The following is a 260442-nucleotide window of genomic DNA, read 5'->3' as shown; positions in this document are numbered from 1 at the left end:
TCTTACCTTGCCTGGCCAGCTCAGCTGCCTCAGAGTGGGGAATACTGGTCACATCCGTCCCATTAACGGCCTGTAGATAGTCTCCGACGATCAGGCCGGCCTCCTCCGCTGCCCCGTCTTAAACAACAACAAGCAAAGGGCTGGTTCACTCATTGTTATCCCATAATCATGGTTTAGTTGTAACACAGAAACACTGTTTGTTTTGTGAGAAACATTTTTCCTATTTAGCTACAATTGGGGGGGGGGGTTACACTTTACATGTCAGTGTCCTGTTACAATGCAATTACTGATAATTACTGTAATAAGCAATGTCATAATTTTATGGAACAGCATGCAACTATACAGTGTGGCTAGGGTTTTGGGTTACAGTAAGGAGTAGGTGACAAAGTAGGTTCCACACTGGGGTAAGATTGGGACTCTATGATGTAACAGGTTGTTACATTGCTTATTACATGTGTAAGTACACTGTAGCAAGGACACTAAGATGTATTGTGTGACCGAATGTGGATATTGCTATTGATATCTGAAATGGTTGCACCTCTGGACCTCTAGATCAAACCAGACCCAGATGGTTCTAGACAGCAAGATGTAATCTATACTGTCAGTTTCACAAAACAAATCATCATTACCGCAAGCTAAAATCACTGACAAATGAACTTACTTGTGTCCACTTCAGTGACCACAATGGGTTTGGAAAACTGGATTCGAAAGCCCCATGGATACTCTCCGCTTCCCTTACTGATCTTCACAGTCCTCTCACGAACTGAAAAAGAGAACATTATGTCAGTAACAGTGGATATGAAGCTCTTTGCAGAAGCATCAGATGTACAGTGAAAGCTATTGTAATTGATACAACTTGTTATTTCTTGTTGAATATATAACAACAGTTGTACGAAAGTTATTAAAATGGAATAAGTCTTATTCAATTTGTTATTTTCTGGACCGATTTAATGATAGTTAAATAATTGTTATACTGATTAAGAGAAAGCAGTCAAATATAAACATTGCAAACAAACAAAAAGATGACGGAACTTGAGATGAATTACTAAAGCAGCAGTCGAAGGGCTATAGTGATCACACTGGAAAATCTAAGTCAGATGGGCCTACTCCAAAATAACAGACACACTAATGAAAGCTTCCTTGACTTAACATCTGGCTTAATCATTAATTCATTATATTCCCCTGCAAAAAAGTCCTATTGACATTATAAACTTGCAGAAAACATCATCTTACTTGAGACGGGCCGAGGTCTGGGATTTATAGTAGAACTAGGGCCTGAAGGGTCATCATCTCCACGGTAGGTCCAGGCAATGTAGTGAAACGTCGCTGTGTAGAAACCTCTCTCCTCAATGTCTCGGATCATGTCAATGGAGTGTGTGTCTTCAGATACTATATCAAAGGAAATCATTCAGCAAGTCAATAAATAATATACAACCATTTATATAACCCTTTATATATGAAGAATTTGCGAACAAAACACATTAGCTTGAGTAACGATTGTACAGGATACTTCCTTTCTCATAATGAACAGAGAGTGATTTATTTTTATATGTTGAAGTTCAGATCAGCATTTTAAATGTATCATTGGTTGGACAGTTACGCTTGCTACAGGTAAGGTCCTAACATGGTCTGGTAATAAGAGGTAACATAGCCAATATGTTTATCATTCCTAGTACCCCTTGGTATAATTACATTATTAATCTAGAATTAGAAAAGGAAAAACGTTGGAGGTTCAGGTTACGTAATAAGAGAGAACAGTAGGTTTTTAAACAGTAGATATGAAACTCTATGCAAAAGCATCAGGTGTACAGTGAATGCTATTGTGATTGATACAGTGTGACATCAATGTGGATGTACCTGAATCCTCTGTGATTTCACTAGTCATGGAGCCGCTCCACTGCCTGCTCTCCTTGAAGAGCTTCCTCCTATTGGCCCAGTGGTCAGAGCCGCTGCTGTCAGAGTCTTTATGGATCGGGGGTTTCCGATGCGACTTTGGCTCCAAAGAGGCTTCAGGATATATCATTCAATTAATAACATGTGGTGCTGAACAAGCTAACAAAAACGTACAGTGTGACGTGCTTACCTTTAGCAAGATTGTGTTTTTCAGTTTTGCAGACCTGAATTCTCCATTCCTCTGTTTCTGGATCCATCTTTGAATCTTGTGTGGTGTTTACAGAAGATTCTGTATCCTTATTGTCTACTCGCTGGCAGTCTGAACAAGGTTCTATTGTTTCATCGATATAGTGTGATGGAGCAGGCCTAGCGAACAGGGATATTCTTAAATTTGGCCGAACTTTACTGAGGTCAGCGGACTCTGATACAGGTGGAACTACTGTTTCTTTGGGAGTTAGGTCTAGGTTGTCCTTCGCCTGTGTTTCAGATAGTGGATTGATATGCAGGGTTCCTTTGTCACATTCAACTGTAACGGTCGAGGCAGAGTCAGGCTGCTCAGACACGGCCCCGTCCTGGGTCGCTTGCTTTCGCTTGACTCTGCTCCTTGAGTCTATGTTTCGGACACAATGGCGTGGACCCTCTTCCCGTGTGCTAACGGACGTACAGGGAGACGGGGGGATCACCTGTATGATCAGAGATGTTAGAGGGTGTTTACCAGCAACGGGTCCTGCACTGGGACACCCTAGTTGACGCATCTCTTCCTCCAGACCACTCTCTGCCGCACCACTCAGTTCCACTGATTCTCCAGGATCTCTTTCTGTTAGAGCTCTTGAATCGGGAGGACGCTCCACGCCCCCATGGGTCTGACTGGGTTCATTCGCTGGTTGCTGACTTTCAACGTTCCCAAAGGCCACCTTAGATGTTGTCTCCAACGTTTCAGTGTCAAATTGTTTGACATGGTATTGCCCGTCCTTCTGGTACTTTGCACAACCTTCATATATAGAATTTTGTCGTACATCTGTTCCAAAGAGAGAGAACCCTCCATCTCCCTGACAAAACGTAGCCAGTTTTTCAGCTTGAAGTGTGAATGATTGCATCGTTAAAGAGGAGATCTTCCCAGAGGAAAAGAATTCCCTAAAAGGTAGAAGGTCCTCTTGCATCGTACACAACGAATCCAACGTCCCCGGATAGGTCTGCCGTCGCTCTCGTTTCACTGGACAGGTTCTGTGTTGAAAGGTTGCTACGCTGTTGTTTCGGAAGCAGGCGTTCTGATCATGTTTGTTCACGAAATCCATGGTAAAGCTTGACCTGCTTATCGATAAGGAAGGTCTCATAAACGACGGTTCAAAGTTGTCCGTTTCTGAGAACTGATCAAAAAAGTTTGACACCATGTGAGGGTCTTCCGCTTCATCCAGGTATTCCAGGCCACCAGATAGTTGGTCATACATTTCCATTTCTTCTGTGCTGTTGAAATGACTTGGCTGTTTACAAGAAGAACCATCCATATCAATATTAAAAGCAGCCATGTCTTCTGTCAGCTCCTCTAGGGAGTTACCTTGGATCATGTCCGAAAACTCATTCGTTGGGACTATATCCCTGGAATGGTCACTACTCAAGTCTGTGTGATGTGACATGGTTGTCCCTTGATGGGAGAAATACGAGGTGGGAAGTGGGCTTGGAGACGGGCTTGCTAATGCAATGTTGGAGTTACAATAGGAATTCTTGCAACAGGTGTGATTTTCACATCTAGCTGGAATAACAAATGCTGCCTCTTTCTGAGTAAAAACATTGCCAAAGCTGAAGTTGTAATTGATGTTGTTTTGTTTTGTATTTTGACTGTCTCCACCAATGTTGTGATTCTCTATGCTTGAGCCGATGCAATTGAATTTAATGACGTTGGTTATTGCAAACGTTGAACATTGTGCGGCTTCAAAGACTGGCTCTTGTGTTTGCTGAAATATTATTTTGGGGGATGAGTCTTTGAGGTTATCAATAGCCACAGATGTTACAATCCTCAGCCTGTGCTCTTCTGGTGTTCTGATCTGTTTCCCAAGGTTTTCACAGAAGTGATGATCTAGTTTGATTCTCTTCTCAGTGCTTGGAATGCCAGCCTGTTTCTCCTCTTCACCTGATACTGACAAAACATTGACCTGAGAAAGGTTTGCCCCTGATATATTGAAGTTGTCCTTATCCTTTTTAAGGACACAGTTTCTCTTGGTGCTCTCTGCAAAACAAAAATAAAAACATTGAGTTAAATAAGTATTTATATCAAACACTCTTTGAGAAGTGTATGTTTTTCAAACAACCATCACCTGTGGGCACGTATAACAGAGAAGGTGATCGAACATTTGGGCAGACAGCTTCAAGCAATGCAGTAATTGAACTTGAACAACCTCTCTACTCGATTAACCTGCATGTCGCACTCAAGGGTCACCCCACAAAGCTGCTCACGTTTGCTGCTGCTTGAGCTCTTCCGCCTGCTGCTTCGCCTCCTTCCTCGTCTGCTCATTCTATTCTTCTGCGCAGCAAGGACTCCCTCTGCTGTAGCACCCTGTGAAACAAAGGTTGTTCGTTTTGACAGTCGTCTGCCATTGTTCGTCCATCGTTTGTACAAAAGAATTGGTTTACAGTGGGTCTATTGAAATTTGAAGGTTGGAAAAATATATATAATAGAGGTGGGGGAATAAGTTTTATTTTTTAGATTTCACATTCAATTTTAAACTACTTAAAATGCCTTTATGAACAGGGAACAAGCAAGTGTTGATATGCATGTATTTTTATTTAATGTTTTCTTTTCTTATTGTCATTCATTTAATTTTGATTCTTTGAATATAGATGACGTATGCCTTTCTGAATAGGTCTGTTTGGATTCGGATATTGTCCATGTGATCGTGATTGTCCTTGGTGCCAGAAAATACATGTCTGCAGCTTTCTGTAAAGTTATGTGAACCCTTTTGCCATTTTGAATCATAACAATCATCTAACTAAAAAAAGAATCACATGGTTCAACCTGCTTATCTATGAAAACAATTTTGGTAGGTTTACCCCTTATCCATCGTCAATGTATTGTCTCGTCTGGATTTGGCAGTATTATCGCTAATGATATTGGTATTTATTCTACCTATTATTTGAATAATGTATATTTTAACCAAAGATGTTAAGCCACACGTTTTGGGCAGCTTATGTCCAAAGAATTCCTCACCATGATAACTGTTACATTAGATGTAAGTATATATAAGTGTTGTAATATCTGTTTAAATGTAGGCATACCCACATATAGATCCTTGTCACCTATTATTATCATAGTAAAGTGTGTTCACAGTCAATTATTGAATCAGGGAGTTCATGCTTTAATGTCCTGACCTTTCTATAGAAATGTCAATTAACGCACCAAATGAATGCAGGAAATAAGAAGAATGAGCTCACCTTGTAAGCATCAACTGTTAAAATTCCAACAGAAAGTGTCGGTAGACATCATCAACAGAGGCTGCCTCTTCCCTAGACCACATTGTCACTGGCCAGGTCGGCTCCACGTCTTATCGATTCTATTTTCAACTCAAAGCAGCTTATTGCATCTAATCTAATCTCATGAACCACTGGTGATGTCTAAAGATATCTTGCTCAACTCACTCTCGCCATTCACATATATACGCAGAATGATATAAATGCTGGGTTAGTACGTACATATATGACGACATCAAAAAGGGTCTTAATGGTGAGCTTTATATAATTTAACTTGACACACCTTGGAGAGTCACATGTAGCCAGATTAAGGACAGGGTCATTCACTGATTCAGCAAAGCTTTATTCTGTGGAGAGTCTGGAGTCTCAGTATAAACAAATGGCAGACCATCAGAGAAAGCCTGTGTCACACAATGTATTATATAATAAAGCTAGCATCTCACAGTCAAACCGTGATGCACACTTGGTATTCAAACATGTTTTTTCCTGCAAGCAGACAGTTTCAATGAAGTTCATGAAATGATTCAGTAAACATTTGGCCTTTGTTAGAACAACCTTGCTTCTCTGTTTCACAGAATTTCCTGACTGGAGACATTATTCGGTTCCTTATGTTTTGAACCCCACCTGATTTCCTCCAGCATGTGGCACCAATGAGTGCTTTCTCCACGTCTATCGTTCAACTGTGATACGTCACCAATGTTGGCAGGCTTTTTATTAAGGGGTCCATATGCCTCAAATACACAATTCTCAAAATCTGCTTGCTCGATAAATGTTTTATACACAGAAAATGAGAACACAATATGAGAACAAAATAAATTGGTTGAATGTGCAACAGAAACAGCAATGCATTTTAAATGTCTGAAAAAATACATATCCATAAAACTGTAATAAAAATATTTGTGCCTGCTTTTTTGTGGCGTTCTGTATTTTATGGACAGGACAATTGATAGAAAACGATATAAAATGACGTCACCACCTAATCTGTGTTATTACCAGGTGTAGGCTTGTATCTACACACACACCCGGTCAGCACACTGGCAGGGCGAGCCTCACTTCCATATAAACAATTACAATAATACAAATACAATGGACCCCTTCACAAAAATAGACTATAGATAGTCTATTTTTGACCAGTTATAGTTTAAACGTCAAGAGCTCACTCAGCAGTGTCGATCGATGTTCAACAACCCTAATTCGTGTGAACTGCACAAGAAAACCGGTTTAAATAGGTGGCGATGTATAGGCCTATGACTCGTCAGGTGTGACCCCATGAGTTCACATCCCTGATACTGCATGTCAACGCAAGACTTGGTTGAAAGGGGAGTGTTTAGGCTTTGTGGGTGTTATTGTGTAAGAACCAGCTCGACACGGTCGTGATCTGCAAACGAAACAAAGGATGATAAATTTGAATAGAGCAATGCTTTAGATCCAATTGAATTCCTGGGAATAACCAAAAATTCCTACTGATCTATTTTATGGTCCATCTGGTTTGATGTTAGAAAATGGGCGTGTCCGCAAGGATGGAAATACATTTTATTAGCCACCCAATCTCGCCGTTGATATAATTTTGACTATGATTTGGATTTACACAGTAAACTCCATTATGGCCCTTGTTCGTGGACTGATTGTCAGATCAAATATTTGTCCTTGAGTTTTAATTATAGCCTTCATGTTCTCCACTAACTGGTGCGCAACGTCTCCTGATTGAGCCTGGATACACGGCTGGTCTCAGATCCATTCTTCTGACACTCTGCGGTAGTAAGAAACCGCTTTAACGGATCACAATGTGACACATTCTCCCCAAGCTACTCCGACAAACTATAAAACGTGTGAGCGTCGTATCCTGTGGTGACAGGTCTACTTGGTTCACCAAGGGGTGGATATGTCCGTCAGGTCTGTCAGCTTGGCTTCACACTGTGGATTACAAGCATGAGCGTAACGGTTGGCAATGGACTAATGTTGCAGCGAAAAGGGGAGATAAAACGTATGCTTGACCATAGGAACTGGCAGCCGTTTCGACTCGTCAGAGGAGCTAAGCCTTTGGCGCTAATGCTGGGGGGAGGAGGCTGTCGTAGTGCGTTGCCAGCATAAGGGACAGCCTGCCCACTAGCGGTCACATTAGTGCCAACACTCATCAGCCCCAACACCCCTATCCCTGTCACCGCCCCTGTGGGACACACTATGCAAATTCTTTGCAAAAAAGAAGTATGCCACCATCTCCTTACATGGCTGTTGTTTTTGTGCTGGAGGTGTTGTGTCTTTATATAAACGACAACTTGAATTACATCACTCGTTAGGTTGTGGAGCAAGACTTCCTCTATGACACGGTGGGTCACATGGTCCTTCTCACACTGGTTGTTGTGACTGTGAGTGAGTGAGTGTCTTGTCTGCATGATAGGAAGCATTGTGGACCCAGCTAAATGCATCAGTGCTTGCTGATGCAGTTCTGCAAAACCATGCAGAAATGAACAAGCGCGTCCTGTCTGCATGGTGCCGTCAGCATCCAGCCAGAATCCAACCCCAAATGACCCATCAAGCTCGCCTGCCATGTGGCTTTTCCCATTTCCTATAGCAATGCCAAAAGCAGTTTTAGTGCAAGCCATCATCATTTAAAATAACAAAGTGTCATGAAATGCATAAATACAGGCATCGTGATTCAAATATGATTAGCCTACTTTGTAAATTGGACAGATGACTTACATATTTGGCAAAAAGGAATTACTGCAGAGGGTTGGCAGAGCATGCAAAGTGCTCAGATTTGAATCCACATGTCCTCTCTGGGGAGTTCATGCCATCCACAGCTTTTGGTGGGGGGGGGGGGGGGGGGGGGGGGGTTCAGTGAGGCAGAAACCCACTTGGCGTTGGCGTATGCAGCTGTATTGCAGGCAGAACTCCGGGCTATGTCAATGCTAGCAGATCTGCTCTTTTGTTGGCTTCATTTCGTAAAGTGGTGAGAGCACATTAAGATACAGGGCTTTGTGAGTGTTTTTTCAGATGCAAAGCAAAATTTTACCCAGAATGAGCCATAATGATGCTATGCGCATCGTGTGGACCTCTACAGCACCAGAGACAGAAGAGGATGTTCGCTGGTGTATTTAAGCAAAAGTTACATACCCTGCCTTATTTTGATGTTTACACCACTATTCCTTCCAATCAAAATTTACATTTTAAGTAAAAATATACAATTATAATAACATATAAAAATAATAATATTGGCCTATTTAAAAAAAAATGGACGGTACAAATTTGAGTTCAGCGGTTTGTTTTTTATCACTCGTTTGCACCACACCAAGTTGAAGTAATAGATTATCCTGGTTTAGGGATTGGATTCTGCCATGACAAATATTAAGACTTCACGCTGTGAATTCGTTTTATTTCCCGTGGCTTTTAATTTGAAAAGAGTGAACGAGAGGGGATTTATTTCCCCTAGCTTCACGCAGGATAGCTGAAAACGCGCAACTCTACATTAACTGTTTAGTTGTCCGTAAGATTAGATCCAAGCGTTTCGGTACACGGAAGATACGATGACAGTGTACTTATTCAGCTATTGCCTACTGGAAGAAGGAGATAGGTTAGCAGTGGGCTAATTGCAGCCTTGACAAAGCTAGGGTAAGTAGATCTTAAGGATTCATCCCCTCCCCAATTACCTTTATTGAAATTTTTTTTTAACCTTGATTTAAAAAGTATACATATATCAGTAGGTAAACCATGTACCCAGCCTTGTATTTGGACCTAGTCTTTCATGGGACATGCGAATAATGCACCAATGAAAGATTCTCATCATCAGTGCGTTGTGTAAACAGACCAGCCCACTATGAGCTTATAGTGGGAGTTGCGTCTTAAGTGGCACGTATGCACCACTTGGACTGGAGTGTTTTTCCCGATTACGATTAAATGCCTGAGATCCTTAATACACTTCTGGTACACAACACGACTTGATTCGGACCCTAACCCATCTCCCCGTATTTGGGGATTACACATTTTTTAAGGATCACATTGTTTAATTGTAAAGAAAAGAGAGAAAAAAATAGATGTTGTGTGGGGAAATCTACGCTTTAAGTTACTAGTATTTGGGTCAGGGAAAATATGACAATTAACTAGCCAGTTATGTATTGCGTAATGAATGGGAATTAATAACTGAACTTGAAGATAATACACGCAGATTGATTACTTCCACCCCACGTTATGCTGTCTATTGATGTGAACATTTATCTGGCTGTGTCTGATTGGATATTCTTGGAGTGGCCTCCAAAAACTTTAAAATACTGTTTCTCTCCATTAACTCATTATTTGATGAGTATGATTACGATTATTATTGTTGATATAAGCCTGATGAATTATGTCCCACCTTTTTTTCTGGGGCATTTGAAATGTCCTGGCTCAAGTCATATTAATTATTTTTTTCAGATGAAGAAGGATTGGACATGCCGTTGCCAGGTTATGACCAACATACTTACAACATACCCCTACACAGGTGAGTGTAGATGTCCATTAGAATTTCGAAATTAACTTTAAATGTATATTATCTTTTATTATCAGCATAATGAAGGGTGATTGTAGACCAAGACACAATAACCCATTTATTAAAGCAACATACCCTAATAAAGCTACAAAATACTATCATAGAAATAACATCTCTCCACACTCCAAGATGTAAAATGCTAATTATGTCTCTTCTCTCTGCTTGGAGGAAGCCAGACATTTTGAGGCTTCACCCCAAAACCTCTTGGGAATCATTTCATGTTATGGATCATTTTCTAGGCTTGTCTGGTGAAGCAATCCTGTTGATCAAATTGTCGTCTTGCTTGTGTGTTGTGACCGTTGAAAGACAATTTGGATTACAAGCTGCTGCTGATTTGGGTGCCGAACAATGGGTAGGCTGGCATCTCTGGAATGATGCATTTTCTAGAGAGCCTCTGGTGTGATGGTCAACAAACCAAATGTCCAAATGGACAAAGTCACAAGCTATGGTGTGAGGAACAAATGAGAATTTAATAATAATGTAGTAATCCCTCCTTAACCTGATGTTTGCTTTATTTACAGATATAGCATAATAATAACTTACCATTTACAATATGGAAATTACTTGAGGGGCTACAGGAAATACAGCCATCTGGCATGGCACGAAGGGTAACTCAGCGCTTTCAAAATGAATTTGAGGGTTAAAAGGCAGTGATGCATTTCATAGTTTATTGCAGATCCTTCCTCATTATATGATGGCATTAACTGGCTGGTGACATTAATAGCTTTGAGAGAGACCCATATCAGGTAGCCCTTGGGCCTACTTAGAAGGGAGCGCTTGCATATGACCTTTCTGCAGCAACATGGTCTTGTAACTATGTTGATAAAGACTGGTGAAAGGCTATGGAACATCTGGGGTTAAATGTTGAGGAGCATAGTATGCTATATGCTAACTGACATGCGAGGCGGGACTCCTTGTATGTGCCAACTTGAGAGGTTGTTGTAATGCTGGTGTTGTCCAGCAAGGGTCAGAGATGAGCATGCAGCTGTTGGCCTCAGAAATAGCATTGGAAATATATATAATGTGGCAGTGCACCTGCTTTGTTGATAAGATTGCTAAAGAGTATTGCATGTACAGTCTATTTTGTTTCTCTTAAATCAATGTTCCAAAAAGTAACTGGAGTGGAAACCCAAGTATGTTTAAGTAAATCTTAAACATGTCATTTAATCCAAGACACTGCACCTTTAAGACATTTCTGGGACTTGGTGGGGGGGGGGGGGGGGGGGGGCGCATAGGAAATGCAGTTATACAATACGTGTTTTAATTTTCAATTAAGCTTTTTAGGGGAACATAGGGATTCCATTTATATTTGTTTTATTCCTAGAACTAAATACATTAATAGCAATAGAGCTTTCCGAGTATTAACTTATCACACTAAACACACTAAAGTCTTCAACAGAAGTGCTTTATTTTGCGTATGTAGAGTGGGTTGTGAGTTGAGGACGACCTATATATCCCTTAGTGTCACAGGATTGGCCCCTGCTGTGATATTAGAGCAACCACTGTTCTGTTTTTGTAGGAGATAACGTAATGTAAGCCATGCTTTATCACTGCAGGGTTGGGCTGAGGCACAGTGGCCGTCATTGATTCCATCTTAAAACCTCTGACCCACAGTCAATTTAGGGTCAACTTAATCCCATGGATGGGTCCTGCCTGGATTTATCAAGTGTGTTCTATCAAGTTATTGGGATGTTTGGCTTTGGTAAAAACATGCTTTTGAATGGTGTTGATTCTATGTATAGTTTTACTTTCCAATCCAAAATTGTTCTTCTGCAAATGTAACAAATATTCACTTGCGTCATGGTTACTGTTCATAAAGTTGTGGTTCTTCAAACATTTTATCTTATTTATGATCAGGGAAGGAGAAAAAAGCTTTTAAGGAACTATTACCAGTCATTGTAGTTCAATGTGGAACTGGCGAAGCACTGCTATATAGAGATTATTTGAACTCAAATTAAAACACTGACATGTAAGCTTTCACAGTCATTCCATTTTCAATGCCAGGATGTTGCACCATAACATGTACCATTTAATGTTACTCGGCTTTTGCACTTGTGTAGTTTTAGTGTGTTTGAGTGTATGGCAGGATTAACTTGGACGTCAAGGTTAATAAAAGAAAGGTGTCAATAATGAACAATTACAAAAAATAAAACAGATACATACACAACATATTTTCAGTAATTGAAATGTTATTTTTCTTAATTATTATTTATAAAATACATAAGATAAAAACATAGCTCTTTCTCATGATCGTTTCTCAATGATACATATGAACATCATACATTTATGTAAATGATCAAATGTTTGTTATTTTGCTGTAAACAATCATTAACAATGTTAATAACCAATGAACATAACATAACCAACAGACAAAACCCCTTTTGTTGTTCTAAACATTTTCTCAGAACAGCAAACTTCTGGTGGTCATCGTTGCAGATAAAAGAGGAAGTACAGACAAAATGGATGAAGGAAGTAGCTTAAAATAAGGAAGCCTTAAAACAATCCCCCTTTAAACAATTCCACAGCACTTTATAAACTGCATAACTCGCTATGAGTTGCAGTATTACAGTGTTTTTTCAGAAACTGGAAATGTTTGTCACATTTCAGGAATAAAGATTTTTCAATTCATATTTTCAGTAAAGGCTATTTGTTATGCAACAGAATGCAAAGTGACCTATTCACATCCTGTTCTGGTGGATGACAGTTAAGTGCAACAGTTAAGGACTGAAAGTGCACTACAAAGGAGTACCAGTGTCTGACAAGAAAGAACATAGTAAGTGAAGCAAACATTTTGGATTGTATTTATCTTATCTACGTCTGTTTAGTATACGTTAACTACAGTTCATTTAAAGTGTATGAATAACTGCAAGCAAAATAAGTGAAGTTATTTTAAATGTGGCAGTTATACATTTTATGACATTAATTTAGAATTCATTGTTCTTTAAACCTTTACTTATGAAAGTTTTTCTTACAAGGATTTTGCATTGGCTATTGCTTGGTTTTGGTCATGTTTTTAGTTCTCCAAACATAAAAAACATATTTGTTTTATATCTGCACTCATTCAGATTTAATATTCATTAACTTTTGGCCCAATATGGTTGAAACGTTAAGATATGTTCTTGTTAACTTTAAAAGACGCAAAATAGTACTTGTGTATGGGGTTACATCTTACTCTCTTCTTCAATGGAGCTTACATTACACTTCCTAAAACATGTTTAGTTCTAGATTAACGTTAATGTATCCTCTTAGAAAATACAAAAAATGATGCTTTGAGAAAATAAAATATGTATTTTCACTATTAGTTTCAGTGCTACACAATTATGTTAATTAAATATAGTCCTCAATATAGCCAACTGAAATAACAACCTAAATTCCACAAAAAAACGTTTTAATGAACATTACGTTATTGTATTATCTTATGAATATAGAATGGCGATTTATTAATTTACTGATTTATATGATGATCTAATATAATCTAATATTGTGCAATATGGATTGTGCTTGAATATAGAACACTTATTCAATATGCATTTGAAGTTGCAGTTATTAAGTGTTTAGAAATAGTTTAAGGCAAAGTGTTCCAATGAATGTATATTATACAATTTATACAATATTATACAAGTTATACTCAATTAAGGAATATTATACTAAGTTACACTCAATTAAGGTATCTTATGCTAGGTTACATTCAATTAAGGCATATTATAATAGGATACAAACATATTCTACACACATAAAGTGCTTTTACCTATGTGCAATACATAGTTATTATGAAGTGTCATTTTCATAACAGAAATAATTGTGTCAGTAGCTTCAGTATCAAGAATATATTTTTGTGAAGCGTATATTTTGAGTTGCGGTCTTAGTTAGAGTTGCCAGTTTCTACATTATATTAATAGTTAAATAATTCCATGGCTTTCCTGTTGTGGTAGATGCTGAAATATCATAATCCATGATATTGTTTTGTTTACCATATTTTGTTTCAGAATCCATATCAATAAGGTACAGTGAAAGCAGAGGGAGTAGTATCAGGGCAGACTAGTGAGGGGAAACCGGTAGTTGTTGTCACTACCATTGTTTTGTTGTGTTGCTGATTCATGAAGCAAATGAAAATGTCTATATTAGGTTGTTTTTGTTTTCTTCTCACCTAGTTATAAGAACATGTGACTCATGTTTTAAGACTTGATGTGGTGACCCAGGTGCATTGTTGATGGTTTTGGCTTATGTTACTAAGTGTAAAAGAAATTAAGTCATGGCTCCATGTCGCTATCAACCCTAAACGTTAATCTCTGCTGTGGGATGCACAGGACATTAGGAGTTTATTTTTAACCAAATGATTGAATGATACATTATGAATTACTGTCCCTCAGAAAGAGAAGGGTGCATGTAGATTCAGGATTTGACTGTGTTTTTATCTAACACTGTTTGGCAATTAATAGAGCTGATGCCCCTTTGGCGGGCAATGGAAGCTAATACATATTGATTGTATGTAAATCCAATGAAAATAAATATGAATACTAATGCACCAGAATGTCTCCCTTGCTTGATAAAAATAGCATGTAGAAATTACCAAACAATGGAAGTGTCTTTACACAAAATTAAATGAGGACCAGTGAAGAAACATAAATCATAATTTAATTTTTAATTTTTTTAACTAGTCTTGTCTAAACTGGTCTTCCAATAACTTAAACCTTATGTAAACCTTTGAGCCAACCAAGTATTCCACAATGTCTGGGAGTACGGCTTGTGATGTCCCTTGGCCCGCTGAATCAAATCGCTGGATGTTAACTTGAAATGACATGTCCTATTTTCATTCCACTTGATAGGTCAAAGGCAATTTATCGAGTGGAGTCCATTGAAAACAGCTAAAAGGTACAGTAAGAATTTCAATTGTATCATGTCGATCTTTACAATTGTTTTCGTAAGGGAAAATAGATTTTGGATCCTTATTAAGCTTTATCAGTCTATAGCTTGTCAACATGCTGTTCTGTACATATCTGTACCATTCCCTTCATTGCTCGTTTTCAGGTCGGTCAGATAGATAGCTTCATTAGATGTATCTGTTATTTAGTTAAAAGTGATCTATTATACAAGCCGGTGTGAGTGTGATTAGCCCTAACAAGCTGTTTTGAAAATCAGCCTCTTCTGACATCACAAGTTGTCTTGTCCACCTAGATGTTTGTTAGATAGAAGAGCAACGTTTGCAACAGTCCACCGGGTAGGCTGATAGACTGATCTATCCAGCACACATCTAGGCGGACCCGACCACTTGTGATGTCAGAATAGGCCGATTTTCAAAACGGCTTGTAAAGGCTAATCACACTCACACCCGGTGGTATAATATGTCACCTCTTACGGTTATCAGTCGAACGCTTGTCAACATGCTGTTCTGTAGATATCGGTACCATTCCCTTCGTTGCTCGTTGTCAGGCGGGTCAAATAGATGGCGTCATTAGATGCATCTGTTTATTTAGTTCGACGACATCTTTGTCCAGTCATGGTAGGTTTGTTAAATAGACAGAATCATTCGATGCGTCCGTGACAACATCTTTATCCAATCACGGTACAGGAGGGATTCGGGAACTACGTCCATCGCCAAAATGGCCGACAACGTGAGCTCCCTGCCCTTCTTCTACGGCAACATCACCCGGGAGGAGGCGGAGGACTACCTGCGGCAGGGCGGCATGTCCAACGGCTCCTACCTCCTGAGGCAGAGCCGCAACTACCTGGGGGGCTTCGCGCTCTCCGTGTCCCACATGCACAAGTGCTACCACTACACCATCGAGCAGGAGATGGGCAACACGTACGCCATCATCGGGGGCAAGAGCCACCGGGGCCCTGTGGACGTCATCGACTACCACTCCCAGGAGATGGACGGCCTGGTGTGCCTGCTGAAGAAGCCCTGCAACCGGCCCAAGAACATGCAGCCCAAGGTGGGGCCCTTCGAGGACCTCAAGGAGAAGCTGATCCGCGAGTACATCCGGCAGACCTGGAACCTTTCGGTGGGTCTATCGGCGGAACTTGGCTCCTAACCACTGATACAGGATTTTTTGCTTTTGAGTTTTTTAAGTCATTTGTCCGGCAGTCATGCTTTTCTGTTGATTTGTTATTTGTTTCATAACAATGAAGTTATGTTTGCATCTTTGTTTCACAGGAGACGGAGCTGGAACAAGCCATCATCAGCCAGAGGCCTCAGCTGGAGAAGCTCATCGCCAGCACGGCCCATGAGAAGATGCCCTGGTTCCACGGCAAGATCAACCGGGAAGACTCTGAGCCCCGGCTGCAGAACGGACCCCGCGTCAACGGAAGATTCCTGTAGGTTGTTGGGCAGTCTAGCATCCACCTGCCCTCATTGGTCGACCACGTTGTCACTCAATGTACACGAAGTGTGGTGAATCCCAGTGTTTTAAATAGGCTGTTGGTAGGATTCAGGAGTTGCATAGCAAGGGATCAGTAGATAGTGGAAGAGGGGATGATTTTTTAATTAAACAGAAAATTTCACTCACTTAAAGCTGTAATTTCTCACAAATTACACTAAAATAATCGCTTTTTTTTAATCTTACACTGGCAAAATCTAACACATCCTAACAGCATGAAAGGTTATATAATGCCTCCCTGGGTAACACAATGATAAACATTCAACTACAAATACTACTACTAGCTAAACCTTCCTCCTCTCCTCCTCCCTTAGAAACATTGCCTTTTCACTCAGCCGTGTGTTTTATCAGATGGCGGGAGCATTCTTCACTTTTAGTAAATGAACTGAAGGCTGAGACGTACGTGATTGGTCTCAGACGAGTAGACGCAGGAGTGGGCTGTGGTTTCCGCTGTAACTTCCTGAACTAGCCAGAGGCCTAGCGGGTAGACAGTATATGGTGGGGCGAATGCTGTGTACACATGGGAGAGCAGATATACAGTCCGTATAGGCGCTGTATACTTGTATCTATAGTATATTGAGCATTTTTAGCAACATATTTAATAAAGTATTATATTTATATATATATATTTATGGATGATATGATAATTTATATATTATATTATATATTTGTATATATATATTGCTAAAAATTCAAAATATACTATAGATACATGTATACAGAGCCTATACAGACATATGTATATCTGCTCTCCCATGTGTACCCTCTAGGTGTGTTTAGTGTGTGTGTATAGTGTGTATATACATATGTATATATATATCTCCACTGAGGTCTTTCTCCCTTTCCTTCTGTAGAATCCGTCAGAAGGATGACAATTCGTACGCCTTGTGCCTGTTACATGAAGGACAGGCCATGCACTATCGCATCGCAAGAGACTCCTCTGGCAAACTCTCCATACCAGAAGGCCGGAAATTTGACACACTGTGGCAGGTAGGCATGCAACGTTCAGGGTCTTGCACACACTGCACCAACTCACGCCAACACTCGACCTCCATCGACACCTTGATCCAATCGTGCCAAGATGCACTGTCAGATGTGGAGATACTCTGTCAGATACATAATGGTAAACAACAGTGGGAAAAGCAAAAAATATCCAATGTGGGAAACATTGGATATTTTTTGCTTTTCCCACTGTTGTTTACCATTATGTACTGGAACATGTGCTTCAGCTCTGGTTTTAGGTTTCCACTGTCAACTAAAGCATGCCAATGCCGGATTTAGCCACCTTTGGACGCAATTGGACAGACCTGCAACCAATCATAGCAATAAAACCACATCAGTGTGCCACATCAGCGGCAGCCATCTTGGGTGGTTTATAAAAATGGCTGTCTAGAGTTGATTCCTTCTCTGATTCAATGGTATGAAATTTATGGAATCAATACCAAATGAAACTGACACAAAAATACCTTGTATTTCCATGGTCTTTGACACCCCGTATGAAATAATCTGAACAAAGGAATCAAACACAGATTGGATATGTATATGCTTTTAATGTTAGAATAAGCAATTTGGAGAAACTGGAGAGAATTAGCTAGATTATGATATGATTCAACAGAAAAAGTCCCAAACCCCCTTCAGGTCACCCTCCAAAGCCCCGCCCAAAAACATGATTAGCTCGCTAGCTTAGGCAAAAAGCAATAGCCTTGTTGAAGACTCCATCGATCATAGGGGCAGAAGGAAATGGAAGGGCTTATTACAGGCCTGCAACCGCCAAAATAAATACCCTAAATAAAAAATTTAAAACGAAAAAGTTTCTTATTACCACAGTTTGAACTCTATTCCATTTCCGTTTATTTTTTGGAATCAATTCTCAGAATTGAGGTTGGTTCCCATCCCTTGTTCTTGGCCATAAAATAAAAACAATTTAAATTGAAAGGAAAAACTCCTCCCCTTCTGCAATCAAGTGTGGCTTACCAGTAAATGCTTTAAATATTTAGGTTCCTCTTCAAGTACTTTATGTCGCTTTTGTAACATTTTAAGATTCATCACAAATAGTATTTAAAAAAAAAATTCTAGTCAGCATCAACAAAAAGTTGCTCTGAATGGTCCCCAATGCGTTGGTATCCATTTGACAATTTTTTTTCAAATGGTATTTTACCATTAAACACAAGTCATATTTAGAGGTCTTGTGATTAGAGCCTTAATATCAGAATATGTGTTACAGCAATTAGGCTTTCTATTAATTACTTCCTAATGTTAATTTTTTTTCTTCCAAAGATATGATTATAAAGATATACTATATAGACTAGTACAACAATAAATTGTCTATAATGGTGCTGTAGTGAATGTTTACCAGGCCACAGCTCTAAATTCTTTATTAGGGGTCCGAGCAGTGAAGCTGCTTGGCCCCTATTGTTTCTGTAACGTTTTTTTTCCCCCTCAAATTCTGTAAAAGTCATACTGAAGCCTATACCGTAAGTCGAAAACTCTTGAAATGTTCAGGTATGGTTACCAATAACCCCCAACTACCCACGTCTTATGCACTAAAAATGATTAATTAATTAAGCCTCACAAAAATCATCAAACAGAATTTGTTTTATTTAGTTCCATTTGAGAAAAATTGACCAATAAAGTTGGAGCAGTTAGCCCATTTTTCTTATATGACCATTTTGTTATTGTATAAAAAAACATATGACTCAAAATTCTTTCATCATATTAATCTCTAAAATCAGATGCATCTTTTTCACTCTGGTCTTCTGCTCTAAAAATGTTTACTTTTCCCACAATTTCATAGAAAAGCCAAACGTCCACAGTCTCAAACCATTTTGCCTATATGACCATTTTGTTATTGTATAACTACGGCTATCATTAGGTGGACACCATTAACAGTGCAAATTTTCAGATCTGTACTATTTTAAGAAAGCCCTTAATTCTCTTGTGAAATGTGTGCTTGGAGTTTTCTTGAGGTTGTGCGCTTATCAATTGACATTTTCAAAATGTGAATGAGGGTTGGTGCAGTTCAGGAATGTCAGTGGCTCAACGGGATAATGCTGTGTACTGGTGATCCTTAGGTTGAGAGTTCTAATCATGATTAGAGCATTATGAACAAGCTGAACATAACATTCTGTCATTGCCACTCATTAAAGAAACACAGCACCTGAAATTCAACAGGCAATCAACATTCCGGCTCATTAGTTTCCAAGAATCCGACTGCCAAGACACAGTATGGCATTAAGGGGAACTTCTTCGTTAACCATTTTTCCTTCATAATTAACTCTGTCATACTTATATTACTTCCGTTAGTGTTCTTGACTACAAATGTTTAATTTCCCCAGAATTTCAAATATTTTTAAGGTATATGCTTTGAAGAAAGCCCTTAATTCACTTGAGAAATGTGTGCTTGGAGTTTTCTGGATGTTTTGTGCTTATCAATAGACATTTTGACCATGTGAAAGACGCTGCAGTTCAGGTTTATAAGTGGAACATCTTTCCTTAAATATGACAATTATATGTTATATTTATATGTCTTCCATTAGTGTGTTCTTGACTTTTAATTTTGCTCTGACCCCGTTAATCACCGCTTGCGGTTATATTTATAAATTTTCTTGTTTAAAAGGTCAAATTTAAATGAGACATATTTCAATAATAAAACAATACCAATAGACGATAATGCTCAAGCTTCGACGGTGCATAATGCTCTCACTGATGTGAACTCTGTCCACAGCTGGTGGAGCACTATTCCTACAAACCAGATGGCCTGCTGTGTGTCCTGACCCAGCCCTGTTCACGAGGGGACGGAGACTTTGGTAAATACACATGGGGATATATGTGAAAATATAGATACCCTGAATCAAGAAACACTACAATTTATCTTGGTCGTTTCTGTCTAAGGCACATGGACATTGTAAGTGCTTGGTTCTTGTTTCTATATATATCTTTACTGTCAGCGATATATTTTTGTTTCCCTTTCTTCTGACAAATGTACTGACTGTAAGTCGTACTTATAGATAAAAGCGTCTGCTAAATGCCCTAAATGTAAAGGTAAATGTATAATATATGTATGTATAATGTATATATATTATATATATATCCAGAAATATAATCAATCAAATATCTTAACATTTACAGGTAATATACCACCGTCTCTGCCACAAGATCACCCTGTAAGTAAACACAGCGCAACACAATGTACACAATGGATTATGTGTGTGTTTAAAACCGGGGCAAACTAAGCCATTGCATGAGTAAGAAACGGCCTTCCAAATAAGTGTTGAAAGTGTAAGTAAGAAGCAGAGAGCGTGTTGGGGGGAGAAACACCACACGACTGTCCCCTGAGGGGTGCCAGTGTGTGACATGAGTGTTGTGTGTTATTTCACCAACAGTGGTGGGGGCGGGCAGATAGCCTGACAGGAAGTGGTAGTGGGAGTAGCACCTTCACATCTGGAGCTCCTCTGCATGAAGTTGTAAACAATGAACATTGTCCCCGGCCTTATACTTGAAAAAGTGGGATCTCTTTGGTATCAGGTGTTATCCCTGTCGATTGATCCCAAAATCGACTTGGAGTTAATATCAAGTCAAACCAAGTTCTCAATTAAATGTAAATGTGAAAATATGCATTTAATCATGTAATGAACAAAGCTGCAAAACGCTATGAGGTAGAGGAGGATTTATGGGTGGATTAATGGTCTCAGGAAGATAAAGAAACAATTGGTTTTGTCAACTGCTGAATCAGCGCATACATTTTAGTGACTGTTTGTTGTTCAAAAGATGTACACATTAAAGACTTCTCTTGGTAACCACAACCTGTATAATAACATCCAAAGGTTAGCCTAATCTTCTGTGAACATCTGCTACTCAGGGAGGGGCAACCGGTGGATTTTTCTCCAGACTCAAACATTACTCTGTTCCCATACCTGGGCGGAAAAAGGTGCGTCAACACGACTGTCGTATTACAATTGTGCGCAAACGTCAAAAAAGAAAAAGAGTAACACAAAGTGTTACTCTTTAAACTAATCCCACTTGCAGACTTTCTTGGCTCTTCTTGTATTTATGCTGAATAGACTACTTGTATCAGTAAATACTGTATGAGATGGTCAGGCAGAAGTTGCGGATCACTGTTTAATTGAATAATCTCTCCCATCAGTTTGCTTGAAGTTCATTGTTTTGAATTGATAATGTCACAAAATGTAAAGATTTGAGGAAAAATAGATTCAACGATCTGTTGGCACTTTGTTTGTCTTATATTTGTTTTTCTGTCATTTTGACACTTTATCAATATCTTTGATACGCTGACAGATTTGGGGAGGATCGCGCCACATCACAACAGACAATCTTAATCCTTACGAAGCTAACATACCTCATTATGCATCGAGCAAAGGTAAATAGTGTGCCTCATTCCTTTCTTAAACACTTCAAGTGAAATACTTAAATTCTAGATTTAATAACTAAATTGTTTATATCATAATAATAAAGATAATAATAATAAGAATATAATTATTAATTATATTTTATTAATAATTAATAATTATTATTAATAATTATTATTTTATAGTAATATAATATAATTGAGCTTGGCAGCTAAAGGACCAATCGGCTGCTAACATCCCCCCCCCCCCGTGTGTGTGTGTGTGTGTGGGTCCAGAGGCCATGCCTATGGACACAGAGGTGTACGAGAGCCCCTACGCAGACCCTGATGAGCTGAGGAGCTCGGTGGTGCAGCGGGAACACCTCATCCTGGAGGACGGAGAGCTGGGCTCCGGGAACTTTGGCACCGTCCTGAAGGGCACCTACAAGATGAGGAAGTGTGTAGTCGCATCTCTCTCCTTCTCTCTCACTCACTCGCTCGCTCACTCACTCACTCACTCACTCACTCACTCACTCACTCACTCACTCACCCATTCTCTCTCTGACTCTCTCTCGCTCTCGCTCACTCACTCACACAGATTTATATAGCAATTTTATATTCAAAACACAAATACAATAGTAAACATTATCAAATATCAAATATAAAGACACATTAAAGCATTCAACCTTCTCCTGGCTTCACTAAAGCCTCCGTAACCAATATCATTTGTCAGAATCAATTTGTTGGGCAGATTCCTCCTAAGAGCATTTCACCTGAAAAGTAGGCGTCTACTCACGTCTTTCCTTTTTTCCCCCGGCAAAACCGGCCCAGTCCAAATCTCATAAATCTAAACAGCCCACCGACTATGCTACGCAACGGAGAGATGTCAGGAACATTCCCATTGTACAAGTAAACCTACAACCTGTTAACCTGGGATACAACGCATCATCCCTTCCACCTCCTGACTCCCTTGCTCCACCGCTCCAGGGCCCAGAAGCAGGTCGCGGTAAAGATCCTGAAGAACAGCGACAACGACGGGGCGATGCGTGAGGAGATGCTGCGGGAGGCCAACCTCATGCAGCAGCTTGACAACCCCTACATCGTCCGCATGATCGGCATCTGCGAGTCGGAGAACCTCATGCTGGTCATGGAGCTGGCTGACCTGGGCCCGCTCAACAAGTTCCTCCAGAAGAACAGGCATGTTTTCAATTCAGTTCAATTGTATTAGTACAGCCCTTAATCAACATTAAAGTTTCAAAGGGCTTAACCGGCCAAATAGTTTCCTCCCTTTGTCCCTTTCGTACACTTTTTGAGTTAAATATGGATTTGAATGTGTGTTCGCACCTCATCCTTTTACCATGGTTTAATACCCAGGGCAAGCAGGAGTGAATTGAACTTGAGTGACATATCCACAAACAAAGCCTGGACCTGATATAAGATAAGATGAGATAGATGGTACTTTATTTCTCCTCGAAAGGAAATGTGGGCTTTACAGCAGAAAGTACAGGACGGTAGTAACATTTTAAATATTAGAAATTAAAAACAAAAATTCAACAAAGAAAATACAGAAGATAAGTCCACACGCAATAGTAGTAGAGATGAAGAGTGAGAATAACAAAGGTGGGACTGAATTTGTCCTTTACAGACATTTAAGCGTGAAGAACATCACAGAGCTGGTGCACCAGGTGTCCATGGGCATGAAGTACCTGGAGGAGAACAACTTTGTCCACAGAGATCTGGCAGCCAGGAACGTGCTGCTGGTCACACAGCACTATGCAAAGATCAGTGACTTTGGCTTGTCCAAAGCGCTCACCGAGGAGGAGAATTACTATAAGGTGATTACCCTATTGTTGAAAGATGGTGTTTTTTGGCTTTGGCTTTGGCTCACATACTCAAGCCCGATACAAAGTTCTGCTAATAGTTCTAGTTCTTAACGTGTTAAGGAAGCGGTTGAGTCTTTCCGACCACCAAGTGTACGTTAACCAAAAAACAAAATCGCAAGACAGATTCGCTCCCTTGGAAATAAGTTGAAAATGTAAAACGTTCATTTGAAAAATAAGTTGAATAATAATTTACTGGGATAACTGAAAATATAGATCTTGACTGCAACTGTGTTTGTTTCTATTAAGGGCATTTGCGAAGATCACTGGTGGCTTTTCGTGTGCAATTCTTTTGCAGAATTTTGTGTACCTTATTGTTTTCTGTGTTTCTCCTTCAGTCTAAAGGTCATGGGAAGTGGCCTGTAAAGTGGTATGCACCAGAATGTATGAACTACTTGAAATTTTCTTCAAAAAGTGACGTATGGAGTTTCGGGGTCTTGATGTGGGAGGCCTTTTCATTCGGGCAAAAACCCTACAAGGTAAACACTGGTCTCTATTGAGAATCTAAACTAACTCCCTGATTGGAAGCACTTTAATACAAGTAGTATCGCGGCAACACCAGTGAAAGGTGTGCTGCTGCATTGTGGGAAACTGCTATTAATGGGAATGGGACTAATGGATGTTATGCACAGGGGATGAAAGGGAATGAAGTCATGCAGATGATTGATGGTGGCAGGCGCATGGAGCCTCCGGCCAACTGTCCAGACGAGATGTATGACCTCATGAAAAAGTGCTGGACATTCAAGTAAGAAATCAGATATTTTCTTCATTTCAGGATAACACTGATTGTAATACATTTATTCATATATTGCTTCTCAAAAGCACTTAACATGATGTAAAAGACAAAATACAGGAGTAAACACCAAAGAAAATTTAAATAGATAAATGATTAAATCATTTGAAAGCAATACAAACTGAAGAAGAAAGAGGGGGCAAGAGGTATGACGTTAGTTGTTAAAAGCCAATTAAAAAAAGTGATAGTGAATTTTAGTGATGTTTCGCTGAAACATATTATAAGAAGCGCATAACCGCTATAATTGTTTGCGTAATATGTATGTCGTTTTTTTTCTAAAGGTTTGAGGAAAGGCCTGGATTTACAGTGGTTGAGCCAAGACTAAGAGATTTCTACTATGACATTTCCCAGTGATGGTTTCATATCATCCTCTACTGTAACAAGAATAAAAAAAGGACCATGCATTGTAGAAGAGGAACTGTTAGTAACCCCGTATAAAATAAATTCCAAATGCTCATCTGTATATATGCTCTTACCTTTTATATGTAGTTTTACAGGGAAACCACGTTTGATTGCTTTGTTATGAGTCATTTGAGGCATTCAGATATGCTAATACTATGTTGGAATGCAACACTTTGGATGAACTTCGTATGAAGAAGGCTACATCTATCTTTTTCCCATAGTTGGTACGTTGATATTAAAGCGTGAATCTCAATGTATCAACTATGGGACAAATATATGTAAAGGAGATCTTATTAACTAATGCTTCCTTTCAAACTAACTAAATGTAATAAACATTAAGCATGTGCCTTTTATGTGTGTTTGAAGTTTAGAAAAGGATACAAGCCCACAGGCAAAGAGGGCCATAGGCGTGTGCTTGAAATTGTAATATAAACAGTAATTAGGACGAAAATGTGTATGCTATATATGTATATCTATAGTCAATAAATTATTCTGCCTAAAGGTAGGGTAGGCGATTTGGAGAAGCTGGCCAAAGCAGGATACATTTTGAAAGTATCCAACTGAAAATACCAACCCCTCCCTCAGGTCTCATTTATGCAATATCACACGAGAGGGAGTGCTGTTGTACTGAATATCAGCACGGCTGTGATTTGGTCATAGGTACGAGGCCGCAGCCCGGGGTCAGGCTTATTTCCTTCCCTTCGTCCTCTTCTGATGACCATTAGTAATTTAAATCAAATGTTATTTCTGGAAAAATGTCCATCTTTGCGGTGCAAGTTTGTTGCTACATACGGTTATTATGTATAGTTAATAGTCCCAGTGCTGTTATACTCTATATCAGCACTTAGGATGCCTCTCGTCCAATCTACTTACTTGGTCGGAACTAACTGTTGTATAAACAGTACCCTACAAAAACTAGCTTTAGCAATTGGTCTGCCTAGCCTTGGGCAATTCGCAGGTAGCGATGGCCAGATTTATAACAGCCCTGCCACAGATACAGGATTTTTGTATTTTATTTTGTTACTGCATTTGATTTATTGTGTATTTAATCAAATATGAAAAAAATTCTAAAATAAAATTGCCTACCCCTCCTTTAATGGGTTTTATTTACTCAGCCCTGCGGCTCCGCCCTTTATATTAATGCAGTCATTCAATATTGCTAGACATGAAATATAGGTTTACACTTGAACCCCACGTTTATCCTTAGGCATATGTTTAATATTTACAGCGATGTCTAATCAGATAGGCTATATAAATGTTAATATTCATATATAAACTCTTTAATATCTCCTACCATCGAACTTAGATGTAGCCAATTATGTTACTACTAAACTACTTCCTCGTTTGAATTTTGTTGTTATAACAAACACTTTCCAATTCAGAAATTCCAAATTGCAAGTTCTCCATAACGATGAATCACCCCAATCCCATCACCAGCTCGTTGTAATAACGTGATCACGTTTTGCTGTATCCCTGATCAACACGTTTCAAAGTACCAAGTCGTGTCGCGGGGATCAGAAAGCTTGTACGTGTTGGTGTATAACTCGTGGGGAGGTGGACCATCTTTCTACGTAGCCTGTTATTAAGGGTGTGTCTGCGGGCACACTGTTACGTGACGTACATCTCTGTGCGAGAGACCCATGGTGCCAGCTGAGCTCAACGTAGCACTCTCATGGTCGCCGCCGCCGTACACGGATTAATCTATTAGCTGTTATTGAGGGAAACGCAGCCATGGCAGCGGGCATAAAACAACGCTTCGAGAAATTTCTCAACGAGAAGAATTTAATGACGGATGTTTTGGCCAAGATTGAACAAAGAACCGGAGTCAGCAGAGTCTACATCGCGCTCGGTGAGTGTACCAAAACGATATGAAATGGAAAAAACAAGGGGGAAGAAAGTATAGGCCCACGGCGTGAGGGCGAAAGACATGCTTTGTCACACGGAAGAGACCGATTCCGACAGGAAACGGCAATTGACATGAAGCAATGAACGGTCTTAAAAAAATGACAGATGAGTTATTTATGAAGGTTTACATCGAGGCTGCTTTAAGGCTACGTATATCAGTGGCTCAATGACTTGACGATCTGCCATCATGTGTTCCAGGGATCGTCGCAGTCGTCGGGATTTACTTGGTCATCGGCTACGGAGCCTCGCTCCTGTGCAATCTCATCGGGTTTGCTTATCCAGCCTACATATCGTAAGTATGCTATGTGTTGTTGAATCAAGCAGGCCCAGTTCAGCCCTTCATTTCAACATCTTCTTTCATCACACCGCCCTCAGTTCCCAGGCCACACACGCATGCACACGCACATTGTGCTCTACTGAATGAATGATGCTTAAAAATATATGAACCTCTAATAGCCTCATAGCTGTGTTGATCGGACTTCCTGGTATAAAACAAAGGTATTCCTAACTGCATTTTTTTTATTGCAGTATCTGAACGTTGTCTAAGTTACTGAAAACACGTCCTAAATAAAATGTAATTTGATACAACAGATGTGTAGGCTATACGCCTCGCCTACTAGTGCTGCTGTTATATTAAAGTAGACGGGTCCATCGCTCTGTTCAAGATAACAACTAGGCTACTGTCGAAAGGATACGTTACTAGAAAAGGACCACACCTTATCATTCAGAGGATTTCACAAGTCTACAAAATATAGAAACATGGACATTCATCTAAGTCTCTTCGATGAACTCTTCCTCTTTCGTGACTTCTCTTTAATTTCAGGATCAAGGCCATTGAAAGTGCAACAAAGGAGGATGATACCAAATGGCTGACTTACTGGGTGGTTTATGGAGTCTTCAGTGTGGCCGAGTTCTTTGGTGATATTTTCCTCTCCTGGTTTCCATTCTACTATATGGGAAAGGTAATGGTTGCACTTACAGTTGACTTGACGTTTTTTTTTTGTACTGTGTTACTGTGTAGTTAATTGGAAGGTGCACACACACAGCACTGACACACGTCATCAGCATGTCATTTAGTGTTGAGTTGTCACCGGATTTGAGAGGTGTAGTTGCCCAGGATTCAGACACTGTTGTGAGAGAAGACTGTGCCAAATAGTACCAGTAACCATAACAATTCAAAACAATGATAGCAACCCTTGCACCACTGCCTGTATACAATAACGGGATGCTATCCATTTCTATTTCCCATAATTAAATGGAATAAGAATTTGTATAAATTGTGTCTAAGGTGATTCTCCCCCCCCCTCCCCAGTGTGCGTTCTTGGTTTGGTGCATGGCTCCCACTCCCTCCAATGGATCCGTGCTGATCTACACTCGCATCATCAGGCCCTTCTTCCTGAAGAACGAAATCAGGATTGACGACGCCATGAAGAACATCCAGGACAGGGCGACCGAGGCTGCTGACAAATTTAAGGATGAGGGTAAGCAGCCGATTGGAGCTCTCTGCTTAACTTTCCCATTTAGATCGTCAATGACTTAGCGGTTTATCTTCTTCTGCTTCTCTTTTAAACTCACTTGTCAATGGTATAGGAATATTGTATTGCCTATGGCACATAATTTGGGTTTGGGTTTGAGTTTGATATGGATGTTTCTCCCTGACCAGGATTACGCTAGAACAAGATGAATATAGTTGGGCTATTGATTGAGGTCTACAGAAGGGGGAATTATAAGTAATGAAAAGAGGCAGTCATATTCCCAGTGCATGTGATCTCAGAGGCTGAAACTTGCATTGACTGTCATATCTGTTATCTGTCTCACAGCCAAAAAAGCCACCGCAAACCTCATCTTTGAAGAGAAGAAGGCTTCCTAGAAATGGAGTTCCTATGTCCGCAGTGGAGTTTGAAGAGGTGACTGACTGTGCTACAACAAGATATATGTTGCCTTGGAGTTGTTTAAATTATACTGGAATGTAACTTTGGCCATATTTCATAAAGCACTAATGGTCAAGATATTCAAATATTTAGTAAGGTTTTTAACAAGACAATTGGGTGCGACTCATTTGAAGGCCAAAGAGTAATCTGCTATTGGAACCTGCTTCGTGAATGTCAATAAAAACCTTTCTGACTTAAGCTTCTTTCTATGACTTGCACTTTTTTCCTACCACTATTCTTTGTCCTCTCTTTTTGAATATGTTTGCATTCTTTTTTATTTATCAGATAATGGTATATAAAGGACAAATATAGGCCGTCAACAAAGTATAATGTTTGTATATTGTCTCACACATTTCCAACATAGAGCTTCAAGTTCTGAGAATAGCCTCAGTGAATGGCACCATATGCAATTAGCCCAGTCCATTTGAGCTTTTTGGTTGCAGGGCAGTCTTGCGACGCTTTCTAGAGATCTGCCTCAGTGTGGTTCACTTGTTTATATGCTGTGGTTCTGATACACTCCCACCATTGTCTGGTCGTTATTTTTTTCTGTGTTTTGCATAGTTTGGTTTGAATTTCTTCAGAAATCATAGGGGGTGAGAAATGGCAGTTAAATGTTCCCAGTCCCTCACACACTGGTCTCAATCTCTGATCCAAAGTTTTTATTTTTAAATCTCGTTGTACATCTCATCAAAGGTCCCTCATTACCTCGGCTCGTGCTTGTCCTCAGGTATTCTGTGTGGACCAATAGAAACGTTCCTTTAACCATAGCCCCTGCTGTGTGATGGATGTTGATATCTGACTTAATCTCATTGACTGGTAACTTTAATTAAGCATGACTTTCTGTGTCTCCATGTTTTCTCTCTCTGTGTTTACCATACTAGTATGATATCCTGCTTCTAAACACAGTTGTGCAAAGTAATCCGTGCATGTGCAAATAATCCTGTGTTAATCGGATCAGTTCTTCAGATCAGTTCTGCGTGAACACACTGGCTTTCGCATTTACCGTCTTGACTCTTTGGGGATCAATGGCATGAACGAAATAATCTTTACTGAGGCTCATACACTGGTCGAACTGGTTTATATATTTTAATGTTTAGCCTCTCTCTCTTGCTGCAGTTTCTACGGGGTCATCCCTATGTTCCCCAGGTCTTATGTTCCCCGGGGGCAAAGGGTTAGGGTCAGGTTTAGGGTTAGGGTTAGGGTGAGGGTTAACCCTAAACCTAACCAATCGGAGGAGAGACATTCTAACCGATCAGAGGCGAAAAAGGCGGTACTTGCCCCTACCATCCTACGAAAAAAAGATTTGCTCACAGGGTCCTATGTTCCCCGGTCACATACAAAGCGGGGAACATAGGACCCGGGGAACATAGATACGCTCCCGTTTCTACTAGCTTTCTTTTTGCATATGTGTGCACAATTTCTGGTTAGTGCAGGCGTTTTGCAGTCTTGGCTCCACGACCATCTGCTTTATGAGTTTCTAGTAAACATCTACAACGCTTCACACATGCTAATTCTCTTGGTCCTCGTCTGACAATTGCCTCCTGTGCAGCAGTTGTATCGTAGGCTGGGTTTGTTGAACTAGTCGTGTTATTCCACATGGATTGAAAACGTGCCAAGGGTGGCTCTAGCTCGTGGTATTTCAAAGCAAGTGTAATTGGTCCATGGATCTTGGTAACAAACTGAGCCAAATCTATTTTTTTTTTCTCCAGAAACAATGCAATGTATGACCATTCTTTGTTCATAAATTGCCACTAATATATATGTTGTTACTGATTAATGATGTAGAACCTAGTTATTTACCTCTTTTTTTTTTTTTAAGATTTTCACGTAGATAAATGTCTGTTATGTCACTATCACCGAATGAGGTTACAGAATGGTGATTAAATCTGGCTCACTGATGAAAGCCTTTGAACTTGCAGTTGAAGGGTTACGAACTGGGCATCAGTGACTAACTACACCGTCGGGATCTATGGGGATAAATACCGTTTATCGCCAAAGGGCACAAGCACGAAAATAAAATACAAATAAAAATTTGTTTCAAAGATTTGATCATCGATGAGTAAACCACGTTGGCTATATGTTTTCATGCAAATCATGAGGGCTTATGCAAATGAGAACACTGCTCATAAAATATACCACAAATTGAAGTTCAAGAGGTGTAAAAGCCTGTTTCACATTATTTGGCTGGTTTGTAAGTAAGCTGGCCAACGACAATGGATATACAACAAGCTAGACGCGTCGACCCACGCAGACATTTATTTACCATTTGCATCGAACTCAAATTGCAGAGCATTGTCCTACAGTGAACGGGCTTTTCCTCCTGATCCCAAAGACACCAAACGGGTTTGACATCAAGGAACTATGCAGATGTAATGATATTTGAAACAATGAAAACTCGCTAGTCATATTCTCATGCAAGTATTTAGTGACGTAAGGCCCTAACGCACGCCAGGAATACATTCCCGGTGTTTCACAGTGCCACCATCAGCATGAAGTGGACTGGACTCCGAACAAGATGGCTCCATGCACTCCTGTTACTTGTGCCAAATTTGGATCCTTCCCTCAGCCAACCCCTTTCCCACTTCTCAGCAGTCAGTCTGTCATGCTCCGGTGCCAGTTGGAGACGCTTGCCTGGGTAGACACAATGGTGGAGCCCTACCTGCATGTTGAGTCTCGACTCCTAGGGCATGTATCTACTTTCACCACCCCACGCTTAAACCTCACTAGACCAAGACCATGCCTAAGCATTTATCTCTTGTGTACTTGTATGATAAGATGTAAGAAAAATATACTGACTATGAAAAAATATTGAAAAACTAAGCTGTTGTGTGACCCAAGCCCCAATGGCAGAGCCATGCAAACTGCATGAAGAAAACCTGTTTTGGCCTGCGGTTGATGATCAAATTGTGTACCTTAGTAGCTGGGGGATGGAAAAAATATTAATATACTACGAAACATAACATTTTGTCAAACAAAACGATACAGACAGACTCAAAATTACAAGCGAGTACAGTGTTTGAGTTTAATGGCTTTATAAACAACTATATAAGTGAATTATCTTAAAAATTCATGCATTTTCAGTGTAAATTCATTTGAAATATAGAGCAAATTTATTTACAACAGTGTGAACTGAAACAGCAACTTTACTTAATTTGGCTGTTTACCAGAAATACACTTGGCTGCATAGAAGATTGATGACTACATAGAAAATAAAAAATTGTAAAAGAAAAAAAAAGATTTAGCATGGTCTTCTTCTTAAAAGACAAGTTTCTTCAGACTGATTTAGTAAAAAGTCAGTTCTTTCCATTTTATTGATGTAGACACACAACATAACAAGAACTGGACACTGGTAAATCAAAAGGACTAAAGCTAAAGAACTATACCAATGGAATCATTTCCCATTCCCAGAAAGGTACATTCTGAATATCATTACAGTAACTACAAAAACTCACTGATATACTGACAACAAAGCCTGAGTCGATGGATAAAGGTTGAATTACAATAACAAATCCAAAAGCCTGAGAGGAAAAAGACCATTTGATTCATTATAAACAATAATTTACAAGTGGATTATTCATGGAAGTCACATGATGATCAAAAATTCCGTACTAGTAATTAAATACTTCACGTAAGATAGGAAAATAGAGAACTAAAAATGAATGAAAACTACAGTAAATGAGGTACAGGACAGCTTGAGCCCAAGCAACTTCAGACCAAAAATAATTTTAGTCAACTCCACACATGATCCGTAAATCACTCTGATAAACATAATCATTTACTTTGTATAGTCATTTGTTGTTTGATTAAAATGGAACTTAAAAAAAAAAAAACACGAATGGGGGGGGGGGGGGGTAAAAGAAAAATAACAGTCAAATGCAGAATCCAGTGTCAAGGGCCAGAGAATGTGAGGCAGCACCCAAGGTCATCGCGTCCATTTTCAGGGTAAAAAAAAAAAAAAGAGAAAATGTCCAACTTTATAAAAATAACAAAAAATAATAATAACCTTGGCCGCCTGCTGCAACACCTCCATTACAGCTCAGCTTCGAAGTCTTTTAAATACAAAAATATGCATCTATATCTGCTGCCTTGTCCACTCCCCCGCCCCGCAAGTCTCTGTAATAAAGGTAGCACAGCGTCGAGTGAGTGGAGAGCGCCACGCACGCACACACACGCACGCACGCACGCACGCAAACACACACGCACACGCTCATACACACTGAGCAGACGGACACACACAGTGCTCAGTACGTTGTCTTCCACCGGTCCCATAAGGCATTGGATGGGTTTGTGAGTCAATGGAGGCTACGGCTGCTGCTAGACCAGCCCAGTGTGAGGGGAGCTGTAAACCCGGCGGGTTTAAACCCCCCGGCTGTAAACCCGGGGGGGGTCCGGGGTGGGGATGGAGGGGGGAGCTTCCACTATGTCTTCCGGCTGTTCCACATATGCTCCGGCGTGCTTTTGTGGTCCGAGGAGTACTCGAAGGGCGAGCGGTGGCCCAGCGGCGAGCGAGAGTCATAGGGCGAGCGCTGGTCGCGGGGCGAACGAGGGCCACTGGCCGACGCCCGGTGGTCCGCCTGCCGGTCCGCCTGCCAGTCCGAGTGGTACCGGTACGAGTCCCAGGACGACGACGTCGTCGACTTGTGGTGGTCCGAGCCCTGCCGATGGTCCGAGTGGGGGTGCTCCCGGCTCGAGCGCTGATCCTCTGTCTTCCTGTGCTTAGTGTCGCTGTAGTATCTGTCGGGGGGGGGGGGAGGGGATGTTATGGCTCATGCGTCAGTGTTGGGGACGCTGGAGCAGACGCGACGGTCGAGGCCTACCTGTGTGTTCGGCCTGGGACTCCCCGATCAAACTACCCCACTTTAAAGCCTCAGCAGATGAGCGTAGAATAAAAGGGTGAACCAAGCGTACTTTCAGCTCCACCGTCTCGCGGTAGCAGCCCTCATTTAGTTCAAATTCATTACTTATTAATTTATTCTTCCAGACAAGCCGCCTAAGCATACGGTCTGTATAACTTTAGAATCAAGATACCATTTCTTTGGGAGCTTTTAGTTGCATTATTGTATTCCTATTAGGCTACTGACCGATGAGCACTTCCAAACAATAAAAAAAACAAACCATACCTTTGACAGAACCCATTATGGCGGATGGTTCTGACCCTTTGGCAGCTAACTAAATCCAGGGTTACACATCGCATTCGCGTTCCCTCACCTGTCCTGCCGGTCTCTGTCCCGGTCTCGGTCTCTGTCTCTGTCTCGATCCCGGTCCCGGTCGCGGTCCCGGTCCCGGTCCCGGTCTCGTTCCCGGTCCCGGCTGTCGGGCCGGTAGGGGTCCCGGTCGCGGTGGTCCTTGCCGTTGCTGAAGGAGTAGGGCCTCTTGCGGGACTCCCCGGCGCCGGCGGAGCTCTTGCGGTGGCCGTCGGTGGCGTGGCGCTCCCGGCTGCTGCTGCGCTCGTAGCGGCCGGCGGGCTGATGGCGCTCCGAGCTGTAGCTGTCCCGGCTGCTGTCGTCCTGCTGCCCGCCGTCCTTTAGCCGCTCCACGTCTGCGGAGCGAGGACAGCCGGCCGTTAGCCCAGCGACCCTCGGCATTGGACTGTACCCCTTCTGATCACATGTTTCCCCTCTGCGTTTATGCCTTTAAATGTACCCAGCCTGTGTCCATGTCCGTCCTATACACTTGTTCACTTGGAGACCTCTTAAGAATAACTTGAGTACTCTGAATGGGTTTTTTTTTGCCGCGAAGCTGGCGGATTTCCCCGTCCCTCCAGTAAGAACCACTCGCGTTGATGTCTGCTGCGCCATCAACACCCCTACCCGAGTCCCGTCCCTGGTGCCTCTATGCCGTCTAATCGCATTTACGTGAAAATGAAACGCCCGATATGTGGAGGGTTCGAGAGGGAACAAAGGGTGCGAAATCAAGCCGGTGCATTACCTCATTCAGCGTAAACTCGCGGGGAAATGCCGGTTTCAAATAAGACCGGCATATTTGGGAGTGTAAAAACGTGTGCGGTTCAGTGTGTTGTTTTGAGGAGTTTGATGTAGTAGGAGGAGGGGTAACGATGGAGTACCTGAATGTTTGAAGCCATAGGGGGTGACGCCGCTCGTGTTCTGGTCCGCAGCCTGCCGGGGAACAGGAGAGAGGGATTGTGTGAGAAGGGGGGAACCATTGGCTGACGGGATTTCATTGTTGTGTTGTAGCTTGGGGATAACACTGGCAGGGTATTAGGTTTAAAGAACAATACATCCACTCTGTGTTTTCATACCATGCTATTATACAGCATTAAAATACTTGTGAACTGTTTATTGTCAAAAGGAATATTTTCAATTTGACCTATTGTGTGACCCATTCCACATACCTGGGCATTTTCTTGCCTTTTCTTGATTGCATGTTTGTAAAGTTTATGCAATTTCCTTGCATCAAATTCGGTGAATTTTGAGACAAAAATCCACAAGTTTCTGTTGAAACAAAGACTAGCATTAGTTAACACGTTGTGACAGGTTTGCATGATGCAAACTTGTAGGTCGCATTAGGCTGTACCGGTTTGCAAACATTAACCAAGTGAGGAACACAACATCATCATGCAATTTCTTTCCAGAGTTTCAAAAACTAACAGATTTTATGATCTAGTTGTTCCAAAATGCTAATTATCGTCCTGCTAAGCAACACTCACTGATTCGGCTCCAATTAAAACAGATATTCTTTGTTTAATTTGGTTTTAATTGCCATTTGAGTGTGGCTAGATGGAACCGTTGTCAGTTCTTGTGCTGTTGAAACACTCAATTTGTAACTGTTGCATGACCACTAGATTACATAGTGGTTTAAGAACTTGCATGAGGGAACTTTTAACCGTGTGAAGCCAAAGTTTAAAAAGGTATTGCTATCAGTATCGATATCTATTTATAGATCTAAATCATAAATCGATATCTATCTAATAGATATCTATCTTTATAGGTATCTATATATATATCTCAAAATAGCATTCATTGTTTTTACATACTGACCGATTTTTTTTCGAGGAGTACTCAGCAAAATGAACCATTAATGCGGCGATACACACACAGATACAACATAAACGGTGGCTGTAAACACCAAGCATGAGGCATCGACGTGTCCTTAAAACTACTGGTCCACTCACTTCCGCCACTGTTTGACCAGCTCGGGATTGGAGTACTCCTTGAGACACTCGGTGATGTGGTCTCCGATCTTGATGAGGCACTGCCTGGTGTGTTCCAGCTGCTCCCGCTCTGACAGGCCCTTCTCCGGCCGGTCCAGCTGCTTCAGAGCCGCCTTGACCGGCCGCATCCTCTCCTTACACTGGGGCAGGACGGAAGAGAACCACATCGTATGAAAACGCCTGGGATCCTCCCGACAAGACGTCCCTCCACACCGTTAATGTAGACTCACACACAGTGAGAAGTCACGAACGTGTTCCTGTGACCACGCGGAACGTACCACGCTGAAGGTCTTCTGGTCCAGCTCCTCCGACTCCTCGGAGATGGGCACGGGCTCCCCGCCGGCTGTGATGTGGACCGGCGTGTCCGCCAGCTTCTTGGCCTTTTCTCGTATCTCCATCTTCACGTCGTTCTGCTGGGAGTCAGGGACGGAGCGAAAGGGAACCATCGGTCAAGGAAACCTGCTCGTGCTTTCTACTCTTTAAACGGAACTCATTGTCCAGGATATATATGTCAATAAGGATTTATTATGTAAATAAGGATTTATAATGAAACCATGTGTTTATCCAATACCATATGATCACCAGTTATACAGCAATTGCTGACATGCGCCAATGCAACCAGCGCTGCCGCACAGTGGAGTCAGCTTGCAGCATTGCCCCTCACCTCTAAATACAAATCGCTTTTGAAGGAGCGCTCATCTCACGTGAACTCAACCGTCCACATCCCGCACCACCGCCGTACCTTCTCCAAGTCCTCCTCCTGCTTGCAGACCGCCTCCAGCGGCTTCACCTCCTTCTTCTCCTTTGGCTCCTTTTTCTCCTTGGCGTCTCGGCTCTCCTCCTTCTTCTCCTTCTTGACCTCCTTCCTGACCTCCGGCTCCCCGACCTCCCTGTCCTCCGAGGGGGAGGAGGGGGAGTCGGGCTGGGGCTCCTCCTTCACCGTCACCCGCTCCGTCCGGGCTCTCCTCGGAGGGGGCTTCACTGCTGCTACCTCCTGGAAGGACCGCAACGACGTCAGGGGGAGACGCTCTGGAGCAAACGCCCACTTTACACAGAATTACTACTGGAAAAAGGCCAGTAGGAATGAGTGGATAGGAAGGGTCTTTAATTATATTTATGACACGATTATCTTCCATTGTCGATATTATTTTTAGATGATTGAAAATTGGTCCAGCTCAAGAATAAAATCCCGTGTAACACATGCACTACCCCAACGTACCACAGGTTGGAAAACCCTGCTCTAAAGCCCAAAGCACACAGTCTGAGATGTCTACATATTTGTAGAGCCTATCAAAAAGGAAATGGGATCCTTTTGTTTGAATGGAGGAAAGCTAAAACAGCATGAATAAGCGGGTCTGTATTTGCTGGCTCCCTCTGTATATAACTCAATTCAGGCACAACGACTAAACTAAATTCTAATATTGTTTCACGGCTGTGTTGGTAAAAGATGAGCAAAACTAGATGTGCAAAAATAGAAAAGTATTTCTGAATGCACTAGTATGTGAATTTCCAGCAAAGCTAAATATAACGCCCCTACAATATTAATATTATCATTGCAACTTGGCATTTCAAATGTAGGGAGATAATGCCTGGAGCATATAGTGGCAGTAAATAAAAACTGCATAATATAATAAAAAACTTTTGATTAAAATTATGATCATCACAATCAGGCCAAGTGGCACACTCCTCCCCTCAGATTGTCAGTTAAAGGCCTGTGTGGACCAGTGTTACCGTCTCCTCCTCTGCCTCGTGCTCCGACCGGGCATCCGAAGGGGGGTCTGAAGACGGACTCTTAACCACCTCCGTCACCTTGCTGGCCTTCAGAGCCTTGTTCTTCTTGCTCCTCGGTTTCTTCTTCCTCGAATTGGCCTACACATTAAAAAAAACAAAAAAAAAACAGCAACCAAAGCCATGATTCTCAGACTTCCATCCATGGGGAGTGAACTTCTGCCTCATGGGCTGGCCAGGCTGTGCTTCCAAGTCCTACTCTCCTGGGTTGCAGAGCATGAGTGAACTAGCAGACATTGCTTTTGCAGCACTTTGCATAATTTCTATGAAAAGGTGTTACCAAAAGGTGTTGAAAGAGGCGCAGTGTTCTTCTCCAAATCAAGGGACTTGTGAAGTCCCTTGCGACTTGACATTAAATACCGTTTTTCCCTTTAATTTATACATATATTTAATAGTGTCCCTTGTTATAAAGTAACATACCACAGCAATATCAAAATAAAAATCCCTCTATCATTTTAAAGAGGGCCCCTTCTGGTTCAGCCTCTCTTTGGCACCCTGTCTCTCCCACATACATGCCAATGAATTTGGTTGTATGCAAAACCACCAGACCATTTTACTCAATGAGTTAACCCATAGACTCCTCCACCTGTTCTGCATAGTTCTTCAATTCCCATTTAAATGGTATGGTTTCACTTCCACTTCTTGATATACTTTATGAACGCAACATAAACTGCTTTTCTTAAAAGGCATCTTTATGCAAAGTGAATAAGGGATAGCAGAGCAGCTTTGTTTGCAGGACCTGCCCTCTAGTGTTCGGAGAATGCAGTTCAAATGACAGACAGCATAACCACATTGACTTTATAAAAATTGCCACTTTCAAGTAGCCTTTTATTATTTTGACACCTTGCCAATTCTGGCCTGTGACTGTCGACACAATGCTGATGTTGTGGGGGTATGTGACGTCGTCAGTTAACAGAATTACCCCACCACAACCCAAACAACAGAATCCACACAGATGCACGTCAGGGGACGACGAGTCCAAATAGGTACAAGTCAGCGCTTTTCACTTCCACTCACCGTCCCTGCGTGTCTTTGTGCTTCCTTTTTCGCCAGGTCTTTGCTTAGTAATTTAATGAGGTAGTCTGCTCTTGTTTGCAGCTGTTTGGCCTGGGGTTTCTTGTCAGGGTCGTCTGGAAGAAGCTGTAAGGGATGGAGGAGTTTGGTAAGCATGAGTTACGCGTTGACATCAATCTACCTGCGTGGACATTAAAGAGATAACCGGAAAGTTCATCAGAGAGGCGTCAATAATAACCGGTGCTGAGACACAAATATGCCTTGCAACCTAATTTCCGTCTTCATGAGTTGAAGTCCCGCGAGATTCGGCGAATTTTCAGGGAAGGTGTGGGTAATCAGAGAACAGATGTGAATTCCCTCCGAATGGTCCCATGATTGGCAGTACAAACAAGTAGGCCCACTAGGCAACCTTAGAGGTAGCCTCTTAGGAAGGAGCCTTTTTAAGTAGTAACTAACCTGACATTATTCAAGTATTTTATAAAAAATTGAAATAAAAAGTTTAAATCTCTTTACTTAAGACTTAGACCTCTCAGAAGAAGGGGGTTTGACCAGGTACATCCATCCATGTTTTGGTGTGAATAAATGAACCGTCTGCACAGGGGAACGTGGCCATACCTTATGCGTGAGGTTGAGGTCTGGGTCCATCTTGATCATCTCCCAGCTGCCGTAGCCGTACTCGTAGATTCCTATGAGGAGGCTGGAGTCGTCCTCCTTGCCCCACTCAATGTCAAAGTGTGCGGCCTTCGAATGGCACGGAATCATGTACCTTTAAAACACACGACCACACTTTATATTCAAGAAGCATTTGACAAGATCTGATCCGAATTGAACATTTCAAGAGCATGATTTAACTGGATTAACATTCAACACTCTTTTGAAAGACATTAAAGACGGAGTGGTTGGGGTCAGAGCGAGTGGCGTTAGGACAGATAGAGGAACAAGTGAATGAAAACGTCAAACGGCCTAAGAACATTTTTGGGACTTTTGAGACTGTAGCTGTTGCTTCAGAGTACAACTTTGCACTGCAGCTATCCAACACAACGGGCTTAACGTTGTGATTCTGTGTTGAATTCTGTATGAATTTGAGTCGAGTTGGGTTGTTTTATGCAATGTATCAAGGATGCCAGCACATAAATATCTATACATTATTAAATATAGTTACTTCTTCCTGTCCTCTGGGTCCGACGGAATGGCCTTATGGAGCGGAGCCAGCTCCTCTTCATGCGAAATCACCAGCTTGGCGTTCACCTGCACGCCAGAGATCCTGAACGTTGGTCCTTTTACCTTGCCTCGTCGTCCTCCTGAGTGGAACGACATGGCAGGGGCCTCCTCAATATACAGAACGTTTAAACGGAGGGTCGGTGAGTGTGCGTGTTTAAAAACGAATAGGACGAGGGTTTAACCTACCAGAGTTCTTCTCCTGTTCGCAGGGGTTCTCCCGGAGCGTGCGGACGCAGCCGTTGTGCACGGTCTCCGCCAGACGCTTTAGGTCCTGTTCCGATTTGTCGACGAGCTCCGCGTCGCGAGCGATCGCATCCAACCTGAGGAAAACAAGGGATTATCATCTGCACTTCCGGCGGGGACACACAAAGGCTGAACAGAACAAACAAAATAAACCTCAACTTACCTTTCCAGCGGTCCTCCAAACTTTTTATAGCTCTTGACAAATCTGTAATATATTGAGAAAGATTGAGATTATTCCTAATCTCGAGGGATGGGTGGGTGGAGGGATGGGTTACACATGAACGCTGGCCGGTTGGTTACTGAACGGAGAGCTTACCTTCGGATCTCGGCGTCGCTGAACCCCTTGATGTTTTCTCGTGGAATAGTGCGTGGCCGCCCGCGTTTCTTTGGTTTCTTACGATCGGATGTCGAGTCGCTGTCCGAGCCAGAGTACCTTCGGTTCCTGCTTCTCCGGCTTTCGTTACCATTGAAACTGTTCTGGCAACCCCAAACAACAAACATCTGATCAGAGAAGAACCGTTGCAGCTAGAAAGTGTGGTCAAGGGACACGCAGTGAGATTGCTTTTTCTTTCAATACACAGATTGATCCTAAGATGTTATACAAGTAGTGAATATTGAACACATACATTCAGATCATTAAAAGACTATGATATGCATAATATTAAAGTTGAGCTATTCTTATATGCCAAAAAGATGTGAAGCAGAATTAGCTTGACAGCCACAGACCCTTCAATGTGTAACCCTGTGCCAGAACTATCACCTTAGACACAGCATACTCGATAGTGAAACATTAGTTATTGCACATGGCATTTCGGATTTCCGACATTTAGGAATAAATAGAACCCATTTGTCGCACCGGCTTTACACAATTCCTCATGCGCGGCAGCAGATATATCTCCTCCAGCTCCTTCTGCCGTTCCTCCTCCTCCATCCTCCTCCTCTGCTCCTCTGGGATGATGTCGTCCCAGCTCCTCATGCTGCGCTCAGAGTCCATCTCCTCCTCCTCCATCATAGAGAAGTTAGCCACCTGTCGAATGACACAAGAAAAATCTATTGCTAAACGCCACCAAAAGCTTCAAGTCCTCAAATGACCTGCGATACAATATATCAGATTACGTAGGGCGATCCCCTGGCTCCTCCTAGCAGTATGTCCCTGAGCAAGAAACCTAACCCTGACTGCTTCCAACGAGCTGGCTGTCTTCGTGCGTGGTTGACACTGCTGTCAGTGAGTGACTGTCTGAATGGATGGTTGTCGCTTTGGACCAAAGTGTCTTGCCATGGCTGCCAACCATAGGAAACGAAACAAAATGGCCTGATGTCCAGATTGGCAAAGTGAATCGCTGACCTGTTCATCGCAATGAATAATCACAATCACAACATCGGGGAAGATAATCACAACTCTCCTTTTTGGTCTTATATGTGCAGCCCTGATCAAAACATAAAGAGAGTCACAGGAAAGTGACTCAGAGAACCGCGAAACTCACCTTGAACTGCGAGAGCAGCTCCTCCCCCACGGTGGAGGGGCCGGGGTCGTTGTCCCTGGTCTCGGCCCTTTTCAAGATCTCATCGATGTCCATCTCCTGCAGCGTGAGACATGAGACATGGTTAGTCGATACTGTACCGATACTGTAACAGTAGTATGACGTCATTGCCCTGTTGGGGGTGATGAGGGTGTCGGTGCGCGGGGTTAAATCAATGCCAACCAGAGGATCTTGCTCCTCGCCTTCGGGCTCCTTGAATAGCTCTTCGGCACCGAACTTCAAGATGGCAGACAGCTCCTCCTTGTTGTAAGGAGTAGCACTGCATGCAACAGGAGAAAAGGAATGCATACATAAGTAAATGAACTCCTATGTACCAAACCATGGTAAACCAAGAACATGCCTTGGACTATTCTATTGTCATCACTTTGGATTCTCCAAGTGAAATCAAGCACAACCATGAGGTGAAGGTTTTCATGTTGTGTGATCGTTCTACTCTGCTCCAAACTCAACATCTTATCATGCCGTGCCACAACGGAGGCACCCATCCACAGAGAGGACTTGCCTCCACCACAGGGCTGGCTGATGGGCGATAACCACGAGCCATCGGCAGCACCATACCCGCTACAGACGGGGCGATGCGTTACCTCGAGGGGGCAGCCCCGGTGTGGAGAACCGTCTTCCCCGTGGTGTCCATCCTCTGGATGACCAGATGGTCCAACACCATCTTCTTCTTCGCCCGCTCGATGATCTCCTCCTCCACCGAACTCCTCGTCACCAGGCGGTAGATGTTCACCTAAAGACGTGTAGGATCTTATTAATACACACAGACGGATGGACACACACACACACACAGACAGACAAAGACACACACAGACAGACACAGACAGACACACAGACAGACACACACACAGTTTCAGACCGGCGCCTACCTGTCTCTTCTGCCCGATGCGGTGGGCCCTGGCCTGGGCCTGGAGGTCGTTCTGGGGGTTCCAGTCCGAGTCGAAGATGACCACCGTGTCGGCCGAGGCCAGATTGATGCCCAGGCCCCCGGCCCGGGTCGACAGCAGGAAGCAGAAATCCTGGGAGGGGAGGGGGGGGGAAAAGGTGTTTAGAGCACACGGCAGGAACCTGAACCTTTTGTGTCCCTGCATGCTTTGCGTGTTGACTGACCTCTGACCCCTCGGCGTTGAAATGGTCCAAGGCCTGCTTCCTTATCTCTCCCTTTATGGAGCCGTCTAATCTCTGCAAAGGACAAAAACATACATTTAGAATAAGGATCAGTCTACATACACACACACTCTCTCTCTCTCTCTCTCTCTTAGTCACTCACACCAAAGCACCTGCTTAGAAAAACAAGATCAGCTCCAGCCAAAAAGCACCCCCCCCCCACACACACACACACACCCACCTGGAACAGAAACTGTCGGCTCTTCAGGTACTCGGCCAGGATGTCCAGCATCCGAACCATCTGAGAGAAGATGAGTACGCGGTGGCCGCGCTCCTTGAGACGTACCAGCAACTTGTCCAGCAGAACCAGCTTACCGCTGCTTCTGATCAAGTGCTGCGGGTCAGAAGAGAGAGAAATGCCAGGACGGTTCATCAGCACCACACGGATCAGCAAGCGGAAACAACTTGATAAAATGCGCTGAATTGAGATTGATGTTCAACTCTTGACTCAAGATTATGTTAATTATCGGTATTATCTGTTCTTGTTTTTAGTGGCATACAAAAGCCCTTGTATATTTTCTGTTACACCACACTCATACCTGTAAGGACTCGGCCCGGCTGTAGAACTCATTGTCGTCGGGGGACTTGATAAGGTAGCAGTGGTTACAGCACTTCTTGAGCTCCATGACGATGTTGAGGAATCCTGAGGTGCTGCCCTTCACGCCTTTACTGAGGGCCTTGTAGTTCCTGGTCAGGATCCACCTGATCACACACACACACACACACACACACACACACACACGTCAACATCGGCTCCCATTTCGTTTCACTATGTAAAATACATTCAAGCACCAGTTCATCATAAGGCTATTGATCACATGTTTACATCAACACTGCAAAGAGAAAAGACGAGTGAGCTGCTGTTAGCAAAACCAAATCACCGTTGTCCCCATGTCCTTTAATTAACACATGTTGAATCAAAAATATGAAACCAAATCCAAAACAATGTCCGGAACCTATTTAAAAGGGGTACTGTTAGCCATTGCCATCATAACGCCACACGCTGAGAGGGCCGGTTTAAGCGTCAGCAAGAATCGGGTTGGACGTGTTAAGTGACTTGTTGTACTTGACAACATCAGGGTCGTGTCAAAAGGCCCTTACTTGTAGTACTGCTTCTGGATGGCGCTCATCTCTACCCGGAGGATTTGCTCTACTTTTGCAGGCAGGGATTTCTCCACGTCTTTCTTGACTCTCCGCAGTAGGAAGGGCTCCAGCTCCTTGTGAAGACTGGTGTATCCAGCATCCCGCCCCTTGCCGTGGTCTTCATCGAAGATCTCCCAGGAATGGAACCTGGGTACAGAGGAGGGAACGGTTTCGTTCTGGGCCCTTGACGTGCTCACAAACCATCATCTTAAAAACATGGCTTCCGCTCTGAGACGATGCCCTACTTTTCGGGCATGATGAAGTGCAGCAGGGACCAGAGCTCCTTCAGAGAGTTCTGCAGGGGCGTTCCAGTAATCAGCAGCCTGTGGTTGGATTTGAAGTCCATCATGGTTTTGTAGAGGAGCGAGTCGTCGTTCTTCAGCCGGTGAGCCTCATCCACACCGATGAAGGCCCAGTTCACACAGCCAAGGAAGGACTGGCGGGATGGAAAGTCGGCAATTAGGTTTACCGTCACGTCGCCCTCGTTCATTACGTATCAGCGAGCCGTCTAATGGGTCATTTTTGAGGCAAACCACAGTGTGGAAGTGTATTAAGAATATTTGAACCCACCTTGTCTTTCAGGAGGATCTCATACGTTGTGAGCAGGATGTTGAATTTCAGTCTCTTGTTCTGGGGGTGCATCCACTCATGGGTTCGGATCTATGACCACCAAAACTCTTAATTAGCCTCATTAAATATACTGTTTATCTAAAAATTATAGAGACTTCTTATAAAACTGAATTTTATTAACTTTTATTCAGTTTTATTTACGCCCTCTCTCAATATGGCTGAAAGCCAAAACAAAAAGGTTCAGCCAAAATCCTGTATGGTCATTAATGCAACGACCAAATTTGATACACCCACCCAATGATTAAACGATGTCTGCACTAACATCAATGATCTTGACAAAGATGCACCATAGTGGAAGCGCAGGCATTACGGGTTCTATATTTTGAGGAAAGCAGCTGAATGGCCTGATCTTGATCAATTAATTTTAAGTACGGTAAAAAACCATTGACGTCATGAACTTTGGACATACCATGTTTCTACTGCTGATGTCTCCGAGATAGACCACGACATTCATCATTGGAGCCCAGAGTTGAATTTCCCTTTGCCATGAGACCAACGTGGACAGAGGCACCACGAGTAGGAAGGGCCCGTACAGCTGGTGTTCATGGAACATGTAGCTAAGGAAACTGATGGTCTGGATCGTCTTCCCCAAGCCCATCTCATCAGCGAGGATGCAACTGTTGCCTCTGGAAAGGGTCGGGAAACGGGTGCAGGAATACAAGCGTTAGCGAGGATGTTGGGAGACATCCACCTGTTGCTTTGTACGCTCAGCGCAAAACACACCACGAGCACCTTCTCAATTTGTGTGGCACGATTGCCATCAACATGAGAACCACCATTCTCTTGCATACAAATTTGCACAAAAAGTCCCACACACTCATTTACACCACTTGTTTGGCATTTTATAAAAAAGGTTAATATAAAACAGAATAGGACCTTCTGAAACATCCTTTATTAGTGCTTTCCCCAAATTCTATTGGAGGCAGCACCTAATGATTACATATAGTCGATTGATGTATTCTTTTCTTGATTAATTGATTACTCATTTAGTTTAGTTTATACTTGCTAAACGACAAAAATGATTAATCTATCAGTAAAAAGTTAATTTTACTAAAGGTTTGTCGATCAACTGATTGATTGCCCAACCTTTACATGACAACCTTCAACATGAACTAACCAAATTAGTGTGGCATGAAATCCAGAGTGGTTTTGCAAGGAAACCTGGTCTGATAGGACCACTCATGCAAGTTCTAAAATATCTGTTCTGACCAATCAGTCAGAACGTAAACAGTTCAGTTGAACATAAAGATAAAGCATCATAATTGCCGGAAGAGAAACATACTGATCACTGTGTTCTACTTAAAGTTACGCAACTGAAGTGATATTAAAGGGAAGTAAGGACATGTGTTGATAGAAATTAATGAAATCATCATACTTGCACCACGAGTGGGCCATCCAGTTCAAGCTGTCAAACTGATAGTCTCTGAGCTCCAATCCATCCCCTCCTATATAGGATGGCTGCTTCTTCATAGCGCTAAACCTCGGCCTCTGTTTGAGCACCTGGAAAGAGAACTCTGTTATCCAAAGGCTTTTCTAAACAAGTACAGACAGTTGAGCATAATGGAAATCAGGAATTTCAAATACAATTCTGGAAGATACAGACAATCACCATTGATAAACCACTAGGAAGTGAGGGATTGAGAAGAGCTCTAACCTTGCACTCTCTGAAGGGAATGTTTTTGGAATGGTTTCTTCTCAGGTAGTCGTCTATACACTTCTGAAACTTCCTGCCGATGAGGGCTCCGTCCTCCCAGCTACATTCAGAGTAGGACAGGCCCTGCCACTTGCACAAATAATCTGGATAGCCAGCTGCAGATTTTTGGTTTGAATGCCCTGTTAAAAATGAAGAAAAGGGAATTGAAATGTCAAGGTATACATCATCACCGTAACGGTCATAAATGTGTTCACCGTATGAAACAATGTCCCACCGATAATTCTTTCTACCAGCTGGTACTGAGAGTGAAGATCATCCATGAGTTCCTGCTGACAGTTGAAATACTCCACATCCTCAGGGGAGGCCGCCTTTATCCTGAGCAGAAGGAAATGACAGTACATGAGATACCATGTTCCAATGCATTGCGTATTGAATTTTTTATAATTGAAAAAACACTGCATAAAGAAAATTCAACCAAGCATACAAGTGTAACATTTCTAATATGCAATTGTTATAAAGTTCAACTTGTTATCTACACATTCCCTATAGCCATTAAAGATGCATAAATCATTCCGCAATATTTATATTTTTCTTCTTAATTTCGTTTAAAGCATAGGATAAAAAACAACAAATGTGCCAACATTGCAGTTAGCCACCAGAGAGCAGTGAGGACGTAGACCACCAAAGGTGCAGATGGAAGCATTTACCATCAGCCTCATGTGATCGGAGGGGGGTCAGTGGGACAGTTTATTGTAACACATTTTGTTTGTGCAAAAGTGTAGTTAGGCGAGTGCTGCATGCAGCGCTCAACTATTGTTCTTCTTAAGTTTAATTCTTTTTTCTTATTCTCTACAAACTTTGGGACCTATCTCCTTCCTAATGTTTTCACCTAGAGACTCCATTCCAATTTTAAAATGATCAGATTATTTTAAAATCACGCGCTTCTTTACAGATTTTATAAATATTTTATACTTTTTGTGATATTCTAGTTTTAAAAATACTATTTTTTTTACAATGGAGGTCAATGGGAGGACGGCGGAGCCGTCCGCCCATTCTCTGACACTTAATACTTCAGACTCCGTATCTTGGTCAATATTTTATCGTTAACCTTCGTTCAAAGGTTTAACAAATCAACACACTTGTATCTTCAATAATCTGAAAACAGAATTTCGATACTTTTTTCAAAATCGCAGTTTAAGTTCTAGCAGTTCTGGCAGTGTTGTTAGATTGGGCGATTTTCCCGCCCAATGGAACTACGTTAGGTGGGAGTATTATACTTCTTTCTAAAAACATCAATCAATACAATACCTTTCATAAGGCATATCGTTTGTGCATCTATTACTACTACTGCTACTATTACTACCATCTTTGACAGCATTACATATTAGCTTCCAGCTTTTGTAACAACGAATTTCAGCACTTTGCTTCTTCAGATAATTCAATTCTGCATCAGTTTTCGATTTCAGCTTCCAGGTTTTTTAGCAGTGCACTGCAATACATTAGACCTTTCAGATTCTTCAGTTCAATTCCTTTTACATTTCTGTATTTTTAGCAATGCTTTGCGCTTTTCATTCTGCTGTCACTTTGTTTGTTTCCAACCATTTAATTAATTTTTTTAAATGGCGTGCATGTTTACATTGTTTACTCCATTTAGACTTTCGAACTCTGTTCAAGTCCCTTCACTTGATTTGAGCCATATAATATTTCTTTATGTCTTAATCTATGTGGCTTTATTAGAACATTTTTTCAACCTCACTTTGTACTACAGCACTCACCGCATTTTCTGCAGGAAATGCATTTTCTAGTTGTATTCTTTCCTCTTCTGCCGACTAGGGATGGCGAAAATGTAAAATATACTTGACCGACCACCGAGCCTCATTAACCGGTTGAAACCGGTTAACCGATCAGATTAAAATGTGCTATTTGAAATAACAGCCATTTCCAGGCGCCTGCTAGTAACTCTGCTTATCCCTCTCCCGTTCTGCCTCCGACTCACACACACACACACACACACTCTCCGAGTGAGAGGCACTTGCTCTAACCGCGGCACGACCTGTGTTTGAATTGAAACACGAGGCATGCTTACTGCAAGTTGACCGTGTGTAGAGAGCGGGCTCGAATGCCCACCATGGTCTGAGATGGCGCGGATCTCGTTGAGACCCTGCGCGGGATTCACCAGGGGCCAATCGGAAGAGGGCAGCGTTAGGAGCTCATTTGAAACATTGCCGCGGCTCCAAAGAGACGGCACTTGTTTAGTTTGGAGGAGTCGCAAAAATTGAGTGCGAGGGACAATTTTTTTCACTTCACACAAAAAGATCTTGGATTAAGATGGCTAACTGTAGTCTTATAGCGTTTAGTCTACTGTCCATACTAATTTAGAGATCATATTCTCCGCTGCTCGCATGCGGGAATAATTAAGACTTGGGGAGAATTTAAACAGCGGGCTAGAGACGTGGTGGCCGTCCAACTTCCAATAAGTCCCCTCATCTGATCATCGTTTTGTGTGAATTGAAACCAACACATATTCCACAGTCCACACTGACCCCACTTTTTTTTTTAACCGACAAGATTGATTGGTTAACGTTGATAGGGTCAACCATCTGTCAAACGGTCATCGGTTAACATCCCTACTGCTGACTTTTTGATTTCAAGCCTCGCTCAAACTGCAGTTGTTGTAGACTGAAATATACTAGTTATGAGAGGATGGGGTTGCTGCAGTGGTGTTATTTTCAAAAGTCTTTCACTCTGTTGAAAACTCACGACTGGAATGGGAGTATTTGGGGCACTTTGTCGACTTTGCCCGTGGTATAGGTAGATCAATTTTTATCCATCTCTTTTAATTTTGAGTTTGCTGGTAATCTAACAGCATCTCCTTGCTTCACACTGCTCCTGCCCTGTCTGCCCTGGTGTAGTACTGAAATGGGTACGCCGGTAAGAAACGGAAGTGTTCTAGTAAGGTTACTTGATTTAGCTACATTTCAACGAACCAACCGTGGAATCCTCAGATGGTTGCATGACACTGTCCTCATGACAGCCGTAAATTATTTTATATAATTGGTATCTAAATAAGAAGCATTCCTAGGTAGGCCTTAAGTTAAAGACTGCCTCCCAGAAGAGGATATCCCAGTCCCTCATCTTGACTTCCCATGCTGGCTGTTACTGTAAAGAGTCTTACAGGGAGGCTTCAGCTTCATGATAAAAGTAAAAAAACATCAATTCACTTAGTGGAATGAGTATTATTTCAAAATGAATGCACACAAAAATATGAATCTGTACAAATGCATTCATTGAATCAATATAAGCAATGGAGCACATGCTTCATTACGCACATGCATTTTGTTTAATATTGCATTTCTATAGCATCCGGGAGTCTCTGTACCTCTTGGGAGTTTAAGAACCAGGAGGGTGCATTAACATATGGAAAAACGCTCATATGAAAATAAAGTCCTAATTGAGTTAGGTCCCAATCAGTTTCCAGACTGAGTTGATGCAGACTCAACATCACTAGAGGCAACAGGCATCCCGCTCTGCAACAGGCGCAGCTCTCTACACGAGTCTCTCTCCCTCTCACTATCACTCAATGTAATAAAGCCTGAACATCACGCACAAGTGTATTGACATGTAGGCTACAGAGTGTTGCCTCGCTGTCAGTACCTTTCTGCAGATGGACACATGGTGTTTAATATAATGGACGGCACTGCGATTCCGGCCAAGTTTCAAATTCTGATACGTACACATAAAGCCTAACCTGTTTTGTCTTCCTGTCTTACAGGTCTTATAGTCTATTAAACCATAGCATTTTTCAAACAGAAACTACAGAGCCTTGAACATCATTTGTATGAATAAATAATGTGATTCCTAACAATATTTGTCCCTCCCGCCCCTATAAACAAGGGATTAAGAAGCGCTTTTTTCCATAAGAAAGGAACACCAGCGATTGTCTGACCAATGAGAACTGGACAGCCCTAATGGTTGGACCTCCATTTGACCTAGAATTGATACCATGACATTATCAAATGCCATGCTATTTGCCATCATTCTTCCCGGAATGCCCCTTGAATCATCCTTTAGGCTCATGGCCTGTTTCGGCAAACTCTTATCTAGAGTGTTACTAACACAGTTTAATGTGGCAACCCCCATTTGAAAGCCCTTGCAAGAACTGACATGCCATGCAACGTACGCAGACTGAAAAAATTAAGGGGTGTAAAATGAAAATGACATCATTCACGTTTCAGCTCTATCTAACAATGAAAAGGTTAGTCCAATTTCTGTGTGTTCAGAACTCACCATCTCTTCTTCTCGTGATCCTTTTTCATGAAGTTGTCCAGTTTCTTCATGCCCTTGACGTTCTGCAGCTTCAGGGAGTCCTCGGTCTCCCAGGTGTTGTGGATGTGCGACCAGTTCTTCCACTTCATCAGGTACTGCGTTTCGCCCGCCTCTTTGCTGGGATCAAAGTTGGCATTGGGGTCCCCGTCCGCTTCGATGGCATAAACCGTAGTAGTTCCACCCGTGGCTGTGAAGAAAGAAAGCGGTTTGCAATGGTTTTGCTGATGATTTCATCCACGTGAGGAATTGAACATCACGGCAGTGCTCTTCAAGCCTTCACACAGTAAACACATTGGGTAGACGGGGTTCTTTTCTCACCTCCTTTCCTGCCTATCCGGCTCTCCATCACTCGTTCCAAGGTCTCAAACTCGTCCTCCTCCGGCTGGGGTACGTCCTCTCCCAGCACCTCCACCAGGTCGTCGGAGTCCGTCTTCTGCTCATCGTCCTCCTTGTAGCTGACATTGACCGTGGCCTGCCGCCTGGGGCCGGCCGACATGGCCTTCTTGTAATCGTCGTCGTCGTCTGAAGACGACCCCTTGTGGACTTTCCTCTGGCTGCTGGCTTTCTTTCCATTTCTGGCGTTCAACCTATAAGAAAAAAGAAGAAAGAAAAAGGGACAATGGGTAGGTTATAATATCAACACAACACAGATTGCATTGCATCATTTGAGTGGAATGCAAATCAAAAAGTAACTTGGGTCAGAATAACACCTTCAGCAAGATGAATGTACCAAGAATATCTTACAAGTACAGGAGCTGGGACATTTTTCTGAGACATTCCAACCAGTTGATACCACGTCGAAGTGGACCACTGAATGAAGGAAGAGAGACTGCGCCATAGGCCCCAACTAGCCTAACCTGGCCCGGCCAAACGTTAGCAATTGGTTATGGCAGATCCAGAGTGGCACTGGGCAGATCCAATAGTTTTAAACTTCAACAGACACCCGCCTTCAAGTGAGTTAAAGTTTGTCAATTGAGTAGGTCCAGACTCTCTGTGCAAATGAAATGAAGTACGAGAGTCTGGTAGGACCAGGCTACAACTAGCCGGCCATTAAACCTAAACTTACTTTGCTGGAGGTCGCCTGCTCTTCACTTTGTTACTTGGCTCATAGTCGGATGCTGTTTCCTCACTCTTCTCCCCATCTCCTGATGTATCGGATCCAGATCCGCTACCAGAATTGGACCCAGACCCCGAATCTGAGCCGGAATTGTGTCTTTTCTTGGATCCACTCGAAGAGTCTGAATCACTGCTTGAGGAGTCCTGTTAAAGATAAGCATATTAATAACAAGCCTTGTTTGATGAAGAATGTATGAATTAGGGATGCACCGAACAGGTTTGTTGTGGTTCTGGCAATTGAATTGGGTGATATATTTTTTAGATTTTAACATTTTGCCTCCTGTGATGTTGGCTTAAGCCATTACCAGAGACGCATTAAAACTATGAGGAGGAAGACCCATTGCGTGTTACCCACCACACCCTTATGACAATTCTGCATGTTATAAATTCACCAGCTCTTTATTGATTGTTCTATCAATATATTCAAACTGATCAAAGCATCCACTACCGGCTTATTGCTGGCCGTGCAGTGTGTTACATACAAGTAATGGACGGAGTTACTTGCCTGATCAGATCCACTATTTGAAGAGCTTTGCTGCCGTTGCTGCTGGTGCTGCTGATGAAGCTGCTGTTTCCTGAGCATAGCGGACCTTTGCACTGCCAGGATGCTCGGGTTGGACTTCCAAAACTGTTGCAAAAGAAGTTCAACTGTATCAACATATTGAAACGGTATATTCAAAAATAATAATACAAATAATGATAAGGACGGCATAACACGTCACAATAAAAGTGACTATGTTATCTTTACATTTTATTCCTATGCATGTATGCAACCATAGTGGAATGAGAATAGTGTCCCATCGTTGAGTGTCCATCTTAATGCACTGTTTGACTCTGAAGTTTAGAGAGACTTTGACCTACATCTGCTCCATCAATGTTTGACTTGTTTGGTGCTTCAGTCTTCTCCTTGGATTTTCCCGAGTCAGAATCTGATTGGCTGCCACTGTCTGAGCCACTTCCTGAGTTACTGCTGCCTGAATGGGTACTGCTGCTTGAACTGGAGCTGGAACTGGAACCAGAGCCCGATGCAGAGCCTGATCCACTACCAGATTCATCATCGGAATTACTGTGTGAACAATACAAAAACAATACAATAAAAATAACAAATTATACACATTTTCTTTCAAGGCCGATCATCTACTACAAGTAAGTAAAGAAGGCATGTTTTTCTCATGAAGCAGAACATTTTAACTATTACTTGTATGCCCATGTCTTGATTCCTGTACAATTCCGTCAGCTATGCAAAAGATAAGCAGAATAAATTGGTAAAACCATAATTTTAACATGCTACACTTGTGTTTACCATAATAAGTATAACATCTGAGCTGCATATCTGATTGGTGGGTTAGTGTCCACCTTGGAGCCATAGATTCAATAAACCTATCTAAAGTCTTCCAGAGCTCACAGGTAGAAGTCAAGCTATTTGTATAGTCCAATAGTCAGCATTGCCATAGATCCTACATAGATCATAAGTGCTGTTAGAGAAAGGCTACATGTTATTGCTGTATACAAATGGCATCCAACTAAATTCTTCCAGACTAGTAACTGCTCTACTCCACAGTTGGTTCTTATCAATTTATTAAATATTCAACATTTTCTTCATAGCCAAAGACACATTAAAATACGACCATGACAGCCATAATCTGTATTTGAACCCCTCAGTTTGTTTTCTTCATATGTAGACATACTAACATGCATGAATTCGGGTAGATGTTTAAACTATAGTATAATTGTTTAGCTTTCCATTCTATTTACATTAAGGTGTGCCACAGTGTCTGAATAAAGATCCATCAAATACCCTCTGTAATAGGTGTACGAACGGTATATAACGAACACGAGTCATAATTCTACAAGGCTAAAAAAAAACATGATCAAATTGCAGGTACATCCCCCTAATGAATCACCCATGTGGCAGCAATATAACGGTCCAATTGTACTTTTACAGTTTAGTAAAATGATCTTACCTTGATTCCCCACTGCTGTTGCTTACACTGTCATCTTCACTTCGCCCAGCCATATTTAGGTCTGCAAAATAAGGTTAACACTGTATAAATGATCATAGGATGTCCATACCCAAATCAATAGTAGTTCCGATTGAACTATTTGCCGTAATTTTTGTCAATTCGTTTCTTTGAAACGTTTGTTTTCAGCTAAAAACCTCTGTGCATTCAAGCGAACTTTAGGAAAACAGACAATCCCAGTCAACAATCAAGACCTTTAAAATATCTTAAAACCGTACAATAAAAACCCTTGTCAATTCAGCGTTTAGGTTCAGGCCTCGTTGACGATGTCCTCTACATCGCTGATGGAGACCCATCCATCCAGTCCCGTGTGTACATTCAACTGTACATTGTATAACAAACCCATCGGTTTCCTGGCCGCAAAGGCCTGACGAGGCCTGCACAACTTGAGCGTTTAATCACGCGCTTTCCCAGACAATGCTCTTAAAGCGTTTCGCAGGAAGGTTGTGCAACAATCTTAATAGTGGTTAAACACCGACAAAAGAAGTCTAATCATGTTGAACTTGATGATCGACAGCACGAGTACACATTACAATACTATTTACTTCCTCGACAGCGATACACTTGCTTCAAGTCTAGATTTACAACGGCGGCTAACGTTGTTAAGCTACCTTAGCTAGCATCGGCTAACGACGCGAGCTGGCGGCTATTGGCGGGGCGACTGTAATTTATGAAGGCACAGCCGAGCGCGGTCGTTAGCATACGCTCTGCGACCCACGCATGCTATTCCGCAACTTGGATATGACACAGCCTAACACTTTTCCAGACAGAATATAGTCGGTCCACCACAGCTAAATCACACCACGTCCAGATAGTGTGCGTCTTGCCTGGACTTCCGAGTTTGAAATATTTGTCTATCGCCCGGAAACGCTTAAAAGTGCATAAACATCTGGTGCCGTTCTGTAGCATTTGCTCAAATTGTTATGGGGGACCCGTGTGCAATGTTCACCACATCATATATAACCAGTCTCGATCCATGCCCGCTACTATGAACATCAGTTGTGACAGTCCGTAAGTCAAGCATGGAGCTATGTGCTTATAACGCTGCCAGACCAACTATAGGCGAAAGCGCGGACAGCAGCTAGCGAAAAGTAAAGTAAAGACCCACCACTCGTAATGCGTTAAAAACGACCACACTCCAGACTCGTTAGCATGCATACACAAACATAGTTTTCGCACATTGCCGTGCTGGCTGAGAACGAAACCATGCTACACTTCACGGAGTTAGCCGTACCGATACCAAGCGTTGTTTTCATCAGCTGCTCACTTTTCACAACTGGTTTCCCGATGTTTTTCGCCTTAAATCCTTCACCAAACCCGTACTCGTTTCAACTAGACATAGAGCGATCTCCCGTGGACATTGGAATAATATTCATTTTTTTTTATAACAACACGCTGTCGGGTGCGGGAAGTTACCTGAAACCCCTACAGGCAGCCAGTCTGGATCCTTTGCCCGACTTCAATACCCCCTTTCTTGTTTTCTTTTACTAGCTAGGGATGGCTAAATAGCCTGCTAGCTCCCCGTGAGGGAGAGCAGACCCAAACAATTTCAAAATGTAAATTCTCACGGTGCTTCGGAATTAAGGCCTCCAAGCACACAAAGTACGGTCCTTTGTGGCTTTAACCGGCTGTAAACACAAAAATGGGTTCGTTGACTAACCACGACTGTAAAAATATGACATATTAGTAAATAGTCTTAAGACAACCGGCCTCAGCCATGACGGTGTCGAGTTCATCTCACAAGGTTGCAATTTCGAGTGGAAACCCCGGGTAGTGACGTAACGACGATGCGTTCATAACAAACCAAAAATTGCACCACAAGAATAGTGGATGGATATTGTCATAACTGGTTATTACATACAGTAATAATTGTTTTTAAACATATTACATTTACATTGACATTGCTGATGTAAGCAAGATACATACACACGGAGTATGCATCGGTCTGTTGCCATTTATTTTATGAAAGCGGAACCATGCTTGAATCAACTGCAATCGAAACCAAACAAATTATGGAAATAGCTTTATCTTTGATCATTAAAATAAAATATTTTTCACAAAAGCGAAAATAACAATGTCCTCGAAATCTAGAGGCAAATACAATTGAAAATTATTATTATTTTATAATGACAAAAAATGCATAGCCCAATGTTTATACTAATGCTTTCACTTTAGGCCTACTGATGTAAGGATTCCAGCCGATACCTAAAGGCGTTTGTGTAATTACAACAACTCATTTGACAATTGCATCCACCAAGACAAAGTTCATAATCGGGTTCCTGGTCTTATCCTCTTGGACGAAATGTATAAAGGGCTCTATCTAAAGTGATATGCGAACAACATGAATCAAATGGAGAGGTCTCCAAAACGGCAATGACGTTGAGCGGCTACATATCTCCAGAGTCTGACATGAAATAATATGCAATTTAATTTAATGACAGTAGATGGCAGTACCTAAAACAATTCTTTATTCATAAACCTGCAATGCTTCAGGTCTTTACTCAATTAAAAAAATAAAAACGCTCCCATCCTCAAATCAATCCATTCAGGGAATTCTGGTCCACTTTTGCTTTTCACTTTAGCACAGCAATCTTAGATACTACAAAAGAGCCAAATATTTGAAAAGTTGGTATACATTCAATTTTTTTTATTTTGTTATGGCCCATGCAAGTAATTTAAGATTATTGTAGAATAGTTACACTTTATAAATAAGTAAATTGCTAGGTAAAGTGTTTCTTGATGAGAAAAGAGATTATTTATAGTTACCGTTTTTGTCTTACTACACATATATCGTAGAATTGAAGATACATTCCTTTGACCTTAATAGTGATATTTAATTTATATGAAAGATGCAATGCTAAGCTTACCACAGCTTTATCTGGGGATCACTTAAAAAAATTCAATACAATCAATTATATTCTCAGAGCTATGGTTTTATTGAAACTAAGCTTTCTGTACAATATTTTTATAAATATAAAATGTAGCCCTATTGGTCTAAACCAATCAGGTAGACACTACTGACGATACATCAGTAGTCAGCAATTCCTGAACAAAACAGGCAACACAAATAGACTGTTCATGTATTTAAAGGAGTTGGAACTGGGCTGCAGCCATTCAGACAATACCCGTCGCCTCTATAGTCAAGCTGTTTGTGTAAACTGGTCAGGAGCACTTGCAATGCTGAATAAAAAGCTCTATCTCATCTCAAGTACCCTAAAGGGTGCAACCCTGCCAGTTCCCAGGCGGTCACTACAGGACAGAATCCAGAAACAACCAAACATCTTTGATTTATTGTGGTATAAACAGTCATGTACATAGCATTACACATACATAATTTGCAGTATTTTCTCTCCTCATAGAGTTTTCTTTTTCAAAGTGTTTTTGGTTGCCTTCCGAATACACCTTTGCTTCGCTCTGATTCGAGGCGGCCCAGGGTTAGTTCAAATAGCACAACAAACGATTTTATTTCTATTTCTTTATTTTTATTCTATTGACAAACATCAAATAGGAAGTGTATGGCCTTGCATTGAAGAGTGATTGCATCATATTTGCCAGCACAGAACCCCAGCTGAGTCTGTTTCCTGTATATCATAGCTGGACTAAACGTTTGCTTTACAGCAGACAGCAGAGGGTGCCACACTCTAATCCTGGCTTATGTTAGGGCTGTACATACTAGCCAGGAGTTTAGCAGCTTCATCACTGAGTCAGACATGCTCAGGCTCCAATTTAAGGTTTTTATTATGTGATATAATCCGTTGTAAAAGTGTCTTTGAATACCAGGAAAATTCATAATTTTGATTTAGATACCTTATTATATGTATTATAATCTACAAAGCGTACAATCCAAGTTGCATTCTAGAGGAAAAGTGCTAGATAATCACAAATCCCTGAAATACGTTAGTCAGCAGCAGGTGAGTCTTCAGATGTCTCTTGAAGGTTTAACCAGACTTCGTGAAGTAGGCCTTGAGGCAGTGTCAGGGAGCAGGCCTGCTCATCTCAGCTCCTCAGAGGGTGGGTCGAGGTCCAGGGACCGATGGGAGAGGGGAAGGGGGTCGTTGGGACCAAGAGAAGGCAGACACCTTAAAGGGAGTTCGGTCACTTAATCAATCAACGTTGTGTTCACACCAATGCCACAGGGAGGATGAATAAAGAAACAGCCCTTGACTGGCTGCTAACTCCATTATTATGCTGGAATTCAAATTGTTGCCATTAAAACTTATTTGGATGAAGCATTTGTATATATGGATTTTATAGTGCTAGTAGTAATAATAGTAGCTTACAACACAAAGTAAGCTACTATATACTAAAACCAAAAATCAGAAGAAGCATCTCGTGATGTTTTGGCAGAATGTTTGCATATATTCATATGTAGACACAAGGGTTTACAGGACTAATCATTTGGACATACATTGATATATTTCAATAACAAAAACATGCACACCGTATATAGTATATTGACAGTGAATCCAGTCTATGACTCCTCCCATTTGCTCTCTCTGTCAGTCTCTCTTCCTCCCCCCCTTGCACATGCTCATAAGACCCCTCCTCTCCATTGCCTCTCTGCCATAGGGAGCACACTAGTGCTGCTTCTGCTTTCATCCTTCTCCAAGCCCTAGCCTACCCTCCACACACGACTGCGTCTCAAAATGGTTGCCTGATTAGTGAGCATCCTTTTATTCTATATCTCTCAGTCAGAGAACGAGAAAAGGGGAGACATATGAGTGTCTCTCTATCGCAGCAATCTAGAATTTCTAGATCAAAAAATACCCTACGCTCTTTTTTCTCATTGCCTGCATGTGTTTTGTGTACAGTTGAAGGAAATGCAGGCCTTTAAATGCAAACATCTTCAAATTAAAAGGCAAAAATGACCTAAGCTGGTATTGAAGTAGAAGAAAATTTTCCTATGTCATTCTCAAGAAAAGGACAGAAAGCGTTTTTGAGAAAGGCAGATTGGTCTTTCTCACTACGAGGCATTTGGCAATGGAATTCAGTGCCTCGTCTGTGTTCGATCCTCACAAAGGTAAGGAGATCCAATATTGCTTACATATGAACAAGGGAACATAGCTGGCAGGTACTAGAGAATGTAATGATGCTTGGTTCAGAACGATATAGCTGCCCTCTGTTGCCATGGCAACACTGTGTATGCACCTCTTGTATGGCATGTCTTTTGTTGCCTTGTTTGCTTTTATTTTCCTCCACTGATTTAGTTTAGCAGTGTTAAACAATCTAAAACATACCAAATTTGTGCCGAATAGCAGGGACCTTATGATACCAGAAGGCAAATGTTTAAAGTTAAGCAGGAACTATGAAGATGTAGGTGTGGTAGGAAAGTCATGTCACAGATCTAAGCTGGTCGATAGTGTTTTCATTTTCATTCATTGAAAGAAAATGGTTAACATGTTAGCATTGACTGTGTTAATGCTTCGTTACTCAGAGAAACGTTCAATCACAAATGCTCACAATTAATGAAGGTCAATTATATTTATGTTATTTATTACATTAATTTTCTTATACATTTTTGTAGCTACAAAATGTTGTTTTCAACTCCTATTACTAGTATCCTTTACAAGAGTTAGAATTCAATATGATTTTTACGTAATACAACAAAAATATACTAAGCTGTCTAAGGAATGACCGACTCTATGTGTGATTGTCATTCCCCACCTAGATGCAGTTGAGGAGGTGGATATAAATGTTGTCTTTCAAGCAGCTGCAAATGGGGATGTCAACACGTTAACCACAATCATACGGGAAGATCCGTCTATTTTGGAATGCTGCGATGGTGAAGGTAGGAGTATGATTTTAAGGAACAGGCTTTGACTGTGTTTCAAAGATTATATATGGCTCTAAGGATTGAAATTGTAAATACATGTGGGGTAAAAGAGGTAGGCTACTATGTAGTAGAATCTGAATATAAGTTTAAACTATTCTGTGTATGAGACAGTATACCTTTGTGTAAATTGGTTGAATGTGTCCATCATGTTTTACTCAGTGTTTTTGTTTAGCTCACAGACACAAATTTAGGCAGACCCTAATTTTCAATAATTTTACACCACATTCAAACCAAATATCTTACTGAGGAAGAAAAACCCTGGTGCCTAGTATGTATTCATTCATTCTTGCATTCAAGGGTTTTGTAGAGAGGTGTGTGGTATGAGGTGAGGTGCACAACAGCTGAATATTGTCTTTCACAAATCTGTTGACTCAAGGAACATGCAATGTAAACCAGTCATGACATCGGGTTGGATAACCATACACTCCAGCGATTTTATCTAAAGAGGTAGTTTGTTTAAAAGCGCTTTGTACAAATATAGATGAATATCACATCTAATTGAAATAGCAAGCAAACATTTCTATAGATTCAATGATTATGTACCATAGGTCTCACCTGTAATACACCTGAGAGCAGAATGATCTTCTTACCTTAAATTGAAAACAAGTCTTTTTTAATACAAATCAGTTCCAACAACAGCTTGTTTACTAACTTGAAAACATGAAAAATTCCTCACCAATCCATATGCCCAAATATTTATACTCTTTATATCTGAAACCAGACAAAATGCTGATCTGAAAGTTGCAAATACATATTTTCCTAGCTCTGGAGAATAGCATATATTTAGTTGATTAGCATTTAACAGAAGTTTGAAGTCAATCAGTTTGTGTTATATTTGGAAGAAACTTTAAAAAAGGTTATTGTAATAAGGATGGGTCTTAATATAGAGCCTGGTGGGACACTCCTTTGGCCTGACAAGACCAATTCGCAAATGCGTATAAGTCTGGAACCTCACCGTTCATTTTGGAATTCGGCTAAGGGCTGTTTTGAATGGTTGCAAACGACAAAGCCTCTGGACACAATGGATAGACCTAAAAACATGTGTGACATCGTGTTTTATTTTCCATGTAGAAAAGCCTAAGGACAGGGATCGCAAATTAGCCATGGCTAGACCTTTACATGCAGCATATCTGTTTCATGTTTTTAACCTGTAATAATCTTTTTGACATAAAAAACACATACAAAATAAAAACATGTATCCTCAAAAATGTGTAATTATTCATGGAACCATGTGGACTTTACTTTCTTCAGGATCTACACCCCTTATGCACGCAGTTTCTGGCAGGCAGGTGGACACTGTGAAACTTCTGCTGAAGATGGGAGCTTCCATCAACACTCAGGATGCATGTGGGAGAACATCGCTCTCCCTTGCAACATACCTTGTGAGTGAATCGTCCGTGTCTCATGAATCCCTTTAAATGACATCTGTTAGAGTTCAAATTTATAGGACCCAAATGTAGATGCACGTTTGTTTCATCAGAATAATCACAATTGTGGCCAAATAACGTTTTTCGGTTTATATAGCGTAATCAGCCTTGATATTGACTTGATTATGAGCAATACTATAATATTGTTTTCGATGTTTATATGTATTGTATATGTCTAATATCTTGTTTAGGCCTATATTTCGAAATCCATTTTTTACCTGTTGTGTTCCCTGGAGTAGGCCTACAGTCCAGTCTTTTCCAGGGACAGTATAAGAGGAGGCCACAGTTTCAGTAGTATTTAACTAGAATACAATTTAAAACTAAATGTAATTTAAAAGTCTTGCACAGAAAGTAGTTTTTCAATCTATAAAAAAGTAAACTTGGGTCCTAGGACTGCGTTTCAAAGACCGTAGCCTCCTTAATTGGAGGAAGCTATTATTGACCAACAGACCAACAAAGGCAGGCAGCTACCATAAAACATGCCTTGCTCATCCTAGCGACCACGTTGTGACGTCACCTTCCTGGGTCTGATCCCACCTCCAGCAATTTGCTTGGTCAAACATAGTGAAAGGCACCGTTAACCAGGATTTGACCTCGTCTGCGTCTGATTTGTGAGACTACCAAACTAGTGTTAAACTAATACAAGATAACTCCCTGGCAAGACAGGTAAGATAGGGAAACAGATAACACGAAGTAACAGGAATGTAACTAAACGGAGGGCATGAATACGCATGAGAAGACAATCGACACAAGTCGACACTGATCGAACCATCCGTGATAGTGAGGTAAAATAAAAATGTAGGTACTGAGGACATCTGGTGGTTTAAATGAAGAACTTCACACACAAACCGGGAGTAGGCCTATAACCTTCGACAAGACCTATATCAGAATAAGCACTTAATCTCTATAATTTTGTTTTCTATAATGGATTTTGTTTTGTCATTGTTTTTGTTTGTCTTTCTAAGGGCTGGCTTGAAGGCTGTGTTTGCCTGTTGCGCAACGGAGCCAAGCAGAACATCCCCGACAAGAACGGACGGCTTCCGCTTCATGCAGCCACGGCGGAAAACGATGTCAAGTCAGTCTCACATCAAATTCACATAAACGCTGTCATTGGTGCTGTCATGTAAATTAGCTGATTTTCATATGGTCATTCAAATATCATCAAGGAATGCACACAGAGTTAAAGTTGCTCTAGGCAAGATTGTAAGAGCTATTGAATGTACTTGTTGTTAGAATTGACACAGTCATCTCTAAACCATTAGTAGGTTAAATGCGCTGTGAGAATTTAGCGTTTAAATTGACTGCTATTTACAAGCCAATTCAGATTTTTAGACCACCCTCTGCTAGTCTCTGACCAATCATGCTTGGGGGGGTCATGCCCAAACCAAAAATGTGCCACCCTACTAAATGGAACTGCCACTTCAAGGTAAATAGTATAGTAAACAAACATAACTATCCAAAAATCTTCCCTATATTCACAATTTATTAAAATTCAGATTCAGAGTTTAGTACATTACGTTGCAGTCAACATTTTACACAGTGCTGTTTTTACAATCAGTGTCCTAATCAATATTAAAATGCATAATCGCCATGGCACACTGCATAGCAGTTAGATGACATTCCGATGACAATGCTAAACCACAATGAGCATGAAAGTCACTAAAACCTTTTGTGGCAATACTTAATAAGTTGTTTTAGTGGATCTTCCCCAGGGGGAGTTATTCAGTAGCTGACGTTTTTGTTTAAATTAAATAATAATACTGTTATTTTAATATCATTACTACTCAAATACAGTCCCTGTTGTGCCTTGCAGTGAATTTGAAATTGGGTTTCTGTTGTAGAAATGTGTGTCAGGTTAGTGTGTCCACACACAACTCAAAGTTGTACACTACAAATATGCTTTAGGTATGATTCAAGTGCTATCATTTGAGTGTAATAAGTCAGAATTGGCGCAACCATCTGTCAGCTATTCATGAGTAACGTGTTCCATGAGAACATCTGTTCTGGTTGACTCTGTGCCGACCTGTATATGTGCCCATTTCTAACGAATTATGGCATCTTTTCCCTGATTAGTTCGGGGGAATGCGATTTGACTTAAAATCTCACCTACAACAGCCTAAAGTCATACAGACTCGGGTAAAGCTTACAGACTTCTTGTCTCTTTGATTCCTAGATTGATGGCAGTCCTGTTGCAGCAATCCATGGCCTCTGAAATAAACCATCAGGACAATGAGGTAGGTTGTGCAGAATAGTACAATAACTCTAAAGCTTTGAGAGTGTTCCTAAAAAGAATGCAAATTAAATACAATTAAACTGCTCTGTGGTATGTCGACATATGCATAGATACAGTGTAATGCTGACAAAATAAACCGCATATGTCTCACTCATTTTGACTCTGCCCGTAGGGTATGACAGCGCTGCACTGGGCTTCCTTCCATAACCGCCCAGCACATGTACAGGCCCTCCTGCAGAAAGGGGCAGATCCAACCCTGGTGGACAAAGACTTCAAAACGGCTCTTCATTGGGCAGTGCAGGTACAACTTGAAGGCTTGTTTTTAATTGCGTATATCCCCCCTCGCAGCAATTGTTGACATGCCCGTATTAGGCCTGCCAACGTGCTGACTTCACATTATGGTCTTATGCCCCAGTGGATCAATTATATTGCTGTGGCTAGCTTTTCTATTGCACATTTTAGGTGATTAACCTGTGCGTCTTCATGGTTGTCTGATTGGAGTGATAAATAGAAAGCCCCTTATCACCCATTATTACATTAAACAAGTCGATATATATATATATATATATATATATGTTGTAACAAATGTTAACAATTATTTTTTATTTCCAATTCACAAAAGAAAAATAAAGGGAGGGAACGTGAAACAGCTCCCCCTACTGGTTAAGTAGTGAAATGCATTGGGTTTTCCCCATGAGACGTTTCAAGATAATTACATTATAAGCTGTATTTTGGGAAAGTCAGTTTTTCTATTTATTGTTAGAAGGGTATATCAAGCATTGATTTGATCAAGTCTTTACCAAAACAATGTTAATGCAAGTTTTCTGATAGTACCTCATAGCTAACTACGTTATCGATCTGAAATGGGTCGCCAATGTCTTAATTCAAATGTAGCATTTCTTTCTAAAAACATTGGGAAATCCATTTTTTTAACCACAGCTTTCTAACACTTCGCCTAGATGGCAGAGGTTCCTCCATGCCTCCCTATAGGCTAAGACGAACACGGTCTATCAGAATAAGCAAAATGTGCATTTGTGCTTGTGCCTTTCAACAGAGTGGCAGTAGGTACATGTGCTCTCTTATCCTGGCTCATCCTCTTGGCTCTTCTGTCATCAACTACGATGACGAGAACGGGAAGACCTGCGTCCATATCGCTGCTGCGGCCGGTTACAGTGACATCATCGTGGAACTGGCGCTCTTCAGCGAGACGAACCTGCAAGCCCTGGATGTGGATGAAAGGTGAAACATTTTTATTTTCAAGGAAACTTGAGAGATGAGATGTGTGATCGAAAAAGGTGAACTATTTCGTTCATGCATTGAATTCACAATTGTCCGCCGTTCTCCGCAACAGGACTCCACTTCATTGGGCCTCAGCAGCCGGGAAGGAGGACTGTGTCCAGGCGTTACTTCAGCTCGGAGCGGAGCATGCTCCCAGAGACATCAATGAAAACACGCCACTGACATATGCAATGTATTGCGGTCATACAGCCTGCATCAAACTCCTCTCAGGTGTCAATAGGTTCGTCTTTATATTAGGTCAATTGACGTGGAACCTCTCATTTGCATGAAGAAAGAATGTATTTTTGTGGCAATTGTGTTCAAAGTGTTGTTGTTATGAGAGAGAGCGCAGAAAAGAGAAGAGAGACAGATTTTATTGAAAGGAAACTAAACTGGAAACTATGTTCTTAATTGTTTGAAATCAGCAGGGAAATGGTCTTATACAGAGGCGGGCGTGCGGTTAACCAGAACAGATAATCTCACATTATATTTCAATCATGAACAGCTGAGGGATGGCTATTGTATTTTTAAGAGGCTACACTCCAATTATAGCTACTAATGTACTACACTACTTTAAATGTGTAATGTAAGCGGGCTATTTCTAAGCATAAACTGTATGCCAGAAAGGGCTCACATAATGATTCCTGAATGAACGAGCAGTATGGTACTTCAAGGGGTACATACACCATTAGAAAAACCTAATTGAATCCATGAATTGATATCTACATGCAAATGTGTTTTCCATAGATTGGATTCTCCGCGGCAGCTCTATTCACAGGGCGTGTGTGACACGGCCCAGAAGAAAGACGGAAAATTCCACATGTTCAACCAAATCTTCTCCTGTAAAAGGAAGAAGGAGAACAACAAGGTGGGGAAGCAAGAGCTGAGTTGTGGGGACGAACTGCCAGCCGAAGATACGTCGGAAGTGGACGACATCATCACCACGTTTGATAGCATCATGGAGGCCACTTCAACCAGCACCTCATCCGCCAAGGAAAAGGGAGAGGAGGACTTAAAGACTAAGGTCCAGTTGATCAGAGTGCAGGAACCCCAGGAACTGGATAACTATGTGGAGGACTTTAAATCACTCTCTGTAAGGATGCAAAGTCTTCCCCCGATTAGTCTTGGCAATTCCTGGTTGTTGAGATCCCATAATTCCGTGCAGCAAAACGACCAAACAGCGTCCCCTTTGCACCCACTTGCTCATCCGTCTCAGAAGAGCAAAAGTGAGCATAACTTGTCGGACAGTCATCTTGAGGCCCGGACTAGAGAAAGCGGTGTCTCTAAAATGGAAACCCGCCAGACGTTTTTAGCCACTAAATCCTGGATATCCCAAAGGACGAGGAGTCTGTTGGACAAACATGAGATGTCCAGCAATGTGGATGTCCTCTACTCCAACCTAGTCCCATATATACAGAAAGATGAACACGGTATGATGCTTGCTATCTATATGATGTTTAATTTGGAATCTTATTTATGTGATGCAAATTATAAATGCAATCAACAATTTAGTAAATTAATACTTTTACGTACAGGGTTTTTCAGTAGATTTCTTGTAATATTTCACCATTTCCTTTACAGTCCTAAATTCGCAACTGCTGCCCATAGACAGGCTGAAGATGAGAGAGACCCGGAACTGCTTGGCATCAATTCGTGACCAATGTTCTCTTCGATGTAAGTATTTTTGCAGTCTTGAAAACATTTACTTAAAGGTGTAACGTGTATGATAATTAGCTTAAAACATAAACAAAACATTTTTTTTAACCCTAACCCTAACCCTACCCCTAGCCCTGACCCTAACCCTAACCCTAACCCTAGCCCAGCCAATAGTCCAGTAATACCACTTTGTACCTCAAGAGGTCACTGCTATGTCCAGTGATAAAGAAGTACTGCTGCCCGGAGGTCTACGAAGCTATAGTTAAAAGTATTTTCAAATTGTACAGTGTTGACGTGGCACATCAAACAAGGATCAGCTAACATGGGTGTCAAATTAGATGTAAACAGGTCTATGTAACCAGGGTCTGTGTTTACAGGTCAGTGACCACAGGTAACTGGGTTATGGTCACTTAAAGTGACAAGCACACCTAATCCAAACAGATTGGTTAAGAACCGCTCAATACATTCGATAACAGATAGTCACACTGTAATAAAGACATCTCAAGCGGGGGGATAAATGGTAGCCTCACAGTGTTTTGTGTTGGTTATTAGTAAAACACTCTCAATTCCAATGTCAATTGATGTCCCAGTGTATCTACCAGAAATACTGTATGCAGGCATGCTGGTACCCTCACACATCTAATGTGGGTGCAGCGTTACGGCTACACTAATACAATTGTTCCTACATGCTAACAGTTTCTTTACCACCTGACCAAGTCTCCAAAGGCGTAAAGAAGTCTAAGTCCCTGCCACTACAGTCCATGGAGCAGAGCTTTGGAGGACTTCCCCCACCCGTCACATCCAAGTCACAGAGGTTAAGTAAGCCACAAAGCCAGTCGCTGTGCTATTTCCTACCTATGCTGAACGGAGAGCCTCTGAGATCTGTTCAGGTCCTACCTGCCATCCCCTCCCAGAGAAGGCATAGTGCGACAGTGACGGAACCTAAACCAGGTGCTGACAGTTTTGTCAACAGAACCTGAGTTAAATTCCAGCATTCTTTGAGGGAAAAGAGATTATTCACTGTTATTCAGCTGGCTGTACAGCTAATCGTACAGTTGAACTTTGAATTGATGAACATCAAGATGTACATTGCAGAGGATACCTTTATTACTTTTTGACAAGTTTAGGTTGTATATTGAATCGTAAAGAATTTAATAATTTGTCTTGCATTTGTCTTATCACTACTAATTTACACTTTAATATTTATGAACAAATATTACTATAATTTTCTACATATTTTTACTTAACGGACAACTCCACAAATTGGCATGCACTGTGTACTTTTGGCACTTTAAATATGATCCAGATTGTAATGTCACATACTGGTTTACAAATCAAATAAAGTATGACATTATGAGTTGTTTGACATTTGTATTTTCTTTCTATTTATTTGTGTCTGTACACATATCTGTAAAACTGTAAGTCAAAATACCTTTTCAATAAACACTCACAAGCAACATATCAGCTGAAGATTCGAGTGTCTGACATCCAGCCCCAATAAAATTTACTTTGTTGCATTTGGAAGGCCAATGGATCTAACAATTAGGCCAATAATCCAACTAGGCACCATCTAATATAACTATATATTATAAAATATAATCAAATTTCTGATTATTTGGTAGGGTTTGTAAAACCTGAAGGAATTCAATTAGTCAATTCATAGAAAAAGGACAATGTATACTTAAGTCACATAAACACTTAAACATACAAATACTATTTTATAATATCATCATAGGTTAGAGTGTAATTACTGCTCAAAATTGAAACAGCATATTAAATCCTAGATGTGTTTATGTAAACCCTTGAATGTGCTGCCTGTTTCTAGACGTCTAAAACCATCTCTGGATCATTTCTTCGCTGTGACTCCAAGGACTGTTTTGGTCGTTTTGACATTTTTAGAATGCGGCTGAGTTCGGTTCAGTTAAACAACGCTGTAATGTTTGTTGGATAATTCTAGTGAGATAATAGTGTGACTGTTCAGCTGTGGCACATTTGCACAGCCAGTACCATAGCTTTTTTGATAGGTCAACGATTGTGTTGTGTACATCTCATATGAATGGCAATAGTGTGCTTGCTTATTTTGAATACTAGGGCCACACTGTAGGCCACAGCTAGTGTGCTGCCTGCATATCAGTGGGAAGATTCTGAGTAATGTTGACAGTTTTTTAGAAAATAATGTCCAGAAATCCTTGGCTTAAACTGAACTGAACAATCCGATATGATTTGTACAATACAATTTTATTTGTTATATCAATAGATTATTTGTTAAGGATTTATGCCATTCTTGTTCAATGACTGAAATATAAATGTAATACATACTGATAATCAAAAGGGTTCATGGGACAGTTAATGATAATTGTTCAAGGGACATTACTGAAACCTTCTCATGGCATTAATTGTAAATACGGCCACTCAATTAAAATTCCAAACAGGCATTTCAGGCCTTTTGAAGAGGACGTGTGAGATCCAATTCTGATGTCATTCGTCTGTGTGTGTGGGTATATTATGATGCTATCACAGACTCAACCTTATCCGTAACTTTCTTTATTGCTCTGCGAACCATCAATCCATTAGCTTATCTCTCCGTAAAAAAATGAATATATTTTTGATGTCTTTATGTTGACATGCACCACACGTTTGGCCATGGCTGTTGGAATGACATGTTTATGACATATATACAACTACATAATGTCATTGAAAATCTCATTCTGCTTCAGTTTCATTTCTACTTGTGACCGGAAGATAACAATTTTAATGTGATTAATGAGATCCCTTTCTGGCTCTTAATCATTTTAATATGATTAATGAGATCCCTTTCTGGGTCCGAAAAAGCCTTCGAATATGCTGTAAATAACAAAACTAGGATATTCCAATCCTCATAGGACAAGGAACCTGAAATTATTAAGTGAACAACAATAAATAATAATTTTTGGGTTTATTCGTTATTTTGGTACATGTCATTCGTAAATGTAATGGCTTGACATTTAGTAATTGAGTTGGTTTCCCCCTAACAGAATAAAACCTATCCAAATGATTATGCTCCTTGGATATCTTTCATCAGCCTTCTAAAATGTATGAAAGAAAGATCACAACAATGCAGTTTCTTAACGTTTTTGGAGATCGAGTTTCACATACATATGGAAATGATGTAAATACATTTTGTAAATAGGCAACCCCCAGGCACAGTTTTAGGCAGCAACTAAAACAAATCCTACACTAACACTGTTACTATTTCTGAGTATCAATCATAACTTTAGTAAAAGAAGAGACTAGGTCTGTCTATAGCAAGGTTCAGTTTCAGGCACTACCAGACACTAAGCCTCACCCTGGCAAATCCTCTAAAGAGGATTGGTCTTAAATAACCTCAAGTCTAATAACAGTCACAGGTAAATATAAAGCCTACGTTTCTTCTTGGACAGGAGGGTAATCATGAGAAAACGTCGAGTAGTTGATTTTACACAATGCTTGCATACAGCGTACAAATAGTTTTGGGGTATAAGGCTAGATTGTTTGAAAACGGAAAGAGTGTGCTATATTTTTTGTTTGGATTATATGTGTCAAACAAAGTGCAATCAAGTGGAGGAAAGGATACAGTATTCTGCAAACGTGACAGTTGTATAATCCATTTTTACCAGTGTTAATAGAAACATTGTCAGCACACACATACATCATCTCTTTCATTTGCACATAATTAACTCAAATTACGATACAAACATAATATTATCAATATATAACTAGTTATTGCTAATTTTGACATACTTCACATTTTTGTAACCATCCTTTCTTTTCGAAATATTATCCCTAACCAATTCCTCACAACTGTGAATAGTGTTAACTTAATATGCATCTCCATGCCTAGCCTCCACCTTTCAATTTTTAAATCAACAATATTAAATATTAAATAGTATCTCGTTAACAACCCGCCTATCATATGAACATGGAAAAACAAAGCTGCAAGCACCAAAATCCCTAGCAAGGGCAGATGGTGCCTAAAAAGGCATTTTGACGTCATTTCATGTTTGGTTTCTGGAAAACAAGCACTCTCCACGCAGAGTCAGGTGTTGAAGCTGGAACTGGAGAACCTCTGTGTCGGTTGACTCTTTAATACTCATTTTATCTAGATTGAGGTAGTCTAGAGACTTGGCCTGGGCCCTGTTCCCTTTGATTAGACAGAGGGGTAAGGGTCCATGAAGGCCCCTTCTAGACTCCCCTTGTGTCAAGGACCTGAGCAGGGTGTCACCTGAGCTGGGCATGCGCCTCCGACTCCGCCCATTAGCAGCGGGCACGCCGTAAGGCTGGTAGGATCGGCTTTTGGCTTTAAGGATGTGGGATCCCCGGTGAATACCCAAATCGTTCGCTTTGGGTCCAGTGGTCGAAACAAAGCTAGGAGACACGCCCGGTAGAGAGCTCTGCTCCGGGGCGCTGGTGGACCAGTGTTGGGCCATTTTCAACAGCTCTTCACCTGTGGTGAAGCCCACCAGGAAGTTGGAGTCCATGTGAACAATCTGGTATCCGCCAAGAGTACTTTTGATGGGGGAACACGGGGTGCTGGAACAGCGGGGTCTGTCCACGTCGGGTTTAAAGGTGGCTATGGCCTCTTCAGCAGAGAGGATAGGCACTGGTTTCCTTGATACTCCACCGATATCCATTTCTAAATGAACAAACAACGCCTCACTGGAAAGAGAAAAAGCAGATAGAGAGGCACTAGCGTTTTGAAGGTTGGAGTAATAGTAATAAGCATTTACCATCGCTCCATGTTTGAAATCTGATCTCCCTTGATGTTGGTGTCTAACGTAACCTTGTAATACAAACTGACTGAGGCTAGGTCAGAACTTAATACAGTTGTATTTTATAGACATTGTATAACACAATCAAGCCTTTAAGAGTTTGTGCTGTTACATTTATGATTTTACGGTTATTACTATTCATTTTACTAATTCTTATTTTGTGCCTCCTGGTAAACTGGTGGAATAAAAATATCATATATTTTTTTGAGACAGGGTAAACAGAAGAGTAAGCAATGTTTAAATCAACATAAGGCTTAACGTAGGCTTATTTTGGGTACCATAGAAGCCCGCATTTTTTCTGACAAGGTGATTTTATAATATTCAGTACAATGAATAAACATTTAACAAACAAAACATTCGTCTTACACAGGTTCTAATCTGTATTTTTCAGGCATGACACTAACAAAATCATCGCTTAATATTCAATCAATCAGTCTGAATTTGAGATTATACCACTGAGGAGGTGAATTGAACAGCCTAGGCCTTCTGAATGAATACACTCCCTCTGGCCTGTGCAAGTAAGAAAGCACGGCGCATGCTTAGGCCTGTAACGTAAGTAATACGTGAGCAATATCGTAATCGCGTAAATTGCATCTGAGAATAAAGGATCTTAGTATTGCTTTATTAATTATTGTTTTTCTGTAATTTGGTTTCATCATATAATAGGTAAGAGGGCCTACATTCCGGTCAGGGTATATCACATACTAGGCATTTACAGATATTTATTATCACCGACAAACCCCATAGAAATAATGAATAAATATAAGCTCTTGCTAAAATTGATCAGAGCAATGCACACTGTTGGCTGCTGTATGCTTTAGGCCAACTATGACGACGGATATTCATGTTTGTGATGGCTATGTAAAAGAACAACACTGCTAAAAATAATGCACAATAGATCCCGTTCCGTAAAATGGCAATTCCCTTTAATAGGCAGGCACATGTCAACGAGCGCACTATTATCTTTTCAAATGAAAGGATGGAGGGGACGCGGAATGGATTTGACACAATTTAATATGATGGCAGTAACCATATATTATATATTGTGCATTGTAGCTATAAACCGGTTTCTATGTCAAATATATGGTAATCTAATAAATAGCGTCACTGGGTTATTTTCTTTGTATAAGGGGTAAACCGATAACAAACCTGTATGCTGGCAGCTACACCACGACGTTCACGCCTCTTGTCTTCGGACGGTGTATGGCACGTTAATCATCAGACGAGTGGACGGGCCTTCTATTTTTTATACGACTTCCTGTAAATACTTTCAAAGTAAAACACCTTAAAAAATACACACGCGCACAAACAAAAGCTTGCACTTACACTTACGCTTACACACACACACACACACACACACACTGATCGATATTGGTAATGGATATGTAATCTTTCTAAATTGCGTGTTAATAAGAGAGAAGATGGCCCTATTACTTTGAAAAATGGAAAAACAAATTCCCGGAAGCTCAATTTGGATTGTACCTAGCTTGTCACAACAATTACTAATCCGTGGAGGAGAGGAAGACATGTCGTACCAGCACTGGATTTGATACCTATCGAAAACACGGAGCAATTGCTATTCTATTTTTTAAACCAAAGCATATGGTTAGTCTCAATTTCTAGCAAAGAACATATCCGGTCGTATCTTGTGATATTGCTCTAAGTCATCTGTTCAACTTATGCAACTGTGAACATCAACAACGTTAACGTTAGCTAGCATAGCCAGTATACAATCAATCGTCAAACCAACAAACTCTCAGTTTGTTGGTCTCTCAGTGGTCTCAGTATTCAATCCCAAGGTAAGGAGAAATCTGACTTTATTCTATATTCATAGTATTCATCCCTCTTACTTTGATTTTAAAGTTAACCACGTGTGTTATTCTGAAGGAAGTGGCAGCTATAATCAAAAATGTCAACTTGACATTACCCTAGGATAGTCCTATGAGCATCGTGCCAGTCAAAGCTCATTATAAATATCATCCACATCAACATCGACTATGTACGATCTATGATGTATCAGAATCGACGAAGATGAGCGAGCTATTCTGCAGTGCATAATAGTTGTTTGTTTCAATGAAACTCCTGGTTAAAGGAAGAACGCTAGTATCGCACAATGCTTTCTCTGTAACTCTTCTCGGTCACTTAATGAAAGACCTGAGTGAACCTCAGGTCTGAACCTAGTGATTCAACCCCTTGTAATTGACTTTAAATCTTTTCCTTTTTTTTTTTTTTACTTTAGTGAGTAAGACAAAGGTTGAGCCTTTTGGTCCATGGCAAGAGAGAACCAGAGGCCATGTCGATGTGAGGATTTGTGAGAAGTGCAATAAATTGGGGATTTGGTGTTGGAGAGAGAGCCATGTCCTCCGGAGCGGAGCCCCCTGACAACCTGGAACATCCACGATTTTTTGTGGGCTGTGATGACGCCGAAGGAGAGGAGCTGGTCGATCCTGGGAGAGTCATGGGGTACGACTGTCTCTACGAAGATGTTGAGGAAGAGGAGGAAGACGACGATGAGATGTATGACTCGGTAAGCATTCTCCTACATGACTACTACCCACGTGGTGCTAACCCAATGTGAATCTTATTTGAATGAATTGCCTTCTGAAAATATTGAGTTAAAATAAAGGTTAAATTAATAAAACAATTGCCCTGGCAACATCAATAACAATCAAAACCCTGCTTCGGCTTGCATTGCGTGGCATTTGGAGACTGGGTTTCTGAGGAAACCATGTTAGAAATGGCCCTATTGCATACAAACCTAAGCCCTGTTGGAGGTCATGTTAAGTAAGCATGAGTATAACTGTTGATAACAACATACATGTGGTTGAGCTTCAGCCGGTTTACGTAATGTGCAACTTGGAGTCCTCCTATAAGGGGGGGGTGGCATGATAACTGGCAATTTTGGTATTACTACACCAAAATAAGTATAAAGCTCAGAAATATATCCCGAACCTGAAATAACGCGCTGTATTATTACCAGGATTTAGACCTGACCTGAGAAAAGGGTGAGGTGCACAAGGCCTAGAGCTGAGAGTTGCACACTGTCTGTATTTCCTTTTTTACCTGTTCTACCTTGTTTGTTTGCGAAATCTGTCGTATTTGTTAGCTTAGTATTATGTTTTGGTTCGTGATTAAGGGACAGAATTGTCATCATCGTCTCATCAATCTATAGTTTTCAATGTGTGTGGTTATGTTGTATTACTCTATAGTGGTGGCCTACATTTGCCGTCTCCCCACCGTGTCACTGACCGCAGTTGCATACTGCAATAGTTCTGGAGTCAGTGAGAGAGTGTCGAGACACATTTTAAAACGTAAATTAAATGGTGTGAATTGTGCACTATGCCACCACAGTACAATTCCACGGAAACTCTGATGCCCTTAGTTCAGTAACAGTTGGACAGTTCCAATGACAGATGGAAGTGTGAACAGGGCTTGCCAATGACAGGCCAGGGATTAGAGTCTGTTGCTGTCGTTCTGCCATTTCATAAAACAAGATTCCTCATTAATAAGGAAACATATTATGTTAAAACCTAAGTTCCAGGTCAGCTAAATCTGTGATTTTCTTGTTAAGTCTTCTAGTTTTTTCTATTGGCAGCTGATGTGTGTGGTGAAAGTATAATATATCACAAAATGGTAAACCATTTATCTTTCTCAATCTGGCTATGTTTTGAGGGGTAGGATTAACGTTGTCCTTTCTATTGGACACACAGTATCCAATAGTAAGTCTTGTTCCACTCTACTGCCCTTATATAACCCTAGTCACAGGCTGTGCTCTTCTCATATACAGTCCTTTCTGGTTTCCTCATGTTTATTTTGTCCCTGCAAATTTGCTTTCCAGGCCAAGGTGTACAGTTTTGAAAAGTATAGTTCAATAAATGGGTTAGTGGGGTGTTCGAGGCGTGCATTTTTGTTTCACGTTTTTAAAAAAATGTTTTTTACTTCTAGATGAAAAGTTGCAGCACTTTGTTGTAATATCCACCTAAACAACAAGGTGTATCAGTTCCAAAGATACCACTGTCATTTAGATTCTCGAAAAAGATGGTGGTGGTTAAGAGGTTAAAGTCTGGCAACCATAGATGTTAACGTTTGTTGATTTGTAATACATCAGCCAATGACCCCATCTACTGGGCAGCACTTTAACTATTCTTAGTTATGCTGGAATATAGAGGATGTAACACCATCTCAGTGACTGTTCATGTTGTAGACATCTTTGTCCTGCTAATGGACAACTAGGATAAATCAATAGCTCCTGTATCAGAGTTGATGGTCAGGCAGACAATGACGATTGGCAGGATGTTGACAAAGTAATTACAAGTTATTGTATACTACAGAACACATTCCATTATAATGCCAGCACTCTTTTTTTTTGTGTGCTCTTTTTGTGTAAGTAAGAATATTGTTTCACCATGCCTACATTTACCTGATATCTTTTATCAATCTGTTTAAATTTAATCAAACAGTTTTTGTTGTCTTCTTTCAGCCACCAGAGAGGCAGATAGTGGTCGGCATTTGTGCAATGTCGAAGAAGTCCAAATCCAAACCGATGAAGGAGATCCTGGAGCGCTTGTGTCTCTTTAAGTACATCACCGTGGTGACTCTGGAGGAGGACGTCATCCTCAACGAACCTGTCGAGGACTGGCCCCACTGTGACTGCCTCATCTCCTTTCACTCCAAAGGTAAGGGCCCTTGTTTGTCCATCGAGATCAGATCCCCCACTGTAAGTGAAAATGCGGTGGAAACACAAACTGAACATACAGGTATAATTAGTCATAATGAACATGACGACTACTAAGCAGGTACCCGATGGTTAATGTTTTTACTTTTTTTGTGTCTTATTTATTTGCAACATCTCTGACTAATCAAGGAAACCTTAGAGCCAATTGTTCCCGTTTTCTTTGTTATTATGGTTTGATACCACACAGTTGAACACAAAGGCTGAACGATAAAATACATTATTGATCCCACTAGGCTTTCCTTTGGACAAGGCCGTGGCTTATGAAAAACTAAGAAACCCGTTTATCATTAATGACCTGGACTTCCAGTACTCTATTCAAGACAGGTGAGCTTGTTCAGTGGACATAAAGGTCAGTCCATTGTAATGTGATTTCGGGTCTTGATGACATGACTTGTCTTATTTGTTTATCAACCAACATTTCCTACAGGAGGGAAGTGTACAGAATACTGAAGGACGAAGGGATCCAGCTACCTCGCTTTGCTGTGCTCAACCGAGATCCCGCGAGACCAGAGGGTTAGTGGGGGTAAAAAACAGAAGTCATGGTTCATAGTCATACAAATATGTTAAATTATAATTTGTGTTGATTTGTTTTTCCATTAACAATAACAATAACTTCAATAACAATATAATGAATACAGTCATATATAATTATACAAAAATCTATAATAGCCCTTTCAAAGTACCTGAGTTATTGCCAATATTTTTCACCAAACTTTTGGTCGCATCATGCAAATGGAAGTACGATAGACATCAGCTTTCTGTCTGGCAAATTCAGAATGCATCCTGAATTATCCATTTTATAGTCAATGCACAAAAGGCAAAAAATAAATAAATTGTGTATAGTTAATATAGTGCATGGTGTTTTAGGAAGTCGGCGGTAAGCTAGAGCACTAACTACTGTGTCACCTCCTCAGAATGTAACTTGGTGGAAGGGGAGGACCATGTTGAAGTGAACGGGGAAGTCTTTCAGAAACCCTTCGTGGAGAAACCAGTCAGCGCTGAGGACCACAACGTTTACATTTACTACCCCACCTCGGCCGGGGGCGGCAGCCAGCGTCTCTTCAGGAAGGTACACAAGGCTTACCTTGGGCCAAATCAGTTGATTCTTTAAGGTGCTGCTGAAATTCCGTCTTCATTGTTGATACGGTTTTGTGAGGCCTGCCTCCAGAACCGTAGATATACACAAGTTTAGCTTTACAGAATTTAATATTTATACATGGGCTTAAAGAACATGGTCTATTGCATGTATGGCATGTTGAAGGCTTTAATGATTTTAGATATTTTGGTTAAGGGGCATGGAATCGATGTAAAAAGAAACAGAAATTATGAGGTGACTCATTTTGGCCAATATGCTTGCTTTTTTTTTTTCTTTATTACATCCAATATTTTTCCCATTTAGATTGGCAGCAGAAGCAGCGTTTACTCACCGGAGAGCAATGTCAGGAAAACAGGCTCCTATATTTATGAGGAGTTTATGCCAACAGATGGCACTGATGTCAAGGTACGTCTCTATTCTAGATGTTTTTCTGAGATTGATGAATGAGACAGAGTAATGGCAAAGTCTGATAATATGTGTTAATGCCTGTGTGTGTTTTTAGGTGTACACAGTGGGGCCTGACTACGCCCATGCTGAAGCAAGGAAGTCTCCAGCCCTTGATGGCAAAGTGGAGCGGGACAGTGAGGGCAAGGAGGTTCGGTATCCGGTCATCCTCAATGCCAGAGAGAAGCTTATTGCTTGGAAAGTGTGTCTGGCTTTCAAGGTAAATCTGTTTGGTAAATACCTTTCGACGCATTTAGTCTTATCAGATGCTACTTTCTAAATAAGGCTTATCACTCGAACAAAAAGGTCAGTGTTGGAATTGTAGCTTGTTGCCCTGGAAAAGGATTTGCAAAGGTGTGTTCACGAATGAATGCATACAAAGTCAATGCAAAGACCCGAATAGATGCAAATTCTTCGGCGGCGCATACGGCTCGACTGGTGCAGCGCGAATGACGCTGTTCACTCCTGACAAGCCTTCTAGCCTTCTAGAGCCAAAGGTCAGCTGTTTGATTCAAACAGTCACCGCTGTCCATCTCATTGGAGGCACTTTGAATGGGTTTTGCTCATGCAGAGGAGGTAGCTAGCAAGGTAGCAAGGAAACAAGGTTGCTGGTAATTTGCATGACTGTTAGGCATGCAAATAGCTATGATGGTAGCATTTCCTGGGTGCACTGGGTTTCTCTGTTTATACTGGGGGGGACGTGTGGCCCGCGTCACCCATGTCACTGAACCTTTGCGAGGATAGGTACTGTACCTGTTTCTTGTGCGTAAATGGATATCCAGGTGCTTGATCTGTTGATTTTGTTGGTTGGTTTTTAAATGTAATCAATATTGTCCACTTCTCTTTTTTATTCACTTTTCAGTGAATAAAACACATTGGCCTTGACTTGTTGGTTTTTGTTTATATTTGTATTTTCATTTTGTTTGTTCTACACAGCAAACGGTCTGTGGTTTTGATTTACTGCGTGCCAATGGACATTCGTATGTCTGCGACGTCAACGGGTTTAGCTTTGTGAAGAACTCAATGAAGTACTATGATGACTGTGCGAAAATCCTTGGGTAAGAGTATTTTCTTTATTCTTTTCTGGCATTGGAATTCATTGAATGATCATCAAGATTTGACTTTGAGAATCATTTCAAATGTGTTACAAAAACCAAACATAATCAAACCATTTTCATTCCATTTGATAAGAGGGTGATTGTTTTCAAATATAAATGTGGGGGCTTGCTTGCAGTAATATCATCATGAGGGAGCTGGCTCCACAGTTCCAGATTCCCTGGTCCATCCCTCTGGAGGCTGAAGACATTCCTATTGTCCCTACTACCTCTGGTACCATGTACGTAGCCTATGAACGATCCCTTCATGGCTTAGTGTGTCTCTGGCTTTCAAACAATGTTTAAATTATTGCCTTCCTACCAAAATACCTTAGGATGGAGTTGCGTTGTGTCATTGCGGTCATTCGCCATGGGGACAGAACCCCAAAGCAGAAAATGAAGATGGAGGTTCGCCACCAAAGGTATTCTGCATGAACATCTTAGCTATAAGCACTGCGCTTCAATACACAAGTTGATAACCAACAAAATGTTATGTATCTGTAATGGTGTTTTGTTGTTTCTCGTTAAGGTTTTTTGATCTCTTTGAGAAATGTGATGGGTACAAAACTGGAAAGCTAAAGCTGAAGAAGCCTAAACAACTTCAGGTGCGACGATACTTATGATACTTATGATGTTTATGTTTGTGATTAATATGTTGGTTGATAATGTTTATTGCATACATCTACAGGAAGTGCTGGATATTGCTCGACAACTATTGGTTGAACTCGGGCTCAAAACAGACTGTGAAATTGAAGAATCCAAAGCAAAACTGGAACAACTCAAAACGGTCCTTGAAATGTAAGCATGTCGTTTAAAGACATTAAAGGGCCCCTGCTTTACCACCAGGTATCAGTGTGATTAGCCATTACTAGACGTTTCACAATCTGACAAGTGTGCATATCCACCTAGATACAGTCTACTGGGTAGGCTGTTAGACTGATCTATTCAGCATGCATCTGGGTGGACTCTCCTACTTGTGATGTAACTAGTTCCCTGTGCATGGCAGATTTGATACGCCTTGTAATGCCCAAACACACTCACACCTAGTGTTAAAATGGAATGTTTTAGTAATTATTCCACACATTTTTTATTTCAGGTATGGCCATTTTTCTGGCATCAATCGCAAAGTGCAGATGACATACCTTCCCCATGGTTGCCCAAAAGCCTCTAGCGAGGAGGAAGGTAATGGATTCCTCGTCATTATTCCATCAAAAAGTTTATTTCTATACCCTTTCATGCGTTGCTTTGAGGCTCCATCTTGGCTTGTGCGTTATCCCTCAGATGTGCGGAGGAAGGACCCATCTCTGCTGCTGGTGCTGAAGTGGGGAGGGGAGCTGACCCCAGCAGGGAGAGTGCAGGCGGAGGAACTGGGCAGGGCCTTCCGCTGCATGTACCCTGGAGGACAAGGTAGGCGGGAGAGACACTTTGTTCAGTCATTTAATGCTGGGGCTATATTTTGCTGTTCAGGCTGTGGCTATTTAAATTCGTCACACTCAGAATTTGGGGGCGTGTCAAGAACGTTTGGTCGATGTTGGCCGATAACCCAAAACTACCCGTGATGATAAATGTTTAGCGTTAAACCTATAGACAATTTGAGTTAATTTAATATATATATAACTTCTTTATTACCAACTACCTTCCTCGTCGTCATCTACCGTGTGTTGTTTTAGGGTTTTGTTGGTCTGTAAAGAGCTTTAACCACGACAGCTTCCACACATATTGCTGTCGTTCTTTGTTAACCACGCGTTCAACGGTCTTGGTCAGGTGACTACGCAGGGTTCCCAGGCTGCGGTCTTCTGCGCCTACACAGCACCTACCGCCATGACCTGAAGATATACGCGTCGGACGAGGGCAGAGTGCAAATGACCGCTGCGGCTTTTGCGAAGGTCTGTTCCCAGTTCCTCTCGCATTCTATTTGTTTTCATTGCTGTCATTTCTCCCTCCCTCCGAACATGAGGTGTGTTGCGTTCATGCTCCTGTGATTGACAGGCAAGATGGATTTCCCGAACCCATCAGGGAGGAGACGCCCTGATTTTTCCGAAATGAGCCCAGAGCCTGTAAAATCAATATTGTATCATACAGAGGCAGGCAGAGTCAACTAGAAACAGAAACTCTCAGAGCACATTCCACTCAGCAAAAACCGACAGGCGACAATGACAAGTCTAACAAATTGCACTCAAATGATAGCTCTTAAATCTTTCCTAAAGGGCCATCATACATACTGTAAATCTAGAAATACTAACCGTGTGTCTTTGTCCATGTGGCCCATAGGGCCTGCTGGCCCTGGAGGGGGAGCTCACACCCATCTTGGTGCAGATGGTGAAGAGTGCCAACATGAACGGGCTGCTGGACAGCGACAGCGACTCGCTCAACAGCTGCCAACAGAAGGTCAAGGCCAGGCTCCACGACATCCTGCAGAGGGACAGAACCCTAACCCCCGAAGACTATGAAAAGGTATTTAGATATTCAGCTCTCATTTGTGGACGCATGAAACATTTGTCTTTAGAATCGACATGACAGTTGCTGGGATGACAAATCCAGATGAAACCACAATCCAATTCTAGGTCGTGTGGACGAGAAAATCGTGTTTTTCGACCAGTCGAAAGCAGGGAACATCATTTCATTAAAGTGTGTGGAGGAGGTATCGCCATAGTCATGCACACATTGGTTTGATCATAACACTGTCTTACGGCAACGTTTTTATTTCCAGCTGGCCCCAACCAATGGCGCATCGTTAGTGAAATCCATGGAGATGATCGAGAACCCGGTGAAAACCTGTGACAAGGTCTACTCCCTCATCCAGAACCTAACGCAGCAGATCAGACAACGGATGGAGGACCCAAAGTCAGCTGGTACATCTCAATTAAACTAAGAAATGTATTACTTTTCTGCATTATGTAAATTGTTCCTCTAAAATGTATTGGGCGTGATTTGAGTAGCATGGTCTTTTTCTGTTTTCTGTTTCTTTTTTGGTTGCAGTTGGTAGTGGTGCGTTGAAACAGTCATCAGGAGCATTCAGTTAATACTTGGAATGTTTTCCTTCCCTAAACCTGTTTTTGTGTCGTTTCTTCACCAGACATCCAGTTGTACCACAGCGAGACGCTGGAGCTGATGTTGCGCCGTTGGTCTAAACTGGAGAAGGACTTCAAAATGAAGAACGGACGTTACAACATCAGCAAGATCCCGGACATCTACGACTGCATCAAGTATGACGTGCAGCACAACAGCTCCCTCAAGCTGGACCACATGATGGAGATCTACCACCGCTCCAAGGCCCTGGCCGACATCGTCATCCCACAGGTAGGCCTCTGGGGGCCATTTTCAGAAGTTTTCTCCTTGAGCTCTGGGAATCAGACGATTTTATAGATGTGTTAACATTTATTTTGGGTTCTTTGTCCATGAGCAAAAATCCACATACACCTTCTTTCTTATTAGGAAATGGGAGATGAAGACAACAATTTACAAAAAAAACAATCCAGAGAGTTTTTAATTTATTTTAACCTATATTTATATTATATATATATATAACCCTACACCAGACGTATACTATACATGCTCCCTGGTGTGAATGCTAATGGGACTATTCTAAATCTGTTGTAGGAATATGGCATTACTGAGGAGGAGAAGCTGGACATCGCTAAAGGCTACTGCACACCTCTAATTCGCAAGATCAAGTCGGATCTCCAGAGGACACAAGACGACGACACTGTGAACAAGCTGCATCCTGAGTAAGAACAAGTATTCAAGCATAGTTTCCCTAAACTAGTGAAAGGTTATTTCTTGGAGACTGGAGCCATACAACTTTCCCACAACAAAGAATATGTACCACGTTTTTTTGGGCACTGATTTCCGCCTCATTTATATTTGGTTACATGTTATTCATAATCATGGATATCTTACAATGTCAACATGTTATTGTTCGATGTTACATGCCCATGGTAAAATAATTGTCTGGAAAATGCTTTAATGTACAAATTGCATAGAGTGGCTTAATATAATAGTTAGAATTTTTGTACATAATTGAGGGTAGACCGTTTCAGGTATTCTCGTGGCGTGATGTCCCCCGAGAGACATGTGAGGACCAGGCTGTATTTCACCAGTGAAAGCCATGTCCATTCGCTGCTGTCCATTCTGCACTACGGACCCCTTTGTGACGTAAGCCTTAGTTGGTGCATCGGTTCAACATGTTTTATTTCACGTCATATGATCCATCTATTCATGCAATAGCCTGCAATTGGTGATTGAGAAAGGGATGCAACATTTCTCTTAGGCAAACTGATGCTTATTTTATTGCTGTAAGAGCTTTTTTGTTTGTGTTATTTTTGGGGAAATTAAAGTGAGTACAAATTATGCCACAGGCTGCTTTTATTGCGAAAGTTGCTTTTTAATGATCCCGCAGACGCAAAAAACAGTACCTAAGTGTCCAGCTACGATAAACATTTAATGTTCACAGTTTTGCAACGGAAAGTGTGACTACCACACACACATTTCTATTTATCAAATGGGCAAAAACATTGTGAGATGACGATGTGATTTAAGATATTGATGATGTAGTGACATTTTTTCCATGCATCCCTAGAGGTTGTGATTTTGTACAAAATTACATTGTTACATTTGAGTGGTCAAAATAATTGTCTATCCATGTGGGAACTGTTTATTTTACTGTTTGTCAGTGTGTGGGAGGGGGTTATATAGATGCAATTCAACTTTCCAATTTGCCGTACGTTTTTGCATTTTTCTCTACAGGAGGCGAAGGATGATCAGTGGAAAACTGCCATGGATTATCTGAAAGTCGTCAGCGAGCTGAACTACATGACCCAGATTGTAATCATGCTTTATGAGGATCCCAACAAGGTACTGCATCATCTGCTACTGTTGATTGGATTATGTTTAATGATTTATGCTCAAAGGGCTGAAACCTCATTGTTTTCCACTGGTTTATCATAATTATAGGATTACTGTTATTCAGGTACTTCTGGTTTTTGGATTTTATATTTGATCATTTTTCCGTCTCTGTGACATTTCCTATCCAACTCTGGGCTATTTTTCCACACTTCTAAACTACTATTCACAGCACAATGCAAAGCCAACAAGAAGGAAATCAGGCTTTGAGTGAGTGTGTTTGTGCATGTGTGTGTGTGTGTGTGTTATATTTCTTCCTCTCCTCCAAAGATGAGTTATTGTTATGACAAGCTATGTCAAATTGAACTTACTTGAAAAGTAATGTGGCCATGCATAATTGTTCTGTGCTCTTCGTTCAACTACATGAACACGCAATTTTGAAATGTTATATTTAATGTTACAATGTTTAATGTGTGTGTGTATATATCTAAACGGCAGCCTATAGACTGGAAAGCAATTGTGGCCATACCAAAACATATCTTTTGAATTGAATATGGAAATAAAAATAACATTGCAGCCTGAGGCTCTATTCCATTGTGAATGAATGAAGTGAGTAACTATGACTCCCTGTTGACTACAGGACCCCTCTTCTGAGGAGCGGTTCCACGTTGAGCTCCACTTCAGCCCAGGGGCTAAAGGCTGTGAGGAGGATAAAAACCTCCCCGCTGGCTTTGGCTACAGGCCAGCATCTCGCGAGGTAAACAGCTATATTCTAGGGACATGTAACATATATATATATATATATATATATATATATATATATATTTCAACCATTATGTCTGGAAAACTGTCGGCAAAAATAAACGGACTTTCAAACAGTGTAGCAGGCGCGGGGGGATTATGATAAGTGAGTGGACATTCTGTAACGCATCCATGTTTTGGAGACGTTTCGTGTTTGAGGTTGTTTCCCTGTTCCTTCTCTTCTGGAGAGAGTTGGTATCCAAAACCAAGCTGTTGCGGTGCAACCGCACACCGTCATGTTATCAAAAACCAACCTGTATCCAGGTCCCACGGTGCATGTAAGCGTTGGCTTGTGGCGCCGACTGCTGTCGAGATGAATGATCAGTTCATATTACGGATAGCGATCATTGTAAAGGGCTGATTATGGTTCCGCGTCGGGACCAAGCAGACGCTTCGGTGCAGTCGTGAACCTGTTTTGGCTCTGTGGCAGGTTTGAGTGAGCGGACCAATCACGGCCCTCGCTGCTGCGTCGCCTCGACGGATGGTTACAATTTTTTGGGAGGCGCACGTCAGGCCCTTGCGGTGGACGCAAGGAGGGTCCGCAAGGATGTAATGGGTCCTCAAACACCCTTGCGTTGCGTCAACGTGGAGCCGTAATCAGCCCTTTGGTCTAGGAATGTAGACTTAGGAAGAGGAATGCGTCGAGAAACCTCAATTGTTCAAACAAAAACCGACGCCTTTGTGTACACTAATTAAATTGAATGTTAACTCTTGATTGTTGATGCAGATATATTTTTCCTCACCCACCAGAATGAGGGCCCGAAAAAAAAAGCCCAGGCTACCGACAGCGATGAGGACGCCAGTGCTGCCAAGCGTGACGAGCCAGACCGGGCTCCGGTGAACTTCAGACCCCTTGTGTCAGACCCCATCTACATCCACAGGAAACCCAGCATGCCCCGGGCCAAAAAGATCGGCTCCGTGGAAGTAAGTGACTGATTTCATTTTCAGTTTGACTTGATCAATGTTGAAAAGCGAACGGTTGGTGTTGACCAAGTACGACATCATCCATCTCTCCATCTTTGGTTTTATTTAACCTCTTACTAACTTTCGATAGTCATTTAAGTCTATATATGTTAAGCATTACAAAATTGACTAATATGATTTAAAAGAGTATGAATTTCTAGTGTACTTGGTTTTTGAATAAGGTTTGGGAACACGCACGCACAATCATACACAAAGGATAATTTAAAGGATACAACCTACTCATAACCTTTGTTGATATTTTCTATGTTGGTTTTTCAGAATTGGGGGCATCTATGGTGACTTTTATGTGCTTAATTGCTTGTCGACTGTTTATCTAAAGCTCAAGTTTGACTTGTTACCATTATTAAACACTACCACACACAACTATGTGTGTAAACAATGTTTATGTGCATAGTATGTAGTGTAAGTTTTACTAGCATCATCCTTTTATGGAACTGTTCCTCACTACCATTCATATTGCAAATGTGTGGAATAACTCCTGGAAAAATGAACCTTCTTAAAGGTGATAATCCTTCCTCTGAAAAATGTTTTATACAATGTACTAAGGACATACATGACCAACTAAACCTTTTTTGATCTGCTGCAACTCAAAACAGTGTTAGCCCCCTTAGGGAGAGATAACAGGGTGGTTTTGTAAATGCAAATTGTTAAATGTGCTTCTTGAACATCTTCACTTCTCGGGTATTAATCGGGTATGAGCACTTGACTGATCTTTCTGAACTGATGCTGAAAACGAATGCAAATGTGTATGCTCACAGCCAGCTACTAGGATTGATAGATTGATTTTTCATGTTTCATGTATGAGGCGGCAACGTGTTTTATCCTGTTATATGGCATGACTGTGTGCTTTGTTTTGACCCCTCTCTCACTTCCAGGAAGAGAGTCCACTGAGTGTCTCTAGCCCAGACTCTATTGGTACCTGGCTTCATTACACCTGTGGTGTTGGTACTGGGCGTCGAAGACGCAGATCAGGGGACCAAATAACCTCTTCCCCTGTCTCCCCCAAATCACTGGCTTTCACATCCAGTATTTTTGGCTCATGGCAACAGGTTTTTACACCCTTTAACTCATTACCATCACACTCAAAGAAAATCAAAGCCGACTCGTCTTTTGCACGTCTGTGCTTAAGGGGAATGAAGCTGTCTCAAGGACTTCTAATCAGCAGATCAATGTAAAGGTGCTGCCATGTTTCACTTGCAACCAACATGCTGTGCAGTTCAAACATGGCATCATGCAGGCAAAAAGAACAGCTTATTTCACATAAGAGTTTTTGTGTCCCAACGTACAGCGTTTGTGTATTTAACAGTGGCAGGTACAATCCCAATGCCTTGGTTGCCTTAAGGCAGCAGAACAGGGATCTCTCCTTGGATTTATTTATCTTCATGTATACTAAAGATACTTGAAGTAATCGCCATGGACTAGGATTAAATTAGGCATTTGATAATCTTCCCCCATTTTTGTCAGCTTCTTAACCATGTAGCTTAGTTACTCTTTACTTTATATTCTGTATGTATGTAAACATGGTCATTTTAAAGTTCAAGGCTGTTTATCTTTAGCAATCAGTAAAACACTCTTCTTTGGCATCCAAAAATACATTAAAATAACTTTTGATCTATCAAAAATAATAAATTAGTGGATTTATGAGATTAGATTAATACAATTTTAGTTTTCCTAAAGGATCCGTCAAACAGGATGTTAATTAATCCCTGGTTTTTAACTTGGTTATGCTCCAATCTTCTTAAGATTTCTTAACATCTGTTTGAAAAAGGATAAAAGTCCATCAAACAAATATATATTTATATATTGGTGACGTAATAACAACAATGGACCAACACATCAGGGAAAGTAAAGCATGGTTGCTTTGATGATTGATTATTTCAGCTATAAAACGATTTACAGCAGCCAGCAACTTTAAATTCACCCCAAATCATCAATTTGCTTTATTTTCCTTTCCTGTCCTTCCTACATATTATTTCCTAGCTCATAGCATATTAGAAACCAGTCTAATTGGTTTGCTTGTATTCATCTTTGCGTATACTTAACATAGAGTTCTTTATATTCATCTGCTGAAACACAATTAGTTGTTCCTTGTGACAGTTTTTGTTGACTGGCAACGTGATATAGTTTTCTGTGCTTTATTAAGGTACCATAACAGCCATGTCTCTTTTAATCCTTGAAAAGATTGTTTAGGTCTTTCTGTATTGTGTATTGGTTATTTTTGTGACCTTTCGTTCACAATTATTATTTTTTTATATCATCTTAAAAATATCTAATATATATTATAGTTGTATAGTTGTGTATATACAACTTTGTCTAGAAATTGTTGTTTGTTGTTTGGCATGCCTCTAAGGTCCAATACTTAATGTTGCTGATTTGGCATAGATGTTGATGGTGTTGAATCGATTGACGTTGAAGTTAAATTTGGCCTTGACAAACATTTCTTTCTGCATTCTCTGATTAAACCTATAACCTTGATGCATGCACGGCTGTCTGCCCACTTTTGCTCATGAAAATTAACATTAACACCACCAATCTGTATGACTTACCTTTTTAACTTTAATTGGTAGCTGCCCATATTTTATACTGAAGCAGTCACTGTCAGAGGGCGACTTGGCTTAATGGCGCTTCTTTCATTGTGAAGCCTTCTGGTTGATGTTCTGTGTGTTGGAAGGGTAGCCGTTATGGTGAAACAAATGGTTTTGCAACAAAATCCCCCATTCCCCTTTAACTATGATGTTATCATGTGCACTGCATCTAGACGGCTACTGTTTTAGTCTGAACATTGACGTTTTTAACCAAGTTACATTTCATACGGAAAGTATTCAGAGTGCATCAACACCATTGGATGGTTGCAAATAACATATATAATCCGTAATGGTTAAAACCAAACTTGCTATCTGGTTGGCAGGAAGGTGAAACCTTGTTAGGTCATTCTGTGTGTTATAACCTGTGTTACATGATTTTATTATTTTGCTGGTTTTATTTATTTCTTTCATTCCACTATTTCCATCAAGGCAAACAAAGTTTGCTGCATTAACAGTGTTGTTATTTCTGCAATGACCGATGCAGATAATGCTGTAGATCCTATTGGTTCTAACTTGCTAGTGAGATGAACATTGGTCCCTGTCTTATGAATGAATGAAAAGGATACATACACATACTGTGTATGTACTGGGTGTTTACCTCCACTCGTGGATGATCTTGGGACTCCTTGCCTCATCAAAACAATGAGAGCTAAAATCACATTAAGAAAATACCCCCACACACTGGCCACACAGCAGAAGGAGCAGATCAGAAGGCCCTTTTGTACCAAGAAAACACAAAAGGCCAACTTCCTAGGCAAATATTGGTGTGTTAACTTTACTTATATGAGGACATTCATGCCGTGATCTAAATAAGCAGACTCAGTAATGGGTAGGAAAAATAACATAATTTCAAGGCAAATGAACTATAACTGGAATTTCCTATTCAGAATCCAGTAGGCTATGCACCACTCATGGAGGCAAGACATGAGAGTCAGGGCCAAGGGGCTGCCTTAGCCCTTCAGGTAAGTGCTTTGATGTGTAACATTTAGCCTGTTGTTTTACCCCCTGTGTCGCCTTCAGGCATTCAACACACAGGTAGCTCATGACCTTAGAATTCCTTCAGTCAATTAGGATCACTGTGGAGTTCTGTGGAGTATCATTCCCCCAAGTTTCCCATCCGTGTGTGTGTAGCCTGACTGCAGAAGTATTATTTTCTGTTTGCTAGTGTTGTGGCTAATGGGTGTTTAAGGAGATCCCTTGAATTGGATGCCTATAAACGTGTTCAAACCAAGTTTTTGGACATCCAATTTGCATTGTGATGGGGTAAACAACAGCCAACAAATTCACAGCGCTATGGCAAGTCCTCAGCTTTTAATTTGATTTGTAGAAATTGTGATGTCTATGGGTGTTATTTTAAAGAAGTTGCAAGGATAATACTCAAATGGGTCATTCTCGACTTCTGAAAGAGGGATGACCAGAGCTCAAATGAGAAGGAAGGCAAACACATGATCCCTTGTTGTTTTTCCCCAAAGGAGTACCTTTCTCTCACCCATTCTCATGCCTGCAGTGCCATACATGTTTTATGAGGATGAAGATGCATGTCCCGACTCCTCCCCCCCCCCCCTCGCCTTTCCTCATTATTTTTCACTTACTAACTTTCATCCAGAACATTCATCTTAATATTTCCCATGTTTTACTTGTAAACCGAGCTTGGTTTTATAGGTCTGACGAGTTCTTGTACGCTCTTCTTGACAGATCCTGACTGAAAGTGGCCATCTTCAAAGACCTGGCAGACTTCACTCAGATGTCAAGCTCACTACTGGAATCGGTAAGTATTCAATGGATTCTATAGATTAGCCGTATTCTTAAAATAGTTAGGAAAAGTTAAGAGTGTGATTTTTGTTTCATGTTTCTTATTATTTGCTATCTGATGAATGTTCTAAATACACCTTTTGTCTTTGCATCAAAATCTTTCCTAATCTGAAACTGAATAATCTCTTACTAAGCAAGATTTTTGCCACACAACTAAAGGCGATGAACGAATCTGAGATATTGTAGTCTTGTCTTCTGACCTAAATTCTTCCAAAAAGACATAAGTCTTGCCGTTAGGTAATACAATATACACTTCATGTAGTTAATTCTCTTTATTTAACATATTTGATTAATTTCATGTTAAGTGATCACATTATTAAACCTTCCGTATTATCAGATGCGGAAGGGAAAAATATATAAACAATATTAAAAAAAATTAACAAAATTTGCAAAATGATGTGGCCTGAAGACAAAATGTACTTTTTTAGTAAGAGTAGAAGTAATATTTATTTTCGTACTTGTGTTAGAAGTATTTAATTACCCCCTGTATGACATCACTGTCAAATGCAAAGGAACTTGTAAGGCACGTTTGTGGCAAGAATCTCATGAAATGCATGATGCATGCGTTCCAATAGTGTGGATTTGGCCCACAAGGTTGCTGTATGTATCTTCTCTAACTCTCATCAGGGGCTCATTGCGCTGGTCTCTTTAGCAACATGGTGCTCGGGGGCTCCTCAAGCGCACCAAACCTACAAGATTATGCTCGCGCGCACCGCAAAAAGCTGACCTCTTCTGGCTTCTTAGATGGTATGTGCAGACACGCACACATCTCTTGGAGGAAAAAGATCAACAAATTATTTTCATAATCAAAACAATTTCAATAGTGCATAGATTGAAAATACATTTTGCTGTAATCTGCATCGTATTCCCCTCATCAATTTGAGTCCGTTCATTTGGTCAAAGGATTTTTGTTATTTTGCCGTTTTTAGTACGGCTTTTCGTTGTGGCCGCTATGCCTGGTTTATCAAATCTTCTGTTATGATTTTGGACATGATTTCTGAAACGGTTGTCATCATTGTTTTTCTCTTGTGTATGGTCGTGTACAATTTTAACTAGCTTGAGCCTAGAATTACCTGGATATATGTGTAGTTATGCTCATCAATAGTGATCTCACAAATAACATTATTGATCAATAGCAATAAAATGTGATCAATTCACATTATTGATCTTTATTTTTTTTCATAAAGGCTGTGTTAAGCAGAATTTATGCGCCCACAAAATATACTTCATAGCCATCGCAGAAAAGGTATCTGGTTTGCTTTATTCCATTTTGTGGACCTTACTGCTTTCTTAAGATGCTTCCAGTTAATTATAGATAGAAGATCTTCAGCAATCATGATATTTTCTGCTCACAGAACGATGCTTTGACCTTACTTCAAATGGACGGTTGTCATGACGGGGAGTTTTTTTTGCAGAAGTTATTGGACAATCGACATGAATAGACAGCCATTTGAAGCATAAACAGTACATTCAAGAGACATAAAAATACAATCTAACCCGGAACAGGCATTCAACCAACATGTTCGGGCAAACACCAAGTTATAAAGAAAATGCATTGAGGGCTCTAAACTGGCAGGTGTGATGGAAGACTAGTATGATGATTCTCCTTTTTGAAAGCGGCCACTGTTCATGGCTAGAAAATGCAACAGCGCTGTCATCTGGTGTTGTTGAGTACACCACTCACTGGGGTTCGCTGTTTGGACCAAACTAAGAACGTGATCCACAACGTTTGACCAGCCTTAACAGATTGATATGAAACCTAAAGGCCCCCGATTATACTTGCAACAAATTTAAATGATTTCCTACCATCTCGGTATCGTGATAGCCTCTGCTTGAGCAGTGCTGCTAAAGCACACAGCTCCTCGCAATCTCAGCGAATCTTGGGATGAGTGGGATGCAAGGGTCCATATTTTACAGATGCCAAATATTTACAGATACCAGATGCTGACGTAGTCCTTCATGTGGTATATTTGACCACCCTGCACACACTGTGGCGATGCAAACCCAATGGTCCTACGTTTTAATCGTAGCCGTCCCTTTTCCCTGTGCGAACATAGCATTTTCCAAGTTGACCACATAAGTCTCTTGAACACAAAATGATTGCAAAATAAGGTCCAGTTTGAAAAAGTTATACTTTAAGTATGTCAGGGCCAGGCTAGATGGGTGTTAATGAAAGTTAATATTGTGTAATATAAACCTCTGTGAGCATAGTTAGGTTATGGAATATGCTTGGGAAATGGGTTAAAAAGAGTGTGAACCTTGGAATGCTATTGCAATGGTTCAATTCTGAAATGTGGTGTTATAGTACTTGAGTTGATTATCAACTATAAGAATGGCCAATGATTCACCCAAAGGTGGCCATATAGTAACAATTCAAAATATTAAAACCATTCTTCAAAACATCATATTTGATTGAAACTTCACATACGTCCTCGATTATTTTATCTGACATTAAGTATGTTGTTTCAGTTACATTTGTGTTATTTTAAGGATTCCAATAGCATTGGAACATTATTACAGACTGCCAAATTCAGTCAGTTGCTGAATTTCCAGGCATTGTGTTAGTCATGGTAAATTCTTGTTTAGCTGCTGCAGTCTGAATTAGCCTTTCAAAGCCCTTTGAACATCTTGCGGTTGATGCAGAATTGTATGAGTAATGACGGTTTGTTCCTGGTTTACAGCACTTTACTTGGATAAAGTGTGAGGTTTGCTATCAGAACTTTACAAAACTATGCCGCGGTACCAGTTGAATTCAAGGAAAATGTATTCTTTCGTTATATTGTCTATCGAAGGCTTTTGTCGAAAATCAAATAGGTTTTGTAATGGGAAGAAACGGCTAGCTAGGTATAGATTTATAGCACACGTTAAGTCATCGCCTAACCCTGTGATTCTTTCTTTGTTAGGTATGAGGTAATGTTACTGAGTTCTCGTTATTGACTTTTTGGCTCCCTTGCAAATCGAGGTAGTTGTTCCTTAGATTTATTTGTCTTTTGTCTTTAATATGTGGTTGTGTTATGTTAAGGCTTTTGTTTGTTATTGCTTGAATTGTTATAGATATTGGTTTCATGTGCTGTGCTGCAAATCCCTGCCCTGTAGTGGTTAGATGTGGTGTGAAGGCAAAGCTGAATTTAGTAGTAGTGGCTAAAACTAAGGTCAGTTGGAGGTTATGCCCTTTTTGTGAACTTTGTGTCAATTTTAACCACTCTACTCTGGCTGAAGTTACCTTAACAAAGCTCATTACCGCTTTCCCCTTTCTGCATGCCATTTAATACTGGATTTTTATTTGGCTTCTAGTTATTGTTTCTGGCTAGTCTTTGTACATTTCAGTTGCCTGTCTTTCTCTTTCTCAGAAGCAACGCGCAGTTCTGGCGTAAAAAGGTTTTCAATATCATTTGCGAGACACCCAACCAATGGTATGTTTTGCTTTTTGTTAAATAAGATGCATCTTTGTGTTAACCCTTTATTTATAATTGGCTTTTCTTCTGCCGTGATCCCTGAGTGTCAATACACATTTTTGGCCTGTTGCATCTCTACGCCACCGGGACACAGTCAGCCTCTTGAATTCATGAATAGTAAGGCCTTTGTTTAAAGAGTCAAAGAGTGGCAGGCAAGACAATTGTGGGCTATGACAGCCTCAATTATTTAGAGTTATTTTGGTTTTTAAAAGGACTGGATTTTCTCTCTCGTATTCTGTGCTGTAACTAGGTACGTTTAACTTAGTTGTGATGGTAAATGTAAGTAGAAAAAGCCTTTCAATTATGTTCTGATAATACAATGTTTGTTTGGAATTCTGGTTGATGTTGTTTGTTATAAAACATTTCAATTTATTTTTAGTGTGACAATTATATTCAAATTGCATTGCATTATATCTTTCTATGGCATTTTTTATATCAGTTGTGGTTTCTAACATAACATCTAACTACTTTTCATGAGTTTGTTAATTTTGAGATCTATTTTTGTTTTGTTTTGATCTGCTTATCTAAATGGGTCAGTCTTATCCAGTGTGTTCTGTGGTAAGTGTTTTTATCATGTTGCATTCATTTTATCTAGTATTCTTCTCATTAGTTGTATTAGTGTTGATTTTAGTCCAAGCTCTTTTTAATAATGAGTTTTTCATTTAAAACATCAATGGTGTCCCTCCCCCTCCTTATGTAGATGTACAGATGTTTAAAGGTATGCTTTCTTTAAAATGATTGGAGTCCTTAGATCTTAGATAAGGGAGTTGTTTTCTCTGATACAGAGGTCCATATTTCGCAACCCAAATTTGGGTTTTATAAAGGAATCTGATCTAAATTTGGTATCTTGATTCACAATCTGGCAGACACAGCCATATCACAGAAGCTGTCTATATGGCCATAATGTGTCATTATTTCAGTGAAATAAGTCATTGAGCTTTTATGTTTTGTAATCTGGGAATTAGTTTACCCTATGGCTTAAACTGGTATACAGCAGCTTCGGAAAAATGTTTGGACCCCTTCTACTTCTATTCAGTTTGTGACCCTCAATCAAGGCACAATGAACCATAATGAGGACTAAACTATTTTAGACATTTTTGCAGATTTATTAAAAAAAAATAGTGCTTTTCCAGTTGACCTTTCCTTCCTCTTTATGAGGCAATTTAGAATTGAGATTGCTACTGGCTCTCTCTGGCCAATCAAGGCATCTCTTCCCTGATTGGTTCAGGGAATTCATCTTGCCTTTCAGTCACAGGTGCGTCAAATGCAAAACTTGATGATGGTGGAGAAACATAGGGGGGGAGGGGGCTTTTTATTGGTTGAGTTCATAATCTGATCTCTTCTTTTTCTTTCTGCTGTCTTGACAATGCTGAAACCATCATACACTTTTATTCAGTACTTCGTACCACAATTACCTTCTTTAGCTGCAATCCCAGCTTTGAGTCTTCTTTGGTCAGTCAATACAAGACTTAACCACATGGATTCGGGCAGTTATTTCCATTGTTCCTGCGAGATCCTCTCCAACAGGATGATGAGTGTCTAAGCTGCCATCTTCAGGTCTGGTCTATGATTGCTTTGGTGGGGCCACTGAAGGTCCTTCACAGACCTGGTCTCGGCTATATTATTTGGGTCGTTGGGCTGGAAGATGACCCTTCCGCCCCCAGTCAGATGTTGTGTGGACCCTGGTGCAGGTTCTCTTTAAGGGTCCTTCTGTATTTGGCACTGTTCATCTCTTTCAACTCACCAGAGAAGACCTACCTCATGCTGCCCTTTTGAGGGCCTTTTGGTGAACTCCTGGCGGGCTTCCACATGCCTTTTACCTCAAGAGGGGCTTCCCTCTGTCAGGTTGTCCTTCTGGCAGGTTTTTCCGATCTCTGCAAAGATCTTGTGAAACTGTTAGAGTGACCATTTGGTTCTTGATCAAGTAACTACTTATTCAGTCCTGGGGCCTAATCTTATGGTTTTATACCCTTATATAAATTCATAGTGCCACCAATTTATAATGCCACGACTCTGAATACTTATCTAAAATAGTAATTTCCGATTTATTGGTATAATTGGCTATTTGCAAATTAATTGATGGCTTTTATTGTTAGATGAATGGCTTATAATCAATTTGATTTCAAAACAGTTATCAATTAAACATGCAAAACAAAGAAGTGTGCAGAAAGGGAATGGGTCCGAATTCTTTCCGAAGATACTGTAACTGCTGAGTACTGCGGTCAGCCTTGTTTCATACTGTTCAGATAATACAATAAAGTTTGTTTGTTTATTTATGTGATGTAGTCTTCATCATGTTTATTTCATTACATTTGTAGTTCTTTGTTTCCTTATTGGTTGTCACAGCCTTTATTACTAATAAGGTGAGGTACCCTATATTTGATATATAGGAAATACTAACACAAAAGTAAATCTATATAAAATGTTGCACTTAACTTAAATCCATTTCATTTTAGGCGCTTCTGTAAAAACCTGAGCTGTAGGGAATCACAAACCCAAAAATATACATACAAAATTGCAGAGCTTTTGTATCTTCAATATATCAGATAATGTAATCATAAATAAAAAAAATGCCTCTGATTACCCCAAAAACTAATTTAATCGAAAGCCAGTTTTGTTAACTTCCTTATGACTACACTAAGCAATGTTGCTGTCTCCCTCTAGGCTTTGAGCTATACTCCATGGTTCCATCCATATGTCCCTTGGAGACTCTGCACAATTCACTGTCACTCAAGCAAGTGGACGATTTCCTGGCCTCCATTGCCAGAAGCCATACCTCCGACTTTGATACCTCCACATCCACAGGTTTGAACCATTTAAAAAAAAAAGGCTGGTTTCTATGCTCTTGTTCAGGTTGTTTGTTAATATAATGCATTTTGTCTACAGTTGCTGGGAAGAAATTTTCTCTCAACACTTACACGCCTGCCAAGGTCCTGCCCTGCCCTTTCACTGAGGGGAAAAAGACAATGGAAAAGGATGCCAGTGGTAACTAATGCTTTTTATTATTTTTCCATTCATGCATCATTTGTATTATCATCAGAATGTTATTTCGATTTTACTGAAATGTTCCATTCATTTGTTGCAGTGAGCGGTCAGGGAATATCAGGGAAATCCTCCCACTATAGTTCCCATGGTTCTTCAGAATCAGGAAATGCATCACAGGATCCCCCGGCCGTGTGTGGCCCAGTTTCTCCCCAAACTACTAAGGAGCAGCAACAACATTTGACTGGTTCTTCGTCTCACGAGCAGGCCAGTAAAGACTTGTCGACGGAGAGCCTCCCAAAGAGCACGGGATCAGGGATCAAAAACACTGTAAAGTGTGACACCCAAAGCCACAAAATGCCAGGAGAATCGGACCCATGTAAAGTGGCAACAGAGCCTGATCCCCTGGATTTGCGTGGTGCGCGTTCAAAGTACTGCGAAGGAGATGGTAACACGTGTACAGCTTTACCTCAGAGGGCCCGGGATTTTGTCGGTAGTAAAACGGTGCTAGGCAAGACTTTATCACAGAACACAAACGATGAAGCACCTTCAGAGACTTCTTGTTCCACGGTCAAGTCTGTAGGCAAGGAGACGGGAACATCTGCTGGTCGGGAGGTTTAACATATCTTCAAATACAACTGAGGTTTCCAGAATATTACCCTAATGTTGTATAATTCAACTTCATGCAAATTTTCCTGTAAATACAAAGATTTACACCTATTAATTTTGCCATGTAGGATATTTTCTCTTCAAGAGTACTGATTCCTCCTATACACGATATTTCTTAGAATCCAGGTGGGAATGTATTGACACATCAGTCAATCAATGTAAGTTCATATTTCAACTATATAAAGTGATGATGCATTGCATTATAGATTGCTGTATTTGTGCATATACATATATAAACATATTATGTAGTATTCTATACATTATGTGTATGTATACTATACATTATGTGTATGTTTACATATACATATTTGTGTATATGTATATACACATTTAGAAATATTAAAATATCAAATGGTTCTCTGGAGATCTACAGTCCAGAAGAAAAGATGACTACTCATTTGATTGTAAATCTTGCAAGTGAATGTAGCCTATGGTTTGTATGTATATTAGAAATATGAAAACATTTTCAAGCCAAAAATCGATCCAAAGTACCCTTATTTTTTTTTACCAGGGATCTAAACCTAGATGAATACAGAATGTTTTATTAATTAAACATTTAGGTAGCAGTTAATTCTAAGCTAACATTTTATGTACTTTATTTGTATAGGTGCCCCTTGTTTCTTCAAGAGTTTCAAGGTTCTTTTGACATTTATTTTTCCTGAAGTGAGTTAATGGCTCATGTGCCAGAAAGCTAGGGCTTATAAATTGTACATGTATGTATCAGCATTGCTGATGTAAAATTTGTTTAGATCATTGCACACAAGATCAATCTTCAATATGTCTTTGCTGTTTGTCCCTGCTACTGTGCCTCAGATCTAAAATTGTCCAATTTAAGTGGCTCGGTGACAAAGGTTGATTGTGTGGGACCAATTAACTCACGGCTGTGGACAATCCAATGCAAAATTAGAAATCCTGGTATATTAGGACTAATGATGTCCTGAAATGTACCCATCTCTGAACCATAAACTCGTGCTACAGAAATCGCACATCTACTCAGCATTCTTTTTTGTAAATATTGTTATACTACAATGTAGACCATATGAAAATAAATGCACAGCAATGTCTGGGATTCATCTTGCTCACCCATTGACCCTGAAATGTTAATGTACTTTTAGAACATACCATTAAACGGTCGAACCGCATATCATGATTTAAGAACTTTCTGAAATCCTCTCAAATGAAATGCCACCACAGAAACATGGTCAGCCATTGTGAATGAAGTTGAATATTCTCACCTCAGACTTTCGTTACTCCCCTGTAAACAAATTAATCTATATTGCTTACATCAATATTTAAAGAAAAAATGAAGAGGCAATGTTAATCGTAAAAGGCACATAATATCAGTGTTATGTTTAGAGAAGTCCTACCTGAATAACGTGCATTTAATCAATTATATGTTATTTGAATTGAAATGGGTCCGATTATTTTTATTTGAAAAAAAATACCAATCTGGATAAGCATGCGTGCCCCCTTTTAGGTGGGTAGACTAAGTGAAGGTGCCTATGAACCCATATTCGTTTTTTATGTCTTCCATGATCTTGAACATAATAGTCTATACAATGTTTCGCTGTTACCAAAATAATACCGTAACTTTATATAACGAAAACAGTTGTATATGCTTTTTGAAAAATCTTATTTTCCAGTGTCCGCCAAACAGTTTGTGAAAGATTTACTCTGCTCCAAACTCAAGTGCCATTCGGTTCATGACAGGAAGTTAAGTTGAATCAGGGTTCACCTAGCCTTTAATGACCTTGCCCATTGTGTGCAAGGTCTTTTAGAAATCAAAAGAAGCAGTTTCGTCAAATAATCTGGCTCACTTTAACCTCCGTCTCTTAAATCTTCAATGATCCTAGTGTATAGCTTGGGATCATTCTGTATGTGACAACATACTACTGAACAAGGTCAACTAGACCAAAAACCTCTGTATCCAGAGTAGGGAGGGATATGCTTTTCGGTAACTGCTAATCATCATGGGCTGTACTTGTTTTGTGATGTCTGTAAATGTCTGTCTGCCTGTGGCAGAAGCAGCTCCGCTCTATAATGGATTGATCCCTGGGCAGTAGCCTATATAACCTTGATGGATACTCAAGCGTAGCTTTGATGGTGAGAAGGTTGTTTAGAAGGGGTGTGCTTACTCCGTCAATCTATTCTACCTCCGCGTAGAATCGTTAGACTTTGGTCATCAAGAGTGTCTTGGGCTTTAGCTCTTCGATATCTTCCCTTCCGGCTTCCTGTGAATCTGCAATTTTCTCAAAATCTATCAGCAGGCCCATTGCCATGATTAGCTTCCAGATAATTCCAGTTCACAGCAGTAAATCCCATCTGGATTGGAAGAGTGCTCATTCAATTCAAGTTGAGGAGCTGTAGTGTCGGTTCCAGATTAATCAGTCACAGCCAAAACTTTTTGCTAATCCACTTGGGTTAATGCCCCTAACCGGAAGATGACAAGTCATCCTTTTCCAGAAGTGAACCATCACCTAAGGCTTAAACAAAATTCTTTCAAAATGATTAGGCTTACAGTCCTGTGCTTAACTTGTTATGCAGCATGGTTAGAGACATTCAGTACAAGGAACAGAAACTGCTCATTCGCTTTAAAGTTTTTCTTACCCTACCCACTGCAGCCAAAATGGGGGTGGTTCAATTCTGCAGCAGGGACTCTGGGATGAAACTTCTGGAGCTTCTAAATAGGCATGTATCTGTTATAAGTATTGACATTTTTAAAGCACCGCTATAATGCCTTTAATTTTTCAATAAACATGATGCAAGGCTGATGCTTTGCAGACACTTTATTATTACACAAAAATTACTGAAAATAGTTTTCTTGCAGCATAACCTCACTGTGACACAATAAATAGACAGTCAACATCTGATATTTATCAAATGATTATATATATATATATTATATATATTTTGTGATTTTGTGAAGACAACTTACGTAAGAAATAGACCATATATGAAGATTCAGATCTCCGTAGCAATAACTTTTCCCAAGTGGCACGTTTTTTGAAGGTTGGCAAAGTAACTAAAAAGGCACAAATATATAGCTTTTAATCTATTGAAATGTTTGTTTCAATCTAAAACAATAAAAAGTATTCTTGGTCTTTATGAAAATAATCTACATGAAAAGAAAATCAAAAAAAATCAGTTAATGTGACTTCAGTTATATTAATCAGAATTTTCATAAAAATAAATACATTTGGCAGCCAAAAAACAAAACATTTTGCACATAAATGAATTACATCCCGACATTTGACCAGAGCTAGTTGGTCCTGGTTATAGTTTGTTGGCCTACGAGGAAGAGCTGGGGGCTGGGGGGGCAGAATACTCTTCGTTCTCTGAATCTGTGGTGTAATCTTCCTCTTTTTCGTGGTCGCTGCCCTCCGTGTTCAGACGGTCGAAGCCTTGCCGGGTGTAGCCTTTGTGAGTCGCAAGGAAGTTTCCCAGGTTCAAGCCACCCACAGCTTTACCTGAAATTATATGAAAGAATATATGAGAATGAATTAGCTAATGAAAAGGTTCATTTCACAAATATTTATGCAATGCCTTTCAAAAGGCCACTACTTTTATGATTGATTTCAAAAGGTAAATGGCAACAACTTCTCTATTGTATTGTTTTCTTTTTAACGATTTAATGGAGCGATCTGAGAACTATAGAAAGACTTTAAACTTACTTTAAGGGTAAAGTGTGTGTGCAAGGCATGAGTGCATACTACTACGAACAATTGGAGGTAAATTGGCAGATCAATCTAGTGGTTTCATTCAAACGTATGTAGTATCAAATCAAAAATAAACATAATTTGATACTTGCACTCACTAAACAAAACAAAATGGTATAACGCCAGACATGGGATCCTAAACATACATACATGTGAAAGTAAAACATGATTTGAAATCCCAACATATATACAAATGCATACCCTTCAGTTTCCCCAAGATCCCCCCCCCCGGCTTCACGTCCTGTATCATGTCGAATGTGTCTGAGGAGGAACAACAATCCGGGTGAATAACATGCAGGACAACAAAGATAATAACCAACATTTGGACAACTGAACATAGCCATTGAAATGCATGGGTTCTCTCACCACCGTACACCCTGCTCTTCCTCCAGCGGATAAACACCGCTACGGAAACCACCAGCACCAGGGGAATGAGCAGGAGGGTGGTCATGAGGGCCGGAGAGACCCCCTGACGAGTGCTCGGGTCGGGCTTGGTTTTCTCCGGCTTCCCCTTCTCCTCCTCCCCTGGTGGTTGTTTCTGCTGTTGTTGGTATATCGGGGGAGGCGCGGGCTGGACCTCTGAGACCGTCTGGGCCTTGTGCGCGGCCGGCCTCAGGTTGGTCTGGATGATGGTCTTTATTTCTGAGGGGAGACACACGCAGTGTGATGTTAGGGTTATGATGGTTGAAGTACCGGGGCCAGGTGTGGCAAGTTCTCAGCATGTTTTAGTTGCAATGGGAACCTGTCGCACGGGACCCGTCCGTGTTGGCTATTTTCTAATCTAAGAGTTCTACTTAATGCGTCTTTTGAAAGGAATTGTGGTTTTACATGGAAATTGCAGACTGCGATTTTTTCCCCCGACATGCATATGAAGAAGCTCTCTTTTTTATGAAAAATAATCCAAGCGTGAGGGTTACCCTTTCAGTTAATCTTTAAACATTAGCAGGTCTGAGATCAACTATCACTTTCATGAAAGAACAACATTTATTACAATCTCAGATCAAGGCAGGGTTTCAAATGGCTGAATTAAATCATAACCCAACAGCTAATGGCTAGTCCTGTCTTGGAAACATCTGACTTCCTGGATGCATCCATTTTTATTTATTTATTAAAGGGTAACCAGCAAGAAGAATCCAAAACCTCTTTTTTAACTCTTTAAACCTACACAGTATGATACGGTACGTTATGATAAGAAAAGGCAAATCTTTAAGAATCACCTTCAAGCTCTTCCACTTCAAACCCACTCTTCTTGACGGAGCGATGAGAGTCTGAAAAGTAAAACGCCCAATGAAAATCCAACGGAGATTTTCCTCAATATTTTAACTGATATTTTGTTTTACACATAAAACCACATTCTGTGAAAACGACCACTTACTTCCAGAAGTGAACTTGAAGACAGAGCCAGAGGCGGCATCCCCTACAAAGACGCTGTCTTCGGGGGTAACCACGATGTCATGGGGCATCTTGAACTCCTGGAAGGAAGGCAAAGTACGACCTCAGTGAGTGGAATTAGTTTGCCTGCGACCCAGGTTCCTGTACTCTTACTTGTTCGTATTTTTCCCTACGCCTGCACATAGTATAGCAACTGGTTTCTGAATAAAATGAAAAGAAAAAACATGATACATTGAGATTGATACATCAAATGTCTTTATATAGCACATAAAAAAACAACCAGCCTTGACAAAAACGCTATACATACTCAGGTTTGGAGAAAACATACAAATACTGAAAACATCGAACCTGCAGAGGTTCATAAGTACACAGGTGAGTCTGTGTGCTGTTTGAGGGTGTGCTGACGGCGGTAGCTACCTGATCCACTGGCCTGAAGACATTCACAATGTCCTTGCTGGAATAATCGATGACAAAGCCTCTGATCGGGGAAGAGTATCCATCTGCAGATTCCCCGTTGACTGCGTAGATGAGACCCCCTGCATGGAGAAGAAAGCATTCAAATTTGTGTAAAACAAAAAGCAAACCAAAGCCTTTGGTTGATCCTTTTCATCTCTCTGCATTATTGTGCTTCATGTGTAAGGAATAAATTAATGAACATAATGGGATTTTTGGGATGTTGAGTTTAGGGAAGAATCCTAAAGCATGACAACTAAATCGAGTCGTTTCCCTCAGTCAATATTTATTTATCTCTCCTGTTATGGTTGTCATGAATAACAAAAATGTTCCTGAATCAATTTGCCCCACTGCGTTTAAATATTGTCAGAAACCAAAACAAGGGTCAATTTGACCCGTTCACTGAAAAGGAATTATTTACAAACGGAAAATGAAAAATCCAAGATATTGTGTGTTTGTGTGTGTGTGTGTGTGTGTGTGTGTCTCCTTTCTTTTTCTATTTTTTCTGAACATAAAAGGTTCAAGGTAGCGACTGTCGATTGGTCGATTGAGGGGTCCTATTCTTGCCCTAACATCGGACACACCTGACCCCTTTCAACCACCACTGTTCGGGTCAAACCGACCCAACAGACTCTCTGTGATGTGTACACGCAGGGGGGGTTGCAAATGCTTGCCCTGAACCGTTTTGGAATGTTTTTTTACACTAATTAATGCCAGCAGAAGAGGTTTGACACTAAAAACGCTATATTCCAATCATCCAAACTTCAAAATGGGTCAATTTGACCCGCAACATAACAGGAGGAAAAAAAAGAGATAAGAAGAAAATGCCTTGGTGTCTAATCCTCCCGACTCCATGAACTCACCGCTGTGTGGACTGTAGGCGATGGCGTACACTTCCCCCCCAAACTCCTCCTTCTTGATCTCCTTGAGGAACTCCCCAGAGTCGGCCACGAAGCACTGGATGCGTCCGTTTTCCCGGTCAGCCACACACAGCTCCTGACGGTCCGGGAGGTACGCCAGGCTGTGGGGGATGCGGAACGGCTTCCGTTTCCTCCGATCCGATGACCCTGAGCCGAGGGAAAAACAGGAAAACCATGGTTTGGGATTGCAATGGGACCCTAACCCTATTTAGATGGTTTTTTAGATGTAAACTTCCAAAACTAGACATCTCCAAGCTGTTTTGACCCCCCTCCAACCTGACCGGAATAAGAGAGCCGACTGCAATAATTCAAGTTGCAAAATGTTGCACTTTTTAACGTAATTTAAAATAGGACTTCAGGAATATAAAATGGTTGCTATAATAAAGACAATGGTTATTCTTACAATGCTTGACCTCTTACATTGTAATATTCTCACTTTCTACATACTGGTTGACTATTGGTTCACTGACCGCCCGTTTAATCAACAGGAGAGTGTGTGTTAAGTGGGGACCCCTATTACCTGCTCCCCACTCGGACAGGTATCGGCCCTCGGCGGAGAACTTCATGATCCTGGAGTTGCAGTATCCGTCGGAAACGTAGATGTTCCCGGTGACGGGGTCCACGGCCACGTCGGTGGGCTGGCAGAAGTGCAGCCGGTCGCTGCCGGGGGTGAAGGCCTCTCCCAGCTCCACCAGCGGTACATCCCTCGGCTGACTGCTCAGTTTAAAGACCTGCAGGAATGGTGTGGAGAATGGGATGTCCTAAGTATTACATTTTCAACACAACACCTGATCCCAACTGACATAGTGGAAGAATCTAGTTCATTTTTGTATCTATTTATTGCCACATACAGTTGCTCCATGGTATTGCATCCATGTTTGCAGCAGCAAGGTGAAAGTATCTTGTAATATTCCATAACCAATTCTAAACAACGTTGGCCCCGATTTCTAAATGTGACTGAAAATACTCCAACGCCATCATGGGACTGGGTTTACATTTCTGCTCTCCAGACTGCAGAGATCCTTTTCCCGTTCTCACCTGATGAAGAGCAACATCAGTCACCCAGTAGTTGTTCTCCTTGTCCGTGGTTATTCCGTGAGGCAGGTAGAAGCTGCAGCAAGAGACAGAGTGGGGGAGAATCATCCTTTAATTGCCTGATTCCTAGGCTTGGATTCAAGCAATCAAAACCTTACAGGTGTTATGTTCTAAAGGTGAAGGAAAGCACATGGTCGCTCACGTGTTTCTGCCAGAGGCTTTGAGGATCTCTCCTTTGACCTGGTCCACAACCAAGATGGTGGACTGCTGGATGGGCCCTTTGGACCTCTGTTGGTACCTCGCTGTGTTGTCAAAGGAGCTGTGGGGAGGGGTAGGGGGTGTAAGGGAGATATTGCTGTCATTAGAGGGTTTTAATGTTAAAGAGATACTCTGTAGCCCTCGACACCAGCAGCCCCTCGTGGTCGGCGTTAGCAAAAGAGAGCGTCAGCCATTGCCACGGCAATGACTTTGTGGACAAAGGAAAAATTACGAGAATTCAAAGGACGTAATAGCGATGCCTTCAAACCGGGTGATAGTGAGATATTTTATCTGTTGTGTTTATAATCAAACAAAAATGTTTTTCCACTTTACCGAGGTATTCAAATTATGTGATTATATCTGGGTACAACACAAACAAAGGATAATTCAGTCATCCCATTTTTGGCCAGGCCATTTCCACGTCAACGCTTATGTCTCATGCCCTCACACACAAATATGCATTGGCACAAAGGAAACAGAGATTCCAAAAAATCGTTTGAATCCTGAATTTAGATTTAAACACAAACAACTCTGAGTCCCTCAATACAGCAGCTGTGACGAGTAGACCACCTGAACACGGGACCCGTCAGAAGGACTCACTTCACTCCCCAGCGGTGGTCGCCTCGGTGGAAGACGACCAGATTACCGAACGAGTCCAGGGCCAGGCCTGACACCTGCCCCAGCTGCAGCTTCACCTCAGGCCAGCCCGTCACCTCCTCCAGGAAATAACCTGGAGGGCAGATGGTGCACGTTAGAGTAACCCGTGCAAACAAACCTCTTTGCGGAAAATAACCTTGATAGAAGATCATGCACATTAAAAATAACATACATAACGTATTGCAGATAATAACCCCCCCCCCCCCCCCCCACACTTCATGAGTAGACGTCATTGTCAGCCAAGATGTGTGTGTGTACGTGGGTGCATCTAATTAGGGGGCCGGTTGCGTCGTGGTTCCGGTGTGTAACTCCCAGAGGGTTATATTTGAACATAATTATGTACCGTAATCCGGTGTTCCCGGCGTCGTTGTCTGCGGTGAGTCATTCTCATTTGGAATATCTGTAGGGCAGAAATGCAATGTTTGTCTCTTGCTTTCTTATCCCTAAAACCAGACTAGCTAGGAATTGCTAGCAAAGTCACTTTCTGATTTGCATTCAGTGTGCCAACAGTCAGATGTGGAAAATCGGACTGTCAACACACAAAAATAGGTTTTGTAGGTTCAGCAAAAAATAATGCCCTTTAGCACCCCTGCATTTCCCCGGGAAACCCCCTATCAGCGACCCAGAACACCCAAGCTATGCCCTGGTTTTTAAACTGTAACTGGCCAGTAATGTATTTTACACCGGTCAATGTGACATATTCACAAAGACATCTAAACTATCCAGAAGAAAGTAATCAGAAGACAATGTCAACAATGACATCAAAAATGAATAAATGGCTATTATACTACAAGATTATGCTACAACTATGGCTAATGGTTATTACACGATATGTCAATATATAGAAGTCCTTCTGATCAATATGCATGCATTTGTTTTTTTTTATTTTTAAGATATTGTCTTATTGACCTGTTTTGTGTCCTGACATGACCCGGGACATCATGTCATGTGACTCAACAGGAACCGGGAGGGCTGGCAGCACTGGCATGTGTCTGAACAGCTCAGTGCTGCCTGGCTTCATGCAGTTCATGAACGGAGTGGCATGCTTGCTCTCCATGAAGTACATGATGTAGTAGTTGCACATCTCGTCATTAGCGGTGCCGCTGTAGTGGGAACAATGAAAAGGTGTGCTATGTTAATTACAATGCAAATGGTTGTCATTGATTTCGTTGCGTCTCGCGTGAATATTCCACACTGAGGTGTTTCAAGTACATATTGATTGCTTTTTCTGAGAATAGGACACAGGTGTGTGTCGATCAAGCGGAAAACATAGAATATGCATTCGTCTTTGCATATGTTTAGTTGTATGTGGTAGGGTATGTTGAGTAATTGTATGCCTGTTTCTTCAGCAACATTTCCATATGTTTGTGTCCTGCTGATCGACAAAAGTGTTTGTCTATCAATGCAAATCCTCAACCAAAGCAGCATTTGCACACATTGATGTGTTCTCCGAAAACGAGTGTATAGCCACCACAGGGGAATCTGTCCTCTGATCCGATCTGATCTGATCTCATTCATGATATGTTCTGTTGTCACTGCATGTAAATGTTACAAATGTGCAAATGCACATTTGTATAAATGCAGGAAACTAATTGCTTCAGTATATCACTTCAAAACAGGTTTCTGAATGGATATAACATGCGCAAACAAACACGTATAAACACCAATACACTCATAAATAGTCAAACCAATGGACCAATCGTGAAAGCTTTAGTATTTTCCCATTGAACTTACCCAATGTATGTTTTTGAGGTCCTTCCTTCTCCTGTGAATACACATCGGGATGCAAGGGTATCTCCAAACTTGACCTCAATGTCTTTGCTGGCAGGATAAAATGCCTGGCAGGGGAAATATATGAACCAAAATGGTAAATATAAACAATGCGCAGGGCTCCAAACTGGTGAGGATCCAAGACCCCTTACATATTCGGAGCACAAATCATAATACTTTTCAACACCAAAACTATAAACACCATTATGTTATGCATTTGATGCATTTCAGCATCAGTAGCAATCCATCCACTCAGCGAAAGGTGTGTTGTTTTGAGAAGAACAGTTCTCAAACTGGGCGTAGAGTTGGATCAATGCATTGTCTAGGGGAAGGTAAATGAGCTCTCTTCCACCATCCACACACAGCATGTCACGCAGGCTACTGGCGGGTTTGTGAAGTACCTGGGGTAACTGAGGTGACTGCCGGCCAATCAGAGTCCATCTCCCATTCCGGATCCTGTAGCCGATCACCTCTTTGCCTGTTGAATGACCCCCCCACCACAGCGAGACTACAGTTAGAGTCCATTAACGGGGTCTCACAGGGAATCACATGCCAGCACTAAAGAACATCTGAATATTTAGTCAACTCTCTGTAAAAGGGTCTTCACCTAGGTGGTGGGTATGCGTCCGGAAGGCAAAGGGGTAGATGGGGTAAGAATCGTATTCACAGGCGATGTCTGCGTTTGTTACTGTACAGGGAGAAGAACACATCTGATTGGAGGTGGCACACATGATAAGAAAAACGACCAAATGTGTTTCAAGGATGAATGGCGCAACAAGTGGTTATAAGCGTAGAGATAAAGTACCTTTATTCCCCGGGGAGATGATGGTATCCATACTCATCATCAGATAAATGCCGGCGATGAATTGCTGTCTGTAGCAAATGCAGACAAAAAAATAGTACAGTAAGCCAACAGCTTTAGCAAGGTCACTGTGATAGCGTCTCACTTCTTTGTGAGTGTCAGCAAGGGGACGTATATATGGTCTATAATGTATTTGCTTGAATGCACATACTAGAGGTAGAATATATACACAAATTAGCATGTATAAATAAAAAATCCATAATAAATTGGATAGCCATTTCCAAAAGTCTACAAGATTTATTGGACCTAATTTTCTTATCTGACATGATAATGGGGCCATCTAATGCAAGATTACGGCATACACTGTCAAATACATACCTTTCAAATAAGAGCAATAAGGTAGTTTGATGAGTGTTTTACTAAATACTGACCGTTTAGTAGTCATTTGCAAGGTAAGTCCTGAGCAGTCTTTATGTTTGTCTGCAAAACAAAGTACAAAGGGTCATTCTACATATCTCACTCTACATCCTTATGAAATGTCGATTTCACCCTAAACCCAAATACATTCAGCTGGTCTCTGTGTGTTTCCCAAGGTTTCACTGAACTCTGATATGAACCTACTTCAGTGAACTCAATTCCACCCCAGATATGAATTGAGCCTGGCAAATACACTCATTGTATGCGCACACACGCACGCACACAGGCAGACAGGCAGGCACGCCCACACACACACACACACACACACACACACACGCACTTCATTTGAACTTCAAAAATAAACTGATTTTGGGGACTTGAATAACAAATTAACAATCCGTATGCAACCAAAACGACCACCACTGGGGAGTTTTGAAAAGACTCACCTTCAAAAGCTTTAATATTTCCATAATGTATTTGCAGCACAAAATGGGTAATTCCAGAGTTTCCTCCCACTTTAAAGCCAACATCTGTTGAGGCCAGAAAACAAGAAATATCCTGGTGTTAACAATATTACAGCATGTATAACAGCATGGCTAACATGGTCCCCTTTACATTAGGTTCTATTCATTTAATTCAATATTTTCTTTTTTCATAATAGTCCATGTGAAAGAAAATATCAAATGCATAGCTAGCAAGCCCCAGTTAATTTGTTGACTCCTTAACTCATTTAGCCCAAATGAAAACTTTGCCTAGAGCATGTGTTTACAGGTACATAACACATTAAAACAGCATGGTACTCCAAATGTGAAGGTTTTAGTCTTTGAACATCAGATCATCCTTAACATTAGCTGTATAATAAGAAACCAAAGTAAACTATGCGATTCCATTGCTCTCATGTAGACATCGTTTTCAACCAGCCCATATACTAAAACAGCATAATCGAAATACTGAAATACAGTTATTGCCTTTGGTTTTTGGGTGTGCCACTAAAATATCCCCCCCCCCCCCTGCCACTGGTTCCAAATACAATAATATAAAATGCATTGCACTGGTCGGGGGCATTAGTAGCTATAGTTGACCATGTGTGTATGTACCTTTGGGTAGCTTGGTGGGCGGGGCGTTACGGGCCCAGGCGTACATGATGGAGGCCTCGTCCCCACAGATCCCTTTGACACTCCCACAGTCCCTGGGGAGATAAAGTCCGCCAGTCCGTTAATCATTGGTTCTTTGAGATGATTCCATAATTTCTGTTTTTATTTGTATATTTTGTGATCAGGGTTTAATTGAAAAAGAGAGCCTGCTATCAATGGCCTTTCTCTGAATAAGTAAAGGTTTAATAATAACTGTATGCATTAATATATATATATATATATATAAATAAATAAATAAATAAAGTATGACATCCAATCACTATATGTATTCATTGATTTGAATCTAAGAAGGGAATGTTGTTTATGGGAGTAGTGACTCATTTCCTAGTAAAACTGGATATGAAGCCAAGACTAGGGAGACAGGATGGGGAGACAGGTGAGTTAATGGCAGGTGTTGCCGATCACTCATCCCTGGCTCCATTAACAACAGGGCAGTAAGGGGGACACGCTTTTGGTGAGTAGACTTACCAATAGCCACTTGTTGATACAGGAGTCTGGCAACCAAAAAGGAGCATGTGATGGGCTGTGTCCATACGAGCATGCGGCACAAAGTCCACTAAAAAGGGAGTAATGGCAGAGTAATGACATTAATTATATTTGCGAACTAGCGATGCTTTAAAAACATGATACAATAGGACTGCTTGTTTTCACAATGATCACAAGTACAGCAGCGTGATCGTTATATGGTGATGAACATCTAGTTACTTCATCTCTGGTAATTGAAGATATAGGCATACAAACATATATATATATATATATATATATATATATATATATATATAAATATATAGTTTACGAGCAGTCTATTTATGGGGACCATACATTTGTGCTGACTCACCAATGTAAACATCTCTTTTGGTCGGGACAGGTACTGCCATGCACAGGTAGGAGTCCGACTGAAACAGTGAGTGGATAGTGTTGAGAAAGCTTTTCAAATGAATGTCCTTCCTTTAGAGGTTTTACATTTGTTTCAGTTTAATCTTTTGGGTCTAATGTGTGGCTTTAGATGAAGCTGTCTCATGAAGATGGAAAGAATAGGGGGCTAAACTATGATAAACATTTCAGCATGGCCACTCTGGGTTTCACTTCAGGTTGAACATCTCTGAAATATTCAGGAAAGCGCTGCTGTCGTCCCTTTTGCTTTCTCCCAGTCACGCAATCACATATTACGTCAACTGTAAAAGGGGTAGTTTCATTTCGGAAAAGACTGGGTTGTTACATAAAAATGACAGACTCTGCAGAGTCAAAAACACGCCGCAAAGGGGTCCCCCCGGGTGTAACGTCTACTTCACTGTGGACCGGCTGGAGGTGTTGGTCCCAGGAAAAAATGGCGACCACAATTGAAGAATGAAGAGTATAGTTCATTTATAAGACCATAATAAAGTACTATAGACTTCAACCATACTGAAAAAATAGAATATAATAAAATTAAAATCAAACAAACAACGTGCCTTTGTGGTTTCACCACCCAAACCGAGTGTGATCAGTGTTCTCGGGAGTAATTCCAGGCAATCATGTCCGACCCACTCAATGCAGCAGTCTGAGTGACGCCGCGGAAATGGAATAAGTGGAATAGCCACACAGGAACAGGTATAATGTGGCACAAACATGACATGTTCCCACTTAGTTCCCACTCTGTGCTGCAAAGCTCTTGTGCAACAGGCTAGACTAGAGAACACCCATGAGATAGTAGGTGGCTGGTTCAACGCCCCCCCCCCGCTGATCTACTGATCTACAGAGGCCCTGACAGTAGATCAATATGGAGAATAAACCCACATTAGAAACACTGATAGGCATCTCTCCGTGAACTCTCCCCGTCCCCTCTGCCGCCAGCGAGTTCAGAGAAAGGGAAGGGTGGAAGCGGGGGCCGGCAGGGGGGCTTGAAAGCCGCTGGGAAGTGTAGACGGCTCAGTGATCACGCCGGATCTCTGCGATGATTCGCCGAGAGGGGTTGTCATCCTTTGGGCTTCGTTGGAACATTTTGTTTGTTCAGGGGGGGGTCAATGACTCAGCAAATGATTTCGCCTGGGGGCTAGGACCACGCTGCCAGCCGTCCTTCTTTGTTTTAGAGCCATTCTCCATCCCACACCTTCGCTTGAGACACATTGCAGACGGTAAACAAACGGTTTGACTCAAACCAAACGGGGGGGGGGCGACTCACGGCTTTGGGAGTGACCCCGGGCATGTGGACGTGGACGGAGAAGTTATGGGGGTTGACCGCCCCCACCGGCTGCCGGCTCCTCGTGGTCGTGCAGTCGCTGGGGTTAGAAGGCACCGTCTCCTGGTACCTGGACAACAGATAACAAACGCATTCAAACCCCTTTTCTATGTGCAGTTATTCCAATAAAAGGCAACTCAGGTTGGTCAAAGAAATAATATAGAGCAAATATCAGAGTATGATTGTGTGTGATATGTTTTTGGGCATAATTCTGAGCCCCTGATACTCATTCCGGAAAGTTTTTCATTGCTAACTTAATTTCCTTCATAGCCATGCCACATATGCCGAAGCATCAATAAGAAATGAATGAATGAAGGAATTTGAATTGCTGTAATGGACTTCCAAGACCCTGGATAGAGCTTATTGAGTAAAGAGTCATTCTGTTGTTGAGTCTATACCCCTAAATGCACTGACGTCCAAACGGGACACAACATGATAAGACAAATGACTGTGGCTGCTAGAGGATGCTTTTATCCGTGATGTAGGACCATCACAAACCATAGTAAAACCCCCTTCCTCGCCCACACACACATAAACACAACCAGACACAGGCCCAATCAGACTTTGCAGCATGAAAACACCAGCTTTCGTTTCTTTCTAGCTCTACCTTAAAAAATAAAAATAAAAAGTGGACAGACCAGTCAGTGCCTGGAGGAGGGAGCGCGTGTACATGACTGGATTGATTTCCACATATGGGCGTGGCCTGATGTTTTTTATTATCTGATAAGGTTATTTCCTGATAACGGCCTTCAGTGCACCATTCTGTTCATATTCTAACATTGCCATTCATCCTATTTCAGATGAAGAATGATTTCGATTGCTTGCTTGTATTTGAAATTCTGCAGACTGAGGCGTGGTGCCCCTAGCTCCTCTACGACCTAAAACCCCTTCTTGGATCGACACTTAGTGGGTTTTGAAAGGTGGTTTCAACGGGAGTGAGGCCGAGACCAGATCTTTGGCAACCACTGTAATGCAAGACTATGTTCTTTGAGCCACAATGAGGAAAACATATGAGATATTGATATTGCGACGTTACCTTTTGAATCTGTAGAAAGAGCCGTCACTTCCGTCACTATCCAGGCTGTGGCTCTGAGAGAGGAGCCCCAGTGTCAGCAGGCAGTGAAACAGGCCTCCCATCAGGCCCATGGCAGGGAGCAACGTAGGAGCTGCACCTCCTTCTTATGCAATTAGAAAGGAAGTGACACGACCGACAGTGAGGGAAGTAATCGAGAAGTTAAGCCAGGCAAATTGCAATGAGCAACGAGCACGCTGGTTTCAGCAAGTGATTAACGGTCGATTAATAAAAGGGTTTCACTCAATTATTTTTCTATTTATGTGAGCAAAAGGTGGTTGAAGTACACTAAAAGTAACAATGGAGTAACACACCTTGTGTTTTCTGATGTCAGAAGGGGTTGCACATACAAAATCCCCTTGCAAAGCTTTTCTTGTTGAGAGCCCAGGGAGATAGGGGGTAGGGCTACTATTGATTTGAAGACGTTGATTCTTTGACCTGAAGGGATGACGGCTGAGGGTCTTGGTTTTGTATCACCCTTTCAACATGTTGGATAGAATCTCCAGTAAATTGGTGTGCAGTTGTCAATGTTTAAGACCTGTTAAGAAGATATAGTGTTAGGACACATGTTGCAAAAACCATCCAGGGACATTCACTGGAACGCTAGCTATTAGAATGAGCGCTTTATATCTACATAAGGAGCGGGTCCTCTTCCAACAATGCCACCATGTTTCTATAGTAGCCCAGGGTATTCAATTGGTTGCAATTCTCAACCTCACTGCTAGTTGCTATTAAATTATACACACTGGCCCTTTAAAGAATCAATTTAAATCAAAAAGTTTCCATAATGAATGTTTCAAATGAAAACATACAAATATATATGTTTCTGAGTTGTTGTCTGGTATTTTACTAATTTAATCATCTAAAAGAGATTAAGACCAACATTACATGCAGGCCTAATTTAACAACAGTTTTATAATCTTCCCTTGTTAAAAAAGATGCTTGCCTATTGGCCACGTTACTCTTCCAAACATGAAAGGTAAAGAGAGGAAAGCCATGAAATAGAGGCCTACTCCTGACAAGCAGCCTCCGTGGTGGTGACTCACCCGTGAGACCCAGGATGCTACGTGCGGATAAGACTTATGCAGAGAAAATACGGAAGCAAATTGGATGGAGGAGGTGTTTAGCACAGCGTAGTGGCTTACATCATAGCGAGGTATCACTATGGTAACAGAGTTCTTCACACTCCCAGAAAACGCAAATAGTCATCCATTTTTTTCAACGATTTGAAGCTCATGGTCAGATTGGAAACACATCCATTATATGCTCTCGGCCCCCCATAACCTTTCTGTAGGAAAACGTGCAGCAGACATAAATCGGAATTTTAATTCCGATTTAAGTCATTTCTCATGTACATATATGTGTCGAGATTATTTGTTTAAATTAAAATAACAAATTGCTGCAAGGGATAAAACAGCAAATGCATGATCCCGATCTCACTTATTGACACTAATTTAACCTCCTAGAAAAGAAAAAAGCTAACTGCATTGGCCGTAACCTCAATCACAGCTGGACCTTCAGCCAACACGCACAGAGAGCATAACACTACACCGATATATAGCCTATATATAAACATCGTTTTCTTGTACTCATTCTAAGCTATTTGAGATATGAAGCACAAATTACAAATTAAAACGACGTCCAAATGAACCCTGCAGGCTACGTGCACTGACGGCCCTTCCTTAAAAACAAACCTGTCAGTGAGTCAGGTCAGTGAGAGCGTTTTTTCACACCGATTAAAATAATTGCGGAAGAAGACAGCCGACTAAGACAATGCTCGTATCTCTTTACAAGTAGTAACGCGAAAGACTAAAATGATTGGTAGATCTGGCGGAGAGTATATAAGCGGTATGTAAATAACGCTGTAGTTAACCATCATCTCCTACGAACGCATCGTACCTTCACAACTAGCCACTGTAATAATCAACATCTGAACTTAATACAAATTCGTTTATGCACTACACCATACAGTATTTCGTAGTGGATCATTAAATCGTGTTTAAATCGTTTTTCCCTCTCTATGTATGTTTTATCTAAACGTTATTTGCATTGTAATAACATATTTCCTATTCCATAAAGCATGACAATAGATGAATACATACATCCTCAGATTGAAGAATATAAGAAATAAACAAAACAAGATTTCAACATCATCTATTGAAGACATTCAAGTGTGTGCGACTGTTTTGGCAGGTTTGTATGCAGCCTATCGCCGCCCGCCCAATACATCGTACTATGACGAAATATATGTTCATAAATGTAATAGACGGTGATAACGATACCTATGGTCGTATGTGGCCTTTAAATCCAATTTAGGCAGCAGTCGTTGTTCGCATACCTGTGTAATCCGCCTCCCAGCGTCGTAACCCTGTTGTCAAACCGTCTGAAGTCATGACTTCCGCTGCGAAGCTGTGACGTAGATCACAGATAAACGTCAAGGGGTTCTCAGAATCATGAGAAATGGATCTTCGCAACGCCATTTTCCAACGCGTGATATTAATGAAAAACTTATAATGGAGGATATGGACTCATTTAAGGTATGTAACAGAAAAAAAAACAAAAAATAAATATAATTAATCAGGCCTACGTATAATTAAATAAAAAATATTGATTTAAGATTAATCATTAAAATTGTAATAAACCTGGGAAAAAGCTAGATGTGTAGACCTAGTGTATATAGTGCATTATTTCGAAAATCCACAAATTTCCTCCTGTTTTGTGAGGTGAAAAATATTTACCAACCATAGAATTAAAAAGTCAAATAATAATGAATCATTTTAATAATACGAAAATAATAAATGGATAAATTAAATTACAAAATGAAACCAATGTTAAATGGATGCTTGCGTCCTGTTTCCAAATGTGACGGTGGCGGTTATTAGAAAAGCATACATAAATTGTTAGATAACTCGTTTTCTACAGCACTTTGCCTTTGGCTGGGATTGTATTGGGAAAAGGGCTATAGGCTACGCCATTTCTGTTACAATACCACGATCAGCCACCTTTGACGGAAACCGTGAGTCCACTCATAATGAAAGTCCAAAATTTCGACATTTGGAAGGAAATGTCGCAACCCCCATATGATGGGGGATGAAACTTCCCAAAACTAGCTGTGGGACACACTCACACATATGAGAGGTCACATATAGGTTAGTAGCCTACACAGGCAACCAGAATTAGATCACCACACACCTAAGCTGAGCCATCGAGCAAACCGGAGCTGGGCTTTCTTGAGCCCTTGTCTTCACACTGGGGGCAGATTCAATTCCACGGTGAGTCAGTGATCTAGGCATTTCGAATTGATCAGCTTACAATAATGGCCGGCCGAGGCGGAACAAAGGAACCCCGCGTAGGAAGAAAAAAATGCCCTATGCTCCGTAATGTGCTTCAACAGCTCTGCCTGCGGTGTGGAAGTGCTCATTGATTAACGGGAGTGGACTGAAAGTGGATGCAATGTACACCTGCGCTCGATAGATAGAAAATACACATAGGATTAAATATAGCACAGGTAACCTCTTATGTAATGCCACAGATATCAGTAATATATTTATTCAATGGTACCAGGCTTTGTTTTGGTCCATAAAGGACAAATATATACAGCCCTGGAAAGGGCACCTGGGTGTATCGATAAGACCTCAACTTGCCTGCTGTACACCACTGTGCCTCTCTCAAGCATATATTTGACCAACACTTGTTTGGCAGGTTGCGGTGTTCCATGTCCTGTACTTGGTTTTTTTAATAGTAGCTTTGTCACCGTTTTTGTCTGTATTGTTATACTTCCCCTTTCAGATTCACCATTCTTCCCGTTGCTCTGGGAAAAATAAGGACTGGCCAGCACATAGCTGAATCAGCAATCTTGAACTTTCGGGAGGACTCTGATGCAAATAGTGATCCATTGTCAGAGCGTACCACTTTGACTTGAAGTGCTCCATCATTGCTTTGGATTTTATGAATATAAAATGAGCATCGTTCGATTTCTGTCTGAAACAGATAGTCCATGATAGTTCATGGCCTTGAATGGAACTCAGTCGGCATCGTTTCTCCGAGGTTTGTTCTTTTATGGGCATAGGTGTCACAGTTCTTGTTCTTCCTTTTTCCAATCCTGGTTTTACAGGCTTTTTAGCTCTCTCCCTGCCTTTGGTTATTCCCAGATGGTCCTCGTCCACTTTAGTTATCATGTCTGCCCTCAGCAATGCTGGGATTACTATTCTGCTGCCAAGTAAAAGGCCTTTTTGAACTGCGAGCTTACCTGGTAAGGGCAGATAGGGCTTTGACACTATTTTCAGTAGAAAACTCGACAAAGTACTTCTTCAGATGCTACGCTATGGCATCCTTGTTCTGGGTTGTCGGGATTCCCGACACCCAAGTCTGCAGCTGGCAGACTTTCTATGACCGAGTCCACATACAGGTAAAATTCTTCCTCTTGAGTACCCTCTACTGTGTTGCAGACAGTTGCTCTGGACAGCAAGTCCACAGTAACATTGTCTTTGCTGGCCATGTGTGATATTGTTTAAGAGAATCTCATAAGGCACATGTTTAACCACTGTATGTGCGGTGTGAATTCATCTAAGCTCTTGGAGCCCAGCAGAGGAATAAGTGGCTTGTGATCAGTCATGATATAGAAACTGTTCCTGATGAGGTACTGTGAGAACCTCTGACAAGCCCTTGTGGAGGCCCGCGCCTCCCTCTCAATCTGGCAGTTGTTCTGGTGCTGAGAGCTCTCAAGGCATAAGCCACAGTTTCCACTTTGAGTCTTCTTGCCGCTGGAGGAGCCCAGTACCCATCCCAAATAGCGTTTCACCATTTGGGATGTACAGTAATAGGCATGGGGTTGTCGTCAGTTCTTCTTCGATGCCCTCAAAGGCTTTCAGTGCATTCATGCTATCGGGGTCAGCACTGATCCCCGAACACCTCGATCACCTGCCCAGGGAGCTTTATCCTACTCTTTGAGAACTCACACTTGACATTGAGCGTCAATCTCACCTCCTTAAGTGGTGACAAAACCCTCTGTAGCCTCTCATCGTGCTCTCTCTGTGTGGCTCCCCAGATGAGCACATTGTCCATCTGACCCAGGCCCTCCAGGATATGGGCATGTATTTCTGAAAAGGTTCTGTTGCATGAGATTTCAAAGCATAGACGGCAATAACAATTCCAACCAAACCGTTGTTTCTCTCTCACCACTGATTTGTTCAGAGCAGTGGGGTCAGTGTATATTCTCGTCCTCTCCGTGTGCTTGGGTGTCTACCGCCATGGGTCCTCACCAATGACCTCATCCGGAAATTGCATTTTGGTCGACAAGATATACAGGTAACCAACCTCGCTGCTGCCTTTGACAACATCTCTCACACTGTTCTTCTGGAACACCTGGTTGCACACTGGTTCGCTCTTCATTAGTTTATCCCCATACACAACCATTAAACAGTTCATATAGCCAAGGAACCACAGGTCAGACAGGTCCACCAATTACACAGGATGTTCCACAGGGATCAGTGTTGGGTTCACTTCACTTCTATTATTATATTCCCTTCCAAACATCTTCTTTCACCACAGTGTACAGATCCACTATTATGCTGCGCAGGGATTTGGGACCTAAGATGATGCATAGTTAGCTCTGACTGTGAGAGGGGAGAAAAGTGAGAGGTGAGCATGATAGTTGGAAACGTTGTGTCTGCTTTGAAGGCACTTATGCTCTCTTGCAGTTAGAAGGTTTGGTTTTTGTCACACTACATATAATTTCCTAAATGTAATGCTACATTTGAAATGTGTGCTTGGCTAGCCTGATAAGCCCAGAAGGAGACGGCTCAAAGAACTAGGATGGGAGAAGGAGAACAACAAACAGGAACTAAGAGCAACCGATCAATGATTGTGCAGAATAAAAGAAATGAAAACTCACTGGTGGATACAAGACAAATTCATGCTATGTCATCATACAATCTGACAAAGAACACATGGATGGGGCCAAGTTAAATAGACAAGGGAACACATACATGTGAAAATATGTAACTTATTAACACTGGTGGAGACAATTCTAAGCGGAGAAGGGAAGACAAAAGGACAGAACATGAAACTCTTCAACCTGTGACATAGTGTTGATGTAGGCCCACAATTTTGTACCAATGACATAACTTTTGATTATACAGTTTGTGTCATATGTTGTTCTCTATGTTCTATCCGTTATTTATCATAAATAAATTCTTTATTTATGATAAATAAGGCCCAGTTACTTGCAAAGTTCATCTCCTTGACACATTTTTTGTCTCGTAACATCCACAACTTAAAGCTCTCTCGTCCTTGCAACAAGTTGTGTCAGAAGTCGAGTAACAGGTGTTTGTTAGGCTAGTGTCACATTCAGACCAATGGATGATCGCAGTACATAGGATAGACGAGGTCGGCATTAGACTGAATCATATACCAGTGGGAGGACCTGTAGGTGGACATAAAGACCAAACACTTTGTTTTTGCTACAAGTTTGAGCCACATCCTAAAGGAGTGGGAAAAAAGGCCTCTTGTTTGATTGTCACTCAACACTTACCACAGCTTGATTGGCTAGGCCCAGAATGAGACGGCCCAAGGAACTGGCATGGTACTTAAGAGAACAAAAAAACAGAAAGACAAGATCATATGCACATTAATGTTAATCTAAATTACATATATGTATTCAACATTATTGGCTATATCAATGTTCTAGCAAAACTTATCAATAGGGGAAAATACATGTAGATGTAAAATTGTATTAAAAATGAATAAATAAAACAAAGGAAGACAGTGTATTCAGTTATTGATATCATTTATTATTAGTTGTATCATTATATAATGCCATAATGGCTTTGTGTTGTAGGATATAATTTGGTGTTTCACACATATTTCACAAATTTTTCCATTTTGGGTCATGTGGTCCTCAAATTAAATTGATGAGAATTCTTTATGATTTATCCAATCTTTTCTTTCTTGGGATAGTTTCTATCTACTGTTCCATCATCAGGATTCATGTTAAAATAAAGTTAAAAGTTCCCCTTTATTGTGGATTGATCATTTTCTATCCATTTCCTGTTGCCTCCTACACAGTTGACTATAACGTATAACATTCCATGATTTCAAAATGAACAACCATACGAATGATGAGTTATGAATCACACCATAGTAGTCGTGCAACTTTGGCACTCTCCTGCTGAACATGAAGCTGAAAATGTTTTGCCGGAAGTGCTTTGTTGTTATTGCTAGAGTTACAGCGCTCCTTCCTGCACTCCCCCTTCACACAAAAACACGGATCCTACAGCCATGATCCAACGCTGACTACGGGATAGAAAATGGCGACGGCGGCGAGCCGTACATCGTCACCGGGTATACTGGACGAAACTACCGCCGTAAACTGTGGAACCAGTGCTCAGGGAAACTCAAGTAACACTGATGTCCACAGTGGTTTGAACAAGTCGAATTCGTGCCATGGGGAACTTTCACACTGGAGGCGCAGAGACATATCTAAAGTCAGGAGTGAGGCGCTCAGTGCCTCAGAGTCGCTGGAGAGGCTTCCGATAACATCGCAGCAACGCAGTCACGTTTTGTCAAGCTCCTCGCCGGATTTAAAGCAGTTCCGAAAGTCAAACGTGTGCCATCTCAACGACTATACAGAGCAATGCATTCCTGCGACGCTTTTAACGGACTCCAAATGTAGACTTTCAGACGCAGAGAAAAAGTCCAAAACTTCCATAGTTCACTGCGGTGAGCAGTACGTGCTGTTTGACGCGACTTCGGGATTGTCACTGGAAGTTAACGCCACGCAAAACAGGTAACGGTTTGCAAAGTGACCGCTCGAATTCCCTGTGCGATAATTGATTAAGACGTTGTCAAGTGTAAATCATGCGTTTCTTTGCATTGCCTTTGACGGGCTATAAGCCTGGCGACGATCCAAACAGTAAGTCTGTAATACAACGGTCTGGAGCTATAAACGACTTAGTAGTTTATGGTCACGGTGCCTTGCCATTTCGATAAATGCAAAAGGTGTTTTAACTTGCCAACTGGTTGCTCAGAGGGTTTCAGCCTATTTCACAGTGATTTAAATCAAAGTTCACCGTTTTTAAATGGCCATTGCTAAAGATGGGATCATGTGCTATGGAGCCAAACACCTTGAGGAAAATTCTTAGTAAGTCGCTTTACGTATGACTTTAAAATGGTTTACAATTAAATCCGTCGATTGTGTTGACATGGTCAGTTATTCTGTATATCAAATGTACTAACTGGCAGTGTTTGGATAAAAAAGTTGTAAGAAGACGCCTGCATGTCAAAGGCCTTGGGCTATGAGAATTCACAATATGTATTGCATTTTCTGTAAAGTCAAATCCACATGCCTTGCACACCTTTCTAACTTTTTGGGTATGATGGACACATTATTTTGCGGGATAAGATGTTATGCAAACAGGATTGACTTGAATTGGCCTACTTTTCAATAACTTTACGCTATTACTATTAAGTTGTTATTAACAAGTTGTTTGTGGTTACTAGGTCTGTAGGCCTGTGTGTTCCACGCTATATTATATTACATGCATTTGGACTTACGCTGATCACAATGAATTATACATTTTCCTTTATTTTTAGGTTTGCTTTTTAATATAATATAAGGCTCTTAAACGTTCGATTTCTGTAGTTTTGCAACTCAAATATCTTGTCTTTTTATTTGAACACAACACTCTGTCTATTGTCAGTTTTCCTTTAGTTTATGATGCACTACCTATTATTTTAACGTTTTCAACCAACACCGGTTGTTTTTTCTGAGGAGAACTCAGCCCATTCTGTCACAATGTGTTATTTTAGGACTTTTGTTTTGGAATGTTGGTCGGCTATTTGCCCTGTTACATTTTGATTGACACTCCTTATTGAAAATACAAAGCCTGGGTCTTTGTCTGGGTCAAAGTGTTCCATGCCAGGGATGGACCTAAAAGTAAGGTTAAATGTTGAATTAGTTTGACTTAGATTGTAAGCATTAAAGGAAGGCTAGAACAGTTTTCTAACAGATTTTTTTTAAATCTATAATAGTTTTGCAGTACATTTCTGTCATGGTTAGAATACTTTTGGGATGTGATATATATTTTTTGAGTTTGGGGACAAACACACCCTTGCAGGGAGACGATGTTGGCAGAAAAATTGATAATGTTCAGTTTCAACTGGTAGTTGGGTTTCAACTAAACTCTTTGATGGTTTTGAACTGAAATGATAGGCTTCGAATCATTGTGTAATCCCTTGGTGCGTGTTGGATAAGTACCTTTCTTTTGCCAGCCATGTTTAGATTTGCACAGGGCTGTAAATGGCACTATAGGCTTCTATAGTTTAGGGGTCAGTGAATTGTCTTTGCTCACCACAGCTCTTGGTTTGAACCTAGAAAGTAAGGTATCTCTGTTGTCCTAGCTCGCTGCTGTAAACTTGCCACAGCTTGTGTTTCAGTTTTATGTATCTAACCTGCATATCGATGATTGATGGGCTCTATTGTAACATGAGATTTTGAGCTTAGCAGCTTAATGGAAGTAGTTCTCGTGACACCACCACCGCCGCTCTGCAGCTGGGGCTCGAACCGGAACCCCAGGGTTGCAAGACGAAGGACGGAGTGGTGTTGTGCTAATTATCAATGATATATAGGTCGTCTGATCAAGATTGTTACGAGGAATTGGCATCTCTCACCGAAGAGGTTCCTGCCTCAATGTGAAAACAGAGGTATGCCATGCATTCAAGGGAGTATCACGATTCTTGGCCTCCGCTACTTGCATCGCCCCGTTGACTCAACCAGCGAGTTTCTTTTTAAATTCAGAAACAACAATGTAGTCTGAGAGGAAGCGAGTTCATGGTACAGTGCTCCAGAGTGCACTGCAAGGGCATTTTCCTATAGTCAATTCTAATCAATTCTAATGAACTACCGTTTGTTGTGTTCAGCCACATTCTTTTAGTTCTAATTTTTTATTGTAGCGGTCCCTTCCTGCTCCCGTCCCTACTTCCAACATTTTTCTTATACGTGCGTTAATTGAATTCATTTTCTCGTTTCATGTTTCCAAATTGAATAGAGAACACAAATCCTAGTATAATAAACTAGGAGTTCAAATCATTGCATTCATTGACACACATATTGCCACCCAGGTAGATCAGATGTGTCATGAGAGCATTTTAGTTGCATATATTTATAACTAAAATGTGTCTCGGGTTGCAAACCCTCTTCTCTCATCTTTATACTACTTGTACTCTCTTTGGAGCCGCTGTCCCCTGCAGCAGGGATTGTATAAGGAGGAAACCTGATTTTGGGAGTGCCTGTCCATGAGAAAGGGTGTGTGCGCAGCTACCATTGACTGGGGCACACTCTTTGCTTACGTGGAGGTTTGAATTTGACCTCCTGCCTGCTGGCTTTTTCATGTCCCACCTGCACAAGAAACAATGCGCCTTTGTCTTGGATCATGGCAATTTGGGATAGCTGTTACTTGAGATGTGTGGGGGTGGCCACAATACAACCTTTTATTCAGACTGAAGGCAGACATGTTGTTGTCGTCTACTCAAACCGCCAAATGAGAGCGAATCCTTGGATGACAAAACAGAAAAATGAAAAGATTGTAGTTATTTTGTCTCATCCACGATACAATGTAATGAATCAACTTTAGAGGTAACGTTATATCATTGGTGCTATAAATGCAGCCGATTACAATGAAGCCCATGCATACAATAAATAGTTTCATTTTAATCTGAAATGAATGATCCCGACGTTAATCAGGTTAAAACATAGCAGTAATCTTTCTTTAATACAGGGAGTTCTCTCTGTAATGCTGGTCTTTCTTGTGGTTTTAAGCTATGATATGGCGACGAAGCTGACCCCAAGGGGACTGCAAAAGATCGAGGACCGGCCGGAGGAGCGGATGATCCGGGAGAAACTCAAAGCCACATGCATGCCCACCTGGAAGCATGAGTGGCTGGAGAGACGCAACCGCAAAGGCCCAGTGGTATGGAAGAATCATACGACCGTACACAGAAAAATACAAACGCCCTTATAAGTTTTTCCCATCGAAACAAGTTTAGTGGAGGGGCAAATGCTTCAGAGAAAGAGGCGAGTTATAGTGTAGGGCTATACCCTATTATTGGAAGAGCCGAATCATTGTTCAGTGTCGACTCAAATTCGCTCAGTCAAACATCGTGGGTTTATATATAGGCTGCTCTAGGCAATATTTGAGAGCTGGCAAGAGAGCAGAGGCAATGTTTTTTGAAAAGAAAATGACCCCATCTCTTCCTAAGTTTCTCTGCGATTTAAGAAGTGTTGCATTCCCCAAACCAATCCGAAAAGGGATGCCCTGATTGGTCAGATATTGGACTGGGGCAGTCTAAAAGATAAATTGTCTCATACAGCAAAGTCAACTGGAAACGGATATTCTTATATTTCCCACACTAATGCTAGCCTGGATCCGGTATTCGCCTGAAATAGGGAACCAATCATAGAATGGGAAGGGACGGCAAGACGATGACGACGTCTATGCGACAAACCCATCATGTTCTTCCCATGGACCTATTAAAGAAAGGACAGCGGACTAAAACATGGCCGCCGCCCATTCATTCCTGTGAAAACTGCTCATTGGCGCAGGGCAACATCAAGGGGAGATTTGCTTCCGCATCATGGAGGTCTCAAGCCACGCCCTAGTGCATGACGTGCTGGATGCAGAAATACTCTTGTTTTCTAGCATTCTTAGCATTATAGCATCCTAAGCGAGAGGTCTGAGCCATGGACCTATTAAAGAAAGGACAGCGGATTAATTACCACTTGAGACTAACACGAGAAGTTAATGGAGCCGTGCACTGAACCCTCTCGGATGCCGGGCCGGAACAACATTTGTTTCACTACGACTCCTTTCAGCTGCCCACCCCTCCTTCTCCTGCAAACAATGGCTAATAAAACGCTTGAGGAGGCGTTTTGAAAAGGGAAAACTTACATTTTATTAGTACATGGTATAAAGATAATTATGAGCCTTTGATTGATATCCAGACGTAAAACAGCTGCAATACCAGGCTTGGCCGCTGAGCACTGGTGGATTGCTGAAGTATGCACTGCTCCTGGGGGCCTGCTTCTTCCTCATCGAATTTCTGTCGCTCTACATACGTCATCTGGTATAATTGATACGATTGACTATGAGCTACGTACAGACTCATATGATAGACATTCCTAGCGCCCAATAAACGGCTCCGGGCAATCGTAAACCACGCCTCAAATACGAGAAAATTAATGTGTGGTTCCCAGACCTCTTCTCAATGTAGATTGAGATGAGGTCTGGCGTTAGCCAGGCTACACTTATGCCTGATGGATGACACATTTTAACAAAGGACATCGATCTTACCTACAGCACATTCTAATAGGCCTGAATCAACTGCGTTAGGCTTACATAGGCTATGAACCATGGATAACCTAAAGTAATAATAATAATTTTGGTATTGCATGTTCAAGGTAATGATAGAGCTACAACTAAAAAACTTTGAAGGGGCAAACGCTCCAAAACGGTTAATGAAATAAAACAAAAACGAGATGTGCACGTTTAATATATATGCCAATTTTTTATTTCATGGATGTATTTAAATTAGCCTACAATTCACTGTATTAACCTATTTTATAGGTTGTATTTATATTATCCTGCATGTAATACAATGTTTTCAACCATGCTGACCTCCAGTTTGTGCTACAACATAGAGTTCACCCGTCTGTTGTTCCTCCCTTTCGATCTGCCCAGATAGTGAAGCCGATCCCCCTGCGATTAACAGAAAGGGATGCCGGGCCCCAGGGCCCTGACCCCGGGTCTGAGGGGCCGTCGGGCTCCTCCTCCCCCCAGAGTGGCAGCCGTTGTAGTCCTACGCCGGGCTCGGCCTCCCTGTGGTCCTCTTCCAAGGGCCCCCGGAGGCCAGACTCACCTGGGATGCGTAGGAGGAGGGCCTCTCCGATACCCGTAAGTGGCATCCTTATAGAGATGTGTAATAACTCAATATGAAGATTTGGAAAGGACTACATTTTAGTATAAAACCCTATTCAAATCAGATATGATAATATCTAGTATCCCTTTTCAGCTCCCTAAGTTACTGAAAAATGTATCATATATTATCTTTTTTGTAAGTGTGTCCTTTTAAAAAGAGTAGCATTTATTAACTTTCATTAACTAACATATTTCCCAATTCTAAACGGTGCCAAGTGCCTGAAGCATTTAAAGGATCACAAACTCCAAGTGGGGAGTGGGGTGTGACTCAACCTCCCAAGAGCCCACCGCCTTTGCCTGCGTCATCACTTTGTTGCCTGATGCTCATTAGCTTCATGCTGGCTCTGTTGTTGCCGTGCAGTTTCAAAGTGGCCGAGTCACCCCCCCACGGAGAGCCCCGTCCCCCGACGGCTTCTCTCCCTACAGTCCCGAGGAGACGAGTCGGCGCGTGAACAAGGTCATGAGGGCCCGTCTCTACCTGCTCCAGCAGATAGGACCCAACTCGTTTCTCATTGGTGGAGACAGCCCCGACAACAAGTACCGTGTTTTCATTGGCCCACAGGTAGGATATGCTGCAGCAACAGAATCACCCGTGGCAACAAATTAATATTTGATGTTGAATATTATACATTGAAATGAATATTCGTTCTAGGTTTGTATTTTTTTTTAAGTGCATCAATTAACATTTGCTGCTTGTGTTGGACATAATGTAAACCTCGACAGCTTTGGCATTCTATCAAATTGTAGTCTGACTTGTTAATAGATGACATCCATTGTTCATTCAACTGAATCTGAGAGTCCAAAGGAAGTCTTTATTGTGATTACATGACAGCACAACAGAAATTCAATCTAGGCTAGTTTTCTTCCAAAATGTTTATTTGGTAGCTGGATTTAGTTTTGGTCCATTTGAAGCAACACGTGACCTCTCTTTGCAGACTTGTAGCTGTGTCCGTGGAGCCTTCTGCATCCATGTCCTGTTCGTCATGCTCAGGGTTTTTCAGCTGGAGCACTCAGACCCCCTGCTCTGGAGAAAGACGCTCAGGAACTTTGAGGTAACCATGATAAGATAAGATGATGATTCATCATTCTTAGATTTTTTTTTTTTTCTTGAGTTGCAATGAATTGTATGTCAAAAAAAGAAAAGCCAAACCTATACCTTTTTTACTAGTAATAAGCAGTCAACGGTAAAGGCAGAATTCTGTTTCATTCAACCAATTATTTTGGCACAAAATGCACAATAGATGTCTATTACAGTGCCGGTTTCCCATTCGGTTGTCCTATTTTATTTAGAGAATTCTAAGAGTTGTGCATTTTTTGTTTCAATGCCATCTAGGTGGAGAGCTTGTTTCAGAAGTATCACAACCGGAGAAGCTCAAGGATCAAGGCACTGTCTCGCAGCACCACCCAAAAGACGGTTTCCAACTCCCCCAGCACAAGTACATCAGGCATTCCCATCCCCAGTAACGAAAACGGGTTAGTCCACACACACACACACACACACACACACACACACACACACACACACACACACACACACACACACACACACACACACACACACACACACACACACACACACACACACTCTCATTCGGTTTCAATTGATGTAGGTGTGTATTTACGACCATACATGCTCTCTCCCACCAGTTTGAAGAATGAGGAGGAGCAGATGTGTCCCATTTGCCTGTTGGACATGCTGGATGAGGAGAGTCTAACGGTGTGTGTGGAGGGCTGCAGGAACAAACTTCACCACCATTGCATGTCCATTTGTAAGTTGGTCAACAATATCGCCTAACTGATAAATGTCATTATGCACTATTACTGTATGCATAACACGAAAGGCAATCCCGACGAATGTAGATATTGTTAATGCTGTATCGTTAACAACCATTAACACAAGGGCTGTATATCCACACCAATGCTGTTTAGCTAACAGGGTAGGGGAAAGGTTTGCATCTTGCATCAGAAGAAAAAAGAAAGAGCAATAGTATTCACGATACGTTAAATCTCCCGCCATGATTCCATTTCATTGTTCGTAGTACCATCTCTTAGAGTCTGAGTTTGTCTTTGTAATTGTATCATTCTCAACATGTTAATGTATCACTTAGGGGCCGAGGAATGTCGGAGAAACCAAGAAAGCCTAATCTGCCCACTGTGTAGAGCCAAGTGGAAGTCTCACGATTTTTGCAGGTAATTTAGATTGTTGTTATTTTGATATCAAATTAGTTCACTTCACAATCAGTATGTTTACTTGCACCCACATCACCCTGACCTGTACAATCAAATACATCAACAAGAGCACGTCCTGCGTTCACACTGTTCTGAATGAGCCGTGCATGTTAAAGCACTCGCTATCGAGTCACCTATGAAACTGCAGCAAATCATCTCAAGCATGTGAATCACAAGAACAAATTAATGAGTCACTGCACTCAATTGGACTGTATAAAACCATTAACTCAGTGTCTGATGCTTAATGGATCAAATGACTGCTACTGACTTTGGTGTCATCCCTCAGCCTCGAGTCCTCAGTGTCTAGCGAGGCTTCTTCAGGCCACAAACATTCCCAACCGCCGTCATCCTCCTTTCAAAATGTCCACCCCGGGGTTTCCTCACAAGAAGGGCCTTTCAGCCTTCCCAACTACAGCGCTCAACAGATACCTCAGTCATACAAAGAGCTGGCTGAGCCATGGATTAAGGTGAGCACATTTCCCTTTCATTCTTCCTCTTTAGCATGATCACTTAATAGTTTTATAAATCTTTTTTTTTTGGTGTGGGGGGGGGGTAGAAATGTGAACTTGTCTTTACGTCAGAGTATTAAATCCTTCACAGGTGTTCGGGAAGGAGCTTGTGGAGTACCTGTTCTCCCGAAACTGGAACATCCGGGAGATGGCCCTCCGAAGCCTCACGCGGGACGTCAGCCGGGCGCTGGTCCTGGCCCACGCTGAGCGCCTTCCCGGGGAGGGACAGGGAGCCACGGTGACCAGGATGGGCCATGGTCCCCCTCAGATGTCACGAGACGTGGTGCTGGGGTCCTGCTGTAGTGTCCTGTCGATGGTGTGCGCCGACCCGGTCTACAAAGTCTATGTGGCTGCCGTGGTGAGACTTCACTAATGAACCCTCCCTTCAGTGTTTTTTTTTTTTTGCTCTTTCCCCATGTTCTAGACTTGATAATGTTAAATAATACATTTTGCATTCATTCAGAATACTAAACAATGTCTCACCTGTCCATAGAAAACCTTGAGGGCTATGCTGGTGCACACCCCATGCCATTCGGTCTCTGAATGTGTGAGCCTACAGCAGCTTCTCCAGCCTGTCATGGAGACCATCCTCGTGAAGTGTGCAGATGCCAACAGGTACCGTGTTCTACTGTGGCTCCTACGGTTTTGAGTGTCATTAAAGATCTCCTATTATACTACTTTGCTGGTCTTAATATCTTATTAATGACTCCTATAGAGCAACCTGACACGAATCACAGCACAAAAAACGATGTAGATTTTCGGGAAACTCTTCCTCTCATCTGGGCGCTTTCAGCGTTCTCTGTCAACACTCGGCTTCGTCCTTCTCCGCCCCCTCGCCCCCCTCCTGCCAACCCCACTCCGTTGTGATTGGTTACCTTCCGGAAGAGCATGTTGCAGCATTACCATACATGGAAAATCCGGATTGTTCTACGTAGATAAATCCCGTGAATGGCGACCGGCGTCCCTAGTGTTTAGCGCTCTTCATAGCGACCCCAGACGGTCAGCAGGGAATATGTCTAAATGCATGTACGTCATTATTTGACACTGTAGTATGGTTAAACATGACTTTCAATCATTATAACAATGTCTATAGGTCATAAAAGTCGAAAAAGCATAATAGGTGCTCTTTAAAGATCTTGCAGGGTCGGGCTGACATTGCTCACTGCATGTAGAGAAACAATGGAATGCACTGAGGAGTATGAAATAATAATAATACATTTCATTTATAGTACCCTTTTCATCCGAAGATCTCAAAGGGCTACAGGTTAAAAGCAAAATCTATCTATATTTATTTTAAAAATAAAAAGGGGTTTAAAAACATCTAAGAGTGGGAGCCAAAGGTTTTCTTAAAAATAAATGTTTTAAGACCTTTTTTAAAACAATCAGTGGATTGTGGTGCCCTCAAGGTGTCAGGGAGGGCATTCCACAGGCGTGGGGCGGCAGCACTGAAGCCCCTATCTCCCATGGTCCTAGGTTTGGTTCTGGGTATGGGGAGGAGGCTAGAGTGACTGGAGCGGAGAGAGCGTGTTGTGTTATGTTGGTTGAGAAGTGAAAGAGACTGTTGGGTCTCTCCCTGACTTTATTGCATGAATTTACATTTTCCTCTTTAATGAGCAGTAAATCAACGTTCCAAAGTATAATGTGCAGTTAAAAAACAAATGTTTTTCTCCTTTTTGTGCTTTTAGTCGTACCAGTCAGCTGTCAGTGTCCACTCTTCTTGAATTGTGCAAGGGCCAAGCTGGAGAGTTGGCTACGGGAAGAGAAATCTCCAAAGCAGGTAGATACAAAGATACTTTTTAAGATTCATCTGGTTGATTTATAATTGCGACACAATTGATGAGGGGTGTTGCCTGGTTGCAGCCCTTGAATCGTTTTTGTTTTTTTTAAATGTTCTGTGATTCAGGGTCTGGGGTCGGTTATTTGAGTGATACTAGGCTCGCCTTCAATTTTGCCATTGAAGCTGCAAAATAAAGCCTTTGAACAGAGCGCAACGTCTATTAGGAAACCGTTATCCAGTTAGGGATTGGTTAAGGTCGACGCAACCATGCCCGGTCTCTGCAAAATGGGTCAGACGGAAGAATATGTATAAAGTGAAACAAATCAAATTGCATAAAAAAAATGGAAATTGATGATACTCTTGAATGTCATATGAACCTGCATAGCCTATTTCAGTTTCTGTGCATTTATCTGTCTATGGTGACATTTCAACATGATCAACAACCTGACCCGCTGAACATCCATCGTTCCGTTTGCAGGTTCTGTCGGTGTTGGCGGGGTGGACTTTGTGCTGAACTGCATCATGGGGATTCAGACGGAGGCTAATAACTGGCAAGGTCTCCTGGGACGCCTGAACCTGATTGAAAGGCTCTTGTTGGAGTTCCCAGCTGATTTCTATCCACACATCATCTCCGGAGGAACGTCCTCCAAGCAGTCTCAAAACATTGTAGAGCGGTAAGTCCTTTCAGACCTAGTTTATATTCACAGGTAATACGTGACACCGTCCAAGCCTAACGAGTAAGAGGGGTCAAACGTACAGCAGGAATGACTTGTGTACTTCCTCTTGATCTCTATCCAGGTACCAGAAGCTGCTCCCTTTGCTCAGTTTTGCCCTAAAATCCATCGATAACTCACACGCAATGGTCGGGAAAATGTCCCGCCGTGTATTCCTGAGCGCGGCACGAATGGTGACCCACGTGCCACAAGTCTTCATCGAGCTCCTGGACATGCTCAGTGCCACCAGCTCCACCCACAACGCCCGCATGCGCTGCCGCCTTTTGGCGATGGCCGAGGAAATGGACATCTTGGATCAAATTAACATTGACCATCAGAGCGTGGACAGAATGAGCCAGGAACAGGAGCAGGCCGGTGGCGCGCTCTTTAAACGCTCTGCACTACAGAACAACCTCGGTGTCTCCATGACCGGACTCACTCTCGTCGGAAAGGTGGGAGGATGTCACGAGGAGACCATCACGGAGAAAATAGCTGCCACGTCTCTCAGCGGATATCACAACAAGCTCTCCATCGCCACCATTGGTGGATTCCAAGCCGGGAACCAAAAGCCTTCAGCTCAGATGGGAAACAGTCTCCAAGACCACCGTCTGAATGGCCTTACCTCGAATCCCACGTGTCCTCTTTCCCTAAGTTCCACGTCTCAAGCCCCCTTGTCCTACTTTAGTCCCAGCAAGTTCCCCGCCGCACTCCCTCCTTCCAACCAGCTTTATAAACCAAAGTGCTCCCACGCGGGCTCCGCCTCTTCCGTGCACAAGGCCTGCCCGGCACCCCCTGTCTCGTGTAAAGACGAGATAGAGCTGGTTCTGCACTGTGCCGACCAGCACACGGACACCCTCGGGACGAGAAGCGTCGACAACACCGTCATCATGAACGAGGATGTGTGTTTCATTCCGGTTCGGGAGGAGCTCTGTCCCCTGGACACGGTGGTGGACCTCAACACGTCTTTGAAGGACATCCTCAGTTTTGATCTGCCGATGTCGGGGGACGCGCTCCGCTCTGGGTCGACGCTCTTTGCTCCGGTGCAGCGAGACAAGCAGGACTCAAACACACACGGTGACCACGTGTCTGAGAGTCAGAAGTGCAAGGCGAAGATCGAGGCGGAGGAAGAGGAGGCCTTAACCTTGGTGATGGAGATGTCCAGATCCCAAGACGCCCTACCCATCATTCCTCAACTTCAAGTTGAAAAGGACGGCGACATCATCATCATGCAGGTACTACATTTGAGTGGACTTCTTGTCCCAGATCAATACTTCACATGGCCATATTATGTGAGGGTCACAAGTCTTTTTAAATGAAAGAAGTGAGTAGAGTTAAGGGTTATCTAGCGGTCATGACATGGCGGTCAATTATATAAACCTATAAAGGAACCGCATCATATTGACTTGAACCATGGCTTTACGGTGCTGTGGCAGAAGATGCCACGATTTTTGGAAGTACCTACTGGAACCTGACAGTACAGGCCAGTACAAGCCACCGTAGTTAGCCACTATACGCCTATACAAATATGAAGTATTCTAACACTGTATGGCACATATCTCTGTCTTTAGACACCAGGGACTCTGACTGGCCATACCAAAGCAAAGCAACCCTACAAAGAGGGCAACGAGTGGATCAAGGGTCAGCAGATTGGCCTGGGGGCCTTCTCATCCTGCTACCAGGCCCAAGACGTCGACACTGGCACGCTCATGGCTGTTAAGCAGGTGAGGTCCTTCCCTCCTCAAACACGTCCTGATCCGTTTGTTCCGTTTTGTTCAATGCTAAAAATCAAATTCTCTCTGCAATGACGTTGACGTTTGTGACTTTGTAACGAGCCATGAATCCCCCCGTATTAGGTCTTAGTCACCCGGTGGGCCGGTTCGATGCTTTGGGGGACACTAGAGCTGTTGTGTGTCTTCCCTCTCCCAGGTGACCTACGTGCGGAACACGTCCTCTGAGCAGGAGGAGGTGGTGGGGATCTTAAGGGAGGAGATCAGAATGATGTGCCACCTCAACCACTCCAACATCATCCGTATGCTGGGCGCCACCTGTGAGAGGAACAACTACAACCTCTTTGTGGAGTGGATGGCCGGTAAGCTCGCTGCAAGACGGAATGTGTTCTTTTATAATGAGATGAAACGGGTTTCACAGTATACTGTGAGGGGGGAGTACCAGTGCCGTCGGACCATGTGACTAAAAACAAGAAAATGGGTCCAAATGTGTTTTTATTTTTATTTTTTAAGACTTTAAGTTGGGTGACATGAATGCTATTTCCTCTATTTAACAACATGTGTATCATAGGTGCCCCCTACTGCACCGACCCCAGTTTTTAATTGTCATGGGAGAAATACTGTGCAAAAAGACTGACCGTAAAAAGATGTTATGCTTTAGAGAAATAAATGACGCATGATGATCCTGTGGGTGGAGGTATTAGCTCATGAGTGGCTTCAGACTAAGTGAAGGCAGCATCAAGAGAAAACGAGTGACTTGAGAATAGAAGGTAGCCTATATACAGTGGGGCAAACAGGTATTTAGTCAGCCACCAATTGTGCAAGTTCTCCCACTTAAAAAGATGAGAGAGGCCTGTAATTTTCATCATAGGTATACCTCAGCTATGAGAGACAAAATGAAAAAAAAAAAAATCTAGAAAATCACATTGTCTGATTTTTAAAGAATTTATTTGCAAATTATGGTGGAAAATAAGTATTTGGTCAATAACAAAAGGTCATCTCAATACTTTGTTACATGCCCTTTGTTGGCAATGACAGAGGTCAAACGTTTTCTGTAAGTCTTTACAAGGTTTTCACACACTGCTGCTGGTATTTTGGCCCATTCCTCCATGCAGATCTCCTCTAGAGCAGTGATGTTTTTAGGCCACACGGACTTTCAACTCCCTCCAAAGATTTTCTATGGGGTTGAGATCTGGAGACTGGCTAGGCCACTCCAGGACCTTGAAATGCTTCTTATGAAGCCACTCCTTCGTTGCCCGGGTGGTGTGTTTGGGGTCATTGTCATGCTGAAAGACCCAGCCACGTTTCATCTTCAGTGCCCTTGCTGATGGAAGGAGGTTTTCACTCAAAATCTCACGATACATGGCCCCATTCATTCTTTCCGTCATACGGATCAGACGTCCTGGTCCCTTGGCAGAAAAACAGCCCCAAAGCATGATGTTTCCACCCCCATGCTTCACTGTAGGTATGGTGTTCTTTGGATGCAACTCAGCATTCTTTCTCCTCCAAACACGACGAGTTGAGTTTTTACCAAAAAGTTCTATTTTGATTTCATATGACATTCTCCCAATCCTGTTCTGGATCATCCAAATGCTCTCTAGCAAACTTCAAACGGGCCCGGACATGCACTGGCTTTAGCAGGGGGACATGTCTGGCACTGCAGGATTTGAGTCCCTGGCGGCGTAGTGTGTTAGTGATGGTAGCCTTTGTTACTTTGGTCCCAGCTCTCTGGAGGTCATTCACTAGGTCCCCCCGTGTGGTTCTGGGATTTTTGTTCACCATTCTTGTGATCATTTTGACCCCACAGGGTGAGATCTTGCGTGGAGCCCCAGATCGAGGGAGATTATCAGTGGTCTTGTATGTATTCCATTTCCTAATAATTGCTCCCACAGTTGATTTCTTCACACCAACCTGCTTACCTATTGCAGATTCAGACTTCCCAGCCTGGTGCAGGTCTACAATTGTGTTTCTGGTGTCCTTTGACAGCTCTTTGGTCTTGGTCATAGTGGAGTTTGGAGTGTGACTGTTTGAGGTTGTGGACAGGTGTCTTTTATACTGATAAGGAGTTCAAACAGGTGCCATTAATACAGGTAACAAGTGGAGGACAGAGGAGCCTCTTAAAGAAGAAGTTACAGGTCTGTGACAGCCAGAAATCTTGCTGGTTTGTAGGTGACCAAATACTTATTTTCCACCATAATTTGCAATTAAATTCTTAAAAAATCAGACAATGTGATTTTCTGGATTTTCTTTTTTCATTTTGTCTCTCATTGCTGAGGTTTACCTATGATGAAAATTACAGGCCTCTCTCGTCTTTTTAAGTGGGAGAACTTGCACAATTGGTGGCTGACTAAATGCTTTTTTGCCCCACTGTATTTGATTGTGTTATACGGATCCATAGTATTATGTAACCCAGACGATGGGATGGCAACACCTTGCAGACAGAAGAATATATTTGCGCTAACATTCATGCATGCATTAATGCCATTTCCTGTAATTTTATATTGTTATAGCATTTTACAAGGCTATTTCTGTTGGAATGCCGCCGTGCCCTACTGGGATCACACCAAAACCTCTCTGCGCCCACACACAAAAATATTCATAGGGAAACAAGGTTATAAATATGTGTATGTTTTATAAAAGTGCAACCGCTAAACATATCAGAATGCAGTATACTAGAACAGAGCAAAGACCCCATGCACATTTTTAGAAGGTGTTTAGTTGGAGACAAAGCTGGCATAAGACCAAGATGAAAAGAAGGAACCGGTATTGATTCTGTGCATGTGTGAACAGGGGGAAGCGTGTCTCACCTGCTGAACAAGTACGGAGCCTTCAAGGAGACTGTGGTCATCAACTACACAGAACAGCTGCTCCAAGGCCTCGCATACCTCCACGAAAACCAGATCATTCACCGCGACATCAAAGGTAAGGCACATGGACCTAATCTAGCCCACTATAGTCAAACCAATGGACCCAAGCACAGTCAGGCATACCAGACAACATGTTGTAATGTTGTTTAGATCAAGGCTAAACCCATGGATGGATGGATGGATGGATGGATGGATGGATGGATGGATATCTATAGCTGTATGTAGTCTGCTTCCAGAGCCTAACATGTTGCTCATGGTTTTTGACTAGGGGCCAACCTGCTCATCGACAGCACCGGCCAGAGGCTGCGGGTGGCAGACTTTGGAGCGGCTGCCCGCCTTGCATCAAAGGGGACCGGGGCGGGGGAGTTTCAAGGCCAGCTGCTGGGAACCATTGCCTTCATGGCTCCTGAGGTACCGTCTACCTGTGGTTTTGCAAACCAAACTCATTAGCAATGTTTAGTTTCTGCACCTAGCTGCAACGATTGACACATTCTAATGATTGATATTCATTCTGTTAAGAGTCAATTGTTAAAAACATCAAACAGTAAGTCTTGATTGGTCATTCACTTTCTCAAAGAAAAACATTTTTATTTTGTTGTTTTAAAACAAAATCTGTACTGTTTGCATAAAGGTGTCCAACTGCTGTCGCACACAGCCCCTTTTGACGTTACGATATTGCATTACTGCGATTTGAAAGTTGCACGTTTTAACAATCTTTCTTTCGTGCCGTTGTGTCGTGTTGATGAAGTCTTGCTCACACCATGCAGTGGTCCGAGCGCGTGCTTAATGTGTTTGGCTCAGAGTGTGACCGCGGCCCTAACATTGTTCTGGGTGTCTGTTCTGAAGGTGCTTCGGGGGCAGCAGTACGGCCGGAGCTGCGACGTATGGAGCGCCGGCTGCGCCATCATCGAGATGTCCTGCGCCAAGCCCCCCTGGAACGCAGAGAAACACTCCAACCACTTGGCGCTCATATTCAAGGTACCGTGGTGGCTAGACCCTAAGCACTATGACGATGCATTCAATGGCTGATTCGACACCGTATTGGGATTTGCATGGTTGAGTTAAAGCGTCTTAATGACCGCAAATGTTGTGTTTTTCAGATCGCCAGTGCAACTACCGCCCCGTCTATCCCACCCCAGCTCTCCCCGGGGTTAAGAGACGTCACCCTGCGCTGTCTGGAACTGAAGCCCTCTGACAGACCGGGCTCTAGGGAACTGCTCAAACATCCCATATTCCGGAGAAACTGGTAGCACCCTTTTCACACGTCAACTGAACATTGACAGAGCACATCGCTATCGCTCTAGGTTAGATTTGTTCAACGGGCCATTGGTCAACACAAGTTTTAAGGTGCAACTAAAAAAGTCTATTTTTGGAGGTTTCAAATAAGATGCTATTGAAACATTGTGCCTACTGTTAGGTGTGCAGTTTTGGTAAACTGTAGGTGATTGTTACAATAGTTGGAGTACAAATTTGTCTATTTTCATAAATATTTTATATAAATACTAGTTTTATTTTTGGTAGATACTGGAGAATGCGCAAGATTGTAATTAAATGCGTTATCAAGTCTAGAAACCATAGTTTGCGCTTCATAGATGAATTGAGGCATCCTTATGGGGTAGCTTTATGGTTACACAAACACACACACGTATTTCTTTCTGTGTGTAAATCAGTTATTTGTCAATGAATGAATTGTATGCAATCATTTATACTTTAAATGCATTCAATATGCAAATAGACAGAACTGAAACCACTTCTCATATTAAGTTGTCAAACGAGAGACATAAATGTTTTTTTTTTTGTTCAATGTTGAGCCATCTGTCTTTAACTGGTACTGTTGGGCCAGAGTTTTAAGCTTTTTTTTTCTCAATCTTTTCCTTTATCGTTTGCCTTGCTACCGTGGTAGCATTGTAGTAACCAAGAAGAACTGTTGAAGAAACCATATATGTGGCAAACATAAGGATGCTTCCCACAGGTGACTGTTGGGCACGTTGAAGCCAAATGTATACATGTATTCTTATAAATGTACTCTTAGTGTTTGAGGTAGAGAACTCTGTTTCAAGCAGACTTATCTGGCTGTGCCTGTATGCTCTATAATCCTTAAGTTCCTCATAAATCTATTGTATTGGTGCTTCATGCTGATAAAATGTGATGCTTCATTCTAATATGTTTTATTAAGAGTCTATTTTTCATTTAGTATTATTTGCAAGAGACGTATAAAAAATGATACAATATTTTAATCGGTGAAAAGGATTTTCTTAACTTATTTCTAGTTCTTGATGCTGTCAATCATTACAGCATCCACGAAACACTACTGAGACATTAGTAATAGAAAAGATACAAATCTATATATTTTTTTCCCTACAAATTATAAAATATCTTTAATTTTCTTCCATACACTTATGTTGCGTAATGTGTGATTGTTTTTTGTGTAATTATTTTTTTATGTGAAGTGTTGGCTACATAGCATAACTTCTAACGGTAAGATTCCTACCGGGGAAACTCACTAAGGTTGGGTTAAAGTTAATATCGTACCTTTTGAATTGAGAGAATCACGGGTATGTAGAACATATGGCTAATAAATATAATTTTGACTGGACTATCCTCTTGAATTGGATTTAAGAGTATTCCATACTTGTATGAACTATAACATTTTTTAATTAGGATTTGGAATATGTGGATGTCATTGTTTTTCTTACATTCCACTCTTGTTACAATCAGATTTTCAATATATAGTACGTGTCTCAATTTATTTGCGTGATGCCTTTCTATTTTTTATTTGAAGTTTGCAAACTTTAAAAAAAACATTTCAAATAAAACACAAGATGGCGCCTAACACAGATTATGCAACTTGTATTTCTGCACAAATCTATGCGAGAAGATTTTACTTGTCATAGTTTGTGTGGAAAATGAACCCACAATTATCTTTAGTTTTTAGAAATGAACTGGAAAAGAAATGTCAAGTATTATTTACATTTTTTTTATCATTACTCATATGTAAAACCTCAACGTGTTTTCTAAACCTCCTTTTTCCGTTGCTTTCAGTCAAATTGCTTGTCCATGGTTGTTTTTATTATTAATATTCCATTCTTAAATGTGATGCATTTCTGGGTCATTTTTTGACCCGAGCTAGATTGTATTGAGAAAAAAATCATTCAACTACTGGACTACCATTGTGTGGTATTTTTTTATATTAAACATATATTGTTTTTTTTTAATTGGTTTTGACTACCTCAGGTTTCATATAAAGTCTACCAAAGTTCTTTGTCACTTAAATTGCTTTCATGTATGTTCAAACATGTGTGTGGGGTATTTTGTTTAAAATATTTACCATTTATTAATACACTAACAACTGTATTTTTGTCGTTGTTTGGACACGTTATATCTTTGATGGGAGACACCAAATGAATGGGACCCTGTATAGACAACTTACAATTTGTGTTTAATATGAATGTTTTTAAAGTGCCCATAGCAGTTTCATGAAGGGGGGAAGTACGTACTGAAAAGCAAGTCCATCACAACAAAATGTTATATGCCACTTAAATTTCTTTAATCTCATCTTTTGAGAATGAGTTCTATGAATTGGCATTGCCACTGGCCAATGAGTTTGCCAGTACAAAAATAACCTATAATATTAAGGCAGAGGCATTAAAATGTTACAAAAAAGTAAAAAATAACTATTGTAGTTATTACTAGTTCCATTTTATAGCTATTCCTTTTATTGTAGGACATTTGTCTAGTCCATGATTTATCTGGTGCAGGTAAAGCTGGCAAAGGCAATTTCCTTTGATTTTGATGATCTCATGTGATGTGATGTAATGACAAATACATATTTATAATTGTGTTAATTAGTTTAATATGGTTTTAGTAACACCATTGTTTCCTTAACAAATATACACATGGTTTACCCCACTTTAGGGAAGATACCACTGTAATAGAACCAAACACTTTTACTGTCATGTCTTCAGTTGCTATGTTATGGTTTTAGTCCAAAAATGTGTATTGCCATGTATTCAATAAATATTTTATAGAACCATTCCCACTTTGGCTTTGTATTTTTTGCATATGCGTGATCAATCCAAACCTTATCGAAGTGCTATTTTTTTAGGAATTACAATGGTCGCACTTGCAACAGATTTATAGTAGTTGTAAATAAGAATGAGGCTGACAAGTTGGCTGTCGGTTTCTTGGTGCTAGTAAATGACAACGAGGCGTCCATGTAGGTGCATCTGGGGGCAGTTCATTCCCCACTCCAATTGCCCCTGGCATCATTCGAATACTGCCTTATATACACGATTATGAAATGTACTGGAAGGAAGCCAGTAAAAAATTAGGAACAATTGCACTAGCTTGGTGCATCAATTTACATTCACAACCCGCTTCTTAGAGATGTACACATTGTTTCAGAATTTCCCATCCCTCACAAACTGGACAGAATTAGGCGAATACTAATGAAAGTATTAAGTTGTTTTGCAGTAGGGGTGCAAACGGAGTGTAGTCGAGTAGGCTACACTAGTAACAGGAACCATCCAGCAACGTCCCGACATCAGAAGGGAAGTGACATTTATATCTGCATCGTGCTGCACTTGTGGTGTATACTTTTTATATAGTTAGACGTCTTTTTTAAATGTACTGATGAAAAACTATTAAGATCCTTTGTGGTATGGTCGCCTCGGGCTAGGTATGGCTCGGAGTGGTACATGTTCAACACGTGGTTTATTCTAACAGAGACAGTTCTGCGTTCTGGAGGTGGTTCATGAAGCATCTCTCGAACACAGGTAAACAAACAGTTTATGTTGGGAGTGGAAGGAATGGTAAATAAGCCACGCCCACATGTCCTTGTTTACCCAGGTAAACCATTGATCTGTCTTGGCTTTAGCGGAAATGGCAAAGTGGCAATGTTTGTAGTCTTTAACTTTTACAAAATCATAAAACCTTATATGGTGTTCTCCATTATGTGGAGAAGAAACCATTCATAACTGTTGTTAGCTTGAAACATGTCTTCGGAAATAGCATAGACTAAAATAATTTACGTCGGTACGATTTTGGATATTCGACATTTCCGGTCTGAATTGTTGATAGGACGCGGTGAAGTCCAGTAGGGATTATCGTTATGTGACCCAGAGCAACAAGTTGAATTACGGCCACGATGAGCATTTACGTTAACGCCTACTTCCTCCTTCAACAACAAAACCCCTACTCCCTGGGACATGCGTAGTAGTAGGGGCTAATTAAAAATCTGTTTTATATATGCTTTTCCTTGGGCTCACTATAAATTCGGACATTTTTGACTCCTCCACTCTAAGGACACAGACTTGCCAGCCATTTACCCCGTGTTTCGCCAAAGTCTTTTTATTTCTAGCTTTTGGCATTTCTCCCGTTTTTGCGGAACAATTTTAGGAACGCCTAAAAAAAACGTTTTTCTAGCATTAACAGAGGCGCACAGTGTATAGTAACACTCTCTGCCCTCCATCTCACCCAACTGGCGAGGCGTCTTCCGCAGACAGCCCCCGTGATGTAAGGGACGGAACGTGGATGGACCGGGGAGGCCCGCAGGAAAGGAGGTTTGGAACGCAGCCCCCTGTTACGTGATATGACGACCCGAGGGGCGTGACATACCGGAAAACAACATGCAGTTTGGCAATGTGTCAAGACGGTATTTCCTGAGATTGTTTTGAGTAGTAACGGATTTCTGCCTAATCAAGCAATCAGAGAAGGTATTCAATACCATACCTATGTTTTCCCAACTCATGGTTGCTAATAAGATGTGGTACCAAGGCTAAGGTTGGCGAGGCAGAGTTCTAGTTCGGGCCGTCCTAGCTCTAACTCTACCAGGCTAGGTAAGAAACGACGTTCATGTTTTTTCAAGTTTTGCATATTCAATATTCCAAATCATCTAACGTTAGAACTTGTTGTGTTTTATTTGTTATTGCGATGCTGTTAACATATTGCTCTTGAGAAGAGATGTGTTTTTTTAACGTTGAGGTGAATGCCTTGTTTAGCATAAGCCCATATTTTATTAATCTGGTTCGCCTGATTATTAGGACAGCTTCATGTGACCAATGTGGACTTGGAAAAGGGATGAAAAGTTGTTGTTTTTTGCTCAATAGCAATACAATACAAACAACTGTACCACACTTGGCACAAACAGCATTATCGGTGAACCTGACTCACGTTACATCCCCTCCAATTAATCTAATGATGTGATTCAGATCTCTCTTAGACATGGCTATGGTTCTCTACATTGGTTTCCTCCATCGTGTTCTGTTCGCATGCCTGGTCTCGTCCAGCCTTGCCTTCAGTGCCGGTAAGTCCATCTTACTGTTTTAGTACTGTAGTAGGCTATGACAGCCCTGTTATGTTTTTAGCCTCACCATGTTAAAAAAACCAAAACAATGTTTACCCCAGTTAAAAGAAGATACCACTGTAATAAAACCAAACACTTTGACTGTTATGTCTTCAGTTGCTATTTTATTGTTTTAGGCCAAAAATATGTATTGCTATGTATTCAATAAATATTTTATAGTAGTACTGTAGTAGGCTATGATAGCCCTGTTTTGTTTTTAGCCTGACCATGTTGGTTATCCTGATAGATCGTAAACTATTGCATGATCCTGTTCCTTCTTCCTTTCCCGTTCTTTTTTATATAACTGAACTTTCCATATCCTTTATAACCCACTCATAAAATAGTATGATCTATATGTTTCAGATGCTTATTTATGTTTTCATCAATTTATGAAAACACAAATTATTCTAGCGAGAAACTATCTGTTAACGTTAACATTCAGGTTAACATTCTTGGAACTCTAGCTAGGATAAATAAGAATCTTAATGTATTAGAGAAAGGTCAGCGAGACTTGTGCTAGCAACATACGTGACCCAACCTGTCTCATCCATGAGTAACACACCCTATCAGAATGTTCAGAGCTATTATGGGTGGGTCGAGGAAGTTGTTTTCGATTAAATTCACACTCAGCAAGCAACAGACGTGTCTATGTGTGGTCCATATTATTTAGATTCAATTTTGCAGTCTCTGCTTAATTCAGAAGTAAAGTAGAGATATAACATAACCCAACACACGTTAATGTACTAAATCAAAGGTGAAATTGGTAGAACATGTTTTAACTACTTTCTGGAAACGGTTCATTGAACATGGCCAGGATCGGCATAGATGTCCTTATTAAGGCCGGCATGCAACTTGCATACTTGCATTTAGGCATTTATCTTAAGCAGGTACTTTCATCCCAAAGTAGTGTACAAGTGAAATCAAAAGTGTAAATCATGGAGTAAAAGCTGTTTGTAAAGTAAACAACTGGACATAGTGATGAGGAATCACAAATACAGTGTTAGTAGATCTGTATTTATTGATGTATTTTCCTAATTCGGTAGTCAAGGGCTAATAGGAGATTGCATGAAAGTACGTTTCAAACACCAGTTTTAAATACCAAATGCAGAAATCAGTGGATGAGATTTTCTCTGCCGGTACAAGGTAGATTTGCACAACTGTTTTTGGACAAGGGGTAGGGTGTTGGCAGCTGACATTGCGTAAGGTGGTTGGTTGTTCCGCCTTTATGCTACCACACATGAAACGAGATTGGGTACAAATGAGTTCCAAGGAAAGGAAAGGAAAACGGATGCCTACTGATATTGTTATTGTTATTATTCTTGGAATTAACAGATAACCAATCAAAATGGGCGACAACCTGGCACCAACATCACATGCCTCTTGTGTGATTTATATCGCGGTAGAGATTATTCAGACCGCACATTATGGGAATTTATTCCATTCCAATTTTGAACAGCTCTTTGGTGTCTGTCTGCAAAAGTTATTTAAAGGCAATATAAGGCTTTCTCATAAAGTGAAGTCCCAGTCAGGATAAGTGAGGGTAGAGGAAGAAATTAACAGAAACACACGCCATTCTCAAATCAAATATGAAAACATAGAAGGTTTAAATTCTGTATTGAATCTCTTGGTTACAAAAGGGTGCATGTTAATTGCAGTTTTGCAATTGCAATTTCAGTTTTGTTAACTTCAAACCTCAGTTCCAGAAATAAGTAGATACAATTTGCAAAGTACAAATGAAAACAGAAAGAAGTGCTTTGTAAAGTATACCTTACCGATATTTGATGGTAAACATCCAACAAAAAAGAAAAACAAATACCTTATCAACTAGATTTTTCTAATATATAGACTAATTCCGAATTTGAATCCTGCAACATCTTCCAAAAAGTGTAACAGATGTAACACTTGGAACACTATCAACAGCTTTGCAGCGTTTTTTTTTAACCTGATTTATTTGTTATAATGCAATAATAACCTAGATGCTGATCATTTAAATGATTTACAATGCCAACTTGAATCAGATTGTTAAATCCTTATGTTTCAAAATGTCATTCATTCGCTTTCATTCTTTGTCCTCAGGATACACGTTTGATGTTAACATTTTACCGCAGCCTCCAGCGGTGGAAATAGGGAAGAATTTTACTGCAACATGTAGTCTGGCCAATACAAGTGAAGCAACTGCAGATGACCTCATATGGTACTTTTTTTCGAAGATTATTCCTCGGGAACAGTACAACAAAATCAACACTAGTGCTGTCAATGTCACTATCACGATCACTAGTGAAACACCATCTTCGTTATTTTGTCAAGTGAACAAACCTAAGGATACCAAGCATACTTATGGCATTGAACTTCATAAAGGATGTAAGTTCCCGTGTGTGCACGTGCGTGCATGTGTGTGTGTGTGTGTGTGTTTGTATTCAAATATCTATTTGACAGGTGCCTTTATTTGCTTTTTAGTGATTTTTCTTAATTACATATTTAATCCAGTACTAGTAAATAATGTTCTTTGTTTTTTTTTGCTTTTCCAGATCCCCCTGAAAAGCCAGAAAATCTCTCCTGTGTGGCTCTCCAAGTGGACAATAGAATATCAGTTAATATTACCTGTTCTTGGGATACTCGAAAACGTGGTACTCTAATAGAAACAAAAACCTCACTGTTCTTTATTTCAGGGTAAGTACCATTGGTAGCTGTTGTAGGATGCAATTCGTAATTTTCCCTTTAAAGAGCCAGTGAACCAAAAACATTCTTTTTTTTTTACGTTTTGTTTATCACTCTCAAACGGAAATAAATACCCAAATTAGAGAAAATAGCGCTTGTGGATGGTGAAGCTCCGTCTGTGCAACACTTCATTTATTACCCGCGTCCGGTGGTAAGGCTTCCTGGACATATACAGTATTAGGCTACGGTGTGTGGCGGATTTCCTATGCAACATTGCTTTTTGTAAGGTTCTTAACAGTTACACAATGACGGTACTAAAAAAGTATCATAAAGTTGGTTTGGGTCGTAACCATGGGGATAACACGGCCCGTTCTTTCTAGAACTCTCAGCCCAAAAAAAAAAGTTTGAATTCCATCTGTAACAGTGGGCTCACTGGCTCTTTAAATCAAGCAATGTTTTGATGCATTCGGGATTTGTTTAGAGAGCATATTTGACTCATTGTTCAAACACATCTTGCCTCAACATTACATTTGATTTTAAATATGTAGTGGTTTACATAATTCTATGTATTTTCTAGATAGATAATGTAAGATAAATGTTCAAACTAGATTTCTTTTTATTAATGTAACTGACATTTTGTTATTAAGTTAGCATAAAACCTAAGCATTAACTTTAATGTTAACTTCTACTTCAATTTGTTGTCCATCAACTTGAAATCCAAAACCACATCTGTCTCTCTGTAGTAGTATCTCATAATCATCATTACTTCTCAACAGTGACGAAAAGAAAGAGAAAGAAATCAAAGATGCCGAAAACAGCGGGACAGTAACGCTGTCTATTTTCCCACATCATATGAATGCAAAAGTTTGGGTGGAATCCGAGAATAAACTTGGAAAAGTGAAGTCTGACGTCCTTGAAACGGAATCTGACCAGTTTGGTAAGTGGCATTACATTTATATTAAAATAGCTAATGGTTGTTGTTAATGAGTCGCTCAATTCATTATGGCTGAATGCTCTTCTACAGTTAAAACGAATCCACCCTCCAACGTGGTAGCCATCAGTGAGAAGCAATTTCCTCAATCTCTTCTAATAAACTGGTTACTGCCTATTGAGAAGGTCTATGTGAAACTGATTTATCAAATCAGATACTGTAAACATGGCACTCATACGTGGACGGAGGTAAGTTTGGCTGTTCTTTCGTTCATTACGTACTTGATTGTATTTTATTACTGGAATTTCAAACTTAACATGATAAAACAACTTGAAGTTCATCCTCATAACAAGGAATTTTCACAACTTTTGAAATGGGTTAAATATTCCTAATTTAAGAGTTATGTGATCTCTTTCAGATACCACTTGCAGACACTGCGAGGGAAATCCAGTCTTTTAGACTACAATACCTCCGACCATACACACTCTATATCACTCAAGTGCGATGCAAAATGTATCGAGAGGGCTTTGGTTATTGGAGTGATTGGAGCCGTAATGCTACTAGAATGACACCAGAGGACAGTAAGTTTAAGTTCCGAGTTAAACCGACAGCCAACCAATCCAACTGGATGAAGCTAAAGCACGACAGAACAAATAGTCTATTCTAACCCCTCTTGCCCACTGCATCCGTCAACGGATGGATCCCATTGACTTTGAATGGGGCGGAGCCGCAATGCATTGTAGATCTATCTGTTCCATTGTATCCGTAGGCTCCTTCAAGAAAGTTGAAAAATGTTCAACTTTTCAGGCAGCGACGGATCCGTCATCCAATCAGATCGCGTATGCTTGTCCGTCATCCGTTGACGGACGGTGCAGTGGGTGGACGGCGTAAACCTTGATAGCCTGGTCCTACCAGACTCTCGTACTTCATTTTGTTTGCACAGAGAGTCTGGACCCACTCAATTGACTAACGTTAACACACTTTTCCCATCTAGATTCCACTTGGGTTTTGGATTGTCGGGGCCGTTAAAGTAGTTAACTATTATTAATGCTAACCGGGAGCTAGTTCTGATCTGCGCAGACTTCATACGTCATACTTGTTAGGGAGGTGGGAGTTGCTCGCAACCATTCACAACCTAACGTGATTGTAATTTCACGCGTGAATGGTCGAGCAGCGTTGGTGCCACCTCCTCACCCAAGTGGAATCTAGATGGAAAAAGTGTGTAGTTCAAAACCTGAGCAGCTTTTACTGCTTCCCCACCTACAGTTTGTCACGTACGATTATTCAAAACCCCCATGTTATTTTTCATAGATATTTAAACATGGAACCAAGAGCCTCGGAGGCGGGACTTATTCTTCAGAGGTCTATTGTTCTCAGCCACTCCCTCTGTTCGCTTATTGGACGCACAAAATTTGGACGGAGAAAACCCACTAATATACCGAAGACCCAGGCCCCGTCCACACGGAGCCGAAACGGGCGAAAACGATCCGGTTTCGTTTTATGAGGTTCAGGAATATCTCCGTAAAGACGGATTCATTGCGAAACCGCATCGAGCTATAGAAACGTTGTAGTAAATATTCAAGGCGCTGGTTCTCCACAGAGAAAAGTCGAGTGCATCAAGCCTGCGCGCATACAGCCTGCGCGGTGTGTACAAACATTCAGTCACGAGGAGATTCAACTTTTTAAATTGAGCAGCAATACTTTTTAATCTACAGTTAGTAATTAATTTATCAGGGGGCTGTATTTAAAGCTACAAAAAGAATACAAATAAATAAATGTAAAAAAATCTACGCAACTCCGACATCGCCCAGCTGCTGGGGGGCAATGACGTCATCGTTTGCGTTTCAGGCGTCCACACGAATCCGAACCGCATAGGTCCGGATATATTTGAAACCACCCTGGGACATGGTTTCAGAAATGTGCGGTTTCGGGCACCGGATCCGCCAGCTCCGTCTGGACGGTCGGCCGAAACGCCCAAGAATTATGGCTCCTTGTGGACGGGGCCCCAGACATAGTACTGAAGGGAAATTAAAATTGAGCCGATGTACTTAAGCGGGGCCAGGCTAAAACCGCGAAGCAGAAGGAGGGCGAATTCTGCCTCATGTTTGTGGAGCAACACAAATAACTAAAACAATATTGTTCCTAACAGTCTTTTCACTCTCCTTTAATAACTCAAGCCAAATACAACGGCTTCATTTTATTTTAGACATTAATTCCAAAACATATTTTTGCGTTATGTAGGGCTGGGTATTGCCAGGTACCTCACAATTCAATTCAATTCGATTCTTAAGGTCTTCATTCGATTCGATATCGATTCGATATTGATCCAATTGCTTCGATATCGATTCAATAATGCATGCAGATGACAAAAATACCTAAATATTATTTAGAATTAACCATTTCATAATGAATTAACCATTTCATTGTGCTTTAACTAGCAAAAAGGGAATACACAATTGTATAGTATTGTTCCTGAGCTAAACTTGCTGCATTAAAGTAATAATCATAACATGGACAAATGTAAAAGGGCATGTACATTTAGGCATACTCGCTTCTAGATTACAATGACTGAGTATGCTTCTATTTTATGGAAATAATCGATTTCAAAAAAATTCTGAATCGAAATTGAATCGAGAACAAATAAATTGCAGTGCATTGATGAATCAATATTTTTACCCAGCCCTAGTTATGAGGCTGAACAGCTAGTCATGTGCATTCAAGGAGAGTTCTACAACAATGTTGCAGGGACAGTCTCGGAACTACACCTCAACATTATGACCTAATTTATAAAATGTCTAATTGATCAAATGACCTCATTGATAAAATGAGTTAATTGTAGAAACCATTGATATTACTAACATTTGCATTACGTACCAATACGTACTGAAGTTGCGGATATTTTCCAACCTACATTATTTTCTTTTTTGTAAATGGTCTTACTGTGCTTTTGCTCTTTTCTTAAAATCTAGAGCCAAAGAGTAAACCAGACCTATGGCGGTTTATCAACAATGCAGAAGGCAAAAGTAGGCAGACGCTGCATATACTTTGTAAGGTAAATATTCACAGGGAAACCAACCATGGCAACCCATAAGAAAATCCTTCACGACAATCAGCCTAATGATTGTCTAATGATGAATTATTTGAGAATGAAATGACCACTTGAAAGCTGCCAGATTTTATTAGAATTACAATTTGTGCATTGAGATTTTGTTCTGTGTAATATTTCATTTTGTTTGTATCATATTGTATCACCGATCCTCCAAATTAACTATTTGAAACTGGAACAACTACTCAACCTACTCTATCACCATAAAATAAACCTTGGCTTCAACAGAAGTCCGCTGATGGCTCAACGATGCATAGGGGTGCTCAGTGAAGTTATTCATGCGTCCTCAAAGTCCTCATAGACCACCACCTTACCAGAGTTGATCAGAGTTGTGGGATCAGGACTTGTAGCACTAACCATCCAATCCTCTTGGAGTTATATGGCAGGAGTTGGTTGCTTAGTTTGTAAATACTGTAACAGTATTGCCACCGCAGAGGTGTATAACCGCCCCCCAAAAAAACCTTGTTTTTAACACATGACATGATTAAGATTTAGATGGGAAATCTTGTTTTCAGCTACAATTCAAAGCATTTCCTTACTTTGTCATCGATTTCGTCATAGTTCCCAAATGATAACTATTAACATTGCTTTTCCGTGTTAGGATCCTGAACTGTCCAATGGACGGATCGAAATCTTTAAGGTCAAGATGGATTCTCTTCCCTGGGAGGAGGTGGTGGTGAACCGTACGGGATCTGAGGATCTCGCTGTGGATCTCAGACAGATTGAGGACCCAGGAGACAAGATCATTGTCGAAGTCATCGCCCGCAATTCTGTGGGACTATCTCCTAAGGCGTCATTAAGAATCCTCCAAAATCCGCACCGTAAGATAGGCACAACCTGAATGAAAATTGTTGTTTGAGTCTGTATTTGATGTATTATCTTTTCAATTCTGGATATTCTTTTTAGATTTCGTCCCTCACCCGTTTCAAATGTCTAATGTGAATATCCAGTAGGTTTTTGAAGTTGTGTGCTATTTGCTAGTTGATCTATAATCCCATCCTGTGGACGTGTGTTATATCTGTTCTGCATGATGCAGAGTTTCCACCGGTAAACAAACTCGGGTGGAAAAGCGACAAAGGCCAGCTATTGATCGAATGGCAGCCACCCAACGTCTCTGCCGGTGGTCCCACACGCAAGCATAATCTGACAGAGTATGTGGTTGAGTGGGTGTCTGGGAAGGATGGAAAGATGGACTGGCAGAGAGAGAATCGCACCACATTAAAAACGGTCATCAGAGGTAAAGAATCCAACGTGTCCATTTTCAAAATGTGTGAATAAGCGTAAAGATTCTGTCTGTATTCATCATTCGCTTTATGACTTTTGGTTTTCTCATTAGGAGACCTGGAGAATTTTATATTCTACAACATATCGGTTTACCCGATATACTCTGATAGCATTGGACAGCCGGTAACCATACCAGCCTATTTAGAACAAAGAGGTAAGAGTGTAACGCTTTGATAATGGCCTATGTAACTTATCTTATTGTCTTTTGGAAAATGGTCGTTATTGTTACCATGCTACTCAGGTCCAGTCCATATCACCAAAAATGCAAGAAGCTTGTGTGTGTGTGTCTGTGTGTGTGTGTGTGTATGTGTCTAAGTGTTTGTTTTGTGTTTTGTAATGTATATTATAATGTCCTTCTGGCTATGATTCACTGGACATTTTGGCTGATATCTCAATGTCTTCTTGCAGCCCCGTTACATCCTCCCAGCATTAAACTGGAATACCTTGGGAGCAACAATGCTAAGCTTGTGTGGACGGACATTCCTCAGGAAAAGCAAACAGGCTTCATCGTGAACTACACCTTGTATTACTTCACCTTGAACGAAAGTGACGTGCATGGTAAGAACTTGACCCAGATAGACAGTAGCCGGAAGATGTACAAGTATATTTACATTGAGGACATTTAGCAGACGCTTTGATCAAAGCGTCTTACAACGGTTCATACACACATTCACACGCCGATGACAGATCAACCATGCAAGGCGACAGCCAGCTCGTCAGGATCAGTTAGGTTTAGGTGTCTTGCTCAAGGACACTCAGCCAGGAGCCAGGGATCAAACTAGCAACCTTCCGGTTACTAGTCAGTCAACCTGCTCTACCTCCTGAGCTAAGCCAACCCGGCCATGTACATAATTATAATCATAAAATATAATAAATAATTATTATATACAGTGGGGCAAAAAAGTATTTAGTCAGCCACCAATTGTGCAAGTTCTCCCACTTAAAAAGATGAGAGAGGCCTGTAATTTTCATCATAGGTATACCTCAGCTATGCGAGACAAAATGAAAAAAAAAAAAAAATCTAGAAAATCACATTGTCTGATTTTTAAAGAATTTATTTGCAAATTATGGTGGAAAATAAGTATTTGGTCAATAACAAAAGGTCATCTCAATACTTTGTTACATGCCCTTTGTTGGCAATGACAGAGGTCAAACGTTTTCTGTAAGTCTTTACAAGGTTTTCACACACTGCTGCTGGTATTTTGGCCCATTCCTCCATGCAGATCTCCTCTAGAGCAGTGATGTTTTTGGGCCTTCGCTGGGCAACACAGACTTTCAACTCCCTCCAAAGATTTTCTATGGGGTTGAGATCTTGAGACTGGCTAGGCCACTCCAGGACCTTGAAATGCTTCTTACGAAGCCACTCCTTCGTTGCCCGGGCGGTGTGTTTGGGGTCATTGTCATGCTGAAAGACCCAGCCACGTTTCATCTTCACTGCCCTTGCTGATGGAAGGAGGTTTTCACTCAAAATCTCACGATACATGGCCCCATTCATTCTTTCCGTCACACGGATCAGACGTCCTGGTCCCTTGGCAGAAAAACAGTTTCCAGCCCCATGCTTCACTGTAGGTATGGTGTTCTTTGGATGCAACTCAGCATTCTTTCTCCTCCAAACACGACGAGTTGAGTTTTTACCAAAAAGTTCTATTTTGGTTTCATCTGACCATATGACATTCTCCCAATCCTGTTCTGGATCATCCAAATGCTCTCTAGCAAACTTCAAACGGGCCTGGACATGCACTGGCTTTAGCAGTGGGACACGCCTGGCACTGCAGGATTTGAGTCCCTGGCGGCGTAGTGTGTTAGTGATGGTAGCCTTTGTTACTTTGGTCCCAGCTCTCTGGAGGTCATTTACTAGGTCCCCCCGTTTGGTTCTGGGATTTTTGTTCACCGTTCTTGTGATCATTTTGACCCCACAGGGTGAGATCTTGCGTGGAGCCCCAGATCAAGGGAGATTATCAGTGGTCTTGTATGTATTCCATTTCCTAATAATTGCTCCCACAGTTGATTTCTTCACACCAAGCTGCTTACCTATTGCAGATTCAGACTTCCCAGCCTGGTGCAGGTCTGCAATTGTGTTTCTGGTGTCCTTTGACAGCTCTTTGGTCTTGGTCATAGTGGAGTTTGGAGTGTGACTGTTTGAGGTTGTGGACAGGTGTCTTTTATACTGATGGAGGAGTTCAAACTGGTGCCATTAATACAGGTAACGAGTGGAGGACAGAGGAGCCTCTTAAAGAAGAAGTTACAGGTCTGTGACAGCCAGAAATCTTGCTGGTTTGTAGGTGACCAAATACTTATTTTCCACCATAATTTGCAAATAGATTCTTAAAAAATCAGACAATGTGATTTTCTGGATTTTTTTTTTTTCATTTTGTCTCTCATAGCTGAGGTTTACCTATGATGAAAATTACAGGCCTCTCTCGTCTTTTTAAGTGGGAGAACTTGCACAATTGGTGGCTGACTAAATACTTTTTTGCCCCACTGTATATATATATATATATATATATATATATATATATATATATATATATATATATATATATATATATATATATATATATATATATATATATATATATATAAAGGCAAAACTTGAAAAGCAAGCCTGAATCTAGCATACCACGGCCCTCTGTTGTTCCTAGTTGTTGTTCCTCTGCTGTTCCAAGAGCTGAACAAGAACAAGGGGGAATGTGTCTCTTCAGACTTGAGCATCCCCTTTGCTTCATGGGAGACGCTACTGCAGTAGCCTGTTGTATAGATGTAATACTAATGGGCTGAATCTATACAACGCAGCTATAGACTTCTGCCTTTTATTTCCCCCCAGGGTTTATTGGCCAGAAGCTCGTACCCGCATAACCGAGAAAGCATCTCGCTTGTGTTTTCCCCAGGTCGTGTTTTAACTGGTGAAGCCAGACCTTTGGGCTACAAATAGATGCTTGTATCGGCCAGGGTTGCGAAGATATCTGTATTTTATCGTACATTTTGGGGCCGAGATATTTCGTAGTTATATATAATATTTGTAGTTATTTTTTGTGTTTCCTTTGGGATATTTAGCAGTAGGTATTTGTATTATGTTGGGAAATTTTTGTTTGAGACTATTCTTAACTAATACATCTGGAGGCTATAGTATGGTGCCAAATTCTGACTTCCTGTCTCTGAAAGGTGCTATGTAAACAAGCTTTGTTCTGACTGACGGACTGAAAGACGACATGCCTTTGTAGCTATGATGTCGCGTCAAGCCCTGAAACACTAAGGTTGAATATTGGACCCTCTAAATTTGAATGTGAACTGTGCTTCTTACTTTGCAGCCATAACACTGCCAGCAAATACCTACTCATATCATCTGAAGACCTTGTCAAGTAACACCAAGTACTGGTCCAAGGTTAAATCCTCCACAATAAAAGGATCAGCGACCAGCCCAGAACATATGTTCTTTACTGCCAAATACGGTAAATATTGTCTTTACTATAGTTCGTAATTGTCTTTTTATCTATATAGTGTATTTTGAAATGGACCCAGGGTTTGAAATGATCGTCATTTCCGAAGTAAGAATACAATGGGGTTTGTTCACTTTATGGTGCAGCCTGGGTGTCTTGTAGGGCTGTTTGAAATCGGTGCACAAACTCGTTACCCTATATAGTTACACCCACTTGATACCCATAATGCACTGTAAATACGGTGAACAACTCTATCGACTATTTCTTTACTCTCTCCTGTGTTGCATAGCAGTTTTATGATTTAATGATGAAATATTCAATCATGAAAAAACACTAGGTAAATATTTACAGCAGTGACCATCCATTTTGTATATCTATATTTTTTGGTGACATTTAACATGATTCCTGGCATGGGATTAGTGTTAAAGTCTCCTCTATTCCCTGCCTTACTTGTTCCTTAAATAGTTTACCAAGAATATTCGTCTGGTCTCCTTTCTGAAACGATTGTGATTTTTGTTTCAGCACCGGGAGAGGTGAAGGGCATAGTGGTCGGAGCTTGCCTCGGATTCCTGTTTTTGCTTCTAGGAATAACAATTCTATGTTTTTATAAGTGGGAGTCGTAAGTGTTAATTTTCCTTTACTTCTCCTCGACCCAATGCTGTAAGTTAAAAGGGAATATAGATCATCAAAGAAGGTCTCTAAAATAATGTGTTGGATTTCCTCTTTTGTTTCTTGCCAATTTTGCATAGTTGGCTTAAAATACTTCCCCTTCCCACACGTCAAATACGTGCGAGAAAAGGAATTTTGTTTGTATTTAACTTTCCTAAGAGCTCTATTTAGAGCAGTGTTTCTCCATTGGTCTATCCTCAGATCCCATTTGAGTCTTTTAGTTCAATTAAAACGCCCCAACCGTTGCAGCTATTTGCTCCAAAAATGTTTAGAACACATTGCTTCTTTGTTATGATTAAGGTCCGGCCAAATACCCGCCCTCCGATTGTAGATAACTTCCAAGGAATAGGATTCAGGGGAACTTGAGTCATGCGTGCAACGGAAGTGCTGCAGTGCTCCCACCCCTGCTTTTCATTCGTGCCGAGTCTTGTCTATCGAAAATGGGCGAGGCCAGCAGCAGGGCCAGTGTCCAAAAGTAGACCTGAGCAGCTGCTGCGGACACTATGTTGGTGGGAGGGAGGGTGGTGGACGCGTCGCCCAATACGTTGCACTATCCTGTCCCTGCAGCGTTTCGTCATTGCACATCTGAGAATGTTGAGATATTGCATCAGACTGATTTGAAGGAATTTTCTTTACATGTATCTATAATCTAAAATTGATGGATGTATCTCAATGATTTTTTCAATATTGATATAAAAATGTGTCACTTTTGCCTCTTCTCCAGAATCGAAAGTAAATTGTGGCCGACCATTCCAAATCCTGAAAATAGCAGAATTGGAACCTGGACTCCTGATTTCCATTTGCAAGTAAGAAACAAAAAAATAAATAAGTTATCAAGTATTTGAACTGCTACTCTGTGAAGCCCAAAGAGATCATATAACCAGCGTCATGCCAATAACTAACGAGAGACACAAATGTATTAATTCCTGCATTTAAGAATGAATAATCTTTCTCATTTTCTAGACAAGAAGATATTTGTCATTAGCTTGAGTCCTTATCTAACCTCATCTGCCTAAGGCAGATAGTCAAAAAGTAGGCGATGTTTGTACCTGTATGTAAAGTAAACTGCACTGATGTATGCAAAACATTTTGCTTTTCCTTTGGTTTTTACACCTCTAAAACCCTAAGAGCAGATAAATACCTAAAATGAGGCGGAAGAAAAATAATAATAATGAAAAATGACACATGATAACAATAGTGTGTCATGCTTTGAACCCACGCTAACTAGGGCTGGCTATGGCCCCTCTTTTCCCCAATCTATTCCATTCAGACTTCCGTAACGTTTTTTTATTCTATCAAAGGATTTAAGGAATCAATATCATTCAGATGAAGGTCAATCTGAATCCCAGAATAGTTTGTTTGAACCCAGGCCAGCTCCCACACACATTTAGAGCTCTTGCAAAGTGAGTGATTCAAAGGTGTGCTGAACTGCAGCGGTGACCGCCATGAAATAACCTTCCGCTCCTCCCTCGCAAGAACGACCCGCCCGAGGAGAACGCCCTGGTGGACGTGAGCGTGGTGGAGGTCGACACGCTGGACGGCATGTCTGAGTTCGAGGAGGACAAGGCCGACCTGCCGCTGAAGAAGGACAAGTATCTCTCGGAGGAGCACAGCAGCGGCATCGGCGACTCCTCCTGCATGTCGTCGCCGCGCCAGAGCGTGTCGGACAGCGACGAGGGCGGGGACCTGGGGGAGGCTGTGGCGGGCGCCGTGCAGTACTCCTCCGTGGTGGCCTCTCAGGGGTACAAGGGTCAGAACCCCAACGCCGCCGCGCACGGCCATCACCCGCAGCAGCAGCAGCAGCAGCAGCAGCAGACCACGCCGTCCTTCAGCAGATCCGAGTCCACCCAGCCGCTGCTTGAGTGCGAAGACGGCGGCGACACGCCGGGGTCGAGCGGACAGTCGCGCCTCCTCTCGCCCGGCAGCGGTTACCGGAGCAAAACGTTCGACCACGGGAGTGCCCGCTGCGCCGAGGGCGGGCCCCCGGGGCCAGGGGAGACGGGGGGCGCGGTCTTACTCAGGTTCTGGCCGGGGGACCAGGGGTGTCAGCAGTCTGGAGCTCAGGACGCAGCAGAGAGGCCCGAGTTCCTGGAAGCCGTGCCAGCCTCCCGCTGCATGACTAAGTTGGACGGCTACCGGCCCCAGTGAGGGTCAAAAATGGAGGAGCTGTTGCATCATGTTGCACTGCGGTGCCATTTTTATTTTATTTTTTTCAAATCTTCACCGTTTCTGAACATTGAACACGACAACATGTAGCAAGTCTTCAATGCTCGGCCATTTATGAGTGGCTGCTTTTTTTTTTTTTTTTAACGTCCTAGTCGTACCGGTCAATGGTTATTATTTTTTTATTTGAAATTAGTCAAACTTATTTTCGCTTTTGTGTCAACTATACTGTAGGCATGCATGGAGATTTCACATTAAAGTAATCCAAGTGTTGGTTTACGTGTTTTTGTGTATGAGTGTACATATCATCGCTCTTTGGACGCTCTCTTTACCCTAACATGAAGGTAGATGGAGATGGAGATATGAAGAGAGATATGAAGAGAGACAATAAACCACGTGCAGAGCCCACAGCGACGGCTCCTACTTGGATCTGAACTTGTTTAACCCGGGATCTTCGTGCAGGCCTGCAATGCAGTGATATGTGCTTATGATTCTTTATTCTAACATCTGATAGCCACATCAACAGAGAGACTGGGGGGTTATTTGATCAAAGACAAATGCAAGAACATGATTGAACCAATCCTCCAGCAGAAGTGTTGGCAGTGTTTTTATTTTGAGGCAGGATCTTCACATAGGGAGAGGTCGGTCACTTAGTGCTCAGAGATGTGTTTAATGCCACCATTTTGAGGTTGGTCATTCGGGAATGTTCAATTAAAAAAAAACATGAACATCCCAAATAGTTCATGTAATGTCAATTAGAGAAATATTTAAATATTTTATTGAAGGTTACAAGCCTAACAAATTACCCAACATAAGAAACTAATACCCTGGATATTGATGCAGGGATGGTAACTGGGGAAATTGAAAAATATATAAACAAAGAAATGGTATTGTTCAAATAGGTTTGCAGTCCTAGATGATATTTTTCTCCTTAGTATTTAAAAGTGTGCGGACTCATCAAATTCTCTGTGGATATGTGGCACTAACTCACTTACTGAATTGGCCAGTCTGAGCAGGTGGGTTGCCATGACAACCCATCCATGCCTTTGGGCATATTTGTCTCCCAACATCAAATGACCTCCATGAACCCAGTATCTCCAGACACAAGACACCGTGCGTTCTCCGTGGGACAGAGAAACCCAAGCTGATGGGCAGCTGGTCTTCAGGCCAAGAAACAACGTGAAAGGGCTGAACAAGATGCTGTGATTTAGACACCCCTTCTGAAGGAGTTGCCAAGTAAGCTTTCACATACAAGCAAGTTCCTGTGATGCATAGCTTCAGAAATAAATCAGTGCTACAAGTATGGAATTGGATTGGGATTTTGAATAGGAGTCATTGCTAAGACAAAAAAACATGCTGCAACTGGTATGATAGTTATTTTTTATGTTAATTTGTGTCCAGAGGCTCAAAGTGGTGGTTACAGATCAATCCACTTATAGATCTCTTAACTGTGTGAGCTGCTCATCTCAATGGTTGAGGGTGATGGGCTGCTAATCCTTTATTAATGCAGACAACACTTACAATTGGGAATTCAATTAGGGTATCAGAAGAAATCGAGAGAGAGGAAGACGTAGAGGAAACAGGCCTTTGGAGTATTCATTTTCTAAAAATCCTGCCACCCTGTCTGAGGCAGGTGACTAGGCACGCACTTTTAATGTGTTTTGCATGCTGCCATTTTTGGTCCATTCTATAATTAATGCAGGAGCAACGGAGGCACTCTGACCTAGAAACATTGCAGTCTTCTTTAGGAAAGCCTCGGGAAAACCCTAAATTCACTACTCTTGCAGTAGTGAGTAGGGAACATCCTCGCTCTAATGGAATGAATCCATGCTGTGGAACTGGCCTATCACCTCTGTCCTGTCCATGAAAAAGAGCTGAAAGGTGCTTGTCCACAGTGAATGATTTAAAGCGTGCCTGCTATTCTGTTCTCTCCCTGTCGCTCTCTCTTAAGGAGGTTTTTAAGAGGTGATGGATGTCTGATCTGCTCAACCTCCTCCAACGTCTGACCCCCAGAGGGATCAGCACTGGTGACTTCATCCTTCATCACCGGGGGGGGGGGGACAGCACCGCCCAAACGCAATGGAAAGTATCCTAGTATGCTTCAAGATGAAATCATACCGAATGTTTCCACCAGGCTGAACTGTACAGCCGAAATGAATCAGACAATGTTCTGGCTCATGCAGATTTTTGTATTGATGATCAGCTTCAATGGTTTTCGTTTAGACTTGCAAAACATGTATTGATTGTTTAGTTTGAAGTGTTTTTACCGATTTGGTGTGTTTTCCCACGGTCCTGTATTCCGCGATCCATGGTCAAGTCTTCCTAGTCAATGACTTCACATTCACGTTACAAAGTAATCAGAGACATACACTATAGGACCCCACCTCAAAGACAATAATATTGAAAAATAATTTCTGGCTGCGTCAAGTCATGATGTTTGGCACCTGACAGAACTCAAAATATAACCAGCAAATACAAAACAACTCCACATGTTAACGGCTGAGAGAACCATGCAGATGTTAGAAGCTAATATGACGGATAGCTCTTAATGGTGGTCTGTAAGTGGGCTGCTTAAGGGGAAACCCAAGTCCCGATATCCCCTTGTTTTCCCGAACCAAAACGTGTATTGATTTTGGCCTAAGTAAGCGCATATGATGTATGTTTACACATAGTTTGTTTAGTTTATGTTCATGCAACCTCCTTCCCGCATGCGTTCTGAATTACGTTGATCAGAAAATGAATATGTTTACAGAGGGAGGGCGCAAAAGGCAAGATGGATGGCTTTTAGCATGCACCATGTAAGTGCGTGTGTCTGCGCGTGCACGTGGGTGGGTGAGTACATTTAGTGGTGGTGGAGGAGCAGGAGGTTTAATTATTTGAAAGGGGCACTACAACCCCCCGTCCCACCATACACACACACACACACAAACGACAACATTAGTGTTATTAATTCTTTGGAACGGCACACTCTGGTGTCCCAGGAGAGAGTGCCGTTGCCCTGACCTTTCCACACGTGGTGTTCTTAAGCCTCCCTCCTCAGTCCGTGGATGATAGTCTTTGGATGGGCCGGCCTGTTAGCATCGCGAGGAAGGGTGCCACAGAATAGAATAATAATGGGCTGATACGCGATTTCATCTCCAATGATGCCCTGTTCACACCAATTGTATGTAAGAAATTAATGATGATCACGAACCATCTACTCTCAGTGGGACGAGAGAAAGACAAAACACATTGCACATACACACATACACAATGCATATTTATGCCCAAGGCTAAGTATTTAATGTTTGGTGCTTTGGTTTCTATGTTTCTGGGAAGAATACTTCAGTGTAGAAGGCCTGCTTATCCTCTGTAGCCACTGTATACGATTATGACACAAAAATGAATCTCATGTATCCCCTGGTGTCCAAACAGGACTTGAGTCTCCATTTGAATCGGTCAATCTCTAACCTAGACCTATATAGTGTTATACCGGATACAGACGGATATGAGAATAAACCACAGACTCGGTCCTCTGGGAGAGATCACATGTCTGTTTCAGCAGCTCCCACCCCTTGAAATAAACACACTTTCTGTGTGTCAGCATAATCAATAGGGCAAGCAACATGCAGAGCCAGGCTAGAGAAGAGCAGCAGCAGCAGCCAGACGCAATTGCGAAGATTCCCTTTAATTTGATCAACTTTGCTGAATCATTTGCGTCGGAGCGGGGCGTCGGGCGGGGGGCGGGGGAGGGAGAGAGAAGCTTTTCTGAACGTACATCTGAGACTGATGGCGGACGGGCACGGCTCATGTACAGAAGGGTGGATGGGACGTGTGTGATGCGGGGTAGGTAAGGCAGATGGATTGGGGAGGTATATAGACTAGGCAGAAGCTCAAGGGTAGAGGAGGGGCATAGGAAGAAACAAAGGGGAGTATCCCTTTCATGTGCTCCATCCATCCCATGAGGCTGCTGCAAGCCTCCCTCTCTCTCTCTCTCTCTCTCTCTCTCCCTCTCTCTCTCTCTCTTTCTCTCGCTCTCGCTCTCTTTCTCTCTCCTGCCCCTTATTCCGGTCTGTTTCCTTGGCTTTGCGGAGAGGAAGGACACTGCCGCTCCCGAATGATTCAGCCCCTTCCCATCGGCCGCGTGCGTACTACAGACCAAACACAGTATGTCTCTGCTTCTGCTGCAGTGTCTGGATATTCTCGCTGCTTTGCTCTCCTCTTTGCGGTACCCATGCTGCGCCCTCTCTCTATGAAGTGTGCATAGCAGCTGCCTCTGTTCCCCCAAGTGCTGAGGTGAGTCAGCTGCCGCTATCCCTTGTTTGATGCCGGACAATACCGACCACAAAAGAAAAGGAGTGAACGTTTAAATTCCTCCCGCAACTTGGTTTTATATATCCGCAACCGTTGTTTCGTGGATCTAATTCCGGGAATAGGGACTGCTAATATGAGCGCTGTATGGATACATCTCAATGACAAACTTTCTATATTGCACCGGGAGTTGCCTTAATACGTTCTAGTCTGCTAACAAGGTCAGCCTTTCGGGGGGGTTGAAGAGCATTTTTTTTTCTGTAATCCCAGCACCCTCCCATTGACAATGGGATACATTACGGGAAGGATCAGACGACACCCGTTTCACCACGCTCTGAGTTCATAGGTAATGTTCCGAGAGAGCCCTGGATCGAAGAGACAGAAAGGATGACCGAAGGAACCGAGGACCCCAATGTCATGCTAGTGGTGCCCCCCGGATCCGTCCCCGCTAACGTTACAAACGAGGATGCTGAGCGTGCACCTGACCAGAAGCAGGAGGAGCCGGTGGCCGGTGCTGATGAGAACGAAGTTGGTTCGGAGGGGGAAGCCGAGGGGGGTGCCGGCGGTGACGGAGAAGAGGAGGAGGGGGACAGAGAATGGACAATAGGAATTTGCAGTTTGTCAAGTACCTGCTGTGTGTGCATCGAGATGGAACAGATTCACAGTTGCCTGCGCTCCGAGAAAATCTGCATCCTACCCATCCTAGCTTGCCTCCTTAGCTTAGCCCTGTGCACGGCCGGACTAAAGTGGGTATTTGTAGACAAGATCTTTGAGTACGAGCCCCCAACCCATTCAGACCCAAAGCGCATTGAGCAGGGCCCTATTATCATATCAGCTGACCCCACACTCGGACTTCCTGTGTCATTTCCACATCTGCTCTCATCTGCTCCCCCTTTGGCCAACACTATTAGAACAACCACGGCGGGCCAGGAATTCACCGTCAGAGCGAGACCTTCTGGATCATTGATATCGACTAAAGTTATGCAGGGGAACTCGTCCACCGCTCTGACATACCACGCAGACGAGCCCACAGCATCGAAGGCCCCCAAACCTGACAAGCAGATCCCCATCAAACACAATACTGTGGAGTTTAACGACATAATCATCACTACAAGTGGTAAGTATAGAAACCTTTTTGTGAATTGTGATAATGACGGAGCAGTGATGTTGCAACTTTAAAATGCATGCATAGCAGATTGACAGGCTTTGGCAGCCAGAACCCAAGGGTGTTCAGTTGTATGACCTAGCTGACTTAAGAAGATGAAAGCACTTTGTTGCATTGTGTGTAATATGTATGATAATATATGACAATATATATGACAATCATTGGTTGTCACTCAAACCTAAAACCAGAGATTCATGACTTGCCAAATGCATGGTGGGACTATGCATTGTCACTACCCAATTCAAGATCAAAAAGTATAACCAGGATTACATTTGACTCTGGTTATATTCTATTTGTAAATATATCTGAATATATATGAAATACATTTGGATAAATTATAGAATATAAAGAAACAAATATCATTGAAATACAAAACATGCTGTATGCAAATGTGGTTACACTATCATTAAGATTGACCTATAATTAATGTAATCTATACTCTATACTAAACTAATTATATTCCACAACTCATGTAGAGGAAAGTATAATAATTGGATTAATACCACTCATACCCTGTTTGTACCACTTTGCAATAGAGGTAAATTAATTAACCAACAATAAGCATTAGTTAATGAATTAATAGGAATTATAATATACTGTTAGCATAGGGATTAGGGTTACTTTTTTATGCGGTAGTTGAGGTCTTGTTAGTTCAAGTTATTCTAGTTGCACTGGCACACCATCTCCCATTCTTAGTTGTGTGTAAGGGTTAACCCTTACCCCATTATATAATGTATAGATTAACCATTACCTTAGTTAAAATGTAAAACCATTGCTAAACATGAACACCATTTGTAAATATTACGAGTTTATGATTTTTATTACGATATTCTGATTAGTTATCTGTTAATTATCGGTTAGTTAAAAGTGGAAGTCTCTGAAGTTTTAGTTTTGTTTAACTTTGGAGACACCATTGACGATAAGTGGTATTTTTCCCAGTGTCTCAACGGGCACCAGTTCGTTAGGTTCATTGTACTGCAAATGAGAGGGCTTTCTTCAGTGAGCCACAGGCTCAATCTCCGTTGTGTGACTTCATATGGCGATAGATAGTGGCGGTTTTCATTCTATATTATGTACTTTGACTGGCAGCTTTCTTCCAAAATCTAAAGTTAGTTACTTACTTGCGGTACTGCAGCCTGGCCCAGAAACCTTAGGCCAACCAAGACGATACATTATTCTATGGATTCCAGATCTGCAAATACTACTGTTTATTACAACATTTATAATGATTCTCTAACCTAATACCTAAACTCAAAGCTAGGTTAGGCAATCTATTTTAGAATACACTTTTGTCATTTTAGTTGAAATTCTCTTTACATGCCGAACAACATTCTATAAATCGAATAAAATAATCCGGTATCTGTGGATGTTGCAGGCCTGTATCATACCCGTCCAATATTTAATTTGGCTCTAGTTCTAACCTTTTTTAATCTAATACCTAAACTTAACCACCTCTAACCCAATTCCTGAATCCACCCTCTTCAACCTTAACTGAACAATCTCTATACTTAAATTTAGCCAATACTGTAAAACCAATACTGAAACATCACCAACTCTAACATAATTTAACTTAATCTTGAACCTAAGACCTAAACCTCACCATGTCAGCCATGTCCATTTAGCCTCTCCTGACTTGAATGCCTCCTTCAAGTCAATAGTATTTGTATAGCTGTATATCTCATTTACAGTCACAGAGGGCTTTGAATGGCCCATTTCATAACGTACCCTTATCCATAGCCTTCCAAAGGATAAACTCCCTTATTCATTCACGCAGAAACTTTTGGTAGGAACTTGGAGAGAGAGGGATCTCTCCTTCAGGGACGGTAAGGAGAGCAATGGGTTTGAGCAATGGTCTGATGGAGGTGTAAGGAGAAGGGGTGCAGTGTACCAGTTGACAGAGGTTTGGGATAGAGGGGCTTGTGTCCGGGAGGGATTCGACATTCATAACTTGTTGTCAATCCCTTTATGCAACTGTTGCCTCTTTAAACTGGTCTAGTGGTTCAATACACCAGCAAACAACAGGGGTGAGAGCGAAGCAGCATGTTTGACGTTGCATCTGCTTTAGCACCATGCCCTGAGGGTGGAACAACTTGATTGGTTCTTGAGATACCACAAAAACCTGCTAGGTCGCCGACAAGTGTAGCTATAGTTATCTTTGAATCTGCCGTTGCCTGCTGGTTCACCTTGCCCAAAATTTGACATCATTTTGTTGAAGAGGTTTTAACTTTTACAACAAGATGAACTTTTGTTCTTCATGTAGATCATGCATGTGCAAAGAATTGGAACAACTACGATGCAATGGCACAGTAAAGCTAGGGCACCAACCATGGCTTTATGAAAGAACCAATAAACTGGCTGGCACTTACATGTAACACATGCAGTCTTGCTTATAACTTATTGATGGAACTGCATCTGAATATTGAAGGGCTTAAGCAATGCTGCTTGTATCAATGCAGCACAAACGTTTGATTTTTTTTTACAACCATTGTTATTCATGCCGCGTTATCATCACTAGGCCACAATGATCCGAGTTTACTCGTTCATTCGGTTTTAACCTTCAGCTTTTCTTAATGAATAATTGAGCATGCTACCTGAAAAATATATGTAGCATAAGGGCCTCCCCGTTGTTTCATTGTATGGTTAGCTGTGTGGTCAACAGACTCTTGTATACATATAAGTAAACTGGATTCCACACCATTTAATTGAATTAATCATTATTTGCAATATAAAGAACAATTAAAAAACAGATAGACAAATGCAAAGTCAGTAATTTAAAACATTTAAATAAACAACAAAAAGACAGAAATTCACTTTTTGTTTCATTTTGTAAGTTGTTTTGGCCTCTCCTCATTTGCAGGTTCAATATAATAACGATATGTTATAGCCCTAATTACCATATACAATACCAAAATAATTATAATCTTAATAATATATAATTATTTTGTTGAGCTCAAATGCTTTCATGAATGCAATGCCTTGCTCATTCAAAGTTTAATTGGTTTGAAAAATCTACAGTTTTATACGAAGCACTTATTCATTGTACGGGTAAGACATTTAAAAGACCCTTTTGACAGGAGTGTCAACATAAATCAAACACAGGTGTTGTTCAAAATACTAATTATGGGTCTGCTACTTTTACGTAGCAGTGGCCCATGGTCCTCGATCAGTATGTGATATCTTCATTAGTCCACTGCCCGGGCCTATACACATAAAAGAGCACACCCATGATTAGTGTGAGGAGCGACAATCCTGCAATGACTCTGTGAAAACGATATATTGTGTTTTAACAAATGCCCCTTACCTTACCTTCCTGTAGCTTCCGTGAGCACCACTCCAGCGGCTAAGACGTCGAGTCATGTCATGCGCTGCAGTGACAGCCAGAAGAACTATTGTGTGAATGGAGGAGAGTGCTTCACCCTGGAGGTCATACCAGGCAGCACCAAGTTTCTCTGCAGGTAGGTCCTAGCTTACAAACGTGTATCACAAGGTAGCCTACTTTACTGGAGCTTTCAGCAACACATTGTTCTCTATTTTTATATGTTCAAATTTGAACTGAAACAGGGGGTTCATGGTTACTTTAAATGCAAATTAACAACTTAAAACGTAGTCAGTTAATAGATTAGACAGTTTGGAATCAAGACTGCAGCCAGAGTCAACAATTCCATTTATTTTTTAGAATCGATTCTCAGAATTGTTATCTGAATTCTCCACATTTGTGTTCCCCTTTTAGGTGCCCAAATGAATTCACTGGTGACCGCTGTCAGAACTACGTTATGGCAAGCTTTTACAGTACGTCTAAAACCTCTTTCATCTGTGTTTGGATTAAAGCATGCTTTGTATCATTTTGTTGCTTCCTTTGTTCAGAAATTTTGGTTTCTTTATTTTTTTTAATATATATATATATATATATATATATATATATATATATATATATATATATACATATTTGCCACAATACAAAATGCAAGCAGAACAGGTTAGGATATGGTAGGATGAACTCGTCTTTCTTATTTCTATTATCCCTAAAGAAATAATCCAAAACAAAAATGATGTTCTCTTGAACTAAAGTTGACTCGCAATTATGCTTTCTTAACAGAAATCTATCAAAATCCATACATACCAACATGATAGTGCACATGGATCTGAATATCTGTATTATCAGTTTCAACATGAAAAAAATATAGATTTACATATGAGTTTTCATCCCATAAAGATCCAACACTTTAATCATTATTTCATTTATATTTGTGGATTTTGGCCTTGATTCTAGATGCTTGACTTTGTGAATACATATCTCTTTCTGAATCATGACTCCATATTAATGTATAAATATATAGATTAAATCTTCAAAATACTGGATTGCAAGATTCTTCAGAAAAGTAAAAAAAAAAGAAGTTTTATTTGAAAACAAGTTTTAAAATAATACAAAAAGGCGCAAAATAACAACAGAACTTATGACCGCAACTTAAGGCCACAATTAAAATATGGATCTGTAACTGTGTGAGGCAATAAGTTGACTATCCCGAAGCCCTTTGTAGATGCAGGAGAGCCAAATTGACACAAAGGGGCATTTCCAGTTGTCGACATTGTCAGCACTTTCGCTTGCTTCCGAAATCTCTGGATGTTTTCCTTGACCCCAAATGTACCCACTGTTCCTGTTATCTGTCCTCCAAGTGCCTCGTGGCACATAGGGCCTAGTACCCACTGTTCCAGTCCGCAGTAAACTAGAGAATCAGCAGCCACAAATCATCTTGGAGCCAAGAATACATAAGTGTACACAGGAAGTGCTTTTGAGAGGTTTCGACTGAATCATTAGACATCGGCCAATAAAGCAATAACTTTTCGCATTGCCAGGCATGATAGAAATGCAGAAGCAGGCCTAAGCCTCTTAAAAAAATGGACTACATTCACTTTTATAGAGGATAGATTGCCACTGTGCAATAAAGAGTGAACATTTCCAACCAAAAGTAATGATATTCCTGTTGGAGTGAATATCAAGAAATGCTGGTTCCTGGTGGATATCCTTTTTTGAGATGCTCCTCGTAGTATGTTTCTCTGGTGTTAAGCTGACACAATGCAGCAAAGAGAAATGAATGCAAGACTGACTCCTGCTACATGGCCACTAGAAGCTGCTTCCCTATATCTTTAGGCTGCTTACCTAGCTTTAGGCAGCTTCTCTATATCTTTGGGCTGCTTCTCTATAACTTTAGGCTGCTTCTTGATTTTTAGGCTGCTTCTCTAGTTTGAGTCTGCTTCTCCAGGTTTAAGCAGCTTCTCTAGTTTACTATGGATTGAGTCAGCTGGCGCAATGACTATCAAGGAACATGTCGAGATTTAGGAAGTGAAGAGGAATGTGCAAACGCAATATAATGACTTCTGGAACACACCCCTATACAAAGTCATATGACATCTAAAGGTTATTGGCCAAAAGGAACAGTGAGACAATGTGACACATACAGGATATGCACATATTTATTGTGTTAAACCTAATTTACATTATGATATATCACATTTTGCAGCGTCAAAGCCTCTCAAGTCCTTTCAAGTCTGGGTGGTAATACCTGTATTGCTACTTTTCACTGCTACTGTTAAGATTGATTGCCAATTGTGGAAACTCAGTGCAAGCGTTTTTTTATTTATGAATTTGAACAGGCTTATTAGTCTCAACAGTTTAAGGAACAGGTTTATAACTTGATATGCTGCTAACTATCATTGACAAAATGATTCATAGAGTGCTTGGTAATTGCTTTGCAGTTATCTAGTAAAGAATGCTGCAAGGGCAAAGTATATGGATGTTGTGGAGAGTGCTTGGCAAATTAATAGTTGTGGTTGCATCACATGTGCATTGAGTTCATATAAATCATATTAGGCATGACCAGGTTCTACCTTATCGATTGATTGATTTATAACAGTATATCTTGCTAGAATGACTGCTGTGGGTGTCTTTTGTAAGATTCTGCTGTCTGAGCACCCAGGCAGCAGTTATTGTAGATTGACCAAAACATAAGTGATCCTCGCAGCATGTGATTCTAGAAGTAAACTGTTTTCTCTGGGATAATCTGTTTATGAGAATAAATCTATTGATGCGATACCAAGCTTTTATTTAAAAGAACAGGCTGTATACACAATCAAAAGATGGTTGACCTACATTTGAAATGTAATAGTTCTCACCTAGCATAATGATTTAAATATATATCAGCTACAGAAAAATTGTAGAATCAAAACCATGACTATATGCTTAAATATTCACGATAAGTAATTGAAAATCTGGGTTTGATGCTTTCAACCATCTGCACATTATATAGCTGCGTGATGATCAACTTGTGATGGACCGATGTAAGGCTGCATCACCACATAGCAATGGTCATTAGAATAATTAATAATAATAATAATAATAATAATAATAATTAGCAGTGAATCAGTTCAGCAGGACTACATTGGCAGCTTTTTGGAAGAAAAATGTGCAAACAAAAACAACAAAAGAAGTGTACTAGATCACTGAAGAGAGATACAATACAATGAGACTTTATTCTACACACTAGTTAGAAAGTCAAAATATTACTAATATTAGTCCGCTCATACATATTTTATAGCCACACCAAAATGTTAGCATCCAAGAGACCACTGTATGTTAGGAAGCACAGTGTCTGCAAAATATACGTACTATAGATTCCGTAGTGTTTAGTGATCTCCTCATATGTGAATAGCCTTTGCTACTAATGAGAGTCATCATGCATGTGCATGCTAATGCAACAATGCTATACATAAAAATTACCTTCTTAAAGAAACATGCCTTTTGAATGGATTTGGTTTGTTTGGTTTCTTTTAACGTTGATGTCTCTTTTTCTGCCCTGGTAGAAAATCTTGGGATTGAATTAATGGGTATGGATTGTTTCTACATCTTAGTTTGCAGATATAGGATTATAGATATAGATATAGGACTGCACGTTGGATTTATTTTGCCACTAAATGGATCATACAATACAGACCTAAGAACTAATAATATCAATGAATCATATACATACAAGTATTTCAGAGAAAAGATTTGATGCTGTTTCATTGTTCTTGTTACCCCTTTTTTAAAACAATTCAAATGCAGCATATTCATTTTACTATACTTTAGGTAACTAATTGTAGTACTTTTGTAATTAGTGTAAAAGATTCATTTCATTTCCTCTAACCAATCATTGCACGGTGAAGAACAAATTATGTTCTTCACACAAAATTATGTTCTTCACCTTCAACATTATGGTCATTTTTCATCTTTAATTTCAGACAGCACGATGAAAACCTTCTTTTGTCAACCTCAGCTAATCAATTTTCTAAATAAGTCATGGTCGTGTGTAGAGTTTTCTGTTTGAAGGAATAATTGCTTGAACAACTAAGACTTTTTTTAATCTGTCACATAATTTGTTCACATCATATCTGACACTAGAAGAACAACCTCTAACCTCCTCCCTAAATCCTTATCCTGTCATGTCATTGCTACTTTTGCTTTCACTTTCTCTTCCTGCTCTCATTGAGATCAGGATTTATTTTTGTCAGGGAGACCTATTAGCACACACAAACACATAGACACACACACACACACACACACACACAGACACAGACAGACAGACAGACAGTCAGACAGACAGACAGACAGACAGACAGACAGACAGACAGACAGACAGACAGACAGACAGACAGACAGACAGACAGACAGACAGACAGACAGACAGACAGACAGACAGACAGACAGACAGACACACACACACACACACACACACACACTATTATATTAATACATGTAAAATAACACAGACTTTAAGTACTACCCCACCACATTGGGGTTAATTTGATTATAATGATTCTTGTATGCAATACACACCTATATAATATATTGTACTTGCACAATGGTACATGTTTTTTTACATTATACACGTATAAAAAAATGCTAAATCTATACCTGTCTTTATAGTTTGTGTATGTAAGTGTGTGTGTGTGTTTGTGTGAGTGTGTGTGAGTGTGTGTAGACCTAGTTTCAAGAATGCACTGTCTTCTTTTCCAGAAGCCGAGGAGCTGTATCAGAAACGTGTAATAACAATATCAGGAATCTGCATTGCACTTCTCGTGGTTGGAATCATGTGTGTGGTTGCCTACTGCAAAACAAAGTAAACTATCATGCTTCAGTTGATATTCCTTTTTGTTTTGTTATGTTTTGTTTGTATACTACTAAAATGTTGGCTGTATATAGCAGGCTTAATTCAATCCCAGACAATTATTGAGTTTTAAAAACATTTGGGCTTTTCCTTATTTGATATTTTTGTCTTCTAAATTGGTGGCTAGTCTCAACACCCAGGTTATCTCTCCATGAACAGAAAGCAAAGGAAAAAGTTCCATGACCGTCTGAGACAGAGTCTTCAAAAGGAGAGAAACAACATGGCGGCCAACCGACCCGAGGTTTCTAACCACCCCCTCCAAAATGTTCAGCCGATGACTGTAAGTCTCCGTTCAAATTACTACAGCCAAATTCCATCCAAAAGTCTTCAAGTTTAGTGACCGTTTCATAAAATAATACGTTTTCTATCATTTCCAGCAACCCACATCTAAAATTGCAAACAGTGCACAGCATGTAACGGAGAAGGAGACAGAAATGCTGTTCTCAAGCCAATTTGCATCATCAGCAGTCACCTTGAGCAGAAGGTAATGATTCTACACTGCAGCTCTGGTGTCCAATGTCAAGCAATTCATACTTGCTCAAAATAAAACAGCATAGAGGGGTTATGCTTGAGAGCTAGTTAACCTGCTTTAATCATTGAAGAAGATATGCCGTAACTACATAAACTAGAGGCTTACCTCCAGGAAATACCTGGGGATCGAACTGGGATTCCTGGCTACGTGTCTCCTTATTTTGCAGGTCGGGTGAAATCTTAAACCCCATTATTTTATTATTTCTTATTATTTGGAGCTACCTAGGTTGATCCATAGCATGCTTCTAGGAAGTAATGAAAGCACAGGGTATTTTACTTTAGCTTGTGTTTCAGTTGAAGTAGCTTGGGACGAGGCATAATATTTGATCAGACTAATGAATCGGTTAAAATGTTCACGAATTAGAACATTTGAACATTTGACAGCTAGATAGGTGACAAGGAGCTAAATTTGGCAAAACAGCGGCTCTTCTACCAGGGTTTGAGCTCACCATTGGGCTGATGCTAGCGCTGGCTGCAGGAAATGTGAATAAGAAGGAACACTTTACAAATACTCTACCAGAGGAAGTGGGAGGGAAGGAGATTGTTCATTCATAAAGATGGTTCCTGAGGCATTAGAGATTGATTTCACACCAGCGGACCTGGAATGGTGCCCTGGCATATGGATGAATGAGATCCGGTATTCTCATATGGTAATTTTCTAATAATTATAATCATTTCAAAATGAGTCAACATATTAAAGGCTAGGGGCAAAAAACAAGCCATTTCTCCAGAAGCGGTTTGCTGCAGTCGTATGGAGTTCCGGTGATGGATTAGAAGTACAGATTGAATCTCGGGTTGTGCTGTCCCACAGTGGGGTGGGTTTTGAACGGAAAGCTGAAGATGCAATTCACAAATGCTGAAGAAGCAGAAGTCAAGCTGAAAACCCCCTTACTTTCCTTTCTAACAATCACTGTGTCAAAGACACTTCCTTAGCTAGGGATCCCAAGAGGTGTTGAGAAGAGTAAGCAGTTTAACTTAACATGGACACACAGTGGACATGAAGGAAAGGGGTTTGGCCTATAATTGAAACGGATGATTAGAATATATGTTTCTAAATAAGAGAATCTAAACAAGCTGAGAAATTAACAATTTTGACTAAACTTAAAAAACACGTAAGGCTGCTGACTCATTCTCATCTGGTGCTGTTTTTGTCATTGTCATCAGCATCTGAATTGCCAAGAGTGTCAAGAGGCTAGCCTATTGTTGGCCTAAACTTCCACTGTCACCAAAGCATTTTGATTAAATCATAGAAGTCACAGACATCCAGTAGCTTACCTACTTCAGAATTCAAATAAAATCTAGGGTTTTCTACTCAAATATCTGTTTTGATATTCAATTGTGATACACTGCAGACCAAAGCCAGAGTGTGACCTTTAGCTCCAGTGATTTATTGTTATTGCCCTATACTTCCTTATCTTTAAAGACCTCTACAATGTATGCATATTTAAGGCGAACATTATTTTGCTTACAACTAGTAGAATTTTAATGTCTCATAATTGCAGATTCCAAATTTTGACAGAGGGTGGTCCAAAGTTGGCACATGACAGAAAACTGTTTTTCTGAAAAAAATAAAAGTCAGGTTACATTACAGTGTACATAACTACTGAATTTATTGAATCCAGAGGAGCTCAAATGAATGCTCAATTCTAATGATTGGAACTACAAATCGACTTACTCCTAAAACAGATAAGATACCAGAAGCACAGGTTGCTGGGTGCATTACGTACATTAGCATGTACATATCATGAGACCCTGTGTTTGACCCAATTTTCAAATTACTCCACTTGATGGTTCATAATCGAATAGAGTAGAGTCATTGAGTTCTTAAGTTAGAGCAATAGATTGATTGGTTTGTAGAAAATACAAATCCAAGTGAATTTTTGCTGATGCAGATGACATATCCCTGTTGATATCAGACCCCCTGGCTCTGGAAAATACTGGCTTCAGATTCCCTTTTGTAGGGTTAGGGTCTCAGATATGCCATCCCCAATATTTGTGGGTACATATTGCTCAAACCTCTGCTGCATAGAGCACAGTGACGGTTGGCAAGCATTGATAGCCATGAACACTCAGCTATAAAGACATCTTTTTATGACACATTTGTGGGCCTTATTTTCTCATCTATCTGCAAGTCATCCTCGTGTATCATACTCATAAACCTAACTGAAGTCATCTAGATCTGTTCTTCGATTTCAATACACTCTAAAATACCATCGCCTGCATATTATTTATGAATTAAATAGTTGCATATTATTGACATTATAGCACTTGACATCTATACAAACTATACATGCTGTAATAGAGAGTCAGCAGGTTAATTCTCTTGCCATACAAAAACGACTTAATAAAAGAAAGACCTGAAATTTAGAATGTGACTTTTGCTCTGATTGACTAAAGCGCACCCAAGCAATTATTCTAACCCGATTTCTCTTGAGTGTAAAAAATGCTAAAATAATCTTTCAAATATTGGATGCAGCATCCCCAGATTGAACCAGGATGGATTTTTTCAATCATTTTAACAGGAGTGAAAAAGTCTCTATTAACGTATGCCCCTTTGTGTGTGCAGTTTGAGTTTGTTGAGCTTGAGCTGGAGTGAGAATGTTCTCTCTGAGAATCCATTGGTCTTGGACGTGCCATCCTCAGCGAAGAAGCACCGGGGACGGCTGAATGCCTTGGGCCACGTGAAAGACCTCAGTGCCTATATGGACAAATCCCAGGACACCTCCAACATCTACCATGACTTACAACATAGCAAGAGGTAGGGTTGAAACAACATTGGTCCATTTTCAAACAGCCGTATGATTAAGTGTCTTTGTTACAGTTTAATTACAAAATTAATAAGCAATGCAGCCACCTGCAACAGTGTGTACCTTAAATGTGCAATGTGTAGAATACATCTAGTGGTTAGGTTGCAGATTGCAACCAACTGAATATAATGACAAACACACATATATATATATATATATATATATATATATATATATATATATATATATATATATATATATATATATATATATATACATATATATATGATGTACAAGCTGTTACATGATGTTACATACACAGTTACAACAACACAGTACTTAATGATGATGATTTTTAACGCTAAGTGAGTATTCCCTATATGACAACTCAATGCTGATCTTTAAACCTCTCCTCAGCCGTAACCACAGAATCGCCTCCTTCTGACCAGTGGATGCCCAGTCCTAACACGTCAACATCTCAGTCTGGCTCCGCCCAATCGACAAGAAAGAGAGAACACTTTTGCCACTCTACTTTGCAAACAAGTACTCATTCACTGAACCCCTAACAAAGACAGCAAAATTACACATGACCATGTCTGCATGGTGGCTATTCAAAGTGGCCCAACACCCCGTCTGGTCCTGCTTATAGAACTTGTGGTCATGCGATTCAGCAAGAATAAAATGATGGCTTACCCATGAAGCCCAATAGTAATGGCCTGTGTTACAGTAGAAGCAATATGGAGTCCCAACATTAACCAACGTTTTACAGAGAAACAGCTCAAAGATGATCAGCGTGGAGCAGCCTCTTGCAGATGTCCCCTTTTGTGATGACAGAGAACCTCGGTCTTGAGGTATGGACATGCCTGTCATTACGAAAGGAGCGCTTGACCGGCTGGGCAGAGTTGTTGAACACATTACAGTGGATACAAAAAAAATGAATATCACTTGCTTTTAAATGAAATAAACAATGCAGAGTTAATGTTAAAAAGCCCTTATTTTCTATAGAATATTTGAGGTGTACTGATTAAAAGGATAATATAAAAGTATTTTAGTGACGCAGTCAATAAAGTCTTTTCTAAGTAAAAAAACAAAACAAAAAAAAGTTCATTTATTCAATGGAGGGAAAGTGCCATACATTAGTATGCAATGTTGAATGGGATTTAGGTGAAACAACTAACAGAAACAATGGTGCCTTCTATTTCATGTGCTTCAAGAATCTGCAGCAAAGTGCACGAGGCCATTTATTGTTTTAATCTACTTCTGTTGACTTTTGTCTGAGCTGGATGAGAAAATGTAATTACAAAGCTTTTCATTTTAGTTTTAATGTTCATGTCCTACAGTTAACCACAGGCATTACAGCATCAATTTCATCCTGATTGCAAATCTAAAAAATAAGTGTGCTTGTGCTTTGTGTACCTGTAACAAAAGGTACTAATGGCATACAATGTTGATCATATTACCTGTCCTATAGAGTGTGGGACAGGTGAGCAGGTTCATGGTTTCATTTTACAAACCCATTAAGACAAAATTCAACTTGAAACAAAATACAGAGTGCATTTTTCCTTTACAATCAGCTATTTTTGTGGTGGTCAGGATATTATGGTGAAGGGTGGCAGAAGGTTAACTTATACTAGGACTACTTAAAGACGCTGCAGGTAAGATTTAAGTGGAAGAAATTCCATAGCCATCCATCAGCTAATGTAGAGTGAAATGCGCTGTGAGAATATCTGTTTTGGGTTGACTGTGCCCGCCATGAGCCTATACAATTTAAGACCGCCTCTGGCTCATCTCTGACCGATCAGGGCATCTCTTTTTGTCTTTGATTGTTTTGAGGTATTAATGTTGCCTGTCAATTACAGTAGCATGAATGCAAAACTTGTCAATGCCGGGTATACCTAGGGAAGGAGCAGATGTTTTTGCGGTGGTTCAAAATCTTGCTCTCTTCTGAACTCTCCAATCTTACCAACAGCAGCTTTAAATTCCAAGATTTTATTAATCCCATTAAACGTGACATGTGACATGTCACTTTTTGTTTGCAATAGCTTAAAGAAGGTGATGATTGGACATTTTTGATTGTAAATATCTAAAAAAAAGAATAATGCAAGTTTGTATACATATGTTGTTGGATAAGTGATTAAAGTGACTGGGAAAATGAGCTGAGGAGGGAAAATACAATAATTGTATGTTGTCTTTAACAGGGATATGCGGGTGAAAATAAGTAGATGCCTGTGCAGGAAACTTAAAAGACTAATATGTGCCATTCATTCCATGACTTTAACCAGATTGATCAAATGTATTGGTCCATGACTTGGTCGCAACTCACATATTCACATTCTAATCCATGTTTTAATAATAGCGAGGTAACTTATGTTTGGTTACAGAAAAGCATATCATTATCCCCGACGCTTCTGGTCCCATGTGTTCAGTGTCTCGTTTTCAACTATTAAAAGAGCATCACAACAGTTGGCCAAGTACATTGAGACAAATATATAATTTATTCACCAGTGTACAATAACTATATTTCAATTTCCGGTTGAAAGATACATCTACTAAATTATGCATAATTTGGTGTGTATATATGTACTTTTTTTGTATTAACTGAGCTGTATCCAAAGGAAAATATGCAGTACACTCCCCATCCTAATACAAAACACGCTGGTATACAGCCCCAACTATTATGGACAACAATGGAAATAAAAGTGAAAGTTTCATTGTTTGATGTCTTGCCTTATTCAATTTCTCACCCCTGGAAGAGAGTATATTGTATCAAGTCAGATATGCTTCGTTTTATTTAAAAATGAAATATAAATTTGCCCAAACTGTTACATTAATGCATGTTATTGGTTAACATTATCAGGAAACAGTACAACTATCCCTTTCCAAAAAAAATTCTCTCTTTCCCCTTCAAAGTCATATCTTGTATATGTTACACAATTATATCGTATGACCATCGACATAAAGTAGTATGAGTACTATAAAATATATAGCCAATACACCAAAATGCAATATGTGGTGACTGTATAGTATTGTACCAAGAGAAAGCATTGATAGAATCGAAAAAAAACATTATTTTTTGACGGGATTTGACCATGTCATAGTTATTGGTGATGCTATCCAAGTAATTGGTAGCCAATATATAAATGTAAAATATTGCATAAGATTGACGTTTTGACCCTCAACTGTAAATAGATACTTGGAAAAACTCTTATTGTATTTATTTAAATTGTAATGCTTCATTACCAAATTTCAAAAGGCTTATTGGTGATTAAGAATCATCTGATTTAATTACAAGCTGCTTCATAATGGACATCTATGGCTAGCACTATTCAGTGAATCAATATTCACCATTCAAAAATAATGTGGGATTTTAAGTGTCTGTAAATTTTGAACACTAGATAAATTACTTATCGGTCCATTTAAAAAGCTATCCTTTTACACTAAATACAGATGTGTTTGATTTCATAGTTTGAGTCAAATAACCCCTAGACCTCACCAGTACAACTTTCTCCTGGTTGCAGTCATATCACTCAAACTGGAAACACCTTATGACTATCAGCATTTTATTTGACATGTATTAATTGGATGTATTTCAACAAATGAGAATTATATTGCTATCCTCCAAAAGTTCAAATGAATAGCTCTAAGGCAACTCCGATCGGCTCTACTCAGATTAACACTTTCCTGAAGGGCCTTATGACCCACTGGCCCCTCCAGTCTACAGGAGCTGGCCTTATGTCACATCGTTCCCTTTTTATTAATATGAGCCATCTTCGGTAGAGTGAGTAGTCAGTTTGGAGCCTATTGATCAAATAAAATCCCAACTTAGAAAAGCATCTCTACACCTTTTCATATGACTCATGGGATTGTAACTCAGCTGTAATTACAGTTAAATCATCTTGTTGGCCAGCACTAGCCTACCCCTGCTGCCGGAAGGTACTCGATTTGAGGACTTCAACATGTCCAGCGGTCACATCCAACCCTAATGCGGTCACTGATTTAGTGCATTGCTGTGATCATGTCTGGATCCTTGGCCCAACATGACGGCAGCCAGCTTGCTCCCTGGCCAGCCACCATGTCATTTCTGAGAATGACCTTTTGTTTAAACCGTTTGCTTGTAATGCCTCCTTATTAATGTACATTTTGCCACCAATTGCACTCATGCTGTGGTATCCATTTGTCTCTAACAAACACTTTATTAAAAAATATGTTGTGCAATATATCCCTGTACATTATTTATACAAAAACATATTTCTAATTACACTTGTTCCAGGTACAGTCAACCTAGCCTCACGGTTATAACATATATTAAAAGGAGATTGAGTAATGACTTACAGTATAAGAAAACAACATTTGAACAGTTCCAAGTTTTTTTTGGAATTTGCTTATTGTTTCTCTCCTCTGGATTGCTGATTGTCGGTCTCGTTCCAAGTCCCAGGTGTTTCGCACGTATTATTTGTAATGCGTCCTTCAAATGATTCGCCTAGTTATGTCCACTATTTCGGCATTGATACGGTTACAACAAGTTTGGATTCTTTCTTTTCACTTTTGCTTTACCTGAATCGCAAGCAATGGCTGCATTCACCAGTGGCATAGGTCCATCAGGGTAAAAGGATGGGGGGGGGGGGGGTCAAAGTTCACCAGCTGGAGTAGGAAAAGAGCGGATACTGGCTCCACTCCACCGTGTTGCCATGGTGATGGTGGTAACCGGGCTGGTAGGCGCCTTGGTGTTGGGCCGAGGGGTGGAAGGCCGCAGCAGCAGAGGAGGAGGGGTTGAAGGAGTTCACCATAAACTGCCTCCCGGGCTCCACCTCCGGGTGCTCCCCCGGATACGGCCCCGGTTGGTAGAGCGGGTAGCCCGCATGGAGCCCCGGGTTAGCTTTAGCCGCGCCGCCGGCTACGGCGCCAGCGGTGGGTGGCCACGGCTCGTGGCAGGGGGCTGCCGATAGGTGGTGGTGGGCCGAGTGGTGGTACTGGTGGTGCTGGTGGCTCATTTCTCGAGGGGACGGGTTGTTGTGGTGTCCAGGTACGGCGGCAATGTCGGGTACGTGGGCTTCGTAGCTGCGTAGCCGGTTGTCGATGTCAGAGTGCGGTGATAGAGGTCTGCACTCTGCCAATCTGGAAATAATGCGGGGAAAAAAATGTTTCTTTGTTATTGTTTTGTTCCGTAGTGCTTTACCCTGTTAAAAACATGAGCTAAATTAACTGTGAGCTAAAGAGAAAATCTCTGAAAATGATGAAGCTGTACCCGTAGCTACAACTCAAGCCACCGGAGGCCGCCAATGGGAAAACGTCCATAGTGCAGGTACACACAATATTTATAACATCATTTTTTTTGGTGTCGATTATTGTGGATGGACTACTCTATTGCAATTTTTAATGAATTAATATTTCCACCATTACCCCTTTAACTCGGCCTAACGTTACATAACATTAGAAAAAAAAACGGTAATCTGAAAAGGGTTACATTTGTACACTCACTCAACGTTTTGTTTGGTAAATCAATGCATACCTGTAGGCCTGGTAGGTGATGGAGGCTGGCACCATCTGCTCCTCACATCCGTGGCCCTGCACTGAGAGGTCCAGGGCGTCGCTCTGTAGCCTCTCTGCAGCGGGGTCCTGGTCCAACAACGAGGAGTAGTGACCGTTGGGACAGCGGCGCTTCTCTGACTTTATGGCCGACATTGACCCCTGGTGGCCTGTGAGGGAAATGCGAGGAAAGAAACATGATTGCGTGGTCACACAAACATAGATTTCTGTTGAGTGAAACTTAAAAAAACAAAGAGTCATATATTTTGGAAATATTTGCAGATTGTCGTGGATTGTTACCTGAAGGACTTTTGCACTCAACATCTCGGTACACCCGTCTGGTCTCTTCGGCGGTTGGTTGGGTCTTGATTGGTCGACACCTAAAAAAAAAGAAAAAAAGAATTAGTCTCAGAGATTCAGATTGTCCGTCGAAAAATTCCAGCATTATTTCCCATATCTTCATATCCAGCCATTCACATGAACTGTTGTCCTAAATATTCTTGGGATTCTTACCGTTTGCCGTGAAAATGAGGTCCACCCTCTCGGAATCCTTTAGCAAACGGGTTGTGGTCGATTTTCAGTTTTGTAATCTAGAAACAAAAATAATCTGTCAACAATATAATTCTTAACAAAAATGTAAACGATTATGCCACATCAGTGTTTATATACAAAGTGCTTGTGCTTGTGTGTGTGGTGACCTCCTGCAGTACCTTGGTGTTCTGATAGGCGGTGACGGTGGTGAAGTGGGTCTCTGGGAAGGTGACGGTGTGGTAGGGGCTCCAGCGGACCGCGAACACGCTCTCCGCCTGGACCACGTAGAACCGGGGGGAGTACCGGTGCATGGAGTGCAGGATGATCTGAAAAGAGAGAAAGAGAAAAGAGAGGGAAAGAGGAGAAAGGGAAGGAAGTGTCATTAGTTATAAGGAGTGATAGAGTTAAGGTCCTTTGTTAATGAGTGTATGTTTGTTCACACAAACAATCATGTGTGAAAAGTTAAACCCAGTCCTAGTTTATCTTGTGCTTTTTAAAATTACATTTACAGCCTTTTTCAGTGCTCATTTCCTAATGTCAGCCGTGTGCCATTAAAAGGTCTGGCGAGGAGTCCTTACATGGCCGTGCTGGTCCAGGGTGTTGTTGGTGAGCTTGGCCTGGAGGAAGGAGATGGGCTGCTTCATCCAGTGTCTGCCGCTGGCGGGGGAGTCTGGGTGGATGTACTGGTGGGCCGGGGGCTGCGGCTCGGCCTTTCCCGCCACTTCCCACTCCTCCTTGTTCCACTGGGAGAGAAGCGAGGAGAAGAAGAAGTGTGAAAGGACTGTGAAGGACTCGTCTGATCAAGGGAGACTGACTTTGAAAAAAGGTATCTGGGCTCTTCTTGCGGTACGGCTTTAGAAGCCAGCCTTGGACAGGACAGAACTGAAGAGAGCTCCGGGGGGTGAGAGTCTTGGTTGAACTACAGATGTTTAGAATGAATACTCTATTGAAGGCTAAAATGTAAATGCTATTCTCTTTAAATTCTCAAAAAAATGAAGCACATACATACATACATACAATAAAAACAAAGTTGCTATTTTCAGTTTAGAATCACAAATTGGATGATGCAAATGTCTACACACTTTATCGCTGTGTTTGAGGCTGTGCTTCTCCCACGCCAGACCTTCCCCTATTGTGAGCCACTACATATCTATAGCGTGGCCAAATGGGCCCGGGCTGCTGAATATATTATGCGGGGCCGTTTTCTCCCCATCCATCCTGAATCGAGACGGTAAGTGCCGCTAATTAAGCAGGCCTCCTGCTGGGTGTGGACAAACAGGAAGTGATGAAAGGCCTTTGATATGGAGAGTCTGTAGTGAATTGGTCTGCTGGCTACAGAGCAGTCTGTGACCTGGATGTGAGCTCGAAGCGTGCTCACAATGTTTTTTGTTTTTTTGGTTGAAAGAAGTGCAATAGGGATACACTGGTTTTGTTTTGCTAAATCTGTGCATATTTTTAAGAACACAAACAAACAAACCGTGCTGTGTGCTCTTCAGCCTGTCTTGTGTTTGATACACAACTATCTAACAAAGTTGGTCTTTATTTAATGCATTAGGTCACTATTCTGGACCACAGGCCTTTTCTCAGATTGTCTTGCACGTGTAGACACGATTGTTTTGCTTTTGCCCTGTGCGTGCATTAGTGTGTGTGTGCTCTTACCTTGTATTTGAATTGGTCTACAGGAACCATGTCCATCATTATGACGTAGTTGGTGAAGGGGTCCAGCCCAGAGAGGCTTATGTTGCAGTGGGGAAACATTCTCCTGAGACACACACAACACACACATCATAAATGTGACAAATGCTTCTCAGTGAGAGTCTAAATGACACAGGGTAGCCCAACTATATCAACATCTATGGTATGTAAGACTTTGGCAATGTACATGGTTATTTTCCATGTTAATAAAGCTCTTATGATTGTGAATGTACAGAACACGGTGGTGGAGATGGTTTTTACCTTCCGTGCTTGGTGATGACCATCTCAGTGCCGGAGGAGTGGAAGGCCTTCCAGAGGTCAGAGTTCACCAGGCTAAGCTTGATGCTGCCTTGCTTCTGGGCGCCTGCCTCAGAGGGAGACATGGGCTTACCGGTAGTGTGGTTGTGGTGAGGGTCCAGGTGGTCTATTAACAAGAGGGACATCCCATGAGTTAAAGGGGTAGTTCGGAATTTTGGACATAGGGCCTGATTCAAGTCCCAAGTTAGCCTTGGTGTTCTTTATCATTGGAGACAGTTTAACACATTTCATTCAGTCCTTCTTGTTGCAGAGTTCGCTCGTGCTAGGCTAGCGCACGGCAACGGGCAATACTAGCCTGCTAATAAAACAGTCTTACCCACTCCACAGACTATAGATGTAAATGTCTGTGCTGATAGAATAATGTTAGAAATAAAACTAACTAACTCGCATCGCATTTTGAGGGACTACTTTCTCAGCAGCAGCGGAATTTAACCTAGGTATCAGTCCGCCGCTGCCGTAGCCTACTACCAGGAATATAACACTGCTGCTGAGACACAGCAAGTCCCTCAAAATGCGATGCAAGGTCAGTTTTATTTCTAACATTATTCTATCAACACAGACATTTACATCGACTGTACTGTGGAGTGGGTAAGACTGTTTTATTAGCAGGCTAGTATTGCCTCGTTGCCCTAGCCTAGCACAAGCAAATTCTTCAACTAGAAGAACTGAAGGAAATGTGTGAAAAACTGTCTCCAATGATAAAGAACACCAAGGCTAACTTGGGAATCAGGCCCCATCTCCAAAATTCCGAACTACCCCTTTAATGTTGCAGAAATGTTTTGGTTGTTTGCCATGTACTCATTCAATTACAATGAATAAAAAATAAAGGTTTGGAGAACACAGTAATTTCAAGCACACTGTAGTATAATTATCCTTATGCACTGCAATATAATCCAATTGGGATAGAAGTTATCATTTGAAACTCTGAGAAGGATTAGGGATGTTTTTTTGGAGGGTGGTAGTTAACTAAACCCACATGCTTACTGAATTTAAATCAGTATTTAATCTTGTTTATGTTTATATGCATGTACATTTATAAAAACATAATGTACAACTTTTGTATTGCCAGTATCAAGATTAGTATCAACACATTTATATTTGTATGTGTTACTTTATAACGTCATAAGGTAAAAACATACCTGTGATGTGTTGCATTTCTCTGTATCCGTTTGTGCACTCGACCAGCAGCTTATGATGCCCAGGTACAGTTCAGCTTTAAGAAAGTTCCAAGACTGAACCTTCAAGAGTTTCAGTACAACCAATGGCTCTATGGGTCTCTTCCACTCTCTCCTTGTCTTCTCAGCCGAAGTACTTGCAACTGAAGCCCAGACTCCTCTATGGATGTCACCTTATAGGTAGAAGCTGATGATCCTTGAACTTGATTGGTCATTGGGGTGTGTGTGAGGTCGTGTGTGTGTGTGTGTGTGTGTGTGGGGGGGGGGGGGGGGGGGGGGGGGGGGGGGGGGGGGAGGTGCAGGGGAGGGTGTGGTAAGAACAGACTAGTAGCTAAAAAGCAGGACCTTTTCCCCATTCATGCATGTCCACGGCTCTACCCGATGTCCAACCCTTTGATGTAGAGCGGGGAGGGGGTCATCCTGTGGCATTGTGCTTTAGATACTACTTTAGATACCTCTGTAGATGTTCCTTTAGATGTCGGTCTAGCCATCCCTCTAAATATATCCGTAGCCCTCTAGATATAACATTTACATATTCAGTGGGATCTCTTTGGTCGTCTTTTCTTCATTGGTCTGTTTCTAGCTTAAGACAGGCGAACTGCATGCTTCATAAAGCTGCAGACCACAGACACTATAGTTATTTGTCTGAAATAAAGAGTGGATGGTTTTCAATGCACAAACTTTGTGTGACAAACAGGCCAACAAAAGCAAATATCCAGGCACCCTTATACAATCACAGATGGAGAGACAGACCAATGCATACTCAACTATGCATCTTTAACCATAAACAATGTGGTCCCTCCAATGAGTGGCTTGTTTTCCACATACTCTTGCTTTTAAATAGTTACATCACACACACACCTATTTTCAACGTATACTTGACATTCTTTAGACCCCGGGGGGTCCGAAGCAGCCTTCAGATGGCAGCCCTCAGACCTTCCTGATGAAGTGTGTATTGAGGAGCAACTGGTGAGATCGAGGATGGGGGGCAGGGGAGTTGACTGCCAGGGTGATTAAGGCAATATGGTGGACCAGACAATAGGTGGATTGTCATGGTTAAGCCTTTAAAGGAAATTCACCCCCGACCCCTTAAGTGGCCAGAGAAAGGTGTAGGTTCAGTGATATGGGGAGTACTTTGCAGCATCTCAGTCCTTGATTGGTCACTTTATAGCTCCTCCAGCTATTGACCAATATAGGCTGGATTTTTTTTTTAATGAGAATAAACTAATGGAAATTTATAAAAAAAAAAAAGGAAACTACATTTTTAAGAGTCTAAAGATTAAAACTATTAGAAAACATTTAATGTTACAAATAAAAAGATACTTTCACATGTTTTTTTATTCACTTTAGTAAAATACCTAATAACATAATAACCTAATAAATGGTAATATCTTTATTATTCATCCCTTTACCTTTGTTAGCGCTCATTGTCTATATTGACACACACACACACACACACACACACACACACACACACACACACACACACACACACACACACACACACACACCTTTGCATTATCATCCAAAACTAGACATATCAAGCACACCTATACACCCAGTTGTTTACAGGAACACAAAACTCATCCGTTAACATATAACATATTTCCTTTATTCAGGTAACATTTTCTTATTTCTTCCAATTACAAATTGTAAATTACATACAAATTAAATTCTCAAAAATAATCTTCACATACAAAATATATATTCATACAATTTCTTCTAATATTACATTTTTGTAAAGCAAAACATAAAGAGCCACCAGATGGTTTCAAGAGTGCAAGGGAAATAAAATGAATTGCCTTCGGGCAATATAGAGAACAAAGCACCTGGGCCCATATATTATTTCTTTTTTCACATAAATAGGTTTACACATCCCTAAACCCCCTCCCCATCCCTCCCCCGAACTTCAAGTATACACATCGTGAACCCCATCATGTATCCAATCATGCATCCCTTCATTCTGTTCAACTGGCACCACTTTAAGCTTGCCATGTAGTTTTAGAGGTTCTGGGTTGAATCAAAAAGTCATCTTATAATGGTATTGCTGATATGACTTTATCACAGAGCTGTCGCAGTAGGGCTGAACGCAGGTGTACCGTATGACACTAATTAATACGAATGAGCTACCCTTGTTTCCACTCCTACCGTGCCAACTCTGTTTCAAAGCCTAGTTGAACACGTCCACCATGTTTAAGTGCATGATATAGCAACGGTCTGTTTGAAAGGCTCACATACGTGTTTGAACATTTATAAAAAAGGTATCATTGAAAGGTAAAAGAAAAACTAAGTGTGCAAGAAAATGTGTCCCAACCGTCCAACTGAACTTTCCACCTCTTCAGCGAACCAGTCCAGAAACTTATGTCAGTGTTAAGTGGCACTGCAATATACAATACAATCAAATAAAAATACCAAAATGTTAAGACAACTTCTCACACAGAATTTATAGTTATTTTTATATCTGGTCATAAAAACACTAAACCGTATGGCCAGAGGCCACCCCAGGGAACTTAATCACCCTGGGGTGATTTATGTCAACAAAATGACTAGCTAGCAATGTAACCATTTTACCCTTTGTGGTTTCAACTCTTATTTTTATTTTAACGTTATTTATACTGCTGTCCCTGTCTCTGCGTGGGATTAATAAAGTACAATGTTTTTGTCTTATAAAGCTCTGAACAGGTACTTACCAATGGAGCAGAGCACCCACAGGATTCCCCAAGCCCTGGGCCTCCTGCAGGCTCAGTGTCCTGCCAACATAACAGGGTTTTGGTCAGACAGGCTTTTTATGATCATTCAAAACTCACATATTTGCAGCAACACATACACATGCAATTATAAAAAAAAACTATCAAGAATAACATATGAAAATATATTTTCTTCCCCATTGTGGTCATTTGAGGGAAGTTGGTTAAAGAGGTTAAGATGACAGCAACACAAATTTGAAAAAGAAGGCATTATAATTCAGAAAAAAGTGTCACAACCCTTTCGTAGGAACTGTAACCCGCCGTGGCGTCTGATTGGCCGAGTCGCAGGGGGCGGGGGCGGGTGCAGCTCCAGCTGGACCAACAGAGAGAAGTGGTCAGAGGGCACCAGCGGGTGGGGACACCCGACGATGTTCTGGGACAGCCAGGGGCCCTCAGGGGCCCCCAGCAGGCCCAGGACGCTCAGGTGGGACTGGCTGAAGAAGATGTAGTCGATCATGCCCTGAAGGCAGGGAAATGAAGGCGCGTTTTGAGTGGCAGGGCATTAAAATGAGTTTGTGGTTCATCAATAGAAGACACGGTTAGAAGTGCCTCCCAGAAAAGGCTCTGTAAGAAGGCGGAGGACTGACCTTTGCCCTCTCGATCAAATTATTTAAATAAGTGATCTATTCCATTTCCCAAATCAGAAAAAAACAACAACATTGACTAAGCAACACTAACTAGCAATGAAAATACGCCAAACAATCACCCATCCAGCGATAACCACCCTCTCATTAGTTAAAACGTCTAGTAGGCTAATCTAGGTTCTGTGCAATGTCAAGGTCTTGCATTGCTTTTTCAAGAGCATACGTATATTGAATTTTGTATTAAATAAACTAATGTCTAAATGTGTTGTTTAATGACTGTTTGTGTCAGGGATGTTAACCGATGACCGTTTGACCGATGGTTGACCGTATCAACGTTAACCGATCAATCTTGTAGCTTGTCGGTTAAAAAAAAAAGTGGTGTAAGTGTGAACTGTGGAGTGTGTGTTTTCACTTCACACAAAAAGATGATCAGATGAGGTGACTTATTGGAAGTTGGACGGCCACCACGTCTCTAGCCGCTGTTTAAATTCTCCCCAAGTCTTAATTATTCCCGCATGCGAACGGCAGAGAATATGATCTCTAAATTATTATGGACAGTAGACTAAACGCTATAAGACTACAGTTAGCCATCTCATTCCAAGATCTTTTTTTGTGAAGTGAAAAAAATTATCCCTCACACTAAATTTTTTCAGTCTCCTCAAAACTAAACAAGCGGCGTCTCTTCGGAGCCGTCACTTTCTTTAATGAGCCGCGGCAATGTTTCAAATGAGCTCCTAACGCTGCCCTCTTCCGATTCTACACACGGTCAACTTGCAGTAAGCATGCCTCGTGTTTCAATTCAAACACAGGTCGTGCCGCGGTTAGAGCCACTGCCTCTCACTTGGTGAGTGTGTGAGTCGGAGGCAGAACGGGAGAGAGATATGCAGAGTTACGAAACAGCAGGCTGCTGGCGCGGCTCGAAAAATGGCTGTTATTTCAAATGGCACATTTTAATCTGATCGGTTAACCGGTTTCAACCGGTTAATGAGGCTCTGTGGTCGGTCAAGAATAGTTTACATTTTCGCCATCCCTAGTTTGTGTGATATAATGGGTGCATGAAACAGTAGTATCCTAGGATGTTTGTAACACAGCTGAGCCACTAGGGGGCATTGCTGCACCGTGTCTCATGATTTAAAAGCTGAGGCAAATTCATCTTTTTATTCAATCCGCTTTTATTTCTCGGCGCTCTGAGCCCCTCTCCCTCATGAAAGCGGGGAAAACGACAGAGCTTTATGCTCCAAACGTATACAAAGCCTGCAACAGGAAATATCTAGCCTACATTTATTTGTATTGTTACGCAAATTAAATATTGCTGAACATAAGAGACTGGTTAAGTAGCCCAAAGGTTGACAGGCTAACGATTCTGGGAATACTATTGATTTACTTTCCAAAAAAATCCCTATGTCCACAACTTCTGGGAGCTAGTTTATGACCCGAGTACAACACTTCACTGGGGGACCTAAAGAAGACGCACCTTGAAGAAGTATGTGTAGTTTGTGAAAGGCATCAGGCTGGTCTCGTAGGCGCTCTTCAGGTGGAAGTTGTGCGTGATGCTGCCGTTGGGCTTCCCGTTCTTCCCGGAGCAGCTGAAGTTGCTCAGGCACTTGCTGTATGTCAGCTGCTTCAGGTCCGTGTGGATCTCCGACACCGCCCCGCTGCTCAGGTACTCCACCACACCTGGACGGCACAAAGACGTGTGTTTCAAATGCATTGTTGCAAATGCACCCACCCATAACGCACATGTGGGACTTTGTACCATACAACACAATCGCCAAATGGACTTTCACTGCTGCACAAAATGTTTCAATGCAATAAAACATGAAACAAGATCTAGCAAGCCCCTGGGCTTCCATTGCCCATAGGCACTATTTTACAGTTTAACATTTTTTGTTGTATGACTTGCATTATACATAACAAAAACAGAATAGCCAGATAGACTTGGGGTCCCGCACAGCCTACCAGAGTCTGGGAGGGAGTTGAGGTCAGCGCACAGGACGATGGGGATGGGGGGACAATTGGTGGGGGCCCAGCAGACGCCAGACGCCCTCTCTGCGATGGTCTTCAGCTCGGACAGGAACATCATGGTCTGGATCAGCTTGACGTCCGAGTACTCGGGGTCCCAGTGCAGGTGGGTGTTGGCCACCAGGATCAGCTGCCTGTCCACCACAGGCTTCAGCCCTGGGGAAAGAGTGGAAGAGCTCCTGATCTCCCTGCATCATCCTTATAAGATATTTGATTTAAAGGTTTGGGATAGATGCATTTGGAAAATCCTACTTTATTTGGTGGAATAAATCTAAATTAAAATGACCAAATATAAATCATATTTATTTTTATTTAAACATAAAATAAACCAATTTATGATACACAAATAAATCAATGTATGATAAATAAGTCCAAAAAAAAGAAAAGGGAATGTACCCTCTCAATTCTTCAAGTAAGAGGGTGTATAACCTTGATACTTGTTTGTTAGACGTCATCATTGAAACAAGAATGTTGAATAATAACCTGGCGGTATTGAGTACAGATTGAAAAGTTGGCATCATATGGAAGTTAATAAAACAAGAGGACTTTGTATAAGCTTTCATTTTGTATCCAGCATCTTGCAGCCAGGAAAACGGCAACATCCCCAGAGAGTTCTCCATGAGCTTCAATGTATTCATCAGAGACCAGGCACTCCTTACCTCCAGTGAACATTTCCTTGTTGACCTCCAGGAGCACTGCCACGCCGACGTTGTCCTTGGTCATGACTCTGTTAAGCATGTCATCTGAGCCATTGGAGTTAGCCAGGGCTATCTGGCTGAACTCTACCATGTGTTTCTGTACCACCGTGAACCTGCAGAAAAAACAACAACCCAGAAGCATCCATTGAGGCTTAGGCAGCCATCAACGCAACCATGGCTTGATCCATAAAATAAAAGGCCCTTCTTTCTTTCTTTGTGTGGCCTCTTAAGAAACTTTTGCCATAGTTTGAGGATTTATTTATAGACGTCCACACATTCAGACATCAGCTACAACTGAGGGGGAAAAGAAACATTGCGCTGTGGAGCAGTCCCAAGACAAAAATAAACAAACCCTATGGCTCAGTGGTTCTTTGATGGTATATGTGGGAAGGCGAAGAACAGCGCCTCGACGCTGAGCCCTTACTTCTCGGTCTTGTAGAACACAGCGCAGCCGTCCACATGCCTCCGATCGCGCTCGCTCACGTGTTTCGAGCGAGACTTGGCGCAGAAGTAGCCGTCGTAGCCAAGAGGTCTCAGAACTTCCTGGAAGAGGTTGTAGTACTGTTCCGTCTCCACTTCCTGAGGACAAAATGGTTAGTAAAGAAAATCTATTCTTATGACCTTTTGAAATCTTAGAGGTAAAAAGTGTCATGCAGTGCAGGTTTTGTTGATAAAGTTTGCAACCTATAAAGTTTAGGTTGGTTTTATAGTGATGATATACTGAAATGGCAGTAGCATTGTTGATTTGTTTTGAAGACCTCAGTAGGTGGTGTGTGGGTGTGGAATGAGACTTCACAAAAGCAGTCTGTGGTAGTGGATAATGGTGTGGGAGTTGACAGGCTTTCAGGTTTTAAGTAGAACCGTTTGACCCTGGCAGCACAGTTCGGAACATACCGGAGAACAAAATGGACATCAACATACTAATTACAAAACAAAACAAGGACATACTTTGGGTTTCAGTTGGCAGCCCACCCCCTCCCCCAGAAAGAACTTAATGATGGCCATTGTTTGAATAAATAGGCACTCTGATGAAACGTGTATCCTAAGGGGAAAGGAGAAGACGACTTAATCCTCTTGCCAAGCTTCACATGAAACAGTAAGATAATAAGTTGTGCAAAGACACCGCCAGAGACATCTTGCCTGCCAACATGCAACAGCATTCCCCCGGCTCATTCATCTCAGGGTCTGCATTGTCCCCCCCCATAACCAAAAATGACGCAGCATAAAAAAATATAAAAGATTTCACCTGCAGACTGATGATGTCGGCGTCTCCAGCGGTGATCTCCTCAACGATGCCCTTCTTCCGATACTCCCAGCTCAGGGCCCAGGACGGGCAGTAGCCGTACATCTGCTGAGTGGCGTATTTGTCGCATAGCACGTTGTAACACATGACCGTGAGCGCGGCTGGCCAGGGTGGAGGGGGGCAGGGGGCAAGGAGGGGTTCATACGTTAGAGTAGGTGCAGAGGAGACAGGTTTTACATTTCATTGATCTCTGAAAATGATCCCTCGAAGGAGGATGGCACAGAGCCTGGACCGGGAACCGATAACATCAAAGGGCAGAGTTATGCCTTGTCTCCTGTCTCGTTAAGTACATATTTGACCAAAGAATGTGGGTGGATGAAGCCTACAGAAGGAGATTTCTACAGTGGCCATTCCACATGGTTTGGATTTGAAAAACTTATTTTATATTTTTATAGTTAACATCTGGGCTGAATGCAGCATAGATGTTAACTATAAATCCACATTTCCAGGTGCTCTACATAGCGTAAAAGTAGCCTAGAACCATCATAGCAGGGTTATTTTGGAGTACCTGTGGCGATCAGCTGGTTCCGTGGTTTGACAGTAACCCACGGTCTAAGGAAGGGTTGGAGAGGACCCACTGGAAGCCATAAAAACATTTAATACAGTCAACAAGAAGATAAACGTTATAATAATGAACACAGGGTGAGTTGATGGAACCATGGATCCAATTACCTGGAAGGGAGTCCAGTAAGTAATTCAGGACCTTTCTGGTTCCTTCAGGCTCTTGGTGGAGGATGTAAATGTCGTCAGACAGCGGGTTTCCTGCCACACAACCATTCAAAAGCATCATGACCTGGTCAAACAAACTCTGGCCTGATAGACACATCCTGCATGCACACACACCCACACACATCCTGCACACACCCAAACCGGCAGTGTAAGGAAAAGGTGAAGTGAAGACAGATAATGGAACCTATCATTTAATGAAACAAGGAAGAAAGAACATGTCTAACTCCTACCTTCAATCCCCAGAGTGTGTACTTGAAACAGATTACCCAGTTCAAAGGGTAAAACACTTAACTTGTTTTCGTTTAAATGCAATTCCCTGCAGAAACAGGGGAAAGTGTTTCAAATCATGCATAAAAACACAGTTAGGCATGTCATTCAGCCATTTAAAAGTGTACCGCTTATGCGGTTTCGATAAAAAATCTCAGGTATCGATTTATGCACATCACTCATGCAGGCAAAAGAAGCTTGGCCCTCAGCCATCGTGACACAAAGATCAATATCAATTAACTCAACATCAAAGGGTCATTCTTCAAATAGACAAGCAAGAACACAGACAAACAGAATAGTTATTAATGTTTTACCCCTAGACCTTTGAATGGGGACGGACGCGCAATGCATTATGGATCTGTCCGTTCCGTTGGATCCGTCGGCGCCGTCAAAAAGTTGAAAACATTTCAACTTTTTCGGCAGCGACGGATCCGTCATCCAATCAGATCGCGTATGCATATTTAAGCACTGTGACACTACTTGGGCTCTGACGACCCTGGAAAGCTCCCCCATCCGTCAGCCACGCCTTCCGACGTCCGTTGACGGACGGTGCAATGGGCATGACGCCTCGTGCCCACTGCACCGTCCGTCAAAGGACGTCGGGCGTGAGGCGTAAATCTACTGTATCCATCCATCGGTACATCAATGTACTGTATCCATCCATCGGTACATCAATGTACTGTATCCATCCATCGGTACATCAATGTACTGTATCCATCGATCTATCCATCTACACATTACACTTTTCAGCACAGCGTTAGGTTGTGAAATAAAGCCTACCCAAACAGGGGAAGAATATTGCCAGAGTGTTCACCACAGTAAAGCACACGTATAGAAGGTAGTACCGACTCCTACCTGAGGGAAACGACGGTGCCGATCTCGGAGGGCAGAGTGCAGAGCTGGTTGCAGGACACGTTCAGGTACTCCAGTCGGTGCAGCCAGGCGATGTCGGGCGGCAGGGACGTGAGGTGGTTGTTGTTGATGTAAAGTGCCGTGAGGTGGGAGAGCCTCCACAGCGAGCTGCTGAGATGTCTGACCCCGCCTGGACGTCAGACGACCATAACGTTACGATTCAGCCACAATCCTACTTCATGGAGATTCCCATCATAGTTGGAACTGATTTGTCTGGATCTAAGAGTCTTTTGTTCTGGGGGATAAAACCATCATATCTGTCAAACATCCTATATAAATATCTAAACAACTTTTTAGTTTCGATTCTGACTGAGAGCAATTTAGCGTGGGTGACGGTCGCCAACGCAACAATAGCAGTGGCACTTTTGTCTTTGGATTTATTCTTTATATTTTCACACCCATACGTCAGCCCGTGACTGGTAAAAAAAATTAACCAGCCTGCAGCTCCGGTAGATAACGATGACTATAACTTGGTGTACTGGCCTTATTTTGCCTCTTTTGATAAGAAAAATGGGAAAGTAAGGTCAAACCACCTGCGGCGCTACCATTGGGCCCGGGTGGGCCTGGGCCCACCCACTTTAGGTCCGGGCCCGCCCATTTTGACCGAGGCCTATAGTGAGCAGTGAGTGATTTTCATTCTAGCTGTTCATCCAATAAACAGCCTGAGGAAAGCTTTGAGTAAAAGCTTCTCAGCCAATCAGCAGCTTCTACCCCACGTGTGGACTGCCTGCCCACAGGCTGCAATACGCACATTGATTATATTCTGGGCAAATCATCACCTGTACAGCAAAACTCTGACCTACAGAAATGATGGAATGACATACTGGACAAGCAGATGATGGAGCTGAACACTCGTTTCAAGCCTGCTGCTTGCCACGGTCAGACACCTTTGGTGACAAGGCTCTCATCCGGCACACCTGCGCACACTTTTCCATTCCGGTGGAAGACGCAGAGCACACTGTGTTTGTGCAGCAGCTTAAAAGAAAGGCAAAGGCCAACAAGACCCTGAACGAGAAAAAAGAAACTCTCGTAGAAGTTCTCGACGCATACCCCTCTGATATTTTCCCCCAACATGAACAGCCTCCTCACATTACCCATGACGACATGTACTGTGGAGAGACTCTTTTCAGCTGTCAATCGGATAAAAACAGGCACCAGGGCTACAATGTTGACAGATAGACTGCACTCTTTGTCCCTGCTTTCATTTGAAAGGGAATTGACTAATTCACTGGAATATCAAGAAATTCTTGCTGTGTTCGGCACGAAACCCCGCCGTCTCCTGCTGTCAGCCCCAAGTCCCACAAGCAAGTTTGAATTGAATTGTGTGCATTTGTGATTATTTATCAGTTATCTCGGATTGTTATGCTTTTGTTTATATGGTTAGATATGTTATTCATTTAATTATTCTTAAGAAATAAGCTATAGGAGAAATAATTTTTGATCGTTTTCCTGCTGTTTGTGTTTAGCAGCTGTGTCAGATTCAATGCTGCTGTTATTTCATGTCCATACAGTTCTGAATTTATAAGAAACAGTTAAATAATTTTGGACAGTTCCCTGCCCGCCGTGCTAGGTAAATAAATGGAGAGAGAAACAGAACCTCCAAAGATATAATTCCGTTTCAGTCTTTTTGTGTATTGAACGTTCAAAAGAGATAAATGAAGTTAGGCTTAATGCCAAGGTGTATGTCTTTGTCCGCTTCAGCACTGAGCTGAGGACAGCAACATAAGAGCCACACAGGTAGGCTACTGAGTCGCTGTCCTCAGTGCCGCAGAAAAGCGCTGAAACGGAGATGAACGAGAACCCGGTTTTTATTGTTGGCTTATTTTAACTGGCCCATCCAGTTTTCTGGAGGCCCACCCACAATCAAAATCCTGGCGCCGCTAGTGGGTCAAACCCATGCAATCGGCATTAGAGGCTGAACAGTGAGCAACAGAGCGTGTAACTGTTCTTGCCATAAACCCTTTTGCCACATTAATTAATGCCTCTGTGGTATCCAGTCAAATTGTACTTTTACCACAAAGACAAACCAGTGATGTTTGTTTGGATTCGTTGTTTTGCCAAAAGGAATTGGCATTTCCAAACCCCAGTGTTTCAGGAGACCTCTGCTTAATACTAGTTCTTAAAAAAATATATGCCATGGGTAACTGCCCTGGTTTCATTTCAAATAAGTAATTCTCCCAAAAAACGAAATAACACAAAACGATGATAATGTCCCATAATCTACAAACTGCAATTTTCATAAAAATTGAAAATTGTCTTTGTTGTGAGCACTAAAGAGCATCCAGCGTGACTCAGGCAAAGGGCTGTGTTTTAATAGCTTCCAAATGGTTAGCAGGGGGATTGCTCACAGGAGAGTAACACCAACCAGTTATCTCCAGTTGGGACCAGTGAGATTTCTTCCCCGTCGCGGCGTCCTGGGGAGACATGATGGTGGACTGCTTGAGGGGGGTTGGAGATGGACAACGCTCGTCTGACATGGCTGCTGGGGAAGTTCTGAAACGATAAATAGAAAGAGGCTGCCCACCACAAAACACATAGGATTCCACATCTGCAAATCATTCGAATGCCGTTTGTGTGCAGCGCAAGCCCTCCTCGCACGCGGACAGAAACAAAACAAAAAGCAGTTAATAGAAAAATAAAATCACTTCATTGTCCCACCCAAGAAATCTGTTTTTGTTATTTAAAACCCCAAAAAGAGATTGAAACCTACCCGATGCTTCTATTTAAAAAAGTAATAAACTCTCTTAAATGCCCATTTATAATGTAGCTCCATCTGGTTAATCAAACACCAATCGTAACGTCTCCAAGGGAAGAAGAGCAGACAGACAGCAAGGTTGTTTACACTAGCTATCAACTGCTCTACTGCAAATCTGAAATACAGATTTTGATGACACTAGGCAACTGGATAGAAAACATAAGAATAAAACTCAAGAAGAATCGAATCAAAGAGAAGAGATCTATCCTGGTGTGTTGTTGATCCTGATTTATGCCTCGTTGGGGAACTTGAGTTAACAAACCAATTGTATTCGTCCTACTCGATATTATGCTTATTGTTCAACCTCAATACACCACTAAAGAAGAATCGTATCAAAGAAAAGCAATATATACTGGTGTGTTGTTGATCCTGATTTATGCATCGCTGGGGAACTTTAGTAAACAAACCACTTGTACTCGTCCTACTCCAAATTATGCTCATTGCTCAACCTCATTCACGTATGCAATTCGTAAACTCAAGTGCAACGCAATTAAAAGAAGGTCATGCAGTTATGGAAACATCAACAATAAGAGTAGCCTACTCCGCCTAGCCTTCTGCCAAACGGATGAAGAGCAGCTCATTGAGCTCAACATGCTTGACCGGAATGCACGGAAGTGCCATGACGCGTTTTCATTGAATTATCATCCATGCCTAAGAATTCAAAAGCCTGCATGAGAAATATGGCCCTTACAGCAGATGACAAAGACTTCATAAAGAAAAAAATGTAAAATACAACAACACTAGGGCAGCCAAAACGATCGGGTCCAAGAGTTCAGCACGCATAAATAACGTCATGTTCGGTCAACGCGCTGCATCCATAGAATAACTGCATTTTCAATTGTTTTAATTGGTCGGACCTCACGAAAGAGACTGAGCTGTCAACCCTCATACAAATGCCAACTTAAAAAAGGTCGACTACGTCTAATCCATAAACAAAGAATAACATGCCTCTACAAAACTAATGAGCGTCCAAAAGTGCAGAGGAGCCAGTAACAGGGTGAAATATGCAGATCATGTGTATTCTGCAGTCCAAGTCCATTGACCGGGATCCCTTATGACCCCAGACAAGAGGAATAAACGATCAACTAAAACCATTTCATCCACAATGCTTATGAATGCTTATGAAACACAAAATCCAGATTCGACCAAAGAAATCATTATAATTCCATCACTTCTTTGGGGGGTTTATACCTGCTGGTCCGGAAGCTCGCTCGCTCGTCGGTACAAAATGCTCGGGGATCGGGGAGCTGCCTTGGGACCTGCGGCCACGTGGCCACGTGCGTCATTTGTATGCAACACATGACGGCAATCAGCTCGCGCACTCTCCTCACGTGCGGTACGTTTCCCGGACCTTCTCACCTGCGTCCCCGCGTCAGGGGACGTTCTCCGTGGCTCGATCATCGTTATCATGGAGATACAGAAAATCACACAATTCTTTTGGTATGCAGAACATGTATGTAGATTTCTTGTTGCGTTGTGTGTTGGATAATATGCCTATCTAAGCATTGTTCTTGTATGCACCACCACCAGAGGGCGGCAACGGAGTTCCAAAATACATTTTAGCCAACCGACTAGTATCAGAGGATCACGAATCTGCCAATGGAGTGGCGAAGTCAGGCCCCTTCCGGTAGAGCCCATGGGACCTATGAGATCGAAAAATATGAATGGGTTTCAATGGAGAGAAAGTAATTATTTTCTGGTCCCAGTCTTTATATTCCCTGGATTACACATATGTTGTTTTGGGATTTAAATAATAATTTTCATGCAAAGAAAACAAAAAAAATTCGCGAAGAAGTTTGATAATGTTTGATAATAAGGTTTTGTGTGAGGCCGCTTTGTGAACTACAGCCCTTCGCTGTTCTCGACACGAATGATATACGTCACTACCCGCGATCTCTCTGCTCCACTTCACCACTTTTTTCCAAGGGGAGGATAAAAGCATCGAAAGAGGTGAAAACCATTATAAGTCGGGGCATGTGGAGAGTTTCAGTTATGCCGATGGGGAGATTGTCGGTCTTGTCCACGTCAGTAGCAGGGAGCGTGACGTCACATACAAGACGCGTAGTCTTTCTCATTGTGTTTTCTCTACAGCCTTTAACTGAACAATTGCACAATAAACGGTCAAACTCTTGACATGAAAAATTATCATTCAAATCCACAAACAACATATGTGTAATCCTGGGCATATAAAGACTGGGACCAGAAGATAATTACTTTCTCTCCATTGAAACCCATTCATATTTTTCGATGTTATAGGTCCCATGGGCTCTACCGGAAGAGGCGTGACTTCGCCACTCTATTCTGGTACATATATAGTGACACCGTGAACAAAGCCATCTAACATATGATTCTACAAAGATTTTTGGTGTGTGTGTGTGTGTGTGTGTGTGTGTGTGTGTGTGTGTGTGTGTGTGTGTGTGTGTGTGAGAAACATAAGACTACATACAAAGCACTGACACCACTGAGAAACCACCACTAGGTACATCAAATAGATTTAAAGATATGCAGGCTAGTAGTAGCCAATATTCGTTTGAATATTTTTTCAAGGACTGCATAGAGATTCACATGACAAAGAATTGAACATACAGACCGTATAATGAGTAGCTCAGAGGAAAAAGTTTGTATATGGCCTGCTTTCTAAAGCCTGTCTATATAGCCTGCTGTATTTGAAAGACTCCCTATAGCCTGTATACAGCATACTATATATATACTACTGTCTAGCCAACTGTATACAGCTTTCTGTAGATAGCCTACAGTCTATAGTCTAATGTCCTTAAACTGCTGTCTACAGCCTGTCTAGCCTACTGTCTGTAGCCTTTCTAGCCTACTGTCTGTAGCCATCTGTCTATAGCCTGTCTATAGCCTGTCTAGCCTACTGTCTGTAGTCTGTCTAGCCTAATGTCTGTAGCCTACTGTCTGTAGCCTCGCTAGCTTACTGTCTGTAGTCTACTGTCTGTAGCCTGTCTGTATAGCCTGCTGTCTTTAAACGCCTCTAGCTCCACATGCTCAGCCCTGCAGGTGATTCCTCTTTGTGTCCCACAGCAGTTATGAAGTGCAACGTTTCCTCTGTGCTCCATTGGTTCTGCCTGGCCCCATTGTAGCGTGCGCTGCTGCTAACAGTGGCCCCCAGAGCCACTCCGCTTGTCAACCTGGTTACTGAACGCACTCTCAAGGAAGCGGGACCAACTCACCACATGTAGAACATGCAGTCCGAAAGGTTGCTAGTTCGATCCCCAGCTCCTCCTAGCTGAGTGTTGATGTGTCCCTGAGCAAGACACTTGCTCACTAGCAAGACACTTGCTCAGGGACCCTGAGCAAAACGCTGTCGCCTTGACTCTGCCGTCGGTGCGTCAATGTGTGTATTAACCGATGTAAGCCCTAAATGTAAAAATGTAAATGTAGTCTCTCTCTCATCTCACTCTTTCTCTTTTGGTATTTTCCACACAGACAGGTACACACACACACACACACACACACACACACACACACACACACACATGCTCGCACAGGCATGCACACACAAACATGCATGTACACACACACATGTGTAAGGCCAAAAGGATCAGACCTATGCCTGATTGTAGGCAATTTATTTAAAACAGCGTTAAATTACTCTCTTTCCTTGTATTTTACACACACACATAACAAATCAGCAGGTGATCATTGAAACATATATTTGTATCCCAGTTTGCTATCAATTCTGAAGATTTATTAAGAATTGGACCAAAATGCAAGGTGAATCTCCTTGGCGCAGAGTTATCTCAGAAGAAATACAATAATGTACCCAATCTTTAAAGATGTAGTTAATTCTTGATCAAATGTCTTCTTAGGGTAAGCAAAAGTGTTTAAATCCAACTGAGCTTACACATTAGCTACCTAGCGTAGTATTACTAACCCTGGAGGCAAGGCCACAATATTTCATTAATATTGCTGGAGCATGACTTGCTAGTAGCAGGATAAATCACAACACTAAGCAATTTCTTTAATTTAATACTCTTTTTTGTTTTAACTTTATTCTACTCTGAATCAGAATGAACTTTTGTTAAGTCAACCCACACCCTCTGGGTAGATAAGTAATTAATCTTAATGTGGTCCAACACGTACACACACACACACACACGCACACACGCACACACACACACACACACACACAGTTTGAGTTTTGACAGCAAGGTATTTTTCTGAATGCATGTGAATTCGACTTGCCTGTAGAATGTATTCCAAATACATCCATGTTGACACACATAGGATGATTGGCCTCCAGAGAGAGCCAATATATGGGCGTTGTTGACACAAGTGATCGCAGAGCATCCCTGCTGTATTCAGGATACCCCACCAGACACATAATCCGCCTACGTGGAACCCATCCGCATAGCTCTAGGCCTCCTTGCTATTGAAGCCGACCGAAGCAGCTTTGACAGTGGATGAAATGACATGCCAAAGGTGTGTTCATTCCAAAAGGTTTTTTTGACTTCACCAAATGAATTGATAAAAAAAAGGTCTGTAAACATAGGCAAAGCAATTTGTAGGTAGTGTTGTTTTTAAATTTAAAAAGGCTACAGCAAAAGTATGAAATGAAGACATACAAATGAATGCTTGACTTGCTTTACTTAGCACTAAGTATTACTCAAAATTGTATAACACATTGTTATTATTTTTGTGATTGATCTGTATGTTTTAGTAGGCTGCGCAAAGACAGATGCACCTTTAACATTATTTGGCCATCAAAGTTGGTCCCATCTTTATTTTTTCTACAAAAATAGTATCACATTAGAAAACACACTTTAAATGTACATTATTTCAGTTGGCATTTTCTAATGTGACTTTTCATGTCAAATATATCATTATCTTTATCTCTCTGAATCGTATGTAAATATATCTGCAGAGTAAGAAGAAAGTCCTTGAGGTCCATCCAGCTGACATGGGTCGAGGTTAATAAGACGCCCGGTGGCCATCTTGTCTTCCTCTTGGTCATTCGTTAGCCACCGTTAGCATCTTGGCGGGAGGGCAGAGAGCGTCTGAGATAAACAGCCATCCAGAAGTTCCATACCCCAATCGTGAATATAAAAATAACACAACAAAATCCACAGTTATCTAATGCTGCCTGAATTACAAGTTCAAAGTTACTCGTAAGAGTTTCCTTGACCTTTTTCGATAGTGCAGTCTAAAGACAAAGGCAATGAGCGTGTCCATCCATTCATCCATGTCAAACCGTTTGATAGGTAAAGCAAGAGGAGAACACAACAAGGAATGTCTGACTAGCCAGAATGCCAACCCACTCCCGCCATTCCACCATGGAAAAATCTCAGACGACAGTTTATCTTGAAATGATGGGGACATCTCAAGCAACTAGAGATTGCTAATGGGTTGACTAACATAATGCAGGTTTAAGGCTGCAATCAGCAATTTCTGCTTGATCTTTGTTTAGATTAAATTGTGTTTGATTGAGTCTCATGGTTCTAATGCGTTCGGATCTATAGCAATGGTCAGAGTCAAACAAATACATGAGAACCATTAGACTCAATCTAAACACAATTGAATCAAAACCAAAATTGAAGCAAAAACAGAAAGCACTTTATTTATTCATAACTGTGATTGGACAACAGGTCAGGCCCAAGGTGTCTGCTGGTCAATGTCAATATAATCTGATATAATGATAATATTTACTCTTCACTCTTAGTTATCCGTCACTGATTAGCCCTTACGATTGTGTACACACCAACACTACCACTTCGGTTTCATGCAGTTCAGTTCACTCGCTCTGAAATATCCAATCGGTCATTCAGCTCCGTAGTTTACCTTCCGACTTGGATTTCAGTGGGGCTGAACCATCGCTGCAGTAGGTTTCTAGAACGCTGGTTGTTTATCATCAGGAAATATTCTTCAGGCAATATCTTCCTCATACCAGCGGCCCTAGGTATTGATTCTGTCTAACCGATTTCTAATCCTTTCAAAACGCACACAGATGGCAGATGGGTAGTTGAATGCCGTAGCACTTTCCATTGAGTAAAAAACAATAAAACAAATGCTCGGATAATGAAATGCATTGAGTCCATCAAACGGAATAGTAAATAAATAGCAGAAAATCAGCAACATAATTATACAATGTAGGAGTATACACTTTCTCTGGCGGTTCAAACAGATTGTCCCCCTCGCTCCCAACCAATGAGAAGCTGGTCCTTTCCTCGCTCCTAACCAATGAGGCCCTCCTCCTGTCCGTGCTCTCGGCCGACTTGGCCCTCTGACTTCCTGGTTTGTGAGTTCAACACCTCTGGGTCCTCCGGCTCTGTCATCATAGAGGCGCGGAGCCGAGGGCCAATAGGAGCGTCCAGAGCGGTGGGAGGAGCCAGAGGGGGGTTGAAGGGGAGGCACGGAGCCCTAGCGGGGAGGCCGTGTCGGAGGTGCAAGAGCACACCTCGTAGCCGTTCTCGGCGTGGTCGGGGAGGTGCCGGCCGCCGTCCTCGGGGAACTTGCCCTCGACGTTGGGGGAGTCCGACTGCATCTCGGTGCAGTGCAGCCAGTCCTTGGCGATGAGCCGCGGGAACCCCGCCTCCACCTCCATGTCGCTGGCCAGTACACGCCAGTACTCCTTCCCTTTGAAGAAGTAGGAGGAGCCTGGACGGGATGAGAGCCGGGGGTCAGGGGTCGTTGTTAGAAGAGGGATAACAAATTGCGAGCACAGAACACTAAATCGATTCTCTTGATTTTACGCACAGGGACTCGTAAGGAGCACGTTCACTTTTCTCTCAAAAGACCAAAAAATACACGCAAGTTCTGAAAATCTGCGTTAAAAAACCGCCCTCGAAACATGTCCTCATTCAGGCAATGTCTCACAAAAAGTTTGAGGTGAGAATGACAATCATTCTGGTTTTGACTCCTCTTGTCCTCAAGAGAAACTCCACTCTGCAGGTTTCTGTGGCTCTCCACTTCATCGCATCTGTATGGATGGGTAGGTGTCTTCAAATGTGTCACTGACATACAGTTTTTCGTATATATTAAAAGATGCAGACACACACACTCTCTCTCTCTCTCACTCTCTCTTCCGCCCACACATGCACTCACCCTAGCCTAGATATTTTATATGCTGTTCAGACAGGCGACTAAATATCCGACATCTGCATATACTTTGAATCCTGCTATAATTGACATGCAGGGGGTTCAATGCAGTCCATATATATTGTATCTAGAGGTCTCCTCTCCAACACAACGGCACAGAAATGTTTGATTACAGCTTCATAACAGTTAAAATGACAGTGGTCACGGAACACACGATACCATGACATTTTCATGACATTTAAAGTGATAGTGATGTGACTAAATGAAAACGGATTACATCGTCTCTGGAGTCATATGTGAAGCAGGGAAGGAGGTTATACACTGGTCAGAGATGGGAGATACACCTGCAAGGGACCCCCTGGGGTCCACTAAATCCCATCCTTACAATCTCTCCTAGTATCTCGCTCAATCCCGAGGTGTGACTACATCTTCCCTTTTCCCAAACTTTCTTTCTCCATCTTCCTCTCTCTCTCCCTCTGTCTTCCTATCTCTACCACTCAGCCTGGTCGCCCTGCACCACAGAGAACAGAGGCTTTGAAGTGGCTCCACTTTTCTAGGCCTTAAGGTGTGTGTGTGTGTGTGTGTGTGCGCACACATGCAAAACAAGTTATTCTGTTGCTTTGGGCTCATGCATATGCAGGTTTGTGACAGATGGGGAAACTGCTGTTTCTTTAGAGTCTGGCCTGTTCTCTTTCACACATACACACACACACACACACACACACACACACACACACACACACACACACAAACACACCTCACAGCAGCACCTCTAAGAGGCTCAGAACCTAAGAAGCTGGAACACCTGAGCAGGTTAAGAGCTTCGACACATGAATCATGGGGAGATACTGCAGGTCAGACATGAACTGGAACACCTGAGCAGGTTAAGAGCTTCGACACATGAATCATGGGGAGATACTGCAGGTCAGACATGAACTGGAGAACGTGAGGGGCTTGGAGCTCCAGCGAGGAGCACAGATTAAGTATAGCTCTCGAGTCATCGATTTTTGCACAAGCCAGTACCCAAAGAGAATATATTTTCCTCTTTTAGACACATGTTATTCATGAGAAGGCAGGGGTTTCTCTCTGAAGGAAATAAGCTGCAGACGTTTGGGTTTGAGACCCAGAACCTTGGGGCTGAGACCCGGCTGAACGGTGCCCCCAACACCGTGAACGCTGGACTTAATATGAATATTCCGTGCCACATCACTGCTGCTGCAGGCTGTTGCAGTCGGCGTCAATTTTGATACATTTTGAATAACTCAACACTAAGCCAGTCATCTGAATTCAGCAACAATTTAACCAAATGATTATTGATTATTGATTAATCTATATTGTGTAATTATTTGAAAAAACAATGCTTTTTGATATCTATAAGCAAAAACATGCAGTTGGACTCTATTTGGAATGTAGTTGAACTGCTTGAGTTGAATATATTTGTTTGTATGACTTTTGTGATGTTATGATGAGCTTCTTGTTGGGTTAAGTCCATGCCCAAACCTGGCCCAAAGATATCCAACAATTTAACAAACAAAGTGTTGAAAGAATTATACTGGAAAATTACCACATTCTTGTTCAGTGTCTCTATACTTTGGTTATTTTCGTTGGACATAGAAGGATAAATATAGAACCAATTTTCACAGCTCGGTTTAACAAAAGACAAAGGAGAGGGAGAAAAAAATTCCCTCTATGTTTTCGTATGTTTTAAGTACATTATAAATGTACAGTACATTTCTATCTACTTAAACAAAAAACCCATATATATTTACCATAATATTAAACATGCTATTTAATGCAGTATTTACCATGCTATTTACCATAATATTGAACAGGCTATTTAGCACAGTATTGAAGATGATATTTACCACTATACTTAACATGCTATTTAACACAGTATTTAACATAATATTTACCATTAAACTCAACATGCTGTCAAACACAGTATTTAACATGCTATCAAACACAGTATTTAACATGCTATCAAACACAGTATTTAACATGCTATCAAACACAGTATTCGACGCCCACCCACCGTCAGACCAGCGCATGGCGTCGTCCAGGTTGGGGGGCAGCCCCTTCCAGAGCGAGGCGTCTTTGGGGTACCCCGGGTCCATGCGCCTAAGGTGGTCGTCGTAGCGCCAGTAGTGGGCGCCCTGGAAGAAGTAGGTCTTGTCGTTGTGCGGCCAGACGAAGGCGGCGTCCACGCCCTCCACGGGCAGGCCGAAGTCACTGATTGGTCGAGGGTAACCCTCCTCCACATTGTTGTCTTTGAAGACCCAGTACTTCAGACCTTGGGGGGGAGGGAGATGGGGAAGTGTCAGTCAAATGTCTCCACCAACAAGACCCTTGCCAAATCTCTATTCATTGCTTTCTCTCGTTCTCGTTTGAACCATTGCTCAAGGTAATCCTGACTCTCCGTTCGTTTCCTACGAGGAGACAAGCCTCAGCAGCGATGCTAACTAGTTATCCTTGACATCATAGTCAGACAGACCGACCGGTGTGAGCTAGTTGTCGACATCCGGTTGCCATGGTGACTCATACCGGATTAAACTCTACCCTAGAAATGCCCGACGGACTTCTCTGAGTATTTTTCAGAAAGTGCAATCGATTCATCTTGTGGTCGCTGACTTGCAAAGGAGAGTAATAGCTGGCTAATGAGGTACATCGCTCAACTCTACCGCAAGGCTAACGTCATGACGACACCGTGCCTAGCAACGCTGCCTCTACTCATGTGATGGCCTTGAGTGCCCTGTCCAGCAGTGGAGCTGATAATGGCTAACCTCTCGCTGGCCTTTTCCTTTGTCTCTATAGATGGACACCGGAATATTTAATGTCTGCTTTCTACTGAAAGAGAAAGAGACAAACACAGACAAATTACCACAGGCTGTTTTGTTGCAAGGGCATAAATTCATAATTGGTGTAGGTCAGTGGCGGCTGGTGTTTTTTAAAGTGAGGGAGGAAGGACTGCGTGCTTGGTTGCCATTGGCCTGCTTGCACTGTTGGTGTTTGGTGGCATGAGAATGTGAGACTCAAGTTGTTTCAGGGTGTTTTGGTGAACTGCAAAATAGTAGGGAGGGATAGTTATGTGAATAAAATTGATACAAAGCCACCAGTGGCCTCACTGTAATTTGAGAGCTGGTGGGCAGCATGTCTTTGAAATGGACTGTAAGGGCAGAAGGAAAGGATGCAAAGCCCATTAGTCAAATCAGGCCTACTCTTGATTTGTAGGTAAAGTAAATAAAGAAATCTGGGCCTATCATTGGGCCTATTTTTGACCTCAATGACTGAAGTTATTGGTTGTTATTTAGCTATGTTTATTTTCAGTTACAATTGTTTTAAGAAAAGACTCAAGATCAAAAGTGATGCCATTTGAAATGCATCATGCTCTGAATCATTCACCCTTTCCACACCCTTTCCACAATACCAAACAGAACGGTCAGAGTAACAAACTAGTAAAAGAACAAGAATATTATTTCAAACAACCTGATCTATAGGCATGGTGCCTAGCAAGGAAAGTCGGATAGTAGCACCAACGTGATCTTGACACTTGTCGTGACGTTTGGTTGCCCTATCAAGATTTTTCACATCAGTGAAACCATGAACAGCCCACGTTGGAGATTTGCCATTATTCAAGAGCAAACAGGGCCAGCAATACAGTCGATTGCTAGTAATGATACCACTAAGCCATGAGTACCTAGCAAACCATGTAGCACTCACAACACTGACGTTGCCATTACTTTGGTGATCTCGATTTTGGGAAGTGGTCTACCTTTTTCTTTGGTCGCTAACTTAGCACTGTAACTCAATGAATGGAATTCTTTGTGTAATAAAACATGAACAATGTCCTCTGTTTCCAATGTTTCCATTGTACACTTTATTTGCAAATGTTAGAATCTTGCTATCGTTCAGAGGATTTCACTTGCTTTGCGTCTCTGAGCGGCAATGCAGAGCGGGTTTGTTATCGACAGCGTTGCCAGATTGGACAGATTTCCCGCCCAATGATAATTTTTCCATTTTTACACCCACTCAGAGGAGGACTTTCCCCCTCTCCCATTGAAACCCATGTTATTCACCGGCCGCCAGAAGTTTCGGGGAAATTAATCGGAGTCAACGGAGGCTGAGGGAGGAACGTCCTCCCTTTAGTAATTGTCAATAGGCAATAGGGGGTGCTAATGTCCCTTTACCCAGGTAAACAAACATTATATATTCAAAGGCATTAAAGTAGTCATATTTAAGGGCATTCATTCATTACAGTAGTCTGGGCAATCTACATTTTTTATTCTCAACAATGTTAAGGAGGATCTTCCTCCCTCTCCTCAATGGAGAAGCCTCCACTGGTGTAGGTACTGTTGTCTAACTTAACCCCAGAGAGGGAGAGAGAGCGAGCGAGAGCGAGAGTGAGAGAGAGAGAGAGAAAAGGTCTTGACCGCGTTAGAGGAAGGGACTCCATGTTAAGCTGGTGCAGTGTGTGCACCTTTGAAGAAGACAATCTTGTGGTCCCCAGGCCTCTCGTACACGGCGTCCAAGCCTTCCAGGTTGGCAGGCAGACCCCTCCAGAAGCGCTGGATCTGGGCCGGCCGCAGGGACACCAGGTGCTTCTCCCGGGTCAGCCTCCAGAAGTACCTCCCTGTGAAGTGTGCACACACGCACATGAACACACGCACACATATACGCACAGATACACGCACACAGACGCATGCATACACACACACACATGCATACACGTACACATACACATGCACACACACAGACACACAGACACACACCTGAATTACAGCTCTATCAGGTAACGTAGATAAACAAGAAATATATTTTTTTTGTTTCAGGAGGAACTTTGCGAAGAGATGTGGTCGATGCCCAAAAAATGGATTCAATTAATCACCTCAAGAGACTTTTGCTTAAGGTCACCATGCTTGTTAGCCAGAGGGATACGCTTAAAGGACTGCGACTTGCCAAGATCAATGTTTTTTATTCATTGATGTTCCTCTATAATGAGACAAACAAAGCCGAACTCGGATCTAATTAACGTGATCGCTATGAAGAAAGTTGAGGCAGATATCCATTCACCTTGTTCCGTTAATCTAGATTAATTCTTCTATTATTCAATTCTATGATTCATATCCCATGTATCAAAGGATAACGAAACACTGGATATATCAATACAGGCTGTTGACTCTGAATGTGTTGCGGACGTTTGGTTTGGCCGCTCTGAAACAACATCAAATTTCACCCAGTGTTATGCTGTTTACTTCCTTTGTTTTTCTCCCTATCCAGGATTAATAAAGTTCTGTATTATCTATACGATTATCACGGACAGTGCAGGATCTCATCCACTCCTCTTCAAGGAGCATACACACTGGTTTGCTAGCACAAGAAAAGAGTCATAAGAAAACAACCCGACCCTCCAGAAATGCAAATACCCCTCTTAGCTCGCTTGCATTCCCTCCCACTCACATAGCCTCCGACCGACTTAAATGTCGGCTTTTCCCTGTATCGCTCTTGTTCTCCTGGTGGGTTTGTGTACCTTTAAAGAAGAAGGCCTCTCCTCTGATCTGGGCCACGGCATCAAAGTGGCCGGTGCATCTGTCCGGGGCGTCCCGGGCATACCTTGGAGCCATGAAAGAGAGAGAGAGGGGAGAGAGACACCAGGCAGAGGGGAGAGAGGGGAGAGGATGGTGATGGAGGAGAGGGTGGGGAAGGAGAGAGAGAATTCATCAGGATGATGAATGAGAGCAGACAGAGCAAATCAAACCGGTCAACCCCTCTTCTTTGATATGGCCCTCAATCTTAACTTTAAGACTGTTAAGAGGATTAACACGGCACTCCTTTGTTACGAATACATGTACTTTCTTTGTTATTCAACGGGAAAAGACGAAAGGGGACTTTGGTCTTACATTGAGGATACATTGAGGAGGATATAAGGAGCACCTGGTGATTATAACAATCCCTCATTTAGTAGGATTTTTCTTTTTCGGGGATTACTTAGTTCCCATATTCGCAACGTTCATGCTCATTTATTCTAATCTCCATGAAGTCATTTTGTGGACATGTTGCATGTGTACGATTTCAATCTGTTATAAAATCTTGCATGATTAACATGATATCACATGATTTCACATGGTATAAGATGGTATAGCATGAGCACACATGAAATCACATTATAGCACATGATTTAACATGATATCACATGATTAAAGTCCCTCCCATGCTTCATATTAATATAGATATATGATGTGTGTATATATATATATATATAATTGATCACAGAAATAAGAGTTGAGTTAAAGTCTGTTGGATTGTTTCCACGTTGACGCTGTTCGTCTGTGTTTGAGTTGACCACTGTGAGAGACGATGACATCCTCTGAGTCATGCCAGGTGCCTCGGAGCACTCGTCTCTCGCTCTCCTGACTCACGTCATTCCAATCAGACTCGGCCTGACTGACAACAACAGCATTAATAAACCACAGGGACGCGCCTACTGCGGGTGGGCGACAACAACAAAGACCTCTGTTCACTGCCCTCATTAACGCCTCTGTTCAACTTTTACCACAAACACACGCACAGGCACACACACACACAAAAGTACAGATGCACACACACACACACACACGCACACACGCACACGTGCGTACACACACACACACACACACACACGCACGCACACACGCAGACGCACGTACACACGCACACAAACAAACATACACACGCACATGCTCGTGCACACACTAACACTCACACACACAAACACACACTGGTCTTTTAAGTAGTCTCATGAAAGTTTTCTGATGAAAGCCAGAGAATAGTGTCGGTCTGTGTCCATGTTTACCAGCGAGGAATTACTTGTGTATCAACGCAGCAGCACATTCTATTTAATAACGTCTGAGAGATGTTTCGCATGACTCCCATAAGAGGGATCAGTCTCCAGTGGGAGAAGAGGAGCAGTGGGAGAAGAGGAGCAGTGGGTCACGTCTGAAGTCTTCTCTGACACCGAGTGCCATCCAGGTTCTTTAAAACAGTGGGACGGTTCAGACACTGGCTGCAACAGTCCAATAAACACAAAGGGGACCTACAGAGGGCAACACATTACGTGCCTGACCCCGCTCACACACAGACAAACATTTGGAGACATGCCTCCCATCGCAACCCCCCCAAACACTCCATGACCCCCAGGTCTCAGTGTTAAAGCGAGGAACACAGTCCCCTGATCCCACCAGAGACAGAGACAGACAGAGAGAGAGACAGACAGACAGACAGACAGACAGACAGACAGACAGACAGAGAGCAAGAGAGAGAGCAGGAGAGAGCAGGAGAGAGCGAGGGAGAGAGGAAGAGAGTGAGAGAGTGAGGGAGAGAGGAAGAGAGTGAGAGAACAAGGGAGAGAGAGGAAGAGAGAAAGTGAGAGAGAGCGAGAGAGAGTGAGCGAGAGAGTGAGAGAGTGAGAGAGAGCTGTGGGGGAGCTGTGCCAGTATAAAAGAAAGAGCTTGCTACGTTGCTCAACACCATGTGCAGCTCATCTGGAAGGAGACATCTGGACATGAGGCTGACAGGCTGAAATACTACCTCAGGTGTTATTGTCACGACACTCCATCTGTCTTACTGACTGATGATTACAAACCCCACATCTGATATGTTTTTACTCAGTGCACTGTGTGTGTGTGTGTGTGTGTGTGTGTGTGTGTGTGTGTGTGTGTGTGTGTGTGTGTGTGTTAGTACTCACAGTACTGTGTGTGTTTTAATGTCTTACTGATGGTACAGTGTGTGTGTATGTTTGTGTGTGTGTGTGTGTGTGTGTGTGTGTGTGTGTGTGTGCGTGCGTGCGTGCGTGCATGCATGAGTGTGCGTGCGTGCATGTGTGTGTGTCTAGTACTCACAGGACGGTGGATCTGTTGTCGGGGAGGTCCAGCAGGACGGGGGGTTCCTCCGTGTCGGGGGGGTTTCCTGGCCCCTGGGTGTGGGAAACAGAGTCCCGGACCCCTGAGAGACATCAGGAGAGGGGGTCGTCAATCTAATGCCAGCGGGCTCCTGTCATCAACCCAACAGCCAATCACAATCCCCCGCCAGTGTTGTCATCAACCTCTCCTCCCTCCTCGTGTTCATCAGTTCATCAAGCCCAAGGATAAATAATGCATAAAGGATAAATAAAACAGATTTGTGTCTTAAATATGAGAGTCAAGAGAGTTGTAAAATCAACGTTAATATATATCCTAGGCCAATGCAAATGCTTTGTTTTAATATGTTTTGCTTGAGAGACACTGCGGCCTTTCCAGATGAACGACTAAACAGTGACCAAAACACATGACTACCAACATAATAACTACGCTTCCAAAATGGAGGCTGTCATTGTGGTGTGATGCTGCGATAAACAAGCCCTATACAAAGTGAGCTGAAAGACACAGCCCCCCTACATCCGGGTCACATGTGTCTTGCCCATTTTAAACAATGGGATTATATTTTTTGGGGTCACGCAACTAAATAATAACCAAAATGAGCACGGTGTGTGTGTTTATAGCTATAGTCTGGACCACGCGCTGATGTTTTTCATGTTAAATGTATTAAGCACTGTGTGTATCACCGGCCTGCTGTTGTGTGTATGAGTGTGAGGATCATGTAGTCTATGGATGACCACCGGGGGAGCTCCAGCCTGTGCTGCCAAACAGCGCAGCGTCACATGTTATGGTTTCAACGGGCTACTTGCTTTAGGGGAGAATTCTTAATGATTCAACTCCATTCAATTCATTTAATGTACAAGAACCTCCACCTTCCTGCCCTACAACCTCCAATTTAGCTCTATAAAGCTCTGTATAATCACCTTTTCTCTTCATCTCTCTCTCTCTCTCCCATTAGAATCCTCATCTCTGAAGGTCTCCCTCTCTCTCTCCCTCTCTCATTACTGAAAGCTCTGAAGGTCTCTCTCTCTCTCTCTCTCGCTCTCTCTCTCACTCTCTCTCTCTTTCTCTCATTAGCCTGCTCATCTCTGAAGGTCTCTCTCCCCCAAGTCTCTCTCTCTCTCTGAGGTGTTTTGTATTGAGCAGCCCCAACGCCACAAGGAAGGAACAATGAAACCTTAAAGCTTTCCAACAATATTTCTACAGCTGTGCTCATTAAATCAATCCTCATTCATCCCTGCTTCCTACTCAGAGAGGAGAGACTTTCGGTCCATGTTCTACTATATTGTGTGTGTTTCACTGTTCGTGTGTGTGATTGTGTTTCTGTGTGTGTGTGTGTGTGTGTGTTGTTCCGATTCTTTGTGTGTGTGTGTGTGTGTGTGTGTGTGTGTATGTGTGTGTGTGTGTGTGTGTGTGTGTGTGTGTGTGTGTCTTCTCAGCTGTGTTGTTGGTGTGTATGCTTGTGTGTGGATCAACATTATGCTGTCTGGGTGTTGGAAAATAAAGAGCTTAAGAGAAACCCAACCAGCGGGTCAGAGGACCATTAGGGGAAAAACAATAAGACAAAGACAGGTGGCCGTTAGACTCAAAAGCCGGCAGACTGAACAATTATATAATCAAATCATTTTGATTGTTGTTTTTAACTGATAGATAGCCTACCGGCCTGGATCAAACATAATATAGAGGAGGCACAATAGGGGAGAGAGAAACGTAATAATAATTGAACCATCCACATTAAAAGGTCTGAGATTAGGTACAGGCACTCATGAAAATGTTTGCCTGTTCCCAGGCCAACCAGTAAAAAGATACAAAAATAACATTATTATGTTCAATTGAAAGTCTCAAGTAGGGCAGTATTTTAAAGTCAATGAGATACAAAATAATTGTAATCATTTTAGAAACCCTCTTCACCTTGTTGTCATTATAAGAAGTCATATTAACGGAGTCTGCCGATTCCAGCGGTTTCCGATACCAAATCAAGCACACCCTTAATTCTGAAGTGAGGGAATATAATGATTTTTACATAGAAAATGATTCAGTGGCTGCCAAAATGATGCCGTACTTTAATTTGTATTTTAAAACAACTGCTTGAGACTTTGAGCAGTAAACAGCTGTTGTTTGGTTTTTCAGACCGAAGATTGGCCCGAGAAGGGCAACGAAGAATCACAAGATACCATTGTGAAACCCGACCGCTCGCTGTTAAGGTACAGCCGTCTGTGGCTATTGGAGCGACAAAGACACCATGCTTATGCTAACTTATAGTTGTTGAAAGCCGGCGATGCATGTGCTCATCCAAAAACAAAAATACAAACTTCAGGGACAGTACTTCCACTGGAGAGAGACTGATGAATGATAACGCTGGGTTCCTTGGCAAACATTCAAATAGGTCCACTTATTTGTATTACATACCGCAAACAAATCCCTGTTGTGGTTATGTTGGATGTGTCAATACTGTCCAATCCGCTCTTGAATCACACTCAGTGATTTGACAAGGTAAATTCTCTAGAGATGCCGCGCTCTCCTATATTTCTTTAGGCCTTTATGATTTATTAGTTTATTTGACCTGGTGCGCAATTGGTTAACTTGTTGATCAGTTTCCTTTGTCACCCTAATCATTGTAAAATACACGATTCTGTCTTTTGACTATCGTCTAAAACATTGGTTGTCAAATGGACGTACTTTGGAGTACTGCAGGTGGTACCCAGAAACAAAAAAATATATGCATCCTTTTTTTCCCCCAGAGCAAGTTTCAGTTCTGAAAGCTAAATTAAGAATATTTGCACCCTTTTAATGTTCATGTTTACACTTCCAAATAGAACACACATTTATTATTTATGTTCTATAAATATTTTTACTCGCAAAAATGTTTCGTGCCAGTGAAGGGGGTACTCAGCTGAAAAATATCTTAGTACACTAGTAGAAAAAGTTTGAGAAACACTGGTCTAAAAAATATGAAGCAACGGAAAACCTGATCAAACGCACGTACGTTACGAGCTGAAAGTATGTGCAGCCCACTTTCGTGTTTCTGTATTCGAGAGTCACGTCAGAAAGTACAGATGTCACCTCCTTCTCAGGCAGTGTGGGTTTACTTTGCGTACCGTAGAGCTGCCAGACGCGGACCTTGTCTTCGTAGGGGAGGTCGTACTTCAGGGGGTCTCCCACGGGCCCCTGGTAGTACGGCCTCATGATGGACTCCAGGGCCGAGGTGTGGACCAGCCCGATGGCGTGGCCAAACTCGTGGACCGCCACCGCAAACAGGTCCATGCCATGGGTGTCTGGAGGGAGGGAGAGCGAGAGAGAGAGAGAGAGAGAGAGAGAGAGAGAGAGAGAGAGAGAGACAGACAGACAGACAGACAGACAGACAGACAGACAGACAGACAGACAGACAGACAGACAGACAGACAGACAGAGAGAGAGACAAATAGAGCGACACAGACAGACAAATAGAGAGACAAAGACAGACAGATAGAGAGACACAGCCAGACAGACAGAGAGAGACAGATAGAGAGACACAGACAGACAGACAGAGAGAGACAGATAGAGACACAGACAGACAGAAAGACAGAGTGAGACAGATAGAGACACAGACAGACAGACAGACAGAGAGAGACAGATAGAGAGACACAGACAGACAGACAGAGTGAGACAAATAGAGACACAGACAGACAGACAGAGAGAGACAGATAGAGAGACACAGACAGACAGACAGAGACAGATAGAGAGACACCGACAGACAGACAGAGAGAGGGAAGGAGGGAGAGAGAATAAAATATTTGAATTTTAGTCCTTAATTGAACTATTGTACTGGAAGAAATCACAAAGTCAATTAATGTCCCTGTTCACCCAAATCTGAACAGGGATGTAAATTCAAAGGTGATAATGTTATTCGCTTTCCATCATAATGTGCTAAAGAAAGCAGGTTGTTAAGCAGTACCTGATCTAAATCTTGCGAGTCCAGCTGTCTCTAGACAGGAGAGGGTGGATGATGGCAACTTTGCAATCCTTATTTTTATCTAGCATGCGTCGTTGAGTACGATTGTTATAATGAGTGATGTCGTAAGACGAAACGCACCACACACAATTGCGTTATACTGTAAGTGTATCGGACTCGTCCAACATTAACCCCTCCCAAAGCGGAGCTCCACACATCCACGCACACCTTGGTGGAGGAAAATACAATTGGCGTCGAAGCCCTATGTTGTGACGTCGAGGGGCAACAGAAAGAAGGGAGTCGGAGCAGAGTGAGACGCACTTGTGGATATTCACTGTTTTTTTCTTATTTTAGTTGAGAGTTTTGAAAAAAAAGAATGGTCGGAGACAACTATGTTCAAGATCAAAGGAGACGTTCTAAACAAAAAATAGAATATTGGGTTCACTGGCACTTAAATGTAGCACAAATATTAGTATGGATAATAGGATCAACACTACTAATACCATCATCGTGCTGGTATAGGATGTACATTGAATCATCTAGAATCTCAAACTCATCTATATATGCTTGAAAATCAAGAGGCATGGCAGGCTTCCAGGTTTGATCTGCCAGACACGGACAAGGTGTCAAGTAAGATAACCATGGTAATGAGGTCGGACAACCAATCAAAACGAAACACCTTTAAGGTCTTAGAGCAGATATGTCTACAGCCCGGACAAACAGCAACACGAGGAATGCTGCAGGGAACCTCGTTTGTCTGGGCTCTTTGAAGCAGCACGAAACCTGTGGCTTTAGGAGATTTCATTCAGACGTTCCAAAAACGGGGCGGGTGTGCCGGCAGTGTTACGGTTTGCTAGCTTATCATCCCCCCTGGTGCTTTGGGCTCAAGCCTGGGCTTGCGGTGAGCCTTTAGCCTGGCTCCTTGGGCTAGGGAGACCCCATCGTGCCGGAGATCGAGAAAGAAACAGAGGGGAACAGGGGAAAGGCGGGTACGGCCCCAGCAGCTGAAATACACAGGAGTGAGTGTAGAGACACTCGCGAGGAGATAGGGGGCATGGCTTCCTGTTTAGAAGCTCGTCGGCATGATAGCGCTCGGGCCTCACTCACAAGAGGGAGAGAGAGAGAAAGGGAGACACACATACACGTGCACACATATAGACACACACACACACACACACACACACACACACACACACACACACACACACACACACACACACACAAACACAATAAGGAAGCTACAAAGTACTAGCGATGCAATATGTTTTCAGCAGCAACAGATCTTATCTGTTTTTTTGACAACGGTAATCATTGTGTGTTATAGCAGATGCTGTAGATACAGTGGATGACTCACATTTGGGGACTAACTGCTCTTGTCAAAATCAATCCGAGATTCTCTTCATCTCTGCTCTATTAGTAGATTTGTATTTTTGTATCTAATTTGGAAAATTGTTAATAAAAAAACAAGATTGTTACCCAAGGAGCGCGGGTGATCATCAGCACACAGAAGGGGGGAGGGGGGGGTACTACTGCACAAATCATCACAAATCATCAAGTACCATTGGTTGATTTGCATGTAGGATGTATCTATATATTATGCGGCACAAATTATCATCAAGTACCATTCACTACCCTATTTGTTAATTGTAATTTAGGACATATCTATATATTAAAAATGAATGCCAACAAAAGAAAAAATATTTGAACAACAACGAACAAATACAAATATAACAAACATTAAGTTACGAACCTCTTATGAAGAAACTCAGGAAAGAATCTTTTTTCCATCAAGCTCTCGGCAACATGGAACTTGGATGCCAGGATGGGTTTTATGGAGTTTGATTTGAATGTCTTTTCAATTAAAATAGAATGATTAAATTAAATTAATTCCATTGGACACTAGCCATCACTCTGGCCCACTGGCTGTTTGGCTAAATGGGTCATTTAACATTGGACTGGCTCTGTTCCAAATGCCCAGTAACAACAGAACACTAACTATACACTGATTAAGCATGGCCTTGGAGTTCCTTCATTTAAGGTCATACTGAGAATCAACGGTACATTTCATGTTTAAAGTATTCACGTAGAGGTGCATTTGTTTGAAACATTCCTCCTTCAAGAGCTACTATCATTAGCTGAATATGTTTGTATCATCTCAAGATCTTGTGTCATCGTTTAAAATGGACAGCAATGTATACACTTTGTGATGTATATGTTTCCTTCATGATAACAAGCTAACTAAGCATAACTAGAAGAACTGACAATGTTATCAGCTTATTCCATGTCTTGCTCCTGGAGAGACGAAACAACATGACTGGTCTGACGGAAATCCACCAGTAGAAACTAGACTCTTTAATCTACGATGCATCCCAAACACAGAGGGTGCGGTAATAAGGTCACATTACCCTCACCTTATTAGACTTTGTACTAGTTTTTGCAGGGCTCCTTTTCAAAGTTTCCCTTGAATAACTTTGCAACAAGTCACTGTGACGTCATTAATAGATTCATACGTCAGGAAATTAAAATATGGATCTACCAATATGAAAGTATGGATCTGCTCGACTTCTAGAGCAAGTCCTTCTCACCTCCGGCCGTCTGGATCGACTTTCGTTATTAAAGTCTCTCCTCTCCTTTCCCCACTAAACTCCACCATTCACCTGCAGCCCCTCTCTCGTTCCAGCTCCGACCCCCAAGGAACCGGGCCCCCGGGGCCCCTGGCCATCAGTAGGCCAAACACCTCGCACACAGAAGGCAGAACCAGCGTAGAGGCACCACCCCCCTGCTGTCTCCACTCTGTCTCCCCCCCCCCCCCCCGTCCGGGTCTTGACCAGGTGGGGGTCTAATTGGAGCAGACAGGGCTGTCCTGTGACGCAGGGTCTACAACCTTGACAGGCAGCAGCGGTGGGGACCAGGGGAGGTTAAGGCCCACCCCCCCCCCAACACCCTGCCCCCCCGATGCCCATACCCTTTTTGACACGAGGGTGATGTAGTGGGTGTCAAACGCAACCCAGGAATCTCATTGCAGGACGCCATGCGGCGTGGTGTTGCTGAAATGGGAGCTGGGAAACTGGATCCCTAACACCACCAGGGGCACGTTTCAGCAGCGCACTATGACCTCTCCCCTTTCACCTTGGCGGCCGGGAGACTTTTGCGGGGCGGCAACAGGCAGTAAATTAGTTTTACCACACGGCTCTCTGGGATACCGGACAGTTCTCCTCTCCGGGGTGAAATGAGAGGAAGTGCAGTGAGGTGACAAGGGGAGGAGAGGGAGGGGAGGGGAGGGAAGAGGAGGAGAGGAGAGGAGGTGAAACGAAGAGAGGAGGGGAGGTGAGGGGGAGGTAAGGGGGAGGCGAGGTGAGGGGGAGGTTAGGCGGGGTTAGGGGGAGGGGAGGAAAGGATAGGGCAGGGGAGGAGAGGAGGGGGAAGGTGATGAAGCGAGGAGGCGAGGGAGAGGGGAGGTGAAACAAGGGGGAAGGAGAGCTGATGGGAGGGGAGCTGAGAGGAGATTGGTGAGTTACGGTGAGGTAAAACTTTGTGAGGGGGGTTGAGATCTGTGAGCATCTTCACAATAGCATAATTATATGCAACAAACAAGGTTAGTGTAGTCGTGGTGACACTAACAACATTAGGTCTTGCATTCACATGCTGGTCCAGTAGACACCTGTTGGTCTCTCTCTACCTCCATTAAAAGGAGAACCAAACCGGCTCTCTGCTACTTCTGACAGGTGTGTCATGTCAACGCTTCAAAAGCAGGTACTGGGTAACCAAATCCGCCCATGAGAAGTTATGCATGCAACAACGTTTGTTTAACCTATAGGGAGAAAGATGTCTAATGAAAACTGTTTTGGTTCTCCTCTCACACGTTGACTAAAGTATATCATCTACTATGAAGACTTTAGGAAAATGTAGTTTCAACAAAAGCTCAACATTTTTGTAAGCACTATGCCTAATTAAGCGACTTTATTTAATGTGGCAGATAAACCTGGAATGTATACATTAATTTATATTGTCTGGACCGAAAAGTGGATTTGTAATTAAAAGGCTCAGCCATGCCTTGCTTGCTGATACCTCCTTTGTTTTTATTTGGAAATAAACCTCCAGAGACTCTGTATCTCTGAGAGGTTTAATTTTATAATCAGAAGTTTTAATACGGCTAGATAAAAACAGTTTTCTAATAACAAAGGACCGACGGTGGACAGACGGAAAGATTCAAAGTCAAGAGAAGACAGAATTCGTCACAACCTAGATTAGCTAGGTTGAACGTATGGAATATTAAAACATTAATACATATACGTAAGAATAGATTGAAGTATTCAGACGATGAGCTGAGAGAAGGAACACGAGTTGGACGTTTCGTCTGACAGCTAGTGTGCTACGTTTGATTCGTAAAGCTTTGAAGGAACAGACTTCAGACAATTTTTCGACATCTATTTCCACTTTGATTTGTACTGTTCTGACCACTTCCCTCCGTCTGTGCCTCGTGTTTCAGAACACTTCAGAAGTCTGTGGGAGTTCTTCGGGTCAATTCCTGACACTCTTTGCTTCGGCTTCATCCTTCAACACCGCCACCCCCAAGACATCCAGACACACACACACACACACACACACACACACACACACACACACACACACACACACACACACACACACACACACACACACACACACAAATCTCTCCCTGGCACTCTTTATTCTTGATTTCTCACAAAGTGACAGGATGAGAGTGAGACAGTCAGACAAATATGTTTAACGATGTATTTGCGTTATATTCAATCTCAGAGGCAATGGCATGTACACAGCCCGAAATAGATTGATGAAACACAGGAAACAAACATTGCACACACAGACACACACACAAACACACAGACCGACCAACCCACCCACAAAAAGACACACACGCACACACACACACACACACACACACACACAGACACATACATTCACCCAGCCATACATTCCCGACCACACACCCGTCCCGGCCAGATACACACAAACACACACACATAGACCGACCGACCCACCGAAAGACAAAGATCCACCCACCCACATCCACACACCCCTCCCACCCAGACATCCACCCACACACACAGACCGACCCACCCACCGAAAGACACACATCCACCCACCCAGACACCAACATCCACACACCCCTCCCACCCAGACACCAACATTCACACACCCCTCCCACCCAGACACACACAAACATACACCCCTCCCACCCAGACACCCACCCACATACACACCCAGACACACACACACACACACACACCATCCTAACCCGAGCCCACCTGGGGACCTGAAGGTCCAGGCCTCGTCGTCGTCAAAGTGCGTGTCGCCGGCCGTGAAGCGCTCGCCGGGGAAGAAGGCGTGGGCCACGGTGCCCCCCGGCCCGTCGAAGGGGTAGCCGTCGTCGTGGTCCGCCTTGGTGAAGTCGATCTGGATGTCGGCGTCGCTGCCCGCCACCTCGTGGAAGTTGAGCGGCGCGATGTCGCTCCACACCTTCAGCGCGTAGTGCATGAGCGCCCGCACCGTGTCCCGCCCCAACAGTGCCGACTCCTTGGGGAACGTCCTCACCCTGGGGGGGGGGGGGGGGGGGGGGGGGGGCGGCGGCGTCAAAAAGTTTAGACATTTTCAACTTTTCATGCAACTTTTCCTGGCCAATCAGATCTCGTTTCCAATACGACAGACACGCCCTCTGTCATCCGTCGACGGACGTGTACAGTAGCTGCGTTTCCATCCCCCTGATTTTATGCAAGTTTTGAAGTATCGAATCAGTAAACGGTGATGGAAACACCAGAATTCGCATAAATATCCTCTAATTCGCAAAAAAGTTTATCCGCTCGCTTGAGATGGTTTTTGAGAAATGCGAAAAGAGAGTAAATGCGCAAAATGGGAGATGGAAACACACTTTTCGAAACAGCTGTGACGTAGCGAACATTGAACACACAGGACTGACAACGTCCTTCCGATTTCCGCAACGACCGGCCATAGCAACCCTGCCGACATCTACTTGTAGCGTCAATATATATATATATTTTTAAGCGTTTGTATACATAGACATCCTATATCATATATATATATAAGATAAGATGTCTATGTTTGCATATCCTTTAATTATACCGTGTCCATTAATCCCTGATATATGGACACCTACTATTACCTACTAGTAATTCCAGTCGAATTGTCTGTTCAGCCTTCAAAACGAGAGCTGGTACATTGTGGAAAATGCATTAAACTGTAATCAGAAAACGTGGTTATACGCTATAGACCCTAGAGTATCTGTGGTATAAAGGCTGTGAAGAATTTCTAATTATAAATATGTACAATGTATCCTTTAAATACGTCCATGGAACAGATGGCCAATGTGAATGATAGACCGCTGAAAAGGTAAAAATTTTCCTTGCTCTCATCGTAGAAAAAAACATTACAGCTATTTTAGATGGAAAACAACGCAATTCCACTATATATTAGGACCTAAGAGAGGATGTTATCAAAAGGATACGACAAGCCCTGGAATGTGTGTAGTTTTTCGCTCCAACCACTTGATGGAAACGCACCTAATTGGAATTTCTTTTTTTGCGAACTTTCTAAAGATTCGCGTCACCTTTCAGATGGAAACGTGACTAGTGTGAACGCGGCGTAAAAGAGTTGAGAATGACCTCCCTCAGACTGTGAGGAATCCCGGGTCTGAATCTTAATCACGACCACCTGCACACGTGAGGGTCGTTACACTGCCACTACAAGGGAAGGGTTAGGCCTCAGTATGATAACGACCTACTTGACCACACCTGAGTACTGGGGGTGGGGTTATATAAGCAGGTTTTTTACTCTCCTTCAGGTAGGCACCCACTCGATTGAAGCAGACACTCCACTGCTTTACTCTTTCACACAGGCACTTTGCTTTATCTAATTCTTGCCCCCACTTGAATTTAAACTAATTATCCCTAGACATTTGTTTCGCCTTGTTTTGTACCATTTTAAATAAATTACCTTTTGGATTTAAGATTGAATTCTGTTTGACTCCCTTTATTCTGTGATGGTGCATGGGTCTACCGTTACAGTGGACAGACCTACGGCAACAAGGATAGTACTGGTGGTGGAGGACACAGTGGGAGGTATGGTAGCGTAGGTGGAGACGGGGGAGGGATGGGAGCTCAGGTTTTATGGGGGAGTGACCTTGGAGATTTTCCCAGCATGCATAGAGAGAGCGATGTCCGTTTCAGTTGCATGTGTTTAGTGGGGACAGGAGAGAGAGAGGGACTTCTGATAGTATGTATGTTGTACGTCCTTGCAGTTAAAAATAGTATTCAGCATTGTGTAGAATCTTATTCTACCTATCTTTGTTGTATATGGGGAATGGGTTAACCTAGCAATTGTAAATGCGTGGCAATTGGTTCTCCAAACGTCCTTACTGTAGCGACAGCGATATATATTCTTGTTTCTCTTTCATTTGACAAATGTACTTACTGTAAGCCGCTTTGCTTTGTCAAATTCTTCGTCACAAAACAATTTGTTCTCGTCTTCTTTTTTTTTCATGAACTCTTAACTGGGGTACACAGCTACAGTATGTTGTAAGAGAACAGAAAATAAGTTGCGGTAGACTAGTGACTTTGTGAAGTGACTTTGAACCTACTTAAACCAGCATGTAAGTAGTTGAGTTGGGTAAGTACGTTGTAAGGTATGTAACTTAAGCAAGTTAGCAAGTTATCTAAGGAGTCCTAAGAGAGTAAGTAGGTTAATAAGGTCGATATAAAAAGTAACCAAGTAAGAAGGTGAGTAAGTTCAAGGCAAGTAAGTCAATCACAGTTCAAAAGCCACCGTGGAATAAGGAGAGAGGGTGTTCGTGGGGGGTGAACATGCAATGCAAAAGAAGACTGATGACAAAAAGGGATAAGGGCACCCCAGAGAGCAGAGGGGGAGATGAGAGAAGCTAGGCTAGGGGAAAGAAACGGGTTGATACATTTTTCAAAGCAAGGTCACGTTTCTCGGCAAATTAGCATATCACAAGAGATGGAGGCAACCGTTTGAACATTAAGAAAGTTAACGTGAATTCAATAGAGAATGAAACAATGCTCTCCTTCAATGCACGGCAGGGTGCCTAATGTTAACTCACATCAGACCGCCTCAGAGGAATCTGTGGTATCGCTACAAAACACTCCAGAAATTACACCAAAACAAATCAACTTGAAAAACTATTATAAATAATGACCACACTTGAGGCTGGTTAAAATCGGAGGTTGTCGTCACGGCGACTGTTAAATGAAAACATACACAAATGTGGGTTAAGTATTCCAAAATTGGGGAAAGGCAAAAAATAAAAGTAGGATTATAATGACAGAAATGGACAGAAGAGGGAGGATTCTAAATCGAAAGGAGGACAGAGTAAAAAGAGGAGACGGGGAAGAGGGAGAGACAAGGTGTGCGAGGAGGTAGATAGGTGTTACGTATCAAGTACGGGGGACAACACCGTCCGTCAGACAGAAAGAGCATTAGAGCAGCGGGAGAAATATGCAGAAGTGAAAGAGCAAGAGGACGGAGAGGTGGAGGAGGTAGTAAAATGCTAAACAGCTCGGCAGAACGAGTTTGCCGGCCGCGGGGACCTTCTTGCCAGCTCACGCATGAAAACTACAGATTCTGTTCGCATATTTCATTATCATTGCGTCCAGCTTTTTTTTGGGGGGGGTTTCCATTTCATGGCCTGGGGTAGTCAACCTGCGCACAAGGCAAACAGTAACAAAAGCCCTGGAGTCCATTTGGCATCTGTTTGAAGCAAGACTTGCTGCTCATAGATTACCTAAAATCTCTCTCTCTCTCTCTCTCTCTCCATTGCTTACTCCACTCATGTTTTTTTTCTCCCTTTTCAGCGAACATTATAGCCATCTTCTGCACTCTCCTTTTGTAATCCCCACTACTTCTTTATGCCTTTCCTTCTATCCATCTATCGCTTGTTGATTGCATAAAGAAGTGTCAAGTGGCAATCGCTTTCATAGGAGAGCCATTTCAAGGAGACTCTGCATTATTCTCAATCTTTTGTCAGCTGCTTAATGCTGTACAATATAACCTGGGTTACATGTGAACATTAAGATGTAGAATGTTGTGATGTACTATCCTTACATTGCCTCTCCGACAAATGAAAAAACAACACAAATAAGTATTTCTCAGTGCCAAGTCCAGTCAGAGAAACAATTTATTAATGGATATGCAGTCTACAATGTGGCATCTGTTGATTTTACTGTGGGTAAAATCAACAGCGTGTGTTGGCCAGCGCAGGCCAATCACTTTTATAATATACAGAACAACCTGGTCTCTGATGAAGTGGTGAGTCCAGTGGATGAGCATGAAGTTCATAGAACAAAACCATCATATTTTCTTTATATCCCTTTTAGTGCACAAAACCCCACTAAATCTTGTGAGGGGACACAAAGTCGTACACCCCACTGGGGGTAAAACAGTAGGCTATCCTGGCAAAGCTACCAGCATGAGGCAGGGCCTGCGATGATTGTTACATTGAAAGTAGTCGAGGGAGCCTGACTCATTCACTGGCTGTGTGTGTTGCACTGAGCATGTGAAACACCCGGGCCGTTATTACAGTCAATATAGTTCATCAGAGAACCCATCACATACAGCACACTAATGCAACCATCCACCGGGCTGTGTTCTTATTAAGCCTGTTAATTTGACTAGTCCTGCTGCATTGATCCTCGCAGCATGAATAGCATGAGGTAATTGGGCCTAATTACTTCCATTTGCCATGAATCACATTGCCTGGTAATGTTGTTTAATTAATATAATGCGTTGAATAATGTGACGCAGATTGCAGGGTTGTAGAGCGCGTACTGGGCGTTCCCTCCCAGACTTGTGTTTTTATTAGCATCCTAATGACTCCGTCTTATCGTGTTCCCAATCTAAACGCCCACGGGGGTATAGCAGCAAGGTAAGTGCCTGGCGGATCCATTAAGACGCTTGTGCTTTGAGAGCAGTGACAATCTGTATGAATTTTTTCAAAGTTCACCTGAAACAACAGAACGCCGGCACAGCCACAGAAGGACAGCAGCGCTTTCCGGCACATAAGGACACGATTACCCCTGAGTCGCGGCTGGCGTCGGGTCACCCAATTGGCTCCGCGGGAAACACGCGTTGCGAAAGCCGTCATCTTCATGTCAATTACACCGGTAGATTGTGGTATGAAGGGAGCGAGCACAAAAACATTTCTGTTGTAGATTGAAAGGTGGCAGCGCGGTTGTTTGTGTGCTCTCAGCGAGCGGTCCGCTCCGGGGTGAACCCATTTCCAACCGGTGTTCCGCAAGGAATAAGAGTCGGCCCTGCCGGCGCGGTTCAACTCAGAACCTGGGAAACGGATGACTGTTGGTTTCACGGCGTGACCCGATCCAATATGTGCTGCTACCTCCAGCTAGCAAGCTGGAGGTAGCTGTAAACTGTGAGCGTTTCCTACCACCAGTTACACGTTACGATACAGCGGTTATATGTTGTGTTATATTGTCAATAATGTTTCACAGCTGGGCCTGAATACCAGGTGATTCATTACCTGACCACTGTTTAGCGGAAAACAGCAGGTAATGTCTTATTTGGGTGTACATGTTCTGAAACTGGTCAAATACACCACGTGTTTAAATTAAGAAAATATATTTTAATATGTAAGTGATGTGCACAAAGTAGAGGTCCTTGCCATTTTTTTCATGAACTAGGTTTAATATGCTTTGCTTCTATGGAAATACAAGCACATATCTGAGCATATTTCCTGATTATTTAACTCTTCAAAGACACCGTTAAGCAGACCTGCACTTTGACAGAATGTACCGGTTCTGTTAGATACCCAGGAGAGCCTGCGCTGACTGATACCTGCTATCAGCTCTACATGAGCTGACGAAAGCTCTCCCCGGTTTCCCTCTGCTTCACACACACCTCAACGGGCTCCAGCCGCAGCCAAGATCCCATTGCCTTAATCCTCCCCACACAACGCAAGAGAGCTCTAACCCACGCGAGCCCGGCTGTACGGTAGCAGATATCCCTGGCACTGTGGAATCCTATCCCTCATGGAACGCTGCCTGTATCTGCGCGATGAGCTTCCTTCTGCTACTGCTGGGTGTGTGGGGACTGGGCCTAGCTCGTCTATTTAACGCTAGGATTCTCGTCTCACAGGTCTGCAGGTGCAACCCTGGATGAATTCACGCATGCACACATGCATGCGCGCAGGCATACACGCACACACTCACTGCTACATGCACGCATGCTCACACGCGGCCACAAACTGGACAAATGCACACAGGCATGCACTCATCCACACGCACACACTCACGCATGCACTCATCCACACGCCAGTTGCGATCAGTCTATATAAACTGTGAATGCGGCCCATGTCCGGGTTTCTTGAAAGTTGACAGACCGTTTTGTTAATTAACCATCATTATTTGCGTGAAAACATTGTAATATCTTTTTGCTAGTCCCTCTAGTTTACTCCATTTTGACTCCAGTTGTGCCGCTGCCTGGGTTACTTTCGATGTCTACGCTGAAATGGAATGCTGCCCGGTGCTCAGCATCTCTGCCGCGTGGTCGCTGTCATCTCTCCCGCTTTCATGAAGGAGAGGGGGGGAGGAGAGCTGAATTCGCCTCGGCTTTTAAATCATGGGACACAGCGCCACTAGACAGCCCCAGTCGTGACTCAGCTGAGTTATACATTCCCACGGAAACCTCCTGTTTCACACATCTGTCGGCCGTCACATCAACTCCGTCTTTAAAAATCCCATTTTTTATACAATAGAAGTTATATTATATTACATTAAAGAATACACCCGGTTTGGCTGAAGGAGGCGTTGCTAACGCACAATTAAGAAAAATCCACTTGAAAAGCAATGCAACGCACTGCCATTGCCTTACTAGAATCTAGATTACTAGAAATAGAAAGGGTTGATTGTGTGAGTGTGTGTTTGTGTGTGTATGGGGGGTGGGGGGATGGTGGTAAATCAGCATGTCTGATTCAAAAATTCAAAAGTCACCACTCGCCTCTGGCAAACAAGCATAAACCCCCCCCCCCCCCCCCCCACACACACACACACACAAACACACAGCAGGTGATTAATTCCATCCAACTCATTTTGATGTTTTTACGAGCAGAACGTGTTTTTCCCTTCTCCGTCCATAGATTCAAAGCTGGATTTCTTCTCTCTTTTGTCACATGAATAAGTGGAGGATACGGTACATGTACGTCTACTTAGCCCGATTTTACAATTCACGCGTCGCTTTACACCACTTCTAACGGCTCCAACTCCAAACGACATTGTACTCTCTTCTCCTCCATGAATAATACCAGCTTAAACCGATCCAACGAAAGCCTCTACTCAGCTCCACTAATGAAGGAAAAGACGCCCAGGTCCTCATCGTTCCCCATCCCCACTCCTCTCCAGCATTCGTTAACACAACTCATGCTACACCTTCTCCCCTGACAGGCCTACTGCACGTCAGACACGCACACAGCACGCACACACCATCGTCTATACTGATGAACCTCCTCTGCACAGAACTCCTGCCGGCACCCGTCGGCTAACACTGCACCTCGGAACGCCTCGGAACGCCGCGGAGCACCGCTTCTTATCCGAACACGTTGGCGGTGTTAATTTGGCTCGCTCAGACGATGCATTCTCGAATGGCCGCTGTGCCTCGACACTGTATTATTCTGGAACGGTTGAGCCCTGCCACGCGCCCTCTAGGTGGGCTTGCTGGGGTCCTCTGACACCGGGACACCGGAACGATGCATAAAACCGGTTTACGCAGGGTTGGAGCCTTGGTTACAGTCGGAGCAGGTGCTGCTGCCTCCTGACAGGTCACAGCACTCCTTTGAGGGGTGCCGCTTCGCCCAGCCAAGGTCTAATCAGTCATCCATCACCACACACACACACACACACACACACCATGTATTCTATCTAGGGTCCTGAGGATGGATGTACGATCCATGTATGCCTGCTGGGGTTGTTGCTGTTGGAATGCTTGCATTGGTGCTGGGAAAGGACAGAGCTGAGAGCAGAGAAAGTTCACTGCAATGTATATGTTCAGCCATGTAGGGTCGAAATCGAAAGTCGCAAGGATTATCGGCTTCGTTCCGCATTGTGGTTTAGTCCGTTAAGAGCTACTATAAAAAACATGGCGGTGGGACATGAGTGGCTCCGTGGATGAAGAACCGCTTCCTATCTGGATAAAAGGGGCTCTTTCTGATGTTACGAAAACACAACAATTCTTATTCCATCAATGTCAGTATTCCGTGTCAGCCAAGTCCGTTCCCCTAGATGCCACTCAAATCTGAAAACAATGCACCTTTAAATCTGGGAGATTATTAAATCGTCTAACTTTCATCTTACTCCCCAAACAAGACCCTGAGGTCTCGTTTTTGGAGATGTTAGATGAGTGTTTACAGGCGGCCCCTTCCTGCATTTGACGGAAAGAAATTTTAGTCACTAGAAGCAAGGAACTGTTCTTTTGTCAAGACTTTAAGCCCTAACCTCTGGGTTTTGAAGACCTTTCCTCTTGCTTTTCAGAGGGCTAAGGTTTGTGGGATGGGAGTTTGTACGCCCTATGATACTGACTGCAATAAAGGGCTACAAATAAAACAAATGCTTCATAAATGTACTATCTTAAGCTGCTGTTATTGATGTTGTTCCTTGTGTTTTATTGGATTTCACTTTTTGTATTCTGTGTCTTTTACGTGAACAGGAAAAACAACATTTTCCCTAGTGGGACAGAGATAAAGTTTGAATTGAAATGGAGGAAACAAACCTGAACAGAATATCAATTATTTACTGGAAAACTTCTGAAAACACACCACACATTACCACTGCGGCATCCCGGTGGATTTCCAGATAAGCCATCGGTTTATCATCCGCATTCGAGGGATACAGTACAAGCTCTGTAATCCTCGGATGCAATCCGGTGATATCTGATTGTATTCAGACAGATGTTTACAGTCTGTTGATATCTCAAAGCAGACAGACAGATGTTTACAGTCTAGTGATATCTCAAAGCAGACGGACAGATGTTGACAGTCTAGCGATATCTCAAAGCAGACAGACGGATGTTTACAGTCTGTTGATATCTCAAAGCAGACAGACAGATGTTTACAGTCTAGTGATACCTCAAAGCAGACAGACAGATGAGGACAGTTGGGTGATGCGTCATCAATCCAGTCAGACAGATGTGCACTGTGGCACAGAGCTTTGAGTGTTGTGAACACAGAGAGGAGCGAAGCCCAGGAAGAGATGGTTTGTCTGTTCCACGCTCGCGGAGACAGAGAGAGCCAACAGGAAGGGGTGAGTATGAGTGGCACCCGAATGAGAGGAAGGGGGGAGAGAGACAGAGCTGGAAGAGAAAGACTGGAGAGAATAGGCGGCGAATGTGAGAGTGTGCATTGATGTAAATGTAGGCTTGCAGCCATAAAAGTGTAAGAGTTTGAGTGTGTCAGGCTTAATAACATAACATCAAAGGCCCTAGACTACTTTTAACACTGCATGAAAACATTGTTCTGTGTCATTTATGTTTTTGGGCTATTTCTCCTTGAATAAAGATAATTTATTCTAACTGCTTGCGAAGGCCGTAATGATGTCATATAAAACGTTAAAGTTTTTGCATCTTCAAAGCCTTTCTGTGACACTATAGCCACGCTCAATGTAGGTCTCTCAATTCTACAATGTTTCTACTTGGACTATATATGGCAGCCCTTGAATAAGTTTCCTCTATGATGCCATAACCAAGCTGCTGACTACAGCTTGTCACTTTGACTCCAGACCTTAGCGAAATGCACACAATGGAACTCATCGCAAAAACATTTGCATATTTTCCTCTTAATTTGATCTTGCTTTTGTTCGTACACTCGGCTCGTACAAGGGTGCCAAGTCAGATTCAACACACGCTTGTAGAAAGAGGAAATTGCCCTGAATGATGCGTAAACATGCTGAATTTGACCTGATTGTGGAGAAGTGCGCGTGTTTGTCTCAATGTGAATTAGCATAATTTATGCCCAACAAATACTACATAAGGAGAGTGGGACGAATATGAATCATGTCTTGGTACAAAAATGGCCCAACCTCTGGTATTCTGAGTAGTATTACAGTATTATAGTATAGTATTAAAGTACTATAGTATCATAGTATCCTGACCACCAGGAGAGGTGTATAGTACTATAGTATAGTATATCAGGATAGTATCCTGACCTCCAGGAGAGGTGTATAGTATTACAGTATTACAGTATTATAGTACTATAGTATAATATTACAGTATCCTGAACTCCAGGAGAGGTGTATGGTATTACAGTATTATAGTATAGTATTATAGAATAGTATATCAGGGTAGTATCCTGACCTCCAGTAGAGACGTATAGTATGACAGTATATTGTATAGTATCCCAGCATTATAGTATTAGTATTCTGTCCTCCAGGAGAGGTGTATAGTATTACAGCACTGACCTCCAGGAGAGGTGTATAGTATTACAGCACTGACCTCCAGGAGAGGTGTATAGTATTACAGCACTGACCTCCAGGAGAGGTGTATAGTATTACAGCACTGACCTCCAGGAGAGGTGTATAGTATTACAGCACTGACCTCCAGGAGAGGTGTATAGTATTACAGCACTGACCTCCAGGAGAGGTGTCTCTTGGTCCACTTGTTCTGGGGTTTCAGGCTCCGCCGGCTGCGCCCCGTCATCCCGTCTGGCTCCGACACATCTGGCAGAGAACATCTGGGAGTCTGCATTAGGCCCAGAGTGGCCTGGTCTGGAGGAGAGGAGAGCATGATACAGTAAGAGCTCATTAGTAGAGTATGATACAGTAGTAGAGTAGAAATCAGACGAAGAGTAGAGTACAGAAGTAGAGTTAATTCATATAGTAGAGTAGAACAGAGTAGGGCAGTAGAATAGTCCAATAGTAAAGTGGTATATAATAAAGTTTGATACAGTTGTATAGTATAATACAGTAGTAGAGAGAGTATAACACAGTAGATGAGTATAATACAATAGTAGAGTAGAGTATAATAAGTAGAATGAAGTAGAGAGGAATATAACATAATACATGGTAGAATAGACCAGAGTAAGGTGGAAAATAACACAGTATAATAGAGTAAAGTAGAGTGGGATATAAGAGAATAGAATGCAGGGTCTGTAAAGACATTCTTTAAAAGTTAACTTGCTTGTACCAGTTAATGGACGTGTTCAATAATTAAAGTCATAATTAAAGCTCAGTCAGCTGTAGCAGGGTGACTGGCAGACAGACATAACCAAAGCTAATTCCAAACTAATTTAAGATTATTAATCTATAATGACCCATTATGGCTATTATCTATCACATCTATTTAGCCATTGGAACACAATCATCTAATAAAGGAACTTTTGGACAAACTTATGCTGACACACCACCAGTGTAAGCACATAGACGTCCACAAACACACTATGTACAAACAGGCATGCACACATGTTCATGTGTAGCCAGTCACTCACTCACTCACTCACTCCCTCCCTTTGCACAACACATTCCCTCATACCTAGGACTCCGGTCTCTGTCAGCCCTCCAAACTTCTGCATGGCTTTAATGGCGTTGGTCAGGGCTTCCTGAGTCTGGAGCTGGCCAGTCACAGGGTCCGGGGGCGGGAGATAGCCAAACTTGCTCAGCCAATCCTGAAGGAGAACAGAGTTAACAAGCTGAGTGTCAGTCAATTGTGGAGGAGAACAGAGTTAACAAGCTGAGTGTGAGCCAATCGCGGAAGAGAACAGAGTTAACAGGTTGAGTGTCAGCCAATCGTTGAGGAGAACAGAGTTAACAGGCTGAGTTTCAGCCAATCCAAGAGGAGAAAGTAATTACCAGGCAAGTGTCAACCAATCCCGTAACGAGAACAGGGTTGATATTCGATTAGTTCTCAGTGTTGAGCGCTTGACAATGGGAGACACCTGCTGATGTTCACGGACCAGGTTGGAGGCTCTACACGTATAGCCTCTGGCGTTCCAAACAGACCTGTAAATGGGATATGTTCCTCTTTCCTACGGACGCAACACGGCTACGACTGATTGTTTGTTCATTATTGAATATTCTCCTTAATTATTCATCCTGCCTTAAAAGTGGATCCATTGATACAAGCCAGGAAACCCTGGAGTAATCAATCATTTAATAACGATGTGAACCAGAGAAAAGGAACCAAAAGCCTGGATTACTGAAGCAGCAGAAGAGTGTAGCGCAAAGGGCATTATTACAAAATGATTAACGACTAATACAATTTGGAAATTATAATAAACAAATGTTCCTCAGCTTCTGACAATTGACTAATCATTTCAGCACCAAACATGCACACTCCTAAAAACGAGAGCCAACATTCCCCTCCCTCCAAAGAAACTGCTACTGCTTGACTCCAGGCCAATTGAAATGAAATAGCATGCTATCCTAGAATCTCAAACACCATTAGCTAAATTACATCCAAACACATTTCAATCCTGCTGCTCCCTTTCTCCTTCAACGTCCCCACTCCCTCTGTCTCTCTCTGTCTCTCTCTCTGTCTCCCTCTCTCTCTTTCTCCTCATTCTCATTCTCCTCTGCTGCGCTCCACCTCAGCCCCACAAAGGGCCTTCCTCAGAGCCGCAGTCACATGTGGTTAATTTAAAACAGACCTGAGATCAGTGCTGAGAGGTGAGTGGCGCGGGTCGATGGCCGGGAAATCGCGCCTTATCGACAACACGGAGGGAGCCTTCCATTTGCTAGATGACTTATCTACAGCGCACAACCTTCTGTTGCTCTGACTGCCGGGACTACACACACCACCACAATGTACACCACCATGTACACAACCTTACATACCAGGTGGAGGCTGGAAAGGAATCTAAGCCCATGTTTAAGCATTAACATGGTCCAAAAAGAAGATATTGGTCTCAACGCTTCAAACTCAATGTAACATTACTTGACCGCTCCTGTCTTGTTATCTTAAGCATGCATATACTGTACCTTAAGGTTGATAAAATTGCTATTTATACATTTAATAATTATCATAAGTCCCTGTTGTCTGACTTTTTAATGCCAATCAGACAGATGGGAGCACCGTATAGCCGTCTGAGTGTTACTTGCTATTATATCACTAGAACTAATCAGAGTTAAGAGAGACCTGACGCTTGTGCACAGAGACCTGGGAGAGAGTGGGGCTTTTATTGTGTAGTACTTATTCACGGCATCATTAAATGACAGATGCCTTTTTCATTTGGATTTAAGTGAAGCGTGTCGTTAGTGGTCCCTGATGAAATGTGACCGTTGTACTAAAGTAAGACATCAGGGGTAAGATTCATCTGTTGTAAGACATAAAACATCAGGCCAGAAAACGTTTCACTGATCGATAAAGTGACGCTGCACCCTCTGGGCGTTCACGTTGCCCATGGAAACCCTTTGAACCAGGAAACAAAGTCGGCCAATGCTCATTGAATGTTGAACGTCCAATCACATGGCTGAATGCGTTGCAAATAACACTCTGATTAGCATGAACGTAAAACCCGGTGACCCCCGCTAAAGCGGTCCCGTGTTCCATGGCGGCGCCGTGCGTAACGCCTCCAATACATAATCAATGGGGCACGCCATGGGACCGCCTCGCAGGAATCAGCTGCCTGGTGTGGGGCCAGGGCGGGGACACACTCTGAACCACACCCTGAAGGAACATGACACAGAGAGTGTCGATATTTTTAAAGGGGACATATTATACCACCAGGTGTGAGTGTGATTAGCCGTTACAAGCCGTTATGAAAATCTCCCTCTTCAGACATCCACAAGTGGGCGCGTCTCCCTAGATGTATGACGGATAGATGAGCAACGTTTGCTGCAGTCCACTCGGTAGGCTGGTAGATTGATCTATCCAGGATACATCTAGGTGGACACGCCCTCTTGTGATGTCAGAAGAGGCAGATTTTCAGAAAAGCTTGTAACAGCTCATCCAACTCACACCTGGTGGTATAATATGTCACCATTAAGGTTAACTCAAAACCTACCTTTTTAGTCAGACTTTTAATTAAACAACTTTTGATTGTATTAAGCACTTTGTATTACACATTCTTGTATGAAGAGTCATATAAAGTGAAATTAAGTTGGATCAATTGATTGACACTGCTTGAGTCTGACAGTGCTGCCAGGCGAGAGAGGAAACCAGTGCAAGGGACAATAAGAAGGCAGTAGAAGCAGACGCAGAGGCATCGCCGAGCTGGGGGGGAATCGGCAGCCACGTTCAGGTCTCAGCTGCCAGAAAATAAACCAGGTCCAATTTACAATGACTGATGGTGCTGCGTTTTGCCTCATGTTTAAATGATTTCACAGCGAGGTGTTTCTGTCCCGCCTGTTCGAAACCCGAGACAAGACCAAAAACGTATGTCAACAATTAATGATTGCCAACAGAGTTTTCTTGAAAGTACTCGACTTTTCAAGAACACAGATGAATGGCTAACGACAAAATCACTTAAGGCCCACCCGCAACACGTTTCACCCTTTAAGGCAGACAATGTATTCTACTCCGTTCCACTCCACTCTGTTGTATTTTCTTGTGTTCTCTGTGCTATATTATCTTGTGCTCTATTTCATTCTACCCATTTATATTTTGTTATATTCCTCTCTACAACTTAAGCACAGAATGATGAGAAATCACACACATACCCGCAGACACAGACAAACAGAAAGACAAAACCCCCACACACAGACACACACGCACACACACACACACACACACACACACACACACACACACACACACACACACACACACACACACACACACACACACACACACACACACACACACACACACACACACACACACACACACACACACACACACACACACGTATGCCTACTCACACACCAGGCCAAGTTTGTCCAGCTTGTTGCTTTCAGAACACAGTGTTTTTTAAAGCTTTAATTTTATGGAGAAAACAGGTACGAAAACCAAATCCCTTTATGCAGTGAGGTTTAAACTTCTAAGTTCATTTTGTTATGGGCTGAAAAAGAAAATAAAGACCACTTTATTTTTCTCTCAGGTGCTGCACAGCAAAACAACCTAACAACTTTAGCACCAAACACCAAGGTTTTTTCGAAGTCAACAGTGCTTCAACCGGTTAATATTCAGACGAGGTATCCAAAGAGGAAAAGAAACAAAGGAGAAGAGAAAGAATTTTGGGGAAAGCAGTTTGCGGAGAGACAGAAGAGAACTGAGAAAACACTGTCAGATTAAAAAAAGAGCACAATGTGAACAGATCTCTCCGATCGCAGTTTCAGCTCAACAAACCACCTCCACATGCAAGGGACTTCAAAGGGTACTTTATCTTCTGCCCTTATGTAAATTGTGCTTTATAGGTACTTCTTCAACCTACCATTCATAAAGGATGCATGGAAAGCCATGTGATCGTGTTATTTTAGTTTTTTTCACAGAAAATAAACACATACGTTTCTCTTTACTCTCTTAGACAATAAAGAATGTATAGATGTGAAATTAACCAATAGATTACTTTAATTGAGTAATTGATTGACTGTGCTGTGATCTCTATGATTAGGCTGCATTCAATTTTCCATTGCTTATATTAATTTGTATGGGGTAAATATATAATACAACACACATGTACACTCACACGCACACTCACACTGAACTGATAGAAATACTCAAGAGAGTGGCATCTTTTTGGAAAGTTTTAAAAGCAACTTGTCCTCAAGGGAGCCTTAAATTTCCCGTTATTTTAGACATCAAATACAACCACAGTCTGTGACTTCACATAGCACAACAAAGAGACTGGGAAAGAGACAGCGTGTGTGTTTGAGATTTCACCTGTGTGTGTTTCATATATGAGAGAGAGAGAGAGAGAGAGAGAGAGAGAGTCGTAAAGGGTCTTGTATCAACCAAACTCAGCCGGCAGGTGTGAGCGTTCTATCAGTCATTCTGCGGTCTGAACAACAATGACGCCTGTTGTTCGGAGAAACGTGGCCGCTTCAAAGACACACAATCACATATTTACAACTTCCTGTCTGATTATCCTCCCCAGTCGACAGAAAGAACTAGAAAGCACTCTAGTGCGTGTAGAAGCAAGCAACGAGCAGTCTTGACATGTGTCCCAATCCACCCTGAAGTGTGTCCCCTCATAGAAATGAAAAGATTTATTTTTGTTTCAAAAATGTGTATCAGAGCCAATGAACGACCGGATTGCCAAAATACTCTTATGAGGTGGCTGATGCTAATAATTTCATAACTTATTATTAGGACACACATAACCAATTCCCCTTTATTTCTTAGGAATTCAATCATGTGTTTGAGGTATGTTTTCCTCACAAACCAAAAAGGCAGACATATCTCCCTCCTTCATCTCCCCCTTTCCTCTGTCTGTCACCAGCTCTCCCCATATCCACTCAGACCACTCGCTCGGTACCTCCCACGCTTTCTCCCGTATTTCTCATTCCAACCCTCCCTCAACGACAACTCTAACTATCCAGATGTCTGCGCCCCCCCCCCCCCCCCCCCCCCTCTCTTCCCAGACTGCACTGCTACCTCAATGCAGCTGGCAGAATAACAGAGCCAGCTCTGGCCAAGACAGGCCGATTATGAACAGTGAGGTAATAGGAAGCGATGGGGGTGGGGTTGAAATTGAAATCTGCAAAAAAAATGACTTGACGGATGAAGATGATTGGCCGCTCAGTGGGGAAGTCCCGCCCACGTGCGTGAAACGAAACAGATTATGATGGAGAGAGTGTGGGAAAAAGCAGGGCTCGGAGAAAGTATGCAATTTAAATGTACGGACACATAGGTTACAAAGACAAAGCCCTCCTTGACTTCGCTTGCATGCTTTTATTTATATGCACCGTGTGTGTGCGTGTGTTTTCTGCTATTCTGAAATCAATTGGGTCCATTCCAAACCAGCTCACGATGCTTGGGTAAGGCTACAGCTTTCCAGGGGCGTCTGTTTGCTAGCGTTGAGCGAGGAAACAGACAGTGAACAGATTACCCCTGCTAGCATTAACACATAAACTATGGAGTGCAACTCTACGGAAAGCAAGACGCGGAAATGCTCATTTAGCCATCACACTAGTATGATCCATGGCAATTATATTTGGTTCATTTTCTTGAATGATGATTTAATAGAAGGTAAATGGATAGACCCGGAGGCAGCTTTGGATGTGTTTATCCAAAAGATGCACCTTTTGCGTGAATGTTTTCTCTCTTTATCTCCTTCATCAACACTCATTTAAGTGAAATATATTAATCACATGGATGACTTTCCCATTTCTCCTTCCAGCGCTCTGCATTTTGGTACTCTAACAAACTAATAGGATCTGAAGGAAAATGGAGCATGCTCTGGAACCTCATTAAAGCATGTCTGCAACCCCACTGATACTGAGAGAAAGAAATGCCTCCTCTCTCTCACCCTCTCTCTCTCCCCCCCTCTCTCCATCTCTTCCCCCTCCATTCATAGTGATCATTCTCAATCTTCAGACGTGGTTAAAGCCAGAATGATTCAGAGGAAAATAACATAGTATCATTATAATTCGATATGACAAGGCGGACAAGAGTGTTATCTGTTGGCCATGAGAAACACGTATTTCATGATCTGCTGTTTGGTCCCGACCAGGCCATGCAGTCCTTTCCTTCATGGCCTGTTCAAGGCCAATTGTGTTCCATTATTTGTCTTATTGCAGTGTTTCCCCCAGCCGACCAATCAGCCACACATATTTTATTAGAAATTATGTTTGGCGTCTGAAAGGCTATTTGATTTATTTAAAAGGATATATACTGTACCCTAGGCGCACCCCCTTCCATTGTTAGAAGGTCATTATTGTCATTGGAGAAATAGTGTGAAAAATACGGACAGCAAAATGGTGGAATGCTAGAGAAGAATAAATAAGGCATGGTTATACTGTAGGTGGCGTTAGCTGGTGAATGGCTGTAGACTAAATGCAGGAAGCACAAAGAGAAAAAAGTCACAGGACAAGTGACTTAATAATAGAAAGTGGGCTGTGTATTTGATCGTGTAGAACAGAAGCGACAGCTTTATGAATCCCATGATGTTGGAGTGGCTACAAATAGCAGACGGAAAACTGTATTTGCACTAACCTATTGGCACTCAAACTTATTAGGGGTTGTCAAAATAATAATACAATTAAACGATATTCATGCTTCATTATAATGACGAAATAGCCGTGTTAATTTTGTGTTGTTTCGATTGTTATGCTTTGCTCAACACCCAAAGATGTCTTGAATAGAATTACATTGTAATCAACACAGGCCTTTCATCTGGCTGGCAACCAGAGAAACAGGGGAACCCACAGCGAGAGCTCCGGGGGGGGGGGTACAGTCAGATCAGTCAGGCCGGCACGGCAGCACGCAGTAAACACACATCCAGAAAGCCCCGCTTTCCTCTGACTCAGAAATGTCAGAAATTCTCAATTTGCGCTCCTGTCTCTAAACGAGGCAACAAGGAGACTTGAGTTCCCTGGGCAGCTGTTGATCCTTCTTCATCGCAGACTCAGCGGCGGTGCGGAGAGTACCAGGGCGTGGGGGAGCGCACCCGGGCAGCTGAACGGGTTCACTTAAGGTTACGTCGCTGGATTACCGGCTGGCTGCCTGGGGTAGGCACATGTTGAGCCTCTCAGCAGGTAGAGAGAGAGGGAGGGAGGGAGGGAGGGAGGGAGGGAGGGACAGATAGACAGAGAGACGGACAGACAAAGAGACAGAGACAGAGCGAGGAGGATAGAGAAGGAGGTAGAGAGAGAGAGTATAGAGACAGACAGAGAGAGAGAGAGGGGGATAAAGAGGGAGGTAGAGAGAGCGAGCGTGAGAGAACAAGAGAGAGAAAGAGAAGAGAGAGCATAAGAGAGAGAGAAAGAGAAAGAGAGAGCGAGAGCAGGAGAGAGAGAAAGAAAGACGAGAGAGAGACAGAGAAGAGAGAGCAGAAGAGAGATAGAAAGCGAGAGCTAGTAAGTGAGAGAGAGAGAGAGAGAGAGAGAGAGAGAGAGAGAGAGAGCAAGCGAGAGGGACACATCTGTTATCAATCACCAGTAGGAGGTCAGGCTAGGGCCTGACTGACTTCTTGACAGCGACATGGAGGCTGTAGGACATGCCAGCAGCCAGTAGGACTTGGGGTACCTGATTAGAGGGGGCTGCAACTAACCACAAGTTTGCTTGTCGATTCAATCTTTCCTGTCAAGTCACAAGAGCTCAAAGGGATTTGCTAGATTTCTCAGACTTGTTTTTCTCATAGCGAAGAATTTATACGATTTTATAATGATCTGAGACAGAGTCAAGTCATTTCAGCAATCAGCAATCACAAAGCCCTGGGCGGCATTTCTGTGCTAGTGTTTAATGCTGAACAACCTTTATCCAACTGATCCATAATTGATTTGATATATTGAATTATTCCAAGTGATTATATCTTGTCTAATCCACTGCTGATCACTGGCAGTCACCCATGTCACAAACAGATTGGTCCTGTTCCTAATGCACATATTGCCAATTGTCTGATGCCTGGTTCCATAACTCCAGTAGCATTTTCATGGGTGTCACATCGAATCCATTGTGGCCCCCATGAATCCATCATCCAAGTACTTAGGATAACAGCTACAGGATTGAGAAAACAGTTAGCATGCTCATGAGGAGGAGGAGGAGCTTTAAAGAGCGGGGCTTAGGGTCTAAACATGATGGCGCCATTGGGAAGAGCAGCGCCATAGTGGCCAGAAATGTCCTCATTTGAATAATAATGACCACTATCAGAAACCATGGGCGTTATTCCTGGGGAGGCAGACTAATATCAGGTGACACACACTCTGTCTGGGCGGCGATGGTGAGTTATTCCACGCGGCGTTTCATGTCCGACCCAGATAGGGAGGAACCGGGAGGGAGGATGAGGACTTGAATGTCAGACTAGATGCTTGGGAGCGATAGCACGGTTTCCGGGCTGCGACCAAAGACCCCTCTGCCCCTGTCTGCTTGGCCATGCTCTGCAACGCTCAGTGTGAAATGTGTGGAGACTCCACAGCCACAAATAACACAACGCTGCTTATTCGCCGGCCCTGTGGCATAACAAGCACACTGGCCGATGCTTCACATTTGTGTGGATTTGCGAATCAAAGAAGCACCTGGAATCCAAAACTTTAGCACCGTTAAGGCTGAGTTGTGGTTCCACGTCGACACAACGCGAGGCGGTTTACAGACCCATTACGTCCTTTCGGACCCTCCTTGCGTCCACCGCAAGGGCCTGACGTGTGCCTCTCAAAATGTTTAACCTTGCCATCGAGGCTACGAAGCATTAAGGGCTGTGATTGGTCCGCTCACTAAAACCAGACGCAGAACCAAAAACAGGTTCACGACTGCGTCGAAGTGTCTGTGTGGTCATTGCGTTGGGTCGACGTGGAACCCTAACTGAGCCTTTAGTCTGTCTATTAAGGCTGTAGCGGTTCGTGTCCAAGAAAACGTACCGTACAAGATGACAAACACGGTTCACTGTGCAGAATTATCCTCTTGTATTACAGGGACAACGTCAGATTAGGTCTCCTTCTGCACGTGGCCAGTATTGCCAGATTGGGCGGGAAATCGGGCCCAATCTGGCAACGCTGCACATGGCTTCTCGCCCCGTCCCAGACGTATCCTGTTCTATTTATGATCACGACCGAGGTGTCGCGTACAATGGGTAATGATTTTACTCCCCATAAAGATTTGCAGCTGGTACAATTCCAGACCGGCATCTCAGAAGGTCAGCCCGGTGCTCATCCATATTATAAACTGCTAGCCATCTTTAACAGCTTCCTTCTGTGCACTCTCTCTGATTCATTAATCACGCTAATGTTGAAGTGATTGACGCATTTCATGCCCAGCTGGTGGTCTGGTGTCGGAACAAGGCCTGTCTCCGCGCTGTCGTGACTCTGGCTGTTCTCATCCGTGTCTGACATTTTGATTTGAACATGAAGTGTTTTCTTTGTCGTTGGGTGAAGGGTAGATGAACGGGCAGACGGATAGACGGACCCCAAAGGAGACGTGTGAAAAACAGATTGACGCATAGCAGAGCATGTAGCGTACCGTAAACATACCCAACCTTATTGAACCATGCATGATTAAAAAACATAGTGAGTCAACCCTAACAAAGTCCGGTTCTTTTCATAGTTCCCAGGACCAGAATGTGTGGTTCATTCCCAGCAGTTCAGCAAAACTGACCAGAGCGATGTCTGTTCTGAAAGAACGTTCCTGTCTACAACCAAACAGAGCAGCATTGCAGGGTACATACAGCCCTGTGCTATAACCACTTTTGGTCATGTTTAGCAGATCTGAAGTGGTCTAAGGATTTGTCAAGGATTCTATATATTTTTTTATCTATGGGCAGAAATAGGCCTAACAATCTTTTAGAGTTTGCGTCATAATGATAGAGCAAATCGCATTTGTAAAACGTTTTTTCAATGATATTAGTAATAACAATAACAACAGTAACAACATTTAAAATGTTTCGAAATCTTTCTAAGTTGAACTTCAACCACTCTTCTTCCTTTGAGGACAATCTCTCACAGCAGCTGCAATATCTTGACAGCGCCTCATTCGCTGGCTTGTTTTATAATTATGTTAGACAGTAGCAGTTCGGATGACGGTGAGGCAGGAAAATAACATGAAAGATGGAGAGAAAGACAAAGAGAGAGAGTTTTGGGAAGCACAGAAAACACATTGTCGGTGCCACAAGCAGAACAAGAAAAAGATGAGGGTAGAGGGGAGGTTTTAAAATATCATTCTAGATTACAGTCGGCCTCTGCTGCCATTCCTGCACTTTGAACATATCACATTGCGTGGGTCGGACTCTCAAATCTTCAAGGGTCAAAGTTCACCTTATCATTACCATGACAACCTGCCTGGAATCTGCTTTACCCCCCTGCCTGTGCCTTCCATCCAGCCTACAATACTCCTCTCTATGAGCGATGACCACCAGCTGTTGAGCCTCATCATCTTCAGCTTTTGTTGACAGGAAGTGAGTCACCAGGAGACATTTAACCTTGTGACCCCTGCGCTCTTTCAAAGACCGCTGAGGCAGAACCCCATAGTGTTGCATTGTTCTTCACCAGACAGGCAGCGGTCCATATTTAGTCTGGAATTTTAAGTCCAATTTTGAGTCCAGCCAATCAACATTTCCATGCATTTCTATACATCTGACATGGAATGGTGGGGTTCGTTGCAGTACCTAGAAAATATCAGGACAAAGAAAACGTCACACGTGCAACATTTTGCAAAGTTGTAGGCTCATCTCGCATAGCTGAAATGATTGCGAGGTAGCAGGTAATCTGGAGAGAATTTTGTTTAAGAAAAAAAGGTTTAAGGCAATCCATTCATTTAACACCACTTCATTTCTCAAGTTGGGGAAATGGCTTCCTTTGTGCATGAAAGCATGTGTGTTTAAGTGAATTTTATTGGGAAGCTTCATAAAGCATATCCAATGTCAAATGTCGACAGTAAACAGTTTAGGGATTTGAAGGATAGTCTGATCAGGACAGAGGTGCTGAGAATGAGAGTGGGCGAGCACCAGATTCAGAGGGATAGTAAAGACACTTGCTGACCTAAAAAATGAGCTTGAGGTGCTTGAGTTTCTAGAACACTGTCAGGGAAGTGAGAAGGAATCCTTGCGTGGATAATAGCTGTCCCGTTTGATGCATCGCTTCTACCTTTCCCCGGCTCGGAGATTTTATAACCCACTGTCTGGTCATTAATCAGATCCTGCAGAAGGCAGTTTAACACTAAAACCATTCTTAATATTTATAATTATTTTAAATCAAAATCATAACGCATGTATTTTCTGAGTAGATTTCATTCAGTGTTCATTAATACAATATAAAGGCTACTATAGGACGAGCATATATACAGACAGGTAAGTGACTAGGATGATGAACTACCAGCGAAAAGGTGCTGCATTCGATCAACATAATCCCAGACAACCTGAAGGGATCTTTAAACGGCCACGGGCCACCTCTGTTATATATTCACAGTTATGTGCCGGCATTTAGCAGATATGACAGATATGGTGCGTGCCGCGTGCTCTGATTATACAGACTGAATGCTTAACAAATGCATTCGCAATGCAGCCAAGAGGTTATAGAAAGTGTGTCTGTGTGTGTCTCTGTCTGTGTGTGTGTGTGTGTGTGTGTCTCTGTCTGTGTCTGGGTGTTTCTGTGTGTGTGTCTCTGTCTGTCCGTGTCTGTGTCTATCTGACCATACAATAGGGTTCAGAGAAATCAAATGAGACACAAAATGGAGACAGAGTACAAACAACACCGGCTTCTGACCGCTCCTAGAGGACAGCAGTGCTACGGGGGGGTTGAGGCTACAGTTCAACAGATTGTTAATCATAAAGCCTTCATTAACTACCACTTGCCTCTGTGGTGAGGGAGTGAGTTGCACTGAATTGTGCTTTGTGTGACAAAGCAAGTCTCCGGGACCATTACCACATGTCCTTCAACGCTTAAATGAATCAAGAACAGAATGCTCCTCGGACAAGAGGAAATGTAGCACCAGTGAAGGACTGCCGTCAAGGTTTCAGGTCGGTAAAGTCTGTCGGGACTGTAAATGTTGAGCACAACCTGACCGTTGGAACTGGACGGTCATGTCCTGGACATGGTTGATTTGTAGTTTTGCAGCATGCCGAACTGGTTAGTTAAGCAATAGACAGACAGACAGGCAGTGTGCACCCTATATCATTCACAATTACTGCCTCAACTTGTGGTTCCCAACCTCAGACTTTAGTTGTACCTCTAAATTGTCATCAAGATCTTCTGTGGACCACCTTATATGCGACCAGTAAATAATAGATATATACGCAGGCACTTGCTGAGCAAAGACTGCCAATCTCCCCTTTATGCACAATTACTACAAACAGGCCATGGCCAGTGGGAAACAGTTGAAATAAAATCAGCAACGCTGCTTATTAATTACTAATTAACACAAAACATAAAAGAAAAACATAATGGACTGCACAATGGGACTTTTTGAATAACGACGAGGCATAATAGTTTATTAACTGAACAATCTCCATAATTTTTTCTATTAATGTATTTTTTTTATTATTTTTTATTATTCAAGAATATAATAAACAACTTATCGCCTGCAGTACCCCCGCGGACCACATGTTGACACCAGACTAAGACCGGTGGGGGGGGGGCTTAGACGGAAGTTTGCAGTTGTTGATTTTGCTACTCGACAACTCCCTAAGGTTACCTTAGTCTTCTCGTTACTCTATGATTTCACCTGTATTAAGAAGCAGGTAGGGATGTAACGGTTGCCGGTGTAACGGTAAACCGCGATAAAAATGTTGTCAATAACAATTACCGTTTTCATTTCAATTAAAATTATTATCTTGGTGGATAACCGCACGCCCGCGGTGTGGAAACGGTGTTCTTAAATCCTTCCCAGCGCTTCATCCGAGTCTCCTGAAGTTGCCGTGCAGGCGCACTGTGTAGCCTACAACATAATGTTTTAAGTTTCTTGAAGTTGGAATCATGGAGGAGACGACAGCGCTCAAGACATCCATCTGCCTTCTAATAGGGATGTGCATTTCTGGCAAAAATACTATTCAATATTCGCTGAGAAGTATTCGAATAATATTCGATAATCGGTCAATCAAGAACCCCCCACGCACGCACGCACCTCGGATACACGCACACACAATGACACAGGGAGAGGCTGTTATGATTTGTACGAAATCAATCTGTGTATTTCACCAACTGCGCCATCAACATTCAACATCAAAATTATTTCAACGTGGGCTTAGGCAGATAGGCTTACATGCGCCGAAAACAGATCGCTATTTATTCATTAACTTTACTGAACACAGCCTGCATGACGGTGAACTAGACACGCCAAAAAAATAACTTCACACGGTGTGTCTTTTTACAATTTATTTGTTATCAGCATTCGTAGTGTTGATCAGCAGAGAAATAGTCTGCCAAAGACGTTGACGTCGCTTAGCAACCGAGGACGCTGGGGTTGATAAGTTACCAGACCTCTTGCGGAGTGATACGATAGAAAAAATAAATCAACTTTCCTTCACGGCGGTCATTATATGCAATGGTGAATTATCAAAAGATTATTCACCATCGGAAGTTGTGAAGGCCCATGCAAGTGAACGGAGCATTCAACAGCATTGAGAAGAGCCGTGTAATAAATAACGATAGTCACATTCATTATTCGATATTCTAGGTGACTCCGACTATTCGACGATCGTTGCCCATCCCTACCTTCTAAGAGGACTAAGTCTGAAGGATGGGCATATTTTGGGTATTTAAAAATACTGCGTTAATACCGAAAACCGGGATAATTTTGGTCACAATAACCGTGATGTTCAATTTTCATACCGTTACATCCCTAGTAGCAGGTCATTTGCAAACAGTATTTGTAGTGTGGAAACCACAGCTTAGCAGCCTCAGTGCTGTAAGTGTTGTTTTCCAGTGTTTAAAAGCCTGTTTTTTACACTATCAATCGTCAAAGTGTTTGTTTTTGTCGGTAAGACTACAGTGGAACAATACAACTCACCTTCTATACAAACTCAATTTATACAAAAAAATGAATATATTAAGTGGATTTAAATATATACAGTTCTAGGAATTAAAAATCTTATCAAAATTATTATTAAAAAATGTTATCTTCGGCAGCTATTTTGTATGTACACCGTATCCATACGTGCTCATCCTCTTGTTCAGCCCTTGTTTACTAGAGGGTGTGCTGTTGGAGATAACATGTTCCTATTGTACAGCCTCTCTACTATCATGTGTACTTTTTGGCCTTTATTATCGCCGTCTTGTATGAGAAACAGAATATAAATTTCATGCCTCACACAACCACGTAAAGAAGGAACTCAACAGGAAGGCAGAGGAGGAGAAAACACATAAAAACTTATTTGGAGCTTGAATGGAAACCCTAAAATTAGGATGTTGGAATAGGCTGTAAAATAGGTGATGCTCATTAAGTGAGCCTGCCCACATCAAGCTAATGTTGTCACAGTTGAGACCATGAGCTGAATGCTGATTGTATTGTGCAAACATAAACCTCCACACACACACAAACACACACACAAACACACACACACTGATAGAAACACAAACAAACTCGTCCTCTCCACATCGGCTGACACAGCACACATTGCACACACGTCCATTCAATACATTATCACAGACTCTCCTTCACCCACGTGCGCAAGTGTGTGCGTGTGTGTGTGCAGCAACACTATACTCCCACATGCATACATGAATAAATGCCATGCACACTGCACCATCTTTGTTGCATTTTTAATGATGGACACATTGGTGCGCTGGGCAGATTTACCATGGGGAATGTACCATTTTGGTGGGGGGATTACTAGTGGATAATTAATGTATGCAGAATTACATTGAAAGCTCTGAACTTGTTAAGTATGGAAACATAATATCCATAGCCTTGTGTGTCAGGTTCTTTCTAAGTATTTAGTGATTTCTGTCAGTAATCTTATGTGCCAAATGAACCAGCAAATCTTGAGTGATTTTTTGATTGCTGGATTGAATTTATGAGGTATAATTATTATTCTTTTTTATATCCAAATGTTTTTCAAAATCAGCACATCAAACATTTTTTATCAATAAAAGATAAACTTCCACTTTTGTAATGTTTTGAAGTTGGGATCACTAAAAAGTAAAAGGGTTCAAGCGATGCACATCCTTCCTGTCAACAGAGTTGTTTTAGGGAGGGGCTGTTATATTTGGATGCTGTATTATTCATGCTGTATTATGTTTGTTTTGAAAGGCGGCAACTGTTGGAAACAAAAGCGAACAAAGTAATGTGGGGGAAGAGAGAAATGGCCCGAGGCAGGAGCAAACCGGTCCTGTTTGGAAACGTGATTCGTCCGTATTTGACTGGACTGTGCAGAAGTGACAAAACATGCAAGCCATTTGCGAGTTGGCCAGTTATCAATAATCTAGGCCGGGCGTTAAAATCAGCACATTTTCGGAAGTAAAAGAGGTTACATTTGGATTTTAAAGAGATTCCTTTTCCTATGTTTCTTCTTTGTTCGGTATTAATTGAATAGGTCAGTGCATTTTATATTTGTGCTGCTCTAGCTTCCACAGATCAACACATTGTTTTGAAGATGAGATCTAGTTGGTTTCTGGGGGCTAAATTATTCACTTTGAAATACGAGTACATAAAATAAAACTTTGCCACAGTTCGGATACAGAGGACTGCTCATATTGATTTAGGATTAAGGGAAACTTACATTCACAGAGGGATGGCCTGCTTCCATTTGTCCTGAATAAAGGACTGTAGAAATACGGTTGTGTGATATTACAGTCTATGTTGTACTCCTGCTCAGTAGTTCCTTGTTATTAAAATGGGTCACCAAGTGAACTCGAATACAATATGTATTCTGCACAGACAAATGCGCAGTGTTTGTTACGTCATGTGTATATACATATTTAATCTTATTAAAATGGATGAAAAAAGATGTAATATATTTTGGGTCTTTGTGCCTTGGGCTGCATCTCCATCAGAGATGGTAGCGTAATTCCAAAAGGGGACTGATCTCTGTAAGATTTGATTTCAACATATCATGTGAAATCAAATCTGCCCTTAACCCGTATGCAAGAGGTAGGTGGACTAGTTTTAATACTGAGTTAATAAGAGCATATCCACTCAGAAAGATAAACCCAAATGAATAAGCATGCACGCTCAAACACATACAATGCAAAATGTCTATTGTGAACACAATGTATGGTGCATTAAACTCTTAATAAAGCAAAATAATATGCATAGTCTTAATATGCATTACACAACAGGATTAGGTTTATCAGTGTATCAGAGGTTTTTCTGAGCAATTTCTGAAACAATAAATGTTATCAAACATGCGCATATTTATAGTCTACTAAGAAAATCAGAGCCTCAGGCAAAACCGGAACGCATATCCACAGTAGACTACACTGTCTAAATGTTCACTCTTGCCCCTTTGTACATTATCAGCATAATCTTAACACCATTAATATAATTATAAGTTTAATATACATGTATATATTTGTGTTTTTTTTCAACAGGTTTGCTGCCAACGAAAAATATAAATATTTTCCAGCCAAAGTAACATTCAAGTTTCAACCACTCCCAGCTTTTGAACTCTGCTTTTTCCAACTTCACAAACCCTCGCAGAACTCTCAGAACCACAGACAAACACCAAAGTTAACAAACAACAAGTCTAACCCGTGCGTTAAAGCAGTTACAGCTCCCATTAGATTAAAGTGCACACTGTCAGCAATGTGGGGAGGCCACTTTGAAGCCACTCTCAAATTGTAGCTTGCCAAGAGACAAGCTCCTCTTGGTTTCAAGTTATTTCAAGCCACCGCCAAGCTACCCCATTTAAGACAAGCGGCTGGCTACAGAGAAAAAATTCATTCTTTTTTTTCCACAAAGAGACACTTCATCCCATTGGCCGAGAGAAATCAACAGATATGGCTGGCTTCAGGCATAAACCGCCTGGCAGGGCTGCAAACCAGGAGAAAATAAATGATTTCCTCTCCAGTGTGTCCCCACTGCCCACCTCGTACACAAACAGACAAACACGCACACAGGATCGCACATATACACAAAATTGGGTTTGCGTTCGATATTCACCACATATGCTTACTTCCTTGCTCTCTTTCTTCGTTGCTCACTGAAAACAGAACAGATTCCCATCATGTTTGGGGAATTGGAACCTCAGAAAACTTTTCTCTGTCTTGGTTAGGATATTGAATAAACAATTGCGATATTTTGATGATATTTCAAAGAAAACTTTTTCCCTTTTAAAGGTTTTCCAGAACTTTTTGAAAAATCTATTATTCACCCATGCATAAATAAAACTGAAGTACAACAAGGAAATAGGCTATTGTACGGGGCTTGTGCGTCAGGGTATGTAGAACTCGGCAAAGCAAACATGAGTCAGATGTTTCATGTAGGGCTGGGCAAAGATGAAAAGTTTTAATAGTAATTAATCGAATAGTATTGGTGAGTTAAATTGTGATTAATCACATTATATTTTAAATCCACTCCAATTGAAGTTAAATGAGATTATCTAATGGAATGACACATTATCATTCATGCCAAATGTACTTAATAAGCAAGAACTAGACCAAGTGATCTAGAGGGAGTTTTATTGACTCACTCAGTGTGGGTTGAATATGAACCTTCGGAACATTGGTTTGGGAATTGTAATCAGGCAGTCACTTGTTACACAATTGTAATTGAATGTAAAGTAAGTGGAACTAAAAACAAAAATGATTTTTGATGAATGTTGACATTCTGTGGGCAAAACCTTTCAAAATCAAGAAAAAAGAGAGAATGTGCGTTAATGCGTCAATTTGTATTAATCGCGTTTAAATATGATTGCGTTAACGCGTGATTAATGCATTAACTTGCCCAGCCCTAGTTTGAAGTCATCAAATTCAAGGTCAAATTCGACACCATTGTGAAGAACAAGATAGATAACAATCAGAATGTTTCTGGATTAGTGTGAACTGTGCCAGGGACAACTGCCTATTTATCAATATGGCTGTTTAATGAAGGGCATTTACCTCCCTTGGCTCAACCATTTCATCATTTAGCGAGGCAATGATGAGCAATCATTGCTCATCATAGAAATAAATAGACACCTCAAGCTGATCTCTGTGGTGGATCCACAGAGAGGGCATGCCTTCAACTTCATGAGCCCCCATTTCACCACCTGGAACAGAGCATGGCGTTGGTTATGGTGTTTCCCCCCCCCCCCGCTCCAGCCCAGAGTTACCGGGTTCAACTTGCAGCACAACTGTAGGCATGCTCGAGCTTTGCCTAACCTGTACCTACTTTGTAATAGGGCTGTGCAATTAATCCAATTTTGATCGCGATTTCGATAGCTGAACCGATTTCTTTTTCTAAGTATATATATATTTTTCATAAAATGTTTCATAGAAATTGCTGGATACATATTTGTACATTATTTTCTATTTGAACATTTTGTATATTTTTTGAAGGGGGAATTTCAAAGCGTTTTTATGGAGAGAAATGCTGAATATATGCATCATATTTTCAAACGCAAAAATAATCGTGATTTCAGTATTGACCAAAATAATCGTGATTATGATTCTCTCCATAATCGAGCAGCCCTCCTTTGTAACTGCATGTACCTCAAGATCAAATCGGTTGTTCGATTACATTTCATGAATCCCTTGCAACATCACACATTGGAGTGTCCACTCAGATGAATCACCAACAGATCAAAGATCTCCTTCCATCCTTGTCCATCATGTGATGTCACATGGGATGAGGTTTTCAGCAACATGGTATCCTAGCATTTATACGGGTGCCCATTAGGGACCATGACTCCACATGTCATTTTGTAATGAGAGTAAAGGTAACATTAGAAACTCATCCATCCAAATGGGTCTTAGCCAGACACCAGACAAATAACAGTAGCGATTGGTTATCGGGTTCATTGCCCCCTTTAATACAGAGACTGGAGCGGGGTTTGTCGTCTCAAGCATGAATATTTTACACACTTCACTATGAGCAACTCGTTTATCTAATAAGCATCTATAAGTAATGCTTGATCCTCACCAGTGTTTGCATGCAAAGCACCGAGTAAATATGTGTGATTTTAGTTTGAGTTTTGATGATATTAGAGAAAATGAGCACACTGAGGAAATGCTGAAGTTAAGCTTAATGAATAATCCCAATTGTTAGGTCCCAGAGAAAATCTAAATAGTTGTTGCACATATATAAAGGCTTTGACGTCTAATTCCCTTGTAATTCCGATTCAGTAAATGAAAAAGGTTTCGCCTAACAAACTACATAGTTGCGGGTCATCCCTATGTTCCCCATGTCCTATGTTCCCCGGGTGCAAAGGGTTAGGGTCAGGTTTAGGGTTATGGTTAGGGTTAGGGTGAGGGTTAACCCTAAACCTAACCCTAACCATAACCAATCGGAGGAGAGACATTCTAACCGATCACAGGCGAATCAGAGGCGAAAAGGGCGGTACTTGCCCCTACCATCCTACGAAAAAAAGATTTTCTCACAGGGTCCTATGTTCCCCGGTCACATACAAAGCGAGGAACATAGCACCCGGGGAACATAGATACGCTCCCCATAGTTGGATAGCTAACAAATAAAGTTAACTAGCTAACAAAATGCTAACATTTAAGGTTAACTTCGACCTCCGTGATGGCTTAATATGGTTGAGGGGATTGAGCAGTGCTTATTTCCAGGAAAATTAACCTGCTCATCAACATGCAGAGCTACCTTAAGACGTAATCGACAATCTGGAAAAATACAGAAATGCTTCAAAAACTGGCTCACAGATAAAGGTGTGGCAACGGACTTTCCGACATAGTTTAATGAGGATCATTTATATTTCGCGAGATTTCTATTTCATTGTCAGGCACCGTAAAGGCGGATTCTATGGCCTCAGAGCATCTGTCTCCGTCCTGGCGTCAACCCATAAATTAACCACCCACTCCTCAGTCCTTGTGTCTCGTCAATGACTCTCCAGGGCTCTCAAGTCTCACGCATTCGGCGTGAGACACACGCAAATCAACCCATGCACACGCTCACACGCCACACTTCGTATTTCTCACGCAGAGAAATTACCAGGATAGCGCCCACCAATTTGGGCCGCTATTTAACAGTGGAAGAAGTAGGAATCAAATGGGTTCCCCGTACGTAGGGGAACCAGACGTCATCTTTTGCCCGGACATGCCCTCTTTTTGAGACACTAAAAAAAATGTCAAAATCGTGTGACGGAATTTCAAAATCGTCGGTGATTTTATTAAAGCCTCATACATGTTCACACTGAATTTGCGTTGCGTTTCTCTGGGTCGTTCACAAACTAGTTAGGCTACACCCTCCCCTACTCAGTTCTGTTCGCTTTGCATTGGTGGAAGTGAGAAGGGGGAGTGGTTAAGTAGAGCCTTCAGATTGGACGATTTGACTTACTTAGTTACCGTCATGTTTTGTATTAGTTTTTTTACCATTATTGTTTTATAGGGACAAACATTAACAAATTGATCCTACAGGGGATTGATAAAGTTCTGTCTATTGAACAGAAAGAAACACTTGGTCATACTTTACACACTTTACCACAGCATTGGCCTACTGAATGCCACAGATATATTTTAAGCATTGGACTGAATGCCACATAAATATAGAATTATGTTTTTGCACGTTTTCAATGTTTAAAAGTTCAGGGAAAAGTATATGACTCACTGGTGTTGCGTAAGCCAATAGCCTTTTGAGGGAGTGTTTTTTCTGGATATTAGTGTTAAGGGCCAATAATGCTTACTATCATACATTAGTCATCATGTCTGTGGACACATTTGTATGCAGTCACATGTTAATATACCTCCCCCCCCCTCCCCCCGCCGACAAAATCTCACTCTGAACTCAGTTCAAAACTTGAGAGCTCTGACTCTCGTATTACACGTATATTTCCCCAGAAATAATTGCGATAACCAAATTATTTTTGTAATTTTAGGCCACTGAGAGAAGACGATATGCCGGAAATAAGTCTATAACCCAATCATGACGGTCCTAAACTCAACAGGACAGTCCATCACACATCAATATCCGACGATGAGTTCAAAGCCATCAAGGAATTACTGGTTCCCCTCACTCCGGAGTTGCTTGTCAACAAAGTGTGTGTTTTGACGTACAACTGCATTTCGGGTGCAGGGTTAGATGAGGGCAGCTCATAGACCATGTCAATCACCACCCAAAGAGAAAAATATGGACTAAACTATGCTACAATGACCCGCGAAGAATAAAGAGAGCACAAGGGGATTTATGTTTGAATAGCCCTGCGACCCACTCTGCCCTTTTTCATCTTAAGAGAAAACTATCTCCCACTTACCCTCGGAAACAACAGCCTTTTATCTTCCCCACAGAATAAAACTTAGCAGCTGTAACGATTTCTGCAAATGGGGCGCAGTGAAAAATTGAATTTGTTGTTTTACAGGTACACTAGAGAGGCAATGTGAATGTCAATCACCTTTGGACAATGTTCCCCAGAATATTCAAGCAAGCCTGCAGCAGAAATACCCCAACCACTGCCTCCGCAGCAGACCCGTTCACAAACTATCGGATGTGGGTCTTGACAGGAGGGAGATTATGGCCTGAAGTAGTGTAAAAACACTGTAGAGCTATTGGAAACTGCAATTTGGCGACCAGAGAAAGTGGAGCAACATCCTCCCCACGCCAAGAAACACAATTTCACCTTGCACAAAATGCAAGCCTAGAGCAAGCAGTTGTCAAAGCCATCCTACTGACGCTGGACAGTTTTTCGGTGGTTGTACAATAAATGGCAGCGCACATATTCATGTAAATAAATAGCCAAACAGCGTGACGGAAAACTAAATATGCTAGCCGCTAGTGTGGATGTTACATAGCAACTGCTTCACACAATGTGCAGTCAGCCAGGAGGGCCTACTTTATTTTGAACCATATTATTAATTAATTTGAGTGCGTCAATTACTTTCATATTGCCATACTTGGTGACCATTTTCTATAATCTAGGAGCTGTCGGGCGGAATAACGCCCCTTAGCTGTGATTTATGCCCATATTCCAACCATATTCTTTTTAAGTTCACCTTTCGGTTACTTTGGCCAGTTGCTGTGTTGCACCACATCTTTGAAACTGGTCTCCTGTGGTGATAAGTGGAGATGCGCATCGATACAACTCATCAAACAACTCTCTCAACCGGGGGAAAGTGATCGAGTTGAACTCAAGAGTGCCATGAATAGAAAACCACAGTGGGTAGGAAAACAGTCATGGTCAAATGGTTGTTGATTTTGAGTGTAAGCCTCTACAAACCAGATGTCTCTTGCGAAAGTTTTGCATAATCACAAAACACCACAATCAATTGTATCCATTATGAATTGACAATATTTGAATCACATTCTGATACGCTGAACAACCGAAGTCCAATAATACGTTGCACCATTTTACGACAAGAAAATCAATCCGAACAGATATGATGATGTAGCCGTGACTTGCCTCTTCTACTCTGCCTCCTCCCCTCTCCATCTCCAACGTGTTGATGGACACGACACACCTTAAAAGCTTAATGGAGAAGCCCCACTGTGGGGTGAATCAGGGTCTTCACTGGAGCGGCACCACACATGAGTGACGACAGAGGCATGCCGCCGGGGTTGCCAACTATCGGCAGCGGGGAACAGACAGTTGATCGGGGTTAATTGATCGCAACGCTCTCTGAGGAAAAAAACAGCGCTGTGTTTGATACGCGACGCCCGCGGCGGTACTCCCTTACTCAGCCTCTCTCCATTCAGATTTAGATAGGAGTCTGATACGGATGATTAAAACAACAGCACCACAAAGAGGGAAAGACGGCCGAGAGAACGAAGACTCAGCAGTCATTAGAGGCTGATAGCAAGAGAGAAGATGCAGGGCGACGGATGGATTTGGAAGATAAAGGTCACAAGATGAGGAATGAACTTGGGGAAACATGAGGGCTAATGAGTGATGGTTGAGGGTCTTCATCGCAGAAGATTGTTTGAATTTATAGCCACCAGATGTGTAGTTGATTAGTCATTGGACGGCGATTCAAAATCCATCCACAATACGATTAAAGGAATTTAATAATAGTATTGACAGACCAGGGCTCACAGCATAGAATTGACGGCAGTCACTAGAAGGCGCACTAGCGATTATTCTAAGTGAAAGCTGTTGCACACTGAGGTAAAGTTATGTTCACATTCACAACATTAGCAGCTATTCAAAGTAATTTGAAGATACAGTCAAGCATAGGCTGTTTTCTTGGTAAACAGACCGCTGCCTATAGGGGCTGAAAGTTCCCTCATTGGGTTGTGAATGTAATGAGGCCACTGCTGTGAAATCCTATTCATAAATCAGTGGGGGCAGTAATGAAAGGCAGTGGTGCACTACATGCAGTAATAATGCATAGTGAACTGTTCGTTTCATTGATGGCCCGAGACATATATCCTCAAAGAAATCCTCAGCTATGATGAAAAAGTAAAGACTTTGTGGAGTCAAAGCAGTAATGCAGCATGCTTCTTTAGCGCAGTACGAAAACCAACTCAAGCATTAGAATAGAATAGAATTACAGGGTTTTCCGGTCATTTCAAATTAAATATCAACCAAACTAATGAACATTATAGATGCATAGGGCCTGCACATGATGGATCTGCTCTATCGATTACAGCAATGCAAAAATGATGAGAGCCACAATGGGGAGCAGAAGGCGATGAGCCAACTATTACAGTCTTATTGACCTGCTGCGGGGATTCAAACAGACCAAACGCTTCTCCTTCTGCTCCACCACCACAGCCCCACAGACCAGGGAGTCGAGCGCCGAACACCATCGTTTTAGAAATGAAAGGGATGGCTAAGGAATAACAAGAGCTTTTCTCATTATTTTTTCATCAGTTCAATGTGTGGTTTTGTGGTTTACCCTTGGCTCCCTGGTTCATTAAGGAACAAAAAGGAGGCACAGACCGTTGAGGTTTTTTAAGGTTTAACATTACACTTAAAAACAACCTCATGTTTGTCTTGGGCAGCCACCGACTGGAAGTGTAGGGTTAGAGACGCAGAGGTTGTTCTGTGTGAATGCCCTTAGTGCCACGATAGAATAACAGAGTGTTTTTATATGTCCCAGTCATGTCTTTAATCAACTGTCCTGCGCAGCAAATTTAAGTGTTTTTGCCATTGCCATTATGATTTAATCATGCGCCTAATTATACATTTTTACAAGGTGTGTGTGTGCGTGTGCATGCGCGTGTGTGTGTGTGCGTGCGTGAGCTTCTGTGTGTGCATCTGTTTGTGAATGTGTTCCTTCTGTTGTCGTGTAGTTTGAGCGAGCATCAAAAAAACATGATGAAGGAACCTGATTGAATAGACCGACCACATGGAGAGCTGCAGCATGTAGACTGATACGTATACATACAGACCGAGAGGAAAGACGATGGTACGATGCGGTTCCAGGGTTAGAGGATGAACAGATAGAGGTTAGGGTTAAGGTTAGGGTTAGATAAACGATAGAGGTCCTAACAGTGGAAGAACATGGACCGGGAGGGCACAACCACAGAGAGGACTAATAGATATATTAGAACGAAGGATGGCTCGCCAGACATGAAAGGGCCCTTCGGAGAACTGAGAGTTGAGTCATACCAGGGTTCACGGCTTTTGTTCAGCGGAGACTTTTATTTGAAAACGCTCTCTCTATACTGTATCAGAGGGCCGGGGGGCGAAGGCATACTCATCTCAACCTGGATGACTGACTCACACTCATATAACAGAGACTCTGCGCTCAGAACACGCTAGCTAGTTTTTCAAACCAGTTTAAACCATTGAAAGCAGTTTAAAAAGAGTAGACTAAAGGATGTCAACTGCGTTCTAATGTTTTTTGCATCAGGACACATCCATAACATACTAATTATTCACTTAAAAAACAGTAGATTAAAGAATGTGTAATTCAAAGTGAATAATTAGCATTTTATGGATACATTTTAATGCAAAAAGCTTTTTTAACAGCTGCAAATGTCAACCGCTTCTGGGCTGTAATGTATTAAATATAATGAGCTAAATGAGGCTGTTGAATTCATCTTCTGTTATCTATATGGAGTCATGCATTAATACAGTGATCAAAAGAACAAAGACAAGCTGGCCGGGATACTTCATTTGAATTCATTTTTCTATGTGTGTGTGTTATAGTCGGTAGAACTTTCAGCCTCGTTTAAACATTGAAATAGCTGCATTATTATAACCCTTTAAGTTATGAAACCATTAACCACACTGAACCACCGGAATATCTGAATTTTTGAATATTCTTCATTCAGCATATTCAGCATTAGAACAGAGCTTAAAAAACTGAAAAAAACATTGAAGCGATAACTGTTTTTCGCATCAATGTTCGTGTTTGAACTTTGTTCAGCACTCAAAGTGACTGGCATTGGCATTGGAAAAGTGGTATTTTCATCAAGCACACGCACACAGACATTCAAAAACCAACTTTAGCATTTCAATAAAAACATTTAAATTTGCTAACTTCTTGAAGTCTCGCCAGACTCTGCGATGCTGCGCTTGTTGTTTCTTTGGGGGTTTCCTTGATGGGGGCTTTCAAGGCGGTCCCGTTGCCCGCACCCCGGCTCACGGTCTGCGGGCTATTTTAAGCTTCAGCATGCGAGCCTGCACAACACTAGAAACCACTCTAATTACAAATGTGGTCGTCCGCTCTGAATAGCTGCGGCCGCCAGGCCCCTTGATCTGGGGAAAGGACATCGGGGGAGATGGGAGGCGGCTGATAGAAGACCACTGAACGGAACACATGGAGCTGGTTTGAGGCTTCACTATACGGGGAACACTGGGAGTGGGCCAGCTTACCCCTTTACCTCAAGACGGTCATGAAATCACCAGCAGCCAATGGGGAAGGGGAGACCATCGCGTGCAGTTCTGCTCTAAAAAGCAGGCTTTCCCACTCCCTTGCCCACACCACTTGGTCTGCACTACTGTAAAGTGATCTGTCCTGCCCTGTGGTTTTCCCTTTGGATCGCTGCACTCTTTAATAACACATACCGTTTCCTTTTGATGGTCAGGCTCTGGGAAGTTGTTTCCTATGTGTTGCACTTTAAGGTTTGGACTAAAAGTGTCAGCATATTGGTTATGTGTATATCGGCTGATAAATAAGCCAAATGTAACACAATTAGTATAGTAAATAATGTAATGTCATCAGAGATTTAGGAAACCTGCTAGGTCCAAATACAGGCTTTACGAGAACATTTCTACAGCCAGGATGGTCTTCTTTGTTAAAGGTCCTAGTTGTCAAATAGGGGCCCTTTACACAGCACTTTTCTACTGAGTTGACTACACTCGCTGCCCATTTCGACAGCCTGGGATGCCAGATATGAAACAAATTGGCACACAAACAAAGTGTGCTAAAGCCCTGAAAGCCGGCAAAGCATGAAAGCAAACTGGATCAACAGGGATTGTACTAGATCTGATCTTAAAAGCCTTGTCCTCTTTCGACAAAGCTCCATGACCAGAGACGTGCTTAAACACGGGTAAATCTTGCAGTGGCATTTGAAAGATAGAGACAGCTTTTAGCCCAGGAGTCTCAAATCGGGTGCCGATTTTGGATATTTTCTCCTGAACAGGTAAGCATTTAGCTTCAGCTAATGTTAGATTATATCTATGTTACCGTAAACGTAGCCAGCCATGCATCTTTACAAGCTGGTTTATAATATGAAATCAATAAATTAATAGCAAATGCATACATCAGCTGCTTAACTTACAATTAAGGCCATGTCGAAATAGAATAATGGGGCTTGTCTCAAGAAACATTTGTAAAATGTTGCACTCGGCTCAACATGGCAAACACTTGAAACACTTTATTTAGATGTAAGTGTTACATATAATACCTTTAATGTGTGCCAAACTTGAAAACAAACTTTCTAGAGAGAAGATTCCATAAGGTTAGTTGATGGAGAGGCAGGACTGAAAGAGGAATCTAAGGAGATCACGAACCAAGCAGCAAATCGGACGGACTCCGACAGTAATGTTTTAACTATACTCTAGGCAAGAAGTGAATGACAGGTTGGATTAGAAGTGATTATAGGTCTCTTGCTGCTCATATATTACAAAAATCAATATTTCAAGAGAAAAGCTTTCCGCTTGGTCAATGATCTCTCTCCCTCTCACTCACTCACTCACTCACTCACTCACTCTCTCTTCTTTCTTTCTCTCTCTCCTGCTCTCTCTCTCTCTCTCTCTCTCTCTCTCTCTCACTCTCTCTCTCTTTCTCTCACAGAAGGTAGCATCCAGACCTGATCAATGGGCCTGAGGGCACTTCCCCTAGCAGTAAACCAGTGGGACTCATTGACAGAACAGCCACTAATACACCGTTAACCAAATTTGGCGTTCCCATCTACGAAGCAGTAGAAACCGCAAAAACTGTTCAAAAGTGGTTACAGAACCACATTAAAGAAAAATGGTATACAACTCTTAATACAAGTGAGTGGGCAGATCACTTCCTGTGTCCAACACAGAGTATCTCTGGTCTTCGTTCCTGCTCAAGGCCACATGTATGGAGCACAATGAAGACACAGCGTTTCTGCCGCGGTTTGCAGGTGTACGTCTCCGGGCTGATTCATTAGAGCCTGAAATGGCAAACTCACCCGAGCGGCAGGCACCATTGATTTTGTGTTTGCTACTTGTTTAAATGAAGGTGGCCAGCCTGCTCCCCCACATTACCTCCGTCCCACAAACACTTTCCATCCCTGACCCTCATCTCCGTCTGATGAAACACTCAATTCCATGCATCTGTGTGAGTTTGAGTGTGTGTGTGTGTGTGTGTGTGTGTGTGTGTGTGTGTGTCTGTGTGTCTGTGTGTGTCTTTGTCTTACATGCCCAGCTGTGAAGCCTATGTGTTTCCCCCTGCTCTTACCCTAGGGTCAGGATTAGGGTATGGGGGTAAGGAAGGCATGGGTATGTCTGGGGAGGAAAGGACCGCAGCCACAACAAGGTCTGTCTATGAGGAGCCCAGAGGGAGGGAACGGGAGGTGGGGGAGAGGCAGGGTGGTCGGAGAGGGGGGGCCACTGTGCTGGGCACGGATGTAGGGGCAGGGAGCCAGTGGATGACAGGGTGGGGGAGCAGCTGGACCCACTGTCTCCTCGTGGCGATGTGGAGGACATACTGACGGGTGGTGTCACACCAAACACACTCGCCAAGTCGCCCATCGATTTCTAAAGTCAGATTCTTTATGTCTCAAATTATTTTGTTTCAAAGGTATGCTCCGTTTTGCCCTCGACACGTGCAAAAACAATGTCATCCGTCTTTAACTCAATGTGAGATAACCTTTGTCTCTATTAAGTGAGCTTTGTGCTCACATAATAACATCACGTTTCCCATTCAGCACCACTCCTGACTGTGCCTGAGAAGGAGGGATCTCTCAAATCGTCCTCCTCAAGGTGATGGTGGTAGGGTGGGGTGGGGTATAACAGCCCTAGTGGCTGTCTTAGTGGCTATACAAATAGAACGGACTTGACTGGAGATGAAAGAGGAATCCAAATAAGATGCAAGGAGGGGGATGCTGATGTTGTTGTGGCCCGCCTCGGTGGAGATGTGACCAGATGGTGTGTTCTCATTAAGCAAACGACAAACCAAAGTTCTGTATTATAATAAGGCAGGCTGGCTGGGTGCGGCCATCGCTGACCTGCCAAGTGCTGGAGGGCTGTGGACTTCAGTAGTGCACACACTCACTCATAGACACACCCACGCACACCGACACGCACTCAAGACATACATGCTTGCACACATACATGCAGCATACATGCATGCACACACACTCAAATGAATACACACACAAGATTAGCATCAGATTTGTAGTCTGAGAAACAGAAACGGTGGGAGAATCCCAACATGCAGAAGCCAGGGAGATCAGCACGGAACATAGACAGCTGAATTATTAGGTGATAAATGAATTTAGGTCAAATGCGGCTCTCCTAATCTCACTGTTGCTCTTTACCAATGGAACAAGGTTCAAGCACTATCTTTAACCCAGGGGCGGTTCTGGGGGGGGGGGGGGGGGGGGGGGCAGCAGGGGCCAGGGCCCCTGTAAAACTGAGCTCGTACCCCCCAGTGGCCCCCCCTCCAAACGTTTTTTTTTTTTTTTTTTACCTCCGTCCGGACAGGGGACAGTATAATATATCATACTGACTTTATTGCTGTTGGTGATGTATGGTACTGAGCGGTTTGATGTCAGTGAAGGAAACCCAAAATGTCGTAATATTGACAATTGCTTTAACCAATGGCAAATGTATGATATTGACAATTGCTGTACCTGAAGGAAACGCTTAATACCACGCTACTGAAACAAATGCTGTAACGGGAAAAAGCCAATTACTGTATATTGTGTTTTTGAATGCCGTTACTTCGCACTAAACTAAATATTTTGCGTCCTGGGTTCAATGTGCCCCTCCAACAAAGCAACCTGCCCCAATCTGCCCCCCCCCCCCCTCATGAAAATTGGTCTAGAACCGCCCCTGCTTTAACCTCATCCGTTTTTAAAGCAGCACCTCAGAGTTACATGATGTGAGCAGTTATCGTTATCCTGGAATATATTTCAGCCGGTTTATCTTCATGTGTTGATGCTGTGTGGGATGGGAATGAGCTATGTATCAGCAACTCTAAAGACTTAAATATTCTGCTCTGCTGGGAGCTAGAGGGCTTTGTAAACTGAAGAAAGGGATGAAGGTTGATTAGAAGCAAACGTCATGGCCACATTCAGACAATGGAGCAAAGAAATGCTTTAGTGTAATGGGAGAAATTAATACCTTATGAGTACCTTATTTTCTTATGTCGGAGGATATAAAGGAGAAAATGTTTGTCCGCTTTGAGTAAGGGGTTTGAGAACACAAACACATGGTCCTTTGTAGGATGTTTTTATCAAACCTGAGATGAGATTGTGTGTTTTGAGATCGTGTGTTTTGAGATTGTGTGCACGCCTCACCACTCATCCGCCAACACTCCATTACTACACTGCACTCAACAGAAGGAGCACATAAGCGCATACACATGCACGCACGCACATACACATAAGCACACACACACACACACACACACACACACACACACACACCCCTTGTCAAAATGTACAAATAGTCCCATGACTAAAATAGAATGGCATTCAGAAACACTTAAATTTGCTCCGCAGGACAGTTGATTAAAGACATGACTAGGTCGTATAAAACACTCTTGTCTTGTTATTCTGTTATGTCACTAAATCATTGCAGATGTCAACTAAAAGTGGCCATCTTCATTTGTAATCGATGGAACATCTACCCATATACAAGTCATCAGAGAAAGCAGCGTGGATTACAAAGTGTTTAATTTTCAACATCTTCCATTACTATTTGATAAACTCTTATACAAATATGTTGAGCTGCGCAGCGTTTAGCCAATTGGCATTCAGCTCCACTCTGTCCCTGCAGACAGCAGAAAAGTTTCGATGCTCTGTCTGTCACCACACACGGAGGACTTTAAAACCAGCTGATCACTGGATTGACAGCCTTCTGATGATCAATAGACACCAGTGATTAAATATCCTTTACTTCAATGTTTGCCCTTTCAAAGCTCAACTGTCTATCTGCGTTATAATGGTCATTAATAGCCAATTGCTCCATCGATTGAAACGTTATACACTGTCAATCAAAGTGATATGATTATTTGGGCATGATTCAACTAGCCGACCTTTAGTCTATAGATTGACGTTATGATTCAAAGCTAAAACAAATTATGATAAAAAAAAAATGGAAACAATAGTTGCATAACGCAGGAGAGTTGCAGATCACGCTGTTTAGTCGCGGAAACATAAACGCTCCGTTTCCATGCGTTAAACCTCACGCACACATTTCACAGCCACACGTCGCCAAGTGCTGCAGCAAGCAAGGTGTTGAGGATTCAGCGCAAGTCCTGGTCTGAGAGAGATAAGGGGCTCTTTTTACTCACCACCCCGATGTCCAGCTGTCCCGTCGTCAGGGAAGGCGCCGCTGCAGCCGAATGCAAAACGCAGATCAGAGGCAACAGAATCATGACCGTGGAAATAATCCAGAAGTAACGCGCGCTCCTCCACTTGTGAAACACCGTCGAGATCATCCTTCGCCACTACCACCGGCTATCTACCTCCACCAGGCTGGAGCACCGACCCCGTATCCACCGGATGAATGTACAGTCCACGGTCCTCGCATCTGCAGAATTAATCTGGTACAATTCTTATTTAATGCGGTGCGTAAATTCACAAAGCACGAACAGGCATTACGCACGAGAGTTGCAAAGACGATAATATCCCGTTTGGTTTCTTCAGCCCAAAAAACTG

General features: G+C 42.0%; 11 protein-coding genes and 1 pseudogene across 26 annotated transcripts; 6 read left to right on the top strand and 6 right to left on the bottom strand.

Moving 5' to 3' along the window:
• The first annotated feature begins 8853 nt into the window (after positions 1 to 8853).
• Positions 8854 to 25770, top strand: syk (spleen tyrosine kinase). 2 transcript variants are annotated; one of them, XM_079735010.1, is made up of 16 exons: positions 8854 to 8964; positions 9763 to 9829; positions 14704 to 14749; positions 15447 to 15879; positions 16032 to 16192; positions 17109 to 17244; positions 19979 to 20060; positions 20383 to 20417; positions 21113 to 21181; positions 21550 to 21631; positions 21896 to 22055; positions 22586 to 22795; positions 23244 to 23433; positions 23817 to 23957; positions 24111 to 24223; positions 24553 to 25770. In XM_079735010.1, exons 2-16 carry the CDS (start codon positions 9763 to 9765, stop codon positions 24623 to 24625), a joined length of 1998 nt encoding a protein of 665 aa, XP_079591136.1. In that variant the 5' UTR covers positions 8854 to 8964; the 3' UTR covers positions 24626 to 25770. The 2 variants fall into 2 exon arrangements, with proteins under 2 accessions (XP_079591136.1, XP_079591137.1); XM_079735011.1 differs by lacking the exons at positions 8854 to 8964; positions 9763 to 9829 and adding an exon at positions 12428 to 12650.
• A 497-nt stretch (positions 25771 to 26267) lies between these two features.
• Positions 26268 to 28707, top strand: reep5 (receptor accessory protein 5). The gene is made up of 5 exons (XM_079735013.1): positions 26268 to 26522; positions 26777 to 26870; positions 27402 to 27540; positions 27891 to 28059; positions 28399 to 28707. The coding sequence occupies exons 1-5, from the start codon at positions 26405 to 26407 to the stop codon at positions 28446 to 28448; spliced, it is 570 nt and encodes a 189-aa protein (XP_079591139.1). The 5' UTR covers positions 26268 to 26404; the 3' UTR covers positions 28449 to 28707.
• Positions 28708 to 31634: 2927 nt separating this feature from the next.
• Positions 31635 to 55268, bottom strand: chd1 (chromodomain helicase DNA binding protein 1). 2 transcript variants are annotated; one of them, XM_079735008.1, is made up of 36 exons: positions 54961 to 55268; positions 53488 to 53548; positions 52385 to 52589; positions 52029 to 52151; positions 51474 to 51667; positions 50726 to 50994; positions 50369 to 50594; positions 46356 to 46456; positions 46082 to 46260; positions 45803 to 45927; positions 44837 to 45053; positions 44368 to 44457; positions 44043 to 44233; positions 43756 to 43944; positions 43194 to 43356; positions 42836 to 42988; positions 42598 to 42669; positions 42357 to 42506; positions 42072 to 42220; positions 41650 to 41746; positions 41431 to 41526; positions 40803 to 40973; positions 40263 to 40423; positions 40110 to 40151; positions 39890 to 40023; positions 39645 to 39783; positions 39098 to 39248; positions 38486 to 38608; positions 37412 to 37549; positions 36423 to 36674; positions 35959 to 36093; positions 35642 to 35820; positions 34862 to 34961; positions 34574 to 34625; positions 33718 to 34048; positions 31635 to 33243 (listed from the first exon to the last, which is right to left on the bottom strand). In XM_079735008.1, exons 2-36 carry the CDS (start codon positions 53538 to 53540, stop codon positions 32928 to 32930), a joined length of 5466 nt encoding a protein of 1821 aa, XP_079591134.1. In that variant the 5' UTR covers positions 53541 to 53548; positions 54961 to 55268; the 3' UTR covers positions 31635 to 32927. The 2 variants fall into 2 exon arrangements, with proteins under 2 accessions (XP_079591134.1, XP_079591135.1); XM_079735009.1 differs by having other exon boundaries at positions 35959 to 36090.
• A 3256-nt stretch (positions 55269 to 58524) lies between these two features.
• Positions 58525 to 66951, top strand: ankrd55 (ankyrin repeat domain 55; the record flags this gene model as incomplete). The annotated part of the gene is made up of 11 exons (XM_079734165.1): positions 58525 to 58564; positions 59213 to 59332; positions 60629 to 60759; positions 61770 to 61879; positions 62978 to 63038; positions 63210 to 63338; positions 64092 to 64276; positions 64389 to 64556; positions 65063 to 65745; positions 65897 to 65989; positions 66668 to 66951. 11 exons carry the CDS (start codon positions 58525 to 58527, stop codon positions 66949 to 66951), a joined length of 2004 nt encoding a protein of 667 aa, XP_079590291.1.
• Positions 66952 to 69984: 3033 nt separating this feature from the next.
• Positions 69985 to 71985, bottom strand: macir (macrophage immunometabolism regulator; the record flags this gene model as incomplete). The annotated part of the gene is made up of 2 exons (XM_079735973.1): positions 71908 to 71985; positions 69985 to 70645 (listed from the first exon to the last, which is right to left on the bottom strand). The coding sequence occupies exon 2, from the start codon at positions 70618 to 70620 to the stop codon at positions 69985 to 69987; it is 636 nt and encodes a 211-aa protein (XP_079592099.1). The 5' UTR covers positions 70621 to 70645; positions 71908 to 71985.
• Positions 71986 to 72278: 293 nt separating this feature from the next.
• Positions 72279 to 96975, top strand: ppip5k2 (diphosphoinositol pentakisphosphate kinase 2). Of its 11 annotated transcripts, XM_079735730.1 has the most exons (32): positions 72279 to 72557; positions 72998 to 73285; positions 75239 to 75434; positions 75727 to 75817; positions 75921 to 76006; positions 76408 to 76562; positions 76893 to 76994; positions 77092 to 77253; positions 77970 to 78091; positions 78268 to 78369; positions 78463 to 78549; positions 78657 to 78732; positions 78816 to 78925; positions 79224 to 79309; positions 79409 to 79534; positions 79892 to 80013; positions 80399 to 80581; positions 80838 to 80979; positions 81204 to 81427; positions 81728 to 81855; positions 82168 to 82282; positions 82874 to 82981; positions 83610 to 83726; positions 84521 to 84694; positions 85630 to 85803; positions 88227 to 88301; positions 89035 to 89107; positions 89779 to 89898; positions 92502 to 92564; positions 95271 to 95411; positions 95493 to 95591; positions 95692 to 96975. In XM_079735730.1, the coding sequence occupies exons 2-32, from the start codon at positions 73115 to 73117 to the stop codon at positions 96207 to 96209; spliced, it is 4248 nt and encodes a 1415-aa protein (XP_079591856.1). In that variant the 5' UTR covers positions 72279 to 72557; positions 72998 to 73114; the 3' UTR covers positions 96210 to 96975. The 11 variants fall into 11 exon arrangements, with proteins under 11 accessions (XP_079591856.1, XP_079591858.1, XP_079591861.1 ...); XM_079735732.1 differs by lacking the exon at positions 92502 to 92564; XM_079735735.1 differs by lacking the exons at positions 88227 to 88301; positions 92502 to 92564.
• Positions 96976 to 99037: 2062 nt separating this feature from the next.
• pam (peptidylglycine alpha-amidating monooxygenase) lies at positions 99038 to 114523 on the bottom strand. 3 transcript variants are annotated; one of them, XM_079734636.1, is made up of 26 exons: positions 114404 to 114523; positions 112436 to 112659; positions 112086 to 112227; positions 110993 to 111119; positions 109670 to 109727; positions 109300 to 109387; positions 108775 to 108866; positions 108124 to 108207; positions 107692 to 107740; positions 107264 to 107331; positions 107066 to 107146; positions 106860 to 106936; positions 106423 to 106526; positions 105598 to 105791; positions 105032 to 105088; positions 104632 to 104761; positions 103976 to 104092; positions 103777 to 103849; positions 103259 to 103469; positions 102682 to 102885; positions 101783 to 101901; positions 101349 to 101445; positions 101191 to 101241; positions 100340 to 100615; positions 100175 to 100234; positions 99038 to 99724 (listed from the first exon to the last, which is right to left on the bottom strand). In XM_079734636.1, the coding sequence occupies exons 3-26, from the start codon at positions 112193 to 112195 to the stop codon at positions 99546 to 99548; spliced, it is 2706 nt and encodes a 901-aa protein (XP_079590762.1). In that variant the 5' UTR covers positions 112196 to 112227; positions 112436 to 112659; positions 114404 to 114523; the 3' UTR covers positions 99038 to 99545. The 3 variants fall into 3 exon arrangements, with proteins under 3 accessions (XP_079590762.1, XP_079590760.1, XP_079590761.1); XM_079734634.1 differs by having other exon boundaries at positions 112086 to 112224; XM_079734635.1 differs by having other exon boundaries at positions 112086 to 112224; positions 114460 to 114516.
• A 4905-nt stretch (positions 114524 to 119428) lies between these two features.
• Positions 119429 to 138933, top strand: map3k1 (mitogen-activated protein kinase kinase kinase 1, E3 ubiquitin protein ligase; the record flags this gene model as incomplete). The annotated part of the gene is made up of 20 exons (XM_079735433.1): positions 119429 to 119907; positions 122938 to 123088; positions 124856 to 125068; positions 125454 to 125654; positions 126028 to 126144; positions 126426 to 126565; positions 126740 to 126861; positions 127201 to 127282; positions 127608 to 127788; positions 127922 to 128188; positions 128324 to 128445; positions 129516 to 129607; positions 130086 to 130281; positions 130406 to 131552; positions 131889 to 132041; positions 132247 to 132409; positions 134838 to 134969; positions 135183 to 135325; positions 135761 to 135892; positions 136015 to 138933. 20 exons carry the CDS (start codon positions 119429 to 119431, stop codon positions 136162 to 136164), a joined length of 4383 nt encoding a protein of 1460 aa, XP_079591559.1. The 3' UTR covers positions 136165 to 138933.
• Positions 138934 to 140033: 1100 nt separating this feature from the next.
• On the top strand, positions 140034 to 155779 carry il6st (interleukin 6 cytokine family signal transduce). Its single transcript, XM_079734572.1, has 16 exons — positions 140034 to 140751; positions 141124 to 141218; positions 143334 to 143618; positions 143786 to 143927; positions 144692 to 144852; positions 144940 to 145094; positions 145265 to 145427; positions 147816 to 147898; positions 148554 to 148773; positions 148989 to 149189; positions 149289 to 149390; positions 149645 to 149794; positions 152545 to 152685; positions 153196 to 153292; positions 154067 to 154148; positions 154819 to 155779. The coding sequence occupies exons 2-16, from the start codon at positions 141137 to 141139 to the stop codon at positions 155488 to 155490; spliced, it is 2736 nt and encodes a 911-aa protein (XP_079590698.1). The 5' UTR covers positions 140034 to 140751; positions 141124 to 141136; the 3' UTR covers positions 155491 to 155779.
• A 21294-nt stretch (positions 155780 to 177073) lies between these two features.
• On the bottom strand, positions 177074 to 181664 carry LOC307075153 (T-box-containing protein TBX6L-like; the record flags this gene model as incomplete). The annotated part of the gene is made up of 9 exons (XM_079735656.1): positions 177074 to 177554; positions 177949 to 178135; positions 178266 to 178345; positions 178479 to 178555; positions 178676 to 178822; positions 179075 to 179239; positions 180156 to 180258; positions 180453 to 180615; positions 181649 to 181664. 9 exons carry the CDS (start codon positions 181662 to 181664, stop codon positions 177074 to 177076), a joined length of 1419 nt encoding a protein of 472 aa, XP_079591782.1.
• A 1560-nt stretch (positions 181665 to 183224) lies between these two features.
• Positions 183225 to 195111, bottom strand: LOC307075152 (CCR4-NOT transcription complex subunit 6-like; annotated as a pseudogene). Its single transcript has 14 exons — positions 194893 to 195111; positions 193312 to 193425; positions 190890 to 191076; positions 189998 to 190083; positions 189711 to 189800; positions 189547 to 189615; positions 188982 to 189139; positions 188160 to 188314; positions 187697 to 187848; positions 186975 to 187193; positions 186490 to 186692; positions 184666 to 184891; positions 184375 to 184434; positions 183225 to 183234 (listed from the first exon to the last, which is right to left on the bottom strand). The product of its transcript is annotated as a CCR4-NOT transcription complex subunit 6-like (transcript).
• Positions 195112 to 199993: 4882 nt separating this feature from the next.
• Positions 199994 to 260222, bottom strand: LOC307075215 (matrix metalloproteinase-17-like; the record flags this gene model as incomplete). The annotated part of the gene is made up of 10 exons (XM_079735727.1): positions 199994 to 200316; positions 202790 to 203047; positions 205232 to 205384; positions 206282 to 206364; positions 208629 to 208731; positions 211742 to 211918; positions 217863 to 218149; positions 228212 to 228347; positions 229111 to 229243; positions 260076 to 260222. The coding sequence occupies 10 exons, from the start codon at positions 260220 to 260222 to the stop codon at positions 199994 to 199996; spliced, it is 1800 nt and encodes a 599-aa protein (XP_079591853.1).
• Between the last annotated feature and the right edge of the window lie 220 nt (positions 260223 to 260442).

The sequence above is a fragment of the Pollachius pollachius genome (assembly GCF_949987615.1).
Source record: "Pollachius pollachius genome assembly, chromosome: 4".
Classification (NCBI taxonomy): Eukaryota; Metazoa; Chordata; class Actinopteri; order Gadiformes; family Gadidae; genus Pollachius; species Pollachius pollachius.
This window is presented reverse-complemented; position numbering and strand designations above follow the sequence as displayed.

What these genes read in the sequence shown, in the direction of transcription:
- pam (XM_079734636.1), bottom strand. Translation starts at nt 112,195, where the DNA reads ATGGGCCTGATGGGAGGCCTGTTTCACTGCCTGCTGACACTGGGGCTC. An exon ending in GACCACCGCTGGGGAGTGAA is followed by an intron (nt 104,093 to 104,631) that starts GTGAGTCCTTCT and finishes CCCTCCCCACAG; the next exon opens with CTCCTTTGACAACACAGCGA. An exon ending in CGCCTACAGTCCACACAGCG is followed by an intron (nt 101,902 to 102,681) that starts GTGAGTTCATGG and finishes TTCTCCATGCAG; the next exon opens with GGGGTCTCATCTACGCAGTC.
- il6st (XM_079734572.1), top strand. Translation starts at nt 141,137, where the DNA reads ATGGCTATGGTTCTCTACATTGGTTTCCTCCATCGTGTTCTGTTCGCA. An exon ending in AATCCTCCAAAATCCGCACC is followed by an intron (nt 148,774 to 148,988) that starts GTAAGATAGGCA and finishes TGCATGATGCAG; the next exon opens with AGTTTCCACCGGTAAACAAA. An exon ending in CTCCTGATTTCCATTTGCAA is followed by an intron (nt 154,149 to 154,818) that starts GTAAGAAACAAA and finishes CTCCCTCGCAAG; the next exon opens with AACGACCCGCCCGAGGAGAA.
- syk (XM_079735010.1), top strand. Translation starts at nt 9,763, where the DNA reads ATGAAGAAGGATTGGACATGCCGTTGCCAGGTTATGACCAACATACTT. An exon ending in AATTTGACACACTGTGGCAG is followed by an intron (nt 17,245 to 19,978) that starts GTAGGCATGCAA and finishes CTCTGTCCACAG; the next exon opens with CTGGTGGAGCACTATTCCTA. An exon ending in ACGAGGGGACGGAGACTTTG is followed by an intron (nt 20,061 to 20,382) that starts GTAAATACACAT and finishes TAACATTTACAG; the next exon opens with GTAATATACCACCGTCTCTG.
- reep5 (XM_079735013.1), top strand. Translation starts at nt 26,405, where the DNA reads ATGGCAGCGGGCATAAAACAACGCTTCGAGAAATTTCTCAACGAGAAG. An exon ending in CAGAGTCTACATCGCGCTCG is followed by an intron (nt 26,523 to 26,776) that starts GTGAGTGTACCA and finishes CATGTGTTCCAG; the next exon opens with GGATCGTCGCAGTCGTCGGG. An exon ending in TGACAAATTTAAGGATGAGG is followed by an intron (nt 28,060 to 28,398) that starts GTAAGCAGCCGA and finishes TCTGTCTCACAG; the next exon opens with CCAAAAAAGCCACCGCAAAC.
- ppip5k2 (XM_079735728.1), top strand. Translation starts at nt 73,115, where the DNA reads ATGTCCTCCGGAGCGGAGCCCCCTGACAACCTGGAACATCCACGATTT. An exon ending in CAGATGGCACTGATGTCAAG is followed by an intron (nt 76,995 to 77,091) that starts GTACGTCTCTAT and finishes GTGTGTTTTTAG; the next exon opens with GTGTACACAGTGGGGCCTGA. An exon ending in GACTGTGCGAAAATCCTTGG is followed by an intron (nt 78,092 to 78,267) that starts GTAAGAGTATTT and finishes GCTTGCTTGCAG; the next exon opens with TAATATCATCATGAGGGAGC.
- chd1 (XM_079735008.1), bottom strand. Translation starts at nt 53,540, where the DNA reads ATGGCTGGGCGAAGTGAAGATGACAGTGTAAGCAACAGCAGTGGGGAA. An exon ending in AACAGCAGTGGGGAATCAAG is followed by an intron (nt 52,590 to 53,487) that starts GTAAGATCATTT and finishes TTGTTCACACAG; the next exon opens with TAATTCCGATGATGAATCTG. An exon ending in TCAACGCCGAGGGGTCAGAG is followed by an intron (nt 42,507 to 42,597) that starts GTCAGTCAACAC and finishes CTCCCCTCCCAG; the next exon opens with GATTTCTGCTTCCTGCTGTC.